At 37.7% G+C, this 288,358-nt stretch overlaps 7 protein-coding genes across 10 annotated transcripts; 3 read left to right on the forward strand and 4 right to left on the reverse strand.

Moving 5' to 3' along the window:
* Window positions 1–68,015: 68,015 nt before the first annotated feature.
* ipmkb (inositol polyphosphate multikinase b) lies at window positions 68,016–93,340 on the reverse strand. Its single transcript, XM_079851699.1, has 6 exons — window positions 92,812–93,340; window positions 91,115–91,200; window positions 88,978–89,074; window positions 88,717–88,889; window positions 74,241–74,322; window positions 68,016–71,175 (listed from the first exon to the last, which is right to left on the reverse strand). The coding sequence occupies exons 1-6, from the start codon at window positions 92,966–92,968 to the stop codon at window positions 70,643–70,645; spliced, it is 1,128 nt and encodes a 375-aa protein (XP_079707825.1). The 5' UTR covers window positions 92,969–93,340; the 3' UTR covers window positions 68,016–70,642.
* An 845-nt stretch (window positions 93,341–94,185) lies between these two features.
* Window positions 94,186–103,727, reverse strand: ube2d1b (ubiquitin-conjugating enzyme E2D 1b). The gene is made up of 7 exons (XM_079851709.1): window positions 103,533–103,727; window positions 99,876–99,939; window positions 99,752–99,783; window positions 98,034–98,111; window positions 97,848–97,953; window positions 97,649–97,742; window positions 94,186–94,697 (listed from the first exon to the last, which is right to left on the reverse strand). The coding sequence occupies exons 1-7, from the start codon at window positions 103,554–103,556 to the stop codon at window positions 94,652–94,654; spliced, it is 444 nt and encodes a 147-aa protein (XP_079707835.1). The 5' UTR covers window positions 103,557–103,727; the 3' UTR covers window positions 94,186–94,651.
* Window positions 103,728–104,448: 721 nt separating this feature from the next.
* On the forward strand, window positions 104,449–108,950 carry tfam (transcription factor A, mitochondrial). Its single transcript, XM_079851708.1, has 7 exons — window positions 104,449–104,689; window positions 104,989–105,116; window positions 105,203–105,273; window positions 106,672–106,821; window positions 106,929–107,024; window positions 107,763–107,819; window positions 108,622–108,950. The coding sequence occupies exons 1-7, from the start codon at window positions 104,607–104,609 to the stop codon at window positions 108,862–108,864; spliced, it is 828 nt and encodes a 275-aa protein (XP_079707834.1). The 5' UTR covers window positions 104,449–104,606; the 3' UTR covers window positions 108,865–108,950.
* A 153-nt stretch (window positions 108,951–109,103) lies between these two features.
* Window positions 109,104–115,734, reverse strand: LOC307147170 (DNA-directed RNA polymerase III subunit RPC4). Of its 2 annotated transcripts, none has more exons than XM_079851697.1 (9): window positions 115,655–115,734; window positions 115,150–115,324; window positions 114,925–114,971; window positions 113,983–114,131; window positions 112,535–112,659; window positions 112,348–112,450; window positions 111,983–112,245; window positions 111,421–111,573; window positions 109,104–109,874 (listed from the first exon to the last, which is right to left on the reverse strand). In XM_079851697.1, exons 1-9 carry the CDS (start codon window positions 115,663–115,665, stop codon window positions 109,722–109,724), a joined length of 1,179 nt encoding a protein of 392 aa, XP_079707823.1. In that variant the 5' UTR covers window positions 115,666–115,734; the 3' UTR covers window positions 109,104–109,721. The 2 variants fall into 2 exon arrangements, with proteins under 2 accessions (XP_079707823.1, XP_079707824.1); XM_079851698.1 differs by having other exon boundaries at window positions 115,128–115,324; window positions 115,655–115,728.
* An 814-nt stretch (window positions 115,735–116,548) lies between these two features.
* Window positions 116,549–220,333, forward strand: bicc1 (BicC family RNA binding protein 1). Of its 2 annotated transcripts, none has more exons than XM_079851682.1 (21): window positions 116,549–116,846; window positions 137,138–137,184; window positions 153,941–154,010; window positions 180,708–180,787; window positions 182,839–182,997; window positions 185,364–185,417; window positions 190,126–190,314; window positions 191,972–192,223; window positions 195,288–195,419; window positions 198,215–198,437; window positions 199,262–199,420; window positions 199,899–200,080; window positions 200,219–200,360; window positions 201,779–201,932; window positions 202,030–202,186; window positions 205,159–205,198; window positions 209,807–209,961; window positions 210,122–210,275; window positions 211,815–211,972; window positions 212,789–212,888; window positions 217,193–220,333. In XM_079851682.1, the coding sequence occupies exons 1-21, from the start codon at window positions 116,654–116,656 to the stop codon at window positions 217,321–217,323; spliced, it is 2,931 nt and encodes a 976-aa protein (XP_079707808.1). In that variant the 5' UTR covers window positions 116,549–116,653; the 3' UTR covers window positions 217,324–220,333. The 2 variants fall into 2 exon arrangements, with proteins under 2 accessions (XP_079707808.1, XP_079707809.1); XM_079851683.1 differs by having other exon boundaries at window positions 116,559–116,846; window positions 200,222–200,360; window positions 217,193–220,332.
* Window positions 220,334–234,589: 14,256 nt separating this feature from the next.
* Window positions 234,590–266,336, forward strand: phyhiplb (phytanoyl-CoA 2-hydroxylase interacting protein-like b). 2 transcript variants are annotated; one of them, XM_079851702.1, is made up of 5 exons: window positions 234,590–234,783; window positions 261,664–261,860; window positions 262,009–262,183; window positions 263,265–263,382; window positions 265,126–266,336. In XM_079851702.1, exons 1-5 carry the CDS (start codon window positions 234,675–234,677, stop codon window positions 265,661–265,663), a joined length of 1,137 nt encoding a protein of 378 aa, XP_079707828.1. In that variant the 5' UTR covers window positions 234,590–234,674; the 3' UTR covers window positions 265,664–266,336. The 2 variants fall into 2 exon arrangements, with proteins under 2 accessions (XP_079707828.1, XP_079707827.1); XM_079851701.1 differs by lacking the exon at window positions 234,590–234,783 and adding an exon at window positions 252,358–252,487.
* A 1,322-nt stretch (window positions 266,337–267,658) lies between these two features.
* fam13c (family with sequence similarity 13 member C) lies at window positions 267,659–280,181 on the reverse strand (the record flags this gene model as incomplete). The annotated part of the gene is made up of 10 exons (XM_079851689.1): window positions 279,728–280,181; window positions 274,955–275,147; window positions 273,487–273,628; window positions 273,123–273,204; window positions 270,231–270,427; window positions 270,038–270,121; window positions 269,831–269,926; window positions 268,702–268,886; window positions 268,173–268,274; window positions 267,659–267,773 (listed from the first exon to the last, which is right to left on the reverse strand). The coding sequence occupies exons 1-10, from the start codon at window positions 279,894–279,896 to the stop codon at window positions 267,659–267,661; spliced, it is 1,365 nt and encodes a 454-aa protein (XP_079707815.1). The 5' UTR covers window positions 279,897–280,181.
* Window positions 280,182–288,358: the final 8,177 nt, after the last annotated feature.

Genomic DNA, 288,358 nt, shown 5'->3' on the forward strand with positions numbered 1-288,358 from the left:
GGGAAGTCCTGATGTCTGCTTACTCCAACAGCCTGTCCACATGAAGAGCTCTGGCTGTGTTCTGAATGACTGTTCCAGGGAGCCTAATTATATCCGAAATTTAAGATATTCACTGAAAATCCTGTAGCTCATGCATATATATATATATATATATATATATATATATATATATATATATATATATATATATATATATAAGTATTGATTGTAACAATCAGTAATGAGATGCTAGAACAATTTGGGATTGGCTTTCATTAAAGGGGTGGTTGGTTGATTATGATTTCACTTTTCTAACTTTAGTTAGTGTGTAATGCTTCTGTTTGAGCATAAACAACATCTGCAAAGTTATGACGCTCAAAGTTCAAAGCAAAGGGAGATATTTAAGGACTACAACAAACGGCTGGTAGGGACTACATGACATTCCTCCCGGGTTAGTGACATCACCAACCCTAAAATTTACATAAACCCCGCCCCCGGAACACGATTTATAGATTATCAAGACAGAATATGCTAATCAATGACTAGAAGATAACTACACATAAGATACATTAATTCATCAACTAACCATTCAGAAATGTTGTCTACATGGTGTCACTTCTTCTTGAGTCTCTCCATCTTTCTGACTCCGGTTTGAACATAAAAGGCTAAAAGTTTTTGAAATTTTCAGTGCAAGCTGTTGTAGCTCCACCCTCTGTGCCAGTAGCAGCAGCTCATTTGCATTTAAAGGGACAGACACAAAACGAGGCGGTTTTGCTCACCCTCAAAAAATGACAACTTTAAAATATCTGTGGGGTATTTTGAGCTAAAAGTTCACATACACACTCTGGGGATATCAGAGATTTATTTTACATCTTGTGAAAAGGGCATTATACCACCCCTTTAACGTCAAGCCTGGCATCTAGAGAACATTCATCCATATTGTCCCATATGTCAAGTTCAAGGGTCAATAAAAAAATATTGGAACATGTAAACATTTTCAAACTTTGGATTCCGTTAGACCATTAAACTGTGAATCATATCCCATTGTCATATTTAATGCATAATTTAACATTTGACTTGTTTAAATCATCGGTATTGTCCCATTTGTCAAGTTCTTTTTTTTAATTTTGAGTCTTGGTTGGCTACCATTGGTCACAACACTGCAGGTTTTCATTTTAAATGAAAGAGCAATGTTAGCATTCTTCAAAAAAAATCATGAAGTCACTCTTTTTACTATAATAGAGTAGCCTAATGTTATATAGTATGTGTAGTAAAATATATATATTGTTCTGTTCACGTGATGAAATCTCTGTTGTTCTGGAGCATTGCTCTTTGAGATAAAACTTGCTCTTTGACTCAAGGGATGTTTTTTCTGTGTAACGAAGGCCAGCTAGTGACAGCTGTGCAGGTGAACCTCACTCCCCTGATCTCAAGAGGCGCACAGCAGCTGATGCTAGTTACTGGGGTCTTTAGTGTCCTTGTTAGCGCACCCACCTCCTATGCCAGAGACGCTGGTTTGAGTCCCACTCGGAGCGGGGCAAGGTTACATTGGTGCCTAACCTGGATGGGAGTAAGGTTTAGGGGGGTGAGTGTAACGGAGACAAGCTAGTGAGAGCTGTGCAGGTAAACTTTACTCCCCTGATCTCAAGAAGTGCACTAGCGACTGACGCAGGAGACTACGGTCTTTAGTGTCCTTGTTAGCGTGCCCGCCTCCCATGCTGGAAACGCTGAGAGGGTTTTTTTGTTTAGTTATATCATACTTTCGGGAAAATAAGTCTCACCTGACTATAAATTGCATTGGGTCAAAATTGCATAGTGATAGATGCTTCTTACACTGTTAAAATAGTAGTATTTTCTTAGTGATATGCTATTTACACTAAGTGCAAATTGCGATAGTGTCACGTCTTGTTTTGGTTTTGTTTCATGCTCTTGTTTCATGTCTGTCATGTGATCCCCTATTCTAGTCATGTGATCCTGCCATGTGTTCCCTTGTCTTATGTGTCATGTTCTGATGGCCGCCGCCATTCCAGAGTCTCCTGCCAAGATGGCCGCCACCACGCCAGAGCCCTCTGCCAAGATGGCCGCCACCACACCAGAGCCCTCTGCCAAGATGGCCGCCGCCACACCAGAGCCCTCTGCCAAGATGGCCGCCGCCACGCCAGAGTCTGCAGCTCCTGACCAGTGCCCGCCAACGCTACATGGCCCAGGCCCCCATGTCCATGTCCTGTTCCCCTGGCCCACCACCCCTCCCCCAAGACCGCTTCCGCTCTAGAACTATTTGTATCTGTTTTGGTTTTGTTTGGGTGTCTGGAGCCACCCAGAGAGGGGGGGATATGTCACATCTTGTATTGGTTTTGTTTCATGCTGTGATCCTGCCATGTGTTCCCTTGTTTTGTGTCATGTTATGATTATGATTGTTTTATTATCTTGATTGTTCACAGGTGTCCCTTGTCTAGTCATTAGTCTTGTGTGTATTTAAGCCCTCATGTTTGCCATGTGTCCTTGTCAAGTATTGTTACCTGTAACCACTGTTTAGTGAGAGTTTGTCAAGTTACGCTACGTTATGCTACGTCAAGTCTTTGTTTTATGTTTGATCATGTTTGGGAAATAAACTGCACTTGGGTGGGTTCTACAGCTTGCCTTCAGTGGAACTTTCTTACAGATAGATTCTATTTACACTGTAAAAATAGCAGTATTTTCTTTGCAATAAGTGTACATTTTATTTGCACCTCAGTATTTCACTACATTATAAAACAGTATATTATATTAATTAAAAAGCAAAAGGTTCTGCAAAAGGTCGATCGCATCAACAGTATCTGCAACATGCCTTACCAGAGATGGTCTTGTATTAGGAAGATGAAAGGGTCTGTATCTCTTACCATTGGAGAAAGCGTAACGGCTAACTTGGATCACATGACGCACCTCAGCCTATCATGTAATGGCAGTGCAGTCAGTGCACGCAGTTCAAAATTTTATGACAGTCAGTTACAGTTTACATTAATCAGTTTCATGTGGATTATTAGCGAGTTGGATTTGTGAATAAATGTTCTATATTTGGTGTTATATCGCTAGTAAAGGTACAGTAGGACTGCATTGTTTGTGGAATGTGCTTTACTGTGGAAAAAAGCGTGAATATGTATAGCTGCAAAGTCACTGCAGGGTGCAAAAAAACTACATTTAAGATTACACTAAAAACTTAATTGTAATTTAATACATGTTTAATTCATTAAATTATATGTATTTTACCATCATTCATTAAAAAGCGTTATATCATCATCATTTGGCACACAGTAGTTGGCACAACACTTCATGTTTTATTTTAATTAAACAACATACAATATAACACAATATTTATAATTAAATGAATCATTTTGTCTTTATTCATGAAAGTGCACAATATCAGCATCATATCATATGCATACATGCAGTTATAATAGCCATTAAAGTTCAAGTCTTATCATAACTGGTAAAACCTGAAAGCCAAAGAAAGAAAACATTGGTATTTTGTACTTTCTTCTTTAGATAATATACAATATCACTCAATATTACTATTAAATATGGTAATGCCGTAAATGAGTCCTGCCTGTCGCGACATTACCATCTCTGCCTTCCCTTATAAAATACAATTTTTATCATAGTAAAATCTACATATCGTTCCCAACAAAAACATTGTTTAGCGTAAAACATGTTGAAGAGCGTATGGCTGTCAATTAGTGAAGCCTCCTCTCCGTTGACATCCATTCATAAATAACGCTCTCTGCTCTCCTTTCCTGCGTACCAGCGTTAGCATTAGCCGTTACGCTTTGGCCTTTGGTGGCTTTGACTTTGCACTGTAAATAGACACTTGAATAAAATACAGATAAGTTGCATTGGTGTACACGTCACATTATTTTATTACATTCAGAAATACTTTAAAATACAGCGTGACTTATAATATATTCAAGAAAATGGTTGTCATATTAAAGAATGGGAAGCTTTTGCCACTTCTATTGGGAGGATACTGCAAGAGGTGCGAGACAAAAATAGGCAGGTGGGTTTGAGAAATGACACAAACCAGATTTGAACTTGAATCACCCATATAGGCAGCATTGTGCAATGTGTCAGAATCATATTATCAGGCCTTTGAATTTAAACCAATTACTGCCAGCGTGATTTTTCTGTGGGCTTTGCTTCATGTGCCCAAAAGCAGAAGGGTTTCACAGTGCAGAGAACACTGCCCACATGAATGAGATCTGACAGTCACCAAATTATCTTCAGATAAAGTCTCCCTGGGGTAAGCCGGGTCTTCCTGGAGCCCACAGCATTCACTCTCAGCATCATGAGAGCTGGCTCCATTTGAATTATACTTCAGCAGATGAACATGTTCCCACTGGATTTTGGAGTTGTTTTTTGCATCTGTGTGCGTGCGCTTAGCATTGAAAATGCTGCTCGATGGATAATGGATTACACTGTTGCTTTTATGAATCTATAAGTTACGTTTTTTTTGTTTGTTTGTTTTTTTGTTTTTTTTTCAGGAAGTCATTTAACTGTTTAAAATCACATTTTCTTTCTTTCTTAGCGTTATGGTACACAGAGTGTACATTAAATTTCTGAGATTTTCCTCAGATAATAGACAAGAATTCTCTAAGGAATTATTGTGCCAATGAATCTGACAGAAAGCACACAGTCTGCACTGAAATGGATTGGAGTAAGCCATAAATGATAAATAACAAAAAGCAAAAGAGTTGAGTCAGAACTGCACATTGGGTTTCCAGTCATAAAAAACATATTTACAGACCTTAAAAAGTCATGGATATTTCTGTAGTGACTATCAATTGTTCTAGGTATACATCTAGGCTCTATATGAATGCAATCTTGATATGAAATTACTGTTTACATTACACTTGACAATGATACTTCTGGCTTCTGATACCGTGGAAAAGAGCTGATTTAGATTTATGCATCATTCCGATTGAGCCGAAAATCGCCAATACGATTATCATAATGATCTAATAAGAACCATAAGCTACTTTAATGCATGTCATTTCTCAGGCTTTACATTACACTTTTCAGTTTTGAGTCTCACATGATCCTTCAGAAGTCCTTCTAATATAAATGAATGGATGAAATAATGATTTGATGAATAGCAATGTCAAAAGAACAGCTTTTATTTGAAATAGAAATCTTTTGTAACATTATAAATGCCTTTACTGTCACATTTGATCAATTTATTGTGTCCTCGCGGAATAAAAGTATTTATTCTTTCTATATCCCAAGAACTACTTACCCAAAACTGTAGTATATCACACCAACATAGTGTCAGCCAAGATCCTGCACACATCTGGTACATATTGAATCCACATGTACCAGATGTGGCCCGGATCTGGGCCGACACTATGTTGCTGCCTTAGCAGTTTCCACAAATATATTAAGCAGCAAAAACTGTTTTCAAAACTGACAATAATAAGAAATGTTACTTGAGCAACAAATCATTAGTGTTTGGAAACAGTTTCAAATAAGGTTGCATGTGTTAGCTTTAATTAATGCACTGTCAATTAACATGAACAAACATTTTTGTTAACTAACATTAACAAAGGTTAATAAATGCCATAAAAAAATATATTTCTAACTGTTAGTTCGTGTTAGTTAATGCATTAACTAATGTTAATAGTGTTGAATGTGACACTGAAGACTGGAGAAATGAAGCTAAAAATTGAACATTGCATCACAGGAATATATTACATTTATCTGAATAGAAAGCAGTTCTTTTAAATTGTAATAACATTTCACAATATTTGCCACAATGCTTACATGGAAGCAGACGAGGATGATGTTAAAGAGAACCAAGTGCAGTTTATTTACATAAGTGATGATACAAAATGTAAAAGATAAACCTTGAATTAACATGACATGCACATGGGAAGCACATGAGAGGATCACATGAGAATAGGGGATCACATGACATGACCAGGAACTAAGACTGTGAGAATCACAACCTAAAAGACATGAAAACGTAAACTTGAAACAAAACCACAAAACAGACATGACAATAGACATGACAATATTATTGTTTTTAATGTATTTTTTTATCAAATAAATGCTGCCTTGATGAACACAAGAGACTTCTTATGTGAAAAAAAAAAATAATAATTTAATGGACGAGAAACTAAAAGAAACACAGAGCTTAAATACACAAAGCAAACCAATCAACAAAACAAGCCACAGGTCTACACCTTAATCAATCAATAATACACAGTAATCTGAACTAAAACATGTAAACCCCACTTGAAACAGAAACAGAAACAAACACAGATAATCACTTATATAGTGTTGTAATTAAAAAAAAGATATCATCCTGTAATCATGATTGACTGAACAAGTCATGGAAAGTTTTTGAAATTCATTCATTCCTTTGACTACATTCATGTGCAACTGCCCCATAAACCTTTAAAGAGGATGTCAAAAACCCATAACCATAATGACATATTAATGAACAATTAGTTAATAGTCATGTGCCTCAATAAGTAAAGTCATAACCTTAATGACATCTTTCCAAATCATTTGCTAATGATTGATTAAAGCAGACAACCGGAAGTTGAAATAGACTGCTTATTAGTTAATACTATATGTTATTCAGGAATTAATACATTATGACACAATTAACTAATAACAATTCATATATTAAATAATCTATTAATCATATTGAATCTTTATTAGTTGCTGATGCAGTAATAATGAATTAATGGTTTAGTTCTTCATGAGTCATACATTAACACATGATTATGTGCATTAGTTAAGCATGAATCAATGCATAAAGTGTTACCCAACATTCCAATCAACTAATCAGATTTGAGGGACAAGTTTACAGTTTATATCAAGTTTAGGCTCACAACCAGGGTTTAGGTGCTTCTACATTATTCACAATCATTCCCCTCTGATTTTAGGGATAAATTATGGGTAGGGGCTTAGGGGTAGGGATATGGGGAGAGGACTGTTTTTCTAGGATCAACCAAATATGTTGATCCAGGAACATGTCTGTCTTGGCAAAATCACGGTGACCACGTCGCACTACAGTACAGACCATACTTTATCGGTTGTATGTCTCAGACTCAGATGTATTTTTGTAAACAAATGATCTATTATAAGTAGTTCTACCAGAAAGACTCGGGAGATAAAATGATATAACAGAGTAAATTTATGAATAGCTCAGCAAGCATAGTCTTTGGCGTAGGCCCCGTCCTTAGCAAGCAATGTGAGGGTAACGCAATCTGCAAATCCCACCTGAAGATGAAGGCAGGGGCGCAGCCGACCCCCTGGAGGTAAAGGAAGGGACCATCCTGGTGGTGGTGGGGAGGGTGGAGGGAAAGGGCCATCTTGGAGGTGGTTGGGGAGGATGGAGGTAATTGGCGCCGTCAGTATCTGCGAACTCAGACGGATGTAAGTACCATTCTTTTATACTGAGAGTGTTAACACATGATTGGTTAGAAGTGAGTTAATTCATGACGCGCTGATTGAGTCTTCCTGGCAGAACTTAACGCTAAGCTTACATTTTTCTTTGGTTAACTGAATAATGTCTCTTTGATTTAACTTGAAGTTTGTAGAGGCTTTAATCTGCTTTACCATGGTGCCTATCATGAACAGTTTATCTGTTCTTCAAAGATATTGAAGATGACGCCTCCTGTTGGTTGCTTGTATTTTTAGATTCTCAGCGTGGCCTCTGCCTTAAGTAACGCTAAATTAAGATTCTATGGTCTCGCCTGGGTAAAATCAAGGTTGGGCCTGAGGCGGTGAGACTGGAAGCCAGAGGTGAAGTGTGTTCTGGAAGCACGAGCGACTCCTACACATCTGCCATCCCACTGAGCTTTGGTTCCTTTGACTGCTCCTCGTCAACACGTCACCCTGCTGCTTTCAAAATAACAGCAGACAGGAGAGATCACAGCTGTAGTCTTCTGCGACAAATGTGCGTGGTGACAATGGGAAGCTGTTCCCGTTCTGATGAAGGAGAGAAAGTAGTAAAGAATAATTTGACTTGTTCTGAATTTTTAAAAATGGGATGTAAATTCAGATGAGAAAAGAAAACTTTTGCGATGGCTTTTATACAAAAGCAAATTTCATATTTCCCCACACAGAAGTTTATCCAGTCTTTGCTATTTTAATATATTTATTTATATTTCCTTTAATGGCAAAGCTGAATTTTCAGCATCATTACTCCAGTCTTCAGTTTCACCTGATCCTTCAGAATTCCTTTTTAATATGATGATTTGCTGCTCAAGGAACATTTCCTATTATTATCATCATTGTTAAATACAGCTTGTGCTGCTATATTTTAGTGGAAGCTGTGATACAATTCAAATGTTTGGGCTAAGTAAGGTTAAAAAAAAAGATTTATTCAGAAAGGACAGTAAACACATTTATAATGTTACAAAAGATTTCTGTTCCAAGTAAATGCTATTCATTGAACTTTCTATTCATCAAAGAATCCTGACATTTTTTATCACAGTTTCCACAAAAATATTAACTGTTTTCTACCTTGCTAATTACTGTATTAATAATCATAATAATCTTATTATTGATCACCAATAATAACGGAAAATAACTGTGCATCAAATCAGCATATTAGAAGGGTTTCTCCAAATTATTCTAAACATTTGACCATTATTGTACATTGCCCAGACAGGAAGCTGGGACATTGTGAGCCGCATCTCTGACATGACATTTGGACATTTGTAGTAGGGTTCTTTTTCTCATTAGCGTGGTTTAGCTGTTCGAAAACAACATCCCCTACAGTATAAAGCACCACCACTACAGTCATACAAAATGAGATGGACTCATGGAGTTTTTGAGTGGTCTGCTAGGTTTGCCTTAAAAAAAATTACATTTAATAAACTGGATCTATAGCCAAACACGTTCAGACAGACATCTTTGGCTGTTAGGTTAGATCTCACACTGTTTTTGAGTGTCCCTGTACAACAGGGATGGGCAGATTTGGTCCTGGAGGGCCACTGTCCTGCAGAGTTTAGCTCCAACCCTGATAAAAACTTTCTAGCAATCCTGAACACACTGATTAGCTTGTTCAAGTGTGTTTGATTAGGGAAGAAGCTCTGCAGGATAGTGGCCTGCAGGACCGAAGTTGACCATCCCTGCCATACAAGCTTTTGGCTTGTAAACAATGCAAGAACATGTCTTATGTAAAGTAAGGTTTTGAGCAGTAGTGGACAGTAAAGTAGTTTTACTTCATTGCTGTATTTAAATACTTTTTTACGCTGTACTTTATCAGAGTATTTTTATTATGGTAAACTTTTACTTTCACTTTACATTCCAAAGCATATTGTACTTTTTTACTTGTTTTAGGATTTATTATTGTAAATGAAATTCTATTTAGGTCCTGACTGTCAGTTGTTTGTGAAGTAAATATGTAAAAGGACTAGTTGTTTTAAGCTCATTAAATGAAATATTTGAATATGTACATGTTCAGATTCGTGTTTTACAGTCTAAACAGGGTTTTAGGTCAAAACTAAACATAACATTAAAATAACGCAAATTAATGTCCATGCATCTTCCCTGCTGCTGTAGCAGTTTCAAACGATGTAAAACTAGTATGTTTGCATAGCGTTCTTCTTCAAATTTCTGCTTTCTTTTTCACGACAAACGTTTTTCCTCTCTACAGATGAAAACGTTATCAAAATGTTTCCAGTTCACACGGATCGACGGAAACGACTAAAAAAACGACTAAGCTGTATTATATATGCCAGACAAGTAATTGTCAGTAGTGTCACTTTGTAAAAAAAAAAGACTATGTGCCCGCGCACATACGCATTCAAACGCGCATGCCTATAGACTAAACACGTAATATGCATGTGCATATGCCGTCACCGTTCTCACAGATTCACGTTTTTAAAGTTTGTACGGGTTTATAACGTATCGCTTAAAATGGAATCGCTTTCAAAACTCGTTTTCAAAAACGTGTACTTTGAAACCTACTTAAAAGTTTGTGCTGTCAGGCCACCAAAATGCCAATAATATTAATAAATTATATTTACCCCTTGGGGGGAGCAGTAGAAAACTTTAAAAATTCATGTATAATTCAATGTGTTTTTACTTGTTACTTTACTTTACTTGTTTGTGAAATGTACCAGCCATTTCTGAGTGAAATAGTTTCAAAGTAAATTCAACAACAAAAAATTCAGTTCACCCAGATATGTACTTAATCCCATATTTTCAAAAACGTGTACTTTGAAACCTACTTAAAAGTTTGTGTTGTCAGGCCACCAAAATGCCATTGTCATGTAAATGAACAGCCAGAACAGATCAAAAGTTTTCTGTTTTCAGTTGAAAATGGTGTTGTGTAAGCGGCCCCTAAGTTAATATCTAATGATTTTTACATTGAAAATGAATCAATTAAAAACATACTTAAGCTAGACAATGACTTTCTGCTGTACAGCCAAAACAATCATTGTTGTATTAATTTTCTATTATCACTATAAAGCTGCTTTGAAACAATTTGTATTGTAAAAAGCGCTATATAAAAAAGTGAGGTGACTTGACGAGAAAGCAGTTGAAATAGAGTAAAAATAATGTAAATGGCCTCACATACTGACATCTGACATCCTCCTGTCAAAGGTTGTCTTCGGCTGATAACCTAAACGTTTTCAAAAACATATACATGGAGTTTCAAAAAAATGCAATACATGCAAGGTATAACATAACATTCATAACTATATATATATATATATACATTATACAATAGAATACAACTTTATTTCCCAATAAGTAATTTTTGGCCACAAAAACAACCAAAAAGAAAGATGGTAGGCTTACCGTAACAGAAAAACAATCATCTGGTAAAGGTAGAGTTGGCAATTTTCGGAGGGGCTAGCAATAACGAGCTAGCTTTGAAAGCATAAGATCCCATTCAGAGCGTCTCCAAAGCCACCCCTCCTTCAAAACACATGAATGCGTACAGCAGGGAGCAAACAAAAGCAGTTAAACTACCTCACGTCTCAAAGCACATAACATTACAATAATAATGAACAAAAAACAACTTAAAGAGTACTAACGTACCTCCTGACTGCTACAGATTCATTTCGGCATTGATAGTGTTGCCACTGAAATGCATCGATTTGAGTCACTAGCTGCTCCAGGTATAAAATGTTTCTGGAACAAATCACATACCCTACCTTTAAGTGTAATAATTTTAAAGAAAAGTTCAGTGTACTCTCTGGGAAAAAGAACCACAAAATCCCAGCATACTCTTATTTATCAAATATTCACATCAAGAATTGATCCACACTCCTTTGTTGAGAGTTCCTGAACTTTATAAAAAACATTTTGAATAAATTATAATTACCCCTCAGGGGGAGCAGTAGGGCCTACATGCACTAATGACATGATTCAGAGCAGCTTGCCATATAATCAAAGAGCCTCGGAGTCTTCATTAGTGTTGAAACACTTTTGCTTGATCTTTGTTTGTGGTGCTGTTTCTAAGAACCATTTGGTACAACAGATGTGATTACACTTAATATTGTTGCATTTTTTTCTTAACTACTTTTTTAAATTTGTAATTCACCGATTAATTTGAAACTATGGCGTATTATATTGTGAGGAAATGCATTTAAAAAAAAAAAAAAAAAAGCTGCTAAAAGCTATCTAATTTCAGATTTTATGAGCATGTATTCCTGATAAAAAGCTTGAGTTGTGCCCTTTTCATTCAACATGCAAAATGATCAAACCAAAATAACCATTGTCACATTGCTCTTGATACCTTTACCATGACATTTTTTTTTCCAAGGTGTAAATAAAGCAGATTAGATTATTGGAGTATGTATTACAACAACATACTATTTCAGTCTTTCTACTTTAAAAATTCATGTATAATTCAATGTGTTTCTTGCCGCTTCTTTACTTGTTTGTGAAATGTACCAGCCATTTCTGAGTGAAATAGTTTCAAAGTAAATACTTCAACAACAAAAAATTCAGTTCACCCAGATATGTACTTAATCCCATATTTATGTGTTATTTTTGCTCAATAACTTTGTTTCAGACAAATACTGGCCACATAATTCATTGATTAATATTTATACTTAATCGTTTTAAAAACACAGTTGTTGTTGTTTCTATTCCACTGTTCTTACCAGGTCTAGTGAGAGACACAAGATGAATAATACACTTAAGAAGTAAATTATGAATGAATGAATGAATGAGGCATTTATATAGCGCTTTCATGTACTACTGTACACCCAAAGCGCTTTGCAATCATATCCACAATCCGGCGACAGGTTGTTGGTTGCCCAAGGCTCATCGATGCACGAAGGCAACAAAGGCTATCCCATCTGGTCCGAGTCAACAGAAGGTCTACAAAATGATAGTGATGGTTATGAGAGGAATATTTTAACACACAGTGAATCGCATTCTACTGCGAATGGGGCTGCAGCAGGAGACCAATCAAAGTGCCTATGATGATCCTCATACACCATCAAAAGCGCATACAATGGGCATATGAGCTTCGGAACTGACCTTGGAGCAATGGAAGAAATTTGCCTTGTCCGATGAGTCCCATTTTATTTACATCCCAAGGACGGCTGTGTACGTGTGCACTGATTACCTGGGGAAGTGATGGCACCTAGCCTTGGCAATAATCTGCTGGGAAACCCTGGGTCCGTCCATTCGTGTGGACGTAAATTTGACCCGTGGCACCTACCTAAACATTGTTGCAGACCAGGTACACCCCTTCCTGACAACGGTGTTCCCTGTTGGAAGTGGCCTCTTTCAGCAGGATAATGCACCCTGCCACACTGCACACCTTGTTCAGGAATGGTTTGAAAAAAATGATGAAGAGTTCAAGGTGTTGCTCTGGCCTCCACATCCACCAGATCTCAATCCAATTGAGCAACTGTGGGAAATGCTAAAACAAAAAGTTCAATCCAGGACGGCTCCACCTTGCATCTTACAGGACTTGAAGGATCTGCTGCTAACATATTGGTGCCAGAAACCAAAGGACACCTTCAGGGGTCCTTGTAGAGTCCATGCATCGGCGGGTTGCATCAGTAGTGCTTTTATCAACTCCCAGCCTGTTACAAATCAGACCATGTTTCTTAAAAAAGATGGAAGGTGTTGCTGTTGAGATCAGCTTTTGTACTACAGGCATCAAAATGCAGACGTCCTGGGGAGCTAGCAATGAAAACATTAATTCAAAAGTAATTTGCAAAGAGGACACTAGCAGTGGGTACAGTGCATTTAAAAAAAATCCTTCTTCAAATTATATTTTGAATGAAAACATCAAATCATATATGTAACTTGCATGAATCCCCTTGTGTATTCACACAAGTGAGCAGGATCCATTGTAAACGGGACAGCTCATTTACATACAGTATGTAAGAAAAACTTTAGATACTTTAGATCTCCTGAGATATGGAAAGCAAAAACACACAGTCATTTGTCTCCACACCCCACTGAGTGAAGTTGCAGGGAAAGTTTCTTTCCCTCCTGTCCTTCCTTCACATTTGTTCTTTTATTTCCAGATTTAAGCATACGCAGGCACGTTCTTACGTAGTGGAGCATGTACGCACATGCGCACTCTTCAAAAACGACGCATTAAATCTCTTGACAAACTAAAAGATGTAAATGACATTTGTATGTATTCTAAATAAAAGATATAGATTTTACTGAATGTCTTGGTCCAAGATAAGGATTTATTGAGTCCACATGTCATGCAAACAAGAAACTATGCTTCTAACCACAGGTCGAGAGCTGTAGTTCCAACCACACAACTTTGTGATTCTGTTTGCGAATGTTTGCTAGAACTATGTTTTCGGGAATCACCGACTCGTTGAACTATGCTGATAACGACGGAACTTGCGACAATAGTTGGCTAACAATGCTTTTGGGAAATGCACCTCAGCACCTTCATTTACCTGACTATTAGTAAATTGTTACATTTGGATACCTGATTTCTCATTAAGGGCTCCGGATGAGGATGAGCTGTCAATAGCAGCATCACAGGGTGGGCTACCACCTTCTGACATGGAAGACTCGACTGGACTCCCACCCTCAGGTGAGGTGGCCCAGTCTGAGTATGACGCGTTGGAGTTGGAGGCCATGTTTCCCCAGGCTGCTGCGAGCATCAGGCTGGATTGGAATCCTCCGCCCTGTCCTACATGCTAGTGGTTGGATGATTGGTATTTGGGCTCGGAGCGTGACTTACAGCCACACCCGATCCAGTGCCTTTATTCCCAGAAGTGCACTGATTACCTGGGGAAGTGATGGCACCAGGATGCACTGTGGGACAACGACAAGCCGGTGGAGGGAGTGTAATGCTCTAGCCTGGGCAATAATCTGCTGGGAAACCCTGGGTCCGTCCATTCGTGTGGACGTAAAATTTGACCCGTGGCACCTACCTAAACATTGTTGCAAACCAGGTACACCCCTTCCTGACAACGGTGTTCCCTGTTGGAAGTGGCCTCTTTCAGCAGGATAATGCACCCTGCCACACTGCACACATTGTTCAGGAATGGTTTGAAAAAATGATGAAGAGTTCAAGGTGTTACTCTGGCCTCCACATCCCCCAGATGGAAGTATTTTTTTAAGTAGTGCATAAAGAGCTCACTAAGCCGTGGAGGGCACCCTTTTTTGCCTTGTCCTGATTCACGAGCTCTTCCACACTCACTACCCTCAATAGTGGGGTGGCCAGGGGGACACAGAGGTTCCCAAGGTGGAGCATGCAGTTGTGGTGCACCTGCTCCTGCAGAATGCTGCCACCTGGGGGAACCATCCTAAGCTCCCGTCCAGGGCCTGGTTCACTTCGTCTCTGACGACGAAGGCTTACAGTGCCACTGGACACCTCAGTTGCGGGCAACTCCCCCTTTCCTGAGGTGATAACATGTGCTTTTTTTGTCCACATGAGTTCCCAGACTGATGAGCCCTAGATGTATCCTGCCTTTCAGCACCTTGTGGCAGTCTTTCTCTTATCTAGGAGAAAGAGTCCTTCCTCAGCACTCTGGTCTGCAAACGGCTGTGATTGTATAACAGAAAAGGTCAAAAGGAAGTCCAGCTAGGGACTCCTATGGAAGTCATTGACACCACGTCAAAGTAACTGACAAGATAAGGAACGTCTCGGTTAGCGTTGTAACCTGTTGTACTGTTGTCACATGCCCTGATGGAGAGGACGAGACATGGTGTCCCTCCTACCACAACACTGGACTACCCTCTGGATGGCCGAGACAAACTCTCAGCTCTCAGCTCTCAGCACAAACGAGGGAGTGGCACATGCAAATTCCATTCGCCAGTTCTCACTGGTCTTTTCTGCGGTATCATATGGTGATTGGGGCTCCCAAGTACGACCCTTAGCGTTAGTCATCGACACCACGTATTGTTCCCTCCATCAGGAAATGGAGGTTAAAACAGGTTCTTTTGACATTTTTATTTAACAAAGAATCTTGATCATGTTTTCCACAAAAAAAATCTAATAAATAAACAGCAAAAAATAATTAAACATCAACATAATCATCAATAATAATAAATGTTTCCAGTTCTTCTAATTTGTAATAATTTATCACGATATTACTGTTTTCACTGTATTATTGATAAAAAAAAGTTTTTATGTAGTTTCTGTAGTTTTTTTTTATGGTTCTGTAAATCATTATTGCAATTCTGTTTTAATAATCAGAATGCTGAACCTATGATAATATTTATGAATTTGTCTATATTAATGTCATCTTTCCTCAGAAACTCGCGTCTCCTCAGATTTTTGAGCCAAGATTTTTTTTAGTGCAAAATATAAAATAATAATAATAATAATAATAATAAATGATTAATGTTAAGGGGTTTTTTTTATAAGTGATTTGCCAGCCATAATCACTTATAATTAGTATTATCCATTATTATAATTTGCTTATAAAAATGTAATATCTATATATTTTAAGTTCCTAAATATAGTACTACAAAGTATGTTTTGGATGAGTAATGTTGCAGTTTTGGTTTTTGGTAACTTTGCCTGCAGGGGGCAAGGGACTTCTGACCACCACTGCCACTCAGACTAAGAGGTGCATATTAAATCAAATAAAATCCACTTACACCTCAAGCAAATAGTAATAATAACAACTGGTATCTGGAACTCAAGAGACTGAATTGACTTTTATTCTTTAAACAGGACTGAGCAGAATCTGGTGACCTGTCATTTCACTGCTGATATCGGTCAGGAGGGAGTGCACTGGGTGGGTTAAGGCCACGCTGAATGCGTGAGCACTAGTAAATATTACGGACTGAAAGCAAACACAGAGGATAGTGAGCTTAGACGGTATTAAGCATTAGAAGTTGATAACAGCCGTTAATCTGGGGTGATCTGAAAAGATCAATATGGGAATAACCCTAGGGCGAGAAAAGAAAGGTCAAAGAATGTTGACTAGGAGAGAGAGGGATGACTTTCCATCTCTTATCCATTTCATTCTCTCGACCTATGCTTGTCTACGTTTGGCCAGAGAGAGTATTTACATAATTCCAAGCTTTCAAAGGATGAAATATTCATATCATTTTGTGGAATGTCAATACCTCTCTCTGACTTTTAATACTCTTGAGACTCGACCATTAAAATAGAGAGGGTGTGGAAAGAACCTGACCCTAGACTGCAGCTGAATGTTGAGTTTTCTGTGCCATCCTTGTAGATGTTGTGATATAAACCTCTGTGTTCTCTTCAACTCCCCCTTGAAAGAAATGGTTAGGCCATAAAAAGTGGAGAAATGTTCCCTTCTATGATGAACGCAATGGAAAGGGAATACTTGTTTTATGCTGGAGAGCGGTCAAATGAACACTTAAAACCTATATACTCTTTATTGTTTACGCATAAGGGAGTGGCCTGTGCTGTTTTAGCCAATCATGTCTTTGCAGGGCTGGGTTTTTGGATGAGGTCGGAAGCTTACTTACAGCACATTTAATTTAGTCCCACTGACTGTAGCAGGTTTTTACAAGACTTGGCCTGTGTCAGAGTTTCTCGAGCCTAACATTGGGTGAAAATCTGTTCTTGGATGAGCTACGGCACCCTGGCCCGTTTACTGAGAAAATAAAGAGGCTGCAGATACCTGCTGTGGTGCACATGATTTCTCCAGTGTGACGATTTTAGACTCTCCACAGAGTCCAGGTTCAAACAGCATGTCACAAACATCAAATCAGGAGCTCTAAAGATTAAGGTTTGTTTCTGGTTTGTTTGTTTATGTTTCTGTATTCATCTAGTAATATCACACTTCTGAACCTTACTGACTTCCAGGGATGGAAAGTCCATGATGTAGAGCAGGGGTCGTTAAATAGCAGACCGCGGTCCGGTTCCAGACCCTGGTAAACCGTGAGACATAATGACGACGGTAGCAGTATTTTACTGTTTACAGTTAATGGCGCATCAAAACAATGGAGTGGTTCCCACCACAAATGCTCAGGGTCGTTTATGGTGATGACGCTCTCCTCTAATACTTATCTCCAAACGTGCTTCATTCAAGCCATTTCCGTTCTGTGCGCATTGTTTCTCTCTCCCACTAAAGATGTTAAGCACTACAAGAGCTGTTATTTTAACAACAGTAGCAGAAACTCAGTGATCAGCCAAATAGATTGATACTTTAGCTAAAACTTTGCAGAAAACGTAAAAAAACAACAAATACTATTATTTTTATGTCACATATTTCAAACAAACCAAATCAAATCTTTTTGACAAGACGTTTTTTAACTACAGTTAGCATTATTAATCAGCATGTTAAGAGCATCTCATAATTAAGAATTTTATAATTGGGAAAATTATTTGTAGATGGCAAGGAAAGACAAACAAAACTTTGAAATAGTTAACTTTGTTTTCTTCTCATGATGAGGGTGTTTTGATTATTATTATATTATAATTAGCTCCTGAGCAACACAATAAAGCTGCTGATAAAACTGAATGTATATATAGGGATGCTGTGATAGGTATATCATGATATATATTGTTTTTGTAAAATGAAATTGCTTATTTCGTGATGCAAGATTTTGTTCATATCATCCACCCCCATTTTACAACCAAAAACAGATAAACAAACTTTAAATATTAAACATGAGGAGCCATACAAGGTCTTAATAGGAAATTTCACTCAGTTTGCCTCTTTTTACATTACTTTTTACATGACTTGTGTATCATTTGTGTCTCATTCTGATTGTCGAATTATTTTAAAATGAAGCATGTTTGTTGCTCATTGTCACCAGTTCAGCAGACAGCACAGTGCTGGATGAAAGCCTGAGTCTCCCCACACCAGTCGTGAGCTGCATGTCAATTTCTCCCGCTCACACTGTGTATGTGTGTTTATGGTGTGTTGACAAGAACAGCTGCAGTTTACACTCTCTGACAGCTTGTGAGGATGAACTGGGAGTGAGAGGCAGGTCACTAGTTCAATCCAAACATGAAAGACCATTCAAACTTTTTTGTCTCCATTTAAGTAATTACTGTATGCAATAGTTCATTTGAGAACAACAAATGTATTCATTTCTTTATCTGTAGTAGTTCTCACATGCACCACTTATGGTGGAGTGGGTCACATGTCATTTAAAGGGATAGTTGATTTGGCTGAAATTGGGAGCCTGAGATGCAAAAGCTTTTTTTGTGCTGTTTGTTTCACAGTGAATGTTGCTTCTCTGCAAGCCTTGCGAGTTTAACATGCATTTGGGATCGCAGTGTGCACTAACAATTTATTTAGAACAACAGTTATGTGGACAGAAGTTTAAAGAATTTCACCAATATTTCATGATAAAATAAATACACAGCAGTCAATTCAAACATATGGTTTACAGTATCGAAATTGTATAGAACATTTTTGGTGGAAAAAGGAAAATGACTGGTGTGCTGCTTGACAGAAATAGAAACTGAGTTTCCAACTGGATGAATCCTGTTGTGAGGCACCACATTGGGATCTTGAAGTGTCGACAGATTCATTGATTATAATAGGAGCAATTAGTTATAATTAGTAGCGTTTTTTTGAAAAATGTACTTGCTGAGGACATTATTCTGCCCCTCAGCCTCTGGTGTTTTGAAAGCCCAAAACATCCTTTTCTTCTGTGGAAATATCAGATATGTGTCACATGGGTCAATTTTTGGAAATTGAGATGTATACATCATATGAAATAAGCTTTCCATTGATGTATGCTCTGTTAGGATATTTGGCCGAGATACGACTATTTGAAAATCTGGAATCTGAGGATGCAAAACAATGTAAACATTGAGAAAATCGCCTTTAAAGTTGTCCATTTATGTTCGCGATTGTGCTGCATTCACTCACAAAAAATAAATGTTTTATATATTTACGGTAGGAAATTTACAAAATATCTTCATGGAAAGTGATCTTTACTTAAAATCCTAATGATTTTTGGCATAAAAGAAAAATGTATAATTTTGACCCATACAATGTATTGTTGGCTATTGCCACAAATATACCCGCGTGCGACTTGTGACTGGTTTTGTGATCCAGGGTCACATATTCTATGCATGATCCCCATTTAAACCCCTAAGAGATGGTCGACAAGTTTTTCTATCAGTCTTATCTGATGTAACCTGCATTTGTTTGTCAAATCCAGCCCCACTGAACTGAAACTTTGCCACTTTGTAACTGTAATGGATACAAATGTATCATTTAGGTGGTTCTAAAACTGGTTTTGATTCAGGACCCTGATTTTACAATTGGACATTAGTGGCGACATGGATGATGGCAACCTGTCTATGTTGGCATCTGCCTAATTTGGCTGCTTCTGGCAAGGGACAGATGAATGACCACCAAAATACCGTAGACTTGGATTTGGAACAAAAGTCTGTAATGTGATTTTGCTGTTCTAACACTGCATGTTAATATGCCTTATCATCAAAAGTAAAAAAAAAATAATAATTTTAAAAACTGTGCTTGCAGATAATAAATATTAACAAAATGAAAGGCCACTTATTACACTCAAAGGTAATCTATTTTAAATGTTCTAAATTACAACTTCATCATTACAAATGTTCAATTACAATTATATTTAAATAGACATTAAAGTATATTTTATTTAGCATTTTTTACTTTAGTACATTTAGCCATATATGTGCATGAGCAAAAAGGTTTTTAAACCTTTTTTAAAAACAATAGGAATAATTATGAAATTAGATATACGTAAAGATGTACTTTAGTGGGTCAAAACAATCAATTAACTGCATTTAATTTACATTTAAACTTCAATTTTAAACTTAGAATTAAACTTGTATTTGTTTACATTTTCATTTAATTGTGAATGTTTGAAAAGTGTCTGAAAACATTACATTCAGTTCACACTTAATATTATTTCTGTAATATGTACTTTTTAAATGTTAAAATGTACTTCTTTTTGACAAGCATGGTTACATTATTATCTGCATTTAGCAATTTTTTTTTTTTTTCTGCCGTCTGCGACCAAATATTGGGTCATGATCCACCAGCCAATCAGAACTGCTGATTTAGATCATAAAACATCTGTATTGCTTATGTGTAACAGCAAATTATGAAGAAAATTCTTTGCTATGTTGCAAACAAATGGTTAAACTATCATGGTTTAAGATGAGCTTCATTGCCTCCTTATTTCCCTCATTTGTCATAGTTAAACCTATTGCAACACTCTATTGCTCTACTGGCGGTACGCAGAACCTGCAGACCATTAACAAATCTAATCTATTTGAGAATCTAACAAATAACCTGCAGTGAACAAGGTCTGAGTCATTGCACTCAAATTCAATTGCACACTGACTGATGTGATTTTTCTCTCCAGTGTTGATGCAGTGGACAGGTTTGGTCTTGTTTTGTTCTCCAGCCACTCAGAGATCTCTACGCACTAATGGACTAAACTCTTAAGACTGGGATAAGAAGCGAAGGGTCCATTCCTGGGTTTGATTTGGTCCACATTTATTGGTTACTTTTAGGGTTTTCACACTTGTAGTTCGGTTCGCTTGGTTCAGTTGGTCTGGACCAAAAAAGCATTCACATTGGCATTTTAACATCAAACCTAAAGATACCGAACCTAAAGGCACAGGGACATTGGTCGGCTTTTATTACGTATATTTCACAACGGAACTTACCGAATATCCAAAAAAATGCTGTGTCCTGGGATAAGTCTTACGAAAAGAAAATATATTTCCCAAAAGACCGATATAGTAAATGATATAACAGTATATTTGAAAATATACTGGATAACATATTTTGTTAATATATTACAATATATTGAATAATACATAAGGAATTGCCGCTTTTCATATCTTGAAAACATGTGACAATATATTTACTATATCATAATGTATGTAATTTTATATTCAGTAATACACTTCATAATATATAGATGTATATGTGATCAGATATGGAACTGCATATATATTGCGGATATATTTACTCGTGCATTATAAACACACATTTATAGAGAAATAAATAATGCAATATATTTCTTATATTTTATAATTATTTACATTTTAAATGTTCCATATTTTCAAGCTAGTTAACAAAGGTACAAGCACACCTATGTACTAAAGTGTTAACCAAGAGACAATCACTGTGCAGAAGAGTGTAGACTACTTTTAAAATATAAATGATACAGTGCTATGCATAAGTTTAGACACCCATGCTAAAGTTGACTAAAAAGAGGAATAAAAAATCATCTTTTGGAAATTGAACTTAATGCCTTAATTTAAAAAATTAGGAAAAATCCAACCTTTAAGGACACCAATTTTCTTTGTGAATGAATAATGTATCGTAAATAAATAAATGTTCTTCCTTAAAATACAGGGTGCATAAGTTTGGACACCCCTATGTTAAATTCCCATAGAGGCAGGCAGATTTTTATTTTTAAGTATTTTTTTTTATTTTATTTTTTTTAGGATACTATGCATCCTGATAAAGTTCCCTTGGCCTTTGGAATTAAAATAGCCCCACATCATCACATAGCCTTCACCATACCTAGGGATTGGCATGGGGTACTTTCCATAAGATCATCTCTCAATGCAAATCAAACTAGCTATTAGGCTAACTGAAATAAAACCATGCCAATCTCTAGGTATGGTGAAGGCTATGTGATGATGTGGGGCTATTTTAATTCCAAAGGCCAAGGGAACTTTATCAGGATGCATAGTATCCAAAAAAAAAAAAAAAAAAAAAAAAAAAATCTGCCTGCCTCTATGGGAATTTAACATAGGGGTGTCCAAACTTATGCACCCTGTATTTTAAGAAAGAACATTTATTTATTTACGATACATTATTCATTCACAAAGAAAATTGGTGTCCTTAAAGGTTGGATTTTTCCTAATTTTTTAAATTAAGGCATTAAGTTAAGTTTCCAAAAGATGATTTTTTATTCCTCTTTTTAGTCAACTTTAGTATGGGTGTCTAAACTTATGCATAGCACTGTATATAAATAAACATAAATAAATAAATATATATATATAAATAAATATATATATTGCATGTTCAGATATTCATACAACAAAATATTCTGGCTGGTAACTTTTTTTTAAATCGGAAAGAGTAAAAAATGACAGTGTGAATGCTAAGCGAACCAGAACTTGATGTATCATTTTCTTTTTTGGTCCAGACCATAGACTGTAAAAAAAGATGGACGACGCCCCTTCGCTCTCTTCCATTGACGAGAACTGAAGCCGCCAGTGTCCCGATATGGCGCTGACATATTGGAACTTGAGTCTGCGCAGTAGCGATCTCGGGACCAGACCTGCGCAGTAGTGAGCATGACGTAAAGCCGCGAAATCAACGCTCCGCCCTCACTCGCCTCAGGGAGAGTGGATTCTGCACACTTTTTTAAAAATTGATTGCAGTACGACAAGAGACTTGTTAAAATAAAGTAAATACAATCTCCTCAGTCCTCCGAAGATCCCGAAAAAAATGTCCGTTGGTGCTTCAGTGACTACTTCGCTCAGAGAACCTGTCAATCACAGCTGTCAATCATGACGTTACACCACCGCATCACGTAACTAACTAAAAACCAACTTATTTTTGAAACAGACACTTGAACTTACATCAGCGTGATAAAAACGACAGCAAATGACAGAAACCACCTTTGGAAAAAAGATATTTGAAGTGTAATTTAATTGTTTAGTTGGTCTCACGTCCCATTGAATAACACGGGGAGGCGGGGCTTATGACCTATACTAGGACCAGTCACCGGGGGGCGATCGAGACGTTTTGGCTTCACTTTTCAGGGCTTGTGCGGCACGCTTGGGTTCAGACCAGCAGAATCAAATAGGGGTGTAACGATACCCTCATGTCACGATTTGATACATATCACGATACTGAACTCACAATATGATTATTATTGTGATACTCCAAGACATATGGTAAAAGGTTAACTGTAAATGTAATGTTGATTAAAATGTTACATTTGGTATTACATTGGGTGTGGAAATTAATAGACTTGGACTTGGTGCTGGTAACACAATGCACAGGACAATAGGGACACCAGATTAAAAATATTTATAACTCTGAAGCTGAAAATACAGAATTATTTTAGAAGAATATGCTTGCACTCTTTCGCTGACTAGAAATATTTAAAATAATGGCTTTTTACTGATAGCATAAGACATTTGGCATTATCAGGACCCACAAATATCCCCCCATTGCATTATTATATTCAACATTGTATGTAGTACTGACACTAAAACTCTGAAAACTTGAATTTTTTCTCACACAGTATTTTTTATTTTGGGCGAATAAAACAAAATACATATTGTCACTATCCACGATACATAATTGTTGCATTTTTGTGTTGCGATATACTGTGGCACAATATATTGTTACACCCCTAGAATCAACAGAACTAAACTACAAGTGTGAACACCCTAAGTCGCACTTAAAATGTCATTGAAAATGTTGATTGACCTTATAGGAACAAAAGTATAACAAAACTAATGACAAATGCAATATAGTCTACTGCAAGTCAAATCTTCAAAAACTCAAAAGAAACATCTTATGATTCAATGAACTGAACAGTGTACTTCAACTACAACACAGCAAATCAACAGAAAATTAGAAAAGGATCAATTTGATTCACCAATAAAGTTCACTTGAAAAGAAAAGATACACGGCAATCTTTCATTTGTGCAAACGTTCCTATGGAGACCAGGCAGTGCATGAATTTATTTAAATGCATTTGTGAGGGTGTATAACCACTTCTGGCCCATGACATTTCTTTTTAAAGTTTTAATCCTTTTCAAATATTCTCTCATAAAGAGCAATTAGACAAAATTGACATGCTCAACAATATTACAGTATATGAATCTGAATTTGCTCATATCCGGCAGCATCAAGCATACAATATAAATACATATATTTTTAAGCACAGACAATAAAATAAGTCTCATATTTGAAAGGTTACTGGCTTGAATATCCTAATTCCTTTATGGATATCAATGAGGATAAATGTTTGGATTAAAGAACCAAAATGCAGTGTAACAAATGACAAGTGCGAGCAGATTAGAACAGCAGGGAAAAAAATGTGCATGCTGCAGTTTATTTATAGGTTTACTTGAAATATGTTGATTACCATATACAGAAATCCCTGTAAATGTACAAATAAAGCATTAACCTTAATCTGGTTAAGTCTGTATTCCAATAAAAGCATTTACATTCTCTGTAATAAATATAACTTTTTTTGAACAAAGACAAAGACAAAATGCACTTCATCTACTGAAAGTCATTTAAATACAGCTTTTTTAATCATTTATACAATACAATTTCTAGCCTTGACAAGAACTTAATGTCAGAGTGAGACTTTAAACATTTATTAAACATTCAAATTTGCTAAATAAAGAAGCATTTCTTCCTAAGAACAGTTGTTAATTAAATGTCAATGCATAAATTTGCTTTGGCTTTCTTTTTCAGCCGTTTCTTTTGTGTAGTGTGACTCAACATGCATAGTAACACTTGGGTGTCTCGAAATTATGTGCTTGAGAGAAGAAGCAAATTGTTTAAAATTTTTTTTTTTTTTAAATTGGACCTCATGTCTAAAAAAAGGTGATAGTTGTCTAGTTTAAGATCTAATGTTCAAACACAACCTGCATACAAATGCTTAATGGCTTAAAACACAAAGGACATAGGAGAGGAAGATGGGAAATCTTATACTTCAAATAACCAACCTCATTAGTGTTTCTCAAGTAACTACAAAAAGAATAGAAGACGGATATCTTCAGTGGATATAATCAGTGGATATCATTAATTTAAAATGCGTAACTCGAAATAATGATACAATATGTAGTTTTGAGACTTGCTTTGAGACTTCACAAATCGTGGGCAAGCACTGGTGGCTTTTTCTACAAAGAGGGTACAAAACAGAGCCTGAAATTTCTCTTGTTTTGAAAGAAAGTGATTAAAGGTACACTGCGTGCATTTTGCAGAAGAACATTGTTTTGGTTGTGCTCCGGCTGTGCGGATGAATATGGTTATCATACTGCTCATCAAACATTTAACAACTAGGCTAAAGAGATATTAGATGGAAATGATCTCAAGCTGACTAGCTGAAGACATACTGCATACCAGTGGCGGCTGCTGGTCTTATTTTCGGCCTACATCATAAAACTTGTCCATTTATTTATATGTAAATTCTACGTTCATTCTCAAGAAAATGCTCTGTGACCCTGTCGTACCAACTACGCGTCTTTTCCAGTGACTTGACCAGTGTCCTCTCAATGACCAGCAGAGTTAAATATAATTGTATAAATGTAATAATATAATAAAGGTATAAATGTTTTAGGTATAAATGCTTTTTTAATTATTAATAATATAAAAAATATAATAAGTAATAATTTAATAAAGGTATAAATGTAGAATTGTGTGAAATGTATTATGAAAATTGGCTAGCAATTTCGACAGGTTTCAGCAGTTTGTCTTTCAACTCCTTTTGAAAAATCCGCGATGGGACTGAGCTCGAATAGCTTCAGCATCAGCGACTTTTTATTGTATGAAATTGCTGTCAGTCAAAAGGAGACGCAGTCTTTTGACAGACCCTCCAATCATCACGCAGAAGCCCGGAGTCCAGGCCAGCCCACTCCTCATTCACTCCCAGAGACGCTGAGCGTCCGTGGGCGGGACATAATCGCAGCATTTATCCAATGACTGTCTACTTTCGAAGCACTGCAAAAACTGTTCAAAGCAGCTCCATTGAAGTCAATGGACGCTGGGCTTCAACAGGGAAATGCACTGTGACGCTACGGGAATGTAGAGAAGGAAATCGAGTCAGCCGACCTGCTGTTTGTAACTTATTCTGAACGAACTTGTCTTTGAGATGAACGTTTTCTAACGCATTTTTAGTCAATAAAATGTTAACACAGTAGTACATATTTGACCATTCATTTTATGACATTATAGGGGAAGCCGAGCTTCCCTTGCAGTCTTAAAGAAATCCCCACTGCTGTATACCCATTAACACACAGTACTTCATTGAAAATAAATTCCAGCACAGCACTACAACAACCTAATGAAATGAGTCATGACTCTTCTCAATAATGCTTTACAATGAACTCAAAGTAGAGAGCTCCATATGGAAATTTATCTGTTCAATAAAATACCTTAGGCTACTCTCCTGTTGAGTGATAAAAACACCATCTCTCGTGTCACTTTTAAAACATTCCAAAGCCCTCAGTTCTTGCCATCTCCGAAAAGCAGAGCCAATGTTGATTCTTGTTTTATTACGAGTTCTGTCACGTTCTCTTTTTGCCAGCAGACTCTCCTCTGTTCTCTGTTTTTGTTTAAACGGGTGATTCCCCGGAGGTTTGAGATTTAGCCATGTCAACCTTTCTCGCTCGTTATAATGACTAACCTACCCCGGCACCATACACACGTCAAAGTAGCCGGAGCAACTTTTCTCTATTCACTGATATGACGACTGACGAGACACGCACGGGTGAATGACGTATGTACGCAATTTCCTGTGAAAACCATTCCGACAGGTAAAATATTTACACTTATAATAGGCTTACCATATGAATCAGGGTAAGACAAAAACACATTTTAGAAGATGGACTGATGAAGGATTGACTTAGATCTTGTTCATTTTGAACTAAAAAAGGTATATAGGGTACCTTTTTAAAAATACACTTTTTGAAAATTCTGTGATTTTGCAATCATCTAGCAATACAAATATTAAATAAATGTCACAATTAACAAAAATTCAAATAGAAAACTGTGTAGAAAGTGTATGCCATATTCCAATTTAAAAAAAAAATTAAGTAACTTTCTCTCTTTCTATGAAAAGGGTTGAACTTGACTAATTGAGTCAATACTACAATATTTATAAAATTAACACACACAAAAAATGGAACTGTAAACCTGAATGAGGATATAATTTACGCCACATTTTTAAGAAATGTTGAAGTAACAGGATTACATACAAAATCTGAACAAAGCTAAATAAAATGTTTTGGTAAATAAAATAATGTGAAATTTGGACATTGTTGTATTTTACAGTCAAGGTGGGACTGGCCCAAAACACTATTTTAATACAGATAAAAAAAAAAATTATCATAAATGACAGTTTATCTCGCATATTTAATCATATTTCTTTCATAAACATAAGATTTGTGCCTCTAATGCTTTAAAAACAACTTATTCATGGAAATTGCCTGGTGAAAAAAAAAATCAATATTACTGATTACAAAAGCTGCAATATCACTGAGAGTTCTCTAACTAAACAGTATACATAAAACTCCATTTAGCCTTTTTAAAAGACCTATGGCTTGTCTCCAGGCATTAACACACATGACCTCTTTGCATTAAATCAATTTGCTGCGAAATATATGATTCCAGCTGAGCCATTTTGTCCAGTTGACTTGTCGGAACTAAACCAAGAGGAGAAGTGTCACCGTGATCAGTGAGAAGCGCTGATAAATGTTTCCCTAGGGAGGCATTTTAATGCCCCATCAATGCGCCATCTTAATTATTAATCATGAATGTGTGTTTAGTTTGCATTATCACGCAGGCTGCGATATGAATGATGGAAGGTTAGCCTCTGATCAATCACTGAAATGTTAGAGGGCTGCTCAAGCAGAAGGGATCAATCCATTGTCAAGTGTGGGCTTTTTACAGCTCACAGCAGATTGAAGATTTTAAAAATGCAAAAGCAGACCGAAATTCCTCTGAGCCCCAATAATGAATCATCCAGCAAATCTGTCGATGTCAGGATTTAAGGATGGTAGTTTTCCTCTTAAGGCAAGCTCGTGTTTCTCACCCTTTCCACAATAGAGCTCCAAGGCTGGCCTCGCGATCATTTAAGCTCGCTGTATCTGCTTGATTTTTCTACACAACCGCTCTTTCTCTTGTAACTGCTGAGTAAAAGGCACATTAAAGGGATCGTTCACAAACAAATGCACTATTTTCTCATCTGTCACATTGTCCTGAACTCTATGAGAATCTTCACAGTGTTTTCCACACAACATTGACCACCACTATCAATTGATGCTCAAAAGTGCTATTAATTTTTTTTACAACAAATATATGCACCTCTCCAGCTTGTTTCGTAACTGCTGATTACTGCACATTAAATGGATCGTTCACTCAAAAATGAAGTAAAATATCAGTATTTTCTCACTGTCAAATCATTCCGAACCCACAATAAGAGAATCTTAATGCTGTTTTCCACACAAAAGCCATTCATTTTGACCACCCCATCAAGTGCTTCATCTTATTGAAATCGCTCAAAAGAGCTATTCATTGCTTTTGTGTAAAATTATACTCTAAAAAATGTGCACCTCTCTAGCTTATTTGTTTTTGTCACACAATCACCATTCCTCTTGTAACAATACTGTGTTAAGGCCCATTAATGGAATCATTCTCTCAAAAATGAACTAAATGTCAGTAATTTCTCACGTCACATCGTTCCGATTCCACAATAGGAGGATCTTTACGACTTTTTTCCACTTAACCAGTGTTCATTTTGGCACCAAAATGCTTCATCTTATTGATATCGCTCAAAAGTGCTATTCATTTTTTTCTGTAAATTTATACTACAAAATATGCAACTCTTTGTTTTGTAACTGCTGTGTTAAAGGCACTTTAACATGTCGTTTATACAAAAATGAACTAAAATCTCAGTATTTTCTTAACATCACAATGTTCTGTACCCGTAATATGATGCTTTTTTTGGAACATCTTTGGGAGAATCTTTACACTGTTTTCCACATGATAACGGTTCATTTTGACCACAAAAAAAACATTAGCGTATAAGAATTTGAACTCAGAAATGGCTAGTAGATTTCGCAAACAATTACAAAAAAAACACTAGATAACACGTTGAATTAAACATGACATTTTGAAGTTGTATACTACAATTATCTTTAAAAACTTTAAAGGGGTTCTATAATGCCCTTTTCACAGGATGTAAAATAGGTCTCTGATGTCCCCAAAGTGTTTATGTGAAGTTTTAGCTCAAAATACCCCACAGAAATTTTTTTAGCATGTTAAAGTAGACTCAAAAACGCGACGTTTTTGAGTCTGTCCCTTTAAATGCAAATGAGCTGCTGCTCCCGGCACAGAGGGCGGAGCTTCAAGAGCTTGTGTGTGTGTGTTAGCAGCTCCGATTACATCACACAGACACACACTGAAAATTTAAAAAACTTTTAGCCTTTTATGTTCAAACCAGAGTCGGACATAGATGGAGAGACGCAAGAAGAAGTGACAACAGAATGAACCAGGACATTTCTGAATGGTTATTTGATTAATTTATGCAGCTGATGTGGAGTTACCTATCTTTTAGTCATTGATTAGCATATTCTGTCGTGATAATCTATAAATCACGTTCTCGGGGGCAGGGTTTAGCTATGTACATTTTAGGATTAGTGATGTCACTAACCTGTGAATTTGTTGTAGTCTTTAAAAAGCGATTTCTGTAAAAGCGTTTGCAGATGTTGTTTATCCTCAAACAGCAACATTACAAACTAACTAAAATAAAAAAGTGAAATCATAATCAACCACCCCTTTAAAAAAAGATTTGTTTAATGCACTATCAAGGGCTTGGTAATCGAATTAATATCCCTCAAAAGGCCCATTCATTGTTTTACGTGTAAAATGACTAGGGCTCTAGTTTGTTTTTGGCACACACCTACTCTTAATCTTGTAACTTCTGTGTTTAGGGCACATAAACTTTCAGGATTTCACTTTTATTGGCTGCAAAGCGCTCTGTAAATGTTCGGTTAGAGATCTGCCACTACAAGGTCAAATATAAGTGCAGAAATATCTATTTGGCAACAGCAGGCACTTTCTCAATCAGCTCTGTCTCGTCTCACTGGGGATGTTTAGGCCAATCGCAGCTTTTGCAAAGCCATTCAAAGTTAAATGATGCAAAAGAATCTTATCAAATTTCTGTGAAAGCAAGCAGCCGATCAGCATTAATCTCTTTTGGAAAGGTTTGGAAATCCTTTTAAGTCTTCTTTCTCTTCTTTTTTCTCCTTGACGGAGTGAAGGTGAGGGTAGGCCTATATGACGCACAGTTTACCGATGCTCTGGGACCAGTCGACCATGCCAGGCTCTCAAGGTGTTTTTGTTTTTAATTTCCTGTCTGAAATCAATGACACGTTTGAAGCATTAGCATTTAGCTGAAATTAGATTTGTTTAGTCATTGTTATGTCACTGACATTGGTTCAATTCTTCACTTCTGTACTGACATTAAAGAATTTGCATTACGCTACAGTTGCACAAAATACTCATATTTGCCATTTAAATGGTCTTCCAACTTATTTGAAGAAATTCATTTTAAATGTATTTGTTGCATGTGTGGTCTTTTTTCATGGTCATACATACCAAACGCACGAAAAACAGTTCAACCATGATACCATGTTTATAAACCAAATAATTCTGTCAAATGGCATCATCATCCTTTCAGATGAAGCATTTGAGTTAGACATTTTTTTAATGTCTCTTCTGCTCACCGAGGCTGGATTTATTTGATCATATACAGTAAAAACATTGACATTATTACAATCTAAAATGACTGTTTTCTATTATGTATGATCATTTCAAATTTAATAACACATTTATTCCTGGGATGCAATGCATCATTACTCCAGTCTTCAGTGTCACATGATTCTTCAGAAATCATTATAATATGCTGATTTGCTGCTCAAGAAACCTTTTTTATTATTATCAATGCTGAAGTTTTTGTTGTTAAAGTTTCTGCTATATATATATATATATATATCATGTGACACTGAAGACTGGAGTAATAATGCTGAAAATTCAGCTTGCCATCACAGGAATAAATGACATTTTAAAATATTATCAAATAGAAAACAGTTCTTTTAAATTGTAATAATATTTCGCAATATTACTGGTTTTACTGTGTCATGTTTCAAAAACTCATTTCATAGGAGACTTCTTTCTAGTTAGCTCTTTGCACTTTAAAACAGCCAGCTCTAAAGGCAAAGTTATATTCCAACATATACATACAGTATTAGTAAAGACACTGTCTAAAAAATGTATTAACACTGTCTAAAAAATTGACTTAAAACATGACCCTTTAAAGTGAAAAGTGCATCAGTCGCGTAGAATAACATGACACATCTTGAAATTCTGTTATAAACTGCATATAAGTGATAACAGATTTCTTCGACTACAAGGCCAACCGTGCAATCACAGTCAGCTGTTAGGAGCTTATAGGGACAGAATGGGAACAAAAGCTTTCATTTGTGACTTGAACACACGCAAAAACACTCCCACAGTTTTTGTGAACTGCAATGTAACATTACTGCAACAATTGCTGCAGATGATTAGTGATACAGCAACAACAACATCAAGCGCTTCCGAGCAACAGCACCCCAGTATTTTGCCACGATGACTAATCTGGAAACTTTACTCGGCCAGGTAATCTTCAGATGAATTCAGATGTCAAATTAGCCTTACTGTTAAGATTTCAGAACTGTCTCTGCTTCAGAGATGCCCTTGGAAAAATTCATCAGAGCGGTGCAGAACAGATATGGCTGCTGAACTATAATCATGGCAGTTGATCAAGTCTGTGGGGAGACAGAGATGGGTTCACTCAAAAGCTCTTTTGTTTTTGATCAACATCTTGTCTCATATATCTGAAGCACGGTGTAAGCATGCAATGCACTGCTGATGCAACAACCGTGCAACAGGAAGACTATTGAAATCCCATTGTCAGAGTTAAGCCATTGGTGTATTTATCCGGATTATCTCGCAAATGCTCATGGGAGTTTAAACTTCCCTGTAAATGAGTGAAACGTGGGATTACTGTGTCTTCCAACTGTTTAACTCTGAATATTGTGTGCACAATTAAAAGGTTGTCTAAGCATTGATAGCAAACATTATTATTTACATTCTAATCTTTATTTACAGTCAGACTTGCATTAAAAACCACTTGAGCTTTAGATTTAACCTCCTGCAATGTCCTTTTTTTGTGTGTATGTCTCTGAGATCAGTCCAGATCCTAAACAGATATAATGTTTAGAGGGCATAAGAACATGCTTTCTCTGGTGTTTAGAAATGGCTGTCATGTCAAGTTCAGAACATTTTATATAGAATTTTCATATTGTTTTTATGTCAGTCACTTTATAATTCTTAAAATATTTCAGTGATGTTTCGAAGCAGAAATTGATTTTGGTAACACTTTGTTTTACAGTGTCCTTGTTACATGTAGTAACTATGGTAATAACTATAAATGATGCATAATTACTAATAATTAACTCTAACCCTATAGTAATGTTGTTCATTAATATTGCACAGTACTTAAATGTATAAATACACTGTAACGAGGTAAATTTTAAATAAAGTGTAACTTTCATTTTCATAAAAAAAAACTTGTTTTACCCAAAGAAAATGTAGAAATATTAAAGGTATAGCGGAGGATTTTCCAGAATTTTAGAAAAGAACCGCCCTCTCCACTTTTTGAAAAAATGCACATGCGCAACACTCTACCTGCTCCCGAGAGGGAACGCCTATTAAACGTGTGCACGAGAGAGCATGCACGAGCTAATCATAGCTTACATTAACTTCTACTAGCAGTGATTTTAAATGGATTTCTCCAAATAGCATGCCAAACTTTACCTGTCAAGAAACTTCGCGACTGAGGCATCAGTGGGAAGCCCAACCTGTGTTTTGAGCGCACGCCATCGTGTGAATCGTGTGCACGAGCACGTACGACGGCCTTACGTAAACATATCACCAGAATGATTGACACTTAGGAGGACCAATAGTCTTGATGATCCACCCGGAAAAAGAAAATCCTCCGTTATACCTTTAATGTAGAAAAAGTGAAATATTCCTTTTAAAACTTATACTTATACTCAATATTTTTATTGCAATATTTTTTTGTATTACAAATTGCCCTAAAAATCACATTATAATAAACAATTAGACATAAGGTTGCATAGGAATACCAATATATTCACATTAACACAAACTGTATGTTACATTAAGAAATATATATTATATAGACAAATCATTCTCCAATATCTTTAACAATAGAGAAACTACATGCAAAGTGCGGGTCATTTGCTTAGTAGCTGCTGAGATTTTGCACCAAAAACTCTCGGTCCTCATATGTATAGCATGTAAAAATACAACATGTAAACAACATCTTATAATCATATCTGTGTGAAAGTAGACAATTAGCTTCCCTGTAGTGCCTTGCCTTCATTTTCTTAATAACTGAGGGCTACATTTTTTAATTTATTCTTTAAAAAAAAAAAAAAAAAAAAAAATATATATATATATATATATATACAGTGCTATGCATAAGTTTAGACACCCATGCTAAAGTTGACTAAAAAGAGGAATAAAAAATCATCTTTTGGAAATTGAACTTAATGCCTTAATTAAAAAAATTAGGAAAAATCCAACCTTTAAAGGGGGGGTACAATGGTGTTTCATGTATTCAGAGTTGTTTACAGTGTTAAAGAGATGGATTCTCATGCTTAACATGGCCAAAGTTTTTAAAAAATATTTTGGACGAATAACGGAGAATTTCTGTGCCGAAAATCTTACTTCCGGGTTGGTACAAGTTTCGGCTGTTTTTTTTTCGACCGTGGATCTAATGACGTAGACCAGAGTGGAACTCCTTATATGAGCATTTCTCCCGGAAAAGCGCGGCCGCGCACACGTCGACCAGAGGAGAGCGAGACCGCGCACATCAACGCGCTTCAACAGGAAATCATCGGCAGCACTGCATAGTGTCTCCAAAGTGTGTTTTTGGATGTGAGGGAAAGCTTCCCAAAGAACCCAGCGTTAGGAACAGTGGATGCAGATTGTTGTGTAGTTGTGTAGACTGTTTGTTCCCTGCATTTCGACGATGAATGTTTTATAAACATAGCCCAGATCGACGGATTCTCTCTATGGCTCTGGCTTCGCCCACACGGCCCGCCTCCAGACGCTCGGGTTTTTGCGGAAAGACTCGGTACAGCCTATCTTTAAACTAAAGAAACTAATAAAACTAAAGACTTTTTGGAGATATGAAGGATGCAATACTACTATATAGGTACTCAAGATTAACAGGAGATTGAGTGAAAATGAGCATTTCACCCCCCCTTTAAGGACACCAATTTTCTTTGTGAATGAATAATGTATCGTGAATAAATAAATGTTCTTCCTTAAAATACAGGGTGCATAAATTTGGACACCCCTATGTTAAATTCCCATAGAGGCAGGCAGATTTTTATTTTTAAGTATTTAAAAAAAAAATTTGTTTAGGATACTATGCATCCTGATAAAGTTCCCTTGGCCTTTGGAATTAAAATAGCCCCACATCATCACATAGCCTTCACCATACCTAGAGATTGGCATGGAGTACTTTCCATAAGATCATCTCTCAATGCAAATCAAACCAGCTATTAGGCTAACTGAAATAAAACCATGCCAATCTCTAGGTATGGTGAAGGCTATGTGATGATGTGGGGCTATTTTAATTCCAAAGGCCAAGGGAACTTTATCAGGATGCACAGTATCCTAAAAAAAATTTTTTTTTAAATACTTAAAAATAAAAATCTGCCTGCCTCTATGGGAATTTAACATAGGGGTGTCCAAACTTATGCACCCTGTATTTTAAGGAAGAACATTTATTTATTTATGATACATTATTCATTCACAAAGAAAATTGGTGTCCTTAAAGGTTGGATTTTTCCTAATTTTTTAAATTAAGGCATTAAGCTCAAATTCCAAAAGATGATTTTTTATTCCTCTTTTTAGTCAACTTTAGCATGGGTGTCTAAACTTATGCATAGCACTGTATATAGTGTTCATATTCTGTTTCACACATCGTATGTCTGTGGCACATATTTATTTTGCTCCATCCCAGAAGCCGCATTGCACATCACACACTCAACTCAGCAAAAACATACACACTGAACTCCTCACAAGCTTGCATTTGACTTTAGACAAATGTGGATTTATCAAAGACTTTCAAGGCATCAATTAAGTGTTTTCTTTCAATTAATTATTCATTACATTCATAAAATCATTGGATAAATGGCCTAAATTACCTATTTTAGCCCCAAACAAATTGGCTTAAATAATAAAAACAAAAAGAACTGTGTGTAGACTATCATCACAGCACAACACTATTGTATTTACATTCAAAATCCAACAATTTGCAAAACTCTGGAAGAGAACTGTCAGCTTTATGAAAATATTATGCAAATGGAATTTCCATACACCGTAATGCTTTTTTTCTAACAATACTTTTAGCTTGCCAACATATATATATTCTTGAGGATTTTTTTTTTTTTTTTTAACCTGTCTGATCTATGTATAGCCTGGTAAAAGAGTGTTGACATATGAGATTGAATTAAAGCTTTCTGAGATAGAGGTGGATAGGAACATTTGATTTCCATCTGCTGAAATGGCTTATTGTAAGTCAATTTCTGAAGGGGTTTGCCATTCAAACATATGAAAATTCACAGCATTTATTATTGTATTATTGATTTTTTTTTTTATCTGGGGTCTCAGATACCCAAACAGAAGTCCTTTATATTTTTCATACATGATGGTTAAAGCATGTTATCAAGATTAGGAGAAGTCAGTTATGATTTTATATAAAAATGGGGAACACTGGTAAATATTACATTTTAAGTCATTCAAATGAATGAATAATTTCAGTAAAGAATAAAGTCAAGTCAAATTGTATAAAGGCAGCTTTACAAAAAAATATGATATTAATGTGTATAATATCTTCATGCTTTATAGCTGCATTTTTATTAGATTAGAGTTGGGCGATTATATTAGTTTATTAGATTAGTTTATATTAAATTATATTATATTAGATTAGTTTAAATTTTGTGACGATACAAGCAATCAAGCTGTTGCTATATAGTATATAATCGTCCTAAGCAAGTATAATGTATGTATACGGATAAAGTTGTACATATTTATCATATAAATCCAACTTTATAAGAGCTGGGTGACAGCATAGTTACATTGGGCATAAAAAAATCAGGCAGTTGAGATTAGCTATTTAGTATATATTGTATCCTGGTAAAGTAGGACGTATTATATATCTTTTAACATAATTTTAATATATATCGTTGGAAGAAAATATAGTTTATAGTTTTTGAGAATAAAACATTCCAGCATTTGAGATTTGCTATATAGTACACATTCAAAGTGAGAGTATTGTATGTATGCAGGTAAGTTGTTGTATTATAAATGTTTAACGTTTTTTATTACAAAGAATTCAAAGGATTAATTCACTTCAGAATTAAAATTTCCTGATAATTTACACCCCCCATGTCATTCAAGATCTTTCTTTCTTCAGTCGAAAAGAAATGAAGTTTTTTGAGGAAAACATTCCAGGATTTTTCTCCATAGTGGACTTAAAGTGCAACCAATTAGCTTGGAAATCCAGACCTAAATCTAAAAGATTAACTCGCAGAGCAAATTCAACTTGTGCTCTCGCGAGAACTCTGAATTACCAGGGTAGCAACCAATGGGTTGAAGGTCCAAATTGCAATAAGGTCTTATCTAGAGAAGCGATCTGTCTTTTAAAAAAAAAAAAAAAATAATAATAATAATAATAATTTTAAAAAATAATAATAATTAAACTTTTTTTTTTTTACCCCAAATGCTCATCTTGCAGAACTCTACGATGCACCACGCATTACATAATCACGTTGGAAAGGTCAATCGCGACGTAGACGAAAGTACCATTCAATTACAACGAGAACGTGCAAAGAGTAAGTCAAATGCCCTTTACAAAAAAGGTAAAACAACGATGTCAGATGATTTTGAAGTTGGAGGAGAAAATTATATGGGAGTTTTATGCCCTACCACGGTACTTCTGCATACGTGATTATGTACTGCGGGGCGCATCGCTGCAAGACGAGCATTTGTGGTAAAAAAATAAAATAAAATAGGCCCTATATAAAATGATAGATAGATAGATAGATAGATAGATAGATAGATAGATAGATAGATAGATAGATAGATAGATAGATAGATAGATAGATAGATAGATAGATAGATAGATAGATAGATAGATAGATAGATAGATAGATAATTAGTTAGTTAGTTAGTTTATTAATTAATTAATTATTATTATTATTTATTTATTTTTTATTTTTTTTAAATGACCTATCGTTTCTCTAGATCTAGACCTTTTTCCACGGCTGGGGTCACGTAGAGCCCTTTGAAGCTACATTAAACATAAAACAGCAATTTGGACCTTCAACCCATTGGTTGCCAATGAAGTCCATTATATGGAGAAAATCCTGGAATGTTTTCCTCAAAAAACTTAATATCTTTTCGACTGAAGAAAGAAAGACATAAACATCTTGGATGACATGGGGGTGAGTAAATTATCAGGAAAATTTAATTCTGAAGTGAACTAATCCTTTAATGTCAGTTCAATAGATTATGTCTTTTAGGAATTTTAAATTACGATACAGTTTTTACAAGACCTTTGAGGTGGGACAGTCCAAAAATCTAAATTTTAAGGGCATTTGATGTGTTTAAAAACTAGTTACCCTAATAGTAAAAAAATAAATTAAAAAAAAGACCTTTTCAAAAAGGAAAAAACATGAGATTTTTGCTGGGATAACAATGTATACTTAATTCATGGTTAAAGGAGAACTCCGGTCAATTTTAACATTGAGCTCATTTTTTTGTAAATTTGGAGTGCTGTCAGTACAGAGAACAACGACAAAAATCGGTGTTCCCAACACCGTGTTATCCTCTTTTTAAAATTTGCACCTTGTTGACTTCAATGGGGCAAGTTTTAAACCTGCTTTTAGCCTCTTAACATCCTAGATGTGAAGCAGTCGATTGTCGAGTTCACGCGCATAGATTATCACGCGAGTGAACTCGACAATCGACTACTTTGGACTTCAACCGAAAACAGGATGTAAATACAGGTATTTGCGTTGGCTAAATTAACATCATTTTTATTCATATCTTTCACATCTACTGCAGTCAGATTCACCCGTGTTAACTCTAAAGGAATCACTCACATGGCTGGGCACTTGTAATGACACATCAAGGATGTTAAGAGGCTAAAAGCAGGTTTAAAACTTGCCCCATTGAAGTGAACAGGGTGCAAATTTTAAAAAGAGGATAACACGGTGTAGGCAACACCGATTTTTGTCGTTGTTCTCTGTACTGACAGCACTCCAAATTTACAAAAAAATGAGCTCAATGTTAAAATGACCGGAGTTCCCCTTTAACTTTGAATAGCATGAAACATCCCTCCATGAGAAGAATAAAAAAGAGTCAACACAGAGCATGGGGTGCATAGACAATGAAAGAAAGTCTCATTAAAATGTAAGGGCTAAATAAAATGTCACCTTTAAGAAACAGCGGCCATGAGCAGAGTGATTTGACATGTTGTGCATATGGTGAAATACAGCTCACATGCTGATTGTGTGGCTGGAATATAACACTGTTCTTCATGCCAATCTATTGTGCCTGTGACAGCTGTAGGGCCGACTGCCATTGCACACATGATGCAGATGATACAATTTTTTTTCTTTTGTGCTATGCTCAAACAGCCTGCTCATAATGAAATGGCTATATTTCCACCGGCGTGCAGCAATGCTGTGAGTCATTTGCACATTTGTATTGGGGGGGTGTACGCTTTGGGCAGAATACAAAATGTGAACCAGGAGACCCTGAGTACAAAGTACAGTGAGGAAGCAGTACTGATCTTATACCAGTGCAAACGGACACCACCACAATGTTACAAAAAGCTCCAGCTCCAAATCAAACGCTTTAACTTCCCAGCGGCCAGTTGCAGAAACATAGTCATTATGTTAAGACTGTGTCTTAAAGGAGAACTCCGGTCAATTTTAACATTGAGCTCATTTTTTTGTACATTTGGAGTGCTGTCAGTACAGAGAACAACGACAAAAATCGGTGTTGCCTACACCGTGTTATCCTCTTTTTAAAATTTGCACCCTGTTGACTTAAATGGGGCAAGTTTTAAACCTGCTTTTAGCCTCTTAACATCCTTGATGTGTCATTACAAGTGCCCAGCCATGTGAGTGATTCCTTCAGAGTGAACACGGGTGAATCAACAGGGTGCAAATTTTAAAAAGAGGATAACACGGTGTAGGCAACGCCGATTTTTGTCGTTGTTCTCTGTACTGACAGCACTCCAAATTTACAAAAAATTGAGCTCAATGTTAAAATTGACCGGAGTTCTCCTTTAAGTAGTATGGACAACTAGCGGTTTGTCAAGGGGCAATCAGTTAATTAAGTTCAGGCAATTAAGTTAGACCAGTCTACGTTTTTATGTAACTGCGTTTTTATATAACTTACTTTAAAAAGTTATGAACAGTCTTAATAAAAAATGTGATGGCTAACTTGTAAGACTAGTTTTAAAAAAAGGGTTTTGCTGAACCTGCCTTTGCTGAAAAGTTGCATTTTCTGTTGAATTTGGGTATTTCAATTTCAGTTACTTTTGTTTGATTTATTCATTGCAAACAGCTGAAAGTCTGTCAATTTTGCCAATAAACTTGATTTGCAGTGGGGGTTAAATAATTTCAATTACTTTGTGTGTGTGTGTGTGTGTGTGTGTGTGTGTGTGTGTGTGTGTGTGTGTGTGTGTGTGTGTGTGTGTGTCCCTTTTAAAGGGACCCTTTATACTAATGCAATTAATGTCTAATACAAGTTAGTTTAGCACTTAATGACATTTTCCCATTTTCTATGAAAGTGAGAACTATACAGTTAACAAAGCATAATTAAACAATAATAATTTGGTTAATTACAGAGACAATGATTGAAGAACTCACTATTTGAATTTAGCCTATTAATATATTAACAATGAAGAGACTGCAATATATCAACTATGAATTAACTTGAAACTACACTGTAAAAAGTGAACAGTTGGATCAACTTTAAAAAATTACTTCAATTGGTAACACCTAAAGAAATTAAGTTTTCTCAACTTAAATTATCACGTTTTTCACGCTAAAATGTGATAATTTAAGTTGAGAAAACTTAATTTCTTTAGGTGTTACCAATTGAAGTAATTTTTTAAAGTTGATCCAACTGTTCACTTTTTACAGTGTAATTGTTTATTAATGCTTTGTAAGAACTTTATTACTGCATACTTATTATGAAGTATTACCAAACTTGAGTTCAGTCCGAATCAGAACGCTTTCCATCGGCTGTGGAGGTGAAGACAACAACTCCCATTATTCCACGCTCATTCATTCTGTACTAAACCTGACAATTCCTTTAGAGCAGAAATATGTTTACCCAATAGTTTGTATTGTGTATTTTCTTGCTTATTAGAATATTTTGGTGCATTATTGACTGTGTTGCCACAATTACATGCTATCCCCGCAATTGTGAGTTGAGTTTCACGTTGTTGTATGACGCATTGAGTTATTGAGTTACGCATTGTAGAGAGTTATAAATCATACACTTATGAGGCAGTATTTCATTTCACATGTAGGCAGTAGACTCATTTAAGTTTCGGAACAAAGCTCATGTCTTACTTTTGCATCTTCTTTTAAATGAGAACACCTGCATAATGCATTCTTTGCACACGATTGAAATTTTATAACACAAGCACCTAGTGGAAAGCTTTGAGTGACTGTCAAATTCAGTTTCATCATCCTGGCCTCGGGGATGAGAGATGAGACCTTCAGACATTGATACTGATACACCCAAGCCTGCAAAGCAGACACAATCTCATTCTTGCCTTTAGCTACCACGCATATTGTCCACGGAATCAATAGTAATAACGGGAAACCATGGCCTTGCTTTGTGAAGGGCAGTCAACCTAAAGAGACATGCCACTATGTAAAAGTTAGGCCTAACTCTGAGACTTTCTCAGACTGAATGCCGCAAATCAAATGGATCAGGGCTTAACACATAAAATTAAAGAGAACAGTTGTTAATCAAAAATGTTTTTGTAATCTTGTGCTAATAATAAAAGAGCCCGAGCACAGACATAAGCTGTTTTCAGACATCATTTGTATATTATAACACCATGTTAGGAGTTTAAGTGGAACTTCATCCGCTAAAGAACTCCAGGTGACAGTTCAGCTAATGGAGCCCTGAAGCTCATTAGCATCAGCAGTAAATTCATCATCTCAAACAGGGCTGCATTCCACTTTTTTATGCCCTTCCCTCACTAACATACCTCCCTCTTATTGACTTGGATGTACGGCATTTCTTGCGTCACTACTGCAGAACTCATTCAATGGGGTGAATTGTAACGTCTTAAGCCCATGATCACTTGGAATCTGCTGTGGAGCTGATTTTTTATTTTTTTCTTACGAATCTGAATGATGCACCATTCTATTTGCCTTTAGCCATATAGGCATATAATGAGCATATAATGAGCTCAGATGTTTTTGTTTCATATGGATTACATATTCAGAGAATGTTTGTATTTGATTTGAATTGGGTCATTTAAAATAGACATTTCACAGTTTCTATAAATGAATTTGTCATGCCTGTGTGATCACTGATTTTTGTCCATTTTGTGACATGCTTCAGAAAGAAGTTCACAGAGACAGAGATGGCAGAAAGCTCACCCTGTTTGTTTTCTTTATTTGGTAACACTTTGGTCTGTCATTAAAGGAAACACAGGAAATGACGAAAACAAACTAAAAGTCCTTCAAACCGAAACAGAAAACACAACAGTTTTGTGACAGCAATTAATTTTTTTATAAATTTATATCATTTAAAACACGTGCTAACTTGCCCCAACCAGACATTTATGAGAACACAGTTCAACTATTAAAATCTAGCAGAATTATATAACAGACTTGACATTAGTATCTAAAATGTTAAAGGAAATAATCCATATCTTGTTTGTGAGATAAGATTTTTAACGGTTAGCATCAGTTAAATGTATTTATGCATTCCATATGAATTGAATTCTGAATGCACACAAACCTGCTTTGAAGAAGGCTGAGGTTACAATATTGCAGTGGTCCTCAGAGCTTTCGCAATTTCTTTGGTATTGGCATGATTGATCTCCCAATGATGGACAGAAAACAGACAAAAAGGTGATTTGTTGAACATTTTTCTTGTGTAATGTATCATCACAGGTCTATGGTGGAAGAGGAAAGCCCTGCTGAGGTTTTTGATGAGGATCCTGTTGTTAATCCAAGGACTACTTAACCTTCGAAGACGAGGACGACTAGTGTCAATCAAACCTCAGTTTTTTCCTCTGCTGTCAGGATAGTCGTGCTGTCTAAGACAGATACTTTAAGCTTTAAAAATACTCTAGATTAGAACACTGATAAATAACCAGTTGATGATGCTAATTGGTCAATAGCTGTGTTTTATTTACGATAAAGCGCTTTGTGTGGAAGCATTAAAGTATAGAAGGGTATATTATAGAAAAGTTTTCTGTTTTAGGTTTGCTAGTCTGTTCTTTGAGTTTGCTACATTGTTTGATGACATAAGCATAGAAATGTGATGAAATATCATATGCGTCTGAAAACTTTGGCAGCTGACTTGTTACCTCGCTGCCCTATCAGGCAATGTCTTTGCAGGCAGTGTTTGCGCACGAAGGTACCTCACGAAACTGATTTCAGACAGACTTCTGTGGCAGCATAACAGTTTAATGATCTACAGCAAAACTGAAAGAGCTTTGGTGAAAACTAAGTCAATATTTATTTACTACAATAGTAATTTCTTGCTAGAAATGACATCAAAAGTGCAAAACCTTGGTCAAAAACATACATTTAAACACAAACTGACCACCAACTGCAACTTTCAGAAGCCATATTTATTTTTTAGCCTGTCACAGAATGGAAAGCACAGGACTGTGGAATATCAAAGGCAGTGAAGGATAGATCTATGCTGCCTTCAAAAATCGAAGCGAAGCTAACTTTGGAATCGGACGTGCCTTGATGCTTTTCAACCTTGGAATGTGTCCGCCGAAGGCATATTACTCTAACACTTACTTACTTACACTTACTTAATATCACTGTCAGGGACTATGTTTCTAGCAGAAGGATGGCATTTAATTATTTTACATCTAACAAGTAATATATTTTTGGCTTTAATATTTATGTCTGGACCACTATTGTCAAAGACAATTGACAATTAGCATACAGTTTAAATTGGCGGTGTGCTTCTGTTTCTTTTAACAGATTCACTAATCGAGCACAAAGGAATGGCACCAATAACAACTTACACCAAGAGGTGAGGAATTCCGTAACTGTTTCTATTTTTCTTTTTTCTTTTTAGTTGAATATTTTAAGAATGATTTATCACAAATCGAGCACTAAAACCGTTTTGGAACGATTTAGATGACATGGGCTGGAGAGTGTTACTTTTTAGTTATATTTAAGAAGAGGTCATCACTTAAAGGAGAACTCCGGTCAATTTTAACATTGAGCTCATTTTTTTGTAAATTTGGAGTGCTGTCAATACAGAGAACAACGACAAAAATCGGTGTTGCCTACACCGAGTTATTCTATTTTTAAAATTTGCACCCTGTTGACTTCAATGGGGCAAGTACTAAACCTGCTTTTAGCCTCTTAACATCCTTGATGTGTCATTACAAGTGCACAGAAAATGTGAGTGATTCCTTCTGAGTGAACACGAGTGAGTCTGACTGCAGTAGATGTGAAAGAAATGTATAAAAATTATGTTATTTAAGCCAGCGCAAATACCTTTGTTTACATCCTGTTTTTCGGTTGAAGTCCAAAGTAGTCAATTGCAGAGTTCACACGCATAGGTTTAATACCTATGATCACGCGCGTGAACTCGGCAATCGACTACTTTGGACTTCAACCGAAAAACAGGATGTAAACAAAGGTATTTGCGCTGGCTTAAATAACATAATTTTTATACATTTCTTTCACATCTACTGCAGTCAGACTCACTCGTGTTCACTCAGAAGGAATCACTCACATTTTCTGTGCACTTGTAATGACACATCAAGGATGTTAAGAGGCTAAAAGCAGGTTTAGTACTTCCCCCATTGAAGTCAACAGGGTGCAAATTTTACAAATAGAATAACTCGGTGCAGGCAACACCGATTTTTGTCGTTGTTCTCTGTATTGACAGCACTCCAAATGTACAAAAAAATGAGCTCAATGTTAAAATTGACCGGAGTTCTCCTTTAATGGCATCATTTTGGAGCAATTACTAAAGAGGACTCGATAATAAGGAGTACGCGATTTCGGACGGTGTTTGGTGTTTTTAGCCTCCAACGGCGCCTTCCTGGCAGCGAGGGGATGGTAGGTTTAACCCTTTAAGGTACGCACCATGAAAAAAGCAAAGGAAAAATTATTTCTTTGCATTTTTTATTCAATTATGATAACAATAACAACAATCAATATTTTTTTTTAAATTAGATCCTACAGTATTTTAGATACAGTGCTCTACCAAACGGTTGAGATGTCTGTTCATAGTAAAAGAACAACATTCAGAACAAGTCATATTAAGTGCAATGTCTTGACCAATAAAAAATCTGATGGTTGCTATTGATGGCTCCAAACACATCAAGAGTGTGTGTGTGTGTGTGTGTGTGTGTGTGTGTGTGTGTGTGTGTGTGTGTGTGTGTGTGTGTGCTGGTGCAAAATTTCAACCAAGATTTGATTAGTACGGAGCCCACCCAAGTCCCACTTTGTCAAAAATTTTTTATTATAACTATCTTGTGGCCTCAGGATAGTAACTCGTGGCCTCAAGATTTTGTTACTATCTTGAGACCACAAGTTACTATCTTGAGGCCACGAGTTGCTATCTTGTGGCCACAAGATAGTATCTTGAGGCCACAAGTTACTATCTTGAGGCCATGAGTTACTATCTTGAGGCCACGCCCACGAAATACTATCTTGAGGCCACGAGTTAGTATCTTGAGGCCGCGAGTTAGTATCTTGAGGCCACGAGATAGTATCTTGTGGCCACGAGTTAGTATCTTGTGGCCACGAGTTAGTATCTTGAGGCCACGAGTTAGTATCTTGAAGCCACGAGTTAGTATCTTGAGGCCACGAGTTAGTATCTTGAGGCCACGAGTTACTATCTTGAGGCCACGAGTTACTATCTTGAGGCCACAAGACAGTATCTTGAGGCCACGAGTTACTACCTTGAGCCCACGAGTTAGTATCTAGAGGCCACAAGTTAGTATCTTGAGGCCACAAGTTAGTATCTTGAGGCCACGAGTTAGTATCTTGAGGCCACGAGTTAGTATCTTGAGGCCACCAGTTACTATCTTGAGGCCACGAGTTACTATCTTGAGGCCACAAGATAGTATCTTGAGGCCACGAGTTACTACCTTGAGCCCACGAGTTAGTATCTTGAGGCCACGAGTTAGTATCTTGAGGCCACGAGTTAGTATCTTGAGGCCAAGAGTTAGTATCTTGAGGCCACGAGTTAGTATCTTGAGGCCACGAGTTACTTTCTTGAGTCCACGAGTTACTATCTTGAGGCCACAAGATAGTATCTTGAGGCCACGAGTTACTACCTTGAGCCCACGAGTTAGTATCTAGAGGCCACGAGTTAGTATCTTGAGGCCACGAGTTAGTATCTTGAAGCCACGAGTTAGTATCTTGAGGCCACGAGTTACTATCTTGAGGCCACGAGTTACTATCTTGAGGCCACGAGTTACTATCTTGAGGCCACAAGACATTATCTTGAGGCCACGAGTTACTACCTTGAGCCCACGAGTTAGTATCTAGAGGCCACAAGTTAGTATCTTGAGGCCACGAGTTAGTATCTTGAGGCCACGAGTTAGTATCTTGAGGCCACCAGTTACTATCTTGAGGCCACGAGTTACTATCTTGAGGCCACAAGATAGTATCTTGAGGCCACGAGTTACTACCTTGAGCCCACGAGTTAGTATCTAGAGGCCACGAGTTAGTATCTTGAGGCCACGAGTTAGTATCTTGAGGCCAAGAGTTAGTATCTTGAGGCCACGAGTTAGTATCTTGAGGCCACGAGTTACTTTCTTGAGTCCACGAGTTACTATCTTGAGGCCACAAGATAGTATCTTGAGGCCACGAGTTACTACCTTGAGCCCACGAGTTAGTATCTAGAGGCCACGAGTTAGTATCTTGAGGCCACGAGTTAGTATCTTGAGGCCACGAGTTAGTATCTTGAGGCCACGAGTTAGTATCTTGAGGCCATGAGTTAGCATCTTGAGGCCACCAGTTACTATCTTGAGGCCACGAGTTACTATCTTGAGGCCACAAGATAGTATCTTGAGGCCACGAGTTACTACCTTGAGCCCACGAGTTACTACTTTGAGGCCACGAGTTAGTATCTAGAGGCCACGAGTTAGTATCTTGAGGCCACGAGTTAGTATCTTGAGGCCACGAGTTACTATCTTGAGGCCACAAGATAGTATCTTGAGGCCACGAGTTACTACCTTGAGCCCACGAGTTAGTATCTTGAGGCCACGAGTTACTATCTTGAGGCCACGAGTTGCTATCTTGAGGCCACGAGATACTATCTTGAGGCCACGAGATACTATCTTGAGGCCACTAGTTACTATCTTGAGGCCACGAGTTAGTATCTTGAGGCCACGAGTTAGTATCTTGAGGCAACGAGTTAGTATCTTGAGCCACGAGTTACTATCTTGAGGCAGCGAGTTACTATTTTGAGGCCACGAGTTACTATCTTGAGGCCACGAGTTAGTATCTTGAGGCCACGAGTTACTATCTTGAGGCCACGAGTTAGTATCTTGAGGCCACGAGTTACTATCTTGAGGCCACGAGTTACTATCTTGAGGCCACGAGTTAGTATCTTGAGGCCACGAGTTACTATCTTGAGGCCACGAGTTGCTATCTTGAGGCCACGAGTTGCTATCTTGAGGCCACGAGTTGCTATCTTGAGGCCACGAGTTGCTATCTCGAGGCCACGAGATAGTATCTCGAGGCCACGAATTACTATCTCGAGGCCACGAGATACTATCTTGAGGCCACGAATTACTATCTCGAGGCCACGAGATACTATCTTGAGGCCACCAGATACTATCTTGAGGCCACGAGTTACTATCTTGAGGCCACGAGTTACTATCTTGAGGCCACGAGTTACTATATTGAGACTACGAGTTAGTATCTTGAGGCCACGAGTTACTACCTTGAGGCCACGAGTTACTACCTTGAGGCCACGAGTTACTACCTTGAGCCCACGAGTTACTACCTTGATCCCACGAGTTACTACCTTGAGCCCACGAGTTACTACCTTGAGCCCACGAGTTACTATCTTGAGGCCACGAGTTACTACCTTGAGGCCACGAGTTACTACCTTGAGCCCACGAGTTACTACCTTGAGCCCACGAGTTACTACCTTGAGGCCACGAGTTACTACCTTGAGGCCACGAGTTACTATCTTGAGGCCACGAGTTACTATCTTGAGCCCACGAGTTACTATCTTGAGCCCACGAGTTACTATCTTGAGCCCACGAGATACTATCTTGAGGCCACGAGTTGCTATCTTGAGGCCACGAGATACTATCTTGAGGCCACGAGATACTATCTTGAGGCCACTAGTTACTATCTTGAGGCCACGAGTTACTATCTTGAGGCCACAAGACAGTATCTTGAGGCCACGAGTTACTACCTTGAGCCCACGAGTTAGTATCTAGAGGCCACAAGTTAGTATCTTGAGCCCACGAGTTACTATCTTGAGCCCACGAGTTACTATCTTGAGGCCACGAGTTACTATCTTGAGGCCACGAGTTACTATCTTGAGCCCACGAGTTACTATCTTGAGCCCACGAGTTACTATCTTGAGCCCACGAGATACTATCTTGAGGCCACGAGTTACTACCTTGAGCCCACAAGTTACTATCTTGAGGCCACGAGTTACTTTCTTGAGCCCACGAGATAGTATCTTGAGCCCATGAGATACTATATTGATACTATATACTATATTGATCAAATATTTCTCATCAAATATGTAATTTAATAATATCAAATGTATCATTTTACCAACACTAACCCTTTTGTTCATTGTAAATAGCTAATTTTACCAACATTAGCTAATTTTACCAACATTGGCTAATTTTACCAACATTAGCTAACTTCTCTACCCTAAAAGGACTACTCAACCGTTTGGTAGAGCATTTTTTGAAAAAATTATTTGACCCTTATAAGACTTATTTTTGTTTAATTAAGTTACATAATTCTGTTTAACATCTCCTCTGAAACGATAATATGTCAACAAAATAGTTTTACCTTTAAAAGTCCCGCCGATATGCGTCATCAAAGGATGAGTAAATTTTTGCTGTGTCACATGCTGTTTGAAGGAACAATAAAAAGGCATGCTGCTCACAGACACAGCGCCATCTAGTGGATTTTTTTAGCATTGCACAACTACACCAAACAATAGAGATGACTCATTCAGGTTGAGTTAAGCTTGATGCATTTTTCAATTAAATATAGTGACTTAAAGTGGGGTCTACCAAACGGTTGAGTAGTACCTTAAAGGGTTAAGGTTGAGGTTAGGGTTAGCTGCCTGGAAGGAGCCATTGGGGGCTAAAAACACCATTGAGCATTTCGGACGCAGCGTTAGTGTTCTTAAAGGGGGGGTGAAATGCTATTTCATGCATACTGAGTTTTTTACACTGGTAAAGAGTTGGATTCCCATGCTAAACATGGACAAAGTTTCAAAAACTAAGTTGTACGTTTGAAGGAGTATTTTTGTTCCAAAAATACTCCTTCCGGTTTGTCACAAGTTTCGGAAAGTTTTTTTCGAGTATGGCTCTGTCTTACGTAAGATAGGGCGGAATTTCCTTATATGGGTCCTAAGGGCACTTCTCCGGTAAGATCGCGGCCGCGCGCGCACTCTTAGACCAGAGCAAGAGAGTGAAAGCAGTTCGCCATCAAAGCGCCCTGCCCGGCTTTTGGGAAGTCAATGTCACCAAAGAAGTGTGTTTTTGGTTGCCAGGGCAAGACAACCCTGCACAGATTCCCAAAGAACCCGGCGTTAAGGAACCCGTGGATGGAGTTTGTTTTCCTGAGCATAAACGGAGTTGTGTAGCTGTTTGTTCCCTGCATTTCGACGATGATTGTTTTATAAACAAAGCCCAGATCGTCTAATGCTTAAGGATCGAGCAGTCGCAATGATAAAGGTTCGCGGTCGTGCGTTGGAACCGGACGGTGAGTAACTGTTGAACAAATAATGTCTCTGTGTGTTGTCACTAGCTCGGTGCGTTAGCACAGCTAAGCTTCGCCCACACGGCCCGCCCCCAGCCGCTCGGTTTTTTCCGGAAAGACTCGGTACACCCTATCTTTCTTTGATTAATATAATAAAACAAAAGACTTTTTGGAGATATGAAGGATGCAGTATTACTCTATAGGTACTCAAGATTAACAGGAGATTGAGTGAAAATGAGCATTTCACCCCCCCTTTAATAAATGTTGATAATACTGTGTTGTTTCCTCAATATCTGTTCTAATGTATTTGGCACAGTTTAAGTGAAATTTTAACATGATTTCACGTCAACATGGTTCACAAACCACGCCCATGTTATCTTGAGGCATTCAATGGAAAATTGCGATTACTCAAACCAGCATAAATGTACCATAAATGGGCGCTGCATGTCTGGAACCTCCCTTTTAATTTCTTCAGGGTTGTTAATCACCAGGGTAGGGTTGCACCAGCCGTTCATAAGTTCTTTCTTAAATTGGAACATAAAGTCCACACTAGAGGCTTAGTAACTACTAGCTAGTTTGTAACTAACTCCTTAGTTACAACTAACTCCTAGTTTGTAACTAACTTGTACTTTATTCCGTTGCACCATTTGTTTGTAAGACAGAACATCGCTATTAGGTCGTAAACTTTCCGTAAATAATGTGTTGTCACATAATATGACGTTTACCCTCGATAATCCAATAGCAGCCTTCAAATACATGAGCAGAAGTTGTTTAAATGCTGTGAATTTCAGTTTATCCTTCATTCTAACTTCTTTTGCCTCACTTAACTAACAGTAATTATACGTTTCCATTAAATACGACAGTTAATCATGAATAACATAAGTGTTTTTATATGTAAATAACATTCAGAAACTGTATTTTAAACAAAATTAATTAGGATAAATAAATAAGTATTGATACAAAAAAAATACATAAATAACATTTAACAATAACAATAACATTGATTATGACTGATTTTATTTGACATGCTCAACACGGACCGATGGGACAGATGCACACAGCGGCGCACTGTAGGAAGGGTTCTTGTTGATGAACCACTTAAAAAGTAATCTATTCACAAAATGTTCTCTCTCTTCAAATGTGAGTGAGTGTAAATGTCAGCATTATCATATGTCTAAAGAATTGAAGTCTGTCAGGTAAAAGAAGAGCTTATCTGTCTGCTATTTTATTCCAACCGTTACTCCTCATCGGAGGCTTCCGTAAATATTTAGTTTATAGAGTTATGCTTCAACTATATTTAATGGTCCATCGCAAAAAATATTTAGTAGTGCGTAAGTTGTATCTTAGTGCCCATTTATGTCAAAACTAGGCTAAGTTGTAACTTGCGCACAGCTGGTGCAACCGGCCCAACTTTGAACTTTCCATGGTGGAGAGAGCAAACAATGTGCCATTCAAATACAAATATTTTGTGTCAAGATTTGGAAAATTAAAACTGGCACACAAAGTGAAAAATATGCATGAGCCTCTGAAATAAATTATACATTCTATTGTAGGCCCATATTTCCACTTAAAATAAGCATTTATATTGAATTAATCAATGTAATTATAAAGTCTGAGAACTTAATATATGTATTACATTTAAGTATTTTGCCATAAATGATAACCTTCGCTATGTTTTACATGGTTAGGCAAAAAATTATAAATAAAAAAGAGAATAATAAGAGAGAATAAACAATGCCCTTGAAAACAAATTAAGCAACTAAGGGGGCATAGATGGCAACAACAAGGCCACCAACGTCGTTTACAAGCTCTCTTCCCTGGTTTGTCATGCATTTTGAGTGCAATTAACCAGCAAATGAATGTGACCCCCAAATTGGAGGCACAGAAATTGAGGAATACAGTATATTCATCTATATGTATAGATGGTTTGTAATAAAGTGAGGGAATTAAGACATTTTTCTATAGCATAACCTTTACCCAGAAGGCTGCTCAAGCCAGTAACAGTATCGTAAAAAGAGAAGGTCCGAAATTCCACACTGAGAGGTAAGTGAGTGTGTCTTCATTCTCACCTCTAGGCTCTGCTTACACCTGCTATTAAGATGTGTTTTGGTCGATCAGATCACAAGTAGACGAGAGAGACACATGCCCATTTACACCTGGTATTTTAATCTGTCTCTTTTGTCCAATTTCAACCACTTTTGTCCTGATTTCTTCGAGGGGAGGGATTATGGGTGGATAAATGTATTGGTTTTTCCAGATCTTTTGATCTAATGGACAATTTACATATGAATGTGCCCGGAGAGACGATGGAAAACATACAGAGAGCAGCAGCAAATTTCGTTTCTGCTCTGACATTCGCAAGACCACACCGAACGCTGTGAGTGTGTGTTAGAAATCAGGAATGATGAGAGAACATTGTGCTTGGTATGTTTTTCATCTTCAAACCAAACTTGAGTCTCCAGCCAACAAAGTTTAAATCCTGTCTGGCTTCCCACAATGTTTATGCATTAAGTCAGTAGGCAGAGAGCAGGCGTCTGCTCTTTTGTGGCTGTTCGACCACATGAGTGTCTACACTACGAAAGCAATCCGGTCGAATGTGTTTTCGACTACCTCTGGAAGAAAGTGGACAAATTCAAAACGTTTTAGACCCCGTTTTTCTCCACCTCTATTTAGCCTCGTCCACTTGTGATCCGATCGACCACAACGCATCTTTATACCAGGTGTAAACAGTGCCCTAGAAACTGAAAATGACCCTCATTTACTAATACACCTTCATTAAATCAGATAGTGAGCCAAAGAAAGAAGGACCAGAGTCAGCATCTGACACCTGACTCATTTTTGCAGACTTTTATGGAAGTCCCCTTGGAGGACATTGTGGTGTGGAAAAAACTCACCATGCAGTTATCACCAAAATGTACTGGCCTGGAATGGAGCAGGACATCTGCAAATGGGCCAAATTATGTCACATTTCCCACATTACATTTTAGAGTTTTTAGTAGCCTAAATACGGTCATATTTCCTGTACTTTCAGTGAACCAAGTTACACTCTTAGGCTAATACCATTTTGAAACGTTGAGACACATCTCATCTTTCAGATAGCTCAGTGCCAGGCCAGGAGAGCCTCTTATAAAGGAAAAGAAGGCATACAATCCTGGTCACTATAATTGTGTTGATCCTGGAACATGGCTGAACATGGATCCAGAACATAGTTGATCCAGAACATGGATCCTGTTATTCCTGTTCTAACATTTAGTACTAACCCTATCCCTACCCCTAAACCTAACCCTACCCATAACTTCTCCCTAAAATCAGAGGGAAATGATAGGTGAATAACACTGATGTAGAAGCACCTAACCCTGGTTTTAAGCCTAAACTTGACATAAACTGTAAACTTGTCCCTCAAATCTGATTGGTTGATTGCAGTGTTGTTCCAGGATCAACAAAGAAGAATGTTGTACTTGGTGAAATCACAATCACCATACAATCATACAATATACAATCCATCTCAATGCTGCAATATTTGCTCTTAGAATGAAAAAGCAGATTACTACCAATTACTACCTAAACTACCTGATGATGCAAGGTATGCATGTGAGGTGCCAAGTGATTATGAGGTAAGTGATGTGCAGTGTATTTTGGAATGACTGGTAATTATGCAAGGATACATTTTACATTAAATCATGATTCCATATTGATTTCCAATGAATTAGGTCACTCATGAAAAAGTGGAAGGCATGGTGGAAAATGAGCAATTGTCTCAGGTTTTTAAAGTCAAGAGAAAAAGTGAATGGAATCTGTTAAAAACCAATGTTGAATAAAGCCTCCTATATTTAAATAATGCAATCATCAACAATAAACAGCATATAAATCAAAACCGCCTAACGCCACTGAATGAAATGTCGACCCAGGATGAGGTATAGGACTGTGAAGCTTTGGGGGTATTGATGGACTCAATCTATTTCATCTGTGTTTTGATCATCATCCTGAATCCAATCTGGATAGTCTTTGACAAAAACGCATTTTTCTCAGCTTTTTACTCAAAGTTTTGTTGCTTTTTTTAATGAAACTTACCCACATTCAAGTGCTGATAAAAAAAGAATGCAAGAAGCTAGAATAAAAGTTTTTTGTTGTTGTTGTTTGTTTTAAAGCGGAGGCTCTGCTTCTTTTGATATATTGCTTGTTCATAAAATGCTGGCGGTGGCTGGCAACCTTTTTAAAAAAACGCTAGCGAGAAAAGAGTTGAGAAGCTGTGAGGTAGACGTGGTTCAGCTGAGTAAGCTGATGCAAGCTTGACTGACGTGACCTGCCAGAACTAATGCTACGCATGATTTGTATTATGTGGTAACCGTTTTATAAAAGTTTTAAGTACAGTTTTGAGTTCAACTAGTACCATTTTAAGGTACTAGAAGCGTGCTGTATTGTGAATACATTTACGGCTGAAAGGGTTGCAGGCCCTAACAACGCCTTTCATAACTTATTGCTTACATATGAAGCTTTTCCACTATATGGTACGGCTCGGCAGAGCTCGGTTATCTTTTCCACTGCAGTTTAGTACCGCTTCAAAGTGGGGGGATTATCGACTGATCGGTATAGTTGCGTCGCCTCTACTGCTGTGACATCGTTAACGTGACACAGACAAACGCACAACACGGGAGCAATGGAGCATAACGATGGAATGTGTTTTTGATTTTATCGGCATGTGGAAGTTTTTCACTGCAAGACAAAGTTTGTTTGTTTGGGTTTGGTGTCTTGTGTCGCAAATCCAATGATGTTGGTAGTGACGATTCTCTCTGACCAATCAGTGATCTGCAGTGTTTAAACGTCACATTTTAGTATCGGTACGGCTCGTTTGGAACCTCAACATAGCAGTACCTGTACCATGGCTGTACCATGCAGTGGAAAAGTACCAAAAAGTGAGCCGTACCGAACTGTGCAGTGGAAAGGCGCCATAGATCGACAAACACTTGGTATGTTACGTACATTGATGAGACTGCTTGTTTTTTGTTATTTTGTTCACCCAAAAGATGAACGAAAGACTAGCTCTGAATTCACTAGTTTTTTAAGCTGTGTTGAGGTTTACACTAACTGGTCTCAACTGGTTTGCCAGCTGAAGCCTGTTGGTGCCTGATTTGTAGTTTGAGTCATCATTCATTATTAAAGCGGTTCAGAAACCTCTCCACCACATCACCGAGTTCATCGATAAAAATAGGATTTCCAACAAGGATTCCATATAGTAGGACCCAAAAGGTCACCAAATTGATTGGTTTTAATATACATTTTTCATTTCAGTCTGCTACCATTGCAACACAAACCTCTTTAGGTGACAGGGCCAAGTGCGGCAACCTTCACTCTCAAATGTTTGTCTTGTGGAGAAGCGAAACTTGAGAATAGGCTTTGAACTTTACAGACAATTTCTAGCAGTTGAGCTCAAAATAGACTGCATCAGAGAGTGCTGTATATAAAAATGACTTATTGATTTTTGATCACCATGCAATGACATTCAGCTCATCTGTGGAAATTTTAAATTATATTTATTTGAAAATGTCAAGCTCCTTTTTTCCTACTCAAGGAAATAAAATATTCCTGGATGTGAAAGGATGTGTCTGAATGGTTTGGGATATTTCCGAATTTAAAAAAAAAATTCATCGCTACTTCAGCTGATGAAAATAACAACTCACAATGAGGCCATGCAGCTGAAGAAAATTGAATTAATGCATGCCGTTTAATGTATATTTAATTCACAAACCCCTCTATGGAGCCAATCAATAACGTATAATGAATGCATTTAGAGCATTTGAATGAAGCTCCACAAACATTTCATGAAATACAAACTCTGACCTGGTCGAGCATCCGCAAATGAAACCCCTGTGTAATCTTTGTAGGGACTGCAGCACATTTTCCAGATATGTGCACACAGAAATCTTTCGCAGGATAGCTTTAGACACTAAGGACCGTGGGGAAATCGGTACACAGCACTCTGTCGTATTATGTGTCAGTATAGTGCTGGCTTGGTTGTCCCAAAAGGACCGCTACTCTGACAGGACTCAATGTATTTGAAGTTGCAATGAAATCCCAGACTGAATTAGAACTCTTTAATCCAAGCAGCGTTCCTGATGGAAAATCACCTCAACAGTGAGGTAAAGACCTGGTCACTGACTGGTTTGTCACCCTCACTGCAGAGACAGACAGAGACATGTGTGCAAAACAGTGATCTAAAAGAGCCTATCCTTTCCAACATGAGGGCCATTCCAACCTGCCATGGTTATTTGAGTAACCTTCTCTAATTTGAGTAACGACTGCTTCTCAAATCTCGGAATTCACAAAACGCTTGCTCTTGAAAGATGGGTCAGTATCCAGTTTATTTGGACCAGCTTGCTCCTCAGAATCACAACCTGTAAGTATGAATAATTATTGATGTATTTTTTATTGGGTGTTCAAAATACGTAGTTTTGTGTTTTATATTGTGTAATTTTCTGGCTAACCGCGGCTACCTACCGGCTAAGTAAAACTGCTTCTATTAATGCAGATTGTAAAGATAAAGGATGGAGCAATATTTGTTTTGCAAACTTTAATGTTACATCAGTCATTCACGTTAGTGTTGTTGCGTATTATTGATGCAGTTCCCACATGTGCACCACAAAAAATTAGAAATATTCATGTTGATGAACACACACTTGTTAATGCTGATGGTGAGGAATTACAGTTGCAACATCTCATAAGGGGCTTTCGCACCAGAGGAACCTTTTCATAGTTCCTAGAAGTTGAACTATTGGCGGAAGTACCCAGATTTTGGCGTGTTCGCACCGCAGGAAGAAACTATTTTAGTTCTAGGAACTCCTTTCAGAGTAGGGTCTAAACCAGCACTATAGGAACTATACAGCGTTAGTTGGCTGAACACATGCGAAACATCAGCACCCCCCATTTAAAAAAAAGTTGTGTAAACATATATTAAAGCTTGTAGAGGAAAACTGTGACGCCATGAATGGGGTGATTTCAGATCCGGGTGTTTTTGAAGGATTGAAAACAAAAACTAGGGAGTTAGCTTTGTGTTATGAAACTTGCAGTATATTTGTAAATTTGTTATTTCATGACCCCTTTAAGGAAAGACGGATGGAATGGATGGAATACTCTACTTCTAATATTCTATAAAAAAAAAAAAAAATTAAAAATCCAGACCAGTGTGCAAAACTATGACACTGACAAGGAAGTTCAATATCAAGTTTAAGATCAATACACTGCGCCCAAGTTTCATTACACACATACAACAAATATTCCTGTTGGAGATTTTTCTTGATCACGCGGGAAAGAGTTTGACAGAATTTCAACTTTAAAAAGAGCTTGTTATCTTATTCTTTTGGCCTTTATAAACTTGTTTTACTCCCTGAGAGCTAAGGTGTAAACACTCTGTTTTGATGATCCATCTCATATTTTTGTGACTGATGTATTAGATTTTGTTCGTACTTTTCAAATTTTAATGACATATTACAAAAGTAAGAGTCAAGCATATACCGTACACATCAAACAAACACTGACTTTCAATTTGTGCAGTGCGTTTGTTGCTGTCTAATGCCTCTCCGGCAAAATTTATCCTTGAAGACTCTCCAACTTTGAGCCGCAGACTTACCATTGGCTTGTTTTCCCCATCTATATTTGATGAGGGTGGTGATTGTGGCAAGGGTTGAGTCATGGAGCAAAAGCCTCGGGGAGCACAGATAGAGTCTGAGCCAAGGCTGTGGCAGTCTCCACAGAAATATGATCCAATAATGAGGTAAATCAGTTTTATAAGTGGTTACTGTACTGCATTTGGACAAAAAGTTTTCAGTTTTGGAGGTGTTTCTCAAACTCTAATACGGATCTCAAAGGATGCAGACAGCATGAGTGCTTTATTGCAAATATACAGTTTAGTGCTGGGCAACAATTAATCGCATCCAAAATAAAAGTTTGTGCTTACATAATATATGTGTGTGTACTGTGAATAATTATTTTGTATATATAAATACACACATATGTGATATAACCGTCATATCCTTAGGATTTTCACATAAAATCAGTTTCACAGTCTTTCACATAAAAATCAGTCAGGCATTTATAATCTAGGAAATTGGGCAAGGTCTCATTTCTTTACAAGCTGTTCACACATACAAATGGCAATACAAAAAGCGATTTTTACATATAGGGCATGAAATATTTAAAAACACTACTTTTTAGAACTAGAAGATACCATCTTGATATGTTGCTATAGATGGTGTGAAGTGACACACAATCCGTTTCATGTCATAGCTGTTATTATATCATGTATTTTAGTATGGCTAGAGTGCTGTATTGACCAGTCGGTGTTCACGGCAGCATTCAAGTTCTTTCTGGAAAATAAGCTGTATAATAAAAACCCTCACAGAATGCTTAGTTTTGTTAAGGATGATGCCATAACCAGCAAGCCCACATAAACACACTAAAACATGACTCAAGCATGCTGTCCAAACTGTAAGATCTTCATCAGAAACACAATACAAGACCTTGATGCTTATGTGAAAATTGGTATGAACCGCGATAACAATTGGTAGTTAAAAAACAAAGGTTTCGTGGGTTGATATGAAGGGATGTTTGCATGGTGATGTGTTTTTGGCAAGCCTGTTGTTTCTGCTACAATAAACTGACACAAAATTAGTATCCTCTGCATTACTTAAAGTTTAAGCCATTGTGTTGGCTCTGAACCAAACTATTATACGTAATTACCCCTCAGATTTCTCTTGGAAAAGTTCAATAAGACATGCTTAAAGATGTCCTTGATAATTATTGTGCAACAAGGCAAAGTGACACTATGTCCAAACTTCGCTTAACTTTGGGAACAAATTATCTTGAGGGAATACTTTTCAACATTATCTTCTGGGAAAGTTGGCAGAGGAAATGTTCAGGAACTGTCTGTTTTATTTACTAAACATACTAGACAAAATCTAAAGCCTGCAAGGCTTTGCTGATAACCACCAGAGAGGCTGAGTTCTGCTGACTGCCTCCAAGGCCATCTAAATACTCTAAATGTGAAAGCTTGCATTATTTATGGCTGTGTTAAAACTCCTATTGTCACAATGGAAATACCACATGCACATTCAGTTGCCCATTTACAACAAAATATAACCCTTATGCTGGCACTGCACAGCAGAAAGAAAAAACCCAAATAAGATTGAATATTTTAGTGGAGACTTTTGAAGTATTCTGCGTCTCCTTTGTGATTCTCCTCTGAAAAATTCCCCAGCAATCTCATGTTTCCTCTAGTTTCAGAACAGATCTCAAACTGTGCTGAGACTTCAAAAACTAAAATCAAAAGTCAGAGAAGAACTCGTATATTTCTCAACAAATGCTTCCGAGAGAAAATGACCTGAGCGATCCACATCAATGTAACAGATTATGTTTAGGAGACACATCTGCTGAGACAGATAATATAAGTTGACACATAAAAGAAATAAGTCCCTTTAGCTCCGAAAGAGTACGTTTCCGAGCAATAAAATGTACCTTAGGGTAGTTGGCATAGATAAATCATTTAAAAACGGTATAATTGTTCACCTTTCCTACTAGTGCAGGGCCATATGTAGCAAAATAAAGTGTTTGGAACATTTCATATAGATTTTTGCAAATTATGTTTTTTGACTTCTTCAGACCCTATAGTTTGCAAAACTACCTGTTTCCGATTTTTTCCCGGGTTGCACAGGCCCAAAATCCAAGATGGTGGACATATCACCAAAAATTGCAAATAATCGCCTTTTTAAACATTTCAAATGGATATATGTTAGGTATATTATTATATACATACATTTTCTAATTAACTGATTGACTTGGGTAATAAATATGACCATGGGTAACATGAATTATCATGATTATCAACCAATGATGGGTGTAACCACCATTATGCTATTTATTGGCATACCCGGAAAAACGCATTGACTGATTAAAAGTTTCCTTCATATAACCTAATAATCATTTTAATTAAAATAATGTTCTGCGCTCACCACAATAATTCTGTTAACAATCAGATGACATGGAAAATTATTGGGGAGAATGGATTACATGAAGCCAATGGAAAGATAGCCAGCCTTTGTTACTAGGAAACGATAAACAAAATGAAACTTTTGAGCTTTTGCAGGAAGAGGGAAATTATTTTTCCAGCCTGGGCAACTGGTGTTTTTTTACTTGCTAGGACCCCACTGAATACAAAACAACCTGTTTCCAATTTTTTCTTCATTTTTAGTGCCAAAATTCAAGATGGCAGACAATATACAGACAAATCACATAAAATAAAATATACAATCTTTTCCCTTCTATAAAGGCTTTAAAATGGTGATGAACTTTTGATGAATGTATTCCTAATAAGGCAGACAAGTGATACAGACTATTTTCTAAATATTTACTGGATCATGGAGGGGGGGGGGGGGGGGGGCATGCCCATGCCCATGCCCATGCCCATGCCCATGCCCCCGGACCCCCCTAGAGGGACAGAGGTCCACCAACCACAGTTTTACCAAAATCCTGTGGGAAACACTGGTATTGCTATGCCAATGCAGCTTATAGCTTGTTTTTTGAATGCATCACTGTGGAGTATAGTTCAATTGTATTAATAAATTACAATTTTGTACTTATTTCATCTGTTAACTCGTTCCTACTCACTCATTACATGGCATTAGTGGTTTTAATGAATAGGAGTTGAACAAAAACATATTCAAGGGCGTGCAAGGATGGGTGGTGTTTATGGTCATATGTAGTGGGCCAGTCTGGGCCAAAATGCAAGGGCCGATTTTCTGTCCCAGTCCAGCCCTGTTGATATCAACAATTCAATTTTCACTAGTTAAAATTATAATTCTTGATATCAGGAATAATGTTTCTAGTAACAATGGCAATTTTTGATATCAGGAATTACATTTCAACTATTAAACATGTTCATTCTTGATATCAACAATTGAATTTTAACTAGTAAAAACTATAATTCTTGATATCAACAATTGAATTTTAACTAGTAAAAACTATAATTCTTGATATTAACCATTTATATCCTGGGAATGGCAATAGGCAAGCCATTTTGACATTTTAATCATTATATTGATATCAGAAATACATTTTCAGATATCAAAAATGAAAATTTTTACTAATAGCAATTCAATTGTTGATATCAAGAATAGACATTTCAACTAGTGACAATTTAATTATTGATATCAGTAATTGCCATTTTTACTAGTAACAATGTAATTATTAATATCAAAAATTATATTTATATTATATTCATAAATTCACAAATTATATATTTTAAAGCTTAGGATCTCAGCTTTTTAATGCATCTAATTACATTTATTAACTCCTAAAGAGTGCTGAGTAATCCCTCTAAAACCGAGTGTACCGCCAGCAGGTACACCAGATTTTTCAAAAATCTTGCCTTGATTAACACAAAATTGATGTCATTTGAAAGCTTAGAGTCTGAACAGTGAATGTATCCACTTTGAAAAACTCTTAAGTATTGCTGAGTTATTTGCTGATAAATAGAATTTCTTTTTTAGCGCAATTTTCCACCGGACAAAATTGTGATTGTTAACTCATGATTTCTGTTCTGTCTGTGCGCACCAATCTTGCACTTCTATCTACTCCTCAACCAGACCACCTAGAGACTTCGGGTTTTCGGCATTATGTTAAGGAAGGTCTAATCTCGGGAACGCACAAAAAAAATCCAGGAAAAGATTTACTATCTCTTAGTGTTGTGATCCCATGACGTGAGAAAATTGCGCTAAAACACTCACTGAGTTTTTATTACTTGTTTCATAATCTATAAAATAATGTACTGCAATGTGTCAAAAACATCATACAGCTCATGAAACATTCACAGATCATTGAAAATGGTACTCCATTTTTTACAGCATATTATTACAATTAAAATGAGCCCAAAATTCAAAAAACATAATCTATTGCTTTTATGACAAGATATTCTTCATGGAGAAAAAATTGCCCATGAGGGGGTGTCAAAGACTGTACAAAAAGGCTATCTCTTTTCCAAATGCTGTAACTTTTGATTCCTTTATCCAAAAATTATTTATTTTTTATCCAGATGCAGCTAACATGTAGGGGGACTTCACTAAAAAATAATTTTCCTCCTACCTTATTTCTTTCCTGAATTATTCTATGACAAATAAGAAAGATATGCAAAATCATAATAAAAATTATATATATATTTTTGTCTTTTATCAGCCGTTTCTCGGCAGGACAATGTCCAAATGTAATCTAATTTATATTTTCCAAAAATTTAAAAAGAGTTCTTTCAAATGATACCTACCTTTTGACTCTCCTTGCTAGAGTTTTGGAGTTATGATTATATAGTTTTTATATAGTTTGGAGCATAATTTGTTGTGTGTGTGTGTGTGTGTGGGGGGGGGGGGGGGGGTCATATTTGCACTCTTGATGTTTTAGAGTGTCACCCCTTTATTGCTGTGCACTTTTTTTCAGCACAGTGGCTGATTTGTAGTTTGTACCACCAAAAGTTTCTCTGAGTTTTCGTATTTTTTCGTATTTCCCATTCATTTCCTATGTCGGTCATTTTTGACTGGCAGGAAGCTAAGTGTGACTTTTTTTTACGACCCTTTAACATATCCGAATCATGTCCATGATTTTTTTGTGTGTTCACATAGCTAATACAACAAAAGTTACCAAGTGTCATCCCATTCCGATGAAGCAAAAAAAATTAAAAATTAAAAATGTATAAGTTTTCGTCCGTTTTTGACCGAAGAAGCCCAGAGGGGTTATTAACTAGTGAAAATGTAAATGCTGATATCAAGAATTAGCATTGTTACTAGTGGAAATGTAATTCCTGATATCAAAAATTGCCATTGTTACTAGTAGAAATCTAATTTCTGATATCAATAGCTATCGTTTTATCTAGTGAAAACTGAATTGTTGATATCAAGAATTCATATCCTGGAAATGAATAAAAGTTAAAACGGCTTGCCATACAGAGAAGACATGCACCAATATTGAAAAGTCAGACAGTGACAGTGACAGTGAGAGTGATGAGGATAAATACTTGAGTGACAATGACTGACTGTTTTGTTGAACTCTTCAATAATGAAACAAAATGCAGATTTTTTTTTTTTCTTCATTTTTTTCAGATTTTTTTTTTTTTTTTTAGCCCAATTTTTTGGCAAACGATCCAATAAATATTTTTAAAATAGTCTGGGTCTCACTTGTCTGCCTTATTAGGAATACATTCATCAAAAAGTTTACCATTTTAAAGCCTTCATAGAAGTGAAAAGATTATATATTTTATTTTCTGTGATTTTTCTGCATATATTGTCTGCCATCTTGAATTTTGGCACTAAAAATGAAGAAAAAAATTGGAAACAGGTTGTTTTGTATTCAGTGGGGTCCTAGCAAGTAAAAAAACACCAGTTGCAAAAATCTATATGAACCGTTCCTAAAATAACACAATTCCCCACACTATACCCTTTTAGGCTACATTCACAAGGCAAGCCTCAGTGCTCAATTCTGATTTATTGCTCAGATTCGATTTTTTTTGTTTGGCTGTTCACAATATTTTTTAAATGTGGCCAATATTAGATTCGAGTGTGAACAGGTCATGATCCTGAACTGACCCACATGTGCAAAAGAACAATAACAAAGATGGCATGCAGCACACTGTCCTTTGGAAGTAAACACGGAGGCCAATGAAGTCAGCATTTATGCATTCATTTAAAAGGTGAAAAGCCAGCGAATTTGTGCACAGGCGATTAGGAGAATGCAGATGAGGATGAGAGCAGAGTTTTTCTCATAGCTTTTCCAAGTTTTGCTTGTAGCTGTCACCATATAACCCCTCACTTTTCCTTTACTGACTAACTTCGTTGCCGTCTTCCAGTTCACTGAGGCTCTGTTCACACCTGGTATTAAGATGTGTTTTGGTCGATCTGAACACCTGGTGTTTTCATCCGTCTCTTTTTTTTCCAACCACTTCTGTCCAGATTTCATTGAGGGTAGGGTCTATGGATGGATAAATGTATGTTGTTTTTTTTTTCAGATCTTTTAGTCTAATTGACAATAATATTAAACAATTTACATATAAACGCACCCAGAGACAATGGAAAAACATATGGAGAGCAGTGGCTTTCGTTTCTGCTCTGATAGTCGCAAAACCACACCAAACGCTGTGGGTGTGTGTTAGAAATCAGGAATGGTGAGAGAACATTGTGCTTGGTATGTTTTTCGTCTTCAAACCAAACTTGGGTCTTCAGCTGACAAAGTTTCAATCCCGTCTGGCTAGCGCGCTTCCCATAATGTTTATGCATTACGTCAGTAGGCTACCCTGGAAATGATGGAGTTCTCGCGAGAGCACAAGTTGAATTTGCTCAGCGAGTTACTCTGGTGTTGAGTAATGATGCTATCTGAGCTGCACCAATCACATCGCGTTATTTGATATAGGCGGGCCAGAGGCGAGCTAAACAGATGACGACAGCGCTGTGACGTCGAAGCAGGGCCGGCCCGCGCATAGGCGGAATAGGCAAATGCTAGGGGCGCCACTCATCCATAGGGGCGCCAAAAGGAGTGAATGAGTGATTTTTTTTTTTTGACATTTTTTTAAGTTATTTTTTAATAATACTATTTTAAAACCATTAGTTCGAAATACTACCAAATAAAGCAAAAAAAAAAAAAGTCCGGCAAATCAATCTTCCCCCGCCCAGCAAGTGCTTGAAGTGTGTCAGAAACAGAGCGTGCGCGATCAGTTGTTGGTAATTTGTTGTGTAGCGTGCCGCATCCAATGTAGACAGCACTGCTTTTGTTTGAGGGCACTTAACACACTCAGGTTCTCCTGTAGAAACGAGCCTGACAGCTCGCGCCAGGTCTAGACACGGTGAAAGTTTCCTGATTGTGACGGATGGCCGAATTTACATGACACGTTATAAATTAGCATTATAGTCTGTGATAGATACCGTGCCAAAAAGAAGAGAAGAGGATAAAAGGGGATAAAGACAGAGGTAAAGTGATGTAGTGAATGAACAGTTTATCTAATTGCATAGGAGTAAGATACTATAATTTAATGGCAGTTATTTTTACCTTAAACTTAATGTTAGCAGTTGTTCTGAGTTCTCCAGAGGCCCCAGACTGTGTTACATTTTGTAACAGTCATGTCAGTTTTAAGACGCATTTTTTATCACTTTTTTAAATTAATGTTTTACTCTACAGTTGTGCAGTTTTGGGGGGGATATATGGCATTTTTTTTAATTTATTAGCCAAAATTAATAATGATATTTATTTAGGCTACAGGTTTATTAAAAATAGCAAAGTTCACATTAAATCTGTATTGTAAAACGCGCTATAAAAGATAATGGGGACTTGACTTGAATGCTAGATGTAATGCTCTAGATGTAATATATATATATATATATATATATGCTAAATAATCATGAACACAATGACGGGGTGAAATAGGCTGTGATGCATGGGGCACCAGGTAAAATCTTGCCTAGGGCAGCAAATTGGTCAGGGCCGGCCCTGCGTCGAAGTCATTAATAAACATTGCAAGATGGCTATGGATGAATACCAGTTGTTTGAAACGGCTTTGGCCGCTACAATGAACGAGTTAGACTTGGCTTTTTATTTAAAACAGGAACAGAAGACGGCGCTCGAATCCTTCCTTTGCAAGAAGGACGTTTTTGCTGTTTTGCCGACCGGATACGGTAAGAGTATAATCTACGACTACCAGTTAGCTCCGCTGGTAGCTAAGCGTATAGGGTTTATTGTTGTGATTGGTCGTAGTGTTATCCAATTGCGTGCAGTGAGATTTTCAAATGCATGCTTGGTGTCGCCCCTCGAGCTGGCCGATTTTCATTAGTCGACGCCAGACCATTAATCTTTTAGATTTAGGTCTGGATTTCCAGGCTATCAGTAGGCAGAGAGTAGGCGCTCTTCTGTGGCTGTTCGACTACATGAGTGTCTACACTACGAAAGCAATCCGGTCAAATGTGTTTTCGACTACCTCTGGAAGGGGTCAAAAGTGGACAAGGTCAAAACGATTTATAACCCGTTTACACCTGTATTTAGCGTCGTCCACTTGTGATCCGATCGACCAAAACGCATCTTTATACCAGGTGTAAACAGGGCCTGAGTGAGCAAAGAACTACTGGTATGTAAAATCTTTGGAGTGACTTCCCATCAGTACAGAATTGTGACGAATGTTGATTTACAGTGACGTAAAAGTCTCATGAATTCCGATCCTGTTCCGACTGAGGTCTCATTGCAAAACATCAGACCTGCATCTGGTTTAGGACCACATGTGGAAGTGGCCCAAGTCAGAATCGAAATGATCAAATTCCATGTGGTTTGTGCTGTTCAAACTGTTCTGAAAAGGAAAAAAAAAATTGGGCCACTTCTGGAGCTACTTTGGAGAAATCACATTGCAGCATAGACACTCCATATTCAGATGAGGTCTGAAAAGCCCGCACACTTTCCCCTGCGATATACCGGGGAGAGATACGGCAGACGGGCTCCACAGTTTTGGATCCCAAAATTCAATCACCCAGAATCATTACATCTGAGCTGTCAGTTTACTGGCAGCCGTATTTGTAGGACGTCACTCTTTTGGCTCCAGGGGCACAGTGAGTAAATTATGAAGCTCAGATATTACGAGATGTTCCAACAACCCCCTCTGAGTTCTCATTCCATATACCTCATTCACGCCAGGACAGGACCCCACGGAAGGATGAATTCTCTTAATTGCTCATTATGTTTTCCAAGAGACAAATCTACTGCTGAAATATTCATTCTTCTGGGGAATCTGAGGCTATGTTTACTTGCAACAATGTTCATTAAGACTGTATACAGCATTTTGATGCCCCAAAATACATTATATTTAATCACAACTTCACGTTGTGAAGGTTTTTGGCTCCACCAAGAGGACATTGTGATATCTCTGATCATTACAGTTCTGGTTTTACTTTACTCTAAATATTAAATATTTCTCCAGGTAGATTTATTTTGGAATGTCAATTTCTGTACAATAAGTCTGCAAAAAACCTATTGAATATTTCAACCATTAATGCCCATGACAAATATATTGATATATTGTTACATTTAGCTAGCCATGTTGTTACACTACGACGGATATAGCTTTTTTTTTTTTAAATATATTTCCTGAAGTTTAAAAAGGTCATCTTCCTTAGCATTTACCTGAATTAAAATGTTTTAAAGGATATTAACTGGATTTAGGAAATATTTTATCAAGCAGCTATTATTAAAAATATGATTAAATATTCCATTGACCACCAGTTTTATGTTGGGGTTGGAAAGTGTGGACACGAGAGAGTTCCACAGGTTTGTATAGAAATTCTGAAATTGACATCATAGACTTTTTATTCTTCATTGAAGAATAATGTAAACAAAAGCCATCTCTTCAGAAATATAGCATTTTCTAATGTTTCTAATGGTATTATGCATATCTCAGTCAAGTAAATGTCAAAAAACAACAAAAAATTATTTTCTTGCAATAACTTTGATTATCGATATGAGCTATTAGGCTATTTATTTCAAGAGTGTCTGTTTCTATTCATACATATTTCAGTTTTAGTTTTGGCTATTTTAAAGCATCAAGTTCAGCTTACTGAAAATGATAAATGTTGCCTTGGCTGTTTTTATTCATTTACTCCCCTGTTTCCACGCTCATTCACAGCATCCTCAATCTACGCCTTTGTAATTGTTTTGAATAAGCGTTCTTTAGCGGCAAAACTTACATACTGTGCCTTTAACATTTATTTCAAGTGTCCTTTGTGGGGGAGTAAGGCAGTTTGTTTACATTTAAGTCTTAATCACATTTTTAGTTTTGTTTTAATGACGTCTGTTATTTAAAATCGGACATATCCAAAAATGATCCAAGACAATTCTACAGAAAGGCTATAGGGGTATCTCAGAATACGGTTTGAGTACAGTAAGCTAGTTCAGTCCAAATACACAGTACAGTAGAAGGCTTGCAAAGACGTAATATGACATGACGTGCCAAAAGACATCTCGATCCCTGTGCGATAACATATTCAACTTCGCATCAGTCACTCATGAATATTTAAATGACACTCGGATCCATCTGGCCAGGTGCAGATGAGGAGAGACAAGCGATTCAGCACTGGTCTGCCATACATGTTACAATGATGAATCTCTGTGTGTGTGTGTGTCTGTATTAATCATATCATCTTACACACAAGCGATCAATTTGATGCTCGCAGTATACGGTATTATTGCATGAATTCTAGACTGGATTTCAACCCATGACTGATAACGACGTCCACCTTTAAATGCAATGGCCAAGGCATTACAATTGCATTACATTACAATTTAACAGTGATTCTTTTTAAATAATAAATGAGATTTGCCTTGCCTTAGAAAACGCCATTAATAAATTACATTACATGCTATGTCATAGTGATTTTCTTATTCCAGATAGTGAGTTGGAAATCAGTAAAACGAACTAAGAAAAAAAAAAAAAAAAAAAAAGGACCATGTGTGAATCCCAAGTTTAAATGTGTAAAACAACCCATAAAATGAGCACAAGCAACAAAACCTGGTATTAAATGCAGATTTTATTAATGAAAATTTGCCAAATATACACCCAATATCATCCAAGTAAATATTAAGTTCATATTTCAATATTCAAAAGTGGTAATTTGTTAAGAGAACGATTAGATCAGGGTTGGATAGACATTATATCTCCAAAAACGACACACTATACAGGTCAGTATGTTCATTGATCCATTTCGATTAGTTCTCTTTTCCATGAAGATTGCCCATTACAACAACTTTATTCAATGAAAAAAATCACTATAAAACAGTTCATTTCAGGGCAGAGCTATGATTCTTACCCAGGAAGCTATGGCTGACATTTAGAATACATTATTCATTTGGAAACCATCTGAATGTAATGACATTTGAGTTGTAGTTTTTATTTGCTGAATTCTGTCTCTCAGTATTAATCCCTAAGGTTAGCTCGATACAAAGCTTAAGACAGGTTTTCAAAAATGGACATATATTGATACATTACTGAACCAGGCCCGTATATTTCAGCATATTGAACAGCAAGCGATATCATATTCGACACCAAAGAGATATCATATTCATCTTCCACTGACTCCGCATGAGAAAATGAATGCCATGAAAATATTCCTGCCGTTCCACCGAACAAAAGATCTAGCCAGTGTACAAATTTGTATGTGAGAGTGTTCAGACTTCTTTTGTCCGTTTGTTGAGATTCAACATTTTTATGCCCTTAAATAAGATTGATCAATCCATTCCACAGGGAAATATCCAGTCTCACTAAAGTGCTTTAAGCACCACCATACAGTAGTTACCAATCAGGTGCTATATAGTACTATTATTAAAAATAATAATAATAAAACAAACAATCAGAAAAAGAAATCAAATGACAGATAAACTTTAGTAATTAACAATAAATGTACACATAGTATTTTCACTTTCAGTGCATAAGATGATGATGATGATGATGATGATGATTAATGGACATTAATTATTGAGTTATGCATGTACGACTATATAACAATGTCTCTTTGTCCAGATAACCATAAAGGTAGAATGTAAACATGGCATAAGTTCATTTATTTGAGAACAAATTATATATTATAATGGAGAGCAATCTAGTACTCGAGATCTTTCAGTTTTTCTAAGGTCTTTATGCAAAAAGACTATTTATTGATAGGCACAAAAGGCAATTTTTTTTCTTTTTTTTACTTTGCCCAAAGAGCTATGCTATTCAGGGACTTTTTGTCTTTATGGGTACAAACGGAAAGTATACGTTTCCAATGTTGCGCCATTTTAAAGGTGCACATGAACAAGAATATTGTTTTAGTACACTTGCTGCACTACGTTATAGGAGATGTGGTCTTTCGACATCCATCACAACCAAGCTAATAAAACATATTACATAAATAACAAAACAAAAGAGATCCATGTGAACTTAAAAAAGGACTGTTTCCTGATGTCTCGACTCTTGAGCTTAACATATTTGAGATGTAAATGAATGATTGTTACACATGTAAGCATAAGACCATTTGTATTAAAACATGCAATAGACAGGGTTCCCACACTACTGACCAATGCATTTCCATGCTTTTTCAATAACTTTTCAGCCGAGGTGATTACCAGATACAGATTTGTTTTAAATATGCATTCAGGCATAAAAAAAACCTCATGATATAATGAAATTCTCTTTTAATGATTGTGGGAACCCTGAATAGGCCTTGGTTAATTAAAGAAACACTGCTAAGAAACATTTAAAAGGTTACTGACAAATCATAAACATGTTATAATAAAGTAAAATGAGATCAACAACAAAAAAAGACATTGAACTGTTTGTTTATAGTTTTGAGGATTTTTCTCTCATATTGAGTCACATTAAATGGCTTTTTTTATGACTAACTTCAAGTCCTTCTATGTGAGTTCCTATGCAGTCACCAAATAAATGTGTACAAACACCCTAATGAAATACCCGGACACCCCTCAAGTAATTCGGTCAGTAATCGGAGAAATCAAAATTCAGGTTCACTTCATTGATGGAAACTTTGGCATTCGTTGTAGACATACAATGAAAAAAATAAACGATTTTCATTACTGTCATTGTTGTTTCAGTCATATTGCATCAGTAATCACAGAACATGCATACACTTAAAGGTTTAATTCTCTTCAAATCACGTAAAAAAAAAAAAAAAATAATGAGATAAAATTCACAATTCAACAGGTCTGAAACAGGCAGGGACACATTGGCAGCATACGCGAAAGAAACGTCAAATATTTCCCTACATCCATACTCACCGAATTTCTATTTTCAATTACACTGATTTAAAAAATAAAAGAATAAAAACAAAAATCCTGAAATGGCTCTGGAAACAGGAACTAATGTAATATCTGAGGCATAATATGATGAGAGTTTCAACAGTTTGAATTTCTTTTGTCGGGATAAATATACAAGCGTTATAGATTCATTTACCTGAGTAAGAGTAAGATAAGTTTGTACAAACTGTACAAAGCTTTTAAAAGACTAAAGCACATACATTAGACGAAGGATTACGAACATGTTACTCCACTGATGGTGTAGGTAGTGCAGATTAGAAAGAGGCGAGTAGACGGACATGAAAGTGGCTACAAAACTCATACCTTCAGCAACAACAAACCACTCCATCACTCCTCCAGAATCTGATGTAGGACCTTCAGTAGATTCTTCAGACCGTAGATGTAACCCTGGTCGGGAACGTCACTAGGGAAGACATGTGCAAAGTCGATCATCTTTACCTCCACGTCACTGAGCGGTTCCTGTCCCGCTTCGCTCTTCTCCTCCTCCCGGTCCTCTTCCAGTCTTGCCAGGCCGCGGTTGCCGTTGGGCTGCTGTGAGGAGCTCCACACGCCGTTGTCCTGTTTGGCTTGGTAGTGGCTCCGGACGCAGCCTTTCTTGTGCAGGGAGTACATGGTGGACAGGCTCTGATCGATGTTGTTGTTCTGCTCACAGGCCCCGGGTGCGATCTGGCTCTCTCGAAGCGTCTGAGAACCGGGGCTGGGCGCGCGGACGCCCTCGTACACAAACAGCAGAGAGCTTGCATAAAAGTGAAACCGACTCTGGCCCTCAAACCACTGAAGGATCTTCTGGACTTTGAGGATGCTGGCAGTGATGGCGTCTTTGCGGAGAATATCACCGTTGTAGAAGAACTTGGATAAACCTGGGGCACGGAGAAGATCTTGTTTGTAAGTGAATTGCTCAAATCAACCATTCAGTTAGGAAACAGAAGCAATCTTATCTGCAGGCAATTCAAGACAAAGCTGAACTTGCATCTGCAACCTGGGTGTTAATAGCTCAGTTGACGTAAGAATGAAAATGATATAACTATAGAGCTGGTAAGTCCCGCCCCTTCCGCTAACCCCACTGGACCTCTAGGTTGAAAAATCATCAATGCAAGTGAATGGGAGAAAATAATTATTTTCTGGTCCCGTTTGAATTTTGCCATGAATGTGAACATATGTTGTCTGTGAATTTTTATATAACTTTTCGTGTAAAGAATGCTACAATTTAGCGGGTAGAAGTTTGATACGGTTAGACTTTGTGTGAGAGCACTTTGTGGACTACAACTCTTCGCTGCTTTCGACGCGTTTGAAACGTCACCACCACTCACACACGGACACTAGCTCACGGATCCCGCTAAACATGGCTGTGTCTTTGGTGCACTTCACCGCCTTCTTTCAGGGAGAGGACAAAATCGTTGAGGTTGGTGAAAACCACGGGTAAGTCAACTTTATGGGGTGACGTCACATAGGCGACATGTAGTCTTTCTCGTTATGTCTTTTCCACAACTGCTAGTCGAAGAATCATACCATATACTGTCAAACTCGTAACATGAAAAGTTAATAAAAAATTCACAGACAACATATGTTCACATTCATGGCACAATTCAAACGAGACCAGAAAATAATTATTTTCTCCCATTCACTTGCATTGACGATTTTTCAACCTAGAGGTCCAGCGGGGTTTTACGGATGGGCGGGACTTACCAGCTCTATACTTACTAAAATGTATCACATCTCAATCAGTGTTTCAAATTGCGGAAGACGTCAATAAAACAGCTTGCAAACAATAGCTACGTTTACATGTAAACACTATGTTCAGATTCTTTGTTAAAACAAAGTGTCCATGAATGCTAAATAATGCGATCGGATAGATGCGTGACTATTTATTATCTATTATCTGTATTTGAGATATTCTGCTTCAGTGTCATTCAACCAATGTGTTCTGTCACGAGCGTCTTGCACTGTTTGCTGCGATTAAATCTGCGATCAAACCTTGTCAGTGATGAACTGTAATAAATCCAAACATGGATCTCGATCTGCACGCACTTTGTGTGGCAATACAAAGTTTTTTTCCACTGTTGTTTTGGTAGCACTTTATTTCACAGTCCTGTTCACCATACATATCATGTACTTATTATAGTTATTGCAATAACTGGGTAGGTTCTAACTTTGAACCTTATGAAAACTCTGTTTTCATAATGTAGACAGAATGTGTTCATTTACATGATAAATAGCCTATAATAAGTATTATAAATAAGTAAACATTCGACATTCTATTGATTTGTGCTTATTGGTTAGTGTAAAAATTCTGATGAAATGTAAAAACCAATTTCTCAAATTACAACAATCATTGCGATATAATTTTGAGCAAAATAATCATTATTATCAGTTTAACCATTATGCAGCAAGATGAAAATGTGACAAGTTTTCATTGATTAATACTAGATTAAAATGCCCAGACATTTAGTCGACTAAAACTTGACTTGAAAACAGGACAAGGATGACCATATTCTGATAAAAACTAAAGTCAATTTGACACGGGACTAAGACATAGTCATTCAAAAAATAAAAGAGCAGACAAACACTAGTTTAATCCGAATGAAATTTAATTTGAATTTGTCCAGTTCATTCCGATTGACGTGGTTACGTGTGGCTTTTTTATTCCGACTACAATCAGATTTTTAGGGTCAGTGTAAATGCAGCTAATGTCACGCAACCTTACATTTACTTCAGAAAAGCCATGTCTATAAATTTGTTAGCTAGAAAAAAAAAAAAAAAAAAACTCCAGGTAGGAACATTTCACTAAATATATGCACTGTATTACATAGTCATTATATTCTTCCTTTATCTGTAGTCTTCATTCATTATTTAATGTATGTTTGAATAAACCAGTCCTACTTTATATTAAGTGTCTTTAACTACTATGTACTACTTGCATCAAAAAAAAAAGTTAGGTTGAATGTACTTATTGTGTTCATGTTGTGTTGCAAAACACTTTTGCTGCTATTGAGGTGGGATACAGGTAACAGATTTCAGGTGGCTTGAGGAGTAAAGGAAAGATCAACAGAGTAATTATAGAAATTAACTGCAGTTGTAATTACATACATTTATTTTACACTGTACTTGTTTAAAAAAAATCTTCATGTAGACAATAACTGCATTGTATCAAGACATTAATTGAAATATTAGTAAATAGACACTTAATGTGGGACAATACATCTGTCATGAAAACAAGTTTACAGCCACGTTTAAAATATTAAAAAGTTTATATAAAAACAGCCGTGTGTGTGTGTGTGTGTGTGTGTGTGTGTGTGTGTGTGTGTGTATATATATATATATATATACACACATACACACACACACAACTTAGTTTGAGTGTTGAGTATTAAAATAAATTTGATCAATTATTGAATACATTTTATTTTCAGTTTAGTTTCAGTGCATCACTACTTCTGTTCATTAGTTATACTGGTACATAGAAAAATATTTTGTTCACATGCAGGCTTTTTATTTGTGCTCATGAAAGCAAGCCTTACTGTATCTTACATTATACATTTATACTTTTATCCAAAGCGGCTTACATTGCATTCAAGGTACACGTTTTTATTATGTTCAAGCATTCCCTGGGAATTATCCTCGACTGTTTGAGCCACAGGAACACTTCTATTTTACTTCTGGCATTAGACATTTTTAATCTATTTGGCAACAATCGCTAATACTACCTTCAAACAAAAACAAAAAGCAGCAAATTATGGTTCACAAAGTAAATGTCTGGTTATGTGCCATTTAAAAAAAAATTAAAAATAGCACTCCGCTCGTCAAAGCATTTCAAACGGCCTTTAAGAGTAAATGAAACTTGTTTTCCTCATGCATCTTAACAGAAACAAGCATAATTTTAGGTGATAATGCAATGGCATAAACAGTATGATACTTTGACTCTTACCTTCTTGGATCGTGTCCTTCACGAGACCTCTTCCATAATGCTGGTCATAGGTGTCAAAGCTGTCCGATCCAACTTTATACACCTAAAAGACAGTGAGAAACATTTTAACTGGAGGTAAATAGGAATCGTCTCTTCATAGGTCTTGCTCTCCCTCTAGAGGACATAAGAGGTCATTACAGTAACTCCACTGATTGAATAAGCTCCAGTTAGGAAATGAAACTCAAGTTGAACTTTTGGAAGGGTGAGGAAGAGGGAGCCAATGTAATATCGTACTGTGTAATTTGGGTTATTTTGAGAAGGGCATTAAGTTGCTTTCTATATCATCCAAATCAACAGAGCAATTATGAGTAATGGTTCTGTTTGCTTGGTGGTTATGTAGATCGGCCCTTTTCATCCATCTGTTTTTCTGTACGAGCTGGCAGAGAGCTGAACCCCTGGGACGGATTGAGAATGAGAATTTACATACCGTCTGCTCTCCATCAATATTTCACCAAGAAACTGGACCTCACTGCCCTTTTTATGCACACTTTTAGACAACTCCTATCCTGAAGACTTCAATTTATTGTATTTTTTTTAACATAGTAAAGGTCAACCAATACTTTTCCTTAAACTATTGGACTTAAGGTGCCCTTTAAGCCAGGAGAAATGAAATGGGTAAAACAAACAAGACAAATTATATTTCAGGATGCAGAAATTTAAAGTAATTTAATGTCATGTCAAGTTCAATCAATTCACATTTCAAATAAGAACAAATGCAATAAACTCATTGTCATGTTCAAGAAAGCAGTGTGAGATGATGAGTTTTGTGACATGGTGCATTATCCCAAGAAGTCCTCACGGTGCAGCTTGTAGCGATGACGAAATTGAAAAATGCATTTTGTATTTTAACTCCAAAGACACTGCTCACATTAGTGCTATTATTATCCATTATAGTATTATTGTAATGCATTATTATAAGTGTACACAAAGCACTGTAACACAGATATGCAAAAGTGGCACTATAGTAATTAGGATATCTATCACTGACGGATTTAGTTAAGTTTAGAAACTGTGTTTTTATCATTTAAATGACATAATGCCATTCCATTTTGTGTATATAGATTTTTATATCATTTGAATATAGCTAAGATAAACATTTCAAACAATAAAAATGACATTAAAATGAAAGAAAAGATGAGTTCACATCGCTAATAACACCCGATCAAGTCAAATACTCATAACTATAATGTTTTATAACATTATAACTAATGTTCATTCGTTCTAGTTGCTTTTCACACCATTGTCTAAAACACTCAAAACTACATCGGAGATTGTGAGTTTAACTGTAGGCTTATTCACTCAATTACTAAATATTTCATAGGAAAAAGTCTGACTAGATCGCACTCTGGATAACGACGTGGCGCTACAAGTGTAATGTTGGTTAATTAATAGGCTATCTTTTGTCATCATCAACTTATAATAATTATTTGTAGAGCATAAAATGTTATATTATTATATAGTCCTATAAAATGTCTTTAATCATTAGAACGTTGATTTATCTCTAGGGATTGTATTTGCATTAAAAATATAATTATTTGCATATTAATATTAGAATATTAAAATTTCCACATATTGTCGTATAACTCTTATAATCTGTCATGTAGGCTATAGCACAAGTGAGAGAGAAAAATAATATATTTTACGAATAAATGCCACTGCTTTTACGGAACTATGAAACCAATAACAGAAGACTATACAACCATTTGCATCTATTTATTCTATCTTTAACTCGGCATAAATACAAGATTAATACATGCGTGTTAAAAACATCCAATTCCGCGCATGCACGTCGAACATCAACTAGGTATTTGAGATGAATCAAGTATGTCATCGCGCTACAGGCTGCAGCGAGGACAGTCTCCACTATCCTGCAAGAATTAGCCATCAGAAGATGGGTACACTGTAGACATAAAGGGATGGACATGGTCAGCAACAATAATCGATGTGTTGTGCGTTCAGAGATGCTCTTCTGCAGACCTTGGCTAACAAGTGGTTATTTGAGTTACTGTTGCCTTTCTATCAGCTCAAACCAGTCTGGCCATTCTCCTCTGGCATCAAGGCATTTTTTTACCAATAGAACTACCGCTAACTGGATATTTTCTCTTTTTCTGACAATTTTCTGTAAACCCTAGGTTGTGTGTGGAAATCCCAGTAGATCAGCAGTTTCTGAAATACTCAAACCAGACCGTCTGGCACAAACAATCACGCCACATTCAAAGGCACTTAAATCACCTTTCTTCTCCATTGTAAGTTTGAAGTTCAGCTGATCATCTTGACCATGTTTACATGCCTAAAAGCATTGAGTTGCTGACACTGATTGGCTGATTAGTTTCAGAAACATTCAGGCATTTTGCTCCCTCGGTTTCTCCATCTGTGAAGCTGATGCTGCTGCTTTAATGCATGGCTTTGTGGGAAGAAATTTGAGCATTTTCTTTAAAAGATGGGTTTCTTATGGCCAACGCACCATCAGATTCTTCAGACATTTGACCCCCAGGCCAATGTAAAAATATTCAATATACAAAGCTTATACTAATACAAATCTCTACTAATTGACACTTTATCCCACAGCTAATGATTTAATATTTCATGTGTAACTTTAAAAAACTGCAAAGTTCTAAACAATGGCAAATGACCAACATGCATGATATGGTTACTTAGATCTCGATACATTTGCTTTGACAAAAAAGTCATGCTACCTGCCATGAAAAAAACCACTCTGACATTTATTTTAATAATAAATAATGGATTGACTGTATACTACAGACATACTGTAAAGACACATGACTATTTATTTAGGGTCAATGCACTAACACTTACCTAGCTTTTGTATGTAATACAATCAGGAAAGTTTTACATTCCATGTTTAAAGCCACGTATAAATCAAGAAAGGCAGTGGATATTAAGCCTGTTCTCTGACTAACATTTTTTCTAAAGTAATAAAAAAAGGACATGGCTCTGCATAAGTAAAGGGGTGTTGAGTAAACCTCATCCATCATGAGCTGATGATAAAGAGTTTAGAGGTCTCCACCCATGTTTCTCAAGAGAGAAGCGAAAGACCCTGAGGATGCTGGGAGAGGCCAGTGTGATAAGCTCATCCTGTCTGATGGCACAGATAACCAAACATATCCTCTCTCTCTCTCTCTCTCTCTCTCTCTCTCTCTCTCTCTCTCTCTCTCTCTCTCTCTCCCTCTCACTCTCTCTCTCACACACACACAATTAAAATGATTTCTGAAGGATCACATGACACTGAAGACTGGAGTAATGATGCTGAAAAAAAATTACATTTTTAACCAAAACAGGTATTTTAAATTTTAATATTTTATAATATTAGTTATGACTTTATACATACATATACATACATATATACACATACACATATATATATGTGTGTGTGTGTATAATGTACATGTATACATACACAGTATCTCACAAAAGTGAGTACACCCCTCACATTTTTGTAAATATTTTATTATATCTTATCATGGGACAACAATGAAGAAATGACACTTTGCTACAATGTAAAGTAATGAGTGTACAGCTTGTATAACAGTGTAAATTTGCTGTCCCCTCAAAATAACTCAACACACAGCCATTAATGTCTAAACATCTGGCAACAAGAGTGAGTACACCTCTAAGTGAAAATGTCCAAATTGGGCCCAATTAACCATTGTCGCTCCACAGTGTCATATGACTCGTTAGTGTTACAAGGTCTCAGGTGTGAATGGGGAGCAGGTGTGTTAAGTTTGGTGTTATTGCTCTCACACTGGTCACTGGAAGTTCAACATGGCACCCATGGCAAAGAACTCTGAGGATCTGAAAAAAAGAATTGCTGCTCTATACATAAAGATGGCCTAGGCTATAAGAAGATTGCCAACACCCTGAAACTGAGCTGCAGCACGGTGGCCAAGACCATACAGCGGTTTAACAGGACAGGTTCCACTCAGAACAGCCCTTGCCATGTTAAGCGCACATGCTCAGCACCATATCCAGAGCTTTGCAAAATAGATGTATGAGTGCTGCCAGCATTGCTGCAAGAGGTTGAAGGGGTGGGGGGGTCAGCCTGTCAGTGCTCAGACCATACACTGCATCAAATTGGTCTGCATGGCTGTCGTCCCAGAAGGAAGCCTCTTCTAAAGATGATGCACAAGAAAGCCTGCAAACAGTTTGCTGAAGACAAGCAGACTAAGGACATGGATTACTGGAACCATGTCCTGTGGTCTGATGAGAGCAAGATAAACTTATTTGGTTCAGATGGTGTCAACCAGGTGAGAAGTACAAAGACAAGTGTGTCTTGCCTACAGTCAAGCATGGTGGTGGGAGTGTCATGGTCTGGGGCTGCATGAGTGCTGCCGGCACTGGGGAGCTACAGTTCATGAATGCCAACATGTACTGTGACATACTGAAGCAGAGCATGACCCCCCTCCCTTCAGAAACTGGGCCACAGGGCAGTACTCCAACATGATAACGACCCCAAACTCACCTCCAAGACGACCACTGCCTTGCTAAAGAAGCTGAGGGTAAAGGTGATGGACTGGCAAAGCATGTCTCCAGACCTAAGGTGGTGGAAGGTGGAGGAGCACAAGGTCTCTAACATCCACCAGCTCCGTGATGTCTTCATGGAGGAGTGGAAGAGGACTCCAGAGGCGACCTGTGAAGCTCTAGTCACTAGGGAACTCCAAGCCCAAGAGGGTTAAAGCAGTGCTGGGAAATAACGGTGGCCACACAAAATATTAACACTTTGGGCCCAATTTGGACATTTTCACTTAGAGGTGTACTCACTTTTATTGCCAGCGGTTTAGGCATTAATGGCTGTGTGTTGAGCTATTTTGAGGGGACAGCAAATTTACATTGTTATACAAGCTGTACACTCATTACTAGCGTTGCTTTCGTCAACGAAAATTATGACTAAATATCATCGTCAACGAACCTTTATCACGTGACGAAAACGAGACGAGACGCAACGTAAATGCTGGTCATGTGACGATGACTATAATTAAATGTATAATGCAATATTGTTGACGAATAAAAACGAGACTAAATGTGGTTTACAAAATAAAAACTATGCTAAAATGTCTGTTCATTTTCGATGACCAAAACGAGACGAGACGAAATGCAGTATTTCTGTTTCCTGTGGCTCATTTCAGGGGCTGCATCAAGTCGCACTGCACAGACGCAGGCGACATCACTTCCTCAAGCCCCACTCACGGCATTATTCAGAAGATGCAGCTGAGGTGAGTTAGCAAAAACGACAACAAACAAAGTTAAGTCTGACACAGAGAAAGGGACCGATGGCCGGCCAGCCAGGGTTCGTCTTTGGGAGAAAAAGAAGAAGCGACATTTGGAAAAACTTTCAGTACATAGAAGTGGAAAAGAAAACTGAATGTGTTGTGGAAAAAGATGGGGAGAAATGTGTCCGCAAAATCACAGGAAAACACACCTCAAACCTTAAGAGACAAGTGTGTGTACTTCTAACGTGTTTGGTTGGTAAAATAAATATGTTGTGATGTATTCTTGAGTCTATAAGGTAACAATGATATAATAAGATATAACCTTGTTTAAAATGGGTTTGGCTAAAAGAAAATTTTGGTTTTGTCTACAATACTAGTTAATTACACTATATTGACTGGGTTAAATAGAATTGCATAACAAAAAAAAAAAAAAGACTAAAATACAATTTTCATTGACTAAAACTAGAATAAATGTCATCAGCTTTCGTCGACTAAAACTAGACTAAAATAGTCATGGGTAATTCTGACGAAATGCTCAGATTTTAGTCGACTGAAACTTGACTAGACTAAAAAGAGTATGAACGTGACAAACTAATAAAAACTAAAATGACAGCTTGACACAAAGACTAGACTAAAACTAAAATTAAAACAGGCCGCCAAAAACAACACTACTCACTACTTTACATTGTAGCAAAGTGTCATATCTTCAGTGTTGTCCCATGAAAAGATATAATAAAATATTTACAAAAATGTGAGGGGTGTACTCACTTTTGTGAAATACTAATATATATATATATATATATATATATTTGGGAAAAAAACACATTATATTTCACAAATTTTACATTACAGCTCCTCTCTACCCAGTCTGGTTGAACGCAACGTTTTCGATGAAGCCCCTCCTTCTGAAATATGAAATGTGCTGTGATTGGTTACTGGCCCAGTGTGTTGAGATTGGCAGCGCTTAGCACGTGTTCGGGAAATGTAGCACCCCTTCATAACCGCAAGCTCTACTCGGATGTAAATATTAATGATGCCGTCAATTTCAAACAATTTCGAGCCCGATCCGACCCAGACAATGTTAACGATTGTGCGACAACACTCTTCATCTTCTCTAGATCCGCTTAACCAGGTCTCAACTTCTATATATATATATATATATATATATATATATATATATATATATATATATATATATATATACAACATAACAGTGTGGTAAACCCAACCATTCTCCCTCTCTCTTATGGTTAATGTGTCTTGTTAATACACTCACTTTCTTTGGAAAATGGTTTGGTTATAAATTCTCCAAAACTGCTGGAGGCCGTTCTTCTCTTATGGTAAACAGATTTTCATTTCTTTCCTGACAATATGACTCACCCACTGCATGAATTCCTCTCGTCCGTTTAGATTTAGAACTTGTCATAGAGGATAATTATTTTATTTTTTTAAGAAGATGGCGACCACAGAGATTATATTAAAACTACTTGTACAAAGAACAGGATTTGGGGTTCTTTTTGTAGTTGTCATGGGACCTTTTGGTCGCTAGAATGGTTCCCCTCATTTTCACCCCATTAGTCCATTCACTGTGGTCATTCTACACAATATGACACAATAAACGGGAAGTGTGTCATCATCTGTATCAACCAAGTTTTGAGAAATTGCAGATAGCTCTGTAATTGTCCGTCTTTTTTCCAAGATTTATTCACATACATGTAATGCCAAGAAAGCAAACTTTACGAACAAGATGAGTTACGCAAAGACAGCTGGTTCTGATCCAGACAGAGCATTTACAGAACATTACAGAACATTTACAACCTTGCCAATTTAAACATTCATGCGTAAGGAAGACGTGAAAGAGAACTCGCGTGCGCTTTGAGAAGAAGATTTGTGTGTGCACCCAACTGAAGTGCACACATGGAAAGTCACGTCTTCAGACAGCTTGCAAATATTGAGTTCTCTTTCAAGTCTTGCGCTTGAACGGACAGACACACGCAAAAAATATCAACATGCCCGTCTTGGTGAGTATCCTAGCAAACATAGTAGGTTATGTCTGCAGTGAACATAAACAGCCGAGAAAGACAATGGATATGTATCAGTATCAGTGTATTGGATCCGTGCATCATGTCTTAAAGGGATGGTTAGGAGTAAAATCAACCTAGGGTCCTTTGCACCATGACCCCGAGCCAAACACCCCCCCAGAAGCCTTTTATCACTTGGTCGAACATTATTGAAGTTAGAGCTTAGAGATATCAGCCGGATGGCTTAGTGCAGGCGCTAATGGATCCAAGGATGCGTCTCGTATTACAAAGACTGTGAACTGTGAAGTACTGAATTGTACCACGAGTGGGCGTGGTTTCAGCGCAACCAGCGGACACGCCCCCAGCGTTTGAGAGCAGAGACCACTGCTCATTTTTTCAAGATTTTGCTAGCTTATTTTATTTACTTGGCTGATTTTTTTATCATTCAAATTTGGCTGGGTGGCTAATAACACATTTTTTCTGTGGCGTGACAAACTCAGAACACATACTTAAATTTGACTTTACAGGGACTTTAAATGGGAATTTAAGAATCTGTTTAAGATCTGCTGATCCTCTGTCTTGACATAACATTAAATGAAAAACTAAAGTGAAGTACATTGTATTTAGCATTTAAAGTTATGATGATTTCAGATGACTTATTCTGTTAAGCAAACTTTCCAGCAAGAGTTGTCTGCCAGTTCCAGTTCTCTTTATTGTAAGTCAAATGAGTCATCTTACTGAGAATCTCACCTTTTGTCTTTAATGGTTCTTGGAGCCCCTGTCCCGTTCTCTGAATAGTTATGATGATTGGATTAGGACTGGTGACACTCTAGAGTCTGGGATGAGTTCCTAAACCTGGATACTTCATTTGCATGCTTTGTTTAAGGTCGTCAGCCAGATGCTGTCGCCATTTCTAAGCATTGCCTCTTAAAATCTATATAAACTACAATGTACACTGCCTCAGTTAGACTTGATGACTGCAGCAACCAACAGCTTGTGTTCTCAATAAAGAATCCTGCTGAAGATACAACCGAGTCCAAAAGTTTCTAATGCTAATCAAACAACAAAAGACAGAGAAATCACTCACTGCTCTTGACTGAATAGCCAACGCATTCTCATCCTAGGGCGTCATATACTGACGCTTTTGACATTTCGTCTACATCCAACGCACATGGCACCCTTCAGCGTCAATATGAGACGCAGATAGCTTTGTTCGGTTATGGGTAGGTTTAGGTCTGGGGTAGGGTTAGGGTTAGACCGCTAGGAAGGAGGCGCCTTCTGGCCCATATCTATCTGCGTCTCATATTGACGATAAAGTGTGCCATGTGCGTTGGATGTACACGAAATGTCAAAAGCGTCAGTATATGACGCCTTGGGATGAGAACGGGCTGGTATAGCTTAATGATTAATCTTTATTTAATTGGTACAGTGTTATTTTACATTTGATTCCTTTAATTAATCTTTATTCAACTTATATACTTTTAGATGCCTAAATAACCTGAAAAGCAATGTTTATTTTATTTTCTCTTTGCTCTAATGTATTGTAGTTTTATTATTTGTTCTTAGTTTCTTTTTTTATATTTGACAGTATTCCTTTTTTTATGTGATAAAAAAAAACTGTGATAAAATCTGAACAGTGAATAATTTGAACAGTTACGCCCCTACAGAACATGGATGCCAAACAGTCCTGATAGATACAAGCTAATGTGCATGGCTCTAAATGCTCATGAATAAAAGAGCTGACAAATGACATGTTCAACAGGCCTTCTTTGTATTTGCTTATTAAAATTCACCATTGTTCTTCCATGGTATCATACATTTGTAGATCATGATAACCACAATCAAAACCATGCATGGCTCATCACTATCATGGTGTATATATATATATATGTTAGTGATTATGACCATGTTAGTGACCATGTTAGTGATTATGACCATGTTAGTGATTATGACCCTTCCTATATATTACAGTACAGTAGTTGCCTAAAGTGATGCACGGCCTAGGAAAAATGGACATCTTCACCATTTATTCAAATATAACAAATTTGTAAGGATATTGCGTAGTCAATCGTTTTATTTATGATAAAGCAATGAAACATGCCGAATTGTGCCGAGATCATTTTTGGTCATGCTGTCATACAAAGAAATTATGAACAAGCAAAAACAAGAGAGCCAACAAAATATTAATAACTGATTATATTGTATTGATTATATTGTAATTGTATTTAATGTATGCTTTTTCCTGTGAGCCGAGTAAATAAGTGTAATTTGCCTTTTTTGCCAGATAAATACGTTCATCAAGTTTAGTGTTTCGTTCTTCCCTCACATTTAAAGTATTACAAAAATATATATATTTTCCTCATATTTTGACGGTTTAATCGAACTTGTACGGTCATTAAAAACAAATACTTCAAATTCAAAATCAAACATCCTTTGTAAATGTTGGCGATTTGTAGATTGAAAAGCCTTCTAACTGGATCATTCATACATAAAAATACAGCAATAATGCGCATCAAGTCAAAATGCAAGTAACAGCACCCATACTATAACTGATCTGATCTCAGATGTTTTTTCAATTTGCTAATTTTTTTTGACTAGGAGTGTGGAATCCCTTATTTGTGGCCGATTAACAGTTTACACAACATTATGCATGGTTGAAGTAATCAAAGTTCACCAGTTTACAGAGGATTTATGATTGCTTCAACCGCTATTGCAGTAAATGCTAGGTCCACTTTTTGTGTCTTTGAATGCTCCGTTTGTCCCATTTTCCATGATTATACAGACCAAATGTCCCTTCCAAGCTATCCGAACACTTCTCTCCAGCAGTGTTGATGACAGTGTTAATATTGCCTGCTGTGTCCAGAGCTCAGTAAATGTGTGACTCCAGTTCACGCAGCGCTGTGGCTTTACCACTGAGCTTTCATTCCCTTCTGCTCACTCTAAAGCTGCGGACCATTAATTAAAACCTCTAAGCACACGAGGCTCAGGCACTGGCCATACCGAAGCTCATCATCAGCTGAAATGGCAGCACCTCGGGGGAAGAGCAAAGCCACATTCAGGAATGAACGATGAGCTTAACACAAGAAAGCGTGTGTATATGTATATACTGTACATGTATATACGTATACACTACCGGTCAAAAGTTTTAGATCGGTAAGATTTTTAATGTTTTTAAGCTGGACTGTGACGCTATTTTCTTCTGGAAACAAACTTTGTTGCATTATTTTCCTGTTATCTCTGTAAAGCTGCTTTGAAACACTCTGTATTGTGTTAAGCGCTGTATAAATAAAGGAGACTTGACTTGATTTTGTGAACTTTGTGTGCATTTGTCAGTTTAAGCACAATAAGACGTGAAAGAAAACTTATTTTAATACTCTCGGGACGCTCCGACTGACATCCAGCGTTCTGTGCTCGTGCTTCGGGTGTGTGCGCTCAGAAAACCAAATATCAGAAGTTTAGACTGATATGACTTTAAAACGAATACAGATAATAAACTTTCCTGGTGATGAAGAACTGCAGTGTCACGTGAGCGTGATCGCGATAGAGATGATAATCAAAACCAAACAGATGTTTTAGTTTTCGGCAGAGTATCAGTGGCACAAGCTGTAAAGGCTCCGCCCTCTTCTGGAAAGGGGGTGGAGCATCAGCAGCTCATTTGCATTTAAAGGGATAGTTGACTTTGAAATTAAATTTTGGTATGTTTTAGCTTACCTCAAGGGCATCCAAGATGTTTATCTGGATCGTTTGCACCACAAAACAATAGAGACAATATACTGGATAGATGCTTAGAAGATGGCAATAAACATCAGAGTCAAATCAAAATAAAGTAATTTGACATGGTCTTGAAAAACATTTAACTAAATACAGAGTTTTGGACTTATTATCTTCAGATTTTAAACATAAAATGTTTAGACATGTGGCTTTAGCTGTAGTGCATTTCTAGATTGCTACAGGGCCAACTTCAATTTTATTTTCATAAGGATGTTTCATAAAAATTAATTTCTAATAACTTTACAAAACTTTGAAGCTATTTATAACAATTTTTTTCATTATGACAATAATTAATTCTACATTTACAATAAACTGTCAGGTGTCAGCTTTCAAATGAGATCATACTTGTGCTTTTAGTACAAAGGGTTCATAAACTGTATCTGTTTCAGTTTGGGTATGTCATTTCTGGGGATTTTTCAAAAGTGGGGTTGCAGCTTAACAGGTTAAAAGAAGTTTCTTCTGCTCACCATGGCTGCATTTATTTGCTTAAAAATACAAACAAAAACAGACATATTGTTACATATTATCACAATTTAAAACAGCTGTTTTCTATGTGAATAATATAGTAAAGTGTAATTTATTCCTGTGATCAAAGCTGAATTTTCAGCAATTTTCAGGAGTAATTCCAGTCTTCAGTGTGAATCCTTCACATGATCCTTCAGAAATCATTCTAATATGATGATTTGATGCTCAAGAAACATTTTTGATTATTATCAATGTTGAAAACAGTTTTTTACATTTTTATTTCAGGATTTTTTGATGAATAGAAAGTTCAAAAGAACAGCATTTATCTGAAATAGAAAGTTTTGTGTATGTATATGTATATATATATATATATATATATATATATATATAAAAATTGTTATTAGATTTTTATTATCAATCTTGAAAACAGTTGTGCTGCTTAATTTTTTTTTTGGAACCTTTGATACTTTTTCTGGATTCATTGATGAATAAAAAGTTAAAAAGAAAAGCATTTATTCAAAATAGAAATATTCTCTTAGAATATAAATCTTTACTAACGCTTAATCAATTTAACACATCCATGTTGAATAAAATGATTAAAGGAGAAGTTCACTTTTAAAATGAAAATTCTGTCATCATATACTCACCCTCATGTTGTTTCAAACCTGTATGAATTTCTTTCTTCTGCTGAACAGAAAAGAATATATTTAGAAGATTATCAGTAACCAGACAGTTTTTGGGTCCCATTGACTTCCATAGTAGAAAAAAAATAGTCAATGGGACCCAGAAACTGTCTGGTTACTGATAATCTTCTAAATATCTTCCTTTCTGTTCAGCAGAAGAAAGAAATTCATACAGGTTTGAAACAACATGAGGGTGAGTATATGATGACAGAATTTTCATTTTAAAAGTGAACTTCTCCTTTAATTTCTTTCAAGAAAAAAAGAAAAGACTGACACCAAACGCTAGTGTATATTGTGTATAGTGTGTTTTGAACGGTATATTGTTACAAAAGATTTCTATTTTAAATAAAACGCTGTTTTTAAATGCTTTAACTTTTCATTCAGCAAATAATGCTGAAAGCAGGTTACCTATATCACAGGTTATAAAAATATTAAGCAGCACAACTTTTTCCAACATTGATAATAAATCAGCATATTAAAATGATTTCTGTAGGACAATGTGACACTGACTGAAGACTGGAATTATGGCTGATGAAAATTCAGCTTTGCATCACAGAAATAAATTAATTTTTTTATGGTTTTCTATTTTGACATACTTTAAAATGTATTTTATTTCTGTGATGCAAAGCTGAATTTTCATCAGCCATAATTGTAATAATATTTCACAATATTACTGTTTTTTCTTTTATTTTTTATCAAATAATTGCAGGCTTGATAAGCATAAGAGACTTCTTTCAAAAACATTAAAACATTTTTCCAAACATTTGACCGGTACTGTATAACCAAGCAATTTTACATTTTTCATCACAAATTCCATCTTTGCTCAAAACATGATAGAAAAAGATTCCCATTTCCCACAATAATAAAACAAAGTACATACATAATTAAATAAAGGAGTAAATAAAATTAATGAATGATCAAATAAGTAAATTATTGTGTTATCCTCATGTGAAAAGACAAGGGCTACCTCTATGAGGACAGCAGTGTTTAGGTTTTATACAGGAAGTACCGATGATTCAAAAGAGCTGGTAGAGTGGAACAACCACCTATAAACTTGTTAGGCGAGTCTGTGACACAGTCTGTCTGCTTCTTGCAAAGCTATTCTGACACCTCAACCCCAGGTTCTGCTTCATATCACACAAACACGACCCACACGCAATTCACAAGTTCCATGACATGAATGTGACAGCAGATATTCCTTCAAACACATTTGGACATTGCAACATCCTCACACCAAAAAGAACCCCTTATATCTGCACGACTAGGTATGAATGCAAGTAGGGTATGCAATAATAATAATTTTAAACTGGCATAGTTCATACGATTTATTACCTAACCGTTCACTGAAGACATAACCGACTGTGTTTATGAGAATGATTGCCGAGACAGGTATTTTCACCTACGGCGACAACAAAATGGACTTTAATTTATAACTACAACTTTAATCTGGAAACCTTTTGCAGATACAGGTGCATTTTCGTGCAATTAAGTAAATCATACTCCCAGCTACGGTAATTAATAACAGATTATACTGACAACACATTTTCTAATTAGGCCTACACTGTGACTGTATACATCTTATATTTCATGGTAAATAGTATCATTAGTTAAAAATAGTTTAAAATGCTTCCTGCGTTGGTATATTTCATAATAAAATTATATGAATACACTACCCTTTCTGAAATACAATTATTTGTCATCATTCATAGATTTCATGTTAAAATAATATTTAGATGCACTACTCTCTTTGAAAAAAGAGTTTATATATTGTCAGCATTCATAGATTTCATGTTTAAATATGTTACTGATGTAATTTTTGTGGGGTTTTTTTTTTCAGAAAGTGTGCAAGATTTCTTTCAAAAGGATGTCGTTTTCGAAGTATTTTTTAGAAAATTATTTCATAAAAGTTTCAAATACTATAGAAGTATTTTACTATTTGCCTCTTCTTGCACTGGAATGTTTTAAAATCACTTGAATGTGTAAATTGGCAAGACAAAACATGTTCAAAAGATAAACATTCACTCTATGATGGTTAAACTTTGATTATAATCTGCAAATCACATACGTGCCAAACTGTGATTCCTGGTCTGTACGGATCATAAATCAAGTCCGTTTAACCCCTAATGTAAACCTATTGTAGGAGACCTCAAAAACAAAAGTAGGAACCTTTAAAATAACATAATATGGGCACTTTAATTCAATAATTCATTAGACATATTTCCATTAGAAGATAATCAATGAAACCCACATTTTAAAGAAGAAAACATACCCTCATCCCCAGAACCAAGAAGCCGATGTCCTCCATCAGTGGGTATTTCCTGATCTGCTGTTCCCGTTTCTCCTGTGAAGCGAAGGGATCATAGCTCCTCTGGCCGATCTTCACGTCCATGATGCACGGCTTCTGAAACCTGCGCGTCACATCGTCCAGCTTGAGGTACCGGTCTGTGGAAGAGAGCGAGAAGACATGCTAACTAAACTCATGCTGTATATCCACCAATCTCCTCATCGCTCCATGCATCCATCGGTGTACCTGCGGGAGTGTCTGGCGAGGACCACGTGCCATGGTACTTGGGAAGGTGCGCTTGGAGGTCTATAAGACAGGGGTCGCAGTGGTCATCAGCGTACACCTGGAGTCAAAAACAGGATCACACTGTGAAATTATTGGAATGGATACATCACTTGCTACGCCTGTAACTGTGCCTTGATAAAACAATAAACATAAGAAATAGCAAATAAATCATCACACCATTTCTGCCATTTAAAATGTGCATGTGTTCAGATTGGATGGTTACTTTTTTTTTTTTTTAAGTCACACGCTCGGCAATGCAAAAAAAGTTTAAATCCCTTATTTTAGTGCAGAGTTTCATTGACAGGTGAGTAGGTGGCCCTTCCCTGTTGTCCAGGACACATTAGGAGTTTACACTACAAATACAACGATATAACGTGTTTTTGACTATGCTCCCTGTTTCAGCAATTAGATCATGAAACATTTTGGACCCCATTTAGTTTTGTTCACTTGTGACCAGATGATCTTAATGCAAGGTGCCAATGTTTCCTAACAATACAGCGTACATAAACACACGAAATGTGGTTATATCATGCAGTTTTTAACTTTAAATTGCTATGCTATTTATATTTGACGCTTGATGTAACTTAGTGATTTGAAATCCTATTTTTGAAAACAAACCGTTAATTCAGAAGTCACTAAATGAAACAAATGTTAGGTTACCTGAGGAAATTATTTTACAGTGCTGTGTTAACTGTACCAGTTCTATTAAAAAAATCATTTCAAAGAAAAATCTTACACGGAACAGTTGAATTCTTTATAATAATAAAATGTGAAAAAAATAAGCATTTACACTAAGATGGTTTGGGATAACCATAATGTATTTTTGTATGGTCAGTTATTGACTAAAGACAGCAATAAACCATTAAAATTAAATGTTTATTTATTGCTCATGAATTCCCCTTTTGAGATTAATTATTTATTAGGCGTAGAATATAATATAATAAAATCAAACTGAAGCATTTAAACTGAGATCTATAAGCTACATTTTTTCAAACAAACGTGAACATGTGAATTATTTTATAGTTATCCAAACATTCCTGAAACCCACCCACACACAAAAATCTATTTAAACTGAGGTATGTAACAGGTATTTTGAGTTTGCACTTACACCTGTGGTGGGTAAATGTCAGTTTTATTATTGTTCTGTGCCCATCATTCGTTATTTCCACCACTTGATCAAGCCACTCTTTGAAACATGATGACATTTCTCTTTGCGTTGCCTCTTGTGTTGAGCTATTTGGTCTGCAAACATTAAAGTATTCCTACAGAAAGTGTATGACGTGAACACTAATGGCCTATCCGCAACAGCTCTGCTCTATTGCTTGCCTTGAATCCTGGAATCCAGTCAAAGTCACTTTTCTGGAAAAATCTCTCTGGCAAGCCTGTTTCCAACTCCCAAAAGAGAACCCGGTCAGTTGCTACATTACATTACTATATTTACTTTTTATAATAACAATGTTATCCTTTTTAATGACATAATTATGTTTCTACTCCAATTCATTTTGTTTAAACATCTAAACAGTGGCTGTCATGTTCTGTTCGTTATAAAATTGACAGAATCATTTTGTTATAAAATCGGCAGAATTTAAAAGCTGGGTCTTTGTTTTATATCAAAAGTTACAAAGCTTATTGTGATTTATTGGAAGGGACAATAATGTTTAGAGAAGTTTTGTTCACATAACTAAAAACCACATAGACTAAAAGATCGATTCTTGGGATTTCAGAATCAATGTCGGTTCATCAAGTGAGAATGGATTAAAATCGAGAAATCAATATTTTCAAGCCAGCCCTACACAAGTTCGTTCTTTGATCTTGCTTAAAGTACAAGGCCTTTAGAGTTAGAGCGATTACTAAAACTTCATGGATACGTAATTCCTATGGGTGAATTTTCCTCTACTTAAAGGGATAAAACACAAAAGATGTTAGTTTTGAAGAATGTCGGTAACAATACAGTTGATGGGCCCCATTGACTTCCATTGCATTTTTTTTTTCCATACTATGGAAGTCAATGGGGCCCTGGGCCTGTTTGGTTACCCCTATTTTTCAAAATATCTTCTTTTGTGAACCCTTGAACCCAGAACACTCCTGTAACACTCACATTGCTGTAGAACTGCATCTCTCTGGGTCCTCTCGGAGGAGGCTGAAGCTGTTTCAGGACCGTACCGTCAGGATGTTGCAAGATACCTGTGATTGAAAAACAGCTCAATCATTACTGTTATGATCATACCAATACGCACACTGACATTTATTTTTGAAATACACACTTGTTCTTGCAGAGTTGCTTAAGTGAGAGACTCATATGATGGGGAAATGACAGCAGTGTGTGTAAATGACATCACAGCCTGGCCTATATGCTGCTGAGAACTAGGTTGACAGGGCTTAGAGATTACAGTCATAGACGGTGAAGCTCTGGATTTAGGTCAGGCTCCCCCTCTTTAGAAATAGCTATTTTAAAAGCAATTCACATCAATGGTAAACAAAAGCAAACATGACAAGAATGAATTATTGACGTTAAACATGATCAACCAGGGGGAAATTGCTCCCAACACATTTAATTAAATGAATACTATACGTCTCTTTTATGCAACGCAATTTGCGACTTACGGTACATTTAATGTATACATTTACACGCTATTGGTTTCACCCTAAAGATAGTAATAAATTACTACGCCTATATTTGGCATAAAATAATAAAATCACAACTATTACAATTTTTTGTTTGCATTGTAACAATACTTTCATGACAATAAGCATATTTCCCCCTTATTCCCACCACTGTGATGCATCTGGATGCTTTAAATGTTCAGTTTTTCAATTGTATAATCTTGAATGATTATTCTCATTCATAAAAAAAATGAAAACTACATTATGGAAAATTGTTTATGAGGACAGAAGTAAATAAATAATACAGTCAAATTAAAAACATAGTAAATTTAAAAACTAAATAAGCATAAAGTAATGCAATATTTGTGACCAGAAGAAGTGCTTGACATGCTTTGTGAGGTGCAGAAATAAATAAAGATCGTTGACACAAATGCAAGTCAAATCTTTGCCGTGTTCCACTGCATTGGCAAAATTCGAGACAGCAAGTGCAAATTCTGATCCAAACTATATGGGTCATACGTGAAGAGCTTTTTTTCAACATATCAGCGTCATGAGACCAATCCTATTGAGTCAGAAATATACAGATACAAACAAAGCCTTTTTAATTAAATCTTTAGTTGCATCAGGACCAGGGCTAATTGTCACATAGGCTACATGTCAGTAAATATAGCTAAGATTTGGAATGTCTAAATATACACAAATGATTGCTTTCCCGATTACAATCAGTTCAGGTTCAATTTATAATATATGAATAACTTATTGTTTTATGTGGGAATTTTATTTCTTTTTGTTGATGTTTAAATGACACATAATGTTTTTAATCCATAATGTAACATTGCATTATTTATGTTACATATATACAGTTTTCATTTATGATTTTGTGTCTAAGCATACGAAATGCTGTTTAATGACAAGGTCCCATTGTGACAACTTACCCCATATAGAGTGACAGCATGTTGTCACAAAAAGTCAACTCTATCTTGTTCCCTGGGTAATAAAGGTAATATTTGTTCAACAGCTTTATACACAAATAAAGGTATGTGCATGTACAGAAACTGACCCTGAGAAATATTGACTGGAGGGAAAAAATTGTGATAACTAGCTCTGGTCTCCAGTGCACAATATCAGTTCAATTTCAAATAACAGAATCAAGACTCAAATCAAAAGGAATGACATGAAAAGTGTACTGACCCACTTTATCAACGCCATACTTGTGTCCGGCCACCTGATGAGAGAGCGGCACGCACCCGTTCAGGTGAGCGCTCTGCGCGCCCTCCGGTAAACACGAGCCGCGGGTCATCAACGGGCGCGCGAGCTCCAGCCTCCCCAGCGACACAGAAGAGTCCATTATGATGCTGAGACCGAAGACTTCACTGCAATGGCTCTTTATTTCTCTAAACAACTGTCTACACACAAAATCACATATTGATCGCACTACCCTCGACGCGTCATCCTGATGTGTGTGACCGATCGCGTGCCATCAGTCACGGCGCCCACGCTCGCAACCATATAACGAGCTTTTCACCTGGGCCACATCCCACTTCCTGACTTCAGAGATGTTTACACTCCTCCCTCGGTAATTGGTACGAGATGGTAGATACGGAACGAGCAGGGTACAAAGATCGACACGATATTCCGGCGGAGTTAGTCATATCGCACGGGAACTCGCAGTTCTGCGAACGCTTCGCTGTTTGTTTCCGCCCCGCACAAGCTGACGCGCGTCCCCGAGAGACACGCTGGGGGTGATGTCACGACGCACAGCGAGCTGAAGCGTCACAGAAAATACGTCGAGCTCTTATTTTTCGTTAAACGTCCACACTGGGTACATTTTCGGCAAAATGTTAATATTCCGAGGCTAACGTGGAGTCTAACATGGATTTTTGTTCCCTTAATAACGGTGAACGGCTGGCTAGCCTTAATTGTAAATACTTCCGGGTAGAAAAAAATAACTATAATTATCGGATATGATAAAAGTCTGTTTATGAGATGGATGTTCAGTAATTGTGTGACTAATGAGAAAGCTGATAAAAACAAACTACTAAAAAAAAACATTGAGATGGATAATAGTTTACATAGCGATATAATTTGTGTTCTCAAGTATTGTGCAATTAAGAAAGTCCCTGATGGCATCATTTGTGAAATCCTACTGGGAATGTCGTTGTTATTATGGATATATGAGAACCTGTTTACAAACACCAACTAAATTTATAGCTAAATAGTACGTGAATACCTATGGGGATATATAAATTAGCCTCTAATTACATTATTTTGTATGGCTTAGGGGGTTTAATAGATACATTAAATATTTTAGAAAGCAACATATTAAGTTTTGATTAAGAAGGAAGAATAAAGCAAAATTGTCTTTCGGATGGATATGCAATATATGGCAGATTGATTTTGAAATCAGAGAGTGAATATTCCTGCATTGGATTTAGAGGAAAGAGAGGCTGCTTGTGGAACTGATTGGTAACTTGTACTCGAGGCCAGTTCAAATAGTATTTCAGCAAATAAAAGACTGTGTACAAATGAGTGCAAACACAAATTAACATACCAGAAACACAGATGCACGCTTTTAAACAAATTTTAATGCAAAATAAAAAAGAAAAAATAGATCCAGTATAGTTGCTCTTAACTATACAATAAAAATATCTAAAAGAAAATGTAATCTGAATGAACTGAATCAAAACTGAATGAGAGATACAATAAAATGGTTTTCAATTTCTTAATTGCCCTCTTGTAGGGTAACTGCAGTTGTATAATATCATGCCAATCTTAAATAGGATTTATGAAACAAGAAAACAAAGTGCCCAACACCACTGCGGGGATGACCAAAATGCACAAAACCAATAAAAAGCTTAATGTCTTTGTGCAATGCACAGTCCCCTTCAAAATACTAGTTAAGCTATTATTATTGGTCATTTCAGATGGTAAATGTTAACAGTACAATTTGTTTAATAATATAACCTAATCTTACTTTTAGATGCTAGAATTTACAGTGATTTGTGACTTAAAAAAAATGTCCATTAAGTCTTCACATTGCATACTTCTGGGTCCATTCTCTCGCTAGTCTGTTGTACCTGGTTCAAAAAAAGAAAGAAAAACAAGTTCATAATCAGTCTAGTTTGTCTAATCTGACATCATAACCTAATGCAACAACAAGTATGGTCTAAATTATTCGCCCTCATGATGTTCCAAACCAGTTTGATGTTTCTTCTATGGAACACAAAAGGTGAATTGCTGAAGAATAATAACTTGGCGACACTTGTCTATGTAATGAAAGTGAAAGTACTGTAGCTGTCAATGAACTAAATTAATCTCTTCTGAAGTCACATGAAAGCTTTATGTAGGAACAAAATAAAATTGAATTAAACAAGTGACTGTTGTTCAGTACCTTGATATACATCCGAGTGACATCCAAGGTGTAAAAGGATCATTCATTGCATTGTATCTTTTCAATGAATCAAAATATCTAGTTCACAAAACTCTGGTTACTCTGGTAACCTGGAAATTGATCGACGTCAGCCATCTTCAAGGACATCTCAATTCTCTAACTGCACCATGAGGAAGTGTTTCTTATCAAAAACTGTCTACATAAAGGTCACTTTTTAATTCATATTTACCTTTGCAGTTTAAACAAACCATTCATTTCACACTCAACTTATAACATATAACACTATTACTCAATGTGATGCATGTTTATCTGTCATACAATAAATGAAACAAATTCATAGGTACGTTTTCTGTAATAGTACTAAAAAACGGAATGCGTTTTAAATACACAATAACCAGGTTTATTTATTATCAATGACTCCCATTTTGTTTCAGTCACATACATTTTGTCTGATTATTGTTTGTTCCACATCTAGACGTATTTTAACCTTGTTCATACTTTTTAAATGAATAAATGAAAGTTTTCACAATGAACAGATTTATGTTAAATCTAATCAACTTATCGAAACGTTGAAAATATGATTAATATAAAACCAAATAGATGCAAATAGTTAAAGGTGCAGTAAGCAATTTATGAGAAACACTTGATTTTTGAAATAAATCACAACACAAACCCCTTCCTTCATTGCTCCGTGAATGCAAGAGTGGATGTCTCTATATCATAGCTGAAGTGCAGTGTTGGGAAAGTTACTTTGGAAATGTAATAGGTTACAGAATATAAATTACCCTATTTAATATGTAATAAGTAGTGTAAATAATTACTTTATTAATATAACATTACATTTGATTACTAATGTTTTCAACTGTTAATCAATTTCAAACATTTAAACCAGGCAGGGTTAACCTTACAGTAGTACTGATTACTATCAGACTTCCAAAACCCTTCATCACTTGAACTAAGATCATAATAATTTAATTTTAATGCACAGCCACCACAAAATCAGACTTTAGCACCTCTTTTTACTTTGAGATTGTTCTGAGGTTAAATACAGATTTCTGAATGAATTTTTTAAATATAATTCCAGCACATGGAACGCATTTTTATAATTCGCCAATGGTGGCAACTCTCAGACAGGTTATAGCCTAGCTTTCAGCGGCAATGTGGATTGATTTAATTGGCGGACGTGGTGCACTGCAAATTCAAACAAGAGAGCCATTCAAAAGGATCAGAATACCATCGCTTTACTGAACGGCCTTTAAATGGCTGGAGGCATTGTGCATATCAAAAATAGGCAAAGCAACAAATTAATATTATTCAACATATTGTAGCTTTTTACAGAAAAATATTCAGATGTAACCCTCTGTGTAAATGTTAACATTTTCATAAGTAACTAATTTAACTACACAGTTTTTCTCAGAAAATGTGTTGGATTACAGTTACATTTTATTTGTAATTAATTTACTTAACTCCGTTACATGTAACTAGTTACTCCCCAACACTGAAGTGAAGCAAAATAATGCTTTGTGAAAAATAAAGTGAAGATGACGAAAGAACAAGGAAGAGCAACAAGGAAGAGTTGGTTGTTAGTTGGCAGCAGCTCCAGACAAACAATGACATTCAAAACTGTCCTGTAACTACAGCTAACATTACAACAACAGCATATGGTGGTATTGTGAAACGGCAAAACCAATGTAACTCACGTATGGAGCAGAAACAACACAACCTGGCGTCCGTTTTTAGGCCTTCCCGCTCAGCTCTCTCCAGCACTGGAAAGCTTTTCCTAAAGCTCTTGCCTGATCATGACCCTTATTTTTCCAATAATATTCCTCTGACCTTTTCTCTTTTATAATGTCTCTCAGCCGTCAGTCTTTCTTCAAATCTCCCTCTTGCTCACTCTCTCTCCTCCCCCATCATGAGTGTATATGCCTTCTACTGCTGATTGGCTACAGGTGTGTTGTGGTGCTCGGACTGATCCACTTTCAACTGCGTTTCTCAAAAATCGCATACTGTACCTTTAATAAATTAGGCCTATGCCATGATTTTTTGAGTGCAGAAATTGTACCCGTTTCATTTATGTATGACTGACAAATATTAAGTTTATTAGTTTATGTTAAAACTTTATAATCCAAATGGATGGAAATTTTAAATTTAGGGCTAAATATTTTAAGCGTATTTCAACAGGGCATATTGCTTCATTAATAATTATGAATTTCTCAACAACAACACTAGGGCAATTTTCCTCCATCCTCATTTTCCATCCTGGCCTCCTTTCCTCACATCATAGTTGGGAAGAGCTTGGACACGAGGAAAGAAAATGAGGATGCACAATTTAAGAAATGAGAAGCGCCCATTGATCTGAACGCACTGGAGGAGAATATTATCAGTGAATAACAGTCTTTAAAACACAAGCTATTTTATGACTTCAGAAGACCTGAAATATAGCACTCAAGTCAACTGCACTTGACAATACTTTTATGGTTCTTTTGAGTCCCTTTAATGCTTGTTTGTTCTTGCATGCGAAAGAGAAACCAGTGCAGAATTCAAATTGTCTGTGTTCCAAAGAAGAAAGTCATATGGGTTTAGAAAAACATGAGGGGAATACAAGAAGACAGAATTATAGAAGAACTATATACTTACTTTTCTTTGTCTGATTTGTAGATGTGTGCTATGTCTGGGACTAAGGGGTCATCAGGATTTGGATCACAAAGCAAAGAACATATGGACAAAAGAACTGAAAGAGAGTTGAAAACAATTATCAAAACCGTGAAGTTATGGCAATTACGAATTCTGTATTTCAACTAATAAGCAACAAAACAATCGGGGGACACACGAGTACCTTTTGAAACTGTTAGTGCTGGAGACCACTGCGACCTCAGGATGTCCAGGCAAATACTTCCATTACTGTTAATGTTGGGATGGTAGATTTTCGTTGTAAATGCTACCTGTTAAATTGAGATGGGTGTCAAAATGCCATTTTGAAACAACACGACAATTAAATGAAGGTGGGGTGTAACATCACTACCTTTGGTGGCTTGAAGGGATAGTCTGTTGGAAAGTGAATTGTGAGAAAGAAGACCCCTCCTTGGTATGGGCTATCACTCTACAAATTGAAGGAAAAGATACAAGAATCAAGACAAACTGTGTAGGTGCATGAAAAAAAGACAACAAAAATGCTGTTGCTTAGTGACAAATATGCATACTAATAGGTGCTCTGAGATGCTTTGAGCAACCACCTTATTTGTAGGATAACACCGTGTCTACACCGGACGCGACAAGACAATAGAACCCATTATAATCAGTGATGCTGTCTACATTATAATCAGCGATGTGACAACAAATTATTGACGGTAAACTGATGCCCTGTTCTATTTCTGACATACTTTAAGTGTGAACCCATTCAAATTAGTGATGCGGTCTATATTATAATCAGTCAACCCATGCTGTCTACTGATTATATTCAGTGACGCTGTCTACACGACAGTAAACTGATGCCCCTTTCTATTTCTGATGTACTTCAAGTGATCACGCTACTTCTGACACGAAGAACAAATGGATTTGCAATGGTTGCAACACGGTTAAGATTTATTATCGTAATCTTAAAAAGAAATGGTTTATAATGCAAATATTTAACATTTTTTGTCTACTGTGCATGTTTGTTTAATTGTAGTTTGTTTAAAAGTGATGCACCGATTCCGATTATTTATTTATTTTACAAGCAAATTGGCCAATTCCGATGCTGGTTGCCGATTTTTTTCTTTCTTTTTTTTCTTCTTTGTTTAAGCAAATTTATGTTTTGTTTATTTGCTCTATAACAGGCAAACTGGCCTTTGACAAAATGACAAAACTATCTGTTAGCCATTTGAAATTAGAGGCAACCACCGCATTTTAATCACGATCCAAAGATGCTACACACATGTATCATGAGCTGTTTTTTATTTGAATTAGATTGTATCATTTCAAGATTTAAAGCAAAAACAGAATGGTCTGACATTACATTTGGGAAATAATGTTGCATAAGACACCTGCACAAAACAAAAACAGCAGACGGGACTGAATGAAAATGCAAATTCACTCTCTGACAGTAGGTGGCGCTTATGGAACAGCAGTGGTTTCTTTGGATACCGCTGTACACAAAGCAGCGTTGCACTTCTAAACTACTTTATATGGAGGTAAGAGAAAAAGAAAATGGCATCCAAACTTTTCTGAAGACAGTCAGTTCCCTTCAGATACATTCATATAAACCCCCACGCCCAATTCAATATTTATATTTTTCGTCCTATGTTTCGAACAGTGAGCTTGCAGTGCCTGGTACAGTATTTGCTATAATGGCGCATCTGTGTTCTCTCCTTTGGTCTGTCTTTGGCGTGTCCCTTCTCTTGCCTTTGTTAACGTCCTGTTTACAGACCTCGTAATATTTCCACATAAATGACATTTTGGGAAATGATTGCGATGCAATTTGTGTGCAGGTTCGGAATAGAGAGCGACCAAAATAAAATCCAACCGGTTTTTGGAGTAAAATTGGGAATTTGCCAGCCACTGTAGTTGACATTTATATAGCGCTTTCATATGTACTACTGTACACCCAAAGCACTTTACAATCATACAAGGGAATCTCTCCTCAGTTAGTTAATTGTATTTTCCAAGTTATTCGTAAAATTCACTTTAAAACACCACATTATCACATTTAGCAAGTATTACTGAGCAAAGCACACTGCTCAAGGCTAATGATGGAGTACTTACAGGTCCCATTATTGTTGCCTGCCAGTGAAACACTACAAATACAAAAAGAGGATTATTGAAATTTGTCCACTGTGTCAGATGTTATGTAAAGTAACCTAATTTAATAGACTAACAGTGAACTTACAGTCATCACCAACCGGTCCAGCAGAGCACTGAGCAGGAGGGTCCCTCTGCAAGTCTTGAAGCTCCTGAAATAGAAGAAAAAAATTTAAAATTACATTATTAGTGGAAACCCTGAATGTATGAAGTCAGTTCACACAGTTGTCCTATCAGAATAGCCTATGTGTGTTTCACCACATGTGTAATTCATCACATTAACCAAGTTCTACTAACTTTTGACAACCACAAAATGGCACTTTCATTTTGAACAGCATACGTTTTATTACTAAAATACTAACAAACAATTTTGGTTACACTTTATTTAGATAGCCCACTTTAGACATTTTACTAAATATAAGTAACTTTGCAACTACATGTCAGCTACCACAGTCATTAGAGTATTAGTAGACTGTTGGGTTAGGGTTAGTAAAGTAAGTTGTCAGTCAGTAGAATGTCTGTTGTGTGAACATCAAAATAAAGTGTTTTGATATAAACCAGACAGTCTACTAATACACTCATGACTGGTAGTTGACGTAGGTGCAAAGTTCCTTATAGTTAGTAGAATGTCTGGACTATAGAAATAAAAATGTTAGCTAATTTTTAAATATTATGCTTGAGAAATGTGCAACCTTTAAAATAAAAACTAGGATGACATTCATCCATTTTTAAGTGAGGCTTCAGATACTGGCATCCAAATTGGGTTTGAAAAAATGATCACAGGGCTTTATATAATTTAGCCTAGTTTATTAACCATATGTAATTGATACATAAATAATAAGCGTCTAAATTGCTGAATAAATTTGCTGAAAAACCTGTTGTACACAATCTATGAAATGCCTTATGCCTTCTGATTGACGGTTCCTACTTTCGTTCGCAAGTAAACAGTATGATTCATCAGGTCGTTATACACGTCTTTCTGCTTATTAATCTTATTATTATCATAAAGTTAACATTAGAATTACTTTTATATTGTTATTTCAAGATGAACATTTACTCTACTAAAGTAATGTAGATTTACTTGAAAAATCATATGCATCAAATATGATACATCAGGTTATTGATTAACATCTCTCAATCAATTTTACGTTTTGCCTCCAAAAAAAACAAAAATAAACAGAGCTTTGAAAATAAAAATAAAACTTTATATCATCTTACTATTATTATGAGATTTGACAACTGAAATGTATATGCATTTTATGCAAGTATTCTGTTATACTGTTAAAAAGATCTCATTGATTTACATTATAAATAATTTCATCTTCATTTTTGTACATAAAAATAACAGCGATTGCACCAAAACAAAAATTTTTGCTCAGTTTGGGCATCTGGATAAAATATTGTGAGCTCCATATTCTTACTAGATCATATTTTTATAGGCCAAAAAGCCTAATGCATCAAATATGATACAAACATAAAAAACATATGCAAACTATTTTGGTAACACTTTATTTTAGTGTCTTTGTTACACGTTATATGTCATTACTGTACTATACATTATGCATTATTACATGCAACTAAGCCTGAAACAAACCCTAACCCTATAGTAAATACATGAATTTAAATGGATAGTTCACCCAAAAATGAAAATTATCCCATAATTTACTCACCTCAAGCCGTGTGTGATGACTTTCTTCTTCAGCCAAACACAATCAGAGTCATATTAAAAAAGATATTCTGGCTCTTCCAAGCTTTATAATGGGAGTGAATATTAGCTTGTTTTTATAAGCCCAAAACAGTGCATTCATCCACCATGAAAGTAATTCATATGGCTCCAGGGGGTTAATAAAGGCCTTCTGAAGCGAAGCGATGCATTTTTGTAAGAACAATATCCCTATTTATAACTTTATATCCTATAATCACTGGCTTCCGGTAATGGCCATACGCGAGTCGAGTTCCAGCGGAAGAGTGACCTCTGACCTGACACATGACGTAGGAGTAGTGTAAGTTTAGACCTCTTGTGTTTCAAATAAATAGGGCTGGACAACAAACTTAAGCTCTATCATGTACAATGATCATGTAAAACTTCTAATTCGTGACAGGTGTTTTGTTTGCTCTATCCTCCACACTTCCGCGTTCATGCATTGGGTCAGAGGTCACTCTTCGGCAAGAACTAGCCTCATACGATGTAACTAAACAAAGAAACTAGACTTGTACCGCAGTTACCGGAAGCCAGTGATTAGCCTATAGTTTATAAATATGAAGATTTTTTCTTACAAAAACACATGGCTTTGCTTCAGAAGGCCTTTATTAACCTTTACTTTTATTATGGGTGGATGCACATTTTTGGCCTTCAAAATCTAAGTTATTTTTCACTCCCATAATAAAGCTTGAAAGAGCCATGATATTTTTTAAAATAACTCCAATTGTGTTTGGCTGAAAGAAGAAAGTCATATACACATAGGATGGCTTGAGGTTTCAATTATGAGATGATTTTCATTTTTAGGTGAACTAACCATTTAATTAATATTACTCAGTACTTATAATTACACTGTAACATGGACACCTTAAAATAAAGTGTAACCTAATTTTTGTAATATTTTGCCTAAAGGCTTCAATAAAAAAGTAGATTTTTCTACTTTAGAAAAGGATTAGATTTTTCAGGAGACTATTATTTAATGTCAGGCTTTACAGATTCAAGTTTCAATATAAAAAATATGTAGTAATAATAATACATTTTAAATTCTAACATAACTCAATATAAATAATGTTGACCCGGCCTTAACATGAACCGATTTTAATAGACGTGGATAGATGTGCCTTCTGGCAAGGACTTTGGGACTTGGTAGGGTTTTCAACAACACTGTCTAAGTGCGATACACATCACAGTGTTGCGAAACAGAAACTGTCAAAATGACAAAGTGATAGCGTCACGGTGGAACTTCAGAGAATCAGGTTGTGTTGCTTTGTGTCAAACACAAAACACAATAGCGCCTACCGACCATACTCAGATAAACTACACCATATCAATTGTAGCCAAAGTCACTCGAAATGTCCCATCAGCTGTGAGGTTTAACAAAGCACACAAAAGTGGCTTGTGAAAGTGGATGAATCCACACAAAATTGGCCTCGTTTAGTGTGGCAGCTACCGAGGCTGAAACAGGTTTGCTGTCTTTGTTCAGCCCTGGGCCTTCTCGAACACGGAAGAAAAGAACACAAAACATGTTTATTATTGAATAGATGTATCTCTTCAGTAGGTTTTCTCGGTATGGGGGTTAATAAACTACACGGCTTGATGTAAATGACTCATTTACGCGATTGTTTGATTTTACATGTATATCGTTGCTCGCACTCAAACACAATACGATGGTTCACTGACAACCTTGACGCGTCACTTTAAGTTCTGGTTTTACCAATATTACCGACAATTAAGAAAAGCACATATTTATGTACATTACTACCAGTATACATTCAACAAACAGCGTAAAACGTCATGATTTGAGCGAAGAAACACTGCTAGTTAGCCGTTATATGCTACATTACATTTATAACGTCGACGTATAAGATATACGCATTATTCCGAAACTATTTGACTTGATACGGACTACCAACGCCGAACAATAACAAATAAAATAGTATTCGTTATGTAAATGTTCATTTTAACCCCGATATTTGACATTAACAACGCAAGCAGGTTAACAAAAACTTGGCTAATGTTTGTCATTTACACACACAAATGTCTTACCTTCTGTATTCTCTTTAATGCCATGCTGCTTTACTGTGTGTACCGCCCCAGATTTACGAGATTATATTATCTGTCCGATATTATTGCTACGAAACAGCTCAGCAATACTGTGTTTCCCTGAGTAAAAAAAAACGAATGAGAGCGGCGAGAAAGAGAGACAGCTGTAGCCCAGCAAGCTCACACTTCCGGTGCGGAGCTGAAACAAACAAAATAAAAGTCCTTATGTATTTATTTTTTTTCATCTCCACAGAAGCTCAAGGAGAAGCGCTAAAAAAAGTCAGCAACATTTGCACGAGTGTTAGCTTTCACAATGTAGCCTAAATGTATAAAGTACGTAAATTAGAGATATATAGCAAACAAATAATATAATGAATAGAAAAAGTAAAGGGATAGTAATAATAATAATGAAAACAAAAAAAGTAACATAAAAGACTACGAAATTTCTTAGTGTCGAGAAATTAAACATTGCAAAACCAAAATTAGCATTGACATTATAAGCTTTCTGGGCTCCAACATCCTACGACCCAATAGTGGTTTGGGGAATGGATGGGTGATAATATTTGAAATAAATAACCCATTGCATTCCACTGGCCTGGGCTCGATGCTTTTGGGAACACTATAGTCTCATTGGTGAAAACCCTGTTGTACCCAAGGACACTTTTTAATAATTCTAAATATGTAGAAGGTAAAAGGCTCGTAGGAATGTTTATTTCAATGTATTTTCAAATATGATGCAAACATAAACAATTTATGCAAACTTTTTTTTTGAGATTTTTAAATAATAAAAAAATTACAAACGGTTCCATTTCATGTCACGTTATTTTAACGTTGCGAAATACGTCGCTTTTGCTATTTTCCCAAAATGCTCATTTTGTGAAAGTAGTGTTATAAACTTTTAGGTGAATAATTGTCCCATAATGCACTTCGGTCAAACTGCAGATGGAAATGGCGCCTTAACCGGAGGAGGAGGAACCATAACAGCATTTTTTTTTAGTCAGCTTTTGTGTATATTGTTCTCACCCTGCATATTAAATATCTGATTGATATTATTGTGAAGATCACAGCACGTGCACGATGGCTCCGTTCAGCTTGATGTCAATCGGTGCTAATGTTTTGGTCAAGTCTTTGAGTCTGTTCTCGAGTGCATCTGTTGTAAGGTGAGCATGCTGCAAGTTTAAGGTTATTCATGCATGTCCTGCTCATTAGTTAATGTATCATATCTAATGGATTTTATTTTGGCAATATGTACGTCAGAAACATTCAGACATTTATAGACAGCAATAAATTCATTTTCTCACAATTTTACATACGCATATATGATTAGTTAATGCAGGATGTAGTGACAGTATTTAACTTTTTCGTAAGGAGCGTTTATTTTTTATTTTTTTTACATAAAACTCCACTAATTTTCTATTCCATGACAGTTTAGTATAATACTATTGCTTTGCAATTGTAGGTGTTCATGTGTTGCTCCAGTGATAAGGAGTTTTAGCACCACAACTGGAGGTCCACCCAAAAGACCCCTGACAGGATACATGACATATGTGAAGGAGATGCAGCCCAGCTTCAGCAGACAGAACCCAGGTAATGTCCACTCGAGTCGCAATGCTACCTTGCATTTCTGTTTTTAGTTTATTTTTTAAGGATAAAGAACAATCTATTTTGCTTAGGACTGAAAAATGTGGATATTATCCGAAAGTTAGCAGAGAAGTGGAGAATGCTGACTCCAGAACAGAAGCAGGTACATTCCTGCTTCATATGTGTTTATTTATTTATTGCGTTTTTTTGTATGAATATTGTGTAAAACATCAGCTTATATGTGTGCAAATCCATTACCATAAATAGTTGTTGCCAAAAATCACACATATCACATACATATTTGTAAAAAAAAAAAAAAAAATATATATATATATATATATAGAATATATAGAATCAGAATCAGAAAGAGCTTTATTGCCAAGTGTGCTTGCACCCACAAGGAATTTTTCTTGGTACTGAAGCTTCCAGTGCACATATACAAATACAAATACAACAAGAAACATAGTAATACAAATTCTAAGAATAAAATATATACAAAATAAATAAAAATAGTAAAAAAAGTAGGGTCACAGTTGGGTTTAGTCCAAATAAACATTTACAGATTATGAACATATTTACAGTATTTTGAGTAGTATGAATAATATAAATATAAATATCACCTGAGTTAGAGAATATTACACTAGACAGTGGGAGTCTAGCACATGTTACAGATTATGAACATATTTACAGTATTTTAAGTAGTATGAATAAATTATATATATATATATATATATATATATTAAATTATATATATAATATATATAAAACCAGTTATATATATATTAAATATATATTAAATTATATATATATATAACCAGGGCTGGGTATTGACACAGAATTTATGATAGGGAACCCTGTCAGCTAGTACATTACTATTCAAAGTTAAAATGATTAAATTCAATTGATATTTACTTATATTAAACGATACTCAAATAAAAACTGAATTGTATACAAACATTTAAATTTCACATAAGGCAGTTTTATATATAATTTTTAAAAATATAGGCCTAACCATGTTTCCACTCCAATTTTTATAAAAATTTAAACGGTGGCTGTCATAAAAAAAATTGGCAAATCTATTCAACATACATTAAATAAGCCAGCTAACAGGATAAGTAAAAATATTATTAATATGTAATATTCATATATTTATTATTGAGCATATATTTTGAAAAATTGCATCTTGAATGTTTAGTGGTTTTGTTCATGCATCAACAGAAATATAATAGATTAAAAGATCAATCTTGGGATCAATATCGGAATAAATCAATTATGAAATAAATCATAAATCTGAATAATTAACACTAAATCCATAACTAGATAGGTCTTGAACAGAATATAATGAAATGTTTCATAATAAGTGTAGAGAAAAAAACAACATAGGAATTCACTATAGGCTTATTTTAAATATCTGGGCCTTTTTGTCATTTTTGCCTTTAATTGTGGATCTTAATGTTTTATTAATGTTAATAAACTTAATGTTATGTTTTATTTATTTTTTTAGTTAATGGTGTTGTAAAATTCCTCAGTCAGCCACTAATTTGAACTGTCACATGTACAGCCATTTCAGGATTCATCTTTGGCATCCAGGGAGCAGTATAAGCTTGCTTTGAAGACATACAAAGCTCAACTCACTCCTGCACAGACTGCTGCTATTGCAGAGGAAAAACGACAAAGAGTGGCCAAAAGAAAAGCAATTAGGAAAAAGAAGGCGAGTGTTGACCTCCGTCACAGAATCTTTACAATGACTAAAGATTATTTTATTCCCCTTTATACTATATTCATCCTTGGTTTGTTTTGTATAACTTTTAACTGTAGGAGCTGAATAGTCTTGGGAAGCCCAAACGCCCCAGGAGCGCCTTCAACATCTTCATGGCGGAGCACTTCGAGGAAGCAAAAGGAACTACTATGCAGGTGAGGATGAACTTTAGTTAATCTAAAATTGAACATACATTACCATTGGGGTCTGTAGGATTTTTAAATATTTTCATTTTATACTCACCAAGGCTGCATTATTTGATCAAATATACAGTAAAAACAGTTCTATTGTGAAATATTATTACAATTTTAAATAACTGTTTTCTATTTGAATATATTTTAAAATGTAATGTATTCTTGTGATGCAAAACTAAATTTTCAGCATCATTACTCCAGTCTTCAGTGTCACATGATCCTTGCTGCTCAAGAAACATTTCTGATTATTTAAAATGTTGAAAACAGTAATATTTTTTTGGAAACTTTTTTCAGGACACTTTATTAATAGAACGCGTTATCAAAAGAATGACATTTATTCTATTTATTGAAATATTTTGTAACAACATAAATGTCTTTACTTTTGATTAGTTTAATTTGTCCTTGCTGAAGTGTAAATTTATTTAAAAAAAAAAAATCTTACTCTCTGAATTTTCAAACTGTAGTATATTTTGTATAAATCATTTTATTCATTTATTTTTGGAGACCGGATATTGAATCTTAGCACCAAGCTTAGCTGTTTGCATTTAGCTTATTGATATATTTGAGGTTTATAACAAACTTGATATTACAGACCATTAAAACCTAAAACATATTTCCATAATATACCATTGAAGTATTTCATACATTATTTTATTTATTGGTTGCAACAGTTGTGTTGAATGTCACTTTTCCTTCCAGACGAAGCTGAAGTCGCTGAGAGACGATTGGATGCGATTCAACATCACACAGAAACAAGTGAGTTTTACCTAAATTGAGCATATTTTATTTCAAAAGTGACACCCAATACAGCTCTGTTCCATAATCTAGTGAGTCTGCATAGGCTGCTGCCATTTAAGGCAACTCATAAAAGTGTCTGATTTGAAACACTACATAAGCAGCATTATATAAATAGCACTGCTCATTCACGTAGTGTAACAGCGCAGCGCTTCTGGGTTGTACGTCACCACGTAGGCTCACGCATCACACACATGACCTGCGTGGGCCAATAGTGAGCCTACGTGGTGACGTACAACACAGAAGCGCTGCGCTGTTACACTATGTGAATTCACTCAGGCCCACACAGAAGAAAATGAATAGTTGAATAAAGTTGTTATTTTTGTTCGTTTTTTGCGCACAAAAAGTATTCTTGTCGCTTGATAAACTTATGGTTGAGCCACTGTAGTCACTTTGACTATTTTAACGATGTCTTTACCAACGTCTCTGGGCCGGCAAGTTTCGATACTGGTGTCTCGAAATGTCCTGTTCACACAGCAACATCTTGAATACTGTCTGTATAAATGTGCAAAGGGAGTCAAGCAACCAGTAACCATAGCGACAGTGACCAAAGTGATGTCAAAGATTGCAATGTCCATAAAACTGAAAAATCGTATCACTTTTGATACAAGAGTCCAATCGAACCACGAATCCATGAGACATCTGTTCCGTTCACAACGTAAATGTATTAAGGACTCAAATACAGGACTGACAACCGTATCCTGCTGCTGTGTGAACGTGGCCTATGGTTGTCTTTATCTGACTTAACTGCTTCATTTTTTAGATGTACACACAGCTGGCAGAGGATGACAAAGTCCGTTACAAGAACGAAATAAAATCGTGGGAGGAGCACATGATTGAGATTGGAAGGGAAGACCTTGTTCGGAGAAAAGAGAGGAGATCCATCAAATCAAAAGCCAACGCAGACAAAAAGAAGAAATCCAAAGTAACAGTGATAAAGGCAAAAGCGCCAAAAAAGAAGGCTGAAGCAGCTGTGAAAAAGACTGTAAAGAGTACTAAGAAGTGAGACTATGTAGCCTATGACTCTGGTAGACAGAGTGTGTTGTACAAAGGCCAGTTCCGTCCTCAATAAAAAGCCTGAGCTTTCCGTTATTAGAGCTGCATTTATATAGTGTTAAAAGCGCAAAGGCTGTGAAGAGCTGTGACTGACTACTTTCTATATTGCTTTCTTAACTTGCCATAAACCGTAATACTGACATCAGTTTTCATTTGCTTCTTAGAATGAGTTTGCATATCATGCTTTGAAAGAGGACACCATGTTTTGTATGTCTTTACTTACAAAATAAACATTCACATTTTATATAAAAGCAACAGAAGGTATTTACAGTAGAATACTATACAATTTCATGAAAACTTTTAAAACGTCATTTTCTAATGTTACATGGAATAGTTCACCTCAAAGTGATAACAGTCATTTACTTGATGTCACACTCCCAACCGGTATCCGTTTTATTCTGTCCAAAGGCCCGTTCACACCAAGAACGATAACTAAATAAGCGTCTACAACAACAAATTATTAAGTTCTGTTTATTGCAAACATACTTTTTTGTCATCTGCCACTCTGAATGCTAGAAGTAGGATGGATTCTATATATCTTTATCATTATAGGTCATGGTGGAAACAGGCCTCAAAACAAATTGAGATATTTTAAAGAATGTTTAAGCTGCCCTTTTCCATTCCATTCCCCTAAAATCTGTTTAATGACAAGAAGCATGAGTAAATAATGCCAACAATTTAGGTGAACTATCCCGTTTAAATAAAAATATTGGCTTATAATAATTGTCAGTACTTTGTAAGGACACAAAACCCCACATTTAAAAACAGTTATTTACATTATTTTAAATATTTACTTGTGGGATAAAATCAGGACTTTGAAGCCGGGCAGAGATCAGATGGCAATTTGGCTTCTTGCAGTAAAGTCTCAAAATCAGGTGAACACACCAGCTTGTGTGTGATGTTTCCTAGCACAGTCATGTCCCCGGTGAGGCCCTCTGACAGCCGCACACAAACAAGTTGCTGCAGATACAAACATCAAATCCCATGAAACATATTTCATGTAAACGAGATCCGTCATACAGTCCTTCAGTAAATAAAACAGATCCAGTTGACTTCAATATCAGCTTGGCAATCCAGAATGCTACACTGGGGACAACAATTGTTGGGACATGTACGCTGCGTCCGAAATTAAATACTTCCCCACTAAATAGAATGCGAAAAACCGCACGCCTAAAGAGTAGTAAGTTCGAATACATAGGCCCTGTCCCAAATGGTACATTTTATATGCACTTTCGGTCTTGTGGACTTACAATGGCTGCCGCGTGCGCGTGTCCGTCAAGTCCATGAGACTGTAAGGTGTCCCATTTGTCATTTTAGGTTTCAGAAGGGTGCTCACGAGTGCCCCCTTTGCGGTCAATATGTGCCTCAATGCACACTTTTGCAGAGCCCGCACTGATGCCAGTCAAAGCGGCGTTACATCACGAAACTGCGGACTCGTAGGAAGACCGCGAGTGCTTAGGGTGCCATTTGGGACAGGGCCATAGTATTTGAAAAACAGCTGGCTAAAAGTCACCAGATGACCTATTCGACGGACACTTTATTATCCTATGAGGCCATGGGAAAGGATTTATGAATGGCAGTGAAGCGACACAATTGACGCTGGTAGGTCACATGATGATGACAACATAGCGGATGTAGTATGTATGGATTACATTCATAGTATATAGAACTTACTTTTATACGGACTCGCAAAAGTACATTCAAATTGAAATGTGGTACCTACTCAAACAGCATGCGGTTTCGGATGCACTGATCGACACAAACAAGGGGTTGTGCGAAATCACGATTTTAGATTGTGAATGTTAAAATGTCTCCACTAGCTACCTTTGAAGAGAGATCGTAATATCGAGCTGCAGTGCACAGCCTATCAGTTGCAGTTCTGGCGCCCTCGTCCCAATATTATACAACACAACGTACATTCACATCACATTTTTAGCAACGCAGCAGTATACATTTTAAAGTCTTGCCAGTTAAAATTTTATTATGTCATAAGCTTTTCTGAGCGTTTAACGTTACTCCTTAAGCGTACGCACACTAAAAGCCTGTCACACAGCACGCGAGTACTGAACTAAGTTTTCTTTCAATTCTCATTGTGCTTAAACTTTAAAAAATAATATTGTTAAGATTGTGGATCGTGATCCTGTCTGAAAAAAAATTTGTGATAATATTTTTGCCATTTGACCCACCCCTAACCAAAAGTACTGACCATTTTCCAGGGTTCCTGCAGGTCTATATAAAGTCTTAAATTCCATTAGATCAAATTTAAAGCCATACAAAATCTAAAATATTTTAAATGGTATAAGAACAGTCTTAATTATATTTTCAAGAGGTCTTAAATTTGAGGACAGAAAACCGGGAATTGCAATATGGCTTAATGTAATGATTATACTTCAAAAGGCTTTGATTTAATTAAATAAATATGAGCGAGTCCCAACTGATTTTATCTATCAATCTTTACTAGATTATTTTGCTACACTGCAACTAAAATGACAATGTACTAACTTACCTGTAGGAAAGAGAAGGCCGCTCCCTCTGATACATCTAATGTAACATTTCCCATGACCAGTTGTACTTTACCAGACTTTCTAATTTGCAGTTTTCCAATCAGACCCTCAGAGAAGTCAGACAGCAAAGGTACAGCGGCTTTATCAGGCTGATCCTGAAAAATGATACATCATAGCATTAAAAGGGGACACTGAAGATAATATTAAATGCTTGAAATTGAGTGCAATTTGCCTTCAAGGGATGATTTCATGAGGAATCAAACTCTTTTATAAGTGTGCTATGAAATCATACTAATTATATACAGAAATCAAAACCCAGTGAAAAAAAGAGCAGTATTGAGAGTAACACATTACAAGTAACATGCGTTATGTAAAAAAAATATATATAGAGAGAGAGAGAAACTGAGTGTATACTGAAGCTGAGCTGCAAAAGAATATACAATGGAAAAAAATATACAGTTTAGTTAAAAAAAGGTCAAAACTGTTTTGGAAAAACATGAAAAGTTATGGCAAAGAAAAAAAAACTGACTCCTTCAAGTGGCATAATACGAAACGAGAACTTACCAGAGTTTTAATTTGTGATGAGCGCTTGTCTTCAGTTTTGTCGTCCTTTTTGGTTTTCTCTGGGCTTGAGGTTTTAGGTTGACCAGGTATGGTATCAGGAAGTTGAATAAACAGTAGTTCTTCCTGATCTGAAACACTTAGCTGCTGGAAAAGTTCTCCAACCGTTGGTTGTTGTGGGAATGCAGACGTTCCCCTCAATGGCAGCGGGTATTTCTGCTCAGCTCTGGGTGATTTCAGTACATTATCAGATGCTCTCTCTTTAACTGCAAAAATGTCTTGGATTCAGTTCTTTACTGTAAGTAGCATGAAAACAATTTAACTGGCAATAAAACATAAAATTACTGCTAGCATAAACTGTAACTTACATGAACTAGCTGCCTCTGTTGACAAAAATGAGCATGACTGATGGAGTGGAAGTCTGATCGGTCTTCGCTTAGGATCATTTTTTAATCCAGGATCATCCAAAAACTGCACAATTAAACCAGAAAAAAACATGAATATACTATTTGATTACCTTTCAAGATGATAAAGGGTCATTGTGACTTGGCTTACATCATCTCGTTGGAGTTTTTGTAAAATTTCATTATCATCATCCGCAGTATTGTTCTTTTCCTTTTTAATGCATTTTGTGACCAGTGCAGGATCACAGCCATCCAGGTTAGAGCTGCACCAATTACCTGCAAGATCAGACATTTGAAATTTGATTTGGTATTTAATATTCATTTTACCACTACGAGGCTGTGGGGGACAAGCATAGATAATAAAACAATATAACAAAGTTACGAATAAAGTAAAGTCTAAATGTAATATTCAGGTACAGACATGTAATAATTCATCCTAAATGTAATATAGTGTATTTAAACAATAATATATAAATTAAATCTAGATGAATCTTTGTTTAAGCTGTGTTTTGTTGTTTGATTAACATTAATGACATAAACAGCAGCAGGTATTTATAGGTTGCTGTCACTTTAAGGCCGAATGCACGGCTCCAACGTGATGATACACAGCAGATTTCTTTCTCAACTGTTTATGTTCACTGAAGACATAACCAACTGTGTTTTTTGAGAATACATGCAGAGACTGGTATTTTGACAATTTTGTGTGAATGTGTTTTCGGTGAATTCGGTGTTTGCGCTAATTGAAAGTATGGCTGTAAAGCACGATCCAGTGCTCTTGCACACTTTGACCATTTTGAAGTGAGCACTCTGCGCAGCTCAGCTTGAATAGGACAAGAATTGTATGCAGCTTGTAAATACCACACTTCAACATCATTTTCCAGACTAGGTTCAGTACTGGGAAGTGGTAAGAGATAAACAGTCTGCGGTCACATTCTCACTGCCTGGCTTATACCGAAGGTCATAGGTAAATGCCATCTGGCTATGCGCATACCTGCTCTGCCTTGGCTCTTAGATGACAGGGGAGTGGTCAGTGAGCTATGATCAGTCCGCAGTGTGAAGTGTAGGTCCTCCATCTCTCTGTGGCCCACACACATACTAATGTTTCTATTTCTACCGTGGAACATTTCCTTTCTGCTGAGGTAAGAGTGTGGGATGCAGATGCCACTGTTCTTTCTTAACAAACACCAGGCATTCAAACGTAAGATAACATGACAGCGTTTATTCTGTTAGTTTGCTTACTTTGAGGCACAAGTAATTTGTGATGTATGAAAAAAGAGCCACAGTTGACAGTTATATTATAGATATTTTGTGCCAATTTCCAGGAAGTGACGATTTTGTATTCTTGAACATATGGATTAAAGCGCTGCTTTTCAGCACGCTTTTTATGCGATATTCCGATTTTGCGCACAAGTTAAATTCACAGCTTTGGATGGAAATCTACTTCATGGCAAGGAATGAAAAACTTAATTTTATGATGGATAATGAAAACAAAACCAAAAATCATGGGAGAAACCAGGCAACACCAGGAGGCCAGTTCTCCTCTGGCTCTACAGTCCAAATAAAATGTCAATAATTGTGTGATTTAAAAGTGTGCTTTACCTGGTTTCCTGTAGGTGTCTGCAGGACCCTGCTCAAAAATAGAGTGAGACTGAATAGTCTGAGGTTTTTCTCGTCGCTGTCTCTCTCTTTGCCTGTCTTCCCTCTCTCTTCTCGCTCTCTTTGGTGCAGTGCGAGTCTCCTCATGTAACCTCCAGAAAACAAGAGTTCACATTGACAACGGTTTACATGACAGAACCACCTGTCATTTACCAGAGTTGCAGATGTGTCAATACTTTGAAATGAATCTCTGTTAGTTAAATGAAAACAGGGTTATAATAGCCTAATTATGAAGTTTCAATGAACTGAAAACTCTGATTCAACTGTGTTTGCATCATTACCTTAAAAATGTTAACAGAAGTCAGTACAGTATATATACTGTATTTATGCATACTAGGGGTGTAACAATATCGATGCACTGATATGTATCGATGCAATGCGTAAAAATCGATATACATTTTTAGAAATCTATAAGATATACTAGAAGACTTGATTGACTGTTATAAAATGATGTCAAATTGATCCAATGTGCTACTTAATCTTTATTCATCATTATTAATTTTTCTATATTATTTAAACAACTAAACTCTCTTATTTTTTATTAATTGTTCATGTTATATTTTGGTTGCATTTGTGAGTTAATACAATGTAATATTGTAATTATCAATATATATATATATATATATATATCACAGAGGCTCCTGAATCTAATCAAATCGCAATCATATATAACGACAAGTTTAGGTATCAGCAAATTCTGCATCGCCGGCTAAGAGAATAAATGTCAGATCGTATCATGGAATGTCCAACTTACTCCCCTAATATATATACGTGTGCATAAAAAAATCCTATTTTTTGCACTTTAGTAGCCGTAGTTACAAGATGTCTGCCTCCCAACTATAAAACATAAGTACTACAAATAAAGTTAATGTTGAAAATACTTACTCATCTTTAGTTTTGCGAACAGAGTGAACATTTGGTACAAAGGTTTTCTGTGGGGGGAAAATACTCAGTGAGTCAAGAAGTGTAAAGTTTCTAGATATGAGCATTCTTTTAATGTTGAACTGAACATGCTGCATCTATTGATGCAATATATTTTGCATTAAAAAAAACTGAGAGTAGCACAAAAACCACAATTGATACCGAACCATTGACATTAGAGGGTGGGACCTTTTTATATCCACCCAGGGTCAGATCTCTGGAGCGCAAAGAGGTCAGTCTGCCTGGCGGAGGGGGATTCAGTGATATTCGGGATGGTAGTCCTCTACCCACAGCAAATGATGCTCTGAAAGCAGCAGATGAGCTCCCCTCTCCATCCCTACCCCCATCTCCCTGTTCAGACATCCTGCCACAACCCAGAAACACTTACTGAAAACACCATGCCTAAACATTTGTATTGGGCATCATACATGATTACTCAGACTTATAAAATGGTACAGAGAACGTCAGAGGGTAATGGGTGTTATTATAAAACAAAAGCTCATGTAAACACAGCTGCTGCGCGCTCACTGACAATACACTTAAAGACGCGCGCGCCTCCATTTTGATAGCAAACTAAGCTAACAACACTAAGTCTTTAATACCACGTAATATAATTTGCATTGCCAGATTTGGAATAAAGAAAGGAATACAGCTTCCTTGAGTACATCTAAGTGAAAATAAAGAGAGTACGTACTTGAAATTCATATCTTTAAAATTCGTCCAGCTGAAAGCTACATCCTTGCAGAAGCTTCATGGGTCACGTGATCCGGATTCAGAAAGTAAATATAGGCATCAAGTCACAAAAGACTATTTTATTATATTATATACTGTTATTTTTTTTTATCTAAAATGTATTTATAGTCTAAACTTCTCTCAGGTCTTTTATGGTGTTACAATTGTCTTATTAAACTGTAAAATAATTATATTATAATAATAACTAATAATAATGATAAATACTGTTTATAATAAACTTACTGTATTATTTATATTCTATTATAATAGACTCTGTTGTTTATATACTGTGATTATTTTATTTACATTACATTATTGAATAAATAATATTTAATTTATACATGTAAAATGTATAGTCAATATTTATCTCATATGGTCTTATTAAAATCTAAATTTGTAAAAAAAACAAAAAAAAAACTGTATTTTACAACTTCTGTTTAGCCTACTATATTATAATATTTATATTACATTGTTATTATGGGTTTTTTTTACGTCCCCAGTGTTAATAATAATAAAATACAAACATAAAGATAACAATATGATTTATTTCGTTTTTAATTTTTTATTATTAAGACACTATTTAAAATAGTTTTCTGTCTGTCCATTTGTTATGGACAGTTGCACCAAATATATGCCTATATTAGGTTTGTAAACACTGTCTGTGTCTCAAAACGTGAACTGCTTCCCCAGACAGCATTTTGGGCACACGTGTAGCATTTTGGGGCATCATGGGTTGAGCTGAGCTGACTCTGAACCGGCTCGCAACATGTTAGAACCCACAGACCCCCTTCTGGCTCATATTGAACAAAGGGCGGCGCTCAACTTTTGCCTTCCCTCACTTTAAACTCCTCCGGTCAGTGTAACTCACACAGAGCCCGTGGCCGCGATGACTGGCGCTCACTCTCCGCGGGAATAATCTGATCTGACGGCTGCGGAGAGTCAGCGGTGCTCTGTGAAAGTCATGGCCGCTCAGTGTGAACCCTTAAGCGGATACTTACAGCAGTCTGATCCGGGCTCCAACAGCGAGCGCAGCACTGATTCCCCTCTGCCCGTGTCTGAGGATGACTCCAGCGGACCCACGGCACCTCCGGACCCCGAGTGGACCGAGGAGAGGTTTCGAGTGGACCGGAAAAAACTGGAGATCATGTTATTAGGTAAAACTCTTGTGTCCATGAAAAAATCACCAATTTTTAAAGAGTTTGGAAGAAATAAACACTCTGCAAAGTTAACTACTCAGAAGAAGGCATCATTGCTGTTAATAATTGTCTTGCTTAACTGAACTTTACAAATAGTAATGTAAAATCTAATGCATTGACTCCAGCATCTGCAGAGCTGAGCCGGTTATTTTCCTCTTCTCCTTTGTTCATCTCCTGTGTGTAATTCTCGCTTCCATGACAATTTTGTTTTCAGAAACTTAAGTTTAAATATAGCTAGTTTAATGAAAGAGAGTCCATGCCCAGACTTTAAAAAGCCAGTTGACTAGTGAGGCTCCATCGTTCAGTTTTCAATTGCAGAGAGCTTCCAATTGTTTCAAAGAAAGTGTGTAGTAATAACTACATTTGAAAACATAATAACATATAAACTATGTCTTTAATGAGTATTTTAAGGATTGATGCTTCATATTATTATTTTGTTTAGTTTTTCTTGTTTCTTATATGTTTATTTAATGCCTGGAATTAATTTAACTGCCTTTTCCCACTTCATTGTTGAATATTGTTGAAATATATATATATATATTTCTTCTGATAGGCATTCTGAATATTTAGGTAAGTTTAGTGTAAAACCCCAATTTTTATGTAGGTACTGAGAGGACTAAGATAATATAAATATAGGCTAAAAATCTAGTAGCCTATTAACTGTGTGCGCAGTGAACAGCTCAACCAATAGGGTGCAGTGTTAAAGCATCTTTGCTTTTGACATTAGTTTTAATTGTTGTTTCCCCAATTTGTCAAAGTAATTGTAAAGTGGAAATGTGGTTAACTGCTTCATAAAAGCCAAGGATGAAATTAAATGTAATTTTTGGACAATGAATTGTAATTTTTTGGCTTACGATTCAGACAGCATGTGGCTTTTGTTCAGATGATTGGCTGAAAAACAGTATAATCCAGAACTGATAAAAAGTAAAAATGGTATTGGCATTAGTAGAGTCGCAAAACATTAATGAATGCCACTTTTTCCATTAATCTCTTACTATTTAATTTTTCAATTGGTGGATGAATCAAGCAGTTTACAAAAATGGTCCGGGGCTTCTCATCCACGGCTCTGTAAGGATGGTAAAATGCTCTGATGGTCTCTGTAATGCTTTGTCCATGTCGTGTCATGCTTTCCATGTTGTTTAATGGTTCTTCTGAGTGAGTTCAGAAAAGGACATCATCATCATCCTACACACGCATAGTCTCTAGGTTCAGTTCACCACAGCAATCCTTCCTGCTGAGGTCATTCAGCATCTCCTCACAGGATTTTACAGTGTATTTGATCAACCTGCTTGCTGCACCCAAAAATGAAAATTCAGTCATTGATTACTCACCCTCATGTCGTTCCAAACCCGTAAGACTTTCGTTCATCTTCGGAAAACAAATGAAGTCTTTGTCCCTCCGTTGACAGCTGTAATTGCTTCAAAAAGTTCATAAAGAGATCGTAAAACTAATACATATGGATTGAGTTGGTTTTAGTCGGAAGAGACTTGATCGCTTTGTATGATGAACGGATTGAATATAGGCTTTCATTTTTGGGTGAACTAAGATTAGGATTCTTCTAGATGCACAGAGAAGCTCATGTAAATTATGAGATTTATTTGCCAAATTAAATGATTGGAACTTAGCATTACTCAATTAGATAATATATATCATAAAACTAAAGTTCAAACATTAAGTGACCTTGTGTTATCCAAAACAATTATATCCATAGAAGTAGAAAGCACTTTTATTGTGAGAAAAAAATAGGTATTTTTGATTTTCTTTTAATTGACTTCCTAGCATGTCAGATTATCTCACATTTTGTCGATGGATGCATACTTCATTGGCAGCTGTTACAAGATATAGTGCCATTTTGTTGAAGAAGGACGCAACGGTTGTTAATCGAGTTCCAAGTTCAACCTTCATGTTTAAAATCTGTGAACTGCTCATCTATGCATGTTTTCAGAAATGTTAGCATCACAGGTGTGCGCTCCAAAAGCACTTACTCCATCAGATATAATGAGCAGTTAAGCAACATTCAAGAATGCTTTTATGAATCTTATTATGCCTTTTGGATGGGAAGAACCATTAATCATTTCATTTTATAACTATTTTAGCTGGCTCAAGTGGACGAAATACACTGTCAAACTGGAATTCTTTAGAATGAATCACACAAAGGAGGCCTGAATTTATTTTCTGTTCCAGATGTGTAATCATTTTTTTGAATTTGTGTAGATTATGTTGAGCAGGAATGTGTCCATAGATGACTCTGTCTCTGTTTAATCTTATGTTCACTGCACTATACTGTGTCAAAATGATGTATGCTTCTATGCCTGAAGATCAGCGCCCAAAAAATGTAATGTACAGTCTGTTGAAAAATCTAATGAGCTGCCTATACGTAGGCAGCATTTCAATGTATCATAGGTTCCCTAAAGCTGTTCCAAAAAGTGCTAATCTTAATTATTCGGAATGTATGGAAGCTTGCTGGAAGTGTAACTCGCAATTTGGACTTAAAGGAACACACCGACTTTTTGGGACTTTAGCTTATTCACCGTATCCCCCAGAGTTAGATAAGTCCATACATACCCTTTTCATCTCCGTGCGTGCCGTAACTCTGTCTGACACACCCACCGCTAGCCTAGCTTAGCACAAAGACTGGAGGTAAACATCTCCAGCTAGCATACTGCTCCCAATAAGAGACAACATTTTCCTATTTACATGTTGTGATTTGTATAGTCACAGCGTGTACAAATAACAAGGTCACATGAGACACAGCCATATTCTAACCGTATACTGGGAACTATATTCTCAGAAGGCGAAGCACTGCTACTTCTGCGGAGTGATTTACTCCAACTCTGAGCGAACTCTCTGCTCCTCACCACAGAGCTTCTCAGGTGCTGCGAGCAAATCACTCCGCCCAAGTAGCAGTGCTTCGCCTTCTGAGAATATAGTTCCCAGTATGTATACAGTTAGAAGATGGCTATGTCTCATATGACCTTGTTATTTGTACACGCTGTGACTATACAAATCACAACATGTAAATAGGAAAACATTGGCGCTATTTTGTCTCTTATTGGGAGCAGTATGCTAGCTAGAGCCGTTTACCTCCAGTCTTTGTGCTAAGCTAGGCTAGCGGTGGGTGCGAGTGAATAAGCTAAAGTCCCAAAAAGTCGACGTGTTCCTTTAATAATTCGCAATTGCGATTTTATATCTCACAATTTGGAGGAAAAAAGTCAGAATTGCAGAATCGCAATTATTTTTCTTTTCTTTTTTATTTCCGCGGTGGAAACAAGCTCCCATAGGAAGGAATGCATGAAATATATTCTAACAATATTTTATACAGTTTATATATATATATAGGATATTTATATTTATCGTGCTTGCTTGCTTCTCCAATTTTTTGTGTTTGCATCACCTTCCTTTTGATCCTAACATTAAGAAAGCTTGGATAAACTGAATTTTTACATACATTTTTTCTACAACAAATTCATGACCCCTTTAATAGCACTGTTAAATGCAATCTTTAGCAGATATCAAAATTAATGTTCATTTTTTAAACCATACATTACAATTTTGTGATTCTCAAATGCACTTGCATTTAAATAGATTGATTTTAGTTTTTTAGTGTTTTATATTTTATTTATTCTTTCTGACAAAATATTATTGAATTTTAATCTGTTCCATTTATCAGTAATTGACTATAATATGAATATAATTATTGTCCAATCGGTATTGGTCAGAATTTCAATATCGGTGCATTCGTAGTAATTATGTTGACTGCTGAGATACTTTCTGTTAAATGATGAAGTAAGAAAATTCAATATGCAATGTATGTGCAATGTACATTACATGTATGTATTTAGCAGAAGCTTTTATCCAAAGTGACTTACAGAAGAAGAACAAATCATTCATCAAAGAGCATTGTACAATCGTTGTAGTACAAAATGCCATCTTTATTAGACAACTTGATTAGGAAACCAGCTAGAGAAGAGAAGAAATGCCAATTTTATTTGTTTGTGTGTGTGTGTGTGTGTGTGTGTGTGTGTGTGTGTGTGTGTGTGTGTGTGTGTGTGTGTGTGTGTGTGTGTGTGTGTGTGTGTGTGTGTGTGTGTGTGTGTGTGTGTGTGTGTGTGTGTGCATTGGTTTAAGAGTGTGAGGTAATTGAGTGCTTGCGGAAGAGCTGCGTCTTCCTAAAAGACGGGATGTTCTCATTCCACCAGAGAGGAACAGAGAGAGTGAAGGTTTTGGAGAGTGTGCATTTATTTTTATGCAATTATTTTTATGGCTATTAGAGTATCACATTGTTATCTTATCAACATGCTAATGCCAAACTCTACTGAAATCACTTGTGAATCAAGTTTCTTGTTTACTTTATGTGAGAAGCATTTGCTGCCAATATAGTGTTCAGTCTGTCACTTATGAGGTTGCATTAAAGGGATACTCCACCGATTTTTCATATTAAACTATGTTATTCCCTTAACTAAGACGAGTTGATACATATCTCTCTCGTCTCAGTGCGTGCACTCAATCGCTCTGGCGCACGGCGACACTTTTATAGCACTTAGCTTGGAGCAAGGAGCACTTCGAAAAAGTCACGTTGGTTCTAATGACAGAAGTGAGAGGGAGAGGATTTTTCAGACGTGACTTTTTACTGCGCTGAGTCGAAGTGCTCCCGAGTCCCAAGTGCTATTCCGCCATACATTATAGTTATCCTTTTTACCCGCTTAGAAAAGCGCCACGTTTTATTTTGTGTCACCATACTTGGTCGTGTAACTACTCGTGTAACTGTATTTAAATAGTGAAAACGTGGAGGTGTTTGGTCACTTCTAGCTTCATCTCTGTCTGGATCCTAATGAATGAACTGGGCTAAGCTAAGTGCTATCGAAGTGTCGCCGCGCGCCAGAGCGAGAGACGAGAGAGGTATGTATCAACTCGTCTTAGTTAAGGGAATAACATAGTTTAATATGAAAAATCGGTGAAGTATCCCTTTAAGTTAGGATTCTGCCTTACATAGTCCCTAGGCAGTAGATAGAATGGTAACCCACTAAATTTTTGTATAAAGAGCTATAAATGTTAAAAATATCATTGGTCATTGTTTAGTAGCTCATTACTAAATTAGTCATTGGTAAACAGATAAATAGTAGCCTAGTTATGCAACTGAACTGAATTTTATTTTATTTTTTATGAATCAAGATATTTTGTCTCTGATTCTTGTGACATATCCTGCTTTATTTACTCTGAGACCAAATTGCAGGAGCAGTCAAAGGCTATGATCACACTGTTCGTTTTTGGGATTGTGAGTCTCGAAATGTCCCGTTCAAGCAGCGACTTACAGTGGTGTCTCAAATACTGTCTGTAATTCTCTTACCAGTAACCATGGCGGCTGTAGCCAAAGTAATATTAAAGATGGTGACATCCATAAAACTGAAAAGTGTTATCACCTTTGATGTTACAAGAGTTACGAGCTTCAAATTCATCAGTCATCAATCTTCATTTACTGGCAGCAGCTTGACAGACAACAGTCCAGTCCAGTTTGTTCAGTGCTGGTTTTCAGAAAATGTGGTTGTGAAATGTCCTGAAAATTTACGGGTGTGAGTTTGATTGTAGCTATAATAACCGAACTGTGTGTGAACAGAACCGTATTAGGACTGACGACCGTATTCTGCTGCTGTGTGAACATGGCCAAAGTGTTCAGGATATACTATAGGAATGCAGTGGTGATGTTGAAAGCCCTCTTCATGGGTCAAGTTAAGTGTCTAGCAGTCAATGATTGCGTAGATTTTAGGTAATTGTTTATTTTTCCAATTTCTTAACTTTCTAGATAGTGTTTGCACAATTAAGGAGTAGTACTCTCTGTCCAGTCTACATCAAGGGCTTTGGGTTTTTCCAAATTTCCAAAGCCCGGATTGTTTTTCATTGCGTGTCTTAGATGAGATGGAAACAGTTTCTCTTCCCAAATCTTGGCTGGGGATTTGCAAAAGTACCCTTGCAAAAGAAATTCCCAAACAAGTTTACATGACATCTCAACGTCTTTGATCACCGTAGGTCAGACGCGGGCACCGAAGTGAACTAGCAGTCTGTTTAAGATTCCAAACAGGAAGGGATCAAATGGCTTGTTTAATAAGCATAACTCTTATCATCACAGATGGGTTTGATCCATTCTGGAGAGCCCAAATTATACATTGTTGCTGCCTGGTTATTTTGTAATGCACTTCAGTTTTTATAGCGTGTTTATAATGTGGAAAATAGGTGAACTTTCTTCCACCAAAGAAAAGTGGTTTGGCTTTGGAGTTATTTTTCCCATTTTAAAGACTTCTGTTTACTAAGACAATGATTTATTTACTAAGTATCCTAGCTTTCTATATTCCTAGTAAACTGAGACACAAAACTGACCTTCTATTTATGGAGATATAAAGAGTACATTCTGGAACTGCTTGTGTTTTAAAAGTGTACTTTGGCTATCTGTGTTCTGGGTATGTTTGTGCGCGTGCTTGGCCGAGGCCTGGTTAAAAAGTTCATCTTTTTGTTGTCTGTTGGATGAAAGTATAGAGACAGGAAGTGAGTTTGGTGTGGAATGTGCTTGGGGCTAACTGTCCTCTGGATCGAGGCCTAGGGAAACACTTTTCCCTGTAGCTTTCAGAGGGTAAACGTGGCATTCTCCCCAAGAACTACTGCTGAGGTGAATCGCTGCGACCTCGTCTTTGAGTTCATAGCAGTATGGCGTTTTAAGAACGTCGGACAGACAAAGCCTAGCAACTCAGTTGGCACGTAGCAAATGTAATACAATGCAAAAGGCCAATAAATGTAGGAAAGAATGGAAATACGTCTGTAAAGGTTGGTAGAATCAAGTATATTGGGACCATTCAGGAAACCCTGGCTTGTGTTGTTCGGGTCTGAGGGACCCTTGAGAGGTGGTGGGCGGAAGAGTCCCAGCGCTCACAGCACATAATTCACTGCAGCTGTTGGAGAGTCTCTGTTTTTAAAAAATGCTGGCGCGGACCAGAGACTTTGTTATGACAAGGAAAAGAACGAGCCATTACACTACAGCTACTAACTCAACTCATTTGAGTCGAAAACGAAATGGTTGTTTTTCAAAGCAATCAAACCTGTAAATGTGTTACATCTTGGATATGACATTGTCAGGAGTTGTTTATAGGCATGTCTTACTGTCATTTATGTTGAAGAAACATTTTTTGCCATTGGCATTGGCATTATATACAAAAATAATCTGTAATTACATTTCATAGTTTGTGTTTAGGTGAACCTCTCAGTTCATTTAAAACGACTGGGTAGAATCCACCCAAGAGTTTCCTAGCAGAATGAGTAATGTGACTGGCATTTCTTTATTCACTTAACACACCTATTGCACTTAAATACACTACATTATGCACAGTTTAAGGCATAAGGATTACGGGATGAATTATTTTTTAATTGGTGCATGCCTGGCTGTTGCTTCCCAGATGGCAGCTTAAAGCAGCATTTAAACCGCCTGCATATGTGGGAACTTTGCTCTAAGGGTCAATGACGTGGCGGCCTTTTTTTTTTCTGGAAGTTGTTCAGAAATATATTAAACATGCAATATAGCCTAATGATACAACTCTTCAATGAAATGTTTTCATTTCTGAAGTAAAAATACATATCTTTTTAATATATATATATATATATATATATATATATATATATGATTTATATGATTTATATGTTTATTTAACATTACAGTAAAAATGTGTAGGTCATTGTAAGATCAAAATGTAGAAAAAAGGTCTCATTAAAATAATTCCTAAAAAACTATAGTACAATAAAGTTATAGAATAGTACTGCAGTTTTTTTTAGATTAACTATAGATATTTTAAAGTTTTATGAAATCATGCATTTAGATTATCAAACATCAAATAGAATAACCCCAAGAAAATGTAATTATTAAAAATTACCTTGAAAATATGTTTGAAAGTAATGATTATGCCACTTGACATGAAAGTTGCGATGTAACGGAATTACCAACAGACCATTTCCTTCAATATTTTGACGTACATACAAGTGAAAACAAATATAGGTTGGTGGGACTTGGTTTGATCCATCAGTTGTTGATTGGATGATGGCAGATTTGAATGCAAGCCTGCAGTCGATTGTAAGAAAGGGGCGGAGTTTGTTCAAGTCCTGCATATGTCACCAGAGAAAAGTCTCTGGAAGATATCGGAAGTCAAAATCTACTAAACAATTGTTCACAAAAAAAGAAGTCAAAATCTACTAAGGGGTAATTAAATGTTTATATATATATATATATATATATATATATATATATATATATATATGGCAGAATAGAATATATATATAGGCTATATATATATATAATATAATATAATATAATATAATATATATATTGGAAAGATAAAAAAACATTTTATCAAACTTTGATAATCGCCTTTATCTTTTAGACAACTGAGAAGATAGTATTCAAGCTACATTTTATAAAAAATCACCTGTCAATTTATAATATATATTACATCAGCAAATGAGAGTCTAATTGACCTTTCGCCGAGCCCCGCCCCCCTTAGTTACTGTTGCTACGTCCGACAAACAAATGGTCAAACACGACCAGCGCGACAGATTGCCATGACTGAAAAAGGTATACCCGTGCGTGTCAGTGACCTTTTTTGGAGCAATACCTCCGCGATATCCTCCAGATTGAGGCAAAAAGGGTTACAGTATGCAGTGGAGGGATATATTATAATATAAAAATACGCAATGAAGGAGACACGACTACTATCTACGTCTCTATCGAGGCTAATGCTTACCGGTGTTCATACACATAATTTGTGATTATGGCAAAGAACAAGGAAACAAGTGTTTAAAAGCATTGTAAGACACTGTTGTGTTTTTGTGTGAAAGAAAAAAAACTGTCTCTGAAAATAAAAGTGCTGTCAGCAATAATTTCTAATGTGTGTTTTTTCGCATAACACTAAGTTATGACTAAAATTTTAAATGCTGCAACACATGGGAGTTATATTCCCGATGCTGTAGTTTATTTGATCAGTCACTATATCTTTAATCAAGCTTAATTTTACTTTTCAACTACAATTAGGCAGGTGAACTGAAAGCTTTTACAATCTTTTAGCTATAACTTAGGCCTATATCATTGACAGAAGTATGTGGTGCATTTTCTTCCAAAAATGATTTTCTTTCTCAAATTCATGCTTCAAGTTGACAAAGCACAATAAACGAAATCACACAATAACTGTTTAACCAGACATAGCCTTAATTTGCATCTAAATAACTTTCATTGATTGTCTTTCATAATGCACTTACCATAATATTTATTAGGGGGACAACAGATCACAAAAATCGCGGTTGAGACCATAATATTTATTAGTGGGGCAACGGATCATAAAACTCGCGGTTCAGACAATATTATGTTTTTTGAGTTACAGATAGGATAGTTTTTCAGATCAGAAAAAAAAAAAAAAAAAAAAACTTGAAGTAGCCATCGATACCACAGCCAGCAATCGTAATGTTCGACACATTTAACTGGGATTGGGGCCGTCCACACTGTTTTATCCATTGTAGGCACCGCTCACGTTGTGTTTTCGGCTTTGGGAATGGAAAGAACACAACTCCTCCAGACAATCTCTCGGGGTATGTAATGTCCGATTTACAAACGCCATGGGCGCACGCTTCACCATCTTGCTAATGTTTGTCGGACCTGCTCACATAGTAACGGTTGCTATGATGTGTGATTGGACAATGGCCGTTTTGGGGGAGGGGCCGGCGAAAGGTCAATTGGACATGACAGGGAATTATCTCAAGAACACTCCTTTACAGTTTATCTCTTGCCAAAATTATGAAAAAAAAAGTCAAGAATAGAAAATCTTTGAAAATATATAAATCAGGAATGTCAGAAATCAGAATGTGCAGTTTGTGCATAAAAATATCCGTCAAAACCAACACATGTTGAACAATGTTCACTAACCCCGCAAATTTTTCAGCTGGATTGGTGTTTATTCTCTTTAGCATGCAGTGTGATGTATTTCTCTAATAAGAGAAGTATTTCTCTTAGTTCCCTGATCATTCTGATTCAATTTCACAGAGTGAAGAACAAATTGATGTATTTTGTTATGTATTGTGTACGTTATTGTCGTTGACAAACAACGTTGAAGCCTCTCTGGCCGCCATTTTCTCGGAACACATTGACGCATTCAAAACATCTGGTAGTGTGGGTTTTCCAGGAAATGCGTGTACTCCCTGGACCCCTTCTCATAAATACTACTGTGTATTGTGCATGTTATTTTTTGACAGACATCGATGTTGTGATATTAAAATGATGTAGATTTGAAAACAGATTTATAGTAAGGTATTAATTATTTGTTTCATAGCCGTCAAGTATTCAGTGAAGTGACTGATGACCGAGTGTGTAATGTCGATATTTTTAGTTGTAATATTCCAAGCGACAGCCAGCATAAGTTTTTGACAGACATGATAATGTGTGTGAGGGATGAACTATGTTTGATTTTTGGGTAATTATAAAACATGATGGAGACATTCAAAATGTTTTTTGCGTAGTTCATTATACTTATTTTACGGAATGAAGTTTATTTTGTGGCTTAAATAAATTATGTTACTCAGAGACTAACATTAACGTTTGTCTTGTCAAAAATATTACATTCAGCTGTCACAAATTCATTGACTTTTGAATATCTTAGTTAATTTTTACCAGGAAAGGAGTGGTTTTGATGAACTCTTGTTATTATTGTCTCTTATAACTAAATGTTTTTATTTAAACCTTTTGTAAATAATAGTGAAAAATTAGTTTTTAAAACTATTGTTCCGTTACTAGCCCTTAGCAGGTTTTGATTCAGAGTTATGACATTTTTTATAAAAAATTAGGGGGTCAAAAAAGACACATGCTTGGATGAATTGTTCCCAATCTATAACATGCATTTAAAAAAACAACAACAAAAAAAACGGAAAAGGTGAATTTCCATTTCAAGCTGACTTTAAATCAACATTTTTTTTAATTGTATGTATATTTTCAAAACTGCATGTGACATGAATACAAATATTATATTTTGGAACGTGCATTTTAAACTTAAAATTATTATTAAAATTATATGTGCCTTGAGCATACAATCTACATTATGTCAACTTTTAATTGGGAGACTCTTAAAGTGAACACGGCCATTGACGGATATTTATCCCAGTAAACAGAGCCAAGAAAGGCAGCTGCCGATAAAGGTTTCTCAATTCGCTGTTGAGTCCAGCTTTTGGCGGATAATGCGTATGTTGCTGGTGTGTACCCTCCATCCACAGATAATCTGGAGAAAGCGTGCATTCTTCTAGACTGACTCACGCTCGGCTGGGACATGTGAACGATGTCCCACAATCTGCAGACAAACTGCAAGCTTTGTTTATCATTTTTAATGGTTTCCGTTTACTCTCTTCAAGGGTCAGAGACAAAGGATATCCGAGATGATGAAAGGAGATATCCTTTAAAAATCTAGTTTAAAACTTATGTGCCTGCCAAGTTCATGAAAGGGTAATCTTTGTAGTGAACTCATGTTGTTGTTTTTTTCATACATTTTTGGAAATGTTTATTCTATTTTCAGTAATAGGTTTGATTCGATGTGTTTTGCTCATGAGCATGCAGAACGAAATTCTAAAAATGTATTTTTCAATAGGTGATTCTCTACAGAATTTTTTTTTTGTTATGCTGGTTGAAAGTCTCCTCATATCCTGATGGCAATCACTATGTTAAGCGGCCTAAATGTATTTTTATAAATATATATCGTCTGTAGGAGGCGTAAGACCAATATAATGTTCAATGTATGTTCAATCATTTCATTTGGTCCGAATGAAATGATAGCATGTGTTTCCTGTCAGTCAACATGTGTTTGCACAATGCACACCACTGCGCAGCCTGTCTAGCAGACATCATACGTCATCAGCATTCACGTATGCTGTGCAAACAGAGCGAGAATGGCAGGCAAACAGTTGTTTACGTTCGTTATTGTATTACTGTTACTCTATGTATTTGAAAGTTTTCTCACCGGTGAATGATACATGATGTAATCCAATAACGTTGTCTCTGGTCGTCTCTCGCTTCTGGTCTGTGTGTGTGTTCATGTGTTTTGGAGGAGGCGTGGCTTTGGACGGCGATTTGCAGGGAGGGTGTGATCGTATGCTTTCAATGCTACCAGGCTAAAGTTAGCATTTCCAAGATTACCTATTGCACCTTTAAGCGCAATCTGCTGTGACTTCACAATCAAGTTGAATTGTGGGATATAGAGCTGCTTGAAGTGTACATCGGAGTTGATTCGCTCCTTCGGTCAAACTTCCCTCGCCCACTAGACAAGATGGAACTCACTTCAAAATGGCGCCTGGGATTTCCCCGAGGGGAATTGTTTAGGGAAGTTTGTGAGTGTATGTCTAAAAGCAAAGTGGAACTCACCAAGTATAAGTGAAATTCATGAATATACAAATTAGCCCCGCCTCCACTCAGTCACACAAACTTGGACTACCTGATCCACTCGATCAGCTGTAGTAAACGCTACACAAAGCAAGTGGAAATATTGGTTTAATTCATCCATATTTGTTTTAACCTGGAACTGATTCAGAAGAAGAAAAGGAAGAGCGAGTTATAGAGGGTCGTCTACAAGTCGATGTATCAGAATGGTAATGCGTTTTAATTATGTATCGCTCTCTTACAGTAATTAATATGATCAGCCTTTGGCTTGAATACGTTATCAAACAGCTAAAAAATGTGTTGCTAACAAACCATGTTTCCGTTTCTCGTCTCAGAGTCACAGCTGCCTTTTAAAAATCAGCATCCTTAGAAATGCTTTGAACATCATAGAAAGTAAGTGGACAAAGGCATATAGTTCATCATACCATTGTAATTTATATCATATACATAATTCCCCCGCTATATTGCTATATGTACCTGATTTAAAGGGTTAGTTCACCCAAAAATTAAAAACCTTCCTAGGTATAGGCTATGGCTTTCTTCTTTCAGCCAAACACAATCAGAGTTATTTAAAAAAAATATTCTGGCTCTTCCAAGCTCTATAATGGGAGTGAATGGTACCTTCGATTTTGAAGTCCAAAAAAGTGTGTCCATCCATCATAAAAGTAATCCATACAGCTCCAGGGGGTTAATAAAGGCCTTCTGAAGCAAAATGATGCATTTTTGTAAGAACAATATCCATATTTATAACTTTATAAACTATAATCACTGGCTTCCAGTAAAGACCGTATGCAAGTCTAGTATGGATTACTTTTATGATGGATGGATGCACTTTTTTGGGCTACAAAATCTCAGGCTCTACTCACGCTTATTATAAAGCTTGGAAGAGCCAGGATATTTTTTAATATAACTCTAAATTTGTGTTTGACTGAAAGTCATATGCACCTAGGATGGGTTGAGGGTGAGTAAATTATGGGATAATGTTCATTTTTGGGTGAACTAACCTTTTAAAGTGGTTCTTGTGCTCACTGTGTTAAAATACCCACAGAGCAAGAAAACATTTGCCCCCGGGGAAAAGCCCTGCCCCGTACGTTGACGGGATTGGTTACATGTTTGTGATGGTAGGAAACAGGGTCGGTTTTAAACTTTCTTTGGTACACTGCAGAAAATACTCAGCAATGTTGTTGACTGATAAATTTGCTCATGATTTGTCTTAAAACATATTAAAAACATTGATTTTCACCACAGGGGGTCTTTAAGAAAAACAATAAAATGCTATGTCAACATTTTAAGCTGCACAAACATATTAAAGTGGATTTTGTTCATCATCGAAGAGGTGTATTTAATTATCATTGATTTTTTAATTCCTTTTTAAAAGCATTTTTGAAAAAAAAATTAATAGATCCAGTGTTGTTTATTTCATTTGATGAAGCAATGATAATTGCTGGATCTGATATTTGCTCCTACATCTGCGGAGAGCAGAATGATTTCATTGTCTAGTCATCTGTGCATTGCTTGATATGAAATGTTATTGAGCAAATTACATCATAGTGTTGTGACTTAAATGTCACAAACATTGTGCGCTCATGGTCCCTAATGCAATGTAATGTGGTCTCTATAGAGGCTTTAAAATGTTTGTAATCTGTGATGCATTTAACTTGCCACTGTTTATGCATTCAAAAACCACCAAACCATCAGTATTCTGCTGTTTGCATTGTGCAACATTTCCATGACATCAGTTTGAAAGTTCATGATATTGTAGCCAACAATTATGAGGTCAGCAAATCCAGTTGGAGCCTTGGACACGGCAGCATCACACACATCTGTGCGATTGTTTGGTGGTTTCTAGGCGACAGCAGGCCATTGTTCCCGCAGAGGTTCATTGAACCAGCATAATGACATTTAATAGATACGTTTTCCATCATAAGCAAGTTAAAGTGCACAAGTAAAAGATACAATCCCTCTGAAGCAACTGAATGAGATCTCGTTACTCCCATCTGTAATTGAACTTATAACCCTTGTGTTTGCAGGCCAGAGCCTTGACCATTAAGATTCCACTGCATTTAGGTCAGGAGTACTAATAATATGTTATAGTGTTAACAGTTATGACAGAGCGGGATTAAACCACAGTATTTCTCCATTCAAGAATATACTTGAGACAGAACCGTCACACTTAATTATTAAAATACTGCCATAATGATCTAAGCATCTTTGTCATAAAGAAGTCCATTCGTGCATACTTACCTGAGATGAGCCAGTTGTGTAGAAAAGAATTAGACCATGTTTGTACATGTGGTTAAGTTTTCTATCTTGATTTATTCATTTACTGGCCCCTATTATGGATTTTTGAAAATGACCTTTCATGTAGTGTGTAACATAGCCTAGCTATAAGTGAATGAAAACATCCTGCAAAGTTTTAAATCTGAAAGTGCACCGTACATAAAGTTATTGTCTTTCAAAAGTAAGAGTCGACTCATTAGCATATTGCCCGCCCACTTATTGCACGTGCAGACACCAGGGAAAACTTGAACCTCAAACCAACAGCTGATTCCTGTGGATACTGGATAGCATCATGTCCAGAAGACCCCGTGCTCAATGTGAATGTGTGGTTTTATTTCACTGCCCAAGGATGAGCATGTGAAGAATCAGTGGTTAAAATTAATCTTTACCATGATATCACTACAGTATAATCCTAAACTTTTGCTGTGTTCCCTTTATTTCACTGACGACTGCTTCTCAAATCTCGGAGTTCAATGCATGATTCGCAAACCGCTTGCTCTTGAAAGATGGTGTTCAAAATACTTAGTTTTGAGTTTTATATTGTGTAGGTCTCCTGCTAACTGGCTAACTCACGTTATCACTGTCTTACTTAAACACTTCTGCTAATCGGTTTGTGTGCCACTATTACCTATAACTGTGTCTATTAATGCAGATTGTCTGTCATTCTCACTACTTTGAGGAAAGATTAAGCATGGAGCAAGATTTGTTTTACCAACGTTTATGTTACATCAGTCATTCATATCAGTCATTCACGCTGGAGCTCGGCTAATGTATACATTCCATACATGCACTGTTATTGATACAGTTTCCATGTGTTCACCGCAATATATTACAAGAATACTTGGTAAATAAATTAGTACAAGTAAAATAATCGGTTTGTTGATGGACATGCACTTGTTAATGCTGATGGTGAGGAATTACAGTTGCAACATCTCATAATGTACCTCAAACTGAGTAGTGCATCACTGAGAAACACTGAGTCCTGCTCGAGTCGTCCTTGCGATGGAGGTTCGGGTTGAATGACTAGGCCTAGTTCTTCCAGTGTTTTATCATCGGACTCATGCTCGCATTGATATGGTCAAATCGACGTCATTGTTCGCTGTCTTTAGTTTACGGTGTAGGAAGCCTCAGGACAGCTGACGGCAATGGGCGGGGTTTTTTTTCGACGTGCACGTTGTACACAGTAAACCAATCACAACAGACTGAGCTGTCTGGCCAATCAGAGCAGAGTAGCTCGTGGAAAGGCGGGATTTAGAGAGATTGATTCATCTGACGAGTCATTTGAGAATCTTTGGCCCTGTCCCAAATGGCTCACTTCATATGCACTTTCGGTCTTGTGGACTTACAATGGCTGCCACGTGCGTGTTTCCGTTAAGTCCGTGAGACCGTAGGGTGTCCCATTTGTCATTTTAGGCCTCAGAAGGGTGCTCGCGAGCGCCCCCTTTGCGGTCGATATGTGCCCTCGATGCGCACTTTTGCAGAGCCTGCACTGATGCGGACTCCGCAGCAGACTTCTTCCCGACAGTCAAAGCGGCATTACGTCACGAAAGTGCGGACTCGTAGGCAGACCACGAGTGCTTAGGGTGCCATTTGGGACAGGGCCATTGAAAATGTGGTGATGTGCAAATGTATATTATGAGGAAATTAAACCGTTTTTTGACCTTCGATGCATGTAATTCTGTTGTAGGAGACTCAAAAAACAACATTAGGAAACTTTAATATAGTATAATAGGGGCACTTTAAGTGTCTATATGTTTTATTTATTTCAATGTATTTATGAATCCTGTCATTCAAAGTGTCTTAATGACTCTGAAGTACAATGTTTAAGCTCAGACAACAAAGAGGATCTTGTAAACAACCACTAACTATTCTCTCTCTCTCTCTCATTTACTGCTAAGTTTTTAAACATGGATTTCATATCAGCTGATATTAGAGATTTTATTTTATTTAGCATATCGCCTGGTATCATATATTTAGTTTACATTTAGTGCATTTCCTCTATTGTTACATTTAGCTATCTATCGCTCACACTTTTGTAAAAAACAATAAATAAATAAATTTCTGTCAAATGTAATCTTTAGCAAATCTCAAAGTGAATATACATTTTTCATAATGTTGTGATTCCTAATTTTACTTGTAGTATTTAAAATTATATAACCATTTATTGGTTATCAGCCTTAACATACAAATATTTTTTGGCTTTTCGTATTGACCAGAATTTTAATGTCAGAGCATATAAAAAAATACACTGAATCAAAATATTGTTGTAGGGTCTCTACGATTTCAGATTCATCTCATGAATACAAAACCAATATGACAATAAGTTAAAGCGCTAAAGTAATTTATATAAGTAAAAGTGTTGAAGTCATTTATATACAGTGGTGAAAATGGCCAAGATTTACTGGGGAGACCCTAGTTGGGAACATATTTTATATTTTTAAATTTAAAATGCAGAAAATCCCACCATATTTATGAAATTTGCATAGCGTTTGGAGGCTATTATGTGGAGATGGAAAGATGGAAATCCTCTATATTTTGAACTGGAACTCTGTCCCCCCCAATTTACTTTCTGGACTCTTGAGTCCCCCCCCCCCCCCCCCCCACACACACACACACACACACACACACACACAATTCCGAGTCCTTACTACAATTTCTCTGTATTAGATGCATTGGCAGGTATCGTAATACACCCTAATATAGGCTGATATAAGTTAAGGAAATCAACCAAGATGAGTGCTATTTAACTTTCCCATGTTGGTGTGAGATATTATGCTGAATATGTTCTCTTTAATGTAGAAACCCATTTATAAAAGCCTCCTCTCATGCCGGTGTAGCCTATCCAGACTCAATAACCTGGTGGCCTTCTTTACTTACAGTGAGGTTAACCACTAACCTTGCATGAGAGGATGTTGGCAGTGCTTTATTCTTTAACTTTGCACTTTACTCTAAAGGGAAGAAATATAGTCACAAAGAAGACATTTGGGTCACTAATCTGCTTTGGGAATCCATTCCCTGAACACAGCCCATCTTGGAAAAGAGTGAATGTTTTACCTGTGCCAGCAATTCATAGATATGTTTTTATTCACTGTATGGTGTTGACGGACAAAGTCTTGACATTTGTCTGTGGAGCTGAGCATTTTGTTGATTTATTCTTGTGTTCCATAATGCTATGGCTTATGTTGGCACATTGCGCAAAGCAATAAGACACTAAGTGCCAAGTAAAAATAATGTCAATTGCAAAAAGATAGGCCTATCTGTCTTTGAAGCTATTATACAGAAGTTGGCGTGAAGAACAGCGAAGTGTAGTTATAATGAAAAATAAGTTAAATGTACCTTTCTGTGGGCAAGATACAATAATCCACAAGAAGTGCCTGAAACCATGTTTTTTTGTGGTAAAATCACTGTAACGCATTTGCCTTGCGTGGCTTATTGGTTGTATAAAATGGTAATGACAGTATCCAGTATTTTTAGTATTTTTTGCATAGTAATGTTGAAATTATGTGTTTGGTTATCTGTTGAAAATATGCTAAATCGAATCGGATCGTAATCGTATCACTGAATTTTTTGAGGTATCGGCAAATATCGTATCGTTGGCTATGAGAATCGATATCATATCGTATAATGGTGAACCATCCGATTTACACCCCAAGTTGTCACAGGTGTGCAATTATTGTCTATTTTACAATGTCTTCCAATGGTGTTCATCCTATTAGCAATGTTTCAGCAATGTTTATGAATGACTGTTGTAAAGTTTAAATGCTTATTTTGATTTCGGTACACTCAGCATTGCTAAACCTTTGTTGTAGGGATGTCACGGCGAGGACATTTTCACACCGGTATATAAACTTGCGACAACACTGGTATAAACACTGGGTGGAAGGGAGGGCATTTTAAATGCATGCTCGCTTTTCGCTTTTATTGGGTAATTGAATTCTTTATGTTGTTCAGGGTGTCATGTTCTCAGGTGATAAATTAAACCAGTCGTATGTCGAGTTCTATGTTTGTACCTCTCGATATTTCAACCAAACAAATTTCACACATTCATTTTTGGTCAAGGTGAAATGCGTCCACATTGCTGACATGTTTATCTGTTGACATATTGTAGCTTATCCATGTTGTGTGCATGGAATAGAAATGCCTCATTTGAGAAGCACTAATTAAACGTCTCTGCTCTGGTCAATTTTTTCTTTGTCTGAAACAGAATTTTTTCCTGCCAAAAATGTTGGTGTATCACTGTTTTAAACATGATTTTGTGATAAAAACCAACTAGCAATATAGCAATCTGATTGAACCTTGTGATTTCCACAAGTGTTTTCCAGTGTTGTGTGCAATATGCGTCAAAAGCTGAGAGAACAAACTGTGGGCAGCCAGGAGTGTGAGGCTGAGACCACCCTTGTTATTGGCACATGGTGGCCACACATCAAATGTTTTGAGCAACATGGATAAAAATGGTCAAAGTCTGTTCATAATTTTTGAGAAGGTTATGGTGTTTATGAATAGTTTCCTGAGGCCTTTCCGCAGTCTCATAAATCCATTAGATTCTGTTTTGCTTTGTTTCTTGGCCAATCACAGAAAAATTAGTAATTTTGTTTTCTCTCTGAATGTAGTTAACTCTGTAGAGTTCAGTTTGTTCTCAGCTTCCAGAGCTTCCTCCATTGCCTCTGGATATGTCTTAGCGGTAAAGCAGGGCTGATTCAGCCGGTGCCTGTGGTTTGAGCAATTTTCAGTCAATCGGCTCTGAAAAAACTCCCCTGTAATTCATTGGATATAAATAAACACGTCGCATTTGTCTGGATTACAGTAGACGCACATTTTAAAGCTTGGCCCAACAAGACCATGATCTGCATCTCACAATGTAGGTCATGTTCCTGATCCAGAGAAATATGAACTGAAAAAGTTCTAGAAGTCTGTCAACTGCTGCATTTTGTGGTTTCAATGTCTTTAAACAACATCCAAATTTGCTGATGAACAAGTCTGTATTTTATTGTTTAATTTAAATCAAATGTTCTTGGCAAACTTCTCAAACTGAACAAGTATGTCAGATTCCTTGTCTCATGTGGATTACGCTTACATTTCTACATTCAGCGGACGCTTTTATACAAAACAACTTACTCAGTGCATGCACTTTGATCGGTGTGTGTGTGTTTGGGCAATCTAATCCGTGACTATAGCCTACGACTCTACAAGATAAGCAATAGGAAGTCCTAGATGGGGTTTGAACACAGAACCCAAAGCTTTACATCTACATTTAAAAGATACACTTCATTTAAACCTTCTAAATGTAGTATTATGCATCACAAAGTTTATTACAATCCTGCAGAAAGTAGTAATGCATTGATTTTTCTACAGAGGTGACTTGCTGCAAATGGACAGGAAAATGACCCCCGCCCTGCCTAAATTGCACAGACATTTTTCCACCCAAGGCCATGTGGAAGAATGTGTTGATATGAATTGCTGATTTTGTTAATACGCCAACATAAGTGATTCCTGATGTTACGCTTTTTCTGAAATGTCCCATTCTTCTCCGCAGCTGCCACGGAGGGGCGAGTCAACGGAGGTGAGGACTTCTTTCAAAAGGTAAAGAAAACCACATTGCTTTGGCAGCCTCATGCAGTGGTAGAAAATAGGTTAGAATCATGTTGCATGTGTAATTATTTCTGCTGAAGGACAAACTGCAATCAGTGCTGCAAGATACTGCAGTGCAACAGTTCTGCGGTACTCAAGCCTCAAAATACTACTACTGCGGTAACAGAATAAATGGGGTACTACATCGCTGTATGTACATTGTGCAGTTGTGTATATCCAGTAACAATAAATAGGCTCACTAGATTTTTTTTGTGTGCCTGTTCCAGCTTAGCAAACCAATCTTAAGAGGAGATGACAGCACTTTACAGGGCAAAATAAAGTGAAAATGAGCATATTTAGAAAACACAAGTTCTTAATTTAATTTAGTTTTCTATTAAAATGTCTTGTGATTAACAATATTTTTTTGTTGAAAAGCAGTTAGACACACGAGTTGTATTGTGAATGTAGTCACTCCACTGTACGTTGTGCCTAACAACAATCTTTAAAAGGAAAAGCTCATCCAAAAATGTAAATATTCTGTCATCATTTACTCAACCTCAGTTCTCTTCTGTTCTGTTCTTCCGAAGACAAAAGGAAAGAATTTAATGAATGTCTAAATTGGGTGATTTCAGGCAATGGCAGTATATGTGACATGTCTATGCTTAATGAAGCATTAAGTCTCGTTTTCCAGATGCTCTGGTCAGTTTTGGTGAGCTACAACTTAATATTTAAGAACCTGTGGAATATATTAAGTAAAACTATAAGAAATTAATAAAATATTAGTAAAATGATTTCTGAAAGATGCTATAAATTCAGCTTTACCACCACAGGATTAAATTACATTATAAAACATATTAAAATAGAAAAGTTATTTTACATTGTAATAATATTTCACAATATATTACTATTTTTGATCAACTAAATGCAGCTCTGGTGAGCATAAGATACTTTTTTCAAAAACATAAAAAAACCCATACCTTTTTATATTGTACCTTGATGCTCAATTATCACCATATTGAGTATTAGAATAACTTTTTTTGTAGAAAAATATATATAAAATATATATATATTAGAATGATTTCCTGAAGGATCATGTGACCTTGAAGACTAATGATGCTGAAAATTCAGCTTTTCCATCACAGAAATAAATTACATAAAAAAAAAATGTTACTTTACATGTAATCATATTTCATAATATTACTGTTTTTTACTGTATTTTTGATCAGTTAAATGCAGCTTATAAGAGACTTCTTTCAAAAACATAAAAAAAGCTTACTGACCCCAAACTTTTGAACAGTAGTGTACCTTGATGCTTTATAATCACCATATTAAATATTAGAATAATATTATTAATCCAACACAACATAAGTGATATATGTGATACTTTAGCCGGCAATGCTAAACTCTGCCTGTTAAAAAATATGGATCCTAAAATGGCTAAACAAATTGACCTCTGCAAAAGTGTATAGGAAGTCCATGCAAAAGTGTGAAGTGTGTGATAAATCACCTTTACTACCAGAACTTAGTCGGTGACTCGTGACACAACACCTTTCGCTGAAGGATACTCAAAACAGGTCTCCCGTCCATTTATGGCCACGCCAAAACAAGCACACTTTGCGTATTTGGATTCAGTGGGGTAGAATGGCCTTTAGGGCGAACACTTGCCGGTTTAATTGGCAGGCTGTGAATAAATACAGGAGAAACCAGACAGAGGAATGAGACTCAGCACCTGAATCAGAGCATGCTGGCCTTCAAAATAAACACTCGCGCAAGCAAGTCGATATTGGTAAGAAATCCGGCACATGTCAAAGTTTCATTTGTGCTAACCTGAAAGGTGTGTGAAAATAATCAGACCCAGTTAAGAGAGCTTGGAAAGTCTCGGTGAGCCCGTTCTGGAAGATACGGCTGGCTGAACCGTAAGCCTCGGGCTGCCACAAATTTGGGTTGTCACAGCTGATGCAAAGCTTCAGAAAAGCCAATTCCTGCTTTTCAAATAAACACAACCTTCCATATCGCGAACAGTGTTTTAGCAATGGCCATGTCCCAAATGGCAGCCTAAATGGGGATTTGCGGTCTCACGGACTTTTGCTCGCGTGCGTCCGTGAAGTCCATGGCCGTCATCATGCCAAACAGGAAAACCTATCAACTCGCTAGTCCGTTTTCACAGCCTCAATGCATTTATAATCACGCTTGGGCAAACTATTCCAACTTTCAGGGAAAATGCTTTTTAAATGTATATTTAAAAGTTGTTTGCAGGCTTAATAGTGGTGACGTTGAATTCATGAGCCTTGGTGTAGTTTGTTTATAGCCTACGTTTAGCTTTTTACTTCTTGCGATTGTATTTGGCTTTAAAGTTGTGTGCATTTGTAAAGATTTATCATGATGAAAATGTAAGAATCATAAACTTTTGTTGGTTATCAGAACTTATTTTCTGCAATAATGCAAAACCAAATGGAAAAATCTCAGTGGGTTTTTGTTGAGGGAACCAATTTTTTATTTTAGGTTTCAGACGTCCATTCAATTTCAATTCAATTGAACTTTTTAATTGTGGTGATTGTATTTGGCTTCAAAAATTCATAAAAGTTGTGCGTATTTGTGAAGATTATCATAATGAACATGAAAGAATCATAAACTTTTGTTGGTTACAGAGCTTATTTTTTGCAATAATCCAAGATCCAATGTAAAAATCCTATTGTTTTTTGTTTGTTTGTTTTTTTAGGGAACCGATTTTTAAAAATACTTCTTGTAATTGTATTTGGTTTCAAAATTCATAAAAGTTGTGTGCATTTGTGAAGATTATCATGATGAACATGCATCTTTTGCTGGTTATAGAGCTTATTTTCTGCAATAATCCAAAAATCAATGGTAAAATCCTATTGGGTTTTTTGTCAAGGGAACCAGTTTTTTATTTTAGGATTCATAAGCATGCTCACACTATGCTCCTTCTGCAAAGCCTGCATTCTGGACGACTGCTTAACAGTCCATGAGGCAAAGTGTAGACTTTGTGACGGGCCCTATTTGTCATCTGAATTAGTGGATGTTAAAAATTAAGCATATGATATTTCTTCTGAGAAATAACACAGTGTGTCTCCTAAGGAGCCTTGTAAAAAAGATAAGAGTGGTATTTTTCTGCTCACGTCAAACTTGCTCTGAAAACAAATACTTTATCTAAACACACTATGTAAGAATGTGAAATTCAGCCTGTACCCAGAGACATAGATTAATTCATGAAAAATTACCTCAGGAATTATCTCACATAGGTTGAAAGCAACAACAAATCCGTTTATAAAGAGTGTTTTTTAGAAATGGTATTTAGAAAAAAGAAAGCATATAATCTGTCTTTTGACTGTGAAAGAAATATTTCTGCCGACTCAGCGCCCCACGCCCCAAGAGCATGTCTTTGGTAGAGTGATACCAGTCTGTTAAAATTACACGTGTTTTCAATAACAACATTGCGTTCCTGTCCATCATGGCGGCTGCGTTTTCTTGTTGGATCCTTCGGGTGTTCCGTGATTCTGCACAATGATGGGATTCAGCCATTTTTCCTTAGACATTTCTATCACGCTGAGAGCTCTGATCAGGTAACGGCAAAACCTCAGGAAACCTTGCCTCATCTCTCTGAAAGAATGCAGCAATATATATATGTTTATATTTTAGAATATTTGCTTAGCTATTCATACTGTTAACAAAATTGCACTTGTTGCCAACAAAATAATTATTTATTGCAGTATGCTTTTTTCTGTACTGAAGGAGAGTTTCTATTATTTCATTTATTAGAGGTGTTTGTCAATGCAAGCATCACTATTAGGCCCAACTATTAAAAAAACAAACAAAAAATACAACCTTTCTACCTGATCTAACCGTTAAATTTAGTTTAATAAAAGTTAATACAAATGTACGTAATGTATTTAAGCCTTTGGACTTAAAGGTGCTCTAAGTCATGTCATGCGTTTTTTAGGCCAAAACATTTTTTGTCACATACCGCAAACATCTCCTCACTATCCGCTAGCTGCATGTCCCCTGAACACACTGTAAAAAAACGCGGTCTCTGTAGACACCACAGGCTCCACAAACTGCAACAAAAACAAACTGAGCAACAAACAGAGCGACCCGCAGCACGAAACATAACAAACTGTTCCAGCCAATAACCGACAAGAATGATGTGGGGGTGGGGTTCGGGGGTTAGTGCGCGGATGAGGAGGAGGGAGGGTCTAGCTAGCCTCCGTTTTGTTTGACAATAATTCGAATGTCAACAAGAAGAAACGTCTCCCGGGATCGCTTAGACAACCTTTAAACCTTAAAGGGACAATAAGTAACTTTTTAGGTATTTTATTATCTAAAAGCAATATTTTTATTCATAAATATGTCCTCAATGGTGTACAAATACCTCTGCCAATGATCTGACTTATCCTCGTAAACGAAGAATTTATTATCTTTATATACATAGGACGGGTAAGTCCACGGAGGCTTCCATGTAGTTCCGCCATCTTGAAAAACTATAATAGAGAGAGGGACAAAAAGTACTAGGCCAATGCGTTTCCACAACGCGTTTTCGTTCAGAGCCCGCGTCACGTGACTGAAACCAGCAGAAACGGAGCAGAGCAGTGAGAGGCGCTTTTGTCACTGCCCCGGCAAGTTTAAAAGGCTGCACTGCACAGTTAAGTCACAGGATAACGAGTCCTCTTCGTCGAAAAAGTCCACAATAAGACCGTAAAAGGAAACGTGATCGGAGATTACAAAAACAAGGGTTATTATAATGTCGGGATAGCTAATGCAGGAGAAAGCTTTCAAAAGAGACGCTGAAGTTGCCTGCTTTCTTCTCGACAGGTAAGTCAATGTTAAGGTCTTAATTACAGGCTTTTTTTTTTATTTTTTTATTAGCCTATATAGACCAGCGTTTCCCAGCGGGGTGACGCGGCACCCTGGGGTGCTTCTGGCGAGAGCAGGGGTGCTGTGTAAAAAAACAATTTTTACCATCAATCTCGAATCGTCGGAAGTCTCTAATAACAACAAATAATGCGCACAAATTTATAATAAAAATGCAAATCATAAGTTTTCGTCGTTGAATTGCGGAGGTTGCGTTTGCGTGTGATTTTATTCCCGTGCCTTATTCCCAGTGCGTCCACATAAAGCTGCCTATTTTTCATTGATGCGCTTACAGTCAAATACACACGAAAACATTGTCACAACGTCCGTCTTGCTGCGTATTCACATAAACACATCGGTTATGTCCGTGCTGGTGTCAACGCAACGCGTGCGATTAATGTTTTTCAGTTTAACACGTTAAAAATATTTAACGCAATTTAAGCAGCATTTTTTTCTGTCATCCTTTGGCTAGCGTTACATTATATAATCACGTTCTTCTTCATGCAAATGCTTCTAACCATGCAAGCGAGAAAATACAAAAGAGAATGCGCTGTCCTGTGATGCTGACACGACGCGCGCCAGACTCGACTTCTCTTTCGCTTTGAGTATCCTCATCAGAGCAGTCTTAAATTAGTTAAATAAAGTCTTAAATGAACGTTAAGAGTTGTGAGAAAATGGGACGCGTGTGGGATCCACATGTGACAGTGCAGCAGTGACATCAGAATCAAATAACACTTCATTCATAAAAATATGCCATTAAACAATTATTTGAAATATACTGTCTTTATGATGTTTCTACATTAATTTGGAGATTTACTGTGAAATTATTAGGCTACATAAAATATAGTAAAAACAAGCTATCTTGTGCAATTATAACAAAATTATCCCAATAATTATCACATTATCCCAATTATTATCCCAATAATTATCCCATACACTGAGTGAGCAAACATTTAGGTGAGATTTGCAATGGTAATTGAGCAATGTTTATATATGAATAAAAAGCCTTAATTGAATATGTCATTATGTAAAGTGATCTCTTCAGAAGAAAGTAATGATTTCCTAGATTTTAAATGGATGGCCAAAAAAAAGAAGAAGAAAATAATAGATAAAAATATCTATATGACAGTAGGCCTATAAGTTCTTCCCTGTGGTATTGAAAATTGATACATTTATTTATTTATTTATTTATTTATTGCTCAAGTCATACATAAATGTTTCATTCATTCATGCATTCGTAACATGCATGAACGAAGAAAAAAAAAGGAACAGCAAGAAGAAAATCTTATGGTACCTGTCATATATTTGTGCACATCAAAAATTAAATAAAAAAACCCCCAGCACATTTCAAGGTATAGTATCAAAGTAGTATCTCTACTATTGAGTAAAGTAGAGAAGGCCCTATAAACAAGGTTGTAAGTTTTGTTTGTTCAAAACTGTAACATTCGTTTGTTCGTTGTGTCAAGTTGTAGTTTGTTTGAAATAACAAACCAGTTCACCCGAAGGAAAACTCGATGAAGTGCTATTAGAGGACATCCTGTCATAGCTTTTTGGTACATAATGGCTACCGTAGATGCAACACACATTTGAAAATGCGAGGCGCTAGAGAGCACTATTCATTTGATTGCAAAATACAATTTCACCACTAGATGGGAGAAAATCCCACTTACTGTCCCTTTAATGGAGTTGTTTCTTGCATTCTTGTGATCGCAAATAAATGGAAGCAGGTGCAACCTAATAGGTTCTCTTATTATGTGAAATGGTAAATACCAGTTTGATTCTGCATGATTGATGTGCACTTCAGACACAAATTAATAAATTACTGTCACTGTAAATTTTTTATTGTAAAACACTGGTCAAATATCGATGCTGGAATCTTAAGTCTCTAAGTAAAAGACCAAACGTTCGCTTCTTTCATGCTCATTTTGCGATCTAGCTAGTTTTCAGTCAGCTGGTGAAATGGTGAGTTTGTGTGACGTCGTTCTATGGAGGCGTGTTAAGGGCGCGTTTTGGGGTAGCGATCAATCAATCAACTTGATTTTGGGCTCGGTGTTTGAGTTCCGATGCCATTTTTAGCCCTGGCTCGCACTGGCCCGACAGTGGAAAAGCAGCTAATGACATAGCAATTCACTAACGAACAATCAGAAGACCTTAGCAACCCCATAGCGACGCTCTGACACCATCCACAACACCCTAGCATTGTGGCGACACAGGCGTGCATCACTCAGAAAATTTAAACCTCTATGTTTTAGTGTAGTTACACAAATTTAGATAATGAAATTAATTGCTAATCGTTCGGCTGGTCTTGGCATGGTGCATTTTTTTTTTTCTGGTGTGGATCACCATCATCGTTAACTCATTTTATAAATTCCTTGCCCCTTCAAACCCTCCTAGTTGTTTATAGAATGAGGATGAATTGTAAACTGTTGTAAAGTTATTTGTCAACAGGCTGATGTGGAATTCTGTGAGGGAAATGAAAAGCAGGTGCATGCTGGCTGGAGCAACTACGATAAGCCTCAACAAGTAGGGCGGGCGTAAAAAGTAAACATTGCACTTGTGTCTGTACAAAGGCTTGCATTGTACTGTGTGCCATAATTTAATCTTTTTCATATTGGACTTTTAAATAGGCCTGAAATCAGAGCTCCCTTTGAGGTACTTTTATTGTTTTGTTTATGATTAATAAAGGAAATCATTTTCCCAGTAGTGAAATTTCTGTTATTATTCATTCATTGTGATATTCATACGACTTTCTTTCTTCAGTGGAATACAAAAGAAGTTATTTTGCAGAATGTCTAAGCTGTTCTTTTCAATGCAATACAAGTGAATTGGAACCATGCTAATGAGCATAATTTTCAATGAATTACAACTTAAAGTTCTGTCTATTTTGCAAGTCCTTGCCCAGAAGTTAGCATCACCCTGGTTTCCTCGACAAAAACCCTATTGGATTTTCAAAAAAATCGATTTCAAAATGTATTTAAAATTCATTTATTTCATACTAAGTATACTACAAATCAATTAACTTATTTACTCACATATTGCTTGAGACTTACTGATATGAATATTATAATTAAACATTTGATAATTTAATTTTAATGCATTTTTCTCTGAAAGTTGAATGATAATAGTTTGCAAGAGCATGCTTATTAACACAATCAGGCTGTAAAAGCAGACTAGTGAGTAGATGAGTTTATCACAATGATGTTTTAACGTCCCCGCCAACCTCTGTAAAACCATTTAGCCACTTTTTAGCAACCGGCTTTTTCAAGTCAAATAAAAGCAAAAATTGACTTCCCATTAATGGAACCCATTGATAGAACCAGAAGTGCTAAAATGCTAACATGTTCCTGGGTTTTGGCCTACAAAAATATGTCATCCCCACATATGGACTATTTCATAATGATTGTATGGTCTTTATTTGTCTTTTTGCCACTTGACAGCCCCTGGTCACTATTGTATGAAAAAGAGCAACGTGAACATTCTTCAAAACTTCTCTTTTTGTGTTCCTCAGAAGAAATCAATAAGTCAATAAGGCTGAGTGAACAATAACAGCATTTTTGGTTGACCTATTTTGCTGCTTATTCTGTAAATTTGCATCTGTGATGTTCTCAGCCTTACCTGATCCTTCCTGTTTTTGAATTCTTCTCGCCGCTGAATCCCTTGTTTTTGTCTAAAAAAAACAAAACATTTGGCCCGATTCCTCTTTGAGTCTGAGTTTTCCTACATGTCTTCTTTATTTGACGAGATGTCATGAATTATAGAAACACAAACACCATTCGTCAGTCGTGCAAGATGCCAACCTCAACGATGCATAGGGTGAACAACAACATCTAGCACAGTACGCTGAAACAGTGTGCTCATGGAAACACTGATTTGGGCCGTTTCCTAGCCCTCCACCCTCAATCCCGTTCGCTGGATGTGACACACAAGCTGTGAGGTAAGCCTCTGTGTGCTGGCGCGAAGGATCAGACTTCTGGACCTCAGCGGGTGTTTGTGCCTCACACAGATACAGGAGAAACTGTTTGCGACAGGGATCATATGGAATTACTCGACGAGTTTGTAATATTGCCAGGCTTTCCCAACGCCTCATGATAGATGACTTGCCTCGCTCTTGCTCACTGTCTGTCTGCCTGATTTCCGCTAAGCGTAATAATGAAGTGCTCTGGTTGGCCAGATTTATTTTTGACCTTTCTACCACACATTTTTTTCCAAAACAAAAGGCGAGGGATTTTCCCAAGCCAGGACCATGCTGTGTGTGTGAGGTCGGAATATTATTTATAAGGTCTCGTTAACTCAAATCGAAAGAGAACTGTTTTGAATGTGATAGTACATTTCCTTTGTTGGACGAAGTTGTATCCCTTCAAAGGAGCAAAAAGCACATCTTTGATGAGTTAATAGTGTTTTGGGCCTCTAGAGACTCCATCCATCTCATGGAAACTGCACTGTAAACATTTCCATTGTGACATGTTCTGCATTATGAAGAATAGCTTTCTTTCTTGCCTTGATCTTAAGCGAGGTCACTTTGAAATGGAGTGTAGATCAACGTGAGCGTATTAAAAGAAGATTTGTTAAAAATGGAACTCTGTGCCACTGAATACTAAATCCTCTGAGCTCATTTTCCTTTGGGATTTGTAGTATTGGTTATAAAAGCATGTTTGAGCGAACAAATCACTCGCTCATGCAGGAACAAGGTGATTACATATTGACTGCATAATATATGTCAGAGGTTCAGTCATTTTGTTCCAAACGGGCTGGTTTCTATTATGCTAATGAATAATGCCTTGCTTAGCCATTCTGACCAAAGTGACAGATGACTGGACATTAAGCCATGTGCTTTTTGATCATGGATACCATCAATGAAAATAACGGCCTTATTCTGTCCAAGTTTCTAAATGACAAATTTGATTGTTCGCAATTAACAGCGTAGGTTTCCGTTTGATCATTTTTCTAGGTGTCCAAGCGGTTTAGAATCTCAGAGGAGCATCTCTGCAGAAATTTGGCTGATGTGCAAAACAGCATTGGTTTGAGATTCAGTGGTTCAAGAACCTCTTTTTCAATCTTTTGGCTGAAGCGAAAAACTTTACTCAGAATTTATAAATATTTTGATTAGTATTGAATCACGTAAACACCACACGTGAATCGCGTTTAACCTTCATTCTGACCCTCTGTCTGAAATGATCTATTAAGGGGCGGCTCCTTTAAGGCTTGTCAGTTAATAAGCGACCACTCACTATTGCAGGCGAGTATGTGTTTTGAAAACAGTATCCATAGAGTTTGAAATTAACACCCGCCAACCCACCAAATGAACTGTGGCAGGTAACGCTGTCGAATCACTAGCCAATTTGGCGTGTTATTATTATGTTTACTCACTTTGCTGGGGAAGTTAGTGTAAGCCAAATCTGCACAGATTTAGTTCAAATTCTCGTGAGTCATCATGGTATATTAAATACAGCGTATTGCACAGAATCTGCTCACATCTGGCTCACTTGAACACACACGTCACTACACTACAAATAACGGCGCGCTTGTTCATTTGCTTTGAAGCAATAGCATTTGGTTAACAGAAAAGACATTGTTATTTTTTTATGTTCTTTGTACTGTATTGATCTGTCCACCTAAAACACATTTTTGGTGAAAAGGATGAAGATGAAAGAGGGAGGAGATGCTGGATGACAGGATTTTGTTTGAATAAGAAAAGAAAGTCTGAAATCCAATTTTTATATTTTCAGACTGAAGCTGTACTACAAAACAGTCAAATGAAACTGTTGATTATGATAAGATGGGAGTGTTCTAGTTCTAGTCTTGTTTTGGTCACTGTCTCTCTGTAGAGTTTAGTTTGTTTTTCATGATGCTCAGAGGGCCAATGTGAAGTTAAGTGTTGTTTACTGATGTATAGACCTTATGCACCATTGTAGAAAAAACAAGTGCACAGCCATCTTTAGAATCTTGTATTTTAACTTCGGTTTTGGCGGTAGCTCTGTATATTTATATGGCTTTGCTGTCAAAGAGTAATTATCTGCTGAAATGTATTTACTTATTGTAGAGTTAACAAAAGTTATCATGAGCATTGTAATGTTTGAAGCGATGTCATAACAAAGGTCAGTAGACCGGAAAGATTCATAAATCCGTGAGATCTTACCTTCATGCTGTGGAAATACAACCCGGAAGACAAGCTGAAAAGCACTGAAAAGGGGCGGAGCTACATAGGGTCTATTAAACAGCTGAAAGGAAATCATTCCGTTTCTTTTCCTGAACAGTGGACGGGCTTTTGTTTTTACTGAGCATGAATCGAGCACCATGGTTTGTTTTTCAACTCCCCAATCCTTTCTATTTATGGAAGGGAATCTTCAAAGATAGCAATTTTTGAGGAGATCAAGAAAAACAGGGTGATATTACACAGTTCCGGGGCCTCTGCAGTAGAAACAGTTTGAGGCATTTCCTCCCTTTCCATGTGACTCTGGAAAAGGCTTGTCAGAGCATCTACGATGCCGGGCTGAATTTGTATCACGTGTCACTCACACTTGTGTAAGTTCATGCTCCCTACGTACCCAAACTTTGATAAAAAAACAGGAACAATGTCACCCCGACCCAATGAACCAAACACACTTCAGAGCCTCAGCTGAGTCAATAGAAGGCCCCTCATATTTTATAATGACACTTAAAGCTGTTTATGTGAACTAAGTCCCAATTTGAGTCTGGTCCTAAGGCCCACAATTCCTTGCCGAACACCTGTGGCACAGCACAGCGGGACTGGGGCAGGAAACAGGTGGCAAACACAGTCTTGCATCATTTTGTCCATTCTCACGGTGGAGCGCAGCAGGATTGTGCTCGCACCATAAACATAATCACATGGCTTAATTTATTACGCAGTCTTTTTCTCTCTCTCCAAAACATGTCTTAGTCTGGCACATGGAGTACACAAATGATTTTCAAGCTTTTTCTCAGAGGTCCAATTTTTTATGTTTCCAACACATTTAAAAAATCTTCAGACTTCGTTTTATGTAAATTTCTACTCATAATATTTAATAGAGTTTGGTTGGAACACTTTGCATATTGGATTTCTGTGGACTGAAGGCTAGAAGGTGATATGCTGATCAGTTATATGGAAACTATATTGACTTCAAAAGACTTCAATGTTATCTGCCACAATAATGGATCGTATTATCTTTCTGTGGGGGTTTTCCCATCAAATTTTAATTTGAATAATTATTTGGCATATCATGAATTTAATTTTGATTAAAAAAAAAAATTGGGGAGTGTTTTGTCACATTTGCTGTATACGTCTTTGCTGAAATGTTCAGTTTTGGTCAAATATTTTGTTGTAGGTTGCTGTTCATTGTTTATTCATATTTGAGCCATATTTAAAGGGACAGTTCACCCAAAAATGTAAATTCTGTCATCAATTACTCACCCTCATGTTGCTCCAAACCCTCAAGACCTTCATTCATCTTCGGAACACAAATGAAGATGTTTTTGATGAAATCTGAGAGATTTCTGTCCCTCCGTTGACAACGCAACTACCACTTTGATCCTTCAAAAATATATATATATTTTTTTTAAGTAAAAAAATCCATATGATTGGAGTGGTTTAGTCCAAATTTTCTGAAGGGACTCAATCACTTTACATGACGAGATTGAATTAAGGCTTTTATTAATATTCTTTTATTTACTAAAATATGTTGCTGTGAACTGTTTATTCATATTTTAGCATATTAAAAGACAGCTTAGGCTCTTTGCACATTTGTCATCGCCTGTAAATTCACATCTAAATGTATAAATTCATGGAATAAATCAGAAATGTATTTTGGCTCTAAATATCTTTGTGAGTATCTGTGGACAACCAGAGTTGACTATGAATTCAGAGCTTGTTAAATTAACAGCCCATTTAATTTGTAAGAACATTAGACCTGTTAACGGTGGTGTCCAGTAACATGTAAAATGTTTTGGCTGTGTAAGTTTTCAGGAGCTGTGTGTGGTCTGTTTGAAAACGTCTTTCAGGCGGGCACAGCTTTGCCAAAAACAGCATTCACAGAAGCATTTACGTGGGTCATTGTTAGATAGTAGGACGCCAGCCAGAGTTCTCTGAGTGAGTCCATAACAAAGAGCAAACAGAACTCTTCACAGTCGCAATTGATAAAGAACCTTAAAAGATAAGTATGAGACATAAAGAGACACCATGCATTCAACACACTGTTCCAAAGCATACTGACTTGATGTCAGCTGCCTTCTTAAAGGGATAGTTCACCCAAAAATGAAAATTAGCCCATGATTTACTCACCCTCAAGCCATCCAAGGTGTACAGTATATGACATTCTTCTTTCAGACAAATACAATCAGAGTTATATAAAAAAATGTCCTGGCTCTTCCAGGTTTTATAATGGCAGTGAATGGCTGTTTCTGTTTTGAAGTCCATCAAAGTTCATCCATCCATGATAAAAGTGCTCCACACGGCTCTGGGGGGGTTGATAAAGGCCTTCTGAAGTGAAACGATGCGTTTGTAAGAAAAATATCCATATTTAAAACTTTATCGACTAAAATAACTAGCTTGCGGCAGACGGCCGTACACATCACACCCTAACTCTAACCCATTTACCAGCCCTGTTTGTTTGAACCGCGAGAGGCGTCAAAGCTTACGCTACTCCTACATCCTACGTCATACAGCGTCAAATGGTACTCTTTTGGCGTAAGTCGACTTGCGTAGGCCGTCTGCCGGAAGCTAGTCATTTTAGTCGATAAAGTTTTAAATTTGAATATTTTTCTTACATGAACGCATCGCTTCACTTCAGAAGGCCTTTATTAACCCCCCCAGAGCCGTGTGGAGCACTTTTATCATGGATGGATGTGCTTTGACGGACTTCAAAACATAAACGGCCGATCACTGCCATTATAAATCTTGGAAGGGCCAGGGCATTTTTATATAACTCCGATTGTATTCGTCTGAAAGAAGAATGTCATGTACACCTATGATGACTTGAGGGTGAGTAAATCATGGGCTAATTTTCATTTTTGGGTGAACTATCCCTTTAAGTAGCATCCAAACTGAAATGGAACCTCTTTTTGAACATAGGTCATAGGCAACAACTATGCATCATACAAGCAGCGCTGCTCACACATTTTCTCAAATCAAAACTGATTTCAAGCATGTTTCTATGCTAACAGTGTGATACTTATCGTGTATAAAGTACAAATGCTGGGTAAAATAGTCAATTTTTAATAGCAATAAGTTAAAATATGATTTGATTTTTTAAATATGATTTCTCTCACTTTGTCAATCATCTTTGATTTCGCTTTGCTGTACTTTCTCCATGAAGAATACATGCTGCTCACTGCAAATTGTGTTTGCTGCTTGCACGTTTTATGACACTTTTAAAGTGAAATGTCTAGTGAGTGGCACTACTGGCATGTTCGGTTTTATCCTTTACCTTGTGAAAGGTAAGAAAGTTGTTGCTGTTTTACTGCCATTAGTGCTTATTTTAGCTGGAAACAGTCAATTGTATATGTTTTTGGAGTTTTGCAAAAATAAAGGTAGACACCTGTATTTACAATGAATTCAGCCAAAAGTAGGCTTCTTAGAAGGCATAATAAAGCAGTTTAGTGCCAACCCTTTTGACCAGTCTTGTGAGTGCTTGTGATGACTTCAAATGCTGTCTATGGAGGCAGCTCACTAGCTTTTTGGATCACAGCCAGAGGAGACATCTGCTAGTAAGAGCCCTGGGAAATGCCTACTGCCCAGAAGTGACATCAGCTTGTTTGCTTTTAACTTGAGGAAGACACCTCAGAGTCGTCTGTAATATCTCAAGACCGCTGTAATTATCCAGACAGCAACTTTAATCAATGACCCTACAGGACTGTGCCGGCCACTGCTGAAATCACTAGATATACACAATGACTTTCACAAGCACTTTACTGGCCCTCGCATCCTGTTCAGGTCGTAGCTTTCTCCAGATGGCTGCGGGCTTTTACATGCTCCGTTTGTAATGCTGAAAATATTCGGAGGGGTAATTTTTTTTCTGTTTTCCATTTATAGATCTTCGGTTTCCTGAGATTTTTGACTTTTTGCTCTAGATACTTTGAGATATTTTAATTAGGTGGTATTACATTACGCTTACTGCACAACATATGTGGCAGAGCGATATGGATCATAACATGGGTGGTTTCAACTGATTAAATTACTTACCATTTTATGTTGGGGATTGATGTTATTTGGAGAAAAAAGTGACTTGGTGTTCATGAGTTATTTTCAATTTCTAATTCTGTTACATTCCTTTATACCATACCATTTTAAGTTCAATGCTTAAAGATGCTTCAGTGCTTCAATAGACGAAAAGTAGTAGGTCCATTCAATGCAAGTGTAGCTGACCAAAACTTCAATGCTCTGAAAAGCGCATAAAATTAATCCATATGATATGGGATTGGGATTTATAATGTTACAAATGTATCATGGTTTCCACAATAAATATTAAGCAGCACAACAGTTTTCGACATAATAAATGTTTATAAGCAGCAAATCAGCATATTATAATGATTTCTGAAAGGACATGAAACATCTGTCCCCTAGTGTCTTCAGGGATCGTTCACACAGGACAAGTTGATACATTTAACGACAGCTAAATGTATCACAGACACATTTGATATGCAGAACCGAAGCCTAAAACCTAATCCAAAATGAAATATTTAACATTTTTCCTTTACTGTCTTACATGCACTGGTATTTCAATAGTAAACCAAATTAAATAAAGAGTTACTGCTCAATTTGTCCAAATAAAATTCCCAAAGCATCATTATGCGTTGTTAAGGTTGAGGGATAAATATTTTGATTATGAATTACCTGTATATGCGTGTTGTTTTCTTTTTCTTGTCATCTAAATCTCAAAGAAAGGTCAAAAACTCCTCCCACGTCCAGTACTGTGAAAATATTATCTTTTCTTGGCTCTACTTTGATGTTGTAAGTAATTAGTGGTTTATCATTAGTAACATATTCAGCAGACATGCTCTTGACATTTTATTCAGATGACCAACATCAGCTTATTGGAATGTGGATTACCACGGCTGGCCCAATTTCTGATGTTGACCGTTACGTTACCATGGTGAGGAAGGGAAGACCAACAACAGTGCTATACATACAGCAGTTTTATCATAATAGTTGGATGATGATAGTTAAGATGCAATTATATAGATGTACCTTTTTGCAAGTATCATAGAATAGGAGTATGAATCATGGATACATACTCAAACACTCAAAACGTTTGGAATAAAAAGCACTAAATCAGCATATTAGAATTGATTCTGAAGGATCATGTGAAACTGAAGAAAATTCAGCTTTGCATCACAGGAATAAATTACATTTTAAAATATATTCAAATAGAAAACAGTTATTTTAAGTATATTTTACAATATTACTGTTTATATTTTATATATATTCTATATTTGATCAAATAAATGTAGCCTTGGTGAGCATAAGAGACTTGTAGTGTACTGTAGTGTAGTGTTACATACTAAGATTCACAATCCCTGCACAAATAATTGTCCCAAAAATGTCCAACGTATATTTGACATCCCTAGTTGTGCAAATGACAACCATAAGCACATTAACATAATAGTCCACATTTGCATATCAACAACTACTCAGTATGCAGCAGCTCACCAGTATCAGGCCCACCCAAATAAACAACAGCATGACCTATGACATTTATGTTGATTTTAGCTAGACTTAATAGTCATTTATATGAACTCTTAAAGGTACAGTAGCAAAACTGACCTGTCAGAGAGAGAGAGAGAAGAGAATGGTGAATAAACCCAAAATATGACTATTTTTGTGCAAAAACACTAAACTTTTAAGTAGAATTGACTGAAGAAATTGTAGAATATGGTCCTTTCAACGTGTGTACCCTTTTCTTCCCCACAGGTCATGGAGGAGACAGATACTCAGATTGCGTGGCCTTCCAAGCTAAAGATTGGTGCCAAGTCAAAGAAAGGTAAGACCAGGTGTCCCTCATCTGAGACACGCTCTGCTGAAGATGTTGTGTGTTTGTATACACTCGTCTTTTTGTTACTCACTCATTAGGTATGTGTACATGCACTATACACGTGTACTATACATGTCACAATAGGGAAGAAAAGATTATTGCAACTTCTATTTCATACAGACTTTAACATTTACACCCCATTTGATTCAGGTCAAGATCAATCAGATTGATTGAGATGTTTATATGAAGGATGTTCAATCTGATTGAGCCATCAGTCTGATTATGAATAGATAATGGAAATGTGCCTACTGTTTAGCATTCAAAAGTATTGCTCGTTGCTCTTGTTTCACTGGAATCTTTGTCCTATCAAAGTGCTACATAAACAATGTGGTTACACAACAACATTTTAAAATATCTTCACATAATCATTCCTGGCAGTATCTTGGCCTCGGGGTCAGATGGATCCTTTTAGTAGTATCTCAGCTTTGGCTATCATGATTTAGGCATGTTTTTATCGTGAGAAGAGGACAACTTGCACTTCATTTTATCAGCTCTGTTTTGACAATATGTTTGTTGGAATATTATCATATTTACAGTGGATATTCATGAGGAGTTTGCACCGGGCTGCTTCATTTGTTTTGGAATCATCAGAAATGTGATCACTAGTACTGTGTATGAGTCGAGTCAGTTCTTCCTTTGTAGCATTGTACCTATTAAACTTTGGCATGAAACTCGTCCTGAACCACTGCTACAGAATAATAAATGATTTTGCTACAGAAAAATGAATGTGGAAATGAATGATTAAATCATGTGGCTTTTTGAGAAGGAGTGCTCAATTGCTTTTATAAGTGATCTGACTTATAATTTTTGACTCGTTTGACTTGGAAAAGTAAGCAACCACCCAGAACAACAAAGCAACCACAAAGCATTTTTCATCAGAAAATGTAAAAGTCGTATTTGTATTGTTTTTACATCTGAAATACGTTTTTAGAATGCTCCCTGTCTAATGTCAAAATATTTAGCAAATGTTTTGAAGATGTTTATGGCTTAGAATGTATGTGAATTTGCTAATTTTAATATTTTTTCAATATACTGCTTCTCAGCTGGCCATTAGATGTTTAATCAGGCAACAGTGCTAGTCCAACCTCCACCAGCTCCTCGAATGCAGGAGAGTGAGGTGGCGAATCCTCATCATCTCCTGCATCGATGCTTACAATATCCAACTCCTCAGATCTAGATAATTGTAGCACCGGTGCCTCACCCAGGGTGGAAGAAACCACAGTGTGTGCTTCCGAACCCTGAGAGAAGGTACTGGATCTTGAGGGCAGAGATAAGGCCAGGCCTGTCTCTATCCCCTCTACTAGATCCATTTGCGATCCTCATGACTAAAGGCCTGCCTCGTGACTAAACAAAGGGCGCCAATGTGAGTGTGCACACCGACGTGAAAAAAACGCCTCGGGTTCGTTTTTTTGGTTTGACGCGCTGCGTCAAAAACTATCCGACCAATGAGATTGGCGCTTTTGCTCACGTGTCTGGAGCTTCTGAAGTTACAGTAAAACACAACTTGGGGGTGCTCAAACACAAAACGGTCTTGCCGAGCACACATACGTAACGGCGAAGAAGATTGCAAGGCAATATGAATGTAGAGCTGCTGGTCTCGTTGGTGTCGGAACATAAAGAACTATATGACAAACGCGACAGCGACTACAAAAATCTTGATAAAAGAGAACTGTTATGGAGTGGTATTGCACCTTGTGTACCGGGGTATTTCTGTTTTACATTAAGCGCCATCTAATGTCAGGGAATGAATTTGCATGTTCACTCGGCTCATCGTCAGCGAAAATCGGTTGGGTGTGAACACAAAAAACGCGTTGAAAAACGCTGGCGAATAACGCGCGCCGATATTCGTCCCGGTGTGTAGGGTTTACTGTAGATCGCCACCGTGTCTCGGCAGCGGGACCCGTGCCATGGGGAACGCGATACTGAGCGCCCTCCTCAAAGAGCACCAGGTGGGAGCAGAGTGTCCCTAATGGAAGCTGTTCACAGTGTACACAGCCAGCAGTGTTGCTAGATTGGGTTAACGGGTTAAACTACCAAAATGGGTTAAACTACCAAAATAATGTGAGACAGCGTCAATCAACTTAGCGCTAGTTCCCTTGAAAGGGAATTCAGTTTTACCATCACAGGAATAAATAAAATTGTAAAATATACTAAAATAGAAAACTGTTATATTAAATTGTGATAATATTTCACAATATTACTGTTTTTACTATACACTCACCTAAAGGATTATTAGGAACACCATACTAATACTGTGTTTGACCCCCTTTCGCCTTCAGAACTGCCTTAATTCTACATGGCATTGATTCAACAAGGTGCTGAAAGCATTCTTTAGAAATGTTGGCCCATATTGATAGGATAGCATCTTGCAGTTGATGGAGATTTGTGGGATGCACATCCAGGGCACGAAGCTCCCGTTCCACCACATCCCAAAGATGCTCTATTGGGTTGAGATCTGGTGACTGTGGGGGCCATTTTAGTACAGTGAACTCATTGTCATGTTCAAGAAACCAATTTGAAATGATTCGAGCTTTGTGACATGGTGCATTATCCTGCTGGAAGTAGCCATCAGAGGATGGGTACATGGTGGTCATAAAGGGATGGACATGGTCAGAAACAATGCTCAGGTAGGCCGTCGGCCCATTCTCTTCTGACCTCTAGCATCAACAAGGCATTTTCACCCACAGGACTGCCGCTTACTGGATGTTTTTCCCTTTTCACACCATTCTTTGTAAACTCTAGAAATGGTTGTGCGTGAAAATCCCAGTAACTGAGCAGATTGTGAAATACTCAGACCGGCCTGTCTGGCACCAACAACCATGCCACGCTCAAAATTGCTTAAATCACCTTTCTTTCCCATTCTGACATTCAGTTTGGAGTTCAGGAGATTGTCTTGACCAGGACCACACCCCTAAATGCATTGAAGCAACTGCCATGTGATTGGTTGATTAGATAATTGCATTAATGAGAAATTGAACAGGTGTTCCTAATAATCCTTTTGGTGAGTGTATATATATTTTTAAGCAAATTAATTCAGCCTTTCTGGTGAGACTTCAAAAACATGTTAAAAAAAAATGACCAACCACGCTTGTTTTTAAATGTGCTTTACAAATAAACTTGACCTTGACCTTAACCCAAACTTTTGTAGAGAGTACAAAATAAGTATCAAAAAGTACCACAATATTCTCTTTACGTCTTTTGGATCTGAATATCATTGTTTTGACATACACCATGATGCTACTATGATTTTTTTTGGAATGACTTGGAAGTATTCTTGGAAGTAACTGGTAAACCAAGAACTTGCAACTGCAGTTCCATGATATTACCATTTGTACCGTGGTACTACCACAACACTTTTTTTTTTGTAAGGGTAGAATTCTTTACAAATGCTGCACTCTTTCATAGAGGTCATAGCAACATATTCTTTCTTGCTGGGTAACTTTGCTGAGCATTATGTTTGATACTTGCATATTTTCTGAGCCATAATGTCAATCAAGCGTTTGTTGCACAATTATACAAGTGTTTCATTTCTCTGTAAAGATTTAATAGCTTATGGCAATAGTCATGTTCGTGTATTAATGCTGCAATCGAGATGACGGAATGCAAACAATGACAACAACAGCTTGGCCATTCCAAACAAACATCAGATCAAGTTTATGTGTGCCAACTATGTGTTTTCAGGGTCACGGCCCAAGTCAAAGGCCATTCACATTCCTGTGCATGGTTTATGTTGGCGAGCGACCGGGGGCATTGCTTGCGCTGACAAAAATGTTACATAATCGTTTGCGGTTATCTGGTGACGGCATGCAGCAAACATCTCAGCTAATTAATGATGGAAAACACATGCAAGGTTCTGACATGTGGACTGCACAGGCCCGGCTTAGCTCGTGTGGTCTTCAGGGACCTGCTGTTTCCTGCGAGTCTGTCTGCAGCTTATTACAACAGTTAAAAGGTGTTGATCCTGTGCAACAGCTCTGGAACAAAACATGCTCCGGTCAGCTCGATAGCACAGCATGCGATTGAACCAACAGCCTTGACTTTGGGTCCACCTCTGCTGCACGATGAAAGTGATCCACTGGTTGTATGTGATTGTTGAGGAGTGGAGATGTTTGTAGTTTAGGGGATTGAATTAAACAATGTTCTGGCCCTAAACTAATCCACTTTATTTAAATAGCTTTTGACAAAAAGAAGTACGTGAACATACAATTCCCTGCATAGATTAATATTGCTTTACAGTCCGGGTTGCTATAGTTAACTTTAACTAAAAACTAAAGCCAAAACCATAAAAAAAATATATATATATATTTTCGTTACTGCAGATAAAATGAATTAAATAAATTAAATTCTTTGTTAATTAATAAACTTTTTGAAACTTCTTAGTTGTCTTATTTTAACTTAGTTTAGCTTGATGTACTAAAATGACAAAAACTGAAATAAAATGAATAAAAAAAATAAATGTCAAAAACACAACAACATTGTTAAAAGTTTAACCAAAATGTAAATGAAGCCAGTAAATACATTAAAAAAAAACACTAAAAAAAAACAAAAACATTAATAGTATCTCAGTGATACTGAAATAACACTGTTTACAGCATATGCAATGTTTTTATGCTAGTAGGGCTGTCAAGTTTAAACATTAGTGCATAAATTCAAATCAATTAAGCATTGAAGGGTAGGTGTTTTTCAGCATTGTTTCCCAAAGGCTGACTGACTGACATTCTCCTCAAGAACAGCTACATTGAAACTTCAGTGCAGAAAGGAGGATTCCAGGAGTTCCAGGGTGTCTGGATCAGAGTAGTTACTCTGGTCATCAGAGAAGCCTGTGAAAACCGAGGCAACCTAGTTGTTCTACCTGGCAAATGCTTAAGGGTCTAGTTGAGTAGGCGTTAGCGTCACCATGTTCCCTGTAAGATCAAGGATCTGATCTTGGATTATAACAGCAAATTCAGGGTGAGGGTCACATCAGATTCAGAAAAATCAAGCGGGCATAGTCTTGAGAAAGGAATAACAGGTTGCACTATTTTGGTGGTTCTTTTCGCTATTGCTATGAACATGGTGGTCAAGTCAACCGAGGTAGAGTGCAGGGGTCCCTTGACAAAGTCTGGTGTATGGCAGCCCCAGATAAGAGCATTCATGGATGACCTGAAAATTACAACAACATCTGTCCTGTGAAGCAGATGGATTCTCCAAGGCCTGGAGAAACTTATCACTTGAGTTTTAAACCCATTCAAGTCAAGATCACTGGTGCTGAAGAAGGGAAAGGTGGTGGATAAATTCCGCTTTTTACTATTTGGAATGAGCATTCCCTCTATTACAGAGAAGTCAATTAAGAGTTTCGCTCTATAATTCCACACTAATAGACTCTGCTATTATTCACAAGGCCAACAAAGGCTTAGCCAGGTAGAATAGTCAGGCTTGGCTGGCAGATTCCAAGCTTGGATCTACCAGCATTGCTTTCTAACACGAGTCTTGTGGCCTTTGCTGGTCTATGCAGTCCCATAGTCAACAGTTGCATCTCTAGAGAGGAAGATCAGCGGATTTCTCCATAGGTGGTTGGGTTTTACCTGGAGCTTGAGTAGTGGAGATCGTCACCACCTGATTCAGCAGGAAGTTCAAGCAGGTGTGGAAGAGGAACGAGTTAGTAGGGTGGTGGGGCTAAGGCAAGGATGAAATGGGAAGGCATATCGCAGAAGTTGCGCAGAGATAATTGATAATCGTTTGCACCTTGGAACCTATTTCCGGGAGTGTGTTCTCGAGCCACCAGGCACTGTTTTGTGCTGATGGGCGGCCGGAGCGCATTGAGGGTTCTGTTAGAACGGTGTCGTGTTAGCGGCCCCTAAGTTAACAACTAATGATTTTCGCAACAGAAGTGAATCAATCAATCAAAACTAACTTTAGCTGGGCAATAACTTTATCCTAAAGCTGCTGTAAAGCCAAAACAATCTCTGTTACTGTAATTTCCTATTATCACTGTAAAGCTGCTTTGAAAGAATTCATATTGTTAAAAGCGTTATATAAATGAAGGTGACTTGACTTGACTTGACTTGTCCAGGCTGTGTATGGCACACTTCCAATTCCAGCAAACCTCCATGTCAGGGGCAAGAGCACTCTCCTGCTCCCTGTGTCCAGGGAAAGGCTCATTGGAACATCTTCTCAGCAGGTGCCCAAAGACCTTAAGGGAAGGCAGTTATCACTGATGCTATAACCAGGTGCTCAAGGCAGTTGCTGATAGTATAGCTAATGCAATAAATACTAGCAAAACCACCATGTCACCATAAAGTCTTTGTGGCTTCCTCTACACAGCCTCTGACTGACTGTTGAAAGTTGACCTGGGCATACAATTGAAGTTCCATCCGCACATTGCAATAATGTAGTATCTCTCCGGCCAGACATGATCATTAGCTCTGAGGCCACAAAACAGCTGATCATGCTGGAACTTACAGAGCCCAAGATCTGGTGGAGACTTGCAAAGGCTGGAAGACATATTGTGAGTTTACAGAGGTGGCTTTGGGAGAGGGCTGATCCATAGGCAGTTCCTACTGGGATGCAGGTTGAGGCCAGATCAACCCCGGCCAGGTCACCTGGGAGAGGGTGTCTGATGTTGAAAGACCCGAGGACCCCAGGGAACATCACTGATGATGCATCCCAGTGCATCAAGGCAAAGTATATTGCATAATGTTCAATTTGCCATTATAATTGCCTCATTCCTGTTGAATCTTAAAAACTTTACTTTACTTTTCGTAAGACAAGTTGCTGTCATATAACACCCAGGTCTTTTCTGTGGAGTATGTAGTAACATTACATCCTTCTAAATGCAAATTGTATTCTAAGAGATTCTGTGTACAGGTGTTTGTTCCAATTAGTAATACCTCAGTCTTATTGGAATTTAGTAGAAGAAATGTACTGGTCATCCAATATTTTATATCTTTAACACACTTTGTCAACTTGGATAATTTAAAGATTTCATCTGGTTGTGATATATATTGAAAATAGCTGAGGGCCTAACACAGATCCTTGCGGCACTCCGTAATTTACTGATGTTATCTTTAAATAAACAAAAATGGTAACAGTCTGATAGATATGATCTGAACCACCTTAATGCCTGTCCTTGAATACCAGTGTAATTTTTTTAGTCAATCTAAGATTGTTTATGATCTATAGTGTAGAACACAGCATTACAATCAAGTTGACCTAGCATTGAGATACAGCCTTGGTCAGAAGATAGAAGTAAGTCATTGGAAATTTTAATAAGCACAGTTTCTGTGCTATGATAAGGCCTGAAACCAGACTGAAATTTTGCATTGATATCTTTTTTTTTTTTTTTTTTTTTTTGCAAGAAGGAGCACAATTGAGTGGATACAATGTTTTCTAGTATTTAGACATAAATGGAAGATATGAAATAGGTCTGCAATTTGCTAATTCATTTGGATCTAGTTGTGGTTTCTTAATGAGATGCTTAATAACTAGCTTGAACGGTCTTGGGATATGACCTAGAGATCGAGAAAAGTTAATAATTTTAAGAACAAAAGTAAAATATTTCAAATCAATTGAAGGAATTAAATTAATTATTTAATTATGAAAAATCACCCACGATCATTTTGCTTGACGAATGTTTATATTTCTGTTGCATTCTCATTGACTGAAGTGTTTGCATTTCCGATGTGTTTTCCTGCCGTTTGAGAAATATGGAATTTTGTGAAATCTACATCTGTCTGTTGTCTTCAACCTAGGTTTATTGGAAAAATGTGGTCTGGCTACAAAATTGTATTACATTTCTTCTTGCACATTTTGAAGCGAAATTTCTCGTGAGTGGTATAAAAGTGTGTTCGGTTTTATTCGAAACAGATGAACATGAATCTGGCAACATTTTATTACTCTGGTTGTTGCATGTATCACAGCAGTTCAGAAATAAAAGGTCTGGTGAGTAGTGCTAAAAGTTTAATACTCCATCACATTTTAAAATAACTTACTACCTACATTAATCCTGACCTTAAACCTAACTGATAAGGTTAACAAAAGCAAGTGTGAGGTAAAAAACACATTAGCTTGATTCTACAAGTCTTCAATCTCTTTTATCGAGTGCCATGACTCGTGTTTAACGGGTACCTGAGCACTCAAACTTTGCAAGTGCAATGCTGTACCAGGTGCGCTACCGAGTAAGTTTACAATGCAGAATAGCCATATTGAGCTGACTGTGATGAAATGGCCAAAATGTATTTGTTTACAAATCATGCACTATGGTAAAAGTGTTTTGAGGTCATAACAAAATATCATGCAAGGGACTGCACAAAAGATGAATCTTTATTAATCAATAATCTGTCCCTGTAATCATAATTTATATACATACAGAAAATTGTTGGTGTTTTACTGCCACTATATAGTGTTCATTTCATCTGGAAACTGCAGATAATAGGTAAGTATTTTTTATTTATTTTGATTTTTGAGTTATTAAATATGAGTTATTCATATTTTTGTTTCTGCCAAAATATTAAAGTTTACTAACAATTAAACATTTGAATCTGTATGCTAGGCATGTCCCTTGGTGGCTGAAAGTGCTTAGTAATCTCTGGGCCTCGACTGCTTAATAATGACAGATACTTTGCAGACACATTTACAGGCTCCTAAGAGTCTCTGGAACCCTGGATCATTTGGGATGGGACCAACACCCACAGCTATGTGCTATTATCTCTCGCCTCTATTGGCCAAAGAGCCATCACAACTAATGCAATCATCATTGCCTTCGGATGGGCCCTAACTGGAATGCTAAGAACTAGAAACGGCCCGGAGGTGCTTTCTTTGTGTTTTAAAAGTGGAAATGCAGCTTGCAGTATATTTATGTGGCTCCTGAGGACACATTCCTTTTCTGCAGAGTCTGAGCTGACGTAGGGAGTTTTCATCTTGGTCTCTGAAGTCTCTTGCGGTCTGTTTCACTCATTTGCCATCGTAAAGCTCAGGCTGATACTCCGCAGACCCTCACACAGCACTGTCACAAAAAATGTTGGCTTTGATTTACTTTGAAAGACTTTGTCTCTGTCAGAGTTCTCTTTCTGCGTGTGTATGTTGACATTAAATCAGAATGATGTCTTCTTGTTGTGTCTTAGCAGTATCCAGTAAATGTCCTCTTCTAAATTTAGCAACATTTTGTTGCTGGATCTTTTAAAGTCAACATTGATTCAAAATGTAGCCAATATTTATTTAGTTAATGCACGTTCATGGTCTTGTTTTGAATGATTCATCTGTGCATGTTATTCTAAAAGAAAAAAAATGCTTTTCTTTGTTATATTTCTTGAAAACTCCTTTAGGACTGACATTACTAAGCACTGCTATTTGTCAACCCTTTTGTCTCCCAGAAACCACTTTTCACAATGTAATCACGATGCAATCTTTTGGCCTACATTTTCTTTCTGGATGAATATCCTGGTTCCCTTGTAAATGCATCATATTACAAAAATAACATGGATTGCGAATGCTGCTCTTTTGACTTTAGAGGTTGATGTGATTTTATATTATTAAAGACATAATCAGTTTAAATAGAAGACAAAAAACTGCTTTCAGTTCAGATATTAAAGGGATAGTTTGGCCAAAAATGAAAATTTTGACATCATTTACTCACCCTCAAACTTGTTCCAAACCTGTATGAGTTTCTTTCTTCTGCTGAACATAAAAGAATTTGGGTAACCAAACAGTTGACGGTAGCCATTGACTTTCTTAGTAGGAAACAAATATATACTATGGAAGTCAATGGCTACTGTCAACTGTCTGGTTATCATCATTCTTCAAACTATCCTTTTAAGCAATAAAATAATGTCAGTTCTCTCAGGGTAATTTGACAGAAATGTAATTAAAACTTGACAATAACTGGACGTTTTGTTCTACAACATAAACTGCACACACTCACATCCCGAACATTCTTATCTATTTACTTGAAACATACAGCACCTTATTTCAAATAAACATAGCAGCTATAAAATATGCATTTTCGATATGGATGTACAGTAATTATGCTGTAGAGAAAAACATTCAAGTATCTTCAAGTTATAACTTGTTTACCACAGACCAATATCTTACTCATAAATTTTACTCAAAAAAACTATTATAAAAACCCATAGGAACATTTTCAGAGAACCAGTGGCGAATTAGACTTCCAGGTTTTGTCGTCATCCCTGCAGGACTCTAAGACCGACAATGTATTGAGAAACCAAAGAGCAAATGAAAATAAATAAAAATGTATGTAATAAAAAAAAAAAAAAAGATATAATGTTGATCATATAGAGCACAATATTCTGGATAAATTAAGAATCACAATTTCTTTGTTTAAAATATTGAAACACGATTCTCCCATGATTTTGAATAGACAACTATACAAATAATATGTAATAATATGTCATTTACTACTAGTTCTGACAAAATGTTATTTGCTGCAGTCTATTTAATTAATTTAATTATTGCTATTAATAAATAGAAATATTACTGAAATATTAAAATATTAATTAATAATTAATTATTAAAAAAATATATATATATATATATATTTGTTTTGAAAAATAATCGATTTGAATGAATGATTCAATGACTCATAAAGACTTGTTTCATCACTGAATGAATCAGCGTTCCCTTTCGTTGTCACTCCGAGTTACGTCGGATGACGACGAATGGGGTTTCGCTTAGAAATCCTATCATCTTCGAGTATTAAAACACGAGCCAATGGCAAAGAAATGCCATGGGTCTGCGGAATTTGCATAGCGTAACTCCGCCCCACCCTGGGGGTATATAAGGAAGTCGCTGGCAAGATGCAGATATGTTTTCGCTTCGGAGCCAAGTTGATCTACTTCACTCCACAGCCAAATCCTGAGTTCATCTCTTTATCTCTTCGAGACGAGCCTCTCTCCAGGTGTTGGTGTGACAGCGAGTTCCAGCGAGTGCACATTCCCTGCTGATCTGTGCAGTGATTTGCCAGAGTTTGTGTGTTCTCTCCCTGGTCGCTTCAACACTCTGCGGAGAAATCTCCTTTCACAAAAGAGCTTTGCACGCGGCACGTCTTTTTAAAGATGCCTCGCCCGTGCACTTCTGGTTGCGGTCTATTTGTATCTGACTCTGATGGGCACAATCGCTGTCTTGTGTGTCTGGGTGTCGATCACGCCAAGGCAGCGTTTGTGGATGAGTCATGTTCCCACTGCGGGAACATGCCCATCGCACGGTTGAGATCGAGACTCAATGATCTTAATGTGAGAGTCCCCTCATCCGCACCCCGATCTACTGGTCCCGAGAGGGCTGGTACTTCGGCTGGCGGCCAGGGTGATCTGAGGGTTACAGTGTGGAACAAAGCGCCGACTATTCCACGCTCCACACTTCCCTCTGTTCCCGTGCAACCCGCGAGTGTCCGCGTGGAAACCGCTGTACAGTCCTCTGACTTGCCGCGAGTTTCATTCGGCGCTCCAGAGGAAGACTCAATGTCGATCGCTGCATCACAAGGTGGGCAGGAGTCCTCGGGAAGTGAGGATTCGGCTGTGCTGCCACCCTCGGGTGTCCCAGCATTGTCCGAGTCTGATCCCGAGATGACGGCCATGCTTTCCCGGGCAGCCGCGGCGATCGGTCTTGAGTGGTCCCCGCCACCTGGGCCGGTTCGTTCGCGGCTGGACGATTGGTTTTTGGGTGCGGCTGCTGATCCGCGTCGGCGGCCAACCCCAATGCCTTTTTTCCCGGATGTGCATGAGGAGGTCACGAGGTCCTGGAAGGCACCATTGTCTTCCCGTGATCGCTCGGCGACCGCCTCCGCCTTGCCTCCCCTTGATCAGGCGGCCGCCAAAGGGTACACTGGGGTTCCCCAGGTTGAACGCTCTGTTGCGATGCAGTTGTGTCCTCAGAGTGCTTCTTCCCGCGGGGACCCAAAGCACCCCTCCAAGGCCTGTAGGTTCTCCTCCACCCTTGTGGCGAAGGCCTACAGAGCTGCGGGGCTGGCGGCCTCCTCACTGCATGCCATGGCGACTCTGCAGGTCTACCAGGCCCAGATGTTGCGTGACATGCACGAGGGGAGGTCTGACCCAGCACTCTTTGATGAGTTGCGTGCCGCCACCGACCTTGCTCTCCGAGCGACGAAGGTGACCGCACGCTCGCTGGGTCAGGTGATGGCCACTTCGGTGGTCCAGGAGCGACACCTATGGCTAAACCTGGCTGATATGCGGGAGGCCGAGCGGACCCGGTTCCTCGACACCCCCATATCCCAGGCTGGCCTGTTCGGCGGTGCAGTCGAGGACTTCGCCCAGCAGTTCTCGACTGCCCAGAAGCAGACTGAGGCTTTAAAACACGTCCTGCCCCGGCGGCCCGCTGCTCCGGCGGCGCAGCCGTCGGCACAGGTGCCTCAGCCCGCTCGCCGCCGAGGGCGCCCTCCTACGGTTCCCCCCCCTCCCGATCGGCCCCAGCAGTCCGCTGCTTCCGGGTCGCGTCGGAGAGGAAGCCGTAGGAAGGCGCCACAGCCCTCTCCCGCCCCGTGCCCCGCTAAACGCCAGGCTAAGCGGCGCTCCTGAGACGGGCTGCTCAGAGATGGCGTTGAGTTCTGTTCAGGAGCCGGTTGCAGGGCCGCTCCTTCCCCCGGTGGAGGGCCGGGGGAGAATCCTTGGTTTTCCCATTCCCGCTGCTCGTCCCACGACGGGCAGCACCCTAAAATGGTTAAAGAAAGAACTCACTACCCCATCTCTGAGCACACGGAGTGTGCGGATGAGAGCACGCGCCGCCCACGGGCCACGCTCCTCTCGTCCCCCTCTGTCGCCAGACCCCTGCCAGAGCACGCCCCTGTGGGACGCTGGTCCTCCCCTGGCCTCCTCTGGCAGGACGCGGCTAATGACCGTGCCCCCGCACTGGGCCGCTATGCCACCCACGCCTGGGCCGGTCATTCCGCCTCGCTGCACCCCCGACGGAACGTCTGTGGTTCGTATGACCCCGCTGGTGCACTTTCTGGAGGCCTGGCTAGAGCTTCCCAGATTGTCCCGCTGGGTCGCGAGAACCATCAGGCTCGGCTACGCGATTCAGTTCGCGCGATCTCCTCCCCGCTACAGCGGAGTCCGCTTCACTATGGTCGGTGGCAATGCCCCTGTCATGAGAGCGGAGGTCGCCACCCTACTGGCGAAGGGTGCGATCGAGATTGTCCCTCCAGCCGAAATGAGGTCCGGCTTCTACAGCTCTTACTTCATTGTTCCGAAGAAATCGGGTGGGTTACGACCGATCCTGGACCTGCGCGTCCTGAACCGCTCCCTCCACAGGCTGCCGTTCAAGATGCTCACGGCCAAACGCATTTTCGAGTGTGTGCGGCCACAGGATTGGTTTGCAGCGATCGACCTGAAGGACGCCTACTTCCATGTCTCCATTTTACCTCGACACAGACCGTTTCTACGGTTTGCTTTCGAGGGGCAGGCATACCAGTACGCGGTTCTCCCTTTCGGGCTAGCCCTGTCTCCTCGCGTCTTCACGAAGGTCGTCGAGGCAGCCCTTGTTCCCCTACGCGAACACGGGGTTCGCATCCTGAACTATCTCGACGACTGGCTCATCCTAGCTCACTCTCGAGACCAGGTTTGCGAACACAGGGATCTTGTGCTCCGGCACCTAGCTCGTCTGGGCCTTCGGGTCAACTGGGAGAAGAGCAAACTCTGCCCAGTGCAGAGGATCTCTTTTCTCGGTATGGAGATCGACTCGGTCGCCATGTGCGCGCAGCTTACGAGCGAGCGCGCGCAGTCACTGCTGACTTGTCTTCGCCAAATCGAGGGCAAGAGTGCGGTTCCACTGAAATTATTTCAGAGGCTCCTGGGGCATATGGCATCCGCAGCCGCAGTAACGCCGCTCGGATTGCTTCATATGAGACCGCTTCAGCTTTGGCTTCGCGATCGAGTCCCGAGGTGGGCATGGCAACACGGCAAGCTCCGGGTCCCAGTGACTCCGGCCTGCCGTCAGACCTTCACCCCGTGGTCGAACCTCAGCTTTCTACGGGCCGGAGTGCCCCTGGAACGAGTTTCCCGGCATGTTGTTGTCACAACAGATGCCTCCACCACGGGCTGGGGCGCCATGTGCAATGGTCATGCTGCCGCGGGCTCCTGGACAGGACCCCAGCGCCTTTGGCATGTCAATTGCCTCGAGTTGCTGGCTGTACGTCTCGCCCTGCACCGTTTCCATGCGTTGCTCAGGGGTCAGCACGTACTAGTCCGATCAGACAATACCGCGACAGTAGCGTACATCAACCATCAAGGTGGTCTACGCTCCCGCCGTATGTCGCAACTCGCCCGCCACCTCCTTATATGGAGTCAGAAGCATCTGAGGTCGCTTCGAGCCATTTATATCCCGGGACACCTGAACCAGGCGGCCGACGAGCTGTCTCGAGTTCAGCCTCTCGCTGGAGAATGGCGACTCCATCCCCGGTCGGTTCAGCTGATTTGGGATCAGTTCGGCGACGCACAGGTAGACCTGTTTGCCTCCCACGACTCGTCCCATTGCGACCTGTTTTATTCCCTGACCGAGGGCACGCTCGGCACGGATGCACTGGCGCACAGCTGGCCGAGGGGCCTACGCAAGTATGCGTTTCCCCCAGTGAGCCTTCTTGCGCGGACCCTGCGCAAGATCAGGGAGGACAAGGAGCAGGTTATATTGGTTGCCCCATACTGGCCCAGCCACACCTGGTTCTCAGAACTCATACTCCTTGCGACAGCACCTCCCTGGCCAATTCCTCTGAGGAAGGACCTCCTTTCTCAGGGACGGGGCACCCTTTGGCACCCTCGTCCCGGTCTTTGGAACCTCCACGTGTGGCTTCTGGACGGGACGAGGCAGGTTTGAGTACCCTACCACCAGCGGTGGTGGCTACCATCACTTCCGCTAGAGCATCGTCCACGAGACATGCCTATGCGTTGAAGTGGAACCTCTTCGTCAACTGGTGTTCTTCCAAACAGCAAGAACCCACGAAATGCCCGATCAGTGTCGTGCTTTCCTTCCTGCAAGAAGGGTTGGAGCGAAGGCTGTCTCCCTCCACCCTGAAGGTGTATGTTGCCGCCATTGCCGCACATCACGATGCAGTTGAAGGTAAGTCTCTGGGGAAGCATGACCTGATCATCAGGTTCCTGAGGGGAGCGAGGAGACTAAATCCTCCTCGCCCTCCCCTCGTACCCTCTTGGGACCTCGCAGTGGTTCTGACTGCCCTGCAGAGGGCTCCATTTGAGCCTTTGCAATCAGTGGAGCTTAAGTTCCTGTCAATGAAGACAGCGCTCCTGGTTGCATTGGCCTCCATCAAGAGGGTAGGGGACCTGCAGGCATTTTCGGTTGACGAAGCGTGCCTGGAATTCGGGCCGGCTAACTCTCACGTGATCCTGAGACCCCGGCTTGGATATGTGCCCAAGGTTCCTACCACACCCTTTCGAGATCAGGTAGTGAACCTGCAAGCGCTGCCCTTGGAGGAGGCAGACCCAGCCTTGGCACTGCTCTGTCCAGTACGCGCCCTTCGTGCTTACGTAGACAGAACGCAGTGTTTCAGGACCTCAGACCAGCTCTTTGTCTGTCATGGTGGGAAGCTGAAGGGAAAGGCTCTCTCCAAACAAAGGTTGTCTCACTGGATAGTGGACGCCATTGCTTTGGCTTACCAGCAGCAAGGTCGACCGTGCCCCCTTGGTGTGACGGCCCACTCCACTCGGAGTGTGGCATCCTCTTGGGCTCTAGCGCATGGCGCCTCGCTAACAGACATCTGCAGAGCTGCAGGCTGGGCGACACCTAACACATTTGCGAGATTTTACAATCTCCGAGTAGAGCCAGTTTCTTCTCATGTACTCGCTTCAACTAGCCGGTACTAGATTCTGCTCAGGTGTCTTCGCTTGCTCGCCATTCCTCTCCACGGACGGGATACGTGCGATATTCCTCAGGTGAGCCTCATAAGCCCTGAGTCTCCTCCAGCACTGATGACGTCAACGCCAGAGTTATGCCACGGGCAGCTTTCGCGCTTGGCTAGGTGCCACCATGTGCATGGTTCCCTTCGGGCGACCCCCACATGTGTATTCCACTGTAAGCCTCTTTGAGCAGGTGTCTTTCCCTTGGCAAGCCACCTTGCCTCCCCTGGGGTTGAAATATTCCACCTGCGGCTGGACACCCCAGTGTTACTCCGTATGCAGCCCTTCGGGGTCATATGTGTATTCCAAGTCCCCCCCTTCGGGTTGGGCATGATTGCATATTTCCACTGGATATGCTTCCCAGTGTACCTTGGTATTCCTGTGTTAAGTAGGACTCCTTCGTCCGTGCTAGTCTCACGACAGGGAGCTCAGACTTACGCAGGGCACTGGAAGACAGTCGAGAGGTGGCGTGATTATACGGGAACCCCATTCGTCGTCATCCGACGTAACTCGGAGTGACAACGAAAGGGAACGTCTCGGTTACGTATGTAACCCTCGTTCCCTGAGTAGGGAACGGAGACGTTACGTCTCCCTGCCACTTCCGCTGTACCGCTGGAACGCCTGAGTTCAGTCTCGGCTCCTCAGCGAAGACATATCTGCATCTTGCCAGCGACTTCCTTATATACCCCCAGGGTGGGGCGGAGTTACGCTATGCAAATTCCGCAGACCCATGGCATTTCTTTGCCATTGGCTCGTGTTTTAATACTCGAAGATGATAGGATTTCTAAGCGAAACCCCATTCGTCGTCATCCGACGTAACGTCTCCGTTCCCTACTCAGGGAACGAGGGTTACATACGTAACCGAGACGTTTTTGAGCGAATGTCTTGAATGAATGATTCAATGACAAGTACATGGTTGTGTCCGAAATAACATACTTTCTTGGGTAGGTACTTATTTTGAATATGTAATTACTTCACAACCACTAAAAAGTATGTTCGATATAGTATGAATGTGTGCAGGGCTGTAGCTAGCTATGGTTTCCGGGCCCCATTGCAAGTTGTTGCTGTGGGCCCTCCTTGGTTGAAATCCGAAAGCCGGTGGCCCCGAAAATCATCCCCACCTTACTTTCCTCTAGCGACGGCCCTGAATGTGTGTAGTATGAATGTAATCTGGACGCATTACATTTGTCATGTTGTCATTATCATGTGACTTACATTGCCATCTACTGGTGTAACGATGTAATTGATACGATCTTTATTTGAAGCTTTAAGTTAAAAAGTGACTGTTTTGATCACTAACGTAGACATCAGTGTTTATATCCGAACTATACACTTTTATCCCAGTACTTCTGTGATCATTTGAATGATTGAAACACAGAAATAATGATACCGTGTGGCTGAAAGCTGTGAAAGCGTTTGTGAAGCTGTTTCATACCTAAACATGACTTCTCTCTCTGGGTCAGCGGCAGCGACAATGCAGATTTTAAAGTTTCGCTGTGATCGTACTAGTCAAAGTTTCAAATGACTTCCATAGTATTCATTTTTTTCTGACTATTGAAGTCAATGGCTACCGTCAACTGTCTGGTGACAAACATTCTTCAAAATATCTTCTTTTTAGTTGAACAGAAGAAAGAAACTCATAATGGTTTGGAACAACATGATGGTGAGTAAATGATGATAGAATTTTTTTTTTTTTTTTTGGGTGAACTATCCCTTTAATTTTTTTTTTTTTTTTTTTTAAATGCCTTAAAAATAGCAAAACTTGTGTCAAACATAGACTTTTAAACAGCGCTTTGCTGGAGTTCCCTCTGCCCGGACCGTGCCATCTTCTCACATTCAAAGACCCAGAACCTGGCTGACATTTCTGACTCACCCTCACTCCTAGCCGTCTTGGCAAATCCAACTTGGAGCGCTGAATAAATCTCAGGCTGCTGTATGGAGAGATTTATAGGAGGACAGGAGAACAGAACTCCCACTGGCCTGCTCTTAAAGGGGGGCAGCAGCTGTAAAAACAGTCCAGAGCGCTCCGTTCTTCCAGTATCACCCTGTCCAGTGCTCTGTTGCATCAGACTGGGCCCTCGTCTCCATGGAGAGCTGCTAGGCTGCTGGCGTGCGCTGCCCAGTATGCTCTCACAGTGGACGGAGAGGGGATTTAAGGTTCCTTCCTTCAAATGAACATCTTTGACTCTTTTGTCGGCAGATTTTGGATACAATGGACTCGCCCTCTTGATCCCAAGAAATAAATTTCTTCCCAGTATGACTTTGTTACAGTGTGAGGAGCAAATGAAACGTTTCCATAACAACAGATGTGAGGGGTGTTGGAATTTTAGGGCTCCAACAGGATTTTATAGTTGATGCAAAACAAATTCTATAAAAAGTTCCATAAATGTATCACTTATTTATAGGGGTGTAACAATATATCGTGTCACAATATATCACAATACAAAAATGCATCCATATGTATAGTGGATAGTGACAATCTGTATTGTGTATAAATTGTTAAAAGCGCTGTATAAATGAAGATGACTTGACTTGACTTGACTTGTATAGTTCACCCAAAATGAAAATTACTGTGTGTGAAAAAATTCAAGTTTACAGAGTTTTAGTGTCAGTGCTACATTAAACTGCTATATGTTGAATATAATGTATAACAATGCAATGGGGGAATATTTGTGGGTCCTGATAATGCCAAATATCTTATGTTACCAGTAAAAAGTGGCCTACATTATTTTAAATATATCTGCATGGTTTAGCACCTCAATACTTGACCGAGCTTTTAACTCCATATACTCCAAAACGTGATCTTCGTTCTTCGGAATCTGGTCTTTTAACTGTTCCCTCAACTCGTTTAAAATCAATGGGAGACAGGGCTTTTTCTTCATTAGCTCCAAAACTTTGGAATTCTCTACCGATTGAGATTAGGCAAGCTAAATCTTTTGGTATTTTCAAATCACAGCTTAAAACTCATTTTTTTAGGTTTGCTTTTAATTGATTTATTGTCTTTTATGTTTATTTTACAGTGTATTATGTCTCTATGTGTGCTGTATTTTTGTTGTTTTAATTGTTTCTGTACAGCGCTTTGAGATGTACATTTAAAGGCGCTATAGAAAATAAAGGTTATTATTATTATTATTATTATTATAGTCAGTGACAGTGCAAGCATATTCGTCTAAAATAATTCTGTTTTCTGCTTCAGAATCATGAATATTTTTATTCTAGTGTCTCTATTGTCCTGTGCAGATTGGGTTACCAGCACCAAGTCCAGGCCTATTCATTTCCACACCCAATGTAATATCAAATTTAACATTTTAATATGAGTTTATGAGTTAATATATGTCTTGGAGTATCTCAATAATACCGTATCGTGAGTTCAGAATCGTGATATGTATCGAATCTTGACATGAGGGTATCGTTACACTCCTACTAATTTAGAGTTACTGCAATAAACTGATCAAATAATGCAGTGAGAAATTAGAGCTCATACATTAGCGTTGCTATTTCACATGCATGTAATGAAATTAAATAAAAATAAATGATTTATTTATTTATGCAACAGAGAAACAAAATTCTTTAGAATTTTGTGTTTGAACTTCAGTTTTGGCGGTAGCTCATTTCTATGGCATCGCTGTCGAAGAGTAAATAGGTGCTGAAGTGGATTTACTTCTTGTAGAGTTGACGAAAAGTTATCATGAGCATTGTAATGTTTGAAGCGGATGTCATAAAATGTCAGTAGACATTTAAAACTAGGGGTTCATTCATAAGTTCGTGAGATCTTACCTTCATGCTGTGGAAATACAAACCGGAAGACAAGCTGAAAAGGGGTGGGGCTACAAAAGGTCTATACTTTGGGCTTAACTGGTAAAATAACATGAAATTAAATGAAATATTAAATGTTTATTAATTCTTTTGGCTGAAAATATTGCATAAAGTCAAAATTGTTCAATCCTTCCACAATAATAATTGTTTTCCTTTAGTGCCCTAAGTAGTGATATTTCCCACCAATATAAAAACTGATTCAGTCTCCTTCGCCTATGTCTGTTTGAGCTCTTAATGAAGCACTGAGCACACAGCAGTGTTCTGCTACATAACAAGGCAAAGCATGTACAGCGCACGTGTATGTTCTCTCTGTGACTTTTATTGGAGCACAAACAGCAATAAACATCCAGAGCCACTCGGGAGGCCTCATCTCTGTTTGGAGGGCCACAGGAAAGCTTCTGCCTCTCCATCAAGGTCTCAATATAATCATCAAGCCTTCTTTGGTTGCAGCCCTCACATGAGAAGATGTTATCACGTCTCCATTGCTGCCGCCTCATCTCACTGTTCATGGTGGTGCTGCAATCCAAAGTATGTAGTAGAAAAACAGAGCAGCTTCCTGCTTTTCCTCCATGCAAAAACGCCTGTGTGACCTAAGAGCTCCGTTTAAGTCAGATAAAGTGGAAAGAATTGTTAGCCTCCGTAATTAATTTCTTTCATAATTTCTTTCTTTCATGTGAACCGGGCTGTGAATTGAGCCAGGGTGCGTGAGTGCATTTTGTTTTTGTTAGCTCACGAACATCTGTTCGTGCACACAGCAGTAGATTCGCATATTTTTGCGCTGTTTGTTGTGCAAGATGTCGTGCCTCCAGATGTGCTAAATCATGTGACTTATGAAGCGCATGAGAACGCATATTTTAAAGCTAAGAAATGGAGGCGATTTATTGCACATATATTTTGCCGAACCTTTAAAACAAGGACGCAAGGACATTATTTATCTTGGAATAACTGGTGAACATCTCTGTGAGGATACTTTCCTCCTTAGACCACCTTAAAGTTTAAAGCAACACACAAAGCCTTTGAGTGTGACACCTAGTGGTACATCAATACCAAATCCATTAGTGACTGTGCATTGAGCATTTTAAGTCTGTTCAGTTGACACCTCATCTGAAATATATAAATATATATCGATACAATCGTTATTTGAAGAGCCATGTTACTTTCAAATGGTGATTTACTCTATTTTGATCGCTTCTGTAGACATCAGTGTTTATATCCGAACATCAGTGTTCATATAAAGTGTTATCCCAGTACTTCTGTGATTATATGAATATTTGTAACACTGAAATACCGATACTGTGTGGTTGAAAGATTGTTTGTGAATTCTTAAATAATGTATACAAGGTATAGCATAACATTTGATGAATCGTTGTCACATGTTATACACCATCATACATCCCAGCCCTAATGTGAACATCGGCTTATAATATTTTTTAACTAACATGGTTCTCACGATGTAGATGCACATTCTCCTAAACATCTTTTTAGCACTAACTGCAATTGGCAAAACACCTTTTGCTATATTTTTTTACTGCTGTTTTCACTCACAGTGGCAGCAGTGCAACAGTCCACATGACACAATCCACCATGGGCATTTCCAAGCAGCCCATAAAACGCTGCGGCCTCCAAAACAGCATGCTCTATTTAGCTCACGCCACCCCCTGTGTGGATAAATAACTCTCTGAAAAGACATTTCTCTCTTAAACTCAACTTCCCCAGCTATATTCAAACTTTAAAAACCCAAGGATCACCAAACTACATGCTTTATCACTATAGCCATTAGCAGTCAAACAGATTCTTTCCACAAGATTCAGAATGATGAATCATAATTGTAATGAACTGATTTGGTATGCAGCTTGTTGGTTGTTTGATTTTTCCGCTTTTTCACATTCCCGCTGCTTGAAATAACTGATTTAGACTCTCAGAGGAATGTGTTTCTACAGATGTTGCTCACCACAATCAGTGCAGTGTGCTGCTTATCAAAGCCAGCTGTGAATGGAGGTGTGTGTAAGCAGCTATATTAGATGGAGCTATATTTAAACGCTGTAGTCAAAAAGGTGTGAGCAAGCCATGTGAAAGAACTTTCTACAATGGGTTTTGCTAGTTAGCCTCTGCTGGTGGATAATGGAACTACACAGTTATGGTGGCAAGTCTTTCTTCATTGGTGACCATTTAAAAGCGCATTCAGTACACCCTGATATGAATAAATAATAATACAAAAATCAGTTTCACAATTTCACTTGCACAATTCCATTTTATTTGAGGAAAGCGCATACTGTGTGCTCAAAATGAGCCTAAAATGCCTTTTAAATGTCTAATTGGGAACAGTAAAGATCCATTTCCAAAATTACAAACATAACATTTTAAAAAGTTTTATAATTACTGTATAGAATATATTAACAGTTTTTGAAAATCAAAATACTAAATACAAATGGAATTTTTTTTTTACAATATTTTATTTATCATAAGGTTGTAATTTATTGTTTTTGTAAAGTATAATATATACAGTGCTATGCATAAGTTTAGACACCCATGCTAAAGTTGACTAAAAAGAGGAATAAAAAATCATCTTTTGAAAATTGAACTTAATGCCTTAATTTAAAAAAAATAGGAAAAATCCAACCTTTAAGGACACCAATTTTCTTTGTGAATGAATAATGTATCGTAAATAAATAAATGTTCTTCCTTAAAATACAGGGTGCATAAGTTTGGACACCCCTATGTTAAATTCCCATAGAGGCAGGCAGATTTTTATTTTTAAAGGCCAGTTACTTCATGGATCCAGGATACTATGCATCCTGATAAAGTTCCCTTGGCCTTTGGAATTAAAATAGCTGCACATCATCACATAGCCTTCCCCATACCTAGAGATTGGCATGGTTTTATTTCAGTTAGCCTAATAGCTGGTTTGATTTGCATTGAGAGATGATCTTATGGAAAGTACCCCATGCCAATCTCTAGGTATGGTGAAGGCTATGTGATGATGTGGGGCTATTTTAATTCCAAAGGCCAAGGGAACTTTATCAGGATGCATAGTATCCTGGATCCATGAAGTAAATGGCCTTTAAAAATAAAAATCTGACTGCCTCTATGGGAATTTAACATAGGGGTGTCCAAACTTATGCACCCTGTATTTTAAGGAAGAACATTTATTTATTTACGATACATTATTCATTCACAAAGAAAATTGGTGTCCTTAAAGGTTGGATTTGTCCTAATTTTTTTAATTAAGGCATTAAGTTCAATTTCCAAAAGATGATTTTTTATTCCTCTTTTTAGTCAACTTTAGCATGGGTGTCTAAACTTATGCATAGCACTGTATATAATATCATGGGTGGGTGGGGGGGCGGGGGGGTTGTGTGGTTGGTCCCCCTCAGTCAGTTCGCGTTCATTGCAGGGCCCTCTAAAGTGAGGGGCCCGGTGCGGTCGCACAAGTTGCACCGCCTTAAGGATGATCCTGATTGTAATTCTGCTGAACTTTGTGTCTTCAAGGGGTCTTAAGCTGCTAGCGCATGATAGCAATACCAAAGTCTTGGGTTTGATTCAAAGGGAACACACAAACTAAATAAAATGTATGCCTTGAATGCATTACAAGTTGCTTTGGATCTGCCAGGTGTGTAAATGTAAATGTATTCTAGCCTGTTAACATGTAGGTTGAACTCATGACCATCTCGAGAATCCCAAACATTTTGTCAGTGTTTTCCCTAAAGCCACTCTCTCTCACATTTAAACAATAAATGCACCAAGAGCATGATGATTTATGGTTTTGAAGCAATTTAACAAGCCATTTTTGCTTTGCATGCACAAATTTGAAAGTTTGGCGCATTTTGGTAGCCAGCATTGCTTCACTCGGTATGCAGTGAACATATTACATTACATAGTTTTCACCACTCTTGTAAATCCAACCCTTGAGGGGATGCCACTCAAAACTGGTGAGGTGGACAAAAATTGCCAACGTGGAAGCTGAGAGATCCTAATCATCGGGTGTAATCCTACATGTGTTAAACCACACTGAATTGGCGCCTTTGTATGAGACAAGCCCCTTTGTATGCAATTATCTTCTTGTTCTCCCCCTAACACCACAGTATAAACTGTAAAACCTCTACTGAGCACTTGAGCTTGACCACAGAAAATGGTCACATTACATGCAATTTTAACTAAGGCCAGTAGTACTGTAGTGGCTAACTCTAAACGCTCTGTACATTTTCTAATGCATGGAATGTTGCTGGAGCCAGGCTGGAGCGATTTCCTCCCGCAATGTCCATCCAGTCGGCCGATTGGATGTTTTGCAGGATTTTGTGGTGGAGAAATTCACTTCTGCGTGGGACAGTGATTTAGCATGGCTTTTTCACTCATTCCCTCTGGCATTGAAAGCTCTCATCACGAGTTTCCTTTAAGCTCCGGAAAAGCAGCTATAGCACAGAAAGCCAGATGTGTAGAGTTAGACCCGGAGTCTTGTTGCTTGTCTTCCTCCTTCATGGAGAGTGAATTATATGGCTTGGTGTGTTTTGTGGGTTGCTTCAGATTCTTAAACTGCCTTGTTACTAAAACATGTATAGGGCTCTAGGAAATCTGTTTTGTTTTGTTCCAAATTCTGTTTTATTTTTTCACAATTTTATTTTTTTATTTTTTTGGATTCCATTTTAAATTGTAATGTCTAATCAATTTGATTCTTAAAACTATTAACAATGTGTTAATTTATTAAAGTTTTAACAATAACTCATATTTCTTTTGAATCTTATGAAGTATGAAATAACAGCTATTGGTGAAACATAAAATAAATTACACAATCAAATACAGACCTATGGTAATTATAGCTAAAATCCTACCCCCAAGCCTAAACCTTACCCTAACCCTACCCCTTCAATACAATGTATATTTACTGTAGAGTTGCATTATCAAAATACTTTAAAAACTGAAGAAAAAATGTACCTGTGTTCGAAATAGCCCCCTATACCCTTATTCATTATTCCCTACATTACTCTACTAATATAGTCCACTTGAAGGAGGGAATTTGGACACTTAGAGCACCGTTTTTGCATTGCTTGCTGTTTAATAATTATTTGAAACTTAGCAAACTGACAGTTCCGATAGTAAGATGAAAAGATTTATCTTGAACTCTGTCATCATGGAAACTAGCATAAACCTTAATTAAACAATTTTATAATCAAGTAAAAAGGAAATTATACCTGTCCTGTGTGATATTACGCTGTAGCCAAATTGGACCAGTGGGTTGAAAAATGGATAGATGGATGATTCAGCTGCGAGCTCCATCTTCTGGCGAGACACGGGAATTCATTCGGTGCGACCGTCACGTTGCATTATGGGTATTCTCTAGCTGTTGAGCGTTGTACACTCGTTATTGCGCTGCATTGTGGGATTGAATGAGTGCTCTCGATAATGGCCACTATGGTTTCGGACTGGCTATTCCCTGAAATAGTGCCCTATTCATGGGGGCAATTTCAGACACAGCTCTTGACTAGCGGATTCAGGTGTGTTTAATTGGGATTGGAGCTCAACTTTGCAGGACAGTGGCACTCCAGAAGCAGAACTAGACACCACTGTTCTAACTAAAGGCTAAAATACACTCCATGACTTTTAAAACCTGAGCAGAAAGATCCAGCCAAGTCCATATGGATGCGGTCTTGGGTTGTAGACGCGGTCAGTAATGGACTCTAGATTACAGTGGGAGTTAGAGATGAGTGGCATAGTCAGTTGTTTTATATGTGCTGATGAGTCAAATATAGAGGCTAATTTGTTATGCGTGTTCTGTTAAATTACTTTTGTATTGTTATTATATTTGTAGCCTATTGTATTTTATTGCAAAACTGGTAGATAAATGAAAAATTGGCTCAAAATATCAAACATGTTTTTCATGTTTTGAATTCTGTCAACTCCAAAAACTGCCCAAAATCTGCAGACTGGCGCAGACGTTCAGAAAATCGGGACAACAATCTGAGCAAAAGCCGTGTGGTGTATTTCAGCCTGAAATAAACTGAGGGGGGGTTCTTTACATGCCATTCATTGGTATCTTCTTGTCTAAAGTGTGTTGTAAAGTAAACTAGACCATATGCCAGTAGTCGGAAGTCTTTCTGTGGAACACCAAGCAGAGGTTTATTGCATGATGGCATGAAGTAGATTGGTTCTGTAGAATTTGGGGGATTTTGCAGCGCAGTGAGACAGATGTTTCTGGTGCGGAAGTCAATGACAGAATGAGCAAGTACTGGAATTATATAAATGTTGTCTGGATTTATTTATCCGGGAAACACTGCATAAAGGTTTCTGCCAGCCCAAATTGATCCAAACATTATTTATGTGAGATATGACTTAACATAGATTTGATGGGAGTAAATGGTCATATCATTAATGAAGCTTTATGATAAATATAATACCTAGATTTTTACATTATCTGAAAATGTAAGCACTGCTTGTCTATGCAGAACTGTCCACCATGATACTAGGGTACTTTGAGTGGTTTTCAGAACAATACCTTTCAAAAGTTTGGGGTCGGTAAAATGTTTGTTTTTGTTGTTGTTGGTGTTGTTGTTGTTGTTAATGTCTCTTATGCTCACCAAGGCTACATTTATTTGATCAAAAATACAGTAAAAACAGATATATTGTGAAATAGTATTACAATTTAAAATAACTTTTTCTATTTTAAAATGTCATTCATTTCTGTGATGGCAAAGCTGAATTTTCAGCAGCCATTACTCCAGTCTTCATCATTCTAATATGCAAATTTGGTGCTCATGAAACATTTCTTATTATTACCAATGCTGAAAAGAGTTGTGCTGCATAACATTTTTGGGGAAACCTATTCAATGATCTGAATGATTTGAGGTTTTCTTCATGTCTGTTGCAGTAAACCTTAAAACAAAGGATTAGACGTTTGTTAATTAATAATTACGTGCTGATGAAAATGCTGTATATGTTGTAAATAAACATTATGATATGGATTACGCTATGTATTTTTGTATTTCAGATCCACACATCAAAGTTAGTGGTAAGAGGGACAATGTGAAGGAAGCTAAGGAGAAGATCATGTCTGTCCTGGACACAAAGGTGAGCATGTCAAGTCAGTTTGGGGGATTCATATTTCATACAACATTGTGCAACACAAATAAACCATTAGTTTTATTTGAGGTGATGAAACTTGAAGATCCTGAGAGGAACTATGTGGAGCTTGACATCAAGAGCTTTTCATTTAGCTGTAGAATGAATCATGGCTTATGGGGCGAAAAGAAGACAAATGCCAGTGCCCATTGCCTGATACCATTGGTTGACTTTAAATTTACCATGAAATCAATATTGTCATCTCTTGTTGTTGTTTTTTATGTGCCAACAATCCAATCAATTCCCGTTGGGCAAAATCAAGTCCTGCCCTACATTTTTTCTTGTTTGAGAAGTCATTTCAATCAAATACTTAACAATAGGGAAGAAAAGACTATCGCAACTTCCATTTCATTGGCCATCAGGGGCAGCCAACATCTGCGGCATCGGCATGGGCTGTGCCAAAACATTAGGGATTGTTGTAGAAATCGCACAACTGATTCAAGACTACATCCATTCTTTTGGTAATTAGTGCCAGACATAATGCAAAACATCCACCAACACCAACTGAAGAGTTTGTTGTAACATTCCTGTAGATTTGTGAGCTAATTCACTCAAACGAATGACGTGAAATGGGAAATGGTGTGTAGTGACATCTCTCTGTAATGGAAAACTGACTTGGCTGTAGCTCATAGATATAATTAGATAAATGTAGGGCAAAACTTTTGACAAAAAGGCTTTGTCATTTCACCATTGCGATATTTTAGAGAGACATCAATTTTTAAGCTTTGACAATTTTAAACGTTTCAAGTATTGTTTAGTATATAAAGTGTTTCATAATCTTGCCCCCCTCCACTGCATGGCTTTTTTCAAAGACGGAGGTAGTACACGGGCCTCTGTAAAAAGGGACTGTGTGATACCATTTAGACGCACCACTTTTGGACAAAACGTATTGTCAGTAATAGGCGGTAAACTCTGGAATAGCTTGCCCCTCCAGATAAGAGAGTGTCCTACATTCAATACCTTCAAAACTCACTTAAAACAGTGGCTTCTAGAAAACCAGAGATGTACTCACTTTTAACTGTTATATATTTATTACCCATACACTTTCACTGTTAAATTAAATGCAATATAGAGGTGGATGAACAATGTCTTTGTTATCATGTATTTTTATTCTGTTTGTTTGTTTTGTCCATGTATATTGTTTTGTTATAGTGAATGAATGCTGTATGATTGTTGCCTGTCTGTATGTTAGTTTTTATGTTACCGGCCTAGGGACTGCAGATGAAAAGTAGTTATTTTTACTAATTCTGGCATATTTACATGGTGTATTTTCATACAGCAATGTTCATGAATATGCGTGGTCCCTATCAAATAAACCAATAAATAAAATAAATAAATAAATAAAAAATCAGACTGTTACATCTTTAATGAAGCAGCTCAGAGGGGCGGGATCTGTTTTTCTGTATTTAAAAGTGAAGAAATTTTGTTCACTTTTAAAACACATTAAATGTTTTAATGTTGAAAGTAAAACAACTTCCTTGGCTTAAAAAACACTGCAGTGAAACTAAGCAAAATTAGTCAAACATGGCACATTTTAACTGCACCAGCCAAGCAATTGTCATTGAGATAAAGGAATAAAAAATACTGTAAAACAGTAATATTATGTGATATTATTACAATTTAAAATAACTTTTTCTTTTTAAAAATTTTGAAATGTAATTTATTCCTGTGATGGCAAAGCTGAATTTTCAGCATCATTACTCCAGTCTTCAGTGTCACATGATCCTTCACAAATCATTCTAATGTGTTGATTTGCTGCTCAAGACGATTTCTTATTATTATTAATGTTAAAAACAGTTGTGCTCCTTAAAATTTTGTGGAAACTGTGATTAAAAAAAAGATACTTTTGAAAGTTCTTTGCCAGCCAAGCAAGTGTCATTGAGATAAATGGGAATGCTAATGTATAAATGATGGCATAGAAATGACACATTTCACCTTTAATGAAATAGTGAGTGCTATGGTACCGCAGTTAACACAGTCCGACTCTTTTGTTTCCTCAGAGCAACCGCGTGACTCTAAAGATGGACGTCTCGCACACGGAGCATTCGCATGTCATCGGCAAAGGGGGAAACAATATCAAGAAGGTGATGGAGGACACGGGCTGTCACATCCACTTCCCCGATTCCAACCGCAACAACCAGGCTGAGAAGAGCAACCAGGTGTGATTCTGAAACATGTTCAAATCTCATTTCACTCTATTAATCAACAGAAAATAATATAATCGATTACTGAAATGTGTGCATAAATAAACATTAACATTTTTAGCATTGCAATATTATTTTAAAGCAATTAAGCACAAGTTTGTATTTACATAATGTGTACTGGTATGTACTTTTGGATTTTCTTGTAATTGGCATTATGCTTATTAGAAAATCAATACTGTAGTACAGTATTTTAAGTAAATTATCATAATATAAAGTTCAATACAATAAATAAATGAAACAAAATATATATAAGCTTATTTTTAAAGCATCAGGATTATTTATGACAATTAATACAGCACTGCAACAAAATCGCACTACTGTTAAATATATTATGTGCATAATATATAAACAAATATATGCTTCACTTAAATTAATTAAATAAATAAATACACTACATTCAAAAGTTTGAGGTCTGTAAGATTTTTTATGTTTTTGAAAAAAGTATTTTGCTCACCAAGACTTGGTGAGTATAAAATAAAAAAATCTGTATTATTGCATAATATTGTTACAATATAAATCAACTGTTATATGTTATTTTATAAAATATATATATATTAAAGTAATTTATTCCTGTGATAGCAAAGCTGTATTTTCAGCCATCTTTTGTAACATTACAAAAGTCTTTACTGTCACTTTTGATCAATTTCATGCATCCTTGCTGAATAAAAGTATTAATTTTCTTTTTTTTTAAACAGTGTATATACAAATATAATAATAGTATGTATATTTATTAATTATACTAAATTATGTATCATTTAAAATTATATTCTTGTTATTTTGGAATAAAAGATGACTTGTACATGTTCTTGGCAGGTTTCGTGAGGTTCACCCAAAAGAGGTTCAGGTTCTCAGGTTCTAAGAAATCAGTTTTAATTTCTAAAATGAAATGTGTCACTGAGCTACTGTAGGGAGGTTCAGCAATAGGGATAAAGACTAAGTTATAATTGGATGCGAAACATGTTTTCAGACCTGATGAAGTGGGGAATGTGGAAAATGAGCAATGACATGGCACTCCCTCAGTGTGGGCTCATGTGTTGGGTTTAGAGTGGCTGGTACTTGCTGACAAGTGAATGAGACCCAGCTTGGCTAGAATGAAGAAATCTCACCTCCTAGTGGTGCTCCTATGATAACATTTGGCAGAAGGGTATTTTTCATTCTTAAAGAATTAGTTCACCCAAAAATGAAAATCATTTACTCACCCTCATGTCCTTCCAAACGCATGACTTTCTCTTCTTTTCTTTGGAAAACAAATGGAATCAGAGGAACAGAGTGAATTTTAAGCTGATTTTTTTTTTTGTGAAAATATTTAGTGCTTAAATAGATATAGTTCACCCCAAAAAAATAATTATCCCATAATTTACTCACCCTCAAGCCATCCTATGAGTTTCTTCTTTCAGCCAAAAAAATAAATAAATTCATAACTGCTTCATAACTGGAGTGAGTAGAGCCTGAGATTTTGAAGCCCAAAAAATCGCATCCATCCATCATAAAAGTAATCCATACGGCTCCGGGGCGTTAATAAAGGTCTGCTGAAGCGAAGCTATGAGTTTTTGTAAGAACAATATCCATATTTGTAATCTATATTCACTGGCTTCTGGTAAGGGTCGTACGCGAGCCGAGTTCCGGCGGAAGAATGACCTCTGACCCGACACATGACATAGGACTTATGAGTTGACGCCTCTCACGGTTCAAACAAATAGGGCTGGGCAACTCCTCCGAAATTTCTCTTTAAAACTTCTCGTTTTAGACTTCTTTTTCTTGACCGGTGTTTTGTTCTGCTCTATCCTCTGCACTTCGTCATTACGTCATGCATCGGGTCAGAGGTCACTCTTCTGCCGGAACTAGACTTGCGTTCGCCCGTTACTGGAAGCCAGTGATTATAGTTTATAAAGTTATAAATATGGAGATTTTTTATTCGGACATTTATTAACCTCCTGGAACTGTATGGATTACTTTTATGATGGATTCGCTTTTTTGGGGCTTCAAAATCTCAGGCTCTACTCACTCCCATTATAAAGCTTGGAAGAGTCAGGATATGTTTTAATATAATTCCGATTGTGAAAGAAGAAACTCATACACCTAGGCTGCCTTGAGGGTGAGTCAATTATAGGATAATTTTCATCTTTGGGTGAACTATCCCTTTAAATCTTCTTCTGGAATGAATAAAAATGCATCAAAATAAATGTATGTATATCTCTTTTTATGTATTTATATTTATTTCTACTCAGACCAGATGCATGATGTTCTTGAATCCAGTTCCTTGTTCCTGGTATCTTGTACTTCATGAACATACTTGTGACTTTCTCGTTCCTTTGTTGCAGGTGTCCATAGCCGGCCAGCCAGGAGGAGTGGAGGCCGCCAGAGCCCGAATTCGGGTAAATAAACTTTCATAATACGATTACAAACGTCTGTGTTTTTCTGAGATAAGCAGGAAGTAGAGGTGGGAGGCTGTTATGTATCTTGGTGGAAGTTGACAGGTATGGCGGGTGTTAACGTAAATGATTTTTTTGGATGAGATAAACACATTCCTCAGCATCCCAACGGTAATCCCAACAACACAATAAGTAGCATTCATCTTTTTCAGGAATGTATGTTTCTAGTTGAGCATCTGGTACTTGAATCAGACCTGCCTGCCCTCTGTTGGTGTTTTATAACCATTACTGCCGCCACTTTCCATTTCAATGCCATGGACACCTTCTTTTCACCCGGCTGTACAGACAAAAGCCTTTTAATGGGATAAAACATAAGGAATAAGAAGGTTGTCATTTCAAATTTAAGCATTTGACACTGAAGGTCTTGACCTGTAATTGAGTTTTACGGATAAGACCAGCATTAATAATGGCTTGATGCAAAACACATGCTGCCAATTGAAGCTGGTTTGAAACTGCAGTTTTAGTGATATCTTGACTGTTTGGCCGGGTGTCGCCTGTGCGCTCCTTCTCTGTCCAGACTCTCTCCTCGGATTTCACCAGTGCACACATGCTTCCTCCTCAGAGAGAACCAAGAAAAACAAACCAAAGCATTCAGGCACAGCAGGCTTCCTTAGTATTTGCACAAAGCCCAAGCCCCAATTAACTGGAGGACGTTCTACACCAGAATCTATCATAAGCCTTCACTATTGTTTCAAAAAGCAATTTGTATGAAATGAGCACCTTTGAAAAACCCAAGCCGCTCCATTTTTTTATGTCCACAACATATAAAGTTCTGTGGGTAAAATGTACATTTGAGGGAAGGATGTTAGTGGGGCAGCCTCACTTTTTCTTTTCCTCGTTCGCGTGACCAGAACTGCTGGGAATTCTTCTCTTGACCACCTAATCATCTCCATTTTTCCTCTTTTCTCTTTCAAAGATCTTCACCCACAGTCGTTTTTGTGCTTTATTGTGCCGTTACGCCCATGTGAATGGTATAGGGCGAGCATAATTCTCACACTTAACCTCGAGTTTGACCGTGTGCAATCTCTTTTAAAGCCAACTGAGATTGTTGTGGAAGTTTTTGCAGAATCTCCTCAGACGTTGTCCAACAGTCAGCATTAGATGATTCCACTTTTTACTAAATCTTAATGTTATATAAAGGTCAATGACAAATAACAGTGTCATCCATTGAAACTATTATAAAACATTTAAAAAATCATTAAAACATTTTTTTTAAAACTCTCTTGCCTGGTTTCACAGACGAGGCTTAAGCCTAGTCCCAGTCTAAAATGCATGTTTGAGCTGTTTTAACTGAAAGCAACTTGCACTGCCATATCTTAGTGCCATTGTTTTGTATCAAGATGCACACCAGTAATGTTTTTTTCTAAGGCACATTTATAAAAGCTACTTAAATGACCTAATTTAACTAAGGCCTGATCCTGGCTTAATCTAAACCCCATCTGTAAAACCAAGCCTTTTTGAAAAATGTTATACTATTTTCAAGAAAAGTTTAAATGTAAATGACAAAAAAAAAAAAAAAAAAAAAAAGTCATGAGGTAAAAAAGTATAATTAAGTAAACATCAAGTGAAAAAGTAATGTAAAATATATATATTTCAGAGTTCAGATGCAAAAAAATATTCTTCTAGAATAATCATTTTTATCAAGCTCGTATATTTAAGTTCAGTAATTTCACTTAAATGACAATTCATAGGTAATTTTCTTTGCCATTTAAGTGAAATTACTGAACTTAAATATACAAGCTTGATAAAAATGATCATTCTAGAAAAAAATTTAAGATGGCACTTAGAGGCTTTTGCATCTGAACTCTTCATATATATATATATTGCCTTGTCATAAGAAGGTCAAATTATCTTATTTTCTGCACCTTGGCGGACCAATGTTTTTCAAATATTAATAAGCATTGTTTTCTACAGAATAATAACAAAATATTATTCAATTTCAATCTTTTAAGGAGGTGTTTTCTTCATTATGATACCAAGTTCCATCACCCTGACATTAAATATCAAAATTAATCTTAATTCAGAAATAAAAAACATGTTGATCATAGAAGAGTTGTATTAAAATGCTCGTGTGTGAGACCCTGTGTGTTCACCATGTCCCAACTCTAGATTAAACCATTTAAACATTATCCCTGCTTTCTCAGAGGAGCCGAGTTCATTCCAGTGGAATGATCCACAGAGCATCTTCCAGGCTCTCTGGATGTGTGTTGTCTGTGAAAACACAGGGAAAGCAAATACAGAAGTTACTGATTCTACAGAAGGTCAAAGGAAAGCTCAGACCAATTGTTTGTAAAAGATCGGAATACAGCACTCCCCTCCAAATTCTTTATTAACAATAATCAAAACAAAAGCACAGGAGATTTTTGTTTGGAAAGCTCCGCTCATAGCCGATGCATAAGCCTTTGGTTAAAAATAACCATGCTTATGGTTTTAATAGCTCAAGAATGAGGGGAACCATTAACAGAGATGAATGATTGGAATTCCAGAGCTCGCTCCATGACGGATTCCCTGCTCCCAGCTAAAGTTGAACCCAATAACCAATCCTTGTCCTTGACTGTCCTGACCACATCTGAAGGGGCAGAGAATGTCTCTCTTTTTGGCCCCCGGAACAGAACATGATGGTGAGCGAAGCCCCCACATATGGGACTGATCAGAGCTGCATTTTTACGGCTTGGCCATTCATTCTGTTTACCAATTCAGTTTGGTGAGGCACTGTTTGCTGGGCTCTTGATGACCCTAAATCACAGTGGAATGAAGAGAAATAATAGTTTATGCTGTTTTATTTCTGAAGACTTCATGGCTTGAATGTCGGCCAAATGCCCTATAGTAGTTACTGTAATTCTGACCAGCATTCATTTAGAGCAAACCATGTTGTTTGCTTCTAAAGCCAAGCACACACTATCCTGTCACCCTGACTCGCATTTATTATTTATTGTTGTTGAAATTATTATGTGCACAACTACTTGCAGACTTTGTGCATCAGTTACAGTCACTCTCCTCCTCAACTTAGCTAGAGTCATACAGCCAATCAGCAGTTGATTCTTGAAGCCTTTTCAACTTTTTAAGCTCTTCCTAGATCCCACTTCCTGCAGCTTTTGTTTTTGCTCTCTCTTCTGACAATTTCATTGAGCATTGGTCATTGCTGCTCTCACGCTAGTCGGGCAGTGTGGAAACCTGAAGACTGGTCAGCAGATTTCAAACCAGTTTGAAATTTCTGGTAGCATCTGCAACTGGTGGCATGTCTTACAAGTGCTGCACATTAACATGGCACTTAAATAGTGTGAGTTTCATCTGTCGAAGTGGCCTGATGGTTTGAGTCACGGCACAGTGATTAGTTATCCCTTGTGAAAAAAAGAAGTATCATACTTCTAAAAAGAGTGGAAATAATATACTTTAAAATAATATACTTAAGTGTTAACTGAATATAATGTCTTCGGACACTTAATTGCATGTTATTAAATTAAACGTCTGATAGATTAAATGTATATAAAATTCAATTATTTCAACTTAAGAGTGATTTTTGACCCACTTAAGTTAGACTTAAGTACATCATTATCCCCTGGTTTCACAGACAGGGCTTAAGACTAGTCCTAGACTAAAATGTAAGTCTGAGCTGTTTCCACTGAAATAAACTTGCACTGACTGATCTTAAAAATATATCAGTGCCTTTTTAGTTTTAAGATGCACATCGGTAATGTTTTTTTCTAAGCATGTTTATAAAAATTACTTAAATGTCCTAATTGATCTATGGTCTAATCCTGGCTTAGTCTAAGCCCTGTCTGTGAAACCGGGCCTATATGTAATTTCATAATTACTTTTAAAGTCTTCAAAATATGATTAAAGTGTACTGCTGAATGTACTGACAAGATTTTAAGGTAAACTAACATATACTTCAGTGTAATTCCAATCGAATCTTGTATGTCATGCATTTAAATATAATTGTTATTACACATTTGTAATGAAGTTGCAATTTAGTTTATAGTAAAAAAATATATATTGTAAATGTAATATTAAATTACATTTATAATTTATAATCACAGTTATAATTATAATCAAGTATTTTACGTGCTATAGTGTGTTAGTCAATGCATCAAATTAAGTGTACTTCTTTAAATTATTATATTATCTGCAAGTACATTTGGTTACACTTTATTTTAAGATTTAACTATACAGTACTGATTAATATTAATTAACAACCTGTACTTAGGATTGGGATTTTTTAGGCTTGTAATTATGCATAATTTATTGTTTACTATAGTAAATATATGTAACAAGGACACTGTAAAATAAAGTGTTACCATCCAGTTTTTAAATATATATATATATATATATATATATATATATATGACTTGAAGTACATTAAAATTGTGCATTCAACACTTTTTCACGAGGGACATCTTGAGCTGTTGTGCTCATGTGGGAGATGTGGGTTTGAATCTGTTCTCCTTCTCTCTTTCCCCATGATTTCCTGATTATTCTATCTCTCTGTATCAAAAAGTTTCAAAAGTCTCCCAAAAAAGAAATGGCCTTTTGAACCAGTGTAGATCTGCTGATTAATTACCCATAATCCTTATCTGTCTTCAGCTGAAATCACAGTCTCGATAATTCAGATATATAACATTAACTGATGGTTTTATTTGTCTTACTTCAGGAGTTACTCCCGCTGGTGTTGATGTTCGAGCTGCCAGTCATAGTCCAGCTGAACCCTGACCCCAGCTCTCCTGCCATCCAGCACATCTCCCAGACATACAACATTTCTGTGGCCTTCAAACAGAGGTCCAGACTCTATGGAGCGACAGGAGTGGTGCGGGGCTCACAGAATAATGCTGCGGCCGTGAAGGTGAGACGCTCATACATGGGGCATTATCTTTTTTCCCATTATTTATCATTGGTCATTTGGGAGGGTTGTGGAGATATGTTATATTGCGCTTTTAAGTCGGAATATTGTGTTGTGACATCTAAGATATGTTAAGTCCTGTTTGTTTCTTAAAGAAGTTAATCACGAAAATAATGTAATATGTTTATAACTAATACATTTAAAATTAAATGGCTGCTGGCAATGCTTTAGACCGAGCGTCTAGTGTGGGTAGAGCCTGTTATTCTTCCCAAGGAGAATCTTCTTCAATCTCTGGTCTTGAGGAAGAGTCTAGGGCTGGAGTTGTCCTGTGGGCTATTGGCTATGCCTGGTATGTGTTGAGATCTGGGGTGAGGAGGCCGTGCCAAAACCGCCTACGAATAGGGCCAGAAAGGAACCCCAAAAGAGCCCCTTTGCCTTTCCTTTCTTCCCCTAGTTTTATGGCGTGCTGAAAGAAACTCCCAAATCTAGGCCATTCTCAGGGTCGTATATGCCAGATGGAAAATCAAGAACATAAAGAGGTTCTTGTTTACTAAAACATGCTCCATTAGTGACAAAAAGTCCCAGTCGTGACTCTTTTAGCATGGTGGTTAAATTTGACTTGAGTCCGAAAAAGTGGTCAGTGAGGTATTGGTTAACATGATTTCACCAAGTAAAACATGTTCCTGGAACAACATTCCAGTCAACCAATTAGGTTTGAGGGACAAGTTTACAGTTAATGTCAAGTTTAGGCTTACAACCAGGGTTATGTGCTTCTACTTCAGTGTTATTCACCTATAATTTCCCTCTGATGTTAGGGATAAGTTATGATAGGGTTAGGTTTAAGGGTAGGGATAGGGTTAGGACTTTTCAGAGAGAAATGTTGTTCCAGGATCAACACAATATGCTAATTCAGGAACATGTTTTACTTGAAATCAAAATCACGGTGACCTGAGGTATTTACTCTTTCATTCAAGGTCAGAAATGAACTTTTACATTAAAGGGATTATGTTTAATCTGGAATCGATTTCCTGGGGTATTTTTGACCTTTGTAATGGCAATATTTATATCTACCTTATTAAATGTATCTTTGATGGCTTCTATGTCATACTTAAATTTAACCAGTTACTCCAATTACCGGTAATCAGAATACTATGGACTGTTACCGATAAAATTTGATCAACATCAACAACTTTACACTGCAAATGTGGCACAGAAGCTGAATCTTGCTTGGCATTATGCATTAGAAAATCAAGACTTAATATTGGTCATCTTAGTAGCATGAAAAACAAAACGATTACTCAAAATGGGAGTAAATTACAAAAAGTGAGCGAAAAACATTCCCAATCATTGAAGTGGCCAGTGACTTGCGCATTCGAAAAAAAATGCTGTCATAATTAATGACGCTGTCTACACTGCACAATGAATCTCTTACTTACATCATATCTTTATGATGAGAGAATTTGTGAGAGCGCAGAACTTCGCCGCCATTTCAGTGAATTTTTTCACCGGTGACTATTCTAAACGCCTCTGATTGATTGAATGAACAGTTGTAATGTATGCACTTTAATTGTGTACAGGCATTTTTTTGTCCTCTTCTCTTGAATTTTGGTGGAGTTTTTGCCCCAAGCCCCTGTTAATTTCCACAACCGTCTCGTTGCAGAGGGGCACAGCGGTGTTACTAGAGCACCTCGCGGGCAACCTGGCCAGCGCCATCACGGTCAGCACACAGCTTGACATCGCACCCCAGCACCACCTCTTCATGATGGGCCGCAACGGCAGCAACATCAAGCACATCATGCAGCGCACAGGAGCCCAGGTCCACTTCCCAGACCCCAACTGCCCGCAGAAGAAGTCCACCGTCTACGTGCAGGGAACCATTGACTCTGTGTGTTTGGCCCGTCAGTACCTGATGGTGAGAGATGTTTTGTTCTTTATTCCAGTGTTTCTGTCTTTCTTGTTCCACAGCGTTTGTGCTACTGACAAGAATGACTAGAATGGGTGAAAAAATTGAGTGCAGTGAATCTTTTTTCTTTTTGCTGTTAAATTTTTACTGTGAAAGAGACAATGGGCCCTATCTTGCACCCAGCGCAATTGACTTTGTACACCGACACATGTATCATTCCTATTTTGCACCCGCGCACAGCGGACTTTTCCCTCCACAGACGCACGTGGTAAATTAGGAAATGAACTTGCGCTCCAGAGGGCGGTTCAGTGCAAAGAGGAGGCGTGTTCCGGCGCAAACGTTCCCTGGTGCTATTTTGCAGGTTTAGAAAACAATTCCGCCACTGACCAGGAAAAACCTAGTCTAAAGTCAGTGGCGTGTTGCGCATGTTATTCAAATGCTATTTTAAGGGCGCATGCTTGGCCATAATCAATGTAGCGTGTGCACAACGCGCATACACTTTGCTTATCTCATCTACACACAGACGCACCAGTTCTCATTTTTAGAAAACCATACATTATTACAAGGAAAAATATTAACACACGAGGGAAATCATTGTTGTGTCCATGAAGAAATAGGCATACATCTAGCTTACACATTTACCCAAATTATCATACGCCTGTTTAACCGAAGCTAATTTGGGTGGGTTTTTCCCATCCCCAATGTAACTTCTCTGTCTTTTACGCCCCTGACGAGAACGTCGGTCTCCTCGGCTGTGAACCGCTCCTGGTGCGCGCCTGGCAAATCCGCCGTTATAATAGCAATCCGCCATGGAACAAGCGCGCCTGCTCTTAAAGCGAATGTGAGATGTCGCTCTGATTGGTTTATGTCACGTTACGCCCAAACCACACCTATGAATAATGAAGCTACTTCAGACCAACCCATTTTAGATTTGCGTCGGGCGCAAGAGTCATTTATCCCGCCGGTATAATAGCAACAGCGCCCAAGACCCGCCCACAAAGTTACTTGCATTTCGCGCTTGATACTTGCATTTCAGATCGTTAAAATAGGGCCCAATGACTGCATACACATTTTGTATGTTCCAATCTAATTTTTTTAAACATGAAAAACAGTAAATTATACCCCCTGCAGACTCTCATGACTGTGTCAAGTTGACTAAATCTCTTAAAATATCAGATAATTTGACCTTTTTTTGACAGTTGATAGTGATTCACCAAAATTTTGGTCGGCCAAAACTGAAATCATTGGCTGAAACAGCATTTAATAAACTGTTCTCCTTTGGCACGTTTTGATTGTGTCAGTGTCTATTTTTTGGATTGACAATATCGATTTATCGTTTTTAATCAATCTTTCAGTAAATATTTTAGTCTATGCTGTAGGCCTGTTCAGTCAATGCATGAACAAAACTTCACTAAACATCATTTGTAGCAATAAATCGCTTTTGATATGAAACAAAGTCTCCGCTTTCAGTCATTTTTTTATAATGAAATTCATACAATAAATATTGTTTTAACGTTCTGCAATGTGGCTTGATAGATAACAGCATGTGAACTCTTTCCGGTCATCTTTCTCTTTACTACTAGCACAAAATAAACATGAATGAACATCAGAAGGTATGTTGAAAGATACAACTCATGTTCTCATGTATTTGCGCAATCAGTGTTTCAGCCGCAGAAAGACGTCAATAAACCAGCTTGTAAATAATGTACAATTATTACATTTACATTTTTACTTAACCTGTTGTCTTCATTCAACAAGTTCTTTATTACAAGCACTTTTTAAATATTTATAGTTCAACAACAAATTAATATATCATTAAAAGTTGATATAAAAGTGCCTTATGTGCAATTTAAATACTGTATGTATATACAACTACATTTTTATTTGAGTGTTGATTATTAGAAGTAGTTAGTTCATTGATTATCAACTGAAATTTAGTTTTAGTTTTTGGCCAAACAAAAACTTTGGTTTCTGTAAAAAAATAAAAATAATAATTGGTGCATCACTTGATGAAATTTACCTAGAAAGTATATATATGAAACCAACATATATTATTACTTTTTAATTAATGGTTACACCACATTATCATTATCACTAGTGTTAAAATTATATAAAAGTGTTTCATTTTTTTTGTGTGTAAAAGTCAAGATTTAGTTTTCTCTGTCTTGGACATTTTTCATCTTTGATTTTCATCCAAAAATATCTAAACCATTAAAAGATAATACATTTAATTTAGAAGAAAAATTGGGCCATTAAACGGCCATCTAGCAACCACCAAGTACACCCTAGCACCAACCCAAACCACGCCAAATTTTGCACAAGCGAGCACTTACTACTTCAGAAAATGTGAAGATTTAGTTTCTTTCTTCTCTCATTTTCATCTTCCCTCAAGTCACCAGAGAAATAGTGACTCTGGTTTGTCTCATTATGTGGTCTCCAAACAACACAGAAGAACATAAAAGTGACAAAGGCAGGGGCACCAGAAGAAGCATAAAAACACAATCCTTTTGAGGAACACACAAGTGGAGAAAGCGAAATAATTAGCCTTTCAACACTGCGGTCCTCTCTGGAGACAGATATCGGCCCGTCTGTCCCCGCAAGCCAGCCCAGTCCTGATTTAAACACGCAGCAGGAGGCCAAGGGAAGAGACAGTATTCAAGAATAATTTATTCATGCTTTTTGGCTCGATTTAGATCCATTAAGGACATTTTTAGCATTTACAAATAAGACTGTCATAGCAGGCTTCCCACCACACAATCTAGCCTCTAGAACTTTTCCTGCATATTTAGCAGTTTCTTCACTGCCTGCTGAGTTAGCTGTGTCAGGAGAGGAAAAAGAAGGTCAAGGACCAGTAAATGAAAGCCTTACTCCTAGAGTACCTGCTGCTGTTTTTCTTTTCAACATGAGAAGTAGGTGATGGATCACTCCTGAATAACTGTAGCTTTGCTGCTTTAGGACTGAGGCCAACTGAGTCCTTGAAACACTTAACTTTCGACTCAATGAATGATTTACAACAGTGTAGAAAAACTTTGTTCATTTCTCTTTCTTGCTTTTTTCCTTGTGCTTTCTGCAGGGCTGCCTGCCACTGGTGCTGATGTTTGATATCAAAGAGGACATTGAGGTGGAACCACAGTGCATTACTTCCCTAATGGAACAGCTTGATGTGTTCATTAGCGTCAAACCAAAACCCAAGCAACCTAGCAAGGTTTGCACGCTCACCCAAACCTACATATACAACATCACATATGGTGGCGGAAACCATATGTCTACATCACACTCTCAGCATGTTTTTGAGCCATTTTGCTATTACTCTCAATCAACCTGTTTCAAGGTGAGTTTCAGTGGATGAATGAAGTCAGTTCTCCTCAGTTGAGGAACCAGAGGTGTAGTTCCTCACACTAACTATCAACATGATCCACTAATATTTGACAACCAGAATATGTCTAAATACTACTTATACCCCTACTTATATTCTTTAAAAAATGTGCTTGTATATATTTATTTGAAAAAAATGCAGCATTTTTATATGTATTACTGTATATGCAATACCTTTCAAAAGTTTGGGATGAGTAAAAAATATATATATATTTTTTAAAAGATTTATAAAGAAGTTAATACTTTTATACAGCAAGGATGCGTTAAATTGATCAAAATTACAGTTTAAATTAATTAAAGACATTTATAATGTTACAAAATTTTAATTATTTTTGATCTTTCTACCAATCAAAAAATCCAGATAAAAACAAACACAGTTTCCACAAAACAATTAAGCTACACAACAGCTTTGGCCATTACATAAGTTAATAATGTTTCATAATATTACTGTTTTTACTGTATTGTTTGTGCAAATCAATGCAGCCTTGGTGATTTTTGTTTTTTAGTGCCACCATGTAAGACACTTTGAATCAGATCAAGCATTAAGGCCTAGTTCTCTCAGAGGCTCAAAATTAAGGCGCCTTAGTCTTGTAAAAGTAATGTATGGAAAATATAGGATTTGTGGGTGGCTTACTACCAGGATGTGGAAACTGGGAATGCTTCACGTCCTTGGTCATGGTCAATGGTGAAATCCTATCCAGTGTTTTAGGCTAAATGGCAGCACTGTAAATTATCAGTCTTATAGCAAAAACCTCTGTTTTTTCCATTTCAGTGTTTTGTGTTGATGCCTCCAGCTTCTCTTTTTCACTCTGCTAATAGTGTGCTACAGTAGTAGCCTTGACTATTGTATACAGCACATATATAAGGAAGGAAGTATATTCTATACCACTTGAGGCGGAAAAAAATGAGGACATGCAGAATTTCAGTATATACCAGGAAACCCCAGATTCATTTCAGATCAAAGAGTTCACCACTAATAGGCAGATCATTTTCAGCTTCATGATGATGTTAAATGGATCTTTAGAAATAAAAATACCATTGATGTTTTGAAATAAGAGTTTGACGTACAATGAAAACATACTGTACATTTCAGAAATCAAAACTTCCTCCTCAGTGAACAAAGACCATCTATTGAAACTGTTTAACCCCCTTTAAAAAGAAAAGCACATTATACTCATAATGATGACATTCTACACTACAAAGACAAAAGGCAGTGACTACACCAACACTACCACCAATTTTTAAAAAAAAAATTGTAGTTAAGGACCATTCACACAGAACACATTTTTGCATCTGACTAATGCATGTTTATACAGAAAACAATCAGTGCAGTGAAATGCAAAAATGTGTGAACAGCCCCTGAAGGCCCCATATACTTCAAGCGAAATCGTATGACGTCATTTCGAACAAAATCAGGCCAAAATGAAGTTTGTTTGGAGTTTGTTTCTGGAGATCAAAACATTTAGCCAAACCCAGTGGTGTCCAAACCTGCTCCTGGAGGACCAGTGTCCTTCAGAGCAGTGGCTCCCAAACCTGGTCCTGGAGTTTTTGCTAAATGAATTGATGAGTTGAAACAGGCGTGTTTGATTGGAGAGACATCTAAACTGTGCAGTACTCCAGGACCAGGGTTGGGAACCACTGCTTCAACTTGCCTCAACACACCTGCCTGGAAGTTTCTAGTATACTCAGGCTGAATCCGAAATCGCCCCCTAAACCCTCAATTCATTAGTCCACTAATACAGTTCACTTGAAGGAGTGAATGAAAACGAGTGAGCGAATTCGGACAGCCATTGAACGTACATCAGCTGTACACTTGTTATTGCGGTCCAATGTGGGATAGAATGAGTGAACTCAATTACGTCCACTATGGTTTCGGACACCACTACAAATGGGTGTCCTCTCAAATAATGCCCTACTTGAGGGTATAGGGACGATTTCGGATTCAGCTTTAGTCCTAGTAAAACCTTGATTAGCTGGTTCAGGTGTGTTTAATTGGGGATGGAGCTAATCTCTGCAGGACTGTGGCCCTCCAGGAGCAGGATTGGACACCCCTGGCCAAAGCGAACCTTCAGGAAAAGTTAATACCTTCGAACTACCATTGGTCCGTGGCGGCGTAATCATCTACGTAATAGATAGTTGTGCGCTGAGGCTCTACCTTCTTTGATGTGGAATTATCGAGGTCAGACGTCTGCAAGTAAAACATGACGTGACTTGACTGGAGAGCCAAATTGCAGAGCTTGTGCAAACATATCCCCATCGCTATGATCAGATGCTTTCTTAACTACTGTTTTCTTACTTCTGTCATTTTTGTTGTGCGTTTATTTTGTTATTGAGAGGAAAGCACGTAACATATTTATATTCACCTAAACGCCGCTCTCTGCAGCGTGGGTGCGTTAGGATGTTCTCTAACATATTTCGACTTCTTTTTACCCCACTGATTGAAGAACTTTGCTATGAGTATATTGGAGCCTTTATTGTCTTCATGAGAACTTATTGTCTTGTTCTGCTCTGTCATTTACTGTCATTTCACTGACAAACAAACACTGTAATGATCAAATATAGTGCTTACTAGTGGAAGGGAGCTGATTTCTAAACTCTAAATCTCTTTTTTCTGTGGGCTGTCAGTCAGTGATAGTGAAGAGTGTGGAGAGGAACGCTCTGAACATGTATGAGGCCAGACGCTATCTATTGGGTTTGGAGAGCAGCGGTGTATCAGTCCCCACCAACACCTGCAGCATCACCACTAATGGTGGCAGTCCTCCGTGTATCCCTGTCCCACCTCCAGCTCTCAGCTGCCCCGTGGGGCTCGACATCTTGGCCTCAGCCGGCCTCGGCCTCACCAGCCTGGGTAAGACAACAGTGAATTTATGTTATGGTGACTATAAAAGTGTATTCTAGTCTATTAATCAGCTTGACTTCAATTTTCATGAATCTATTTTTTGTGGATTGAAACTGGAGTATACAATACAATGTTAAAATGTCGAAATGCAGGTCTGTGAAAACAATACAAAAAGTTAGGGGGGCATTATAAGCAACCATTAGGCTTAGCCTTCTGCATGGTCCTAAAGTTGTTGTTACACAACCGTGTATTTCGACGCAAGGGCGGGAAAAGCCGTCACTCAGTGAGATCGCATCAATACCAAACAACTTGTTCCTGTCCTACATTTTTTACACTTCAGTTTAGGGTCCAATTCTCACTATTAACTAGTTGCTTATTAGCAATATTACTAGCAATGCATATTACTAGGATATTAGCTGTTTAATTAGTATGTATAAAGCACATATAAATGCCTTATTCTGCACAACCATATTCTTTATCCCTTAATCCTACCTAATACCTAAACTTAACAACTACCTTACTAACTTTTAATAAACAGTAATTAAGAGTTTATTGAGGCGTAGTTAATAGTTAGTTAATAGTGAGAAATGGACCTTGATCTAAAGTGTGACCATTTTTTTCTTGTTCAAGAAGCCATTTCTCTTGGATATACATCACAATAGGGAAGAAAAAGTATATCGCAACTTATGTTTCATGTCGACTATAAAATTTGTTGTTGAAATGAACACTGTATAAGCTGATAAGTTGCAGGAGGTGTACAGCTTGCATAGTGTCTTTATTTGTGTTAAGTATAATGTTGACAGTGTGTATGGGTTATTGTCTCTGACCTGCAGGTCTTCTTGGACCTACAACTGCCTCCATGACAGGACACTCCACCAACTCCCTTCTCAACGCTCTCAACAGCTCCATCAGCCCATTACAGACACCCTCCTCTGGAACGCCCAGCCCCACTCTCTGGTCCAACTCACTGGCCAGTCCCGCCAGCACACCAGGTAAAGAGATGACTGACAGAGTTTCTTCTCAAACAATCACACTCAATATGCATTCATCGTCTCTTGAAATAAATCAAACTTTGCAATCACATTGTACCTGAACTTGAAAATGTTTTTGGTCCATTTTACATTCTAATTGTTTTTTTAGAACCCAGTCCATTTGTTTATTTTATTATAATTTCATTTTACAATAGTAATATTTATCTTTTTGATCCACTTGTGATAGGGTCTCAGTTCGCTTTACAATCACATTGTTTTTAGAACCAAGTCCAATTGTTTATTATTTTATTTTATTTTATTTTATTGTTCTATTAAATATTGGAATTGTATTATACAACAGTGATATTTATCTAGAGTCTCAGTCCACTTTACAATCACATTGTTGTTGTTTAAGAACCAAGTCCATTATTTGATTTGAAATTAATTTTTTTATATTAAGTGAAAATTCAAACCAATGCTGGCTCATTTTTTTCTTTAGGATTCTCATCGCCCTTGATGATTCACCCAGCCACCCAGGCCACTCTAACTAGCATCTTGCTGTCAGGAGTACCAGGCTACACCCACAACACTCCATCGCCTCCGCCAGGTCTCGCCCCTATTGACGCCCAAGTCAACGGAGTATCAGACTGCAGTAAAGCTGTGTCCTCCCTCAGTAGCAAAGTGAGCACGCCTTCTTTCACTATCATGAGATAGTGGTATGTATATATGGTTATGCTAAAAAGCTGTCTTGAATATCTCTCATAGTTTGTCATCTTGGACTTCCTCTTGACCAGAATATTGTGTGCATGTGTTGTGTAGCAGCCCAGCACCATGTACAGCAGAATGTCTGCAGCGTCTCTCGCAGATAAAGTTCTGACCGCAGCTCATGGTGACTCCGTGCAGGAAGCCAGTCCTCACTGCCCTTCTGAACCACTGTCCAGCAAGTCCAGCCAAGACCAAGGTCTGCATCACCCACAGCTCCTCATTACAAGATGCATTTCTCTCCACAGCAAAAATCACTCACTTGACTTGTAATTTTGTCTGTTTTTCCTTGTAAAATTATCCATAAATTATTTATATCATTTTATATTTTACACTCAAACCAAAATTTATTCAGACACCTTGCTATCCTAACTTACATAAATTAACTATAGTGTTCTGCACCCACTAGTAAAAAAAATATCCAAAATGATATATGGTGTTTGACTGTATATTATATTATTAATAATTTATGAATTGAATTTATAATTAATTTGTTTATTTTTATCATCAATTATATATAGAATTTGATTATTTATATAATTTAATGTAATTATTTATATTTTATATAATCTATTTTAAGCTTAAAATAGTTCTATTCATCAAAGAATCCTGAAAGTATCATGATTTCCACAACAATTATTAAAAGGCACAACTGTTTTCAACATTGATAATAATAATAAGAAGAAATATTACCTGAGCATCAAATCATCATATTAGAATGATTTCTGAAGGATCATGTGACAAATTCAGCTTTGATTCACAGGAATAAATTACATTTTGAAATATGTTAAAATAGAAAGCAGTTCTTTAAAATTGTAGTAATATTTCACAATGTTACAGTTTTTACTGTATTTTTGATCAAATAAATGTAGCCGTGGTGAGCATAAGAGAATTCTTTCAATCCCAAACACTATAATGTGTGTGTGTGTGTGTACACACACACATTCCTAAAGTCAATTAAGTGTGATGGCGTACTCTACAAGAGTGATTCCTGACATTTGTCAGAATTGAGTCATTTTATCTGGTAAATGCCAGCAAGCTTTATTTGTATTGCAATGTATGCCATGTGAATCAACACTTCATGCATGCCAATTTCCAAGGCTAAATATATTGAAAGATATATTATACTCACCTTTATTCAGGCCTAATGTAACCAGTGACATTCACTGCTGAATCCTGTCAACCGTTTGATGAACACATGAAACAACTCCTTGACCTTCTCTAGATTGAAAGCCGAGAATTTACTGACTTTGGTCAGTCTAATTATGGATAAATATAAACTCAGTTCCAAATGGTAATACCATTCCTTCCTGCTCTATGAACGGGGCATTTGTGGAAATACAAGGCCAAGGTTTTCCGTGCTCCGGCATTGTTAAAGCTGTTTGAGTTGGCCCTACATCCATTTAGCCTGTGTGTTTTTGCTTTCAGATGAGGCGAAGTCAATTCAATCTCGTTATTCCTTAAAAGCAGTGATGGTAAATGGCGTGTTAGATTCTCTGATGCTGAGTGCTGCAGGAATACAATCTCAAACTACTCAGCTAAAACGTTCAATATGTAGGCTTGAGGAAAGAAAAACACAGTCGCGTCTATATGTGTGTGTGTGTGTGTGTGTTTCAGGCTCGGATACGTTCGTGGAGGTGGGCATGCCCCGAAGCCCTTCTCACTCGGGAAACAGCAATGAACTGAAGCAGATGTTGGCGTCCTGTAAGACAACATCAGGAAAGAGGCAAGCCCTGGAGCTGCTACAGGGCACCAAGAACTCCCTCCTACAGTACGAACACTCATCACTCAACAGTCAATCACTAGTCCATGTTAGAGGTAGATGATGATAATGCAACATGTTTACTCCTATTCTTTTACCTATCTAGTTCAGAGTGTCTGTTGTCGGACTCTGACTCCAGCGCCTCTGAGAGTCCGGTGGCTGATAAACGCGCTCCGGGGAGCGAGAGAGCAGCGGAACGGGCCGCTCAGCAGAACTCGGACAGAATCCGCCTTTCTCCCCAGTCCTCATTCTCCAGTATGCAGGTGATGCACTCTTAATGTCACTTCGAATCTCGTCAGGCGCTTCCCTTAGTTTAAAATACAATTATCGGATGAATCGAGCAGCCGTGAATATCACATTTAACTTTCATTGTTTCAGACTAACACCCCTCATGGATATAATAGCTCAGGGGCGTAGGAGCCATTATTTCAAAATCTAAGTTTTGTCCCCCCCACTATTTCCCAATGTAAGATTTTGTTTTGCATTGCCTGCCTATCTCTGCCGATTTCAGAGTCTCCAAATGAATCCATATTGCAACTTTTAAATACATAATTAAATTTTTTTAAACAAAATTATAGGCTTAAGTGCAGGGTCCGAAAGTTGGTCGTTTTGTCGCTATGGTTACACACACAACACACACACACACCGTTGGCGGTGCGCTCAAAGTCATCTGTCAGTTGTGCAGTTACCCAAAATCTCCTGAATGAAGTTAAAACCCATCATGTCACTGAAATGTGTTTTTTAAATCAAGTGATCAAAGTGCTCGTTGCCGCTGCGATCAGTGGCGCGGATACAGTGTTTTCTCGTGTGGCTCGCGCACACGCCGCACTGTCTTCACTCGGACGCGCGCTTCAATCAGTTGCGGATACTCTCTATTCGTTCGGGTGAAATCACAAAACATAATGCACACAAACGTGTCCCTGCTTGATATACAACCACTGATGAACATAATCGGTTTTGATGAGAGAAAAAAGGTATACGAGAAAAAGAAAAAAAAACTATACGAGTGTGGATTAGAACCCAAAACCTCTGCCACGGTTAGCGAAAGTTCTACCACTGGACCACTAAAGAATATGTTGTATGTTATATGCACACAAAAATTCTTGGCACTGACAACATATATTAGACTACGATAACATATTTTGAGCATTTAAGTGCTTATATATATATATATATATATATATATATTAGTGCTGCACGATTAATCGTATCGCAATCGCAATCGCGATGTCAAGCCTACGCGATTATATGACGCAAAATGCTGCGATTTTATATTAAATAAACAAATTAGCGCTGTTAACGCACTTATTAATGCAAATGCTTTTAAACCATTCATGCGCGATAAGACATAAAAGAACGAGCTGCCTGTGAATGTCCTCCTGACACACAGATAGACGCGCGCCAGTATCAAGTTCTCTTTCGCGGTAGAACGTTCAACACACATGTATGCCAAAATGAACGCGCTGCCTGTGAATGTCCTGACTGTGACAGACAGAAAGACTCGCGCTAATATCGTGCGTGCGCACAAAACAGCATGACAGAATACAGTTCTCTTTCGAGCTTGAACGAACAATAACACACACAATTATGCAAAAATGTCTTTTTGTCGAGTGTCTTCATAACATAAGAGTAGTCTTATGATGAACATGAAGAGTTGTGATGACTCGTGAAAGAATGAGGCGCGTGTGAGATCCGCGTCTCTGACAGCGGCTGGTCTTAAAGGGACAGTACAGTAGCCACTAATGTCGCTAAAGTTATTCTTTTTTATTTTTTATTTTTCTATTTTTTTATTTTTTATTATTATTTTTCTTTACCCCTGACATGTATGGTTATATGTACTCTTGTATGTAAATTATGTTTTGTTCTTGTTAAAATGCAAAAAAAAAAAAAATCTGTCGCTAAAGTTAATCAAAGAACAAAGGGAACAGAGAAAAACACTCACTGCTCTTGACTAAAGAACTTTTTTCTTTAGGCTGATTATCACTAATCTGTGTGTGCATTTATTTTCCTTGAGAACCAAACAAGTTGACTCATGAAACCATTTGTTTATTATATCGCATATCGCAATCGTAATCGCAATATTGACCTCAATTATCGCAATATGAGATTTTCCCCAAATCGTGCAGCCCTAATATATATATATATATATAAATTCCCCCGAACCCCCCTAGCATTTACTGCCCCCCCCCCCCCCCCCCCCAGGTTCAAAATTGCTCCTACGCCCCTATAATAGCTACACTACTGGTCAAAAGTTTCAGTTTTCTTAATGTTTTTGAAAGTCTCTTATGCTCACCAAGGATGTATTTATTGGATCAAAAATACAGTAAAAAAATGTGTCAATTATGATTACAATTTAAAAGAACTGTTTCCTATTTGAATGTATTTTTAAAATGTAATTCATTCCTGATTTGCAAAAGCTGAATTTTCCACATCCTTACTTCAGTCTTTAGTGTCACATGACCCTTCAGAAATCATTCTAATATGACGATTTGGTGCTCAGATATTATCAGTGATTATTGGTGCTCAATTATTAATAATGGTTCTTAATATTATCAGTGTTGAAAACAGTTTTTGCTGCTTAATAATTTTGTGGAAACCTTGATCAATTTTTTTCAGGATTCTTTGATGAATAGAAAGTTCTAAAGAACAGAATTTATTTGAAATAGAAACCTATTGTAACAATATAAATGCCTTTACTGTCAGTTTTGATCAATTTCATGCATTCTTGCCAAATAAAAGTATTAATTTCTTTTGAATGGTAGTGTATCACGGTTTCCACAAAAATATTAAGCATCAAAAACTGTTGTCAACATTAATAATAATTAAAAAAAAATCTTGAACAGCAAATCCGCTTTCTGAAGGATCATGTGACACTGAAGACACAATTGTACTGTTTTTACTGTATTTCTGATTAAAAAAAATTTAGCCTTAGTGAGGATGAGAGACATTAAAAAAATCTGAATTATTCCAAACTTTTGACCGGCAGTATATGTGCGCCTGTGTCGTGATCTCATGTCCTGCCTCTCAAGACAATGCAGTGTTTCTAAAACGACAGAAAGTCAACACTATTCTGTCCGCCACAGTCTGCTAAATGGTTTTGAAAGAATGAGGCAATGTTTACCATTTTCCTTTCTCATACTATAAACCAATCTGACAGGAGAAATGAGGGACATAACTCTTAAATCCTTTCCAACAGCCTAAACATTCTTTGCTTTCTCTCTGTTCACGTCTACAGGCGTTCGACTACGAGCAAAAGAAGTTATTGGCGACCAAAGGTATGTGACTGACCAATCAAAACGCAGTTAAAGCTATATACCGAACTTTAAGAGTGTCTCCCACCCATCTATATTGTTAAAAACAATTCTGCTGGTAGGCGGTTTGAGGAATTGGAAACCGGTTATGTTTAGTCTAGTGTGCCAGCAATGAACAAAGCAAGACTACAGTGTCTTCATATGCTGAATGTCTGGCAATGAGTAGGGTGTCATTAAAGTCCTGTTTCACATTCACGGTAAATAAACTCTGCCTCATAAAGCTTCTCCACACCTCACGTCCTGTGTCCAGTGTTCACACTGTAAACTATGGGCCTGAGAATGCGGAATGTACCCAGTGTAAACGCTTTTCTTTACCTCATACTGTTAACAGTTCTTTGTTGATGATTTATGTTGGAACTGTATTGAAATGTGGCACGGTTTTATTGTAAAACTCTGGGTTTGGCCGATTTAGCACAATGTTAGGGAATTTGGCATTAAATTCTAGATCAACTAATTATAAATTCTCATAAAAAACGTCAATACCGTTTATGTTTTAGCATTTTTTGTTCATTTGTTTCTGTTACGAACCGCTCTGAGACACGAAGGTTAGATCCAAATGCAGCTTTATTGGCTGGGGCAATCCAGAGGCGTAATCCAATGTACAGGCTAGGGTCATACACAGGCAGGCAGTCAAAACAAACTAAACCAACAAACAGGCAGGGACCAGAGGCAAGAGAGTAATCCAGGGACCAGAGGCAAGAGAGTAATCCAGGGACCAGAGGCAAGAGAGTAATCCAGGGAACAGGGCAAGATATCAAAAGAAACAAGAAAACCAGGGAAACGCTCAGAAATGCAGTGTAACACTTAACAAGACTTCGCGGTGAGTGAATGAATGAACAAGGTATATATAGACTGAGACTAACAGGATAAGACAAAGGTGAATGCAATCAGTGAATGAGGTACAGGTGAATGTGATCAGTGATAAGTGATAATGAGTCCAGGCAGTGAGTTCTGGGAAATGTAGTTTGAGAGTGATAGTCTTATGTGGAGTGCCCTCTGGTGGCTCTCAAGGGCAACTCCAGCTGGTGATCGTTACATAGCCCCCCCTTTAAGGAGCGGATTCCAGACGCTCCTAAAACTGTCCAGGAGGGAGGTGGAGCGGAGGCGGACTCGGGGGCGGGACGGAGGGCCAGGCCCGTGCAGCGGAAGGGGACCTGAAGACTCCGGCAGGGCGGAAGGCCAGGACGGAGCAGGCTGTGCAGGCGGCCAGGGCGGAGCAGGCTGTGCAGGCGGCCAGGGCGGAGCAGGCTGTGCAGGTGGCCAGGGCGGAGCAGGCTGTGCAGGCGACCAGGAAGGAGACGACCCTTCAGGCGGCCAGGGAGGAGACGACCCTTCAGGCGGCCAGGGAGGAGACCATGGCACAGGAACAGACACCGGCTCAGGAACAGACACAGGGACAGGAACAGACACCGGCTCAGGGACAGGAACAGACACCGGCTGAGGAACAGACACCGGCTCAGGAACAGACAGCGTGACAGCGGCCATCTCTGTTGAGGGCTCAGGTTCAGGCGTGTCGGCGGCTATCTCTGCTGAGGGCTCAGTCGACGTAGCAGCGGCCATTTTGTCTAGAGACACTGGCTCGGTGGCGGCCATCTTGTCTGGAGACACTGGCTTGGCGGCGGCCATCTTGTCCGGAGACACTGGCTCGGCATACGTGACTTGAACAGACTCTGGATCGGCGGCGGCCATCTTGTCCGGAGACACTGGCTCGGCGGCGGTCATCTTGTCCGGAGACACTGGCACGGCGGCGGCCATCTTGTCCGGAGACACTGGCTCGGCGTCGGCCATCTTGACCGAAGACACAGGCGTGGAGTCGGCCATCTTGTCCGAAGACACAGGCGTGGGGTCGGCCATCTTGTCTGTAGACACAGGCCTGGAGTCGGCCATCCTGTCCGAAGACACAGGCGTGGAGTCGGCCATCTTGTCCGAAGACACAGGCGTGGATTCGGCCATCTTGTCCGAAGACACAGGCGTGGGGTCGGCCATCTTGTCTGTAGACACAGGCGCAGAAAGAGGAAGAGGAACAGATTCAGTCTCAGCGGGACGAGACTCTTGACGGGCGGATGTGACGTGAAGCTCAGTCTCTGGATCGGCAGAAGTGACGTGAAGCTCAATCTCTGGATCGGCAAAAGTGACGTGAAGCTCAGTCTCTGGGTCGGCAGAAGTGACGTGAAGCTCAGTCTCTGGGTCGGCAGAAGTGACGTGAAGCTCAGTCTCTGGGTCGGCAGAAGTGACGTGAACAGTCTCTGGATCAGGATCAGCGCGCTCTGAGCTTGACGGGACCAGCAGCGGCGAGGGATTTGAGCTGGGTAGGACCAGCGGCGAAGAGGGCTTTGAGCTGGACAGGACCAGCGATGAAGAGGGCTCTGAACTGGACGGAACCAGCGGCGAAGAGGGCTCTGAGCTGGGCAGGATCAGCGGCGAAGAGGGCTCTGAGCTGGGCAGGACCAGCGGCGAAGAGGGCTCTGAGCTGGATGGGACCAGCAGTGAAGGCTCTGTGCTGGACGGGACCAGCGGTGAAGAGGGCTCTGTGCTGGACGGGACCAGCGGCGAAGAGGGCTCTGAGCTGGACGGGACCAGCGGTGAAGAGGGCTCTGTGCTGGACGGGACCAGCGGCGAAGAGGGCTCTGTGCTGGACGGGACCAGCGGCGAAGAGGGCTCTGAGCTGGGCAGGACCAGCGGCGAAGATGGCTCAGGACTGGACAGGACCAGCGGCGAAGAGGACTCTGAGCTGGGCAGGACCAGCGATGAGGAGGACTCTGAGCTGGGCAGGACCAGCGGCGAAGAGGGCTCTGAGCTGGATGGGACCAGCAGTGAAGGCTCTGTGCTGGACGGGACCAGCGGTGAAGAGGGCTCTGTGCTGGACGGGACCAGCGGTGAAGAGGGCTCTGTGCTGGACGGGACCAGCGGTGAAGGCTCTAGCTTGGCGGGCATGCCGCTTGCTGTCTCAGGCACGGCGGGCATGACGCTCTCAGTCTCAGGGGCGGCGGGCATGACGCATACTGCCTTGGCTTCGGCAGATCTGGCGTGAAGTGCGGGCTCGGCTGAACTGGCGTGAAGTGCAGGCTCGGCTGGACTGGCGTGAAGTGCAGGCTCGGCTGGACTGGCGTGAAGTGCAGGCTCGGCTGGACTGGCGTGAAGTGCAGGCTCGGCTGGACAGGCGTGAAGTGCAGGCGGTGACATGGCGTGCCACGGAAGGAAGTTCTCCAGACATCTGGAGAGTGCCTCTCTCCAATCCAGACCGGAGAGATCGGGGAGCTCCCTCGGGTCGACCTCCTTAGCCCCCAGCCGGTAACACAACTTAATTGCCTCGTCACCCAGAGAGCAAGAGGCAGCGAGAGGAACAAACCCCCAGGTGTACTGGAACAGATCGAGGCTATCCAGGGCCAAGGCCGCGATCTGTCCAGCGAACTCCCGGCTCATGCTTGGAGGATCAGGCGAGATCCGTACTGCTGGATTCCTGGAGGTCATAGCTGCTGGATCTGGGTGTGGCGAAGTCTTCTGTTACGAACCGCTCTGAGACACGAAGGTTAGATCCAAATGCAGCTTTATTGGCTGGGGCAATCCAGAGGCGTAATCCAATGTACAGGCTAGGGTCATACACAGGCAGGCAGTCAAAACAAACTAAACAAACAAACAGGTAGGGACCAGAGGCAAGAGAGTAATCCAGGGACCAGAGGCAAGAGAGTAATCCAGGGACCAGAGGCAAGAGAGTAATCCAGGGAACAGGGCAAGATATCAAAAGAAACAAGAAAACCAGGGAAACGCTCAGAAATGCAGTGTAACACTTAACAAGACTTCGCGGTGAGTGAATGAATGAACAAGGTATATATAGACTGAGACTAACAGGATAAGACAAAGGTGAATACAATCAGTGAATGAGGTACAGGTGAATGTGATCAGTAATAAGTGATAATGAGTCCAGGCAGTGAGTTCTGGGAAATGTAGTTTGAGAGTGATAGTCTTATGTGGAGTGCCCTCTGGTGGCTCTCAAGGGCAACTCCAGCTGGTGATCGTTACAGTTTCTCTCTCTTATTTTTATATTTATACTTTCTATCTGTCACACCTAGTCCGTCTGTGTCGACGTAAACCCTATGTCGTCGGGACCACGTGTGATTTAGAAATTACCCCCTCCCCCCACATCTGAATTATTCGCACGGGATAAGCGAAGTGATTTTACTCGAATTTACTGACTTATCTCCCGGATATGATGTCAATAGGCTATTGCTTGGAAATGTCTTGTCGAAAAAAATAATTTTCATTGCTTTAGTGAAAAGTAATATTATACAATTAAAATTAATTATTAAAAAATATATATATAATATTTATATTCAGTTATATATACAATTCAATTATATTTTATAATATATATAATTATATATATATTAGATTGTATATATCATAAAATATATAATGGAATATAAAATAAATAAATGTTGTAAATTGTAATGTAAATATATATTTTTCTATTTAGGACTGGAATCTGGCATAATTCTTGATGAGATTCACATGTGTGATTCTGATTAAAGTGTGATGCATAGGCAGTGACTTTGACTGTGTTTCTCGTTTCAGCCATGTTAAAGAAGCCAGTGGTGACGGAGGTCCGTACCCCCACGAACACATGGAGCGGCCTGGGCTTCTCAAAGTCTATGCCTGCAGAAACTATTAAGGAGCTGCGAAGGGCGAACCACGTCTCTTATAAACCTACCATGTCAACTACATATGAGGTAAAGTCAAAAAACTCCAGCAGATGGGAGAAGCATATGCCTCCTATGATTGTAGTTCATCCGGTGCATTCTTTCTCACTGATGTTGCTTAGCTCTGGCAGTGCCTATAGGCTTGTTTTTTAGTGGAATAAACATGATCTATGATATGTATTTGTCTAAGGGGTCGCCTCTAGCCCTGTCCCGCTCCAACAGTAGAGAGGGGATGGCGAGTGGCAGCGACTCGGATAACTGGAGGGAAAGGAATGGGAGCGGGCTCCCGATACACAGCGAATTCCCCTCTCCCATCAGCCCAAAAAGGAAGCAGAACAAAACAGGTGTGCTCTTCAGTCAACAGGACTGTATTAATGTGACAAAATAAAAGACAAAAATGGCTAAATATCAGTATGTTAGTGATATTAAAGGTAATTTAAAACATCATTTAACTTTATAAGTGACAGAATTGAGACGATACATAGGCAGCTCCGTTAACAAACACTGATTTTACTCCTCAAGCGGACTACACAAGAAACTCAACTAACATGTACTAGATTTTAACGTTAGCATGTTACTAAGCTAACTTCCAGTCGCTTTATTCACTGCCATTGTGAAGAAGTGCATTCAAACTTACTTTTACTTTTTGCTTAAGAGTACTTATTACGCAAATAATATTCTTTAAAAGAATAAACTTCAATGTAATGTTTTCAGACAATTAATTGCATCATATTTGCAATTAAATGAAAATAAAATGAAATCATAATTATGTCAATTACTTAGAATAATTAAAGGAAAATGTATTTTAGTTTAAATTAAACTTAATATCGCTTTTTTGACATACTTAAGTAGAACTTAAGTACATCTTTATATATAATTTCATAATTCTATTGGCTTTGAAAAAATGTTAAGTGTACTGCCGAATATACTGACAAGCATTTATGGTAAACTAAAATGTAATTTAATGTAATTTCTACTGAAACTTCTACGAATTTAAATATATTTGTAATTACACAAATTGCAAATTAGTGCATTTAAAATAAATTTCCTTTAAATGTAACAGGGGAAAACATTGCAGTTAAAATTCAATTTCAATTCAAGTATTTTACTTAAGTCAGCACATCAAAATAAGTACTTTAAATCACAACAAAAGATTATTAAACATAATGATTTAAAACAATGCTTGAAAGTAAAACTATTTGACACGTACAAAATGCACTTATTAAAAGTGTACTTACAGTAAGTATTATATTATCTTTCTTTTCTTTTCTACACTTTCTTTTAACTTTATCGTTGTTACGGTGTAATTATATTTAAGTACTGAGTAATATTAATTAACATGCATTTACTAGATGGTTTGGGTTTGGGGTTACACTTTATTTTAAGGTGTCATTGTTACAGTGTAATTATATATTTAAGTACTGATTAATATTAAGCAACTACATGTACTTACTATAGGGTTAGGGTTTGGTTGAGGGTTAGTTAGTTGCATGTAATTATGCATAATTTCCTGTTATTACTACGGTAAGTACATGTTACATATGTATGTAATAAGGACACTGTAAAATAAAGTGTTACCGGGTTTGGTTGAGGGTTAGGTGCATGTAATTATGCATAATTTACTCTTATTACTATGGTAAATACATGTAACATATGAAACAAGGACACTGTAAAATAAAGTGTAACCAAAAATTCTTCTAAGATTTATAGTACACTACAAGTGAACATTAAATAAAATTAAGCGCACTTGTTTTTCACCAGGGTGTGAACGCATCTTGACCAAGACAAAGTATCTGTGAAGCCTTAAAATACTGTTTTGGTTTGGTTTGTTTTGGTAACCTGGTAAACATTGGTAACTATTTTTTTTATGTATTTTGGGTTAGAGCACTACCTAAGCAGCAGCAACTACATGGACTGCATCTCGTCAGTGACGGGAACTAACGGCTGTAATCTCAACACATCTTTCAAAGGATCTGATCTGCCTGAGCTCTTCAGTAAACTTGGCCTCGGGAAGTATACCGACGTCTTCCAACAGCAGGAGGTACAGACTGCCGATATCTTCTCTATTAGTGTTGCTGTTTGATATGAGAGCACATAAATGAGTTTTAGATGATTTCTGTCACCGGGAGGCTGTTTTTATGTTTTATGTCTTTCAGCGCTTAGATTATTTTAGCTTTAGAAGGCACTTTAAACTTTATTTATCAGCACAGTCTTTGGCAAAATAGGCTTTTATGACGCAACATGAAATACTGGAGTGAACAGCTAACTAATTTTTTGAACAAACACATCTGTCAGGTTTAATGCAAGTTTCACACGTAATGAATCTGAACAATTTGGATATACATTTTTCATCTCATATATATTAGATTTCACAATATATCATATTTTTAATATTTAATATGTGTTATTTATAAATGACCAGCTCCAATTTTATAATTTATGGCTTTTATTAAAAGAAATACTCAATGTAGTAACGTGTAGAGCCACATAATTATTACGGAGAAGAAACACTGTCAGTGTGACAGCTCTATGTCATGTGCTGTCTGAAACTGGCCTAAGGTTACCGTGACGCAACTTCCAGCACAGAACTGAAAGCCTTAGAAAAGCCAAAAGATAGTTCTGTGATTTATACAATATGCCAAGCACTGTATTTCAAGATGCCAGAGATAACACTGTGGAGTCCAATGTTTGGTTCTGGCTTGTATCTTGTAAACATATCATCAGAAAGTTAGAGAAAGAGTGTAGTGGTCAGTGCACATGCACTCAGATGCAGGTTTGATTCTGGAATATGTCTCTGACCACACAAATTTTTCTCTGAAAGTCCAAAGTAAAAATGCAGTTTCTATCTTTTTATCAGATTGACCTTCAGACATTCCTCACGCTGACCGATCAAGACCTGAAAGAGCTCGGCATCACTACATTCGGAGCCCGCAGGAAAATGCTGCTGGCCATCTCAGGTCAGTTCCCTTTCAAACAAACAACTAGGGTGTAATAAATACTATTACCAGTAACCTTTAAGGATTCTCTGTACATTTCTTGATTCCACAGAAAAAAATAAAAATAAATAATAATAATAATATATACACTCACCTACAGGATTATTAGGAACACCATACTAATACTTTGTTTGACCCCCTTTCGCCTTCAGAACTGCCTTAATTCTACGTGGCATTGATTCAACAAGGTGCTGAAAGCATTCTTTAGAAATGTTGGCCCATATTGATAGGATAGCATCTTGCAGTTGATGGAGATTTGTGGGATGCACATCCAGGGCACGAAGCTCCCGTTCCACCACATCCCAAAGATGCTCTATTGGGTTGAGATCTGGTGACTGTGGGGGCCATTTTAGTACAGTGAACTCATTGTCATGTTCAAGAAACCAATTTGAAATGATTCGAGCTTTGTGACATGGTGCATTATCCTGCTGGAAGTAGCCATCAGAGGATGGGTACATGGTGGTCATAAAGGGATGGACATGGTCAGAAACAATGCTCAGGTAGGCCGTGGCATTTTAACGATGCCCAATTGGCACTAAGGGGCCTAAAGTGTGCCAAGAAAACATCCTCCACACCATTACACCACCACCACCAGCCTGCACAGTGGTAACAAGGCATGATGGATCCATGTTCTCATTCTGTTTACGCCAAATTCTGACTCTACCATCTGAATGTCTCAACAGAAATCGAGACTCATCAGACCAGGCAACATTTTTCCAGTCTTCAACTGTCCAATTTTGGTGAGCTTGTGCAAATTGTAGCCTCTTTTTCCTATTTGTTATGGAGATGAGTGGTACCCGGTGGGGTCTTCTGCTGTTGTAGCCCATCCGCATCAAGGTTGTGCGTGTTGTGGCTTCACAAATGCTTTGCTGCATACCTCGGTTGTAATGAGTGGTTATTTCAGTCAAAGTTGCTCTTCTATCAGCTTGAATCAGTCGGCCCATTCTCCTCTGACCTCTAGCATCAACAAGGCATTTTCGCCCACAGGACTGCCGCATACTGAATGTTTTTCCCTTTTCACACCATTCTTTGTAAACCCTAGAAATGGTTGTGCGTGAAAATCCCAGTAACTGAGCAGATTGTGAAATACTCAGACCGGCCCGTCTGGCACCGACAACCATGCCACGCTCAAAATTGCTTAAATCACCTTTCTTTCCCATTATGACATTCAGTTTGGAGTTCAGGAGATTGTCTTGACCAGGACCACACCCCTAAATGCATTGAAGCAACTGCCATGTGATTGGTTGATTAGATAATTGCATTAATGAGAAATTGAACAGGTGTTCCTAATAATCCTTTAGGTGAGTGTATATATATATATATATATATATATATATATATATATATATATATATATATATATATATATATACACCTTATTAATAAAGTTTTATTTTTAACATTGATTTTTTTATATATAATATATATTAGAATGCATATATATAGAAATTGCATATTTATTATTAATTGTTTATTATTATTTACTCGAGTTAACAAATTACATTAAATGGCTTGTAATTTTTAAGGATTTCTCAATTAAGCTGCTTTAAGTTTTTAGGTTGGTCCTAATGCACAGATCTGATCTTTTTTGTTGTACATTCATTGAAGACGTACTATTTACACTTAAAGGGGTACTTCACAACTGGCAAAATGGGCTTTCAATAAAACTTGGCTGCCAGTGCCTATACAGTGTAAAGTCGAAACATTTTTAAATCTGTGCCACCTGACTTGAGAAAAACTTCCCTTTTGCCAAATAGGTTAGAAAAGTTCAACAACCGTAAATACGGTGAGAATGCCAAAAAAATCATAAATACGATAAGAGCGCCGTGACCTAAAATCTGAAAAACCTCTGTGTTTGTAGTCAATATTTCAGACTGGATGACCACAAAAAACAAGAAGTCCAAACGGAGGGGAAAAACTGAAAGAAACACATGAGACACATGCGCATTGGCTGGTCCAGCCTAAAAAATGCCATTTTTTGTCATGATTTGAGTGTTTAGAAACAACATTTATGAGAAAGTTGTTGTCCGATTTCATTGGTGATTTCAAATATGAAATTGAATTGTAAACTTGGCTCTGGAGAATTTGATGTTTCCCCATTCAAAGAGGTAGGATCTGTACTTGCATGACTGAAATAGCTTCCAGAGAGAAAAAAAAAAGCTTCAAAGATGGCTGCCGAGTGAAATGACTTTCCTTAAAGGGACTTTGGTAATGGTATTTAACTACATGTACTTAATATAAGGTTAAGGTTTGGTTTAGGGTTAGTTGCTTGTTAATATGCATAATTTACTGTTATTACTATAGTAAGTACATGTAATTTCTGTAACTATGTCACCTTAAAATAAAGTGTTACTGAAAGTTTAATATCAAACTTGGTACCAACCAATAGAACATTAACCATAACAGCAGATGGACACAACATGCCAAGCAAGATTTTCCTTTTTAATAGCTTGGAGTAATTTGGACAGCTGCAGGGTTTGGGGATTACGGTTATGATTTATTGAGGTGTCAGAGATGAAATTGGATTTGGCTTTCTACTTACATAACTGGCCAGGGTTGACTGACTGTCCACAACCCAGCATGACAGCAAGTGGAAGTGACAAGCTTGGCCGTTTAGACATCTAGAACATCTGTGATATATTTCGACCACCCACTGCTAGATAACCATAATGACTTCCTGCAGTCTGGCCAGGATATTTACTAAAACAAAAACATTGTTCCTGTTTTATCAGCCCCATGGTTTGAGAATAAAACACAATGCCTGAGGTTGAGGTAGCCCTTTCATTGTCAAAAGTGAAATTATGGCACAGATGGGATTCCAAATTGTTGAGGTACGAGGTGGACAGGAAATGACTGCAGGCCCGTGTTTATTTCTCTGACTGACCTCAGATGCCAAAACACAATCCTATTGGGCTGATGCAAGTTTGGTCCCAGTGAGAGAAATGTCCTCCTTTGCTTGGGTCCTCTACAGCAAAACAAAAAATGGGAACATTGGCATTGCCAAATCCATCTATGTAAATAAGAACATAGTGCGAACACTCTGAGCTTCCGAAACCATAGTGAGCTGTCAACATAGGCAGCATTTTAAGGTAGTATACCTTATTTTGACCAGATTTTAAGGCACAATGCATGAGAAAGCGACAAGCTAATTGCAAAAATGCGTTTTCCTGTTCGGTGTAATGATTTTTTTGAATGCCCCAACAGCCTCTGTAGCCCCATTTAGCCACTTGTTAGCAACCGCCTTTTTCAAGACAAATAAAAACTTCCATGGAGCTATGACTGGTATATTTTATGTCGTAGAATAAAGCGTGAAAATATCTTGAGCTTTTGTTAACCAGACCTTATTTCAGGCATTTAACAACAACAACAAAACCCATTGACTTCCCAGGACAATGGAACCGGAAGTGCTACGATGCTAATTCGTTTCTTCTGGGTTTTGGCCTACAAAAATAAGTCATCCCTGCAGCACACTATAGATTTGCTGGCTTGTAGAGCATTCCAAATAGATATCAGTAATTTAGTCAAATCTTTCTTTGGAGAAATGCAATTGAAGCAAACTTGGTGGAATAGTACAAATTCCCAAGAAAACTGAATTAAATTTATAAATAATAATTTATATTTGTTAACAAAAACATTTTAAATGGTTTTAAAAAAACTTCTTTATCCTGACAAAAAAAATTTTGCACCAGATGACATTTTTACAGTCATTATATTTAAATATAGTTATACTATTTAAAAGTTTTTCAAAACCCTAAGACTCAGACATGAATATAAATATTACATGTGTAAGAACTTGGCATATGTGTCTTAAACTGGATATTCAAAACATTATTCTTTTTCTTTATCTTAGACAGTCTTATTTGTCATTGAACCATCTGCCTATGTACAGTAGCAAGTTCAGTTTTTCAGCAGTGCCTCAGTGTTTCTGTGGTGTTGAAGTCTGCATTAAATGGAAATTCACCCTGTCTATTTTCCCTGCATGTTATTATAGTGAATGATTCATCTGTGCATGTTTTATTTTTTTTTAATGTTTTGACTGGATCTTCCAGTAAGACTTCTTACTGGTTGTCAACATCCAGTCAACAACCGATGCATAGAACCAAGTTTCTGCCCTACATCGGTTTCTTTTTCGATAATCCGTTAAACTTTTTGATGTACTTCATAAAACAAAAAAGATCTGTCTCAACTTCTGCTTCACCGTCACTTTAACTTGCATGTATGCAGTGTAAACAATGAATATTTAAGCCCTCTTTTTGTTTTGACAGAGCTGAACAAGAACCGAAGGAAGCTCTTTGAGCCGCCCAACATCCGCTCCTCGTTCCTGGAAGGGGGCGCCAGCGGTCGACTGCCACGCCAATTCCACACAGACATTGCCAGTGTGAGCGGGCGCTGGTGAGCCCATGCCAATGCATCAACGGACAGCCTGAACTGCACAAATTCCCATTCCCAACCTGACATAAAATACTGGACCAAAACCCGGATCTTCTGAAACTGTGCCAAATAAACAATGTCCATGAAACAGAGGTTAAGGGTCAAAGAACTGTTGAATATTATATGCAGTATGGTACATTATGCAATATGGTACTCGTGTTAAAATGAAGGAAATGTTGTGAAGGAACATTGGAGCTCCTGCACTGTGCTTGTATATGGAGCAGGTAGACTTTTATTTATATGCTTGTCTTAGGCTTTGCCATACTAATTCTTTGCACTTTAAAAAAAAATGCTAAATGCTTTATCTATGGACAGATTCGCCTGATTAGATGTGCTTGGATCTTACTTAAAGCACTTAAATGGATATCAAGCCAAAGTGTTCTGCACAAATTATCCATAAGCGAATCTCATCTCATCCCACGGGCTGCACCACAGTGAAATCACCAGCCTGTTGTAATTACTAATGGACCTTAGTCAGAGTAAACGCATTCAACACAAATAAAATGGAGTGTACGAATATCCCTCACAGGCTAGCAAATTAAATATGACGTCTACCCTGACTAAGGTCCATTGTACATTGTCTATATATATTTTTTCTTAACCTATACGTTGTTTACTCTTAAAAGGATAGTTCACAAAAAAAGGAAAATTCGAGCATCATTTCCTGTATGACTTTCGTTCTTCTATGGAAAACAAAAGAAGACATTTTAAAGAATGTTTGGCCATACAATGATAGTCAATAGAGCGCATTAGTGCCCGGACACTTTTTCAACGGCGCTGGCTCCAGAAGTATTTTTTTCATTCATTTCTCCCATAGGGATTTAAAAAAAAAACTTTGCTTAAGAGTTATAAGCCATTAGCCACACCAACCAGCTACAAGGTGAATCACAACATAACTTTGATTTGAAGCCAATGTTTGAAAATTGACCAAAAAGACAAAGGTACAAGACTGTGTGCTTAACGGCTTTAGTGAAGGAAAGAACTACAATCCCATGAAGCATTGCGAATGACATAATCAAATAAAAAACGATTTAATGCTGTTGATTATATTTATAGAAACAATATATTTTAAGCTTATTGCAAAATATGCGTACATGTTCAAATATTTATATATTTTAGGGAGACTGATTTGATTACGTCATTCACGGTGCTTTCAGAGGGCTGGTGCTAAAGAGATCTTTTGGCTTGATTTGCTCGTCACAACTGATTGGTGGACTTTTCTACACAGTATCATGGGTAGTGTAGTTCCATGAAAATCATCTATTAATTACGATTATTTTAAAAATGTTAAAATAATGCAAACAGATGCTTCATCAAAAGCATATACCATCGATCAACAACCTTTAACAGTCTATAAGTTATCATAAAAATGAAAAAAAAATAAGAGTTTTTAGTACTGGAACCCAACTGTCTCACTCTATGGGGTCCAATACAACTTTAGACCTTCATTGAATGGACAATATATCTTTTGTGTTTCTGCAGAAGAAAGAAGTCATGCAGAATAAACATTTTTTAGATGAGCTGTACCTTTAGCTGTTGGCTTTAGAGCTTATAGCCGGCCTGTCAGTAGTAGCTCTCTAAATAGTGCCTCTTTTTAGCCACTGACAGAAGTGCAAATTACACCAGCTCTGTTTCAACCACCTTCCTGAACGCCACAGACCACAAGTCTTCACTGACCGCACTTGGAATTCTTCTCCGAGCCAACCATGGCTTAATCCACGGCTTTTCTCCTGCACGCGACCAAAGTCTGTGCTGCTTTCTTGAGCTCTAGACTTCCTACACGGTTTAAAGCGGCTTGTTTACCTCTATCTTCTCTCACCATTGTTACTCTATCCCAGCGCGCTCTTTGTATTCCCGTATTCTTCGGATATTTCCAAAGCACGTCTTTCAGTTCTGACTATATCTAAAGCTGTGAATGTTGCCAGATGTACTCCGAAGTATTGATACCCCCAAGTGCCTTTTGTCTTGCACTGACAACTTTTCCAAAGTAATCGAAGACTATCGATCTCTCAAAGGTACAGTGTTTTACTGGGAAGTACCACTTACAGAGCGATCTCGCAGTGCATTGCTTTATCTTTACATGTATGGTAAATAGTACTTCCATTTAGCTCTTAAGTACATTGAATTTGTACCTCATGATAAAGGTACTATTTAAGTTTGTATTTTGTGTATTGTCTTATTATGATTGTTTATAGACTTTTTTTAAGTTGTTTGCTTTGATAATTTACAGACAGTAGCAATCAACCAATCAATCAATTTGTGTAATGGTTTGTAATGTTTTTTTAATCAAATTGAGACTGACAAATGAGTGAAACAATAGCTCTCTGTGTAGCCTAAAATATTATTAGTAATAATAAAATGCAACAGACTATGCAAAGAATCACTTTGCCATTTTAGGTTTAAATGTTTCCGTTTAAGCACATACGCTTTTGCGTTTTATTGGTTGTTCCTTGTTTTTGTTTTGTTTTTTAAAGCGAATTAATTTTATAGACTTTGTTTTCAGTAAATTGCTACTTTGATATATCTTAGATTAGTGCCTTTTATATGCATCAAATGCTGTTTTAGTGAGAGACCGATTGTAATTCATTTGTAGAATTGTTTTGTTCTCTCCCTAAGAGGGAAAAATAAGGGACGTCTTAATTTTCTGACATGGCCTTCACATGGCCAGCACGTTTTTGAGTGTTTTTGACCAAAGTCAAATGCTTAACCTCTGGGTTATGAGGTTACATACATCATGTCCACAAATGTACAGAGCAGTGAAGCACATTAACCAGTATTATTCTTCCAAATGTACGTTAGTTGGCCAGTGCCTTGGGATTGACTTTTCTGTGAGCTTGGCGCAGATTTTGTAATATACTCCATTGTAATGATCTATGACGATGGTCATAAATTTGTATAATTGCCATAAATGTGGTATTGCTGGATGGTCTTTATAAGTTGGAGGTGTTATGAAAGAATAAAGCTTTTCCATTTTATGTTGGCTATTCCACCATTTGTATGATCCTCATGACATTTGGGTCTGACGTCTAGCTTTGTGTATTTAAAAATGCATACATATAACATAATTCATTTCCCTCATTAGTGGCATGAACATCTCTGAATGTCTGACTAAAGTAGATGTAGTGGCAGTAGAGAGGAAAAAGTCTAGCGTTAACCATACATGATGCAATAAGAATCCAGCGACACAAAATGTATCTGTCCACACCAGACGCCAAACGACTTCAAGAGACGACAGAATCAAACAAAATCACAGCCAATCAGAAAAGTATGTGGGTGGGCTCTCTTTGCTAGCACACTCACTAGCAACGAAATACATAACTATATGCTATAATCAAATTCATCAACACCATTTTAACATTATTAAAAAATACACACTTAGTGGCTGATACAATATTTGTCATAGAATACACTTGTTTGTTCACTGAGTTAACAGTTTGAACGTTCTTGTTTCCTTTTATTTATTTTCAATGAGGTAAATTTCCATCGTCGCTTTCAGGGTCACTCAAAATGATAGTCAAACTCATGAAACCCCTCAGATCCTACTCGCTCCGCTCTGTGCGGGCCTCGAACCCGGGTGTCTGGCGTAGGAGGTAGGCGCTCTAACAAGGAGGCTAAAAATCGCCGTTTCTAGTGTTAGTCGCTAGAGCGCCTCTTGAGATCAGGGGAGTGAGGTTTTACCTGCACAACTCTTACTAGGTGGCCTCCGTTACACTCACCCCCCATAAACCTCACTCCCATCCAGGTCACAGCACCAATGTAACCCCTCAGGTCCTACTCGTTACATTCACCTCAAATTATTTTAACATTAAATGAAGCACATGATCAGCACCTGAGATTGTCATTAGCCGCGTTTCCATTACCCTTCAAATTGCGCAAACTGAAATTGCGAATTGAAAATACGCCCAATGACACGTCAATTTCGCAAAAACTCCCATTTATCGCAAAAAAGTTTTTCTGCTCACATGAGGTGGTTTTTCAGGCAATTCGAAAAAGAAATATTTCGCAAAACCGCAATGGAAACAGTTTTTGCGCATTTACAGGTCACCTGTGTTTGGACAGAATACGAGACAGAGTTCTATGTTAAATTCATAAAAGACAGAAGAATTACAGGAATAAAGGATTCTAAACCTCAAAGAAATGCCACAATCAAGACCTCGAAGGAGAAATGAGGGAGAAACACCCAGAAACACCTCATATGTGCCGCTCTCAAGTATAAGGGTCTTTCCTTACCATCAATGCTTGGATAACACACATACATCTCCTTTGATTAATAATAATGGCCAGTGCGGTGGCTGAGATGCATAAACCTACCAACGTCCGTTGCTTTGATTTTTGGAATGACTTATCACGAGAGGAAAAAATGAAGTTTTAGTCGCATAACATCGGTTAATGAAAACGCCGTCATTTCGCAATAGTTTTTTGTCGACATTTAGAAAAAATCGCAAGAGTTTTGCGAAAATCTGTAATGGAAATGCAATAATTGTCTTACACTACAGGGCTGTTGAATGCTTGAATCTGATTGGTTGACGAACGTTCTAAGGTGTGCAATTATTTTCAGGGAAACGCACAGCTAAAGCAGTTACAGGCAAGTCTTGACTGCATTATAGTTCCATATCACTTTGCCAAATGATTTCAGTTATTTCAAAGGTCAAAGGTTTACAGCCTTCAACAGAAAAAGAACCAAAACCCACAATGACACTGACCAAGCAAATAAATATAGTAAATGATGAAAACGACAAATTATTTACATATTTTTTGCCACAAAATTACATTTTATTATGTTATTATGTAAAACTTACAGTTTCGCTATTAGTCGCTGGTGCCAAACACTGTTGAGAGACACTCACATGTTTAATCTCTCTCTCTCTCTCTCTCTCTCTCTCTCTCTCTCTCTCTCTCTCTCTCTCTCTCTTAACTGCATTATAACTGCATTAGTCTGCTATCACAAAAACCCATGAATGAGTTGTTTTCGACCAAGTCTCTACCTTTCTTACACAGAACATCCTCCTGGACAACCTTCAGTCTGGTTTCAAAAGCAGCCACTCAACTGAGACTGCCCTGCTCTCGATTATTTAAGCTCTGAGACTGGCAAGAGCAGCTTCCAAATCCCCAGTACTCATCTTGCTGGATCTGTTTGCTGCTTTTGACACAGTTAACCACCAGATCCTCTTGTCAGTCCTCAAGATGAAGGGCATCTCAGGTACCACACTCCAATGTGTCAAGTCCTCCCTCTCAGGTAGGTCCTTCAGGGTGTCGTGGAGAGATGAGGTGACTAAGTCGCAATATCTAGCTACCGGAGTGCCTCAGGGCTCAGTACTTGGACCACTTCTCTTTTCCATCTACAGTACATGTCATCACTAGGATCTGTCATTCAGAAACATGGGGTTTCCTATCACTGTTGTGCTTATGACACAAAACTCTACCTCTCATTCCATGTATGTAAATTGTACGATGATGACACTTGCAAGTTAGTATCGGCCGATCGGCGGCTGACTTGAAGCAGTGCATGCCGCTTAGAAATTGTTTCCGAACTGAGACAGCACCAACGCCACATCAATGTGACGTATGGTATCAAAGTACTGTAAGAGCGATTCGAGAGCAGATGGCTGACTCAGCACAGGCTCTGATGACCACAATTGGTCACGTGTGTTTCGTGTTTATTTCGTGTTTTCGTGTTTCTGTATTTTTATAACAGAATTTTTTTTGTTATGTGACTACATGAAAAGACTTTTCATGTAGTCACAATGTTATATTGTGTCATGAATATTGAAATAAAACTAATAAAAATCGGATGATAATGCTAAATTTCTGACACTGTCCGAAAATGATCACAGGCTATCTTTGGTCGCAAGACCTTGACAACGGCTGTCTTTGAACCTCTCTTTAGAAGCCACGACCACAGAAATCACCACAATAGGTCATCTTACATCTGGGACAGTCCAAAATCATAAAATGTGTAGCGGGCATAAGACACGGTGTAAAATGTGTTTTGAGATGAACTACACCCAGTCATACCAGAGCGTATGCGGCTCTGCCTGATTACAGTATGTCACAAATATGTCAGTGATCTCACTGAAGTCCTTTGCTCACACACACACACACACACAGAGAGAGACTTTGGGGAAATGTATGTTCATTTTATCTGTCTTTATGCAGATGTGAATCTGTAAAGAACAGAAGTATAGTCTGAAAACTGGGTGTAACTGTTTTGATATTTTGTTAGATTGTGTTTTTATGGATTATCTCTGCACATACTGTAAATCAGGCCTGGATTGGAAATGGAACAGGACAGCTTGCGGCTGGAACAAGAGGGGAAAAAATTTTCATTTTCCTCTGGCAAGCTCACATTCCAGCTTTTGAATCTCGCCACATTGTCTGGATTATGGATACAATGTGAAGAGAGTGTCCAAGGGTTATTGGGAGGATGAAATGTGTCTTATTTCACCACAACAAAACTAAATCCCTCAGCAACATTCAGACATCTTTTCATAAACAGATACAAACATCAAGGAAAGGGAGTTATTATTTATTCATTTATTATGTGTGTGCTCATATTAAGCAAAATAACTTTATCCATTATTTTCTAGTCTCAATGGACAGACCACGTCACTATACTCTTTTCAGATGAGGGGAATTTTAAGGGGATGTCTATGCGCTGTCTAATCAGATTATCAATCCCAATATTAGAGCTCAGCAGTTGACATTTAAATGCTTTTGCAGACTGTTTGCAATAATATTTAGTATTAATATTTTTCTGAAGTGTGAATTTATGTTAATAATATAATACAAATATTTAGATAATTAAATTAACATTAAAGTTTAATACACCAATGATAACAATAATGTTTCACTAAAGTTTATGACCGGCTCATTTTTATAAATGAATTATCAATGAATTTTTGTTTCCTTTACTTTTTGGGGAAAATCTTTTTGTGGAATTGAATGTAAATGCCAATTATTTATATGATTAATAATTCATTCACATTACTTGGATCGTTTTTTGGGGTTTCACATAATAATAGAGAATAAATGAATTTATATTAGGTCCAGAATTTGTTATTTTTACAGCATAAAATATAAAAAGCTTGATAAATAGACTATTTCTGTCAGTTTTAATGATGAGTTCTGTGTTTTATGCCTCTTCCAATGTAAATGCATTGCTGTTGTTTGTTCTCCAACAGGGGGCGCTAAGGAATGAATTTGCTCAAACTTGAGTTTCAACCACTACTTTTATGTTTATTATGATCTGCATTTGCAAATAAGTTTTCCTTTTAGGCTGAAAAGTGTCAGAAGTGAATATATTATTTTACTATTATTATTTATTGTCTGAACACGTTGCACTGACAAAGAAGCTTAAATAATTTACGATCATTGTGAAATATTTAAACACTCAAGCTTGAATGGTTTCAAGCATCATTTTAATAAACGTTTATTGTTAACACTAGATTTTGAAAAAATGTAAAAGCGTTAAAAAGCGTCCCTTGCTTTGAAAGTAGGATGTGAAATGATTTTACCATTAGTTTGTTCATAAGGTCCATTTCTCACAAATTAAAAAGAAACTTTTTTTTTTTCTTGCGGAACACAAAGAAGAATGTTTCAATTGGTTTTGCCCCTGCAATGGAGGTTGATATCATTGACCTCATTGACTTTTATTATGAGGACACAAAAAAAAGAGACATTTTCAAAATATCTTCTAAAAAAAAAAAAATCACAGGTCTGGAACAACATTTTATAAGCGATATACATGGATCTCATCCATGACCTCACCTCACCTGCCTGTACTATCATCTCACATGTGTTTTGCCTCTGTTTTGCATTCTGCATGCACCTTATTTACATTCAGAAGCCTTGGTGCATCCCGTACCAGTATTAAACCTCAAACCGCCATACATATATTAGATTTAAACACCAATAGAGAACCAGCTGAAACATTTCGCCTCATCTGACAGTGACCTTCGTATTCTTACTGAAGACAGGTTGTATGAGGTGATCTAATCTTTTTTTGGGATGTACAATCAATATGAAATACTTCCCGTTACGCAACAGACCTCAAACTGCTGTCTGCTGATCTCCACAGTCACTCAGACACACACTTTTAATTCTTGTCCTGATCAATTTTGCCACATAATAGCCTACAGACTTTAAATGTCAGTAAAATAACTAGGCATAAGCTTTACTCTAGTCATTACTGGTGATGGTGATGTAAGCAAATCATTTAAAGCTTTGTGAATGGATTTTTTTTTTTAGAAAATGTAAAATTTATATCAAATATATGTCATTTCAGTGGTTTCAGATGAGACTGGGGTTAGTTCTCACAAGGCTGTATCTTAGTAGGGTATTAAGTGATTTACTACATTTACAACATTATCACTGATGTAATTTTGTACATTCCATTGTATAAATTTGGATTATAGTCTTCAATTCAATACAAAATTTGTTGGCTAAAAATTAGGTTGATAATATGTCATTACACGTCAAACTATTTTTCCATTATAACCTATAATAGGCTAAATGCCAGGTTTCCATTGTAACAACTTACCTCATGTAATGTTACAACATGCCCCACTTAAAAATGAACTTGAAATAAAAATATGTATTTTCACTTGGTTAAAAGCTCAGGAAATGTTCAAAAGATTTTATGTAGACCACATATATATTTTTTATTTTATTTTTTTCAAACTTGAAAATAAGCTAACAACAAATGTATTGCTTTACAATAAGGTCCCATTAGTTAACATTAATTAATGCATTAATTAACAATGACCAATATATTTGTTACAGTATTATTGTAAAGTGATACCAAGTTATTTTAGGATACTTCAAAATATTTAAACTATCATTTTTTAATTACCGTTTTTAATGAGTAATGAGTTAAATTTCCACCATGGTGGAGCTCTGTATGAAACCTCCAGGAATTGACTGCCTGGTTTTGTGAAACTGCATACCATGCAAGATGCATCGTCCCTGGGCATGACATGAATAACGGCCTGCTGCCTGGAAGTCTTGAATTGGTTTTTGGAATTTTCATTTTGGGCCGCATTCGATTATCGTGAGGCCCACTTAGAGTGACTCTGGGTGGGGAGAGAGTTCCATTTCCACCACTATAGAGCTCTGGAAGTCTGGAGCTCAAGGGCCTTAACGGCTGATGTCTAAGCCCACCTGGGCTCACTCTGGTCATATTTTATTTAAGTTAATGTATATTTTATTTCAAGCATGTAAAATGTTTCTTTTTTTCTTTTTTTTATGGTATTGGTTTCAGTTTTAGTTATTTCTGGGGGAAAAAAATTCAGTTAAAGTTTATTTTATTTTAGATCTCTGCTCAAATAAGCAAATTGGTCATATGAACTCTTAGTACAGATTGTTAAATGTTCTTGCCCTAAACATTCTCAAATCATGCTGTAGAAAAATGATTATTAAGTTAAGTTCATGCCTACATGAAACTACAAGAAATTAGCAGTTTTGATTAGATTAGCAATGAACTTAAAGGTACAGATCTCCCTAAAATTAAAGTGAAGTCATCATTTACTCACCCTGTGTTATTTGCCATTATTTCTTTTTCGGACCACGAAAGGAGGATTAAAAAAATGTCCCGCTTACGCTCTTCCATATAATGGCAGTAAATGGCGACCAGCATTAAAAAAGATGTCGAGGTATCACAGAATGGCCCCATGCAACACGTCGTATATTCCAAGTGTTCTGGGTTTATACGAGAGGGTTTGGTGAAAAATAAATCGAAATGTAATGTATTATTTAATGAAAATACTGACCTTGGCCTTTGGTTTTCAGTGTTCTGCGTGTTCATAAGCGCTCATGACTCTATAAGCGCCACTGTTCTCTCTGACTCACTCAGAAATAGCAAACAAGTTGAGAGAAATCAAGATAAATAAAAACGCAACATACAACTAGAAATTCCAACAAAGTATCCATATATGATCTTCACCGAGTTAAATATCTCTGAACTGGGACTGAAGTGGTCAGGTGACAGTGAAAATGACAGTTGACAGTATATATATTCACCTTTAGAGAAGAAAGCACATGGGTTGTATTTCATGTCAGGTTTCTATTAATCTTGATTTCTCGATATGTCTGCTTTTTCTGGGCGAGTCGGTGTGAACTGCGACGCTAATAGAGTCTCGTGAACACACACAGTGCACAGAAGACCAATGGCCAAGGTCAGGATTTTCATTAAATAATACATTAAATTTTTTTTTTTTTTTTTTACCAAACCCTATTGTATACCCCCAGAACACTTGGAATATACAGTATGATACATGTCGTATGGAACTATTCTGATACTTTTGCATCTTTTTTTTTTTTTTTTTTAAAAAAAGCTTGATGCTGGTAACTATTCACTTTTCTCCTTTTGCAGTCTGTAAAAGAAAGAAAGGCATACGGCATTAGAACAACACCAGGGTGAGTAAATGATAACTTGATTTTCATTTTAGGGTGAGCGATCTCTTTAAAGAGATGGCCAGCATGTCATGGTTTTAATTAGAATTATAAATGACTGGGTCAGCTTAAGCAGTGTTGGATGCATGATTAAAATATAAATGACAAACCCAATGGCATATGTCAGTGTGTGCTGTGATGTCAGTGTGTGCATGCTTCAGCAAGACCCCTCAGCACATTTATTGCTGCGTAACTGTACGGCAGGAGAGAGTAGGTCAGAAATGCATGTGTGTGTCCTCTGTGTGCAACACAACCCCTTCACTGCAGTAGAGATTACATTAGAGCTCTGTCTCCTATAATCACTGCTCTTCATCATAGTCATGTGAGTATGTGTGCGCACCTCATTTCAACCCCTCTGATCCCCATTACATCGCTGTTATACATCCAGGCTGTTTCGTTACTATATCTGGCTCTGTCGCTCCATGTGGTTGTTTCTTTCCTCCATATAATAACAAAGTCTTGCCATCTGTCATCTTCCCCTCACATTTGGCAGTAGATGAAGATTCAGCATTGGGAATACACTACAAGAAACAAGAAGGGATATTTAGCTTTACCATGTGACCAGAAGAAAATCATTTCAATAGAGCTTCATACTTCATAATTCATGTTATACTGAGATGAGGAAAAACACCCCAAACTGAGCAACAATATGCAGTTTGGTGCAGATATTATTATTTGATGATGAAATTCTGAGCTTTAAATGTAAATCAGTGGGATGATCTTTATAACAGTATAGCAGAATACTTTCATAAAATGCATATCAATATCAGTTGCTACTAGGAGTGTAACGATACCCTCACATCACGATTCGATACATATCACAATACTGAACTCACAATACGATATTATTGCGATACTCCAAGACATTGTTAACAAATGTACTGTTGATTAAAATGTTAAATTTGATATTACATTGGGTGTGGAAATGAATAGGCTCGGACTTGGTGCCGGTAACCCAATGCACAGGACAATAGTGACACCAGAATAAAAATATTGATGATTCTGAAGCTGAAAATACAGAATTATTTTAGACGAATATGCTTGCACTCTTTCACTGACTAGATATATTTAAAATAATGTAGGCCACTTTTTACTGGTAACATAAGACATTTGGCATTATAAGGACCCACAAATATTCCCCCACCGCATTATTATACATTATATTTAACATTATATATAGTAGTTTAATGTAGTACTGACACTAAAACTCTGAAAAGTAGATTTTTTTTTTTTTTTTCCTCACAGTCATTTTTATTTTGGGTGAACTATCCACAATATATAGTGTCACTATCCAAGATACATATTGTTGCATTTTTGTTTTGCGATATATTGTTACACCCCTAGTTGCCACTGATCTCCCAATAAAATATCTTAGTAAGATGATGTATAAATGCTTAGTTTTAGGATAAAAGCTCAGTAGTTTTATTGTGGAGGCAAAACATGTAATGCAATGCAATACAATGATGATTGTATGATATGTGTTACATACTGTACATTATAACATGATTTTTCCTTAAAAAATATATATGTGTGGATAATCAGGTAAACCTAGATGTCTCAGTCCAGAAAATGTTCATCTTGAAGTATTACTAACAATATAAAGGTTTTTCTATCATTTACTTTAAAAAATTTAAAAAAAATCTGAAGGTGGACATTTTTACAATTGTAGTAAAAAAAAAAAAAAAAGTGTTTACTTGTTAAAAAACTTGGTATCTATCAATTTGTGTGAAAAGGAAAATACAGAATAACAATTTTGCAAAATTTTTGCAAAAATGCCTGTGTTGCAATATCAGCACTTCTGAAACACGCCTCAACAAATCACATTCGAGGGCCAGAACCGTGTTGTGCAATGTAAAATGTGACTTTTTTTCTGACTAATAAAAACGTATTGTTGAAAATAAAATGTAATTTGTTTTTGTGGTGCAACCTTTATTTTTGAGAATGGACAAACAAAGGGAGTGGTATGGATAGAGAGATGAAAGAGGGGGATGGGTGTGTTGGGCTCTCCGCTGGGGGTAGGATCCTACCGGCAGATTATTAATGGTTTGCAGGTTGGGGGTACTGGATTATCTGCCCTCTCAGGGGTTGATGACGACTCTACTGTATCTCCAGCCACTTTACATCCCCACACACTGTTCCTGCTTCAGCTGGCAGCAGAAATACATGTTAAGATGTGTATTCTTCTGTATGATCTGAATCAAAAGCGTCTAGTGTGACTAATCAACCGTGTGACTTTGCTTTATCCCGACATAATATTGCACAGTCTATTGAACTACTTAACCATGTGAATGATTTATTTCAAGCTTTATGGGCACAGCTAGAAATGTTAACACTGAAAGCATTCCTAAACCTCATGCTTTTAAGCTAAAATGCTCATATCTTTATATTGCCACCACTTTCGAGGTCAGCTCTAAGGACAAGATTGATTTACTAAACTGTTCCTAGAGGCACATATATAATGAATTAGCTTTAGGTGTCAGAATGAATATTTAAAGTGATATGATAGCAAATTCAAGGACAGTTACAAGCAAAATTAGAATGAACAAAGATATTTAAGCAGGATAAAACATTATAAATCAAAGTAGAAGTGCATAATTTCTTTGCCACAAGTATCACTGGAAGCTTGTTTCCGCCACAGAATAAAAAATAAAAAAAGGTCAGAATAAAGTCAGAATTGTAGATTTAGTGTCGCAATTGCGAGAAATAAACGCGAAAAAAGTCTTTCTTTTTTTTTTCTTAGAATTGGACTTTATAACTCGTAATTGCGAGAAATAAAGTCAGAATTGCAAGATGTAAACTCGCAATTGTGAGATAAAAAGTCGCAATTATGTTTTGAAATGTTTTATTCTGTGGCAGAAACAAGCTTCCATACATCACCAAGCTAAATTGCAAAAAATATTGTTTTTAAACGAGCATCTCGGACACTCCCTCTTTCTTCCATTGGTTGGACAAACAGATAGTCCCGCCCCAAACTCATGCCATTGGTTGAGCCAATGTTGGTCAGGATGCAACAATAGTTGTGTCCGAATATGTCTATTTCCATACTATATAGTAAGTGAAAAACAGTATGTGAGTGTGTCTGAATTCATAATTTTCATAAAATAGTAGGCACGATTCTTAAGTGTGCCGTCGATGGACACTTTACTACCCTATGAGGCCACAGGAGAGGATTTGTAAATGGCATTGAAGTAACACAACTGATGCCATAGGTCACATGACAGTGACAACATGGTGGATATAGTACATCTGAATTTCATTCAAACTACACATATTCATACTAAATAAACAGCATGCACTTTCAGAAACACCAAATGTTTTGAAAGTGACACAGAGACACAGTGTTACACTTTTGTGGGGAATCAACCTACAAATGGCTTACTGACAGTTTCCTCATCATAGTAGATTCGGGATTACGCATTGAAGATGTAATCTGAAAATATTTTCTAAGCTGAATTAGTGTAGCATTAAGCTGCATTTGTATGGAAGTCTCAGTTTTTTGCATTTTTGTTCTAAACTTTAATTTCGTGTTTCTCAACTGATTGCTAGAAAGGGTTTGAATCCCACATTTTCCATGAAGAATCTTTAAAACCCATGGAACCTCTCCATTCCATAAAAGGTTATTGTATGGTGGAAAAATGTTCTTTAGGTTTTTAAAATGTTCTTCAAAAAATGGTTCTTTTAAGAACTATTCACTGAAAGGTTCTTTCAGGAACCAAAAATGGTACTTTGGCATTGTTGTGAAACCCCCCTTTTGAAACCTTTAATTTTAAGACATACTGTAGGCTACTGATAAAAAATTATACTATGAATGCAATACAATAACACCATCTATTGTGCATCATCTTTTAATGTCTAAATTCAACCTATACACAGGTAATGATATCATTTGGACATTCCCCAGTTAGTGTTTATTTCACTGTACCCTCATTATACTACTATAATATGACTATAGATTTCACCTATTAAGAGAGAATTATAGAAAATCCTGACGTTTATCCTCTCCTTTACAAGAGTGAAACTTATTTGGTTGACAAAGTGTACCGGAATACCAATAGGACAACAAGTAAGCAGACGGGCTGTAATCTTGTTACATAACAAAATATTTAATTCACTTTTCATTTACTGTTAATCCGCTCTGAGTTCAGCGTGTGCCCAGGAGAAGAATAAACACTTGTAGCTTTCCACTAGGTTCATAAGATAACACTTAGATAATACTTTCAGTATTAGATTCCAGTTTGAGATTATGTTACACATTACATGGTACATTACATTACAGGCTTGAAACATCATGTACTATCCCTGTAATGTAGAACAGAATGTTTACAGTGAACTAATACTTAAGCTCTATTGGCAGTATCTGTGAAATTAGCATTATGTTTCACCCAGAGATAAAAATGGACAAATCAATAAAATATGAGGATATTAGTTAGGCTCTAACTAGTTAACTAATTTCATGTGTTGACAGTCCAGAGAAAGGTGCAGAGAAAATCAGCGCCATCTCTTGTACAGGAGTGAAATTTGCTTTGCATTTGGCCTGACAAATATTCATTTTGGTCTTGGTTTAAATGATAATTGACAAATATATAACATTCTGCATACAACAATTATTCATGGTCCTCGGTTTTGATTTGCCAAGCAATGCTCTAAGAGTGCTGTTTTTTTCTATTTTTTCCCATTTCTTGTCTGTGTTCCCAATTCCTGCTCCTTAAAGGTGTAATAGGTGATTGTCATATCCTGATAGAAATCACTATGTTAAGTTGTTCATAAGTATGTATGTTCAAATCATTTCATTCATGTGTTCCCTGTCAGTCAACATGTGCTTGCATACCACTGCGCAGCCTGTTCACGCAGACATCATTTGTCATCAGTGCATTTCACGTACGCTGTGCAGAGTGAGAATGGCAGGCAAACAGCAACAACCTAACTTTCCTTCTGAACCGACAACAAGTGGCACTGGCAAAGGATCTACGATCTATATATCTTCATCGGAGCCAAACAGACTCTCATCGTGGAAACCCTGTCATGCAAGTAATATTATTACACACTGACACGGTTTGGCAGCTACACAACCGAAAACTTGCTGATTTTTTTTTTTTTTTTTTTGCATTCGTTATTGTATTACTGTTACTCTCTGTACTGTAAAGTTTTCTCACCGGTGAATGATACATGACGTAATCCAATAGCGTTGTCTCTGGTCTTCTCGCTTCTGGTCTGTGTGTGTTCATGTGTTTTGGAGGAGGCGTGGCTTTGGACAACGATTTGATGGGAGGGTGGGATTGTATGCTTTCAATGCTACCAGGCTAAAGTTATCATTTCCCAGATTAGGCTACCTATTGCACCTTTAAGGTCTCTCCAGCGCTGGAAAGTTTCTTCGATATTAACGCGGATCCTACCTTTTGCCTGATCTTAACCCTTCTTTTTAAAGTTACATGCCCCTTGCCTATTCCTCATTTGTATTTTCCTTTCTGCCATCTCCCTCGTTCTGCTAATATCTCTCCATCACGAGTGTATACGCCCCCTACTGCTGATTGGCTACAAGTGTGTTTTGGCGCTCGGTTCGATCCACTTTTCAGCAGCGCTTACTGCACCTTTAATACTGTAAAGCTGCTGCTTTAAAGCAATCTATTGTATAAAGTGCTGTATAAATAAACGTGACGTGACTTCACTTGAGTGCTGAGTTGCAGAACTGGTGCAAACCTAACAATATACCACTGGTCACGTTTTTCAAACTTCTTTTTACACCTAAGCAAAGAACAAAAACAAACTTGTAAAATGTATTAGTAAATGTTAAAATTAACAATGAACAATACATGTATTAACCTTAGTTAATGTTACAAATGAGCTCTTATTGTAAAGTTACCATTTCATATAAATCCAAACAGTCATGCTTACAGATGGCCTGTTAAAAACAAGAAAGCCCTCAAATTGATTTCTCTTTTGGATACGTATAAATTAATTTAAAAAGCCCTTTTTGATAAATTTTTTACCTGATTTTATTTTGTATTTTTTTTCTAGTTATTTGTTCGTTTATTTTATTGTGATTTTTCTGTTTTGTTATTGATCACTTGATCAGTCAAAATATGTATTACAGTTAACATATATAAAAAATGCTTTTCTGCTTGAGGTAACCCGCTTGAGTTATGGTAATGTTTGCATCCTCTCTCAGCCTCGACGGCAAACATACTGCTGCTCACAACATCTAGTCAAAAAATCTATTAATGATGTGAAAACATGTACTGTGTCCAGTATAACATACCGTTTCATTGTATGTTTTAAATCCGCATCTAAAGTGTCCCACAATGTGCAGCGCGCAGTCTCACGTGTCAAAACAAACACCACGTCCACGAGTGATGGTTTTTATTTCGCCTCTAGAGGCCGCTCTCGTACAACCACACTTGTTTGCACATGCGCAAAGTACCAGACCACTGATTCGTCAAACCTGCTTGCTTGCAGTCTGTGTTCTTCTTCCGACTTTATTTTGTAGTAAGTAACGAATATGCTTCGGGGAAATGTATCGGAGTAAAATTATACATTTTATTTAGGAAATATAGTGGAGTAAAGGTGAAAGTTGACATAAGTAAAATACTTAAGTACTACTGACTGTAACGAAGACACCAATGAGAGTGACTATACATATAAATGTGTAATTACAGTAGAACACGTCACTGGAGACAAGCACACTGCTCTTTGCCCTTGACTGTGGTGTCGCAGGAGAGATCAGCTCTGACGATGTGCTGACGTAGCCCTCATCATCAGCAGCACACTGTGGAAACCCGCGAGAGACTGAGAGAGCGCGGAGTGAGAGGAGATCTGTCCTGCGGCACTGCAGTCACTCTCACTGACGGAATATTCTTCATTAGAAGCTCAATGATGGAGGTTCCACGCGTGGGACACAGTGTCAGCAGCCCCACGAGCCCGTGCGAGGACATGATAAAGAATCTCAGTTTGGACGCCATCCAGCTTTGTGGGAGAGAAGGTTAGAAGTGTTGCTTTTGTTCAATTCTCCCCCATTTTTTTCAGACAGGCGAACTGGAGTGGAGGAGCAGTGACATTTGAGCTTTCTAGACGGGGAAATATTTAAATGCATGCAAAATACAAAATGCAAATGTATTTAAAGATCCTGATGCATACCTACTACAGGTCTTAGGAGCGCGTGAGGTTGCTCAGCCTTTCTGTCATTTGGCTGGATCTGGTTTGGTGTGTCATTGCATTCGAGCTTTCACTGAGAGATGTCATTTTTAATACACACAAATGCAATCACAGAACTCACGTGCTGAAATGCAAAAAAAAAAAAAAAAAAAAAAAAAACAGTTTTGATGACTGTTCTTTGGGCGCTTGTATTATAAGACTGATGCATAGAGATTTGCGCCTGAGCTTACCTAGTTATTCTGGCTTTTCTTTTAAGATAGCATTGCATTTAAGCTTTCAAGACAAGGACTTATTATTTTAGTCTTCAGTCTTTGTGAAAACGACGTTTTGATGAATAAATCACATATTTCCTAAGGCGCATGAATTTTGCTATATTATATTCCTTTGGGCCATTGCAAGATTCTCTGAGCATTAATATTCCTTGCACTTGAATGCTTGTTTCAGGATGATGCTCGCGCAACGTTCAGCACCATGGACACGGTCATTGCGCGCGCACAATACTGAAACGGATTGCAGCTGCATGCATCTGGCTATACGACCAGTGAGCAATTCACTCACTCACACCGTAATGAAACAGCAACATTCTTAGTCGATCCACACTCTGAATCTGCTGATTCATCTAGGTGACACTGTGCTGTACATTGTTATGCGAATGTCTACAACTGTAAGTTCACAATTCATGGTTATGGACAGGGTTTACATGGGTGTATCCCAGTGCGTGCGTTTCTAGGCATACCTAGTCATTGATTTTCCAGAAAAAGCTCTCTTGCCTTTTGCTGCTCTGGAAAAGCAGTTTATGTAAATATAACATTTTAGCTAAGGAGTGTAATACTAAAATACAAAGAATGTCATATTAAAGCACAAGAGCATTTTTTTACTCCTTAAAATGGCAGAATATTTAGTAGGCTATTTCATATTCAATTGATTTTTTTATTTTTTTTCTAAGTCAATTAATTGTCCACTATCTGGTTATTTTGACATTTATCACATAAGTCGAATACAGATGTGTCGAGTTAGCAAAGTAAAGATAATGTAGATTTTAAGTTTAAATGCTGATAAATATTTCAAAGCAAATGCTAAAAAAAAGAATTAAAAAAATCCTAATCAGTTAACCACTAATAATCAGTGCAAATTACAAGAGGTTATTATATCCATTATATCAAATCTACAGATTTCTGAGGACTTGTTTAGCATCAGTCTCTCAGTGCTGAAGAAAAGAACATGCTTTGTGTGAGCTGATCGAAATTTCCTAAGAGCTCTGTTTTGTATTCTGTACCAGCACTGTGCAGAGGAACTCGAAGTCCCTTCAGCCATGCTGCCACAAGACAGAGAGAGACAAACAAAGAGAGAACGTTCTTATTGACACGGTCCAGTGTGGCATCGATGCTGTCACAGTCCTTTGAGTGATATAATGGGTGTGGACACACGACTCTATTGATTTCGATTCTATTGTATTAAAATACTTTATCAAATAATCGTTCTTTTGGACATTGCTAGATGTGTTAAAGCACATGGACAGAATCGCAGACTCTAATCTGATTGGTTAATGGAGGTTGGACAAAAATGTGCGCAGATGTGGGCCAAGAAGGAACATGACGATGATATGATGAACATGACTGAGTCACAATGGGTACGTTCTGTTCCGACCCATCTGTCCCCTGAGTTTTATACTTCTCAGCGTGCCATTAACACTCCAACACCTCCCCTCTCCATTTGTGTTGGCATAATAATGGACATCTGTGTCAGAGATTAGAGGAAAGGGTAACCAAGTTATGAAGTAAACTTAATTCAACTTTAGGTTGTCAATTTTAAGGGAAAAAATTGGGACTTTTTCAAATAATTTCATTGGAAAAGATTAATGCTGTACGGCAGTTTTTCATTGCCGAGGATCATGGCTATAACTGCAATAGACACTGGGGACCACATAAGGGAATGATTCCCAGTGGTTTTCAGTGTCTGATTATTAATAAACTATTACCCATAATCCTATGTGGTTTCAGCCTTGCAAAGTACCGATTTATTTTTCGCTAAGCCAAACCCAAACCCAAACCCCAAAGCATGTTATTTCAACCCCATCACAGTAAGAGCTACATTTATATACTTATCATTTCAGATTCCCTAGTAATCTCGGGTGTTTTCACTTATTATAATGGACAATAATATAATAATGACATTTCTCTTCCAACATATTTTATGTAAAACCTGTTCTATTAAAAATGTTTTAGGCTTGAATGGTACAGGGTTGAAGATCAGCGAAAAAAACATCCTTAGCTAGCAAATATTATGACAGCAAGAAAAGTCATAAATAATAAAGTCCAGCATACCATGTTCATTTCTGTATAAATTTTTTTTTCATAGATGTTTTTGTTTTGCCCATATTTTGAATTATGCTTATATTGAAGGAAATGTCCGTAAACTTGACAGGAAATGTACTGGTCATTTTAGGTGAGAATTTTCTTAGTATAGATTTATGTCTTAAAGTGTAAAATTTATATTTATCTTTTGGTTTGTGCCAAACAATAAAGCATTTTAGAAAAAACAACCGACAGTAAAAGAATACTGAATTCTCATTAAAAGCCAGATTTAGGTAGAATTACTCTTTTTTTCCTGCAACCCATTAAAATGATAATGATTGGGGATATGCAAATTGTCAAACAAACTGCATTACACACTAAACAGAGGTGAATATATCAAACAATCAAATAAAGTCAGTATCCTGTTAATTCAGTCATTGTGAAACAATGTTCATTATATTCAAACCAATTTATGACCTTCTTGTTATTGCTTGGTGCCAATATGATAAGTTTCTCCTTTAGATTCAGTAGGAGTGAGCCCATATTTCCATTATGTAATCGTTGTGAAACTGCAGATGCACTCAAAGCAAGCTTTTGCTTCTGAACCACAGAATACTCTAAGGACAGGCATTCATCTGTGAAAAGATGGACGAGCCGAGACGTGCTGCGGGACTCCTTGATAAGCATGCATTAAAGGGGGGCGTTTCTTCCCCCTCGGGGCAGGCCTCAGATGGGTACTCCTTTGTGTAAGGCCTACAGGAGCCTGACAGTGCTAACTCACTACCCCTGTCTGAATATACAGCTTTGGCCAGCTGTGGATGGGGACTGGCTCCAGAACAGGGGCCACCATCTGCCAAGCCCGCCTGCTAGTGAAAGAAACTATTTAACATGGCCATCAATTTGCTAATTGTGTCCACTGTGCACATAGCACAGCAAAACGACAACAAAGCCGATGTAGATCAGACAAATAATGGAGCTGATTCATGATTATTAGCCTATTCTCAGCTGAACATGCTCCTAAAGACAATCATGCTGTTTAAATTAATGTCAGCTGAGTGTAAACTCTTTTTCATTATATCTATACTATATGGACAAATGTATTGGGACACCTGCCATTACACTAACAGGGACTTTATTGACATTGCATTCTACATACATAAAGAGTAATATGGAGTTGTTCACCCCCCTTTGCAGCTATAACAGCTTCCACTCTTCCGGGAAGGCTTTTCACAAGATTTTGGATTGTTTCTGTGGGAATTTTGCCCATTCATCCAGCAGAGCATTTGTGAGGTCGGTCACTGATGTTGGACGAGAAGGTCTGGCTCGCAATGTCCAGCTCATCCCAAAGAGCCTTTGTGCTGATATTAATGCCAGTGGAAGTTTGGAACTCTTCAGCTATGGAACCAGCAGAGCGTTGGCAACTTTTACGCGCAATGTGCCTCAACACTCGGTGACCCCACTCTGTGACTTTATGTGGTCTTTCATTTGTAGCTGAATTGCTGCTGTTCCTAAACCCTTCCACCATATCACTCTTACAGTTGACCATGGAATATACACTATATTGCCAAAAGTTTTGGGACGTATACCTTTACATGCACAGGAAATTTAATGACATCCCATTCTTAATCCGTAGGGTTTAATATGGAGTTGGCCCACCATTTGCAGCTATAACAGCTTCAACTCTTCCGGGAAGGCTTTCCACAAGGTTTAGGAGTGTGTTTATGGGAATTTTTGACCATTTTTCTAGAAGCGCATTTGTGAGGTCAGAAACTGATGTTAGACAAGAAGGACTGGCTCGCAATCTCATCTCTAATTCATACCAAATGTGTTCTATCGGGTTGAGGTCAGGACTCTGTGCAAGCCAGTCCAAACCAAACTCGCTCATCCATGTCTTAATGGACCTTGCTTTGTGCACTGGTGCGCAGTCATGTTGGAACAGGAAAGTTTGGAGCATGAAATTGTCCAAAATGTCTTGGTATGCTGAAGCATTAAGAGTTCCTTTCACTGGAACTAAGGGTCCAAGCCCAACCCCTGAAAAACAACCCCACACCATAATCCCCCCTCCACCAAACTTTACACTTGGCACAGTGCAGTCAGGCAAATACCATTCTCCTGGCAACTGCCAAACCCAGACTCATCCATCGGATTGCCAGTCTGGTAAGCGTGATTCGTCACTCCAGAGAACACGTCTCCACTGCTCTTGAGTCCAGTAGCGGCATGCTTTACACCACTGCATCCAACACTTTGCATTGCACTTGGGGATGTAAGGCTTGGATGCAGCTGCTCAGCCATGGAAATCATTCTATGAAGCTCTCTATGCACTGTTCTTGAGCTAATCTGAAGGCAACACGAAGTTTGGAGATCTGTAGTTATTGATTCTGCAGAAAGTTGGCGTGCTTTGACTCCGCTCTGTGATTTTACGTGGCCTACCACTTCGTGGCTGAGTTGCTGTTGTTCCCAATTGCTTCCACTTTCCTATAATTGTTATAATTTCACGAATGGACTTATTGCACATGTGACAACCTATCACGGGACCACTCTTAAATTCACTGAGCTCCTGAGAGAGACCCATTCTTTCACAAATGTTTGTAGAAGCAGTCTGCATGCCTAGGTGCTTGATTTTACACAACTGTGGCCATGGAAGTGATTGGAAAACCTGAATTCAATGATTTGGAGGGGTGTCCCAATACTTTTGGCAATATAGTGTATAACAGTGATGAAATTTCATGAACTGACTTATTGCATAGGTGGCATCCTATCACACTACCAAGTTTGAATTCTCTGAGCTCTTCAAAATGACCCATTTGTTCCCACAAATGTTTGTAAATGCAGATTACATGGCTAAGTGCTTGCTTTTATACACCTGTGGCAATGGGTCTGATTGAAACACCTTAATTCAAAAATTAATCTTTGGCTTGAAATATGTATGGTTAAATATGGACTACTGTCTGGCTGATGTAACAACAGAAGGAGTCTATGAGAATGTAAAGTAAGCTAAAGTTCCAGGACTCTTTGGCCAGAAATATGTTCAATAGGTCAAATATGGACTACTGTCCGGATGAGGTAAGTCAAGTCAAGTCAAGTCAAGTCATCTTCATTTATATAGCGCTTTTAACAATGTAGATTGTTTCAAAGCAGCTTTACAGAGATAAACGTATAATTTAAGGTAACAGAGATTGTTTTGGCTTTATAGCGGTTCTTTAATAAAGTTATTTTCCAGCTGAAGTTAGTTTTGATTGATTCGCTTCCGTCGCAACGATCATTTGTTATTAAATTAGGGGCCGCTAAGACGACACCATTCTCTCTACACAGACTTAAAACGCGAACCTGTGAGAAACGCTGATGGCGGTCACATGCGCATTAAGAATTGGTTCTATAGTTATGTGCGTTTGAATGTGCGCAGGTTTGGAATTCCCTACAAACCAAGCCTAAACAAAGTACTGGTGTTTCCTTATAATTTTTGATACAGAATTTTATTTTATCAATTCGGGGTAGATACGCGAATTGAGTTTCCCGACGACGCTTTATCTGTAGAGTGGTAAAGGGATCCTCCATAGGGAGAGACTAGTTGGCACTTCAGCACTGCGTTGTCATCGGGTCCAGGCGCAGGTCCTTCATCAGATCTGGATACGGCCTGGATCCGGCAGGCTGCGGGAAAACCTCGGGATAAACAAAAGACACTAAAATTAGCGTAGATGCCATTCTTCTTATGATGTAAGAAGTACATCAGGATTTATGGGAAGTGTTCCCGGTTCCAGCTGACCTAATCTATGCAGCCTAACACTGAATTATAGAAGTCTATAATGTATTATGTGAATATAGGTCAAAGAGATGTGTCTTTAGTCTAGCTTTGAACTGACAGAGTGTGTCTGCTTCCCGGACAATGTTAGGAAGACTGTTCCAAAGTTTTGGTGCTAAATAGGAAAAGGATCTACCGCCAGCAGTCAGTTTTGATATTCTAGGTATTATCAACTGGCCGGAATTTTGAGATCGCAATAGACGTGAAGGACTATAATGCGTTAAGAGCTCGCTCAAGTACTGCGGAGCTAAACCATTTAGTGCTTTGTAAGTGATCAGCAATATTTTAAAATTGATGCGATGTTTAATAGGGAGCCAGTGCAGTGTTGACAGAACCGGGCTAATATGGTCATACTTCCTTGTTCTGGTAAGAACTCGAGCTGCTGCGTTTTGAACTAGCTGTAGTTTGTTTATTAAGCGTGCAGGGCAACCACCCAGTAGAGCATTACAATAATCTAGCCTTGAGGTCATGAACGCATGAACTAACTGTTCCGCATTTGTCACTGAGAGTATATGGCGTAATTTAGATATATTTTTAAGATGGAAAAATGCAGTTTTACAGATACTAGACACATGACTTTCAAATGAAAGATTGGTATCAAAGAGCACATCAAAAGGTAACATCAAAAGGAGTGTATGATTATGTATAGAATGTTCAAAATCAAGGACTCTTTGGCCAGAAATATGGACTACTGTGTGCTGATGTAACATCAGAAGAAATCTATGAGAATGTATAGTAAGATATACCCTTGGAGGACTCCTTGGCCAGAAATATGTTCAATAGGTTAAATATGGACTACTTCCTGACTGATGTAACATCATAAGTAGACTATAAGTATTTATAGAAACTTAGAGTTAGGTCTCTTTGATCAGAAATACCGGTAAGTTCAATAGGTCAAGTCTGGCTGATGTAGGCTAACATCAACAGGAGGAGTCTATCTTTATTTACTCACTTTGGTGTTGTTCTAATGCCATATGACCTTTCTTTTTCAGAACACACACACACAAAAAAAACCTGTTTATGCTGGTCAGGATTTTGGCTAAATAATAAATTAAATATATTGTTTTTCCCCACCAAACTCTATCATATGCTTTTAGAACACTTGGGAAATACTGCATGAGGTGAATGGGATCATTCATGGATCATAGATTTGCATCTTTATTGTTAAAGCTTAAAGGTAGTCACTATTCACTGCTATTACATTGATGAGCACAAACATTTTTCAAAATTTCTCCTTTTGTGGTCTGAAAAAGAAAGGTCATAAGACATTAGGACAACACCAAGGTGAGTAAATAATGACTGCATTTTCTCTTTTTTGGGGTGAATTGTTCCTTTAAATTGTTGATGTAAACATTTTTGCTACTTGCAATTGCTATTAATAAGCAAGTGGTCTCAAGGAGAGGGACATTCTAGGGAGCATTTGATTGGAGGAAAAAACTGTATACACCCCTGAGTGCAAGATGAGTCATCAATATGTTTGTTCTGTTTTCAAGGAAGAAAAATACTTTAAATTTTGAGTATAAAAACTTTTCAGGAAACTTTATCACAGGAGGTTTCAAAACTTTTAATGTCAAAGACCTCTGAATGCAACAGATGTACTTTGTACATTACTAAAATGTAAAGGCAGCTACATACATCCATGTATAAATCTCCACTGAGAAAAACATGTTTCCAAAATTAAATAATGGGATTTGTTGTCACTGCATTAAACCAAAATAGATGTAGACCAAAAGCCACACAATTCCAACAATGATTTTTCATCTTCTAATAAAAGCTTGAGACTGTGCCCTTCAGCTCCAACTTTGTATGTTTTTCCATCACCTCATGCACAAACATTACACCAAAAGAAACACCATGCCAGGCTTGCTTTTCTCAGATCACATCTCTTCTCGTGGTGTTATATCACTGGCATCACATGCTGTGTGTGTGTGCTGTTCAGAACTTATCTGTCTAGTGTTAAGACAGTTATACGTCACATTCCTGCTCTATTAAGAGATTCAGTCATGTGATTGTTCACTCTCGCTCTACATGCTTCTAAGACAAGCTTATTGTTCACTCATGGATAAAGACTGAACAGTAACACTTTACTATAAGGTTTCATTTGTTAACATTAGTTAATGTATTAACTAACATGAATTAACCATGAGAAATCCATTTGTTACTGTATTTGTTCATCTTTGTTAACGTTAGTTAATAAAAATACAACTATCCATTGTTTGTTCATGTTACTTTACAGTGCATGAACTAATCTTTACAAATACAACTTTTGATTTTAATAATGTGTAAGTAAATGTTGAAATCAACATTAAATAAGATTAATAAATGCTGTAGAAGTACAGTTCATTATTACTTCATGTTAACTAACTAATGTTAACTAATGAAAAGTGTTACCGGCTGAACATCAACTATGTCTCCTCATTTAATCCTGGCTGTTTTGTGTAGTTTTTGCATGCTTTGTTGAAAGCGGTGAACCAAACTTGTTTATTGTGCAAAATGCTATAATACATGAAATGCATTGATATTACCATGAACTGTACATGCCCAACAATATGTAGTATAATTAACATGACAAAGGCTGTGTGAATTATGTAAATGCATAAACAACAGCACAAGTGTGGTTTAATAGACCAAAACATAGAACAAATACTGGTCAAATACTGAATAAGTATTCCTGTAGCTCAAACAGGAGAGCATCCGCCAAGGTCATGGGTTTGATTCCCAGGAAATGCATGAACTGATGAAAAAGGAAAGCATACTTTGAATGCAGTGTAAGTTGCTTTGGATAAAAGCCTCTACCAAATGCATAAATGCATACTAAATGTCTAAATATGGGCCATATTCATGATGATGGATTTGAATCGTGATGGATTTGTGCCCGAATATGGCAAAGATTGATTGGATGTTAACAACTAGGCCTAAAGATTTAGGAAATATTTTCTCCTCACTTTTTATAAGCTGACAAATCTAACTACCTTATACACAAATATGGGATTTTTTTGCATACTGAGTGTTTTTTCCCTGCTGTCTGCGGCCCATTTTCATTCACCTGATGACTCAGATTAGAAACAGAAACAGATTAGTAAATACTGAACAGTATGTCTCTGATGCCCTCTAAAAACAGATCAGCCTGTTATGATGAGGTAAGAGCCATAACTGATACAGTACAGCATGTGGTGCTTTTGTGTCCTTTTTGAAGCTTTAATGCAAATAGAAGTATCCAGAGGAAAGGTAGACAAACAGGTTCAAAACAAAAATTAGGGTGAGTAAATGATGACAGAATTTTTGGTTGAACATGTAGCATAGTACAGTACTGTCAGAAAGAAAGTCGGTTTAGCAAATTGCATGGATTACAAGGAATACCCAATGAGATCTAGACATGATTTTGTTAGAGAACTGTGTAAAAACCAATGGTTAAGCACAATGCCATTATGAAGCGCATGAATTATCAGTAGGCAGAAACAGACACCAGATTTAACCTTGAACAAAGACACAATTAGAGCAAAAGAGACCACTCAAAGAGGTTTTATGTTACCCAATACTAACCAAAAGCCCAACAAGGCCCAATATAAACCAATGGAGAACGACCTTTGTGTTGAGGAAACCTGTGTTAGTGCTTGTGTGACATTGTGATTTTATTCATTATTCATTAATTTCTCACTTTCACAGCATGTCTATAAAACACAATAATTTGCTCGCAAAAAACACTTTTCTACATTTGTTATGTCAGTTGTAGTGTACCTCAAATCTTAAAATATATATATATATTTTTTTACTGTATTAGCAGATAAAATATTACTGAAATAAAAGGCCAGATTTCCATAACTGTTTCTTAACACTTTTCTAAAGTGCTCTTTGTAATAATGATCATAATACAATTTTTACTTTAAAGTACAACTTAAAGGGAAGGTAGTCAATTTTCGGAGAGGCTAGCAATAGCGAGCTAGCTTTGAAGACATAAGATCTCATTTAGAGCGTCTCCAAACCCACGTATCATTCAAAACACATGAACGTGTACAGCAGGGAGCAAACAAAAGCATCAAGAGAGACGGCATTAAAGTACCTCACGTCTCAAAGCACATAACATTACAACGCTATCTCACAACCAATTCGTACGAATTCGTACGAGTGATAAAAAAGTGGCTAATTCGAACGAATTCGTACGACCTCACTCGTACGAATTTGTACGATTTGTCTAAACCCACGTGATGGGTAGGTTTAGGGGCGGGGTCAGGGGTAGGTCATTCGTATGAATTCATACGAATTGGGCAATTCGTAAAATATGTACGATTTAGCAAAAATCGTACGAATTCGTACGAGTGAGGTCGTATGAATTCGTACGAATTAGCCACCTCATAGAATTCGTACGATTTGCCGTGAGATCAGGCTGAACATTACAATAATAATGAACATAAATAAGTTAAAGAGCACTGACCTGTACCACCTGACTGCTGCAGATTCATTTCGGCATTGATAGTTTTGCCATTGAAACGCATACATTTGAATCACAAACCGCTCCAAATATAACATCACGGGTTTCCATCTCTTCCAAATTACAGTAGTTCTGGCATGAACAGAGCATAAGCGCGTTGTTTTGGTTCAGGAGGAACTGTAAAAGGCGGCTGCTGTTTCTGTTGCGGTGCTCAGTGACTGACGTCTGTCTAACTCTGCATGGCATTAAACGTGCTGATGACGTGTGATGTCTGCGCGGAGTTATGGAAATACATTGACAGGCCAGTAGGACATTGTATCGGAACAAATGCAATGCATCTTTTACGCCTTCCACAAACGATATTTATACATTTAGACCACTTAACTTAGTGATTGCTATGTGAAGAGACTTTCAACCAGCATAACAAAACATGTTTCTAGAACAAATCGGCTACCCTACCTTTAAGTTATTATGTTTTAATAATCTTTTGTCATGCTTAAAAGAAGTAGACATATTTTGATGTGTTGTTTAACATACTAAAACACGAGTAAAGTACTTGATTATACATTTAACTGAAGTGAACAAGTTAAACATACATTTAACATGGTATACAAGTTTCAACAGGAACTACATTAAAGCATATTTAGTTTTAGTACCATAAATGCTTGTCAGTAACTTCGGCAATCTACTTAAACAATATTTCAAAAACAATAGAAGTGAATATGAAATTACAAATAAAGATGTACCAAAGACTTACTGAAGTGGGTCAAATAAAGCGTTCTGTAATTCAACTAATTGAATTTAAATATATAAATTTAAAATGCAATATGTTATCATGTGATTAAATATAACATGCAATAAAGAGTCTAAAACATTCAGTTCACACACTAAGCATATTCTTTTAAAGTCGGCATGAAACGTAATTTGCAATAGTCTTTTCTTCCCTAATGTGACTTATATCGGAGTTAACGGTTTCTCGAACAAGAAAAAATGTAGGACGCAACTTGATTTTGTCCATCAGTAATTAATAGGATTGTTAAATCGCTCTCGTTTGCTATTGTTGCGATCTCATGTTAGTGACAGGTTGTCCTGTTGTTTTGATATCATGGTGACTTTTTGGTGAAGTATATTATTTATGTATATTTAAGTACTCTTTAAAAGTATGCTAAAGTGTACTTATTTTTTTCACAATGGACTTAGTGTTCTAATTTCACCCATGCACAATAAGTCTTTCAGCAGTGTTTAGAGAGCTTTGGTTTGGGTTGTGTTCTGAGGTTCTGAAGTGGTGTCAGGTTGATGAGACGATCCTGCTGCGAGGACCATATGCTCCTGCCGTCCCATCGCTGTCATGAACTCTTCCTGTACGCGCTCTGGGCCTCATAGTGGGACAGCACAGTAGATCAAGCCAGGGCGGCTTTAACAGCTAATATTTCAGAGTCTTGAAAAACAAAGGCCTGTTTCTGTCAAGTCCACTATACTGAAGGTTCTCAAATGGGTTTTACTTGTTCAAAAGAATTATTCACACCTAAAATCCCCTCAGACCAACACTGTAAAAGATACAACCCACTTAAATTAAAAATGTATTTGTGGTCAAGAGTATAATATTTTTAATATTTAAAAACATCTAAAATTACAACCAATGGTAGATGGGGGAGTGTTCAACAGGGTATCTACAAAAAAAAATCAATCAAATTTTAGACTTTTTAAGGCCTGTACACATAAAATGAAAATTGTATGTCCATACAGAACAAATCCATATACAATCTCAAAATAAATCATGTATCTCAGATTAATTTACTTGATTCATTCATTCTGATTCATTCATTTGTGCCGGGGCTCATATTCAACTGCAAGTTTAAAATACACAAGACATCATTTATTCAATATATATGTATTTACACTGGTTTATTTACTAATAGGGGCTAAAGGCGCACCGGGGTAAAAGGCACATTTGCTTTTATTCTCCTCTAAACCACTAGATGGCACAACAACTTGAGGGAGATAAAATATGTATTCTTGCAACAAATCTATATCATATTATTCATCAAAAGTAGATCATAAGCAATTGCTCGGCATAACAGTATTCACTGATTGCGAACTGCTCTGAAAGCGTATGCCTGTAGTAGAATGTGAAGCAGTGCCGAGTTTTGACTTTGAATCGCGCAGCAATTAAATTAAATTAAATTAAAAACATGGCCTTTTGACGTTATATAATCACATTATTCCTGAATACAGTTTTTTCAGTCCAAAAATGTAAGACCTATTAAAATGGTAATTAACTCTTTCCCCACCATTGGTTGAATTTTCCGTCATTTATGAGACAACGCTTCCCTGCCATTGACGGAAATTTCCGGCTTTTCGTGTTTTCACTGTAGGTAGGGGGCGCTATGATACATCTTCTGAAAGCACAGAATCTCCTGATCAAAACACATGCGAATAAGAAGCATAAACAAGCGATATCAAATGTAATCATATGCATATGAAAAATAATGCGATCATCAACATTAAACAGCATATAAATCAAAACTGCATAATGTTACTGAATGAAATGTCGATCCAGGATGAGCTAAAGGACTGTGCAAGGGGTGTTGATGGACTCGATCTACTCCATCTATGTTTCTATGTTTTGATCATCGTTCTGAATCTGATCTGGATGCAGTCTTTGACTAAAACGTGTTTTTCTCAGCTTTTTACACAAATGTTGTTTTTTTAAGTAAAGGCTCTGCCTTTTCTTTTGATATATTGCATCAGCAGATATTGATACAAAAAATTAAGAAAATAATCATTCATTTTTTAAGTTTTAAATGGCACATCTCAGCTTTAAGTAAAATCAAAGTGGTGCCAAAGTGACAAGCCAAATTCACTGTACTTTTTCAACCACTTCTGAAGAAAATGGAGCTGAAAACAAAGTCTTTTGATATGATAATAAGCATTAGTCCAAGATCTGTTTTGCCTAATATTGTTCTATAGACATGACGCTCCCATAAATATCCTGAAACGCTGACCCATCAGAAAGCCTCACAGCAGAGATGCAAGCATATCCTACAAGAGAGTTATTTATGATTCAGTGGCTAACCCCATCTAACATCAAAACAGTTCTGTGAAAACGGATCTGTCCACACATTTACTGCTTGTCATCATCCTAATGATTCTTTAGCTTTGGTAAAAAGGCACAGAAAAAATCAGCCATTCTAGCAGGATGATCCATCTCCCCGAGGACTAGTACACTGGTAATAATCTGCAGGAGCTTTTTAAGCCGTGCATCATTAAGGGTTTCGCTTAATTGCTGTTGCTTAAGATCCTTTGATTCTTGACAGCTTTGAGAAAATGTGACTTCATGCATTAAACTGACGGGTAGGCTGTATCATGCTGTTCGCACAGTTTCTGCTTGCCTGAGGTCAGAATGTCCTACTCTGTCTCAAGAGAACAGCTGAGCCCTTCAAATAGTTAGGCTATAAAAATGATAACATAGCTTGCAAGGTCAAACAAAAGTAATACAAATCTGGAAATAAAGCCATGTGAAATGCAAGGGACTTGAAGCAACATGAAGTGACCGGAAGTAAACTGTTAACTGCCATAGCAAAAGAACGCAAAAATCACTAAGCAACAATAAAAAGGACGAGATAATGGATCATTTAATCATTTGACAAAGTACAAAAGGCAAGATAAGGCTTGCTTTTTGCATTAAATGATATACAGATACAAATAAAAAGCCCCATAACCATAAAAAATAACATTTATTTATCTATTCTGTCACATATTAACGACTAGAGATTATGAGTTATAGGTAGAAGTCTTCATAGGGCCAAATTCATAATGTTTAAAAGTGAAGAAAAGTTTGTATACTACTCACTTTTAATTATGATTGCATTAATTCACTTATTTCTGTTTTATCTTGTCCACTAAATTTCATTTCAAGATAAGCCTGTTTCATGTCTTATTTTATGAGGTTTTCATTTCAAGGCATATTTAGGTATGTATGAATGCTTGTGAAAGTCTCTGAAAGTTCACCAAAACTGCATATGTTTGTAACATTGTAACATTACAAATGTAGCCTATTTGCTGGCTCTTATAAAGCAACAATTTAAAGCATCCTTGTTGAATAAAAGTATATATAGATATTTTTTAAACATTGTTTTACCCATTAATTTTAGGAGAAATAAGTGAGACAAAGTTTTAGTTTGAAATAACTAAGAGCCTCATTAAAGGGTTACAGTAGTTCACCCAAAAATGAAAATTCTGTCAGTAATTACTCACCCTCATGTTGTTCCAACCGCGTAAGACCTTCGTTCATCTTCGGAACACAAATAAAAAAGATATTTTTGATGAAATCTGAGAGCTGGATCACTCCTCCATAGGCTTCTAGGTGACCGAAACTTGCTGGCCCAGAAAAGTTATTAAAGACATCGTTAATATAGTCCAAGTGACTACAGTGGCTTAATCTGAAGTATATCAAGCGACGAGAATACTTTTTGTGCGCAAAAACAAACAAAAATAACGACTTTATTCCACTATTCATTTCCTTCTCTCTGGGCCTCGTAGTGTTTTTGCGCTGCGCGTCTGTGTTGCACGTCAACACGCATCACACACATGACCAGCTTCGGCCAATTGTGAGCCTACGTGGTGACGTGTAACACAGACGCGCTACACAAAAACACTACGTGAACCAACTAGAGGCCCAGAGAGAAGGAAATGAATAGTGGAATAAAGTCGTTATTTTTGTTTGTTTTTGCGCACAAAAGTATTCTCGTCGCTTGATATACTTCAGATTAAGCCACTGGAGTCACTTGGACTATATTAACGATCTCTTTAATAACTTTTCTGGGCCAGCAAGTTTCGGTCACCTAGAAGCCTATGGAGGAGTGATCCAGCTCTCAGATTTAATCAAAAATATCTTAATTTATGTTCCGAAGATGAACGAAGGTCTTACGGGGTTGGAACAACATGAGGGTGAGTAATTACTGACAGAATTTTCATTTTTGGGTGAACTAACCCTTTAAGACTCCTGAGCTGTGAACGAGAAACCTCTGAGAAATGAAACATTCCTCTGGAGTTCTTGTTAGTAGTGCAGAGGTTTGCGTTTTAACAGCCGATTTTTCACTTACTCTGCAGTGTCTTCCACTGCATAATTAGCACTTTTATTTCTCCATCTGTGTTTTCGTGTCAGCGCCCATGTCAACACTTCCTTGACCAAACTGAACAATATGTCATTGAATTTGCACTGTAAGAGCTCTGAGGATCTCATCTCTGCAGCATCTCTCCCCTCTGATTCAACACATTAAAGAATGAAATGCTGCTCTATTTATAGCCGTGGGACCAAGGACTGATGAAACTTTAATGCGCTGTCTCAGGCACAAGAGTGGTCCAGTAATACCCGCACCCTGGAGATATTAAACTCCATCATCCTTGCATCTTAAGTGGGAATTGAAGAAGGAGAGGTTATATAAACATGGATAGCCACTGGGTTTTGGGGAAGAGCTCTGTGTGTGTTATATTAGAGTGATGTGGTGGCCGTAGCTTTAAGACATCACCCATGAGGCCATAGCACTTCAGAAACAACAGGGTATTATGATAAATTCCCAGTGTTAGTGCTTGGTATAGCACACACTGAGAGATGGCCAGGTTCATTCAGTCAGTGTGTTGTGTCTTAATGTAGTCATCCAATCATAGATTTAGTTTTGCACGTTTTATAATCCACCAATCGCAGGCTTTCGTCTAGCACTGACCAGCATCAAACACAAATGGCCAAATGTCGCTCATCATAAAGGATTAATGTGTTCATCCACATGCATTTATTTGACGATGCCAGTGATGCCGTTAACTTTGGCTTTGGATTTCATCCACAAGTGTTTCATGAAAGGCTCCATCGCTGCATCATGTTTCCCGTTTATTATTCATTAGGATGAATGCAACAAAGCAATCCCTCTCTTTCCTCATGATCCAGAGCGGTGGAGGGCTGCTGAGGGTCTTTTTCAGCTCAATGAGGGTGTTGTGGCGCTCATGGAGTGGCCCACCAGAGAATGTCGAGGATGAAGATGGCCATTGTCTGCGGTCTCATGCGTTCACTCTGTCCATTGTTGTCTGGTCATGTGAGGATGCCAGCGGATGTCATCATTGTGTGGCCTTTGTGAGGAGTAGAGTTTCTATCTATCTATCTACAGTATCTATCTATCTATCTATCTATCTGTATGTCCGTCCGTCCATCCGTCCATCCATCCATCTATCTGTTTGAACAACTGCCAAGAAAGGTCTACATCGCTTCAAGCCACAAAAACGTCAAGTCTCTTCAAACTGCCCAAGCACTCTAATTACATAAGACTTCAATAACCTTCAACTTCAAAGTAAACTTCCAGGCTAGGCTTTGTCAAACCAAACATTCAAAGCTTGACTTGATTAACTTCCTCTAGTTATATTTGGAGGTGTCAGAATGTCTGAAATCTTTGTGCTGTCTACCACTTACTGTGAAATTGTGAGTGTCACATTCACAGAACAGACGGATTCCTACTACCACAATAGAAAATAATCTCTAATCCGCTGACATCCGGTATAAGAATGATGTCACCTTTTGGAAATATGACAGATAGTGTGAATGGCATAGTGAGGGGGAGGGTGGGATGCAGAACTTAACTGGATAGTTTCCCCTTTCCTAATGGAAGCTGGCGACCAGATTACCCGACTGAGACAAAACCCATCTCTCGCTCTCTCTCTCTCTCTCTCTCTCTCTCTACGCTCTGAAATTTCAATCCAGCGCTGACCTGCGGTCAGTCACTGAGTCCAGCTGATGACATAATCCGGGCTCCTCCTATGGGAGTGCGCTATAGGCTTGTAAAACAAACACTAAAGCTGCTCTAAGCCAATAGCGTGCGCTTTAGGCTCAGGGTGCGTTGAAGACGGGTCAGTGCGCTGGAGCTGGACAGGAGACCATGTCCACTAGCCTTGGCTACTGCATTACACAAACCTGCTGCTCCTGCCTGAAGGAGTCCAAGAGAGGACGACGTTCGTCCAGCTGGTATGTGTAGTGGTTTCTGTCCGTGTGTTTAATCTCCTGTAGGCTTAGGCTTTCACATTACCAGTGGTTTTTGTAGTCCGTTCTGTACAAGTATTACCTGGAGCGCATGAAAGCCAGAGAGAGTATCTGTGCTCATTAGTGAAACAGATGTGATGACCTTGTGACTGATAAATAATGAGTCTATGTTAATGAAACGCTTAAATGCTTCATCCTTAGAATAATTCTGCTATTGTTTTCCCAGAAATGCAATTATTGATTTCTTTGTGTTAATGGATTAGTGATGCTATCTCCAAAAGGAGAGGGCAGTTTATATTAGGAACATTAAAGGCAATAGGGGATGTTATTGATGCAAGTATAATGGAAATATGGAGGGATTTGTATTATTGTATAAATATAAGCTTCTTAATTTAAGTTACATGAGTAAGCACCATAACAACCGAGTAACCACACTAACTCCAATCATGGATAGAGATTTCAATAGCACTTTTTTGGCAGAAGGAGGATCCCCCATGTCTACATATCACCCCATTCAAATGTCCTTACAAGGAGAAAAGACCAAATTTTGCATTCCTAGTGTATAGGAACTGAGGCTTTGCTAAACTGAGTTTCCTGTGCATGACTGTGTGTCCGGACCTTTGATGATGATTCTAGATGACAAGTTATTAGTGCTGCTTGAGTTGTCATTCACTAATGCAAGCCAACGTGTTATTATATATGCTGTAAATGTATACAGTACCAGTCAAAAGTTTGGACACATTTGACTGAATTTGTTTCTTGAGATGACTATTTATGCTTAAATGCTTCGTTTTGTATACAAATGTAAATTCTGCAAAATATGCTATAGTGTAATAATAATAATACTTCTATTTAATACTGTTATTCAATATATTCATTTAATAATATGAATACATATTATACTATTATTCAAAATAGTAATAATGAAGAATTCGAATTGTGTCCAAACTTTTGACCGGTACTGTACAGCATTTTATGCCATCTGTGAGTTTTTGGCATGCTCAGAAAGATGTCCTGTTTGTCCATTAAGCCTGAGATTACTCACTTTCCCCCCACAGAGAATCTAAATTGTGAGCAGTTTGGCATTTTGATCCTCTTAAGGTTTGTAGGTGTAATTTGAGTTACAGCACGCTACACTGTGTCCTTGCATTAATATTTGTTGGATAAGTGTCCTTGATTATATTTTTAAATGCGACATTGCTTCTTGGTAAAATCTCATAACAAGGTTACGTCAGTGGTGGAATTATTTGTGGCTGTATGGTGACTTAATGTATGCATTCTCAAAGCTTTTTATTTTTCTCACAAAACATGTCAATAGCAGGTTACATTTTACCCAGTGCAATAATAATAATTAACGACAATAAACAAATACAGTTGTTTATTCTACATACAAATAAGCCTAGTTTTAGTGATATTTAATCATTTTTTAAATTATTATTTAGTAAAGAAAAAATAACATTGTCATTACAGAAATGCTCTTTTTTATCTTAAGTTGTAAAGTATTTACAGTACTGTTCAAAAGACATTAAAGTTAAAGGAGTTAAAGAAAAAGCCACATCTGACACTGGCAAATAAGAGGAACAAATTAGAACGAAAAGACTTCAAATCTTTTTTATGAAGTTTAAAGGGATAATTCACCCAAAAATGAACATTTTGTCATCATTTACGCACCCTCATGTTGTTCTAAACCTGTATGAGTTTCTTTCTTCTCTTGAACAGAAAAGAAGATATTTTAAATAATTTTGGTTATCAAACAGTTGATGGTAAAAAAATTCCTAAAACAAATTCCTAAAAATTGTCGTGCTGCTCAGTGTTATCTTAAAAGGGATAGTTCACCCAAAAATGAAAATTCTGTCATTAATTACTCACTCTCATGTTGTTCCAAACCCATCTTACTTTCGTTCATCTTCGGAACACAAATGAAGATATTTTTGATGAAATTTGAGAGCTTTCTGACCCTCCATTGACAATCTATGCAACTACCACTTTGACGCTTCAAAAAGTTCATAAAGAGATCATAAAATTAATTCATATGAATTGAGCTGTTTAGTCCAAAACTTTCTGAAGAAACTCAATCACTTTATATGATGAACAGATTTAATATAGGCTTTTATTCACATATAAACATTCATCAGCGAACATAAACAGAAGCTCAACCGAACCTGCTTGACTTGCGAGAACAAACCGTAATACAAAAATGAACCTCGTTGGTTCTTGCGGAAGCTCAAACGTGCTGCGTAACACACGAGAATGAACCTCATTGGTTCTTGCTGAAGCTCAAACGTGCTGCGTAACACACGAGAATGAACCTCATTGGTTATTGCTGAAGCTCAAACGTGCTGCGTAACACACGAGAATGAACCTCATTGGTTATTGCGGAAGCTCAAACGTGCTGCGTAACACACGAGAATGAACCTCATTGGTTATTGCGGAAGCTCAAACGTGCTGCGTAACACACAAGAATGAACCTCATTGGTTCTTGTGGAAGCTCAAACGTGCTGCGTAACACACAAGAATGAACCTCATTGGTTATTGCGGAAGCTCAAACGTGCTGCGTAACACACAAGATTGAACCTCATTGGTTATTGCGGAAGCTCAAACGTGCTGCGTAACACACGAGAATGAACCTCATTGGTTATTGCGGAAGCTCAAACGTGCTGCGTAACACACAAGAATGAACCTCATTGGTTCTTGTGGAAGCTCAAACGTGCTGCGTAACACGAGAATGAATCTCATTGGTTCTTGCGGAAGCTCAAACGTGCTGCGTAACACACAAGAATGAACCTCATTGGTTCTTGTGGAAGCTCAAACGTGCTGCGTAACACGAGAATGAGCCTCATTGGTTATTGCGGAAGCTCAAACGTGCTGCGTAACACGAGAATGAACCTCATTGGTTCTTGCTGAAGCTCAAGCGTGCTGCGTAACACGAGAATGAACCTCATTGGTTCTTGCTGAAGCTCAAGCGTGCTGCGTAACACGAGAATGAACCTCATTGGTTCTTGTGGAAGCTCAAACGTGCTGCGTAACACGAGAATGAACCTCATTGGTTCTTGCTGAAGCTCAAGCGTGCTGCGTAACACGAGAATGAACCTCATTGGTTATTGCGGAAGCTCAAACGTGCTGCGTAACACGAGAATGAACCTCATTGGTTATTGCTGAAGCTCAAACGTGATGCGTAACACGAGAATGAACCTCATTGGTTATTGCGGAAGCTCAAACGTGATGCGTAACACGAGAATGAACCTCATTGGTTCTTGTGGAAGCTCAAACGTGCTGCGTAACACACGAGAATGAACCTCATTGGTTCTTGCGGAAGCTCAAACGTGCTGCGTAACACGAGAATGAACCTCATTGGTTCTTGCGGAAGCTCAAACGTGCTGCGTAACATGAGAATGAACCTCATTGGTTATTGCGGAAGCTCAAACGTGCTGCGTAACACACAAGAATTAACCTCATTGGTTATTGCGGAAGCTCAAACGTGCTGCGTAACACGAGAATGAACCTCATTGGTTATTGCGGAAGCTCAAACGTGATGTGTAACACACAAGAATGAACCTCATTGGTTATTGCGGAAGCTCAAACGTGCTGCGTAACACGAGATTGAACCTCATTGGTTATTGCGGAAGCTCAAACGTGATGTGTAACACACAAGAATGAACCTCATTGGTTATTGCGGAAGCTCAAACGTGATGCGTAACATGAGAATGAACCTCATTGGTTATTGCGGAAGCTCAAACGTGCTGCGTAACACACAAGAATGAACCTCATTGGTTCTTGTGGAAGCTCAAACGTGATGCGTAACACGTGAATGAACCTCATTGGTTCTTAATGAAGCTCAAACGTGATGCGTAACACACAAGAATGAACCTCATTGGTTCTTGTGGAAGCTCAAACGTGATGCGTAACACGTGAATAAACCTCATTGGTTCTTAATGAAGCTCAAACGTGATGCGTAACACAAGAATGAACCTCATTGGTTCTTGTGGAAGCTCAAACGTGCTGCGTAACACGAGAATGAATCTCATTGGTTCTTGCGGAAGCTCAAACGTGCTGCGTAACACACGAGAATGAACCTCATTTGTTATTGCGGAAGCTCAAACGTGATGCGTAACATGAGAATGAACCTCATTGGTTATTGCGGAAGCTCAAACGTGATGCGTAACACGTGAATGAACCTCATTGGTTCTTAATGAAGCTCAAACGTGATGTGTAACACACAAGAATGAACCTCATTGGTTATTGTGGAAGCTCAAACGTGATGCGTAACACGAGAATGAATCTCATTGGTTCTTAATGAAGCTCAAACGTGATGCGTAACACACAAGAATGAACCTCATTGGTTCTTGTGGAAGCTCAAACGTGATGCGTAACACGTGAATGAACCTCATTGGTTCTTAATGAAGCTCAAACGTGATGCGTAACACACAAGAATGAACCTCATTGGTTCTTGTGGAAGCTCAAACGTGATGCGTAACACACAAGAATGAACCTCATTGGTTCTTGTGGAAGCTCAAACGTGATGCGTAACACGAGAATGAACCTCATTGGTTCTTGCGGAAGCTCAAACGTGATGCGTAACACGAGAATTAACCTCATTGGTTCATGCGGAAGCTCAAACGTGCTGCGTAACACACGAGAATGAACCACATTGGTTATTGCAGAAGGTCAAATGTGATGCGTAACACGAGAATTAACCTCATTGGTTCATGCGGAAGCTCAAACGTGCTGCGTAACACACAAGAATGAACCTCATTGGTTATTGCAGAAGGTCAAATGTGATGCGTAACACGAGAATGAATCTCATTGGTTCTTACTGAAGCTCAAACGTTCTGCGTAACACGAGAATGAACCTCATTGGTTCTTGCTGAAGCTCAAACGTGCTGCGTAACACGAGAATGAACCTCATTGGTTATTGCGGAAGCTCAAACATGATGCGTAACTCGAGAATGAACCTCATTGGCTCTCGCACGTCAAGAGAAACATGCTTGAGCTTCAGTTTACTACATCTAATGTGTGAGTTGATGAATGTTTATGTGTGAATAAAAGCCTAAATTAAATCTGTTCATCATATAAAGCAATCGTGTTTTTTCAGAAAATTTGAACTAAACTCCTCAATTCATATGGATTAGTTTATGATCTCTTTATGAACCTTTTGAAGCGTCAAAATGTCAGTTGCTTAGCTGTCAATGGAGGGACAGAAAGCTCTCAGATTTCATCAAAAATATCTTCATTTGTGTTCCAAAGATGAACAAAAGTATTACGGGTTAGGAACAACACACAGAAATTTCATTTTTGGGTGAACTAACCCTTTAAGTATATGGTATATATTCCTTTGAAGTTTGTGGTTTAATGTCACGGCATGTTTTGGTGAGAGTTTAATGTGTTAGTGTATAATGAATATAAATGACTTTATTGTGTTACTGTAGCTGTGTGGGTGTGTAAAGAGAGCTGAGCTGCTCTACAAGAACATCTCACACCTATACTGGAAAATGAACAAACCAATAGACCTTATTCTCTTGTCTCTCAGACCCTCTGGTTGTGAATCAGAATTGTGAATTCCTTGTGAAATGAAACTAACAAGTAACAAGTTTTTGCCTTTTCATTTTGTAGTTGAAAGCATCAAAGTGCTCCACGAGTAATTCTCAGCTGAGATAATACTGTAGCAGTGAGACAGTAGCGGGTGTCAGAGCGCTCCTCCCTAACGTAGGCGAGCTCTTGTTATCTTGAGTCTTTGTACTGAGAACGCATAGTGCAGGCGAGAGATAAAACGAGAAATGATTCAGCGCTGGGAGCTACACTATAAGGGTCTGCCTATGAATCATTCATTCAGAAGCTCTCTGGTGGTTGAGAAGAGCTCGCTCATCCATAACGCTCCATCTGAAGAGCCACAGGAGGACGTCTCTCTTATGGTGCCTTCATCTCTCTTTCTACGCTGTGTGTTTGCGCACCGGTTTTAGCTGACTGGGCAGGTAATGTGTCTCTGCGTGGTGCTCCCACAGCCATTCTCTGTCCTTTTCTCTCTCTTTCTTTTAAGTTCATTCATTCGCGTCTCCCTATAGAGCTGGAGTGAATGAACAGGGCCACCTTGGCGCCAGGGTTTAGGGTTCATGTTTGAATAGCTAAACCTCTTCAATTCATACATCTAGTTTACTGTACCAGACACATTTTTAGGGCCTAAAAAGGGCCACATTTTTTTCCAACAACTGGTCAGTGAAAAACTGCGCTGAACATTCAGGAAATTGTCAAAGTCAAATTTGGGCGGTCAAACATTATTATTATCGAGTATATCGATTATAGAGGTTTGTTTTGCAACCCTGTTACTGAATGTATTATTCATTGAAGTTATTGGCAATTGACAAACTTGTATTTCCCATAAAACTACTTACATGAAACTTACATAATTATTTGATAATTTTATCTTACAGTAACTGTGATGACAGGGTTGAAGGTTGACCTTGCTGAATAAGGTCAACAGAGAGTTTTTACCGTTCTGTAGAAAGAGTCCAAATGATCTCACTTCCTGGGTGTCACATTTAAAAAAAAAAAAAAAAAAAGTATTGTAATCGGAAAAAAAAATCATGCAGTAACAGGATTGAATGCAAAAATGTGGGACTTAAAAACAATAATCTATCTGATAATTATAGAGTTAATAATTGTAATACAATATAAATGTAATATATTATAACAAAATTATGATATTGTTGTATGCTTTAATTGTCAGGTTGAGGTTAGAAGAACTTTGGCGGATGGACAAGCTAAAATCATTGTATTAAGGGGGGGATGCAGACTTTTGTTAAGTTTAAAAGTAGGTAATTTTAATGCTAAGTTAATCTGATGTTAGGTATTAGTTTATCAAACAACTTTAATAGTTCACACAACAAAAGCATTGTTTTTGTGCCTAATGGTTTTAAAAATGTCATAAAGAAAATTATCTTCTTGATGTATGGCAACATAAACTGTCAGGTTACCTTCTGTGTGTTTTTTATGTGTTCATAGATTGGTAGGGAGATCATTTATAGGAATCAAATACTCAGGAATTTGTGATAGTTATGTTTATTTATATAATCACATATTTTTGCCAGAAATATCTATGTAAATTTGTCATTATAGGGTGTAACAGTTCTGAAATGTCCGATATTTTTTTTTTCAAACGAACAATTTCAAATGAAATATGACAATAGTATTAAACATATATTATTAATTATTTTATTAATATTTTAGCAGATTAAGTTGCTAGTTCGACATTTAACATGCAGTAAACTGTAAACCTGTGCTTGCTTTTATCTTGCAAAATGTCAGCATAATATCCAATATACATAGATGTTATATATTGGTTTGCACTTTATTTAACAGTGTGTGCACTAATGTGTACTTACAGCGTACCTACCTAGAAAACTACATAGGTTACGGTTATGTTTAGTTATTACCCAGTTATTATAATTACTATAAGTACAGTATGTATATGTCGAACAGGACTGTAAATTAAATTGCTACCATATATTGAAAAGTATTTTTTAATATGCTGTAATTAACATGTTTCATGTAATTTTTCCCATCTGTTGACTGAAGAGGCCAGAGACTGAATGCTAGTCATGCTAGTTTTCATTTAGGGCTGCAAGCTGTTTCGCTGATTCGATCTTCAATGATGACTGTGTTTTCTTCTGATTTATTTCAGAGCTGAAAGAGAAATGCTTTGAGGTGGACTTGATAGTGCAGTGTGTTGATTACATGATAAAAAGCAACACATGAAAAGATGGTGATTGCAATTTGTAGTCTACTAAATTTGAAAACATGAATCAACCGGAACAATTGCAAATCAAGTCAAGCAGTTGATGATTAAACAAATCAAAACAACAAAAACGTACTTACTTAATCCTAGGGTCTAAGCATCATTGATCAGACTTTCGATTTTTATGTGGCAGACAATAAATCAGATACATTGCTACATTGAAGGAGAGACCAGAGCTCTTTAAATTGGTCTCTTTTTTAATTTACCACCTAGCAACCAAATATAATCTAGTTGAATGTTATTCCACACCTACTGAATCATGCTTCCATTGCACTTCCATCATCTCTCATCATGGATGAAATAACCCAGTTGTCTAAAAAAGCCCTTCACCGCTTTGCCCTGCGGCACATCCTGCAAGTCAATAGTGGCAGTGTTTGCTATTAGTGTGGTAAAGTTCAGTATTGACCTGGATAAAGGTCGGACTGGGAATTTTCTCTTGAAAACATCTTATGTTAACATTTTTGACCTTTGCTGTACATTAATCTGTAGTCACTGCTAGAATCACACATTTCATAAAACTTTATTCCAAATATTGAATCTCTTCGAGACTCTATGACTTTACAATCACTGTTTTCTTCCCTGTGCCTACATCAACAATGCCTTGTTAGGTTACCTGTTACCTGTGAAGAAATGTATCAGTTTTAATAGTAAACGACTGTAAAAACCTGCTAATTGGTTAACAGTAAGTTCCTTTACTGCATACAGTGAAAAACGAATAGATCGAATTGGACATTTCATGTACTCTAATTACTGTAAAATACTGTTAATGTACAAATTTTGCTTTGAAAAAAGACATCTTATCATTTATACAGTGAAAAAACAAATTGACATTCCCAGAATTCTCTGTGACATTTCACATTTAATGTTTTTTTTTTTTCATTTAAATTACTGTTTTTACATCAGTTATGTACATTAGGGTTTTATTCTACTTATAATTTAATTTATAGTCCTGTGAGTTACCATGATGGTGTTTTGCATTTGTGAGCATTACACTATATAGATTATGATTAGTATTTACCTCAGCTTATGGAAAAGTTTCTTGTGATGAATTTAGATTTGTCAAATGGCTTTCTCTTTGTCATTTGTATTTTAAAGTGGTTGTCAATATTTTATAAAGGTAAAAAATATATATATATTTAAGTAATTTAATATATTAACATTATTTGACACAAGGTGGTATCATTTGAGCATTTGATTGTACAGAAATTTGCATACACCCCTGAATGCAAGATGAGTCACCAGTATTTTTGTTGTAAATGTGTATATGCTGAAAGATCATTTTCTCCACTTTCAGGTTGACAAAATAAGTCAAATAGTTATCCTTTTCTGTTCTTTCTCTCAACATCTCTATCTGTCTTGTTGTGTCTCTCAGGAAATAAGTCCCTGGACAGTGGCATTGCCGAGATGGAGGAACTTCCAGTTCCCCAGAACATCAAAATCAGCAACATAACATGCGACTCCTTTAAGATCTGCTGGGATATGGACTCCAGGTCCAAGGAACGCATCACACACTACTTCATCGACCTCAACAAGAAAGAAAACAAGAATGCTAACAAGTTCAAACACAAGGTGTGTGTCTGCAGACACTCTCTATTTACCTGTCCCTTCACAGCCTGGCCTGTTGTATGCAAAAGCTGATCTTCAATAACATGTGTTTGCAGAAAGAGAACTGCAAGAACATGACTGTCCATTCTCATTCATTATCTGTCTTCTCTAGGACGTCCCAACTAAACTGGTAGCGAAAGCAGTTCCCCTGCCCATGACAGTGCGAGGACACTGGTTTCTGAGTCCACGCACCGAGTACACTGTGGCCGTTCAGACCGCGTCCAAACAGGGCGATGGAGACTACGCCGTGTCGGAGTGGAGCGAGATCATTGAATTCTGTACAGCCGGTGAGATGCACATGAAAGCACGGTTTCCCAAATGGGGTTTCATGAGTTGATGAAAAGCTACCCAGGCAGCAACATAGTGTCGGGCCGGATCTGGGTCGACACTATGTTGCTGTCTGGGTAATAATTAATTATATTGAATGTAAAATTTAAATAAATAATGGGACAGCACAATACATCCAGGCATAAAACCTCTGAATTGTTGATTTATTACTCTAATTCAGGGTTCACCAATCTCGGTCCTGGAGGGCCGCTGTCCTGCAGAGTTTAGCTCCAACCCCAATTAAACACACCTGAACCAGCTAATCAAGGTCTCACTAGGCATACTAGAAACTTTCAAACAGGTGTGTTGGAGCTGGTTGGAGCTAAACTCTGCAGGACAGCGGCCCTCCAGGACCGAGATTGGTGAACCCTGCTCTAATTGATAGATTGACCAATGCTGCGCGGTAAAGTGAAAAGGCCGTTTTCAAACTTATTGATTTGGTTAATGTGTTGTGCGTAGCCCACGCTGTCATTGTCTTTGTGCTTAGGAGTTCATTAACATCCGGTGTCAATGGCAGATGTTCAAAGTTTAATGTTACACTTTTTCAAGAAATCATGGAATGTTGAGCGAAAGGGAGAAAAAGTGACATCTACATCTGAGCCTACTTCACCTTTCCATGAGGAGACAGCGAGTAAAGCAGCACCTGCAGCTTATAGGCCACTACTTGTTGCACAGTTTTTGTTTTGTTTTGTTAATCTGTATTCAAGTTAAATATATTTCGCGATATAACAGAGCGGGTTTACTGTTACGACAGGGAAGAAAGCACAGATCTAAGCAGAACGCCCTCAGTGTTTAGATGGTGCCTGAGGGGCTCGATGTTTACACATTTGGGGGAGATAAGCCCATGAATGGCATACTAATATTAGTCAATGAATAATAAAACGGGTTAAGAAAATGTTTTAAAAAAAATCTTACATACTTCACCTTTAAAGTATTGTTGATAATGGCCTCCACAAACCTATTTAGGCTGTTATTGGTTAATATTGACTCGTATTGACTATTCCAATAGATTTTTTTTTCCTTTCTTTTTTGTACCTACAGATTATTCCACTGTTCATCTCACACAGTTGATGGAGAAAGCCGAGGTCATCGCCGGCAGAATGCTGCGGTTCTCAGTCTTTTATCGAAACCAGAACAAGGAGTACTTTGACCATGCAAGGTGTGTGCTTCTACCGGGGTAACAATACTAAATTACTAAAGAAACAGTCACGTGTATTTCGTTCTAAACCTTCCTTCCTGACTCACTTTCTTCTGTGGAACGCAAAAGATTAAATTCTGAAGAATAATCTGGCTGCTCTTTTCCATAAAATGAAAGTGGACTAGGTCTGTAAAGTTTGAAAAGACCAATAAAAAGCATAATTAAATTAAAATAGTTATTCATTGAAAATCTTCGCCTCCACCAGAGCTCTGTAAAATATACAGCTTCGGGTTTGATGTCAGTGATGTGCGTTCATGAGACGTGAGAATAAATGGAATTTGGCTTCAGTGGTATCAGACCATTCCCTTTTCCCTTTTATTTATAAAAATAGGGGCCAATATATTCTTCAAAATGACCCTTTGGGTTCCACGCAAGAAAGTCACACGAGTGTGAGTAAATGATGACGGAATTTTCATTTCATATGAATATTCATTTTCACCATAATAAAAAATTCCAAAAATGTATTTTTTAATTAAAAACTTAGTTCTCTCTATGCAAATCATCTTTCTTTCTATCTTTGAATGTTCTTTTGCGTAACCCCAGTGATTTAAATGTCTCCTGTACTAATCTAATACTGTCCTGTATAGTATAATTTGATGAAAATAGCCATTACATCAGTCGTTATAGCAGAAAACTCAATTTGTTCTGTTGAATTTGATGCATCTAAGGTGATATAATAAGTCTATAATGAGCTTTTCCATGAATAAAATGAATAAGATTTTAGATGTATGAGGCACCTTGGAATCAAATTAAATCCTTCTGAAAAGGCTCATTACAGTCAAAAGTAGTAAAAGGGAAGGTTTTTCTTTTCCCTTCAGAAATCGTTTTTTTTATATAACATTAATTCTGAATGTAACTCTAGTGAGATATACAGTTTCCATTGCCTTGCTTTATGCAAGTCATTAAATCCAGTTCCACATGAGTGAGTGAAGGTTTATCGATGCTGTGCATGAATAACTCAATTGGTTCTACTTTGACTTTATTAGATATCAGTATTATAAGTGATACGTTTCAGATAGGGGTTCAACCTTCACAATCACTTCAGCTTTATTTGCCACATTGACAAAGAGCAGGTCTGAACCCTCAGGTGATAGTAGTAGGGAGGAAAAAGCTCTCTGAGAATTCATCAGAAGACAGTTAAATGATATTTCACACAAAAGGCTATTTGTTATGGAAGCCTATTTCTGAACAAAAGGATATGTTTAGCTTAATGTTCGAGCTGCTCTTTTTCTATAATAAAAGTGAATGGCAACTGGGGCTGTCAAGCGCCAAAAAGAAATTCATCATACCAATACCATGAAAGTGGCCAATGAGATGTTCTCTTTTTAAAGTCTATTGAAGCCAAATGATAGTTTTGCTATTACCTTTCAAGTTTTGACCGTTTCCATTTAAAAAAATTAGCAGTAATGTATGTATTCTCCATCTACCACAGCTTACTGGTTTAAGGTGGTTAAGGTGTGGTCACATTAGCAAAATTTCACGTCGATCGATTGTCTATCATCAGTAGTGTTGCGGTGAATCCACGTGACCAAACTGAATCTCGCCCACACGTGAAATTCCCTGTAGTGTGAATTCCTGCAAATTACGTCAACTGAACCACATTAAATGTGAACTGTTAGTCCCTGGCAGTAAAGTTTAGTGCAAAAGGCAGGAGAAAATGGTTTATGTAACATCTGACACTTACAGTGAAGTTTCTTGTTACAGGGAGGACCAAAATAACAAGATGTTGCCTTCAGTGAAGGACAACAGTGGCAGCCATGGTTCGCCCATCAGTGGGAAGCTAGAGGGCGTCTTCTTCAGCTGTAATACCGAGTTCAACACGGGCAAACCCCCTCAGGACTCACCATACGGCCGTTACCGTTTCCAGCTGCCAGCCGAGACGCTCTTCAGTCCCAAGACAAACCTGTATTTCGCCGACTTCTACTGCATGTACACGGCATATCACTACGTCATTTTGGTGATCGCACCGAAAGGCTCGCCTGGAGACGAGTTCTGCAAGCAGCGCCTACCAGCGCTGGATATCGGCGACAACCGTTTTATGACGTGCTCGGAGGATGAAGATGGCCAACTGGTGTTCCACCACGCGCAGGACCTTATCCTGGAGGTCATCTACACCGATCCCGTGGACCTGAGCCTGGGAACGGTGGCTGAGATCAGCGGCCACCAGCTCATGAGTATGTCCACAGTCAACGCCAAGAAGGATCCCAGCTGCAAGACCTGCAACATCAGCGTGGGACGCTAACCTATGAAACTGAACCCTTCTGCTGCCTTGAACGGCACAGAAAAATCGCCTTCTCCTTTAGCCGTCCTCCTTACCCATTATCCTACCATCCAACTTATCCATAATCCATTCCCAGACGACAACATAGTGTCGGCCCAGATCCGGGCCACATCTGGTACATGTGGATTCAACGCGTACCAAATGTGGGCCGGATCTGGGCCGACACTATGTTGCTGTCTGGGTAAGGATCCTTCGCAGCATGTGTCTCAAGATGCTCTTTTTCTTTTACTAGCTTATGGATCTCGACCCGGGGTCAGTTAGATATGTCGTGCTCCTCTTTTTGTGTTGGGATGTTGACCTGTCAATCAAACTGCTTCTTTAACCCCATTGGCTTTCAGACCCTCCCATTAGAACGTGGCATTGTAACAATTTACCAAAGTCTACACAAATTTAACACAAATTGCTCATTAAGTCACAGCAGTCAGTCGATCGACAACCATTCTTATGAAGCATTATGAATGTGATGGTCAGGCGAGATCTCAAAAACCGTGATTGGACGCATCTGTAGCATGATTGCAAACATTGACATTGGCACTTCCATAACTCTTCTTCGGCAGTGTTTCATGTTATCTATTCCAACCCATTCAGTATACTGTGATTTAACATATAATAAATGTGATACGACGTGTAGATAGAAAAATATTTATTTTTTAACTGGTTAATAGAAAATGGACAGGACCAGAAGTGCACAATACAGAGGACTTTGGTGATGGAAAAGAATAGGTACACCATGAAGCAAATATATATAGATAATTATATATATTTACTGTATAAACCAATGTAGAATTACGTGCACTATAGCTAACATTCAAAAGCTACATATGTCATTGTGGATGTGTACAGCAAATAAAGTCTGGGACGACGATAACATGACAGAATAACCACACCTGATTGTAGCACAATTCAACAGTTTACGCTGGTTGGCATGCAAAGACACTACACAAAGATTGTAATAGTTCATTGCAGTAGAGCCGTCGGAAAGGAAAGATATTGATTGTTTTGTTTCCAGAGTAGCTACTTGAGCAGAATTGCACTTAAAGCGCACATCCGCTTTTCATGAACATATCCCCTGCTTTGGGCTTCAGTATTGTTTGTAGCGTACAATGTGACTAGTCAGTGTTCATTTTAACCACTGGCTTTATATGTCACGATTTGTTATTTATGTATAGGAGGAAAACTGTGCTCTGTGATGGCCACGTACCGTACTTTACCATGTTTTTAAACATAATAGGTCATTAAAAATACAGTGCTTAGCTTATCTTTTTCTGGGAGAACCTTTTTAACTCTGGGTCATAAGTCTCGTTTTGTGCTCCCTTTTTTCATGCGAGAGACAAATATATGAGAAATAAAAAATTAACTTGTGTTAGTTCATACAATGTGTACAATTATGGTCGGTTGTTGCTGTATTTATATGCTAGGGAACTCACTGAAATGTGCATAAAACCATCATTTTAAGTGCTCCGAGTTGTTTTCTATCTAGAGTGTTGCATTATTTGACAGACTAGAAATCCAGTCTAGCCAGAGAGAATCATGGAACCTCATTAGTGTGCATAATGTCACCATGTTCCTAATTAGAATCATAAACTAGCTTCAAACGAGAGCAAGAGAACGTGAAAATTGCATATGATTCGACTTTGGTTAAAAAAATAAAGTGCCATATTCCATAAACAGATGAATACTCTAGATTTCCTTTTGCCCTTTGAAATCTGGATGAGGTTTGTATCGATCTGTCTTGCACTGTACACAGCACAGAGATCGCACACTGCGTTTATGTGAAAGGCCTTGATCGGTTCGGCCCAACCCATTGAGTCTAGGACTTCCAATGTGGTCAGAAATTATATTAAAGTGCATTTTAGCATCATTATGGCACAATTATGTCAAATGTAAAAACTCCATTTGGTCCAAACATTGGGTTCATTACTGAAAGGCAGAAAGAATCTCTTTAACTCAGATAGTCTATGTGGTTTCCTGTTTGCTGAGCAACACTTCCAGTAAGCGTATTTTGGCTTTGAGACTTTTGTACTCCTGGTACTCCTCGGCCATGGGGATTCGGTCATCTTTTTGTGCGGTTCTTCATTATTTTGGTGGAGAGGGAAAGAAAAAAAAAGAAAAAAACAGATACCGCATGAAACGGATGACTCTGTGAGATTACACTACCATTAAAACACATTTAACCCTTGAGTTGCCTTACTGAAGCAGTTTTGTACATCAGTGGATAGCAGATAAATGGAAATGTATTTTATTTAAAAAAAAAAAAAAAATTCATATATTGTGTACAGAAACATTGTTTGTTTTTCTTCCTGGTGGTATTATTTTGTGTATCATTGATTAGATGTGTGTTACGCTAACTCTGCTGAACTATTTTTATCTTTATTTTCCTGTTTCCTTCCTGTCCATGTTCATAAAGAAAAGAGTAACAAAAAATACCATTAAAATATGTTATTGCCACAATAACGCATCTGTGTTTTACCTTCCCATCTGTCTGAAGAACTGCTCTTCAAACTCTCTGATGGCTTTACGTCGTCTTCTCTTCTCGGCTCGAGTCTCACGCAAACAATCCAGCAACTCAGACCTGCCATTAAATTAGACAAAGACAGTTTATTAAGGAATATTTTGCATGTACATAATTATAGGTCATTTCAACCTGTAAGATATAAAAGAATATATACTGCAGAATGTGCATGGGTTAAAGATTTGACATACTTTTTATTTGACAGAAATGCTTCTAATGAAATACTTATATTCTACCAAAACTGTTCTAAATGATGAGACAAAGTCAGGAGATTTTTATGAGCGGGTCACTAATAACCTGTGTGAACAGATTGGCAGGACTATTGCTAGTAAATGAAATTTTCCCAACTTATTAGCAGCATCTAGAAATAGTACCTCCAAATATTCTCCTTATGTTTTACTCAAATGTTTGGAATGATATTCTATCAATCTTTTAAAAGCACTGTTGTAGGCCTATGTGATGTTCCTCAGAACTAAGGCCTGTGTACCTGGAGGCCTCGTGGAGGTTGCACATGGTTATGGATGGCTGTCTCACTGTTTTGATCTCATCCAGTGGAGATACAAAGGCTGTGTCGCTGTCTCCCTCCTCCTCCCCACAACCTCTCTTATCAGTGAGGCACATGGGCGGGGGTGTGTACCGAACCGAATCATCATCTGACCCTTCTTCTTCTTCCTGTGATACGTTCAAAACAAACAATCTCTCAATAGTAGTATAAAAATAAGAGAAAATAATGGGAAAAAAAAATGCTATTTTTTAAATGTATTTAAACATTACAAGTGGACCACAGGGGAAAAAAAAATAATATATATATTTTTTTTTTATATGACACCTTTAGACATACAATGGAGACATTTCATTTATATATGTTGAAGCAGAAGTTGTATCTGAGTTGATATACTGTACACCACCAGTCAAAAGTTTGGAATAATTCAGATATTTTAATGTTTTTGAAATAAGTCTCTTATGCTCAGCATGGCTGCATTTCATTGATCCAAAATATAGTAAGAACAGTAATATTGTGAAATATTATTACAATTTAAAATAACTGTTTACTATTTCAATATATTTGAAAATGTAATTTATTTGTGTGATGCAAAGCTGAATTTTCAGCATCATTACTCCAGTCTTCAGTCACATGATCATTCAGAAATCATTCTAATATGCTGATTTGGTGCCCAAGAAACATTTCTTATTATTATCATTATCAATGTTGAAAACAGTTGTGCTGCTTAATATTTCTTTATGGAAAATGTGAATCAGTTTTTTTATGATTCTTTGATGAATAGAAAGTTCAATGAAAATAATTGATTTAAAACAGAAATGTTTTGTAACATTAAAAAAGTATTTACTGTCCCTTTTGATCAATTTAATCCTTGCTGAACAAAATTATTCATTTAATTTTATATCTTAACACAAACTTTTGAATGGTAGTGTATCCAATTTCCACAAAATAATTTGTTCTGGAGGAAATGAAGATAAGGAATAAATTAGATTTTAAATATATCAAAATAGAAAACAGATATTTTAAGTTTTAAAAATACAAAACATTACAAATCTGATTTATACCAACCTTTTGACCTGCAGAGTATGTGTATACTGTATATAATCACACTTACTATAGTTGTGATAGTGGGAATTGCACACAGGAGATGTTTCACCATCTGGTATCTATCGTAAAGAGGTTTCACCAGGTTCCTCTCTTGTTTGGTGCCCTACGGTCACAATATCACATCACATTTATTTTTCAAATATTACTGCCATAATCCTAATCCGTGCCTAATTAACTAGAACATTTATGTATTTAAATGTTAAAAACCTCTTACAGGGCGGCCGTGCAAGCTTTCAAAATACAGCAGACATTTTTGCAGAGTGATCTTCTCCAGGGCCATCTGTCTTTGGGTCATCTCCTGTGGACAGAAGAGTGCGTGTTGAGTTAATCACCGCAAACCCTGGCCGCACAAGCACACAATCAAATCCCCACCCACCCGAACAGAATGCGTCCACAGATGGCCTCACCTTCATGTTGTCTGGGAGGCCGAGGGCCTGGCGTTTCTCCCGTAGTCGCTTCAGGAGCCCGTCCACCGTCTCCTCCAGAGAGGGCTTGTGCTGCTGCTCTGGCGTCTCCTGCTGGCCGTTAGTGTACCTGCAGATATCTGTGGACTGGCCGTTCTCATGTCTCCGGGATTCCACAAATGACTGTCTAAGCTTCAAATCTGGGAAGTCCAATTTTGAAACGAATTTGAATGGGATTTAAGGATAGAATGACAGGACGTGGTATTTACTGAATTAAAAGCAATTCGACTGCCACACAATGGAGGAATTCCATTAGTCCAGCACTTGTTTTTACAAACTTTACATCAAGAATTTTGAGTAATTATGATACATTTACTTTCTCTATTGATGAAATATATTTATCTACATTAAATGCTGGCAAAATTATTACACAACCATCAAAACCTCACCAAAACATTCATTTTGTCACACAACGCCACAAAATGTCTGCCACCAAAGATGTTTTTAATAACTATTAACAAAATGGGAATCTACTTATTATCAGTGCTGGGGAAAGTTACTTTCAAGAGTAATGCATTACAATATTGCGTAACTCCCAAAAAGTAACTAATTGTGTTAGTTACTTTTTATAGAAAGTAATGCAATACGTTAAGAGGGCAGTCGTCCGACTGGTAACCCAAAGGTTGCTAGGTCGATTCCAGTACCTGTAAGAAATGACCAATCACTCCCCGGTGCACCACAGCATAATGGCTGCCCACTGCTCCGGGTGCACTAACTTGGATGGGTTAAATGCAGAGGACAAATTCTGAGTATGGGTTACCATACTTGGCCTTCACATGTCACTTTCACTTTTGCATTACTTTTTCTCAACTGGGCTGGGCTTGCTTGTTTGTTTTAATAAAATATATATTTTTGGCAAATGTAAAGGCCTTTTCCCACGAAAAGTGACATGAATAAGCCTCAACGAAGTATACTTTCTGCTTTAGGCTGAAGGAAATGTAAATTCACTCATGTACAGTAAGGGCGCAGCTCAAACAAACCTTTCAACCTTTCAGCTGTGCTTCCATTCTGAATTACAGAAGAATAGGATGCAGGAGAAGAAAGTTCAACATTCTTACTTTAGCAATAAAAATGTTATGTTTATCTAAAGTATTTTTTTGCTTATTAGTATCGGATCATCAAGGATCAGCAGCAAAGACATTGGCTATGGTTAGTAAAGTGAGATTAAATACATAAAGTATGTGCAATTTAAGATGTTAAATTATTGCAGTTTTGCATAATATTCTGCATATTTGCATTTTACTGTTTTTAATCATTCTAAGGAATACTGAATCTGTTTTTGTGCAAGTGAGATGAGTTAATGCCTGCTCACATTTAGTCTACTCTACAACTACAATAAGCATCATTTTCACACAGCGCACACAAAACATCTGCATGTACTCCCGATTACTCTCAACATGAGGACAGGAGAGCTTTCAGTCAATAAATGGGAAAACAAATAACTTGCATTACTTATTTGAAAATGTAACTTGGATATTTTGTTGGAATTTAAAAGTAATGTGTTACTTTACTAGTTACTTGAAAAAAGTAAACTGATTACATAACATTACATTGTGTTACTTGTAATCCCCAACACTGATCATTATATATTGATGTTTGACTATTTTAAAGAGATAGTGGCAGTGTTGGCGGAAACGCATTACAAATAACTTGAGTTACGTAATCAGATTACTTTTTCAAGTAACTAGTAAAGTAACATTACTTTTTCAAATTATAACAAAATATCTAAGTTACTTTTTCAAATAAGTAACACTAGTTTATTGAATGACAGCTCTCCTGTCCTCATGTTGAGACAATTAAAGAGAGTTTATTTTTTGTGTGCGCTGTGTAAACATGATGGTTATTTTAGTTCTAGGCTAAATATGAACATGCATTTACTCATCTCACTTGCACGAAAACATTCAGTATTCCTCAAAATGAATAAAAACAGTAAAATGCTAAACTTCTATAATGAACTACATTAAATCACACAAATATTCTTTATGTATTTAATCTCACTTTATAAACCAATGTCTTTGCTGCTGACCTTCAATGATCTAATTAAACCATACTAAGTGTTGAACTTCCTTCTCCTGTATCCAATTGTTCTTTAATCCAGAATGGAAGCACAGCTGAAAGGTTTGTTTGAGCTGCGCCCTCAACTGTACAGGCCTAAATATGCATTTCCTTCAGTCTGAGGCTTATTTATTTCACTTTTGGTGGGAAAGGGCTTTAACATTTACCAAAAATAGAACTTTTTTTGTTGTTATTAAAAAACAAACAAGCAAGCCCAGGTGAGAAAAAGTAACGCAAAAGTAACGTAACACATTACTTTTCATAAAAAGTAAAAAAAAGTAACTGTCACGGGTAGCCGATGAAGGAAGATGTGGAATACTGACTATAGTTAACAAAGAGTTTACTGATGTCTGACAAGCATGACAATGAACTATAACTGTCAAAGGGTAGAACAGAACAAGGAGTATAAATACATAAGGTGAATGAGGGAACTAAACAGGCACAGGTGGAGGAAGATTAAACTAATTAGGACTAACAAGAACAGGTGCAGATAGAACAAACATAATCGTTACAGTAATGCAATTAGTTGCTTTTTTTTTTAGGAGTAACGCAATATTTGAATGCATTACTTTTAAAAGTAACTTTCCCCAACACTGGATAGTGGTACATCAGAACATTTGTTCATGAGATTATGATTAAGAAATGCCAATTAAATGAATTGTATAACAACGTCACAAGGACCATGTAACAATAATTCTAACCGATAAACAGCTTTAATTAATAAAAAAATAAGCCCATAAATCACATTATGATTATCATTATGTGGACTGGCAGTCTTACCTTTGAGCTGCTTACGAGACTTGGCTAGTTCACTCATGAGATTGAACATCTCTGGATTGGCTGATTTATCATTATGTGAAGGCTGTAGGTGAGAACAGACACGGCTCAATTCAGAAGCTATAACTTTTGATTTAGATTAAGTCTTTAGCACATTCTCCTGAGTCCTGATCCTCTGATCCTATTTCATCTTAATGACTCAGTTATCATCTGAGTCAGGCAGCAGAGAGATGCAGTATCACCATTCTCCAGTAGAGGGCATTACTAAACAGCAATGTTGAATGTTGAACTGAATGAAAAATTGAGTAGATATTTTCATGTTTTGACTTGTACAATTGTAATACAATTGCTTTTAAATTAATCTGACCTTATAGTTCATGTCTTGCTCAAAGCGCTCCTCAAACTTGCGTATTTTCCTTTTGAGTGTTTGGATTTGTTTGGTGAGGAGCGGGATGGAAGTAGATTCCTTAGCATCTCCATGAACCTCTGTTCTAACAACCCCACGAGCCCTAAAGTGAAGAAAACACAGATATAAACACAGTGTCATACAACTACAGGGATAGTATAGAACAGGCTTAGTATAGAACAGGCAGTATACTGTACACATAGTAAATTAAATGGCTCTCTGGAATACTTAATTCTGATTGGTCATAAGCATAAGTCATTTGCATAATGGTTAGTTGATTAACTGATCATTTCATGTCACCTGTATCATCCTGCGATCTCTTTCTTCTTACAAAACATAATTATTCAAACTCAAACTACTGGTAATTTATTTTCTAAGCAGCCATGTAATCAGCAAGATATCTGCTTCACATTCGAGGTCATGTCTGGTTTATTTTGCTATTTTCTTATTACCTTAAATGCTTTATATGTATATATATACATATAAAGTATAAAGTGTGTGTGTGTGTGTGTGTGTGTGTGTGTGTGTGTGACAGTGAAGGAAATTCTATGTTTAATTAGTTGGGAAATACTCATTTTCAACTATTTGTAAATAATATTTGCATTAAAATATGCACACATGTACTTTTATTTGTATGCCTTATATGTCGAAAACGTCAAACGTTTCCCATCACACTTAGGGATTACATGAATCACGTAAATGCATATTTTCAATTCAAAACGGCCATATTTGAGAAAAAAGTTGAGTAGTTTTTATAACTGGATGTTACTGTCTGTCCTTTAACATTTCTATCGCAAAACAGTTGAAATGTTTTATTTATTAAAAGTTTCGCTATTTATATCTTACCTCTCTTTCAACGTTAAACTGACGCCTCAGACTGCCTGGAATTCACGCTCTGCTTCTGTGAACAGTAAACCCCTCCTACTTTGATTTGATTGGCCATCTCAATCATTATGACATTAATGACCGCTGAGGCAGACCAGACTAAAAATTTTACTTCCTAACAACATACAGTTCAAGAATTTCCAATATTGTGCGTGTGTGCGTGTGTGCGTGTGTGTGTGTGTGTGTGTGTGTGTGTGTGTGTGTGTGTGTGTGTGTGTGTGTGTGACTTCAATGTCCCTGAATAGTAGGCTACAGACAGTGAGTCAGAGGGAGGGACATAATTTCGGAAAGGTCAGTGCCCATTTCCCATCTCAGCATACAGTATGGGTTGTTGTCACAGATGTCACAGATGTCTGTTCCCATCACCCAGCATTAGTCAGCAGGAAAGTCATGTAAATAATGAGAAATTAAATTGAGGTTTAAAGTGGGTCACTGTGCTACTAGCGGCAGCTGGATAATTCAGAGACTTGCTCTTTAGGAAAGGAAAAAGGAGGTATTGCGACAGAACAGGCCAACCAAAAGAGCGATGTGTGTGTGTTCGTACATGATCAGATGCTGTGCGCAGGGTGGAGACGGGGCAGATTCGGGGTCTGTGTTGAAGCGTTGGCTCTGGCTGAGGCTGGAGCAGCGTGGGGAGGGCAGGGGACTGTTGTCGTCTGTGATGTGCTGGATGAGTCGACTGGGCCCCGGGCTCTGCTGGAGATCACTGCTACAGTCACCCTCTGCCAGCCTACAGTCTGAACACAGACACACAGATCAGATAAAAGCAGTGCCTCCTACAGTTGCTAAGCCCGAGACAACAATTCGCAGAATCTGATTTCACCAAGTCCAACATGTTGGACAATATTCAGTGTTATTCACCATATTGTCATTTCACTCTGATTTTAGGGATAAGTTAGGGGTAGGGTTAGGTTGAGGGGTAGAGATCAACAAAATATGTTGACCCAGGAACGCGTCTAACTCTGCAAAATCAGGACGTGCCTACAATTCAAACTGATCCATTTAAAATGCAACTAGACAGTTAAATACTCTGAAGAAAACATAAGTGGTGCTTGCAGTGCAAAACCTGTCAGCAAGATCCTAGAGTGTTTTGAGTGGTTGCTAGGGAGTTGCTATATGGTTGCTAAGTTGTTCTGAGTGGATTTTTTTAGAGTATGTTGCTATGCAGTTGTTAGGGAGTTGCTATGCAGTTGCTTATTTGTTCTGAGTGATTGTATTGTTTTGCCCTTTCAAAGGAGTTTCGGGTGGTTGCTAGGGAGTTGCTATACGGTTGCTAATGTGATTTTGTGCGGTTGTTATTGTGTTGCTATGCAGTTGCCAAGATGTTGTGAGTGGTTGCCAGGATGTTTATAACTAGTTGCTAAGATGTTCTATGTGGTTACAAAGATGTTCAGGACTGTTAAGGAGTTGCTATGCAGTTGCCAATTTGTTCTGATTGATTGATAATTGATATTGTGTTGTTGTGTGGTTTCAAATGTGTTATTGTAGCTAGGGAGTCGCTATGTGGTTGCTAAGATGTTCTGAGTGGATGCTACTAGAGTATGTTGCTATGCAGTTGCTTTATTGTTCTGAATGATTGATATTTTCGGTTGTTGTGTGGTTTCAAAGGAGTTGATATGTGGTTGCTAATGTCTTCTTTCATTTGAAAGTCATGTGTCTAGTATCTGTAAAACTGCATTTTTCCATCTTAAAAATATATCTAAATTACGTCATATGCTCTCATTGACAAATGCGGAACAATTAGTTCATGCGTTCATGACCTCAACGCTAGATTATTGTAATGCTCTACTGGGTGGTTGCCCTGCACGCTTAATAAACAAACTACAGCTAGTTCAAAAACGCAGCAGCTCGAGTTCTTACCAGAACCAGGAAGTATGACCATATTAGCCCGGTTCTGTCAAAACTGCACTGGCTCCCTATTAAACATCGCATCAATTTTAAAATATTGCTGATTACAAAGCACTAAATGGTTTAGCTCCGCAGTACTTGAGCGAGCTCTTAACGCATTATAGTCCTTCACGTCTATTGCGATCTCAAAATTTCGGCCAGTTGATAATACCTAGAATATCAAAGTCGACTGCTGGCGGTAGATCCTTCTCTTATTTAGCACCAAAACTTTGGAACAGTCTTCCTACCATTGTCCGGGAAGCAGACACACTCTGTCAGTTCAAAGCTAGACTAAAGACACATCTCTTTGACCTATATTCACATAATAGTTTATAGACTTCTATAATTCAGTGTTAGGCTGCATAGATTAGGTCAGCTGGAACCGGGAACACTTCCCATAAATCCTGATGTACTCGTTACATCATAAGAAGAATGGCATCTACGCTAATTTTAGTGTCTTTTGTTTATCCCGAGGTTTTCCCGCAGCCTGCCGGATCCAGGCCGTATCCAGATCTGATGAAGGACCTTCGCCTGGACCCGATGACAACGCAGTGCTGAAGTGCCAACTAGTCTCTCCCTATGGAGGATCCCTTTACCACTCTACAGATAAAGCGTTGTCGGGAAACTCAATTTGCGTATCTACCCCGAATTGATCAAATTAAATTAAATTCTGTATCAAAAATTATAAGGAAACACCAGTACTTTGTTTAGGCTTGGTTTGTAGGGAATTCCAAACCTGCGCACATATATTCAAACGCACATAACTATAGAACCAGTTCTTAATGCGCATGTGACAATCTCTGTTACCTTAAATTATACGTTTGTCTCTGTAAAGCTGCTTTGAAACAATCTACATTGTTAAAAGCGCTATATAAATGAAGATGACTTGACTTTTGAGTAGTTGTGTTGCTATACAGTTGTTAGGTGTTAAGGGCTGTTGCTATTAAGGTTACTAATGTGTTCTGATTGGTTGTTTTTGGTTGTCAGGGAGTTGCTATGTGGTTGCTTAAATTGTCTCAGTGGTTGTTTTGTTTTGTTGCGTTGCTGTAGGGTGTTCTGGAGCTGCGCTTCAGTCAACTCTCTAGTTCGGTAGTACAAGGGAGTAATCCTAAAACATTTAAGTGCAGTTAATGCACTGAAATTTTTCTTATTCAAAAAATGACCACAGTGCACTGTAAAAACTAGTGAGCATAGACTTCCCTTTAGCGAATTTTGTTCACAGTATGCTGACTCATATTCTGTTCTTTAGATATTGCTCAAGGCTCTATAGGATTTTTTTCATACTTTTTTAGATGTTTAAAAGAAGAAAATCAGTTAGAAAAGTAATAGCACACATGACTCCTAAACGAGCTGCATAATTTGAGGGAGCATTCATTTCCATAGTATTAACAATGTGGGGCAAGTTGCTGTACGTGATGATGTTTAAAACGTAACATTTGGGTTGTTCAATTCACTAACACTAAACAGCAATAATAGTGATGCTTGTCTTAGCAAACAATCATTTATTAACGGCCGATGCTATAATTATCAGTCCTAGTATTTAAAGTGATAGTTCGTTCAAAAATAATTATTCTGTCATTATTTACTCACCCTCAAGTTGTTCTTGTTCTAAACCTGTAAGTTTCTTTCTTCTGCTGAACACAAAATAATATATTTTAAAGAATGTTGGTAATCAAAAACTTGCTGGCCCCCATTGACTTCCATATTAAGAAAAATATATACTATGGAAGTCAATGGCTACCGTCAACTGTTTGGTTACCAACATTCTTTAAAATATCTTCTTTTGTGTTTAACAGAAGACAGAAACTGGAACAACTTTGGAACAACTTGAGGGTGAGTAAATGATGACAGAATATTTATTTTTGGATGAAGTAGGTCTATCCCTTTGAGATAAATTGCTTAAATTCATAGCCCCACAAAATGAGCAATTTTGGGGATAGGACATCTTTATGACTGAAAATGCAGAAGCGTTTTTAGAGCATGATCAATAAAGCAAATACACTATTTATCCTGACTCAAGTAAACTTTAGCATTCCACTCTTTTCAAAAATATATAAACATAGCCGACACAAATGAAAACAAATATGTAAGAGACAGCGGAAATTCAGATTAATGGAGTGAACAAACTGCTGAGCTTAACACACACACACACACACACACACACACACACACACACACACACACACACACACACACACACACACACACACACACACACAGTAAACTCTCTGACCCATTGAAACTATAATAAAATCTTAAGACAATCCAGAGACTGAGACAAAATGAGTGTGATCCAAAAGGGGTGACCAGGTCGCTATAAGTAGTTTAAATGAACTAAATGTACACTACTGTTCAAAAGTTTGCAGTCAGTTTTTTTTTTAAAGAAATTATTTAAATTTTTATTCAGCAGTGACGTTCTTCTGAACTTTCTATTCTTCAAAGTATCCTTAAAATCACAAAAATATTATAATAATATGTTTCCACAAAAATATTAAGCAGCACAACTGTTTTTAGCATTGATAATAAGAAATGTTTCTTGAGCACCAAATCTGCATGTTAGAATGATTTCTGAAGGTTCACTGGACACCTTTGACTGGAGTAATGATGCTGACACTTTTCCATCACATAAATAAATTACATTATAAAATAAATTCAAATAGAAAACAGTTATTTATAATTGCAATACTATTCCACAATATTACTGTTTTTACAGTATTTTTTACAGTCACTTCTTTTAAAAACATGAAAAAATTCTTACAGACCCCTTACTGACATTTGAACAATAATGTGTATACATATCACTTCATTAGATGACTTTAGATAATTATTTAAAAATATATATATATATTTTACAGTATGGTTGTCAAAGTCACCTGTAGTTCCTCTGCTAGGACACCTGTGTGAACTTGAGGAGAACTGACTTCATACAACTGCCAAAAATTACCAGCTGGTTAAAAGTAACTGCTCAGAAGAATGAAGTTACCTCTGAGAAAATCTCCAGCATCATTTGTTTGATTTTGGGGCAGAGAAAAAAAAAAAAGCTAAATGGCGTATGTAAGTGCATAAAAAAATCTCGCCAAGATGTGGGATGAATGTGTGTGTTAAGTCGTGCTGTGCGGAGGTGCTTGCGATCTCAGTGCCTCTCCATCAACCTGCGTTATTAATAGATGCCAGTGTGAAGCGGCTCGGCCAAGTGACTCACATGTGCCCAAAAACCAAGAGCCATCTTCTTCACAAAACCCATAAACAAACAAGCCCAGCCCTGCCATCAGTCCTGTTAAATCAGTCAGTGGGTTTTCATATCAGCAGACCACATTCACTCATTCGTTCATTCATTCATTCACATAATGTAGCAGCCCACCATTCGGTTTGCATCACTACTCACATGCTACTGTAAAAGAGGCTTCAATAAAGCTGTCAGCTCTCGTACCTGGTAGGCTGTGCTCTTTCCCAACGCCATTGCATGAAGGAAGCAGGATTTCGTCTTTGAATCCCAGGCTGGGTGGACATTCTTCAGGAGAGAGGTCTGAAGAAGGGCTGGAGTCTCCCTCCAGAGCCTGGAGCTTCAGCAGAGAGCCCTGCAGGCAGAAGCAGAACATGCCCGCTTCAGCTTTTGGAGCGTAAGAGGAAGATCGTACCGCACGCGTCAAACGGAAAGGAAGGATGCCACTGCAGTCTCACACGCCCCTCTGCTCTGCCTCCATCAGCCCTGCTTGTGATACACGCGTGTGTATGTGTCCGAGGGTGTGCTTACGTGCACGAGCAAGGCTTGTGATCACGTCTCTCTCTGCTGCAGTTCTTTATCTGGCATGGATTATTCATGCCACTCTTTTAGTGGTGGAAAAAAGGGAGCGTGCAAGAGAGAGAGAGAGAGAGAGAGAGAGAGAGAGAGAGAGAGAGGGAAAAGGGAGGGGGGGGGTCTTCTGGCGTCAGCAAGCCCCTTAGCAGACTGGCTGAAGCTGGTTTCTCTGATAGGAGAACAGGTGTGGTTGGTGGAAGAGAGGAGGCGAGTGCATGCGGAAGGATGCGTGGGATACGTGGAGGAGGGAGGTGTGTGTGTGGGGGGGGTTCTCAGATTTAGCTTGGCGGTTATGGAGGCTTTTCCCGCATCTGGCGGTGTATGTGTGTGTGTGTGTGTGTGAGTGTGTGTGTGGGGGGGGTTCTCACTAAGAGTATTGACTTCATGGCCCCTCCCAGCATCCATTCATAAAATAGAAAACAGCCCAACGTAGCTGCAGGATCGTGCAGCTCTGCGATGTTGCGTTTGCATACGCACACATACCGATCTCAGAAATGTGACGTCCCAGGTATTCATTTTCAAGCCCATTTGAACCTTTTTGAGGACACTTTTTGTCTTTAACACATAACACTGTGCCCATTTTAAATCAATTCAACTGAACCACCTAAAAAATAAAGTTTTTTATTGGCAATGCATCTGTGGTTCCAAAAAGAACCTTTAATATACATGGAACCTTCCCACTGCACAAAATGTTCTTTATAGTGAGAAAAGGTTCTATAGATTATTAAAATGTTCCTCAAACTAAAAACAAACAAAAAAAACCTGTTCACTGAAAGGTTCTTTGGGGAAGCCAATTGGTTCATCACTGTGAAAACCCCCTTTTTGGGCCTTAATTTTTTTTAGAGTGTATTCACGTACACCGATATCATAAATGTGCCATCCAAATTTGCCCCAGGTATTAATCTTCAAGGGCATTTTTTTTACATGTGAGGTCACATTTTGTTTCTGACATATAATGTCCATTTATGTCAAATAAATTAATTTGAATAATTTAATTCGTCAAAATCCATGATTATAAAATACATTAGTAGCCCTCACAATTCTGTGGCATATTTGCCCTGAGCCCTCCCATCTTTTCATTTGTCAGTATTGTGGGATGACTGTAAATGCAAGTCTGTGGGTTAAGACATTGATGCACTGCTCCTCTCACAGAGGATGAGTCATCCCCCTCTCCCACCCTCCCCTTTCCTCTACTCCATCCATCTTTTCCCCGCTCATCCCCTCTTTTCCGGGGGGAATAGATTGCGTGGTTGTGTGGAAAGGGTAACGCCCCCTCAAGCACCAATGACGCTCATCAAACCGACAGTGTTGGCGTGTGTGTGAGAGAAAAGGACTTATGTAAAGATCAAGCATGCTGATATCATGCACTGACCAATAAGGAAATCATAATCAAAAGTACAATATCCCTGGAATGCAATCAGCCATCAAAAAAGGACATCATTGCCATATTCTGATGTTGCACCGGAGCATGCTAATACAGCAACTGCCCTTTTTTCAGCATCCTTAGTATTTTTCCATTATTCTTTTTTCATAGGCATTAAAATACTTCAATAAAGATTTAAATAAAATAAAGCTTTTAATCAAAACAAACAGGAAGAAATCATTATAAAATTTGATTGAAGAAAATTGATCAAATTCATCACAATTAATCGTTATTATTAATATTTGCTTGCACATTAAAGTACTTAAAGAGAGTACACTTCAAGTTTCTTAACCCACTTAAGTCCACTTTATAATAAAGTAAAATTAAGTTACTTTCAGGTACATTTTAAATCATTGTTTTAAAGGGACACTAGGTAACTTTTTTACCTTAACTGAACAGCTCAGTGTCAGTGGAATGGTTATATTACTTATTTCGGGTTGAATGGTGGTGGTTTCGCACCCCCCTGGTGCCCGAGAGCGAAAAAACTCACTTGCAACTTTGGGCCGGCGGGTCGGCGTCAGGAAGTATCGCGTGATATCAGGTCTCGAGATGTAACGAATTGCTTGACGGCACTGCACACGTACACGCCCCCATTCAAGCACCGGCTAGCTATAAGCGAAGGGCAATGATAGATTGAGTTATGGCTGAGCCTGTAAAAAAGAAGCAGAAAGCTAGGAAATCTTTGTCGGAGGACCAATGAAAGAGGAAACGGGAGACTGACCGAGCAAGAAGTCAGACTCGAGTAAATATTGGACCGGCTTTTTCAGAATGGCGAGAACTGAGAGAAACAGAAGCCTGCAAAACGGATGCTGACCTGGCTGCTGTTGCAAGTATCTTTGGAATAAACTGTGTTTAATATTTAAATTTCAAGTAATTGTGACCTCAGGATGTTTGCTATTGTCTGTAAAGGTTTTTATTATGATCGCTGTCTGTTACGGGCTTACTAGTACGCTAGATACTATAACTTTGATGTTAGCATTGTCATTAGCAAACACGTTTGATTTCTGTAGTTGTTTGGCCGTTCCTCTGTCGGTTTTATTTGTGTAACTTGCACTTTTATTTTATGCCACTAAGTCAACGCGTCTGATAATAGGCAATAAACATGTTGCACATATCATGATCGAGCTAGAAAAAACGTTCTGATGTTTTCTTAGACAAGCAAAGGTAAACCGTCATTCTACCAGATGAACTTATAGACCTTGCTAATATAACTTTAGACAAATATTAACCTCCGATATATATATTTTTTATGCTCATGCCCACTCTCCCAAAAACAAACAAACACGAAAGCAGTAGTTCGCCTCGTTCATATCGTTCGTTCCCGGTAAAAATACTAACGTTAGTATGCATGACAACACAATAAAATAAAAAAAATCGGCATCAGTTGGAAATAAAATATTGCTTTACTTGCCTCGGTAGACATAACTGGTTTTGAAATAGCCGGTTCCTCTGCTCAGCTGGGTTGCTCGTGGCGAGGGGGGAGGGACAACAGTTTGTTTTTACGACAGAGTGTTTGAAAGCATTTACTACCAGACACTAGGGGGAGCTTCATAGAGAAAAAACACTCAGACTTGCCTGGTGTCCCTTTAATATACAGTTGTAATCAAAATAATTCAACCCCCATTGCAAATCAGGTTTATTGGCAAAATGTACAAACTTTCAGCTGTTTGCAGTGAACAAAAGTAATTGAAACAGCTCAACACAACAAATGTTTCAAGTGGTTTCCGCAAATTCAACTGAAAATGCAACTTTTAATGACTTATGCAGTGTCAAAACTATTCAACCCCTTCATGGCAAGCATCTTTAGGACTTAGTAGAACACCCTTTTACTGTTATGACCTGCTGCAAACGAAACGTATAAACGGACACCAGCTTCTGGCAGCGTTTCTGAGGAATCTTAGCCCATTCATCATGAGCAATGGCATCCAGATCAATAATTGGAGAGAAAAAATGGAGCCGACTTTTCTTGGGTTTGCATGCTGCAACCGCCTTCAAATCCCACCAGAGATTTTCTATGGGATTCAAGTGTGACTGTGCAACCAAGCCTTGGTGGAATGTGAGGTCCTGTTGGAAGGTCCAATGGTGGCCAAGCTTCAGCTTCCTCACTGACGGCATGGCACTTTCTCCTAGGATTTCCTGATACTTCAATGAATCCATTTTGCCGTCCAGTGCAGGTTTCCAGTGCAAGAGGATGCAAAGCAGCCCCCGAGCATCACAGAGCCCCACCATGCTTAACTGTAGGCAGAGTGTTCTTTTCATTCTTCTTCCTCCAGACATACGGATGATCCATAGGGCCGAAAAATTTTAGCAAATTGGAGCCAACTTTTCTTGTGCTTTTGGGTCAGTAGTGGTGTACGTCTTGGAGTTCTGGCATGTGTTAAGTGTGTGCTTTACTGTGCAAGTTGAAACCTCAGTGCCTGTTGCCACCAAGTCTTGCTGCAGGTCTTTTGCAGTCACTCAAGGGTTTTTCTGAAACTGCCTTCTCAGAAATCTTGTTGCAGCCGTTGATAGCTTCCTTTTTCTGCCCCGTCCAGGTAGTGTAACCACTGTTCATTTAACTTTGAACTTGCGAACTATGCTTCCAACGGTGTCTCTAGGAACATTTAGTGCCTTCGCTAACTTTTTGTTTCCTGTTCCTTGTTTGTGAAGGACGATGATATCTTCTCTTTTTGGTCCATTTTTTTGACTTAGCCATATTTCTAACATGCAGTAAAATGTGACACTCAACAAACCAAGCCAGTTCAGATATTTCATGTGTTCTAGCTCAAGCCCACCTGGTTCAAATAATGAAGCCCTTGATTAGTTGCATCAGGTGTGCTTGAGACAACACCTGTTTTGCAGATTTGTGCTGTTGTGAGGGGGTGAATAATTTTGAGACTGCAGAAGTTATTAAAAGTTGCATTTATTTGGGGAAACCACTTAAAAAAAATTGTTGTGTTGAGCTATTTCAATTACTTTTGTTTAATTTGTTCATTGTAAACAACTGAAAGTCTGTCAATTTTGCCTGATTTGCAATGGGGATTGAATCATTTTGATTAGAACTTTATGTTGTCGTGCTTTAACGAAATGCATATCTGTGTTGACTAACAAACTAAAGCACATGTAAAGAACTTGATTATAATTTAAACTAGTTTATTATTCAATATTACATCATCACATTAAAGTGCATTCGACAGTGTTTTCAAAGTAATTATGAAATTACATACAGTATTAAGATGATTAATAAGTATTTAAGTGCCCTAATGTCCAATAATCATAATCTAAAAAGCGTCTTGGCATTTAGTTGATTTCTTTGAAGCATCTTTTCCCATGGGCAAGGTTATATTTCTGGGTTTGATTTTTTCTGTGGTGTCAGTGGTGACCTGATGGTGTTCCTTGCCATTTATCATGCAAACTCAGAATGACATCACAGGAAAGTGGGTGGTCTAGATGTTTTTCTGTGAGGGCTACAGGAACACTCATGGACCATTCACAGGACTAAATGTTTTTGTACTGACAGATGCCCACAACTTTATATAAATACATCTTTGGACGTCTACTTATGATTGTGGCACAAATTGACAAACTTTAATGTTTTCTTGAACGTTTTGTAAAGTAAATTATACACACCCATATTGAAAACGTGAATTTTTAATGTACTAATGTTTCTAATAAGTAACTAGATTATAAGACGTTTGGGCTGTGTGTGCAGTTTACATTGTAGAAAAAAATGTCCCAAGTTATGTTTACCACAGACCTTAAAAAAAGAATTACCAGAATATTCTTCTAATAATTTTTGTGATACAGGTTTGGACCAACATGAGGGGGAGGAAAGAATTAAATTTTTTAGCAGAACTTTTGCTTTAAGAGATGAAGATTACATTTGAAGCCAAATTAAAATAATAGCTTTATGACATTTAAAATTAAGCTATGAGCAGATGATGTGCTGTTTTAGAAGTAACTCACAGAGTGTTTTACCTCAGGCGTTTGAGGTTTGTCTTCCTCTGTCAGTAAGAATGTCAAGCTACAGGATGAGAGAAGAAAGGAGACCTGGTAAATGGATATAAGCAGGTCTGAGAAATTTTATATAACCTTTATTGTATCTTCATCTATTCACTAACATTTTAATTATCCTGTGACTGTATTTGGCTGTAAAAAACTGTTGACTTGATCCAGTAGATAATGAATTCATCTTTGTTTCAGCATTGGCATTGCTTCTTACCTTGTATTTGGTGGGGTGAGGCAGAACCGGTTCCTCCAATCAGCACAGACAGATCCCACAAACCCGTGCAAACCTGGATCTCTCTCTTCACACGCAATCTCCATCTCCAAAAAGCAACAACAACAAATAGACAGAGTTACAATCAGATCAGCAGCTGTACACAATATTTATTTGCAGGTTTCATATGAAAATGCATGAATGTGATCATTTTATTTAATTGTCAAAAGACATACTTTCATAATCTCATACATTCCAAGAAGCACAACCCTTTTAAAAAAAAAACAAACAAACATGCTTTTATGATCTCGTAGGAAAAGCTTTTGTATGTGAAAGCGAGAATCATGATCAGCATGCCGATGTGGGAAAATCCCGCAGATTTCCTCCTTGGAATGCTCCTCACATCTCATCTCAGGACTCTCCCATAAGAACCAGAAAGGAATCACAGTACACGCTCCTGTCACGTACAATGGCTCAATCACATGGCAGCAACTCAATGTATTTAGTCATGTAGTTAGTTCACCTTCATATTGAGATTTTATTAGATATATTAGAGATTTCTGTCCCTCCATAGACAGACTAAGCAACTACCACTTTGATGCTTCAAAAAGTTCATAAAGAGATCGTAAAACTAATCCTTATGAATTGAATGGTTTAGTCCAAATTTTCTGAAGAGACAACCCTTTTATGATAAACAAATTGAATTAACATTCATCAATACACACATCAGATATGGTAAACGGAAGCTCAAGCATGATTGCCTGATGAGGTTCATTCTCGTGTTACGCAGCACGTTTGAGCTTCAGCAAAAACCACTGAGGTTCATTCTTATGAATCAAGCAAGTACGGTTGAGCTTCTGTTTATGTTCGCTAATCAATGTTCATATGTGAATAAAAGCCTAAATTCAATATGCTCATCATTTAAAGTGATTGAGTCTCTTCAGAAAAATTGGACTAAACCGCTCTATTCATTCATACATTCATAGTTTTACAATCTCTTTATGAACTTTTTGAAGCGTCAAATTGGTAGTTGCATGGACTGTCATCTCTGGACTGAAAGAAATCTCTCAGATTTCAATAAAATATCTTCATTTTTATTCCGAAGATGAACAAAAGTATTACGGGTTTGAAACAACATGACGGTGAGTAGCCTAATTGATGACATAATTTACATTTTTGGGTGACCTACCCCTTTAAGTTCAAGTTATTCTTATGCTTACTTCTTAAAAATCAGTAAAGATTTAGCAGCAAAGATGACCTGATGTTGGGCAGTTTTAGATTTATACTAAAAGGCCTTTTACTTGCTAAAAAAATGAATAATACAACAGAAGGCAAGGCATGTAGTAGATTGTGTACAACAGGTTTTTCAACAAAGTTTTGATCATGTTGATAATTTAAAGACCGAAGAAATGTAGGAATGATAAAATTAAGACTCCTAAGCTATAAGAAAGAGCAACCTCTAAGCAATTTATTTTGGGAAAGCAATTTATCTTACCTCAGTAAACGATGAAAGATTTCAGCATCATTGGATTGTTCATTAGGTGTTGTTGTTTGTGAAATCCCCACAGATTGTCCTTAAAGCGCTTTCATTTGCATGGTGCGGATGTCCCAGGCTTGGCTTGGCAGGAACTGAAAATCATCTACAAAAACTGGTCTTGATCAGTCCCACATATCCAGTGTGTAGGAGAGAGAGAGAGAGAGAGAGAGAGAGAGAAAGAGAGAGAGAGAGGGTGAGCTTTCAATATGGTGTGATGTGTTTTGACAGATCTGGTGCACTAGGGCTCACATGTAGAAATGGTGACCCACGCCTACTGGCAGAATCAGGGTATCGGTGGGACTCTGGATGCATCCGAAATCGCATACTTCCCTAATACATAGTTGGCAAAAAACAGTATGTGACAAAAGAAGTAAGTCTGAATTCACACTTTCACTTTTTTTAGGCAAAGTACCCGGATGACCTGGCAAGATTCTGAATTGTGCGTACGACGGATACTTTACCATCCCATGAGGCCACACAGGAGAGGATTTGTGAATGGCTATGAAGTGACACAACTAATGCTGGTAGGTCACGTGATCAAGACAACATGGTGAATGTAATATTGGTGTTCACAGTTCAAGTCATCTCGTATAGATCGTATTTATGAGTTGAACGCACATGGACGCCACCACAATGTCGTAAATACGAGTGGGAAGCTCGCGATTTTCTTTGAGCCCCCGATCTTTACGAGTTGGGGAAGCAGGGATGGATTACGGACGTTGAATTTTTAAAACATTGCCTAATTTTTTTGTTGTTGCCTAAATTCTAAATGATCCAACAAAATAAGCCTAGAGAGAGCAATAGTGTATGTTTTAGCATACTTATTTATTTGAACTGTAAAAACACCCTTCACTCTACAGTTGTTAGAACGACTGTAAAAGATGCACCTTCAAATAAAAAAGGCAATTAAGCAGAGTGTGTATTGGAAATAACAGATTTTCTTTTTTTACTGGTCAAACCAAATTTTAGTAGCTATACAGCACTCAAAAAGACTGGTCCAATCTACTACCACTAGACTAGTGAGTTTAGTTTGTTTGACAGATACTTTGCAAAACAATGGCGCAAAACACAACGTTAAAGACCTCTTATGTTATGAAGTTGTAA

The sequence above is a fragment of the Squalius cephalus genome, assembly GCF_949319135.1.
Source record: "Squalius cephalus genome assembly, chromosome: 19".
Classification (NCBI taxonomy): Eukaryota; Metazoa; Chordata; class Actinopteri; order Cypriniformes; family Leuciscidae; genus Squalius; species Squalius cephalus.

Excerpts from the sequence above, each read along its gene's own strand:
- ipmkb (XM_079851699.1), bottom strand. The coding sequence starts at position 92,968 with ATGGACTCTTCTGTGTCGCTGGGGAGGCTGGAGCTCGCGCGCCCGTTG. Across the intron at positions 91,201-92,811 it reads GTATGGCGTTGATAAAGTGG|GTATCTTGCAACATCCTGAC; the intron begins GTCAGTACACTT and ends TTTCAATCACAG. Across the intron at positions 88,890-88,977 it reads CTCGCCAGACACTCCCGCAG|ACCGGTACCTCAAGCTGGAC; the intron begins GTACACCGATGG and ends TCTCTTCCACAG.
- ube2d1b (XM_079851709.1), bottom strand. The coding sequence starts at position 103,556 with ATGGCATTAAAGAGAATACAGAAG. Across the intron at positions 97,954-98,033 it reads ATCCCTTCAAGCCACCAAAG|GTAGCATTTACAACGAAAAT; the intron begins GTAGTGATGTTA and ends TCAATTTAACAG. Across the intron at positions 94,698-97,648 it reads TACAAATCAGACAAAGAAAA|GTACAACAGACTAGCGAGAG; the intron begins GTAAGTATATAG and ends TTTTTGAACCAG.
- tfam (XM_079851708.1), top strand. The coding sequence starts at position 104,607 with ATGGCTCCGTTCAGCTTGATGTCAATCGGTGCTAATGTTTTGGTCAAG. Across the intron at positions 104,690-104,988 it reads TCGAGTGCATCTGTTGTAAG|GTGTTCATGTGTTGCTCCAG; the intron begins GTGAGCATGCTG and ends TTGCAATTGTAG. Across the intron at positions 106,822-106,928 it reads AAGCAATTAGGAAAAAGAAG|GAGCTGAATAGTCTTGGGAA; the intron begins GCGAGTGTTGAC and ends TTTTAACTGTAG.
- LOC307147170 (XM_079851697.1), bottom strand. Across the intron at positions 112,660-113,982 it reads AGACACCTACAGGAAACCAG|GTAATTGGTGCAGCTCTAAC; the intron begins GTAAAGCACACT and ends CTGATCTTGCAG. Across the intron at positions 109,875-111,420 it reads CGGCCTTCTCTTTCCTACAG|CAACTTGTTTGTGTGCGGCT; the intron begins GTAAGTTAGTAC and ends TTGTATCTGCAG.
- bicc1 (XM_079851682.1), top strand. The coding sequence starts at position 116,654 with ATGGCCGCTCAGTGTGAACCCTTAAGCGGATACTTACAGCAGTCTGAT. Across the intron at positions 154,011-180,707 it reads TGGTGCCAAGTCAAAGAAAG|ATCCACACATCAAAGTTAGT; the intron begins GTAAGACCAGGT and ends TTTGTATTTCAG. Across the intron at positions 199,421-199,898 it reads CAGTCCCGCCAGCACACCAG|GATTCTCATCGCCCTTGATG; the intron begins GTAAAGAGATGA and ends TTTTTTCTTTAG.
- phyhiplb (XM_079851702.1), top strand. The coding sequence starts at position 234,675 with ATGATGGAGGTTCCACGCGTGGGACACAGTGTCAGCAGCCCCACGAGC. Across the intron at positions 234,784-261,663 it reads CCAGCTTTGTGGGAGAGAAG|GAAATAAGTCCCTGGACAGT; the intron begins GTTAGAAGTGTT and ends TGTGTCTCTCAG. Across the intron at positions 262,184-263,264 it reads CATTGAATTCTGTACAGCCG|ATTATTCCACTGTTCATCTC; the intron begins GTGAGATGCACA and ends TTGTACCTACAG.